The sequence below is a fragment of the Apis cerana genome, linkage group LG2 (genome assembly GCF_029169275.1).
Source record: "Apis cerana isolate GH-2021 linkage group LG2, AcerK_1.0, whole genome shotgun sequence".
Classification (NCBI taxonomy): domain Eukaryota; kingdom Metazoa; phylum Arthropoda; class Insecta; order Hymenoptera; family Apidae; genus Apis; species Apis cerana.
Window position 1 is genome coordinate 1,952,794 of NC_083853.1, and position 288,358 is coordinate 2,241,151.

The 288,358-nt window shown below is 20.6% G+C and overlaps 5 protein-coding genes and 4 long non-coding RNA genes across 36 annotated transcripts; 6 read left to right on the plus strand and 3 right to left on the minus strand.

Moving 5' to 3' along the window:
* Positions 1-3,808: 3,808 nt before the first annotated feature.
* Positions 3,809-25,474, plus strand: LOC133665744 (uncharacterized). Its single transcript, XR_009828989.1, has 4 exons — positions 3,809-4,519; positions 5,442-5,944; positions 19,501-21,231; positions 21,341-25,474. It is a non-coding gene; the product is annotated as an uncharacterized LOC133665744 (long non-coding RNA).
* Positions 25,475-29,600: 4,126 nt separating this feature from the next.
* LOC107992901 (speckle targeted PIP5K1A-regulated poly(A) polymerase) lies at positions 29,601-33,293 on the plus strand. 8 transcript variants are annotated; one of them, XM_062072074.1, is made up of 5 exons: positions 29,601-29,677; positions 30,750-30,954; positions 31,116-31,198; positions 31,265-31,564; positions 31,659-33,293. In XM_062072074.1, the coding sequence occupies exons 2-5, from the start codon at positions 30,818-30,820 to the stop codon at positions 33,107-33,109; spliced, it is 1,971 nt and encodes a 656-aa protein (XP_061928058.1). In that variant the 5' UTR covers positions 29,601-29,677; positions 30,750-30,817; the 3' UTR covers positions 33,110-33,293. The 8 variants fall into 8 exon arrangements, with proteins under 8 accessions (XP_061928058.1, XP_016904506.1, XP_061928052.1 ...); XM_062072068.1 differs by having other exon boundaries at positions 29,625-30,080; positions 30,587-30,954; XM_062072070.1 differs by having other exon boundaries at positions 29,631-29,677; positions 30,587-30,954.
* Positions 33,294-35,477: 2,184 nt separating this feature from the next.
* On the minus strand, positions 35,478-41,604 carry LOC107992907 (serine/arginine repetitive matrix protein 2). Of its 2 annotated transcripts, XM_017049023.3 has the most exons (7): positions 41,020-41,604; positions 40,315-40,635; positions 39,376-39,993; positions 38,397-39,180; positions 38,150-38,204; positions 38,024-38,053; positions 35,478-37,878 (listed from the first exon to the last, which is right to left on the minus strand). In XM_017049023.3, the coding sequence occupies exons 2-7, from the start codon at positions 40,629-40,631 to the stop codon at positions 36,953-36,955; spliced, it is 2,730 nt and encodes a 909-aa protein (XP_016904512.1). In that variant the 5' UTR covers positions 40,632-40,635; positions 41,020-41,604; the 3' UTR covers positions 35,478-36,952. The 2 variants fall into 2 exon arrangements, with proteins under 2 accessions (XP_016904512.1, XP_016904513.1); XM_017049024.3 differs by having other exon boundaries at positions 40,315-41,604.
* Positions 41,605-42,213: 609 nt separating this feature from the next.
* LOC107992908 (CLK4-associating serine/arginine rich protein) lies at positions 42,214-51,929 on the minus strand. 2 transcript variants are annotated; one of them, XM_062072065.1, is made up of 14 exons: positions 51,608-51,929; positions 51,204-51,301; positions 49,703-49,878; positions 49,415-49,630; positions 49,159-49,334; positions 47,110-47,183; positions 46,646-46,984; positions 44,287-44,700; positions 44,097-44,207; positions 43,958-44,006; positions 43,177-43,240; positions 42,997-43,102; positions 42,663-42,923; positions 42,214-42,544 (listed from the first exon to the last, which is right to left on the minus strand). In XM_062072065.1, exons 1-14 carry the CDS (start codon positions 51,737-51,739, stop codon positions 42,526-42,528), a joined length of 2,235 nt encoding a protein of 744 aa, XP_061928049.1. In that variant the 5' UTR covers positions 51,740-51,929; the 3' UTR covers positions 42,214-42,525. The 2 variants fall into 2 exon arrangements, with proteins under 2 accessions (XP_061928049.1, XP_061928050.1); XM_062072066.1 differs by lacking the exons at positions 42,214-42,544; positions 42,663-42,923 and having other exon boundaries at positions 43,954-44,006.
* Positions 51,930-52,664: 735 nt separating this feature from the next.
* Positions 52,665-62,099, plus strand: LOC133665661 (uncharacterized). Of its 4 annotated transcripts, none has more exons than XR_009828799.1 (3): positions 52,665-52,955; positions 56,617-56,846; positions 56,916-62,099. It is a non-coding gene; the product is annotated as an uncharacterized LOC133665661 (long non-coding RNA). The 4 variants fall into 4 exon arrangements; XR_009828797.1 differs by having other exon boundaries at positions 52,683-55,968; XR_009828798.1 differs by having other exon boundaries at positions 52,665-55,968; positions 56,617-62,099.
* Positions 62,100-76,799: 14,700 nt separating this feature from the next.
* Positions 76,800-198,836, minus strand: LOC107992898 (uncharacterized). 14 transcript variants are annotated; one of them, XM_062072079.1, is made up of 16 exons: positions 198,647-198,831; positions 191,734-192,068; positions 189,079-189,384; positions 185,187-185,375; positions 184,465-184,966; positions 183,980-184,207; positions 182,427-182,723; positions 181,624-181,758; positions 180,670-181,427; positions 177,411-177,600; positions 172,766-173,098; positions 164,495-164,555; positions 140,902-141,023; positions 88,831-89,265; positions 85,896-86,369; positions 76,800-80,558 (listed from the first exon to the last, which is right to left on the minus strand). In XM_062072079.1, the coding sequence occupies exons 2-16, from the start codon at positions 192,027-192,029 to the stop codon at positions 80,487-80,489; spliced, it is 4,398 nt and encodes a 1,465-aa protein (XP_061928063.1). In that variant the 5' UTR covers positions 192,030-192,068; positions 198,647-198,831; the 3' UTR covers positions 76,800-80,486. The 14 variants fall into 14 exon arrangements, with proteins under 14 accessions (XP_061928063.1, XP_061928061.1, XP_061928062.1 ...); XM_062072077.1 differs by having other exon boundaries at positions 140,902-141,044; XM_062072078.1 differs by having other exon boundaries at positions 140,902-141,044; positions 177,411-177,585; positions 198,647-198,830.
* LOC133665747 (uncharacterized) lies at positions 80,448-182,432 on the plus strand. The gene is made up of 2 exons (XR_009828992.1): positions 80,448-80,581; positions 180,779-182,432. It is a non-coding gene; the product is annotated as an uncharacterized LOC133665747 (long non-coding RNA).
* Positions 187,967-189,484, plus strand: LOC133665746 (uncharacterized). The gene is made up of 2 exons (XR_009828991.1): positions 187,967-188,645; positions 189,007-189,484. It is a non-coding gene; the product is annotated as an uncharacterized LOC133665746 (long non-coding RNA).
* Positions 198,837-204,305: 5,469 nt separating the features above from the next.
* On the plus strand, positions 204,306-210,664 carry LOC107992905 (cysteine-rich PDZ-binding protein). Of its 3 annotated transcripts, none has more exons than XM_062072095.1 (2): positions 204,306-204,763; positions 209,045-210,664. In XM_062072095.1, exon 2 carries the CDS (start codon positions 209,071-209,073, stop codon positions 209,371-209,373), a length of 303 nt encoding a protein of 100 aa, XP_061928079.1. In that variant the 5' UTR covers positions 204,306-204,763; positions 209,045-209,070; the 3' UTR covers positions 209,374-210,664. The 3 variants fall into 3 exon arrangements, with proteins under 3 accessions (XP_061928079.1, XP_061928077.1, XP_061928076.1); XM_062072093.1 differs by lacking the exon at positions 204,306-204,763 and adding an exon at positions 207,851-208,144; XM_062072092.1 differs by lacking the exon at positions 204,306-204,763 and adding an exon at positions 208,105-208,310.
* Positions 210,665-288,358: the final 77,694 nt, after the last annotated feature.

Below are 288,358 nucleotides of genomic sequence, written 5' to 3' on the forward strand. Positions count from 1 at the left end.
AAAAATAATTTATAGTATAATTTAAGTATAATTTAAATACTTAAAAATTACATTTATTGTGATTTATAACTCTATACTATATACTATCCAATATAAATATTGAGTTAATTCTACCACTTATAATTTAATTAAAAAAAAATAAAACAATTATAAATAACAATATTTATTTGGGATAATTTTGAAATTGATCTATTTAAAACTATAAAATCATATAAAAAATTGACAAATAATAAAAAAAATCATGATGCTCAACTATTATTGGTAAATAAATTTTTTATTAAGAACTCATTGGAAGTATTTTTAAAAAATAACTTTTGACATATGATCAAAATATGGTCAAAATGAATTATAAATTAAATTATAGTTTTTTACTTAATAAAACAAAATTAAATTAAAATAATAAATTAAGTTATAATTTATATATATATAAATTTTGCTTCAAATATCTGTTGATTTTAATTATTTCATTATATTTATAATGTGAATTTTTCTATAAAAAATTTGATATTCACTTCTAATAGACTTCAAATCCAAAAATTGAATTTAATTATAATGCAATGGAAAGATGCAATGGAATTCAAATTTAAAATTCTTATATAAAATGAAAAGAATCTTAAAATTCAAAATATATAATTACAAGAGTTTTAAATTACAATTCGAAGTTAGAGTTTTATATGTATATATATATATATATATTCTAAAATATAACAATGCAGATAAAAAATTGAAAAAAAAATTAAATTCAATTTTTATATAGATTTACTGGATTACAATATATTAAATGATTAGTATTAATGACTTTAATGTATGTATATTGTTTGGATTTGTTTGTTAAGTTTAAACGGCAGTTTATGTTCAATAATTTAAATATTCGCAATGAATAATCAAACAAAGAAAAAGTCAAAATTTCACTCGAAAAATTTTTAATATTTTTAAAATTTTTAATATTAATTAAAATTTTTAATATGAATCAATATGAATTGTTTTTTAAGATGTGAAAAATATTAAGTTTCTTACGATATCCTGTTTTATGTATCTATTCACGCATTTTAAAAAAATTATCTTAAGATTTGTTCTATTTTTTTGATGTATTCTTTTTCTCACATACTTTTTTAGACATTTTTTTTCTTATATACATTTTCATACATTTTGTATGAATATGTATTTACTATCATATAAATATTTATATCGCACTATTCTTAATGCGATTTTTCGATCTTCGCTTAAGAGATTTAAAAGAGGTACACAGGACAAAATTCAATTCATTATTGAATTTGCATAACTTCAAATTTAAAAAAAAATGATCGAAACTTCGCAAATTGAAAAAAAAAATTTCTTTCAAAATTAGATTATATATTTCTAGTTTTATTTTAGAAGAATCTATAATATCTAATAAATGATTAACATTATCAAAAATTGTAATTTCATTTTGCCCGCGCATTCTTATGAACAAAATGATTTGAATCAACAGTGCAATACACAATAGAAAATATAATAAAATGTAGATTAGGATATTCGATTACATATGTATATATATATATATTTATTAAAAAATAATTTTTTAAATTATGTATTAAATTTTTTAAAAAATGAAACAAATTAAAAATTATATTGATTATGTTTTTCGTTTTGTTTTTTGGTTATTGACAATTAATGAAATTAATGAATTAAAAATTAATGAAAATATTTTTTATATGCAAATAAATATTTTTATATAAATAATTATATTTCAAATCTAATGATATATGAACTAATTTATCTTATATAAGTTATAGAAAAAAAGAATAAAAAGAAGAAAAAAAATATTTAAGATTATAAACGAGTTAATATAAAACTTTTTAGAAAAAGTTATAAATTAAATATTACATTTGTTGTTAAGGATAAAAGTCAGTCTGACTGAATTTAAATTTTTAATAACTTCAATTCGATATTTTAGCTTTCCAATTTTTAATACAAACAGATACAGTTCTCTCATTATTCCACACTTCCAATAATAGTTATTTGAAAAATTAAAATAAAATAGTAATAGCATTTTATAATTTGTTGCAATTAACCATAGAAGTAATCGTATTCTATTTATAAATTAGTTTTCTCTTATCTCCTTTTAGTTACATTTTTGACAAAAAATTACTGAAGAATCAAGATCTATAATAAAAAATCAGAATTTAATCAAATCGTAATTAAAATTCGCAGAAATTAATCAGATAATAATTAAAAATTGCAAAAATCGATTAGAATTATATTTAATATTATTAAAAAATTTTGCTTTTGCTGAAATGATTTTGATTATCCTTATAAGAATTATAAATTTTTTTTTTGAATTAAATTATTTATTTAAAATTTTATGAATTTTTATATTATAATTTTCATATTAAGAGAATTTTTTTTTTAAATAAAATAGTTTAGTTAAAAAACAATAGCAAAACGCAATAATGGAATCATAAAATCATTTAATAAATCTTATGGATTATTTATGGATAGTAATTGCTTTTTATAATTGCAAGCAAATAATAATTTGTACAATATATATTTTTTTTTAAAAATTAATATGTTTTGAAATTTAATCTATTTTATGGTTTTACTTATGAATCGTTCACACAAATACATTGCGCAAAATTTCAGTTCGATCATTACTTGATGATGATATATAAGATCAATTTCTGTTATTCGTATATTTTTCATGATCAATCATCAATTTTCTTTCATCATCTTTTTAATGTGAGATTTAATAATTTATCAATTTGTACGTTATTTGCATAGTATTCTCATTTTTTTTATTTTTGCAAATCTTTCGTGGAATTTTACAAGACAGAATTTTATCTGATAATAAAACAATAATAGATATAAAAGATATAACAGATATAAAGTTTTTATTTAATGGTAAATTTTTCTATATTCTGAATAAATTTTAATATTCATAAATTAATAAAATCGTAAATTGAAAGTCGAAGTATGATGCAATAAGTAATGTATTATTTCGATTTGTACTGTTTATATAATATAATATTAAATTTTATATAAAATAGAAAATAGATATTTTCACATTTTCGATTTCTATGATTTTTAAATATATATATTATAAAAATCAATATTTTGAACAAATTTTTTTTAAATATATAATTATTATTCGGTCTTTTTTTTTTTATTTGTAAAAGATTATTGGTATCATACATTGAATTTTGTCTATAGTATATATGTGCTTTGCATCTATGCAAAGCAATAGTATACGCAATTTGTTCGCAATTCTATATGCGAAATCATAAAAAATGTTTGAAATATTTTAAGAATTCATGAATTCAGAAAATAAAATATAAAGTAATTCTTAGACTGAAATTAATATTAATTAAATTAATATTTAACTGAATAATGATACATACTAAGCTGATAATCATTGTAACTTTGGTTATTGAAAAATTTATATTAGTTTTCGCATTATGAATTGGAAGAATTTCTGCATAATGTCAAAATTATAACTTATAATATCCAAACTTACATATAATACGTATTATATAATATATATAACCCAATCATTGAACTGAAATTTTAAAAGAAATAGAAATTGAGAAAAAATTGTAAATATAAAATTTTATCTGTTTATATTTATTAGTTTCCAAAATTTTTTAATATATATTAATATTCAATATATTAATATAATATTGTAGTGATGATAGTGGATATAAACTAATAGTTATAGAATGAATATTTGTAGAATGCCCTTCGACAAATAATAACAAGTGGTATATTTTAAAAATAAATGGATTGCATTAGTATGATTACATCTGCGCGTGTCTATAAAATAGTACGCGTGTCTATAAAATAGTACGCGTGTCTATAAAAGAGCAGACTCTCACAATGTCACAGCAGGTAATTGTGTCCGACGGTCAGAGCATGATGTGGTGTTAGAATAAAACTATCTATTTATCGTATCTGACATATTCACAATAAGATTTTCTTTAGAAGTAACAATAAATATCATAGTAATCATGTCTGACGATCAGAGCATGATGTTTATAAATTATCTAATTGTTCTTTTCGGCAAATTCTTTTTACCAGTGAAATCTTGTATCCTTAAAAAATCCCTTTCTAATTCAATTTCAGTTTTCCGATGGGGCTTACTAATAACCAATAATATTGCGATCATTGCCTGACTCGCGATACTCTCACATTCGAGGAAAACTCGAACTAGAATGATATTGGTTACCGTTAAACCAACTATGTTTGGAATATGTAATATGTATGTATATGGAATATCTTTGAGATCGGATTCCATTTTAAAAAGTGTGTCAAAAATGTACAATTATAAGCGACTAAACTCTCAAAAATAACAGTCTTCTCAAATAACATCATTCCTTGTTTAAATTTAATAAAAGTGTACGATAACAATAAAAAAGGACTTTTATGAGGAATTTCTTCAATAAACTGTTTATAAATTTCGCGAGCAATAAGTGCTCGCGAACAATTAATGAAAATCTTTCGATACAGTATATTGAATACTATTTTGAATACATATGTAGATAATGTAAGCATCGATAATCACTTTTATTATTATTATTTATTATATTTTATTTATATATATTTATTATAATTTATTATTTGTAAAAAAATAAGACTTACATGTATATTTTTATATTTTTCGGAAATATTTAATCATTCGTGAAATTATTCAATCTTTCTATAGATATAATGATAATTTATTCATTATATACATATTTTGAGTATTTATAAAAATATAAGATAAAAATAAACGGCAATTTCATATATGTTTTGTAGTAACACATACTATATAGATAGCATTTAGTATATTATAATAATAGAAAATTTTTATTAATATTTCAAAAACTGATAAATATACACAATTAAAATTTTATATTTATATTTTAATTAGAATTTTAATAAAAAGTATGTATTTAGATTGAAATATAATGCAGAAATAAAGAAGTTGATAAATATAAATAAATTGCCAAATAGCAAATGAAAGTAATTTTAACACATACATATAAACAGAATTTAATATAATGATATTATTTTTTTGCAAATATCTTAAAAAGTAAAATTGAGCAACGATTACATGTATAAAAAAAATGAATTTGTTGATTAACTTTCTCTTCATCGATTTTAATAATTTTGAAATATAAAAAGCATCATTTTAGAATATTTTTTTTTATTATTACATATTATTACATATTATTAGTCGTTGATTTTATCTTCAAGTTATTTGTAAAAAAACTTATTATATATTAAATTTTAAATATTAATATATTAAGTTCTATTTGGATATATGCGTTCATAATAATAATAATATGCGATCGCCATTTTTCAATAATAAATGATTGTATGATATTCCTATATATATATCTATGTCAATATCTTTCATTTTATTGTTTCTATACATATATATAAAATTATAAATCTGTTTGTTAATAACCGATTATATTTAATAGATATATCATGTATAACATTATACTACTAGTTAAAAGATTGTTATGAATTTTATAAAATTTACAAATTTTATTAAAATATATATATTGATTGTAATTGAATGTGATATCATAAAGTATTGAAAAAATAGCATTAATGTGAAGTGAAATGAAGAAAAAGAAAATTATAGAAATTATGAAATTAAAATTATAAATTACAATAAAAAAATTTAATAAATGACTCAGGAAAGTATTAATTAAAAGTATTTTTGATAAAGTATTTATGTGTTTTGATTAAGATTGAAATGAATCTTATTCATTTTGCAGTGATAAATTTGTAACATTATTTTGATTAATGCTGAAAAACGGTAGCAGAGTACGAAATTGGTTGGCTTATGTTAAGACAGTTTCAACTACGGGCATGAAAGCATATAATCTGACAAATTATCAAAAGAAGAAATGAATAAATATGAATTAAAATATCTTTCAAAATTTACTGAAAGTAAATGAGAATCAAATAAATTACAGTGAGTAATAATGGTTTTAATAACGTGATATTGTGCTGATTACGTTTAAAATTAGATATATTTTAATTGAATAACATAAATAAAATTCAATGACATTAATAAAACCGATTCAAACTGAGATCTACTGTAATGTTTCTCTTATCGAAAGAAGCTGTACATACATAATTACATACTGTACATATGTAATTATGTAATAAATGAAAAATTGAAATTTGTTCATGAAACCGATAAAGTTGATATGCATATAATCAAAATGTTGAACGTAAATGTGAATATATCATTTAATTTTTGTCTGTTAGTAAGAAATTAGCAAAATTTTTCCTATTAGATTTTTTACTAAATATAGCGTTGAACAATCAATTTAATTGTAAATGCTATCTGAAAATGTCGCAAAAAATTTCTGTGTTCCGAGTTAAATTTCTTTAATTTCATCATAGAAAAGATTCGTAAACTCTTCGTTTAATAAGTTACTGAAAAGAAAATTAATCATAAAGATAATTTGTTATTGAAATACGTATATCAGTCTTCTATCTCTGTTTTAATTAAATGAAAGTCAGGACTAAGATTCTCGGATTTTTGAGATTAATTATTAATAGTTAAGATTTTTGATCAATTAAAGAGTTGGAACACATCATAGATTTTTGACGATTATTAAATTTTAGATTCTTATTGTATATATTACCATACACTTGAGCGAACTAAGATTCTATTTACACTTCGCGACTTTTTGTTACTTTTGGCATGTGTACATGTCATGATAGGATGAAAAAAATGTTGTCTTTTGATTTTAATAGATATGTTTGCATCAACAATTCGATCGACGATTCATTGAAAAAAATTCCTGCAAAATTGTCCTTGATCTTGAATTTTAAGGTTAAATTTTTTTATTATTGGATTGTGTTCTATTAATGTAAATATATAAGCATTCAAAATCAGAATTCAAAGATACATATAATAGAGACATAATATTTTCTTCTATTTTATATTATTCATCTACAAAAGTGAAAAAAATATGAATATTGTTTCAATCTAATATTTTCATATTATATTTTCGTAATTAATCGAGACAATTATATTTACAAATCGACAAAAAAAATAAACGAACATATTGAGTGATTGGAATAGAGACGATAATTTCAATGCCTTATTCAATGCATATATTCATTTCATAATTATTGACAAAATAAAAATTGTATTAATTAGTTTTTTAATTTTTTTTATATGTTTAAAATATTATCATTTGTTTAATAATTAATTTTTTATTGAATCTTTTAATGAAAATAAATTTAAATACAATTTTGTACAAAATGTTGAAATTATTTTATTTTGAAAAAATTAATTTATTTTGTTTTGAAAATAATTCGATTTAATTTAGAGTTTATTTAGTTATTTTCACCAAGATAATTAAAAAATATAATAGTTAAAAACATATTATTTTAAAATAAATAATTTTAAAAGAATTATATAATTTTTTTCTTATATTATAAATACCTCAAAGATTTATCAGAATTTGAGTTTTCATTCAGATTTAAGTCTTCCAACATTTTTTCTATCAATAATCTTTTTCACAAAATTTTTTTTTCGATATTTTCAATGTATTAAAAAAATTGACAATATTTGAAAAATTTGACAATATTTTTGCCATATTAATAAATTTCATTTAGTTTGTCTTGTAATATTTTCTAATTGAGTAAAAATTAATGCTCCAATATTTATTTAATTTTATTTTTTTCTTGATTTTCGTTAAGCTAATATAATTTAATATACAACGATAGTTTTAATATTTGAATACCATACAACTTCAAAATTTCATCAATTTTGTACATTTTTTCTTGATGCTTATTTGCCCTTATTAATTATATTAATTATTAGCGAAATATTATTTTTAATTAGCCAATCAATCATCATTGATTTTTTGGAATATATATATAATATAAATTTACTAAAATTTAATTTATTAGGATGAAACATTATTTATAATATTATTTTGTTAACAATAATATTAATAATTTTATTAATACTATTGACCCAATATACTATTGGGTATTAATTTTTTTTTTATTCATTTTTCAAAATTCCCAGAATCTATTTGGCTATGATAATTTAAGTCTCTAACTTTAAAAATTAAATTTCTATAAATTTGTTTTCATCCGGCACGATGTTAAAAATTATCAACTCACTATACGGAATGTCAAAAATATGAAGACATTACAAAAAATATGAAATTTCCGAAGTAATTTTAAATAACATTTTCTTTAACAGCTTTTATTAACGAGTTATTAACAAAAAACACTAGTTACGAAGCGTACAGATCAATCGAATCGCAGCAATAGTGTTGGTTATATGCCATCATGAACAAATTCAAGCAATATGTCAAAAAATTATATAAAAGTATAAATATAAGTAAAAATATTTTTTTATTGATACAAAAATTATATCAAATTATATTTTATTCAAGATCAAATAAATAAATTAATTGATATTTATTAGGATGAATAAATTGAATTTGTTCATCATTCAAAATGAATAATATTAAATTGTGATGTAAAAAGATGAATATAAAACTTTTTTAACTTTTGAATTATAAATATATATTAATTTAGAAAAAAATAAATAATACACTGTAATATTATATTAAATTAAAAAAACAAATGATTAAGTAAGTAAGTAAATAAAATAAAATAAAATCATTCATCAAAAATAAAGTCATTAAAAATTCAATTCGATTATTAAAATTCTTCCTTCTGAATATCATTTTTTAAAAATATTGACGATATTCTGACATTTTTTTAATCTTAATATTAAATTGATTTTTGATAGATTTGCATGTAATATTAAAGTAATTATTGATAAAATATCACTAAAAAATAATATACAAAAGTATATCATCGAAATTTAATTCTGCATAGTCAACTTAATATTAATTAACTGTAATCATTTATAATCCAATAAAAGAATTAAATAAAATATTTAATTTAAAAAATTTTTTTTTTTTGCATTATGGAATAATATTTTATTATATGTCATTCTTATTATATTTTTTATAAAATGATATTTTATATTAATATGTTTATTTCTATAACAATTATTTATATATAATTTTGCTTTTAAATTCTTATTCATTATAGTTTTTAATATATTTTTCAAATGAATTATCTCTTTACAATATTTTGCAACTATTATATATTCTGTTTTAGTTATAGAGAGTTACAATTTATGAGAACAACTTATTGATCCTTCACTATATTTAATTACATATGTATATTTTTTTATATAATATTTGCAAAACCAGAATCGCAGTATCTTATAAACTTTTCATTTCGAATTATTTTATTCTTCAAATAACTATTCCTACATCTTTAATATTTTGAAAATATTTTAGAATATTTTTAGCACATCATAAAATATATAATATATAATATAAATATTTATATTATATAAATTCGAAGAGTTTTCTAAAAATCTGTTTACATAATAGCAAAAATCTGAACGTATATTGCATGTTAGATATTGTAATTAATTTTTTACCATTTAACTAATTTTATGCCATTTAGATTTTGTTTTATATCAGGATAGATATTGGAATTTTCTTGAAATTTTCTATATAATAAGTTTCAAAAAATTGTTTAATATAATTTGTTTAATTTAATCTTTAATTTAATCTTTTAATTTAATCTATATTCTTTATTAATTTCTTTTTTGATGACTTTTTTGATAACTAAAAAATTTTTCAAATTACTGTAAATTTTTACTTTGAATTCAACTGTTAGTTATTTTATCAATAATAATATCATAAAATTGTTGTATATTTGATTTAATCTTTATATCTAATATCTTTTTTATTAATTTTTTTTTGACAAGGATAGCTAAAAAATTTTAAAAATTATTGTAAATTTATCTCGAATTTAACTATTAGTTGTTTTATATCTTAATCATAATTTTATATCATAATTTGTATCTTCGATATTAATATATCTTAATATAATTCCTTCTCAGAAATTTTACTAATATTTATTAAGTTTATAAATTGCCTTTTTTAATTTTTATTTTGTCCGAATTTTTAAAATCTTTTGATGATCTTATATGTAACTCTTTTCTAAATATCTATTAAATCTATTAAAAAATATAGTTTTTCGAATTTTATTGCGTAATAATTCTTTTCTGCAATAAAGCAATAAGCAGCTACTAATTTAAAGGTATTTGAACTTAGCATTAGCATTATTAAATTTAACTATAGTATTAAACTATATATATATATATATTTCTTATAATGTACTCTTTTTTCTTGTTCTATTTATTTATTATTCTATTATAATATATAAATTCTATTATTTTTTATTTTCAAGATATATTTTGTATTTTTGTACCTTTTTGTTTTTTGATTTATTTTTTTCCATTCTTTTATCATTTGTTATTAATAAGTTTTTTTTTACTGTGTGTTGTAGCTATTATATAAATCTTATCCTTTTGTATATTAAATATACAAAAAGATATAACATTATCCTCTTCATATCTTATCAGTGATTTTTCGTTTTTTTTACAGTATTTTTAATACCATTTAGCATTTTGCATATTTTCATTATCAGATAGTTTTATTTATTTTTTTCTTTTTGTGATTATTTTTTCTTTTGTTTCTAAAGTAGTTTCTTGTATTCTATTTTTTATATTTTAACATGATATTGTTTTTTGATATATTCTTATTGTTGTTATATGTTATTATATTACATATTTATTATTTAATTTTTTTAGTTAGCGAAAGTATAAATTTAAAATTACAAAAAAATGAGTTCATTGTGGAAATAATTATATTAAAGAAAATATTAATATATTTTTTCTTTAACGTATATATTTTTTAATCAAATTAATTTATAATTTAAATTATAATTTAAATTCAAATTAACATTTATTGATAAAAAATAAGAGTCGAATTTACATCGTAAATAAGTGAAAAAATTGTAAAAATTGTAAAAATTGTAAAATTGTAAAATTGTAAAATTGTAAAATTGTAAAAATATTTGGAAAAATAATTCAAATTCACATTTTGGATTTATTTTACTACTCTAATATATGCTATTATATTATGTTACTATTATATTTGATTGAAGGAAATTTGTATACAAATAATCCAATAAAAATCATTCGTATTAATGCTAACTTCTGCATTTTAAAATTAGTATCTTATTCATTTTTGTGTTGGCACTATTAAATTATTCGTTTTGCAATGAATAACTTATAGAAATAAGCTATATATATATAACCTAGATATTATAGAAGGCGAAAAAAAGTAAGAAATAGTGATAGTTAGAATTTATTAAAAATTTTCGTAATTTGAAATTAAAATATAATATAATATAATAAATATAAATATAATAAATATAATAAAATATAATTATAATAAAATAGTTCTTATAAAAAAATTCGAAAACAAAAATTGTGGATGCCGATTTATATCTTATATAACTTATAACTTATAAAAATGACGATCATGAAATAGAAATAGATATGAAAAATAATAGTAATTGTTTATCGAATTTCATTAATAATTTTTCATTTATCATTTATAAAAAGTATTTTTTTATAAATCTTTTGTATATTTGAAAGATGCTTTAATAGAACTTTAATAAAAGATAGAAAAAATTAATTTGCTGGAATAACACAGATAAAATAACACAGAATATTAAATCCATGAAAAGTTTATTAGATGATATTAAAAATGTTTGTAATTAATATGTATATAAAATTTTATACAAAATTTTCCAATGATCCAAATCGGAAATATTTGAATAAAAATCTGAATATTCGGAAAATGTATGTCATAGAAAATTATTATTTATAATGAAAAAGCATATATATCATCACATATTAAATATGCGTTTTAATCTTCATTAAAAAAAACATGCTAAATTTATTAAAGTTTATATTTCTAATATTTTTTTTTAAAGATCAATGAGAATGCAAATAACGAATTTAGCATGTCGCATATAGCACGAATTTATTAATGAATGAATATTCTATAAATATTATGATATATTAAGATAATATTACATATATATTTTATCTAATATAAATATTTATGATTATATGTATGACTAAGTTATTTTATATTATAATTAATGAATACTTAATAAAATAAAATGTTTAATAAAAAATGTGCATTTTTTTTTATAATCTTTTAAAAATGATTCACATAAAGTATAATTATCTTTGTATATATGATATTTATCATTTTTTCTGAAATAATAAGTAATTATAATATTATTAATATTATCATTCGATATAATAATGATATTTCATTTTATATATTATTAACTTATTCGTATATATTTTTATTCGTTATATTTTTAGTGCTATTGAAGAAAATGTAATTTTTATTATAAATAATATTATTAATATTCTCTCATTTTTTATTTTTACAATAGTAAGAATAGAAAATGTATTCTATCTGTAATTTTTTATAAAATATGATACGAAAGTTTGACAAAATTTATTAATTAATGAATTTTAAAAACGATGTTTCTAGAAATAATGATTTTTCTGTTTTTTTTATAAAAATGATAACGGTAACCAATAAAGATATTTTTTATTTCTGTTTTTCAATTTCTTAATTTAGTATAGCCTCAAATTCTTTAATATAGACTTCAAAAGATTTAAATTGGATAGATTTTCAAGCCAGTTTTCTCCTAGAATTTTAATAATAATCTCAATAGCAATTTCTGTTTAATGAATATTATAGCAATACAAAATTATTTAATACCATATGTTTTTGTTTAATTGAGAATCTATATTGTAAATCTATCTGATATTTCTATTAATTTATCGCGTGAATGAAAATCTTGAATTTCAAGAAATCTAAAATTATTCAATTATTTCTACATTAAATATCTTTTTTATTATAAAGATTTATCTAAGATTTGTTTGAAAACTTAGATTCTATTGAGTTTTATTGTTTTAGATATGTTTTTAATATACATATTTATTTTTTATGGAAAATGTAACCATAAAATAGATAAAATTATCTAAAAATGTTATAAATGCATTTCATCTCATATTTTCAATTCTAATCATATATATCTAGATATACTTTAACGACCAAGTTGTTTTTATTCTGTCTCTTTAATGATTTGCCATTATAACATTTATATTTGATATTTTTTCGCTACTAAGTTTGGGATTTAGATTCATTTCTTTAACTTAATTTGATTAATTTCTTCGTTAATGAATCTCAAATATGTTAATTTTAAATACCAGCATATTATATTGTCATTTCTCATTATTAGTATTTTATTTTTACTTTAATTTTATTATATCTATGAATAGTCCAATATTATTATATTTATGAATAGTCCATTTGCATATTTTCCAAAATCATTTTTCCATTTTTTGTTATTTCAACTTTAATTTTGATATTTTACTTTAATTATTTCACTTAGTATTTGCAAAAAGATTTTTTGCCAGCTTTAGAATCACTAAAAAAGTATCTTTTAGTATAAAGTTTTCTGTTTTAATCTTGAATTATCATTGTTACGGATCTTTTTGCTAATGCTATTTGTGTTATTATATTTGTTTATTATTATATAAACAATATATTATATTTCATCTAAAAAATTGAAATCGATAATCAGATTTGACGTACTTGAATATATGACCCAACCTTCATTACAATTGTGTCTACTTCATATTTATCTCTTGCCAAATTTTTATTTTTCCGAAAATAATAATCTTTTTCTGTACTTGTTTATTTATGAATTCTGTGTTTCATTTAAAAAAATTAATTTCATTTAAAAATTTGTTAGTAAAAGAATACTTCCGCATTTTAGATTTTTGATCGATATTGAAGTTTTAGATTTTATACAATTTCATGTTGTATGATTGCTTTCATTGCATTTTTTTATATAATTAAAATGAATTTTAAACACCATATATTTCTTTTAAGTATTAGTTAAATCTATATATTGCATCATGTATATAATAAATCTATATATTTAATCTATTTTCTTCTAGCAAGAATTAAATTACATAATTAATATTAATTTTTATGCATTTATAAAATAATTATATTGATTCAACAAAGTTGATAATATCTTTATAATTATCATCAATATTTTAATTTAATGCTACGTTTTTAATGGTAATGTCATTATTTTTTTCAAATATATAGGAAAAAATTTTAGAACAGAGAATATTTATTTTATATTTTTGCTATTCTGTATCTTTTCCGTGTTGCTAATAAATTATTAAACATTTAACTTCCACTAATTTTTTTCATTATCTATTCTTTAATGGCTTTATATTTTCGATTATATTGTTTCATAGATATCCAGATATTATTTTAAAATTTAAATATTATCTTTATTTGAAATTTTTATAATTAAATATTTGATTCATTTATTAATTTTTTAATTTATATTATTTATATTATTTTCAATATTCACGTCAACCGTTTTTCTTTTATTTTTATGATTTTAGAAAATCTAATAAATTTACTGATCTTTTGATGATAGATTTTATTTAAAAAACTTTTTTTATTTTTTTTTCTGATATTTATTTGAATTAACACAGGAATTTATCATAGAATCATTTTTATTTATTATTTATAAAATCATTTATTTACAAAATAAAACGCTTTACTTTCGACAATACATACATTTCTTATACTCGAATATTTCTGATTAATATATATGATTGAGATTATGCTATACTAAATTTATGATCTATATATTTTTATTGATCACACATTATTCATTTAAAATTTTCATTAAGAAATTTTGCTTAAGAAATTTAATTTTATTTTATGTGATTATATACTATTGTATGAATAATGAATTGTTATAATAAGTGATCATTTATGGATACTGGTATATTTTTTTTAATTGCAGCTAGTTACATGTTTTCTAAATCAAAGATTGAAATTTTGTTTTGAAATCATAGCTATAAATTTATATTTCATTATCAATAATAATCTTTTTCATTATTTTAGGATTACGAATTATTTTCAGTGATCTCCATTCGATAATCTTTGCATTAGTAGCGTAACAAATTTTCAAATTATATGATTCATTTTCAAATCTTGAATTAAAATCTCAGATAATACAATATTTTGTTGATAATACAATTTTTTATTTTATATATTTTCATAATACAATAATTTTTGGAATCTCAACATCATTCTCTATCTCACATATTATATTAATTAACGACAATTTTTATTGACAAATTTAACATGTTTGACATTTTCTGATATTGCGAGCATACTAGATCGAAGATTACTTTCTATCGTAATCATATATTTATTCTTAAACTGTTTAAATCATTTTTTAAATTTATTATTTATAGAATCACTACTATACTTGACGAATCATATTAATTGTTTCGGTATAAAAATGATCAAGTTTTTAGCAAATTCTTTAGTTAACAATATATGATAATTATAAAATAGGCTCACAAAAATTGATATTTAGGAAGTCACATATTTTTTTTGAATAGTTGAATAGTTTTAAATAGTTTTTTGAATAGTTGAATAGTTTTTGAATGAAGAAATCCATCAGATGGTTTATTCAGAAATAAAGATATATAAATAAAAATCTATAAATAAAAAAAAAAAGTATAAATAAATACTTTTTAAACACATTTCGTATTGGCTAAAGATAAATTTTTTAATTTATTAATTGGTTGGCTATTATTATTTCACGAAAATGTAAGTTTCTTTGGTTAAAGTTATAATTTAATTTAAAATTATGTCGATATATATAGCGAAATAAAAATTCTGCTATATAATTAATATAATATTGTTTATATGTGAATTCAGAGAACATTAGTATATCTCTCGAAATGTTCTATATTCTGCACTATGGTGTGGATTAACGAAATTCATTTTATGATTAACTATGTTTGTGTTTCCTTATTTAATTATAGGACTTTCAAAAATGAGATATAATGTCATGGTTGATTTTATTCATATTTTAATAATGCGTAAGCAAAGTATTAGCAAACTTGAATACTAATAGTGATACTTTGAGAATTAATATAATAAATTTTTGCTTATTTAACTATTGAATTTCTTCAAAAATCAATTAGTCAGAACTAGACAATTTCTTTTTCGTTTTAAGAATCTCACTATCGGTATTTCTATGATTAATCATTCCATATTTTTCTATTATGATTTGTCATGAATACGAATATATAATAATATATTTCTTCCAATCTCCTTCCAGTTCATAAGAATATAATAGAATAATCATAAGAATATTGATCTCAATAATTTCTTTAAAATAATTATCTTTGCGCAGAATATTTTTTTATATACAATTCATGAAAAAAATTTATCCATTGATAGATGTTTCTGAAAAAATGCATCATGAATTCTTGCCAAGAATTAGCATTATATGATAGTATAATTACAAGATAAGCGTGGTTATCTTCTTTTATCATTAAAAGTAATTCAATTCCTTTGCAGAAAATTTATATTAGAGGAGAATGATGTTACATTATTTCCACTATCACTACTAGACAAAGACATATCATAATATGTTTTCACTAAAGTCAAGCACTACATTGTATCACATTATATCCTTTTACGGAAATTTGCTGTAGAAGAAATAAATCACTTTTAATAGCGTAGAGTAGCATTCAGCTGATAACTGATAACAAAAATAATTTATTGGAAGATGTATATTATGAAACCAATTTTTATAATAATATAATAATATAAATACTGATTTTTATATTGTACACGATTTGTTAGATTTAAAAAAAAACCTATGTTCGAGAACAATGATTGAGTAATCTTGACAAGAAATTTTATATTTTAATTTTAAATTTTCTTTTTAACTTGATTTTTAATTTGTAAAATTTTCATCTAACAAGTGAGGAATTAAAAAAAGACTGCTGAAGTTCAAGTTCGAGACAGAAAGTTCAAGTTTTTCGAAATATAATATATGTTTTTGGAAAAACTATTCTGTAACTCTCTATTTCGAAAAACTGTCTACCTCGAATTACTTTCAGCAGCCTTTTTTAATCCCTTATTTGTTAGATGAGAATTTTGCAAGTTAAAAATCTTCGAAAAAAATTATATTATACACTATTCTCAATTCGTTATTTAGAATTTTATTATAATTGCATATTTGTGCTATCACAGACATAATATTCATTTATTGATTCTAAATCATATAATCCCTCTTCCTTTGACATGATTAAAGTTATTAATTAAAATCTTAGCATATTCGTTTAAAGATTACAATTTCTTTTTTACATATGAAAATATAATGTATATATGTAATATAAGATATGATATAAAAAATAATATAATATATGATATAAAAATATATAAGTATAATGTAATATAAAATTTTTAATATAAAATAAGTATAATATAATTATAATATAGTTTTATAAACATTTCTATCTTTGTTACATATTCGAATTGTCTCTCTTTTCCGCGGAATTTCTTTTATTTAAATGTTTTCCAGTGAATTTTGTTTTTTACATAATTATATAACAATAATATTTATATAATAACAATAATTAAAGATATTATCGATATTGTAAATGATATAATAAACTTATATTAGTAATCTATCTATCTAATGGTTAACAAATCAGATATTTTTCTATTTTTAGATCACATTTGTATTAAATTTTTACTAATAATTAATTAAAATTAATTAAAATTTTAATTTAATTAAAATTTTCTATAGATTTTTTTTATAATTTTTCATAATTTAAAGTATTTTATGTTTTTTAATTATGATAAGTTTAAATTTTTAAATAAGTCTAATGATTAAATTAAAAGCAATTTTATTATATACAATTAATTATATAATACAATAATCTAATTTTTGTTCTAACTTATATTTTAACTTATATTGTATATGATTTCTATTATAAATTTCGCTGTTTAAAAGATATTTATATATTTTGTTTTAATCAAGATTATTTCAAAATCTTTATGTTATCGTCATATATCACAAATTAATCCGTTAAATTCAATTAGTTATTTTATTTATGTGCTGGATTGCTGTTAATATAATTATTGTATTAATATAATATCTGTTAGTATAATAGAGCAATCTCGAATTACATTTTTTTGAATTTTGAACTAATTTAATGTATAATTCAATTTTATATTATCCATTTTGGATTATTTTATAAATCGGATGAAAAAATTTACAAATGAATGTGTGCAAAAGAGATAAATGAGTAAATACTTATTATTTTATTATAATAAATCTTTCTCTTTCCTCTTCTTTTTTTTATATTTAGTTATGAGAAATATATCTTCGAAAATGAAAGTCATTTTTATAAATTTCTTATTTATGCAAAAAGTAAGGATAACAATCATTCGAGAAATTTTTATAGAATTAGCACAATTGGATGAAGAAAATTTTTGGAAAAATGTTTGATCTACGTGATTTTTTTAATAGATTAATTTTTTTTTCTATTATTTTTTTCTATTTTAATATAAATATTATATATTTTCTTTTTTCCTACAAAAATCAAATTACGAAGGATACTTTAATAAAATATTATATTATCTACATTTTTTTTTATTATTATTAAAATGTTAACTTCTATTAAATTATTTTTTATTTTTTGACGAAGTATTTTAAAACATATGATATATTTTATGATTTGTATAAACGTATAAGATATATCATTTTCTTTATCGTATAATTTTCTTTATCATGTATTTATGTTATTATGTATGGTTTCCTCCATGCAAGTGACAATTTTTTTTTTATTTTCTGCGTCTTTTAAAAGACAACATATTTAAATGTTCATATTATTATTAATTTTATCGTGTTTTAATAAATTTCGGATTATAGTAGTCGTTAATCTCTTAACTCTTTTATTCTCATATATGTATTTTACTCGTGAAACTCATACGAAGTACAGATTTTCAGTATTCATTTAATATTGAATGTAGAAAACTGTTTTTCAGATTGTTGTTTATTGAATATAAAAATAACAAATATATATTTAATATATGATTTTGATTTTCTTTGTTTATATTAATAAGTTATGTTTTCAATAATGTTTTTAAATCAAGTCTTTTTTTAGATTTAACTTAAGAAATTCATTCACGATATCAAGTTTATAAATAATAAAAACTGATTTTACAAAATAATTAATTGAATAAAAATCTCTGAATAGACATTTTTTGCTCCTTTTATGGAATATTATAAATCTTTTTTTAACAATTCATAATTATAATACAATTAATAATTATAATTATTGAATTCTTAATTATCATCTTTTTAAAGTAAATTTAGATAGTCCAAAAAAATTTTATAGTATATATGTTTCTGTTAGATATTTCTATTAGAGATATGTCTTTATATTTCTAAAGTTTCATAATTTTTTTAATTTTCTTATTAAGAAAATTTTTTTGTCAAAAAAAGAATTCAGATTGATCAATATCAAATATAATCAAATCAGAAAGAACTTTTAAAAGAAAAATTAAAAATTTGAAAAATTATGCTAAATTTTCAAATGATTAAATCAGAGAAAGAAATTAGAATTTTTTTATCATACTAATATTATTAAAATTTTTGTTCCAGAATCATATAAAAGTATTATCGCCAGAAGATGATAAAAACATCATGAATGGAAAAATTTCATCATTAAATGAGAACTATAAGAATTGATTAAATATCCAATAAATATAACATTTATAAATAATCCATGAATATTTGAAGACAAAATAAGATCAAAATAGATCAGCTAATTATTACGAAATTAAAGTGTTAGCGAAAAGAATTTGATTATTGATTATCAGAAAACTATTAGTTCAATAGCTCTATTCAATATTATGAGAACAATAATAAATATGACTTCAGAAAAATTGAAATTAATAGTTCAACATTAAAACATACTAATATAGAAAATTAACAAAAGAAAATGTATATATGATAAAGAAAAGTATAATAAAGTAATACAGAAAAATGATCTTTATAGTTGAAGCAGAGATGTGATAATGTTTTCAGAAAATTCATATAAATGAAAAGAATGGCATAATCTAAATACAGTCGATTCTTTCTTATTTCTAAGAATTAGAAATAAAAAAAAACTTTTTATTATGAATATGTGGATAATAAATTAATATCAGATAAAATAACTAAATTTCTGAAATCTTAAAAATGAATTTATAATTATTATCAAATTATTGAATAATCTGAATTATCTGAATATTAAGATCACATATTTGAACATTGGATAAATTTTCATTTATCAATTAGCATATATTTAAAAAGTTTTATAAAAATTTAATATATGAGAGTATAATAATATTAATATTATATTGCCTTGTAAAAATTGAAATATTATAATAAAAAATATAATATTATAATAATATAATAAAAAATAAAAAATATAAGGATAAAAATATTAAAAATGAATTATCGTATCATAAAATTGTAGGAAGCTTTATATATATTAATTGATATATGATAATTAGATATTTGATTTATGATGTCGAAAATAGATAGCTTCAAATTGATAGTGAAAAGAATAATGATATCATTTCATCAAAATATCTTATCTTTACATAAGTTCAGAAAATTGAAAAGATTTATGGAGATGTTGATATGGAGAAGATGTAATGATTAAATGTTCAAGAATATTTGTAAATATGCTGAAAATGTAATTATATGAAATAGTAAAAAAAATTATATCATTTGATCAACAACTGAAACTGAATATATCTCAAAATCAATGTAATATCAAGTCAAAATAATATAGTTAAAAAAACTTGATAAAATTGAAATAATTAGAGAAAATTTTTAAAATATAACACAAATACAATTAAATTTATAAAGAAGTTATAAAGTTTCAAAAGTGAAAAAAATTAAATATACATTGAAATTCATTTTTATTTTATAAAGCAAAATTACAAAAAAAGAAAAGAAAATACATATTCAACATATCGAGAATATAAAACAGGAAACAGTTATTTTTTATTAAATGCTTACTTTGTATACGGTTCAATTATCTAAGAGAAAAAATTGAAATGGTTAAAAGAGAATTAATTGATACTACAGATCAATTTTTTGATAAAATTGTAATAAAATTCTCAAGTCTAAAGAAAGTTTCTTTATTAAAATTAGGCTTGAGATAAATGTCGCATAAAGGCAAGTATTCAATTGTTATAAATCTCAAAAATAGAATGTTGATATTAATAACCATAACTGAAATATATCATCAAAATCACATTGCACTCTGTCAGATTGAAGTGTTTTAATATTAGAACTATCAGAAATGGATATATACGTATTTTTACTGGTATAATTATGGTAAATATATTTTTACTGGTCAAAATGACTGCGATTTATATTAAAGAAAAAATGAAATCCATAATATTTAATACTTTGATGTATTTGTAAAAGTCATTTTATTTTTCAGATAGAAAAATATTTAAAAAAAAAAATTTCTAAAAGAATAATAAAACCAGTCATTTTGACTGATCCAGTAGTGTTAATCCAGTTCTAGTGTTAAAAAATATTTAATTCCAAATATTATCCTCAAAAATGGATACGACTAATTCGCCAAGATGGAGTTATATTAAATGTCTTGTGGGCTGCAATAGCCTTCGAGTCTTGATAATTCCCCTGTTTGGATTTTGATTTTACATGTCTTCGGAATAAGATTATATTAATTGTTTGACTCAAATTCAAGATATCTAGTCTATGAAAAAACTGATGATGATTCTTCTAAAGAAAAAATGAAAAAGAGAAGAAGAAAGAAGGTTTACAGATGAGACATTTTCTTATCGGTTCATTTGCTTATTATATGAAAGTATTTTGAACGATCATCATTTCCCGCTTTTTCAATTACTTGTCTCGACAGAATTTTGATCTGACAAGAAGAGATTCCTTATTTGAAAATTCAAAAAATTATGAAATTTTGAAGATATATAAGTATGTATTATGCATTTATTTTGCCAAAATTACCTTAAGAAAGTGAAATCAATTCAAAATTCATTTTTCGACTTATTAACTCGCAAACTTCAAAAAATATAAAAAAAATTTTCAAATAAAAGTTGTTTTTTTTTATAAGAACTATCATCTAATAAAACATTTATTAATTGTTTACACAAATTATTAATTTTTTAAAAAATTGTTTTTCATTGTAAAATTTTAATCGATATAAATATGCGATGGTATAAAAAAATAGAATAAATACTTTTTGTTTTTAATACAACTTTGTTGTGTTGCTATTTTATTAAAATTTTCAAAAGAAAAATTTTCAATAGAAAAATTTATATTATATATTTTTGATTTTTATTAAATATTAGATCAATATATTAAATGAGAAAAAACAACTTATAAACTAACTTGTATAAAATCTTTTTATTTTTAATGTCATCAAATTTCTTTATTTTTTTATTTTTTTCTCTTTATCAAATAATAAAGAGACGAATAAATGACGAAAATTGATTATAAATAAGAGATTATAATTTAATGATATTATTTCATGCATGTAGATTAATATCATAATTATATAATACATTATATAATAAAATTGGAAAATTTCATTATATCAAGCACATTATATATTATTTCTTTTCTTGATATATTGCAAATATTTCTATATTCTATATTAGATGGTATATTATTTAATATCTGATTTAATATCTATTTAATATCTGATATATTATTTAATAGCTGAATCAATCAAATAATAAAGCATCCCATATTCGGTAAATAAATATTTATTAATTCATTAAACAACTCTTTAGTTAACTTTTAAAATGAACGCCATTATATAAATGTTCCATAGTCGATGCATTCCATATTCTACGCGTAGAACCAACCAAAATAAAAAGTTTGTTCCTTTAGAACAATAAAAAGAAGAAATTTTCAGGAAGCTAATATTGTAAAGTATAATATGCATATAATTATGTAAGTAGCTACAAATTATATTATTGTTGTAATATATTTATTCTTTTGATAATATATACAAAATATATACAAAAAAAAATAAAGATTTTTGATAACTATATTAAAAATAATTTTTAATTGTATAAAAAAATTAATAAATATTTCAATAAGTGATAATTCTTATGAAATAATTTTTATCTAAAAATTTTTTTTTATATTTTTTATAATTTACAAGTTATAATGTAAAATCAAAAAATAGCCAAATTTTCAAAAGTTGATCTTCTTAAAGTGATTTTAAACAATAAAAAAAAATTGCATAATATACATCTACATAAGCATTAAATATTCAAAGTTCATAATTTTTTGAATTTTCAATCTTTCTTTGTGAGTATCAGTATAATTCCCGTGAATGACACGATCAAAATTCTCTCATTTCACAAAATGACGTTATTTTAGCTAGGTATTGTTAATACTTTCAATTCTCTATTCTGCAAGAAAATAGAGGAGAACACTATCATATTATAAATTCGCTATGTGAAACAGGCAATTAGCTTTAGAAGAGATTTAAAAGTATAGAGTATTAATAGAATATATAATAAATTAATATTAATAATAGACATATGAGAAGAATTCGTTGATGTCACATAAAGATTAATCTTAAACTTTTCATGGGACATAATGTACAATGTGGCATTCCGGTATCAATAAATTTGCTATGTTGACAACACGTTGGCATTGATCAGTGATAGGAAATAGAATGAATTATTTATTTTGCAGAAACCGATGTGGTTTCTATGTTTTCCGTTGTCCAACTGGGACTGGAAATGGGAACACTCCTAAGATTCTATAATTTTATTCCAAAAGATTTCAGTTAACATGTTCATTTCTAGTTATATTTCTAGTTATTTAGAGTACATCTAGAAATATAATGAAATACTTCAATTTCTTTCTAAACAGTTTCTGACGTTTCAATATCTTTGATCTCCTATTTTATGCTAATTAGAAAACACGACATCATTTAATTCAATCGTCATTCAATCCTCTGCTGTTCAACTTAGAACTACATGAGAAAGATCGCTATTTATAATATATATTAGAAATTCTGCAAAATTATAGTTTTATGCTTTTATGCTATATCTCATATAAATTAATAATGATAGAAATATCAATAAAAAATTTTTACAGTATATTGAATTCTGCTTATACATGAATCAGTGTTTAGATTCGAGAAATACGAAAATAAAATATAAAACAAATCTTGAGCAACTATGATTATAACGATAAATTATAACGATAGATATCAAATTGATATTAATATTTATTGTAATTTCAAGATTTTTTAATTCTTTCAAATATACGGAATGCATAATCTTGATATTAGATTTGAACCTATTATAATCTATAAAAAAAATAGTTTTTTGATCGGTCTATACTTTTGATTGTTATATACTTGAATGCTGCCTATTATGTGTTTTTAAAAACAATAAAAGATTATATCTAATCTATTATTCTGATGCATATATTGCATATAATTCAATGTATGATACCAAAAAAATTTTTTATATTATAATATCTCTAAAAAACTCGAAATTAAAATTTTACATTCGAAACTTTTTCCTCCTTCTTTTTTCTTTTCAAAATTTCAATTTCAATTTGGTTAAGAGATGCATACTATGTTTTATTTAAATTTTCTAATCTCTCCCGATTTATATTTATCATTTCTTAATTTTTTTGGATCATATATGGATTCATAAATTGGAACATTTTACTATTTCAAATGTATTTTTGAAATTCTTTATCATAATTAAATTATCTTTTTTATATTTTTTCTTATCGATATATCTCTTATTATATTCCTGTGTTTTTATGCAATTTGATACTTTCTCATATAACAATTTAAAATTATAATCATATTTTTTTTATAATTTTGAAAAAAAATATTAATTACATAAATTTCTTTTGTATTATATTTTTATTTATCCTATTATCTATATTGATAATTTTATGTTATAGTGAACAAATTATTAAAAAAAATTAGCCTTTGATTTCGTATTATGTAGAAGTTTGGGATCTGTAAGTTGATTTTGCTCAACATATGCATCGATTGCACATTTGTATTTACTGACTCATTTCATTGGATTGAATATAGATTGAATTAGAATTTTAAGTTCAAATATTATCAAATTATAAAAATAAAAATTAATCAAATTAAATTACAAACAGGTATGGTTTATTATTATTAAAAATTTTAATTAATCCCTAGAATAAAATATTTATTATACAAAATTATATTCAATTATATCAAAATCATATATATCAAAATACAGAATATGATTATACAAGACTATATAAGACTATATAAGATTACAAAATTATACATTTGTAAATTGGAAGAATAACAACATATTAATCTACAGATGATTATCAATGTATATCAGAAATGATCAAATAAGGAAAAAGTTGAAAAAGTTAATCATAATTGAAAAAATTACTAAAACGCGACATAATATAAAGAAAAAATTAAAAATTATTCTAATCAAATATTTAATATAAACAACATATATACTACAGGAATTCCAACAAAACTTAAAAAATATTTCTCATCTTTATGTTTTAAATGTAGATCTCATACATCTAATAAATACACGAAGTAATTTTCGTAGAATTATTATTTATCCTGACAATATAAATAAAAATTATTACGCATTAAATCAAAAAATTAATATATCCCAAATGTTTTTAATAAATCTAAATAATAAGTCTATAAATTAATAAAAAAAATAATTATTGGTATCTATATTTATTTTTAATTATTAATTATTGCATATGATATTCATAATTATTTTTTAATTATAATTTTTTAAATTATTTATATATAATATTATATATATAAATAATATTATATTTATTTTATTAATGTAATGTGCAATATTTAATCTTTTCAATAATTAAATTAAATATAAATCAAGAATTAGAATATTTTTATCAATAATAATGAAAAAATAATCTATCTTAACTTCAACAATTCTACATTGAAATAGAGTAAAAAGAACATCAATAATATTTTGTTCTTAACTTCTGTCATAATAAAAATAATAAAATCAATATTCCAAAATTGACATAAAGAATTTTTTCAATATTTAATAGAAAAAATCAACTAAATGAATAATTTTTTAATGATCTACTATTTTAAAATTTGAGGCAAAATCAAACTTCATTATATAATGATTCTTCTGCAAGTAGATATAAAGAAAACAAAATGACTTTAAAGAACATTTCATCATGCAATAAGTAAACTAAATTGTAAACTATAAAAACCGAAATCCGTATAAATATTTCAAAATTTTCGCATACTTCTTAATAGAATTACATAATATAATAGAATAATATAATAATAGAATACATACATTAATATTGTTACAATTATTATAATTGTGAAATATGAATTGTTTTGATCTTTATTTTCAACATCACACTTTTTTAAAAACTTGCAAGATTAAAAAATCGCGAAAAACGCTATTGTATGATCGCAAAATTTATTTAAATGCCGTATTTTTTTTATATTGTGAAAATAATTAGAAAAATAAATATTCATTATATAATAATATATTTATATAATAATATATTTAATATATTTCATTATATATAATATTCATATAAATATTCATATTATTTCGCATATAAGAATTATTAATATGCAATTAGTATGCAAAAAAAAAAAAAGTCATATTTATGTCGCCAAATGTCTTGTAAGTACTAAAAGCAGTCACAAGAATTCTGATCCTCATAAGCTATGATGCGACCCTCGCGAGATCCCATTCTTCGAGGGGAGTTCATCCTCCTTGCGATCAATCCCTTCTCTGTGTGCATTTTTTCCGAAAAGCAAGGATTGGAGAAAAAATCAAGGCTTGCGACAATCTTGCAATTGAGTTGATATAGAAATAGAAAGGGACAGATAGAATTCGATGACGATATAGTATACATCAAAATACAATTAAAATCATTACAATTAACCACAAAAAGTATCACCACATTCGTTTACTCAAAGCTCGAATATCAATTTAGACACTCCATTTGTATAATATTCAAAATCATTCACCATTTTCAACTTTAACACGGAGTGTCAAAACTCACAATACAAACAATTATATAATCCTAATTGTAGGTGGCTTTTCGAGTGATAATATTTAGTTTAAACATCTCTTTTTGTGCAATGTCACACTTAATTAGATTAATTATCGTTATCGTTATCGTAATTAGCGTTATCTATTTATTTATCGAAATCCATAGGAGCAAATCAGCACATTCTTAAGATAGAAAAGTTTTTGAATTAGAAAAGATGAATGTGTTTTTGATAAACTTGTTTATCTTTATATGTATAAGAAAGTCATTGATAATACTTAAATCAATTTGAATAGAATTCTACAAATTAATATATTAGTTGAAAAATCTTTGTTTTTTTACCTCAGTCGATTTTTCGAAACGAAAATTAAATATTTAAATTAATTTAACTTTAACAAATTTAATTTATTGGCAAAATTGAAATAATTTTGTATATAGATCTCTTCATTCTGCGTGAAGCGGATAAAACAATTCTTAAAGTTGATTATTTTAGGAAATTTATCAAAAATTAAGCAAGTATAATTAAATTATTACAAGATTATTGCAAAAAGAGTATAGATGAAAGAACAAGATATTATTAGCATTTTTTATAAATTAAAAAAGAAACTTATGAATCTATTAATTATAATCATATTTGATTCAGATATACTGAATTTCATACAGATATTAATTTTTTGGGAATTAATGCAGTTTTATTGCAACGAGACAACAAGAATATTACTACGCTCGCTTACACAGAACAAAACAAAAAATAATAATGTTGGTAATAATGTTTATTCTTCATTATTTTAGAGTTTATTTTTATTAATATTAGTATCATTTTTGAATCTGATGTTTAAAATCGTAACTGATTAATACATTATTGATTACTAAAAGAAATTTATTATCGTAAATTAAAAAATAGCTAGAAGTCCAAAAATTCACATTCGAGATCGAATATAGATCATCATAGATTAAAGATAAGAGAAATGTATTAAATCATAATCATTTGCAGATAATATTAAATATAGCTCATAGACGTTACAGAGATTGATTATTATGTACAGAAATTGATTGGATCATTATGGCACAGCTGAACACAAAATGGCACAAAATGAATAGTTATTATGAATTCGGAAAATACTTTTAGATAAAAGTTTAGCTAAGAAAACATATTTTCAAGAAATATAAATTTTTTAATTATGTCATAATGTCACCGAGCATTTAGGCATTTAAGCGAGAAAATATTAAGACGAATTGCCAAGAATTAATAATTCAATAAGCTTTCTTATTAGCCAAAATAAGAAGATTTGTAATAAAATAAGATTTTGTTAAGATTTGTTTGAATATAATTGTAAAATTGTATAAATACTATAAGCATTCTAAAAAATTAAAAAATAATGCAAATTGTAATATTAATTCTTTTTCATATCAATTCCATTTCATAATGTAAATGATCATGTTGTAGATCATACTGATTATTTTTAAACAAATTGCAAACATTTTCATTATAATAAATGCAATTACGATAATTGAAAAATCCATTGAAAAATCAAAAGTTACAATTTTCCATTAAAACATTGCTCATATATTCCCGATAAAATTATTAGTAATCAAAGTACAATCTATATTAAAAATATTCCACAATTTATACTACAAAAATATGTATATGTGCAAATATGAATTCAAAATAGAAAATCGACCAAATATATGTATATATTTCGCACATTTTTTTTTTCTAAGAAATATCTAAAAAATATATTTTGCAAAATAAAATTTTAACAAATTTCGATTCGTGGAATTTCTTAAAATATTATATAATATATATATATATATATATATAAATTTTATTATTAAAAAATATTATCAAAAAATTTGCTAATCCGAATAATGAGTAGATATGAATGAAAAAGAGTAATGTTTTCCATTCGATATTAAATGAACACTAAAAAATTTGTATTTCGTATGCATATATGAAGTGATTTCTGTTAGTATTAATCAATATTAGTAATTTACATTTTTATATATATTTAGATTGTACTAATAATTTGATTGACAACTTGTGCTAACAATTTTGATGTTCAACAAAAAAATTTAGTCTCAACTGAATGTTAATGATAAAAATCGATTTTATGTCAAAAGAATCTCTCTCTCTCTCTCTCTCTCTCTCTCTCTCTCTCTCTCTCTCTCTCTCATGATAAACTAAAAAAACTTATTTTAAATTTTTATTGAATAAGAGCATATAATTATATTAAAGATATATTTTATAATATCCTTTATTCTCGAAATAATATTTCTTTAATATTTTTTCTTATTATTTTTTTAAATTAAAATAAGTTAAGAAAATAATTACAAAATGAAAATTGTTAACATTTTAATTGGAATTTTTTTGAAATTATAATTTCCTAGAAATATGATATAATAAATATTATATACAATTATAAAAAAATAAAAATTGACAGATAAAATAAAATATATATTTTAAATAATTATTATAAAATAAATATATTATTAAAATATATATATTTAGATAATAATTTTAGATAATTCACTTAATAATGATTAAATTGCATTTGAACATATTTATATATTGTTTTGAAAGTATTTCGATTATTTCCAAGTGTATCACTTTGGTGATTTTATCTTTGCATCAGGATAATTATCTGAAGCTGTATCTATATACATATGTATAGTCTAAGGTTAAACAGGCATGTAATATCGTATAATTCACAAGATGGTGGATATTTTTTGTGAGGAAGTAAGAAAGTGATATTTATGTGCATTTTATTCTAATTTTTCTGAAATCATTATTTGATTAGTGTTGAAATAAATATGTAATAACTTATAAAAACTAAACTAGCAATTTCATTGCTCATATTATTTATGAGCTCAAATATATAATATTTACTATAAGTAAAAAATATTTTTATTTTCTTTTCCTGTTATAAAAAAAATTAAATATTACATTAATATTTAACATAATATATTATATAAATTAAAATTTAAAAATACATAAGAACTGTTTAAAAAAATAAACAATAATGCACTCGACTAAAAACAATTAAAACAGATAAAACTATGAATAATATTACGTTTATGTACTATTACATATCTGAAAATGAAAGTGAAGAAAAAAGAAATAATTTATTTTTAAATAAGAAGTGAGCATTTTGTGAAAACTAAATATTTTTCAATTAAATATTTCACAATTTATATTCTAAAATATATATATATATATATATATATATATATATATATATAGGATAATTAATATTTATTAACTGTTTTATAATAAACTATAAATATTATTAAATATTGTACATAAATATTATTAGACTATAAATATTATTAATTATTGTATATAAATATTTGATTCGATATGAGCTAGTGATATATATTTTATGAAACTCTTTATAAAATTTCATTAATTTAATTTGTATAATTAATTTATTATTTATTAATTCTCAACAATAATTTTTTCAATTTTGGAAAAAATTTTTTAATTATTTATATTAAGTATTTATTTATTTGTTCATAGGAAATATGAAAATTTTGTCAATAAGAATATATATATTTATATATATATAATTTTTATAAAAATAAAATAATATCAATTAATTATATGTCTAAAAAGTATTTTAATATATAATAACAATATTTTTTTAAGTTAATTGTTTTATACATATATAATATAAAATTTATGTATAATATTAATAAAAGAACAAAACAAACAAAATTTTGATAAATTAAAAGTGAAAAATATTATATGAATTTGGACATATAATCAATAATGTCGAAATATTGTGATACGTGTTCATTATATTTTCAAGATGAACATACCTTGCAAAGTCATCTTGCAGGTAAAAGACATTTAAAAGGACTTCAACAATCTAAAGTTATGGAGAGATCAATTGTTGTTTCTCCATTACCAAAATTTATTCCTGCTCGTAAACTTATTAACTTTTTTCAACAATATGGTGCAATTAAATGGTATCAATTTCGTCAAAATTATCTCACAGTTGAATTTTATGACAGGTAAAGAATATTTAATTATATAATATTGTTATTGTTATATTTTAGTTTATATTAATTTGCAACAATAAAAAAATTTGTTTATATTTAGAATATATTAATTTATAAATTTATAATTATAATTACTTATAATTGTAATTTTAACTAATCTTTTAATATTATAGAACTTCTACAGAAATTTTATTAAATAAACCAATTTGGATAAATAATGTAAAATTAAATATACAAAAAAGAAAACCACATATCAGTAAGTATTTCTATTTATTTAAAAAATGTAAAATAATATTTATTAATTATAAAATTTTATTTCAAGATCTGAAAAGATCAAAATCAGAGAAAAAAAATAATATCATGGAAAACAGAGGTTCTATAAGTTATGATAACATAAAATATATATTTGACGAAGGAACTACATTTGATAATCAGTTAATGATGTTTTTGAATGCAATACAACTTAATGATATTGAAATAGAAACAAAATATGAATCTGTTTGTACACAATTAGATGAAATATTTAAAGTGATATTTCCAAAATGTAAAACATATAGATTTGGTTCAAGTCAAACAGGATTAGGTTTTAAAGAATGTGATTTAGATATATATATGGATATTGGTATGAATAAAAAAAAATATATATATATATATATACTACTTATTTAATTTTATCATTTTATAATAATATTATAATAATATTATTTTTATTCAAGGTGAACCAATAAATGAAAGTAAAAATACATCAACAGATTCATGGACTATGAACAAGATTTTTAAAAGTGTGAAAAAAATTATGTACAGAATGAATGATGTTTTTTCAAACATAATAGGAATTCCAAAAGCGAAAACTCCTATTATAAAATTTTATTATAATAGAACAAATGTTTCTTGTGATATTTCATTTAAAAATATTTTAGGTATATATAAAAGTTATTTGATAAAATATTGTTTGTCTCTTGATAACAGATTAAAACCATTAATGATGATTATCAAATATTGGGCACGACATTTTAAAATATCAAATGGACAAAAAATATCCAATTATGCTTTAGTTTTATTAATTATTTTTTATTTACAACAACCATCTGTTAATATTATTCCACCTTTGATGGTGCTTCAAAATACATGTCAACCACAAATTATAAATGGTTGGCAAGCTAATTTTGATGAAAATACAGTATTACCACCAATTACAAATAAGAATAGTGTTCCACAACTTCTTCATGGTTTTTTTTTCTTTTATGCAACTTTTGAATATAAATCACAAGTAATATGTCCAATAGATGGAATGATACATACAGAATCAGAGTTTAAAGAAATAGAAAATTTACCATTATGTATGAACAGATATAAAACATATATAAAAGAAGATGATAATCTTAAATTCATTGTTAATAAACCAATGTGTGTACAAGATCCTATAGAATTAAGTCATAATGTTACAGCGAATACAAAGTTTTCTACATTAAATTCTCTCATAAAATATTGTGCAATTGGTGCAGAAATTTGTGCAATGACTAGTAAAAATGATTATAGAAATCTAATAAAAACTTTATTTACTACAGTTATAAAAAAAAGAAGTAATCTTAAATTTAATATTACTATTTCTGCAAATCAATTTCAATGTGAAACAAATAATATTGAAACATGTATAGATATAGAAAAAAAAAAATTTTCTAGAAAAGATTGGTATTCTAATGTTTTTAATATAGTAAAAGATACTTTTGAAAAAGTTTTCAAATTACAACTTGAAATATTTCCAGTTGAAACAGGAACAAAACAGCAAAAGATTGATATATTATCAGATATTCATATAGAAGAATTACAAAATATTATATTTCATTGTACTGGATCTCATTGTGTATGGCGTAATAGACGAATTAACAATATTATTTTAGATCCCAGTTTAAGTTGTCTTCAAAAGGAAGCTTTTATATCAGAGCAAGTAATAGAAAATTATGATAAGGAAAAAGGAACAAATAGAATAAGTTTAGATTTTATATGTATGTTTAAAAAAAAAAATCCTTTAAAAATTATTTTAACTTTAAATAATAAAAATTGTGATGATCATATTTTTCAAGAATTTGCATGTTTTGCTAGAGATAAGTTAGTTGAAATAATAAAACAAACATTAATACATATACAACAATTTAATAAATGTTAATATCACATCTGTATATTACATGCATATATTAAATATCTAATTTTGGACCAAAAATGTGTAATTTTGAAATTTATATTTGTAAAAATGTTTTGTATCTTATAATATTTATTTCTTTAATTATATTACTTTTAATAATATTATTGAATCAAAGTTAAATTTAAATAAATCTGAAGTATTTATTTAATTTTCTTTTTATTAATAACTACAACTTTTATATTGTTTAAACTTTTAATTTAATAATTATCAAATTATTATTTAATTATTAAATACATGATAATAAAACAAAATAGTAGTATACAATTATAAAAAAATAATATATATAAATTATTCAATATAAATGAAATAAAAAAAATTTGCAACATTAATAATATAATATTTTTGCATTTGCTGTTTTAACCAAATTTTTTATTATAAAAAATAATTAATTTCTAATTATATTATTTATTGATTATAATATATAATATTATATATCTTGATTGTAATTTCGAAAGGCCTCGATTATGGAAATTTGAAGAAATAATTTCTTAAAATTATAGTTTTATTTATGAGTTTCTAAAATATTGAAAAAAAACTTTCATTACTATTCATATTACTATATTAAAAGCTGTGTATACAGACGTTTTTAAATATATTGAACGCTATTTATCCAAATGTTATTAATAATATAATAGTCTTTGTTATAATGATAATTGTCAAATATCAATAATATAATAATGATATTTATCTAAATATATATAAATTACTATTACTATTACTTACATTTACAATCTTATTCTCAAGATATTAAACATAATTAAAAACAAATTCTTGTACAGATTTAATAATTATGATAGATTCTAATAAATATATATATAATATTGATCAAATTTGCTATAGATAGTAATAATAAATGTGAATTTAATTGATCTATTGTATGTAATTAACTTTGAACACTTGTTGCAGTTGTTGCAATATATGATAATTATTTACAAAAAAAGCTTCTTCACCAATTTTGATGCCTTACACACACACGCACACACACGCACGCACGCACACACACACACATAATTTTATAGAAATCGTCATTCTGAATAATTTTTTTCTATAATTGTCGTTTGGTCTTAATTTTCGAGATATTTACAAAAAAAATTATTAATATTGTGCAGAATTTCTCCTATATACAATATCTGTGTAAATATGTTATCATTTATCATCTGTAATGTAAATATATTGCAACAATAGATTAAAAACATAATGTGTGAACTAATAAAAAATTTGCCCCTTATGAATTATGATAGACTTGAAATATCATTATTTATATCAAACTTGAATATGATATAATTAGTAAAATAATAGTCGTTAGCATTATTAGTATAGTGACTAAAAAAAAATATTTTAATTAACTTATTAGCTTTAAATATTATTTAATGATTTCTTTTAGATTTATGGAATGTCTAAACTCAATATGGATTGAATTTAAAATATTTTATAATATTTTATAAACCTATTATGATCTAAAGCTTTTCAATCAATTGTATATTATAGACATCTGTGATATGTTTATAGAAATAAATTGAATTTATAGAATTTTATAGAATTTATAGAAATAGTAATCGCATATACATAGCTACAGACATATAAAAACGAATTCTATTAAAAAAATAATAATAGCAATATTTTTTTACAAATATTTCGAAAAACTAAGATGAAACAGCAATTTTATGAATAATATTTTTTAATATCTAAAAATGTCTAAATCTAAAAATGCTAATTTTAAATTTAGGAATTGACTGGTTCAAAAATTATTCATATTTAAAGTTAGAAATATATAGGAAAAAAATTCAAAAATTTTTTCGTATATTTAAAAATCATTAAAATCAACGAGAAAGCTTTTTTTTTAGATAATCGCTAAAAATTTTTATTATTATATCAAAAACTAGTAAATATCAGTAGTTAATATTTTATATTTAAATTTGAGGTCTTATCTTTTATTTTCTTAATTCAATAAGATAATTGGATTATATTACAGTCTAAAAATTATTAATCAATTTATTCTCTTATTACAATTTTTGTAATATTATTTATATTACATGTATGATTTGCGTTACGAAAAATAATATATAATTTGTCACTCAAAGAAAGAAAACATTTCTCAATTAATTTTAAATATCTAGTAGCGTTACAATAGAATTCCTTTTTGAAAGAATGACATTATGAGATTATTTTCATTGTCATTCTTATTTTACATCTATATAATATATTTCTATTTATTTACAATATGCTATAGAATCATACTGTCGAAAGTTCACTAATTATATTATTTTTTCTTTCAATTCTTTTGTTTTATCGTTCTGGTAATGTTATTTGATAAATAAGTTGTCATGATAAGTGAATTCAGCAAATGTTTTTATTCGACATTTCAATAAAAAAGTCTATAATCAATCAATTTAGTAGGAATAATAATTAGTAATAATCTTGTATTTTCATAAGATGTTTTTAGCAATTACATTTGATTATTTTGATAAAAATTAATTTTTTTATGCTATTTAATATTTTTTGATAGAATCTAAAAATGTTAATTTTAAATTTAAGAATTGACTGGTTCAAAAGTTATTCGTATTTAAAGTTACTGATTTTAAGCGTATTTTACAGGTTATTAGGACATATTGATTATTTCATATTTATTTACAATTTATTTAATGAGCAGATACTGATGTATTTATATATATATATATATATATATATATATATATATATATATACAATATATTGTTATTATAATTAAAATATAAGAAGTATATATAAATAAAATTTATATTATTTCATTCCTTTCCTTTAAAAAATATAATTTTTTTTACATAATAAATTATTATTTAAAGTAATAATGTAAATATATTCAGTTGAAATATTTTAGGAGAATTTTGTAACCTTAAAGTATTTTTTGTTTTATGATGTATTTATAATTAATCTTGTTTAAAAAATATAAAAATTTAATAAAAAATAATATTTTTTAAAATAATATTATTTAATAAAAAATAATATTTTACTAATATTTTTTATTATTTAGTTTTTTTTACACATACACAAATATGCATAAAATCCTAAATAACAGAATCATTTACTTTTTTTTATACAGAAAATAAACTATTTTATTTTGAGAAAAGTTGAAAGATTTAATATATATATATACACATATAAATATATAAAATGAAAATAAGTTATTTAAAAATAATACATTTTATATTTTCAAAAATATTTTTTTTTGCATATTAATCATTTTATCATAATTAAAAGACTTTATGTATATTTTTTTATTTCTATTATGATTTTTAATATGATTAATATTAATATCTTAATGAAACAATTTAGTTACATATATGAAAATGACTAATAATATTTATAAAATAAGTTAATATAATATGTAAAATTTATATGTAAACATATTTTGCTTCCGATTTTAATTATTTAATGTTACTAATAAACAATGGTTTTTTTACACTGTTCATATTGTCAGATGATTTGTTTATTTAAAAACATTATTTGTAAACATTATAAATTTTATAATATACAATTTCACAAACATAATATTTGTGCAATGAATGTTTATATGAATATACATTTAATTTATTATATAATGTTTAAATTCAATTTGTATTTAAAATATTCTTTAGCATAAATTATTTAATAATTTTTTAAATTTTAATATATCTTTTAAATTTAATACATAATGCAAAACTTTAATATTTTAAAAAAGTCATAAATTCATTTCAAATTTTTGCAAGAATAGATTACAATTTTTTTGAAATATTAATATATTTGATTACATAATTCTACATTTAAGATTTTTGCTTTACACAATCAATTTTAGAATTTTCCACGAAAACTTCCACGCCCACGATAAGATCTTCCTCCTGAATGCTTTCTTCTGTACACATGTTTCATTAATGGACTTGATCTACCTCTTGTTAATTTTCCTCTTCCATGCCAATCATTTCCTCTTTGGAATGTGTGTTCCAATTCTAATTCTTCTGCAGAATCTTCTAATATCATTGGACTTTCACCACGACTATGATCACTTCTATTTTCATGAAATTCATCATGTTCTTCTAAAGAATGTCTATAATTAGGCGAATATTTTTCACGACCATAATGATCTTGTAAAGATCCTTTATGACTGGAGAAATTATCTCGGTTTCTTATTGGAGATCCTAATTTCATATTTCTTGAACTATGATCTAAAGAAGATACAGAATCTATACGATGTTCACGATCATCAATCCTTCTAGAAGGAGATATTGTTCTATTCCAAGTCCTTTTTTGAGAAGAATTACTTAAACTCCATCTCAAATCATCAGCCTCTCGAAATTTAGGTGTATAATCAAACATTTCACGCACATTCCAATCTAGACGATCCATAATAGGTCTTTTTTCTTCTTTAATAGCATATTGTAAATCTTGAGGATATACTTGTACTTCAAAATCTACCATAGTAACACTCGCTTGAACAAATTTCGTATTTGTCTCTATTTCATCAGTTTGACAAATTTTTTGATGCATTTGTATATTCTGTTTTATAGAAGTTAAATGTTGACTTTCTTCTTCTTCCCAATATATTTTATTTTTAGTTTTTTGCAAAAGTAAAGAGTTTGATGAATATATGTTTTGATCACTTCGTATGTTTTCTTTCTTTGGATCATAAAAAAATCGTCCTTTCATTTTTAAACGAAGATCTTCCACAGGAAGTTCGCGCAAAGCATGTTCACAGTGTTTTAATATTTCTGGTTTGAATCCTATTATGAAACAGAAATAGAATTATGCAAAATTAATGCATTAATTTTTATTATTTGGAAATAAAATTTTCTTTAATGATGTTATTTTATTTAAAGATAAAAATGAAAAAAAATCTAAATTAGCAAATGATTAAAATATTTTTACCTGGATACAAGACAGGTAGACTAGTTGAATCTAAAAAGTATAAAATATGAGATATAAACATTTAAAAATATAATGAACATAATATATACAACTTCAAATAGTAATTAGATAAAAATATCTTCATACCTTTTGCAGAAACAGACGCTTCCAATAGACTGGATAAACTCGTTTTTTCAAATTGCTGTAAAATTAATTCATAAGACAAATATTAATGTTTTCATATAATATTCAAAAACTAAACTGCACACTATATAAAAAGGTATATAAAAATATTATTGCTTATTAATTTCAAAATGATATTTGTGGTTTTAATAATACAGAATAAAATGGCTATATAAAAAAAATGTTTTATTATAATATATAATAAAATTACTTTTGTATCTGAGATGACTGGTGGTTCAGGTGTCTTTAATCGTTCTTCTTGTGAAGCATGATATCCATTATAAGAATCTGTAAATCTGCGTTCTCTATAGTTTTGAGAGATTGCATCCTTAGATTTATTTGAAAATTCAAAAGTTTGAATTGGAGATTGACGAGTAGAAGGAATGCCATGAGATGAATTATATGTTTGTACATGTTCTACTGTAGATGCAGTTGATTCATGTTGTGGTGAAGAAATTGGTGCTGGAAGAAGTGGTGGTCGATGTGTTGGTTGAATTGAACTAGTATTTGATTGATTATACATTACTGGACCAGAAACATATTCAGTTTGAGGTAACGGATGTAACGAAACTGAATCAAAATTCATTGGTTGAGATGAATTTTCATAATTTATAAATGCTGGGCCACTATTTGTTATACTTGATGATATTGATGGTGCCAATACAGTTTGATGTATATAAGATGGCATTGACATTGATGATCTAGGCTCTGTTTCTTGTTGATATACATTATTTATTAAAGGTGATATGCCATCCATAGGTGAAGGATGTGCATATCCGGTATTCATATGTGATGTCATTATAGCTTCATTTCTTAATTGCCTTGTAAGTTCATTAATAAAGGGAGATCGCTTTCTTCGACGTTCTAATGATCTACTTCGAGTTCGACTTCGACGACGTGGACTATATCGTCTACTAATTGGTGAACGACTGATCTTTCTTCTAAGACGTTCCATACTGCGACTTCGTTGTCGATCACGAGATCGACTTCTTCGGCTTGACAATTTAAAGTTTATATTAAAATTTTTTATTAACTTAGAAAGTTAATAACTTTTTAATATTACAATTTAAGAAAAATATGAAAATTTCTCAATCAAATTTTTTTTACAAAGAAAATTTATATATAAGAAATATTTTTATTTCGATAATAAATCTTAAACAATTACATGTTTAAAAATATTATCTTCTCACCGTTCATGTATATTTATACGTCTCCTGTGTCGTTCAGCACTCCATCTTCTATCTGTACTTGTTTTTCGTTCCCAACTAAGTCGTCTAATTGGACTTCTTCGGCGTTCTGGACTAAATCCAAAAGGACTTCTACGAGTACAATTAAATCTTGGACTTCTTCTTTTATCAGGACTAAATCTCAATGGACTTCGATGTCTTTCATTACTCATTTTGAGAGTACTTCTACAACGTTCTGGACTTAATAATAATGGAGATTTTCGCCGAGGAGAATTTATCCTAATTCTATCTGGAGTCCTACGTCGTAATGAACTTCCTCTTTGACGTTCTAAACTTCTACGTCGTTCTCGGCTTCTACGAATATGCATTTCTGTAATGCTTTGAATGGCTTCTGTTTCTGTACCTGGAGGTACAACATTGTCAGAATCTAACAAATGTTTAATAGCTTTTTCCTTTTCAGCTAAAAGTTTGCTTTCAATATCTCTTTTTGTACGTATTTTATCCCTTTCTATATCTTTTGTGCTTTTAGAAGGATCACGACGAATTTCTTCATGTTTTTTTTCATCTCTCTTTGGTCTTTCACGATTATAAGATCCTTTATAATCACGCCGATATCTTTCCCTATAAGTAGGCTTATAATCATTCTTTTTTGTATATTATTATATAAAGAATTATATAATTATATAAAGAAAAAAATTTAAATTATAAAATATAAAATACATTAATTATATAATACAATATTAATTGTTAAAATTAACATATACAAATAAATTATAAATTGATACTACATGAAATGTTATTATAATATTTTATAATAGTTCATATTTTTATTATGTAATATTATATAACAAATTCATTTCTACAATATAATAAGTAGCTAATATAATATAATATAATAGCTAATATAATAAACAACAATATGAATTCTATTATTAAAACTACCTAGAAGGACGTTTTTGTTCTTGATCTTTGATATGGCTAGTCTTAAATTCAACATCACGACCTTTTTCTTCATCACCTTCCCAAGCATCAACAACATCTAAACCTTCCATAAAATCTTCATCGTCAAGAAATTCTTGAAGTTCCTCATCTGGTATATCCTTTAAACCTTCAATTGCACGTTGAACATCTTCATTTGTACTTTTTAATATAGATTCTTTTTTATCAGCACTTTGTTTTGGACAAAACTGATCCATTGATTCATTTTGCACATTGTTCTTAACACTTGAATCTTTCATTTTTTTTGGTAAATCACACATGTTTCTGAAAGATTAACTTAACTATTGAATGTTAATTCAATAAAATTTATGAAATCAATGAAATTTGACATTTCATATCTTTCACATCAAAATAAATTTACACAATAAATATTTTTAAAATATTTTTAATTTATGATGAAATTAAGATAATATTAAATTGATTCAAAATTTATTGTCATTTTATTATTTTAATTTTTATGTTTAAAATATATGTAAATAGTAAAAATCACATTTTTTGATAAAATATTCATATTACAAATATATTGAAACGAATTAACATATTATGAAACTTAAATTATTAAATATATTTAATTTTTTTTAATCATATACTTAATATAATTATAACTATTCTTTATTATATTAAATTTTAAATAAAAAATAAACGCACCTCTTAACCCTTCGATGGAATATATAATATTGATATTAACACTCTCATTACGTAAGTCGTATTATCTTTATTTAAAATCAAAATAATTTAAAAATTTATATTATATATTTCTTGATTTTGTAAATGACACTTATAATACATTTAAGTTAAAAATCGAAGTTACAGTTGTTTGCCAAGTAGACTGCTCTAATAAGTAATATACGCACTTATTGTTAATATTTAGTACAATTAAGTACAACACAACACGTAACCTCAATGATAATTACAACACGTATTAATAATGATATAAATAACAGCTAACTTGTTTCTTCTTAAAAATTCTATTATGTAGAAATATTTGAATCCAAGAAATCCGGATCTTGAAGAATCAACATCTATCTATTCCGCCATATTAGTTACCAACAGTATTGAGATATAGTGTAAAACAAGGGCATACTCAAATAAATTTCAATATTCTAATTAATAAAAGAACAATTTAAAATGATGTACTATTGTTAATAAAAAGATTTAAATTATTTATTTTAAGTTCTTTCTTAACTGCTCTATTATATCTTTATTGTTGAATAATAAGTATTCAATTTGTTTTTTATAAGTTTATATTAAGAAAAAAAAAAGAAATATGTACAATTTAAGTAACACAGTCATTATCAAGAAATAATTCTAGTAAAACTTATAATTTTATTATTTTTCTATATAAAATAGTATGAAATTTTTTAGTAATTACTATTAAATAATATAAACAATATGTAATATATATTAACATAATTTAAAAATTCCAATTTTAGGAAAAAGTTTCATATAAATCTTTTTTACATTAATCTTTATAAAAATATATAATATCATATAAAAATATTAAATTCATTTAAAATTCTACCAATAAAATAGGGAATAATTTTTTCTGTATTAATAATTTAAAATCTCTAAATTTTAAGTTACATTACACACACATACGCAAAATTTTAGCATTAATAATGAATTTATTATACTTATAGAAAAATAATTATTTATTTATTTATAATAAAAAGAAATATATGTATTACAATTGTTTTTTGAAATTGAAAACAATTAATTTTATATGTTGAAAAATATTTTAATAAAATATTTTATAAATTATAATAAATAATATATTCAATAAATTGTAAATATCTTTTTTTGGAAATAAAAATAAAATTAAATGCGTAAATAAAAATACTATTCATTGAAATATAATTTTATTTACATTACTATTTAATCTTATTTAGAATTAGATGATCACATATAGTTATAAGACACAAAGTTTATATTGAATAATAATAATGAGAGGTAAATAAACAACTGGCTTTACTTTCTTATGACATAAGATTAAACAATATTAATCAATAGTGAAGAATAATTGTAAATTATGAGCATAAAATTTTATATCTTTCTTTATCGCATTTCTTAGAGCATTTTATGGAAGGAATGCAATACAGGAAGTTTTTAATAAAATTTTAAATCCACCAAATGGAAGAACTGCATATTTTCTTGTCAATAATCGACTAGGCCTCTAAAAGATAATAACGAAAAGTTTCATGGAATTCTCTTAATTTGAATATAATAAATATAATAATAATAGTATTATATTATTATTATAATAAATATTATAATATTATTTGTAATTTTACCGGCTATTTCTTGGACTCAAAGAACGAAGTGGTGAATCTCTGTATCTTCTACGAGATTCAGTTCTAAACTTTTCACGATCATCACGTTTATCTCGTTCTCTGTCTCTTTCTCGTTCACGATCGTTTTCAAAATTCCTCATATCTCTTTCTTTTCTTTCTCGACGTATAATTCGCGGACTACGACCAGGACTTGGTGTACGTGATATGGAGGAATGCGAGTCAGAACTATGACCTTCATAACGATGTCTTCTTTCTCTTTGTCTATAAATAATTATATAATGATAACAATACAGAATTAAAAGAAAAAATATATAGAATAAGAATAATAGCATACTTTCTACGTAATTTCAAAGACATTTCTCTAATTTCATCCTCTCTATCTTGTCTTTGCTGTTCCATTTTCTCAATTCTAAGTTGCTCTGCTTTTTTATCAGCTTTATCTAAAATATAAATGTAATTTTAATATTATATCAACATATAAATTTATTTAAAAGTTCTGATGAATTTTACTTACATTGCCTATTTAATAAAGCTTGCATTTTTTTCTTAAGTCGTTCTTGAGGTGTAATTTTCAGTGACTGAAAAATTTAACTCTTAAAAGTCTGTTTTCAATCATAAAAATTTGATTAAAAATATAAAATATTTTTAAAATTTTAATATAAATTTTATGATATTTAAACATATTTTGTTATAAGCATATATCTTATTAACATGTTTGTATATTCTATAATTTTAATTTCATATTATATAATAAAATTTATATTAAAATCTTAAAAAATTTATTATACAATTACATAATAAAATTAAATTAAAATTATTAAATATATCCTATACTGCAGAATTTTTTCATGTTACTATGTCTACAAAACAAGTATATCAAACTACTAAAATATTTGATGTTTTCATTCTGATAATATAATAAAAGAAAAATTTTATAAAAATTATAAATTGTTATAGTAAGAATTACTTAATATTTATTACTTTAAGATTAATTGAAATTATAAATAAAATAATATTAAATTCATAAGTAAAATAAAAATTACATTATATTTTAAAATTTACAAAATTTAAATTCTTTTTAGAATTTAATTCTCATTAAATAGAAAAAATTGAAATAAATTTTTAAATATAAAATATCAATAATATAATTATATCATAAATATTATACAACAGAATGAAAACAAGTAGCATTTGTTAAAAGTTCTTCATTGAGAGAATAATTATATAAAGAGTATATACTGTCATTTATTCTCTGTGCTTTAAGTGACTAAGTAAGCGTTATGGTTCTTACTGACTTTGTGTCCGCCACCAGAATTTGTACTTAACCCTGCTTTTGGCTTGTTCCTAAAATATAAATAAAAGTTGAGAAAGTATTTAAAATTGATTTTAAAATCATAATATACGATAATTAATATTAATATAATATAAATTTACATGCTCGTGGTATTAGTAACCATTGGTTTTGGTGTTGGTGTAGGAATTTTTTCTTCATTGTCTGATAATTCTAATTCTAAACTCGATGATTTTCCACGTCGGCCATAATATCTAAAAAATATTGTTTAAAATTATTATTAAAAAAATAAATATAATAAAGAATTAATGTTTAGTGAAATATATACTATACCTTGGCAGTGCTGGCATTTTATTTTCGATACTGTGAGATCGTTTGCATCTGGATTGACTTCTTGATCTTGATCTAGATCTAGACTGAGATTTTGTTCTGGATCGAGATTTAGATATTGACTTTGATGGAGAATAATGTCTTCGACGATAACTATCTCTAGAATGACTCCTGTTATGCGACTTGGATCTTGATTTTGATCTTGATCTGGATATACTGCTCGAACATGAACTTCTAGATCTTTTTGGACGTGAATGAGATCTAGACCTCGTCTTTGATCTTGAAATAGTACGTGAACGAGATCTAGTAAAACTTCTATATCGAGATCTGGATTCACTTCGAGTTCGTGATCGTTTTGAACGACTTCTTGTTCTTGATCTTGTATTTTTTCTATGCCTTGAACGTGTTCTTCTTGATCTAAATTAAATTTATATATAATATATTTTCGAGATTAAAAAGCTCCTAATTTTTATTTATTTTCAAAAATATTATTTATTTGTTGATATTAAATGGTCTCTTTCAAACTAGTTCCCAAATATATTTATGTCAAATACTTTAAATTATTAAATTATTAAAAAATTATTAAACTTTTGAAATGCATTTTTTTATTTCATATTTTGTTTGACAATCCTTTTGCTTTTTATTTTTTTTATAATCACATGACATTTGATTATGATATAGTCACATGATCACAATAACATTTATAAAAAAAATAACATTGCAATAATCAGCTTCCATATTTGTCGAATATAGTCATTTGTGATTCCTATTTTCAAAAATGAAAAGACAATGTTCTGTGAATGAAAAGATAATTTCTTAATAATATCAATAAATTATAAAATAAATAAATAATAAATATATAAAAAAATGCATTTTAGAAGTATTTTGAGAATTTCAAAATATACTAATATATGTATGTAATATACAAATACAATATTATATCAACAAATAAATATTTTTTTAATAATTTTTAAATAAAGAAAAATTTGATGTTTTGATTAAATTTTATATACATATAAATATATTTATACTTGAAAATATATATGTAGAGTAGAAAATATTTGTAAATAACTAAATAATAAAACTAAAAAAAACTAAAAGTATATAATAATTAATAAATGTAATTATACATTTTAATAAAATAATTAAAATTATTATATAACTATTTAGTTAATTAAAATATTATACAATTATATTTATTAATTAATATATACTTTTTAAAGTCTCTAAAAAAATATAACAAAAAACAAAATATTTGCATTATTTATAAAAAAATGAATTATATAAATGTAAGATCATTATATTTTACAAATTTTTTAGAATTTCTATATTCTGTTATTAATCGTATTATTATTTAAAAAGATTTTTGTAAATCAATTATCAATGATTTTTTATAATTTATATATAATATCTTTTTTATATAACATTTGATATTTCATATAAATTTTCATTATATGAAAATTATTAAAAATTTAACAAATTTATAAAATTTGTATCATATATATTTAAAATTAATAATTTATGAAAAAAGGCGACTTTATCTTGAGTAGAAAATTTATAATAATTTTTGTACATCATTACACTAGAATCAATTTCAAAAACTAAATATCTACTAGCATATCTTATACAATGCTTCTGAATTTTTGTTTAATTTTTGAAATCATATTTAAAAATTAGTATTTTATTGCATATAAAATTTTATAATATTTTTTATATAATATTTTTTAACTACAGAAAAAATTATTTATAATTATAATACTTGAAAAACAAATAAATTTATATTCTCAAATCATAAAATGTCATAATCTTCAAATAAATTATAGTCATTTCTGCTATTTATTCTTATTTAATAATATAAGTAATGAAAATATTTTTTTTTTATTTAATTTTTTTTTAAATTTTAGAAAATATATTTAATGTATATTTTTTTACGTGTGTTATTGTATGTATTATTTAATAGATGTATAATAATGCTTTAATTATAATTAATTAATAAATACATCAATATATATAATATTATATAATAATTATATAATAATAGTATTATATAATAATAAATATATTTATGTAATACTTATACATAGAAAATTAATATATATTCGTAAAATCTTTAAATTGTAAAAGTCAAAATAAATACAAAGTTATATATTAGTTGAAATTTAAAATAATTAAAAATTTTTATTTGAAATGAGGTGGAGATAAAATAATAGAAATAAAATCTTATTCTAGTTCTCTCTTGCTTTATATAATATAAATTTAAATTGTTTATAACTTAACAAATAAAATTTCATATTTTTAAAATTTTCTAATAATGTGAATATATTAATATTTTGTATAATTATATGCATATTAATAAACTTACCTTGATCTCGATGTACTACGTTTTCTGTCATGATTTCTATATGATTTAGATTTAATAGATCGAGAACAACTCCTAGATCTTGATTTCGAAAGTTTTCTATTAACTGTTCGCTCGTTCAGTGCTGGACTGTCTGATCTTCTATGTCTAAGATGAGAATAATTAACTTTTTTTGAATTAGAAGAAGTAACATGAGACGAACTTCCATAAGTTTCTTCTTCACCACCAAAACTAGTAATGTAAGTTATTTGACCAGTGTTTACAGGTGAAATAGATCTCGAACGAGATTTAGATGATGATTTTCTATAAGGATTATATTCAGGACTTTCTCTTGCTGCATAACTAATAAAGATAAAACAAATTATTATAAATATTTGCCATTTAATTAAAATATGAACATATTATTTATTTATTAATAGTTGACTAAATAAATGTATTTTTTCAATATAATATAAAAGTAACTATACCTAGGTGGACTCATAACTCGACCAATCATTTTCTTTTCTCTAAATGCTCGTCTTTCTCTACGTGATCTTCTACCCTATAAAATGTAATATTATATGGAAATATATATTCAATTGAAATTATTATATATTATATAATTATAAATATATATATATAATATATATATATATTATAATATAGAATGGGTAAAATGAGTTATAAACTGTTTTCTCAATTATAAATATTAATATCATTTATTTTAAAATTAAATGATAAAAAATTAAATATTTATATATATTAAAAAATTTTTAGTAAATTTTGAAAATAAAAAATGTTGCCTATATATTTTTTTAAATATGATGTTAAATTATTTTTTTTATTATTTAAATATCTTATACGAATATTTTAAAAGTATTAAATATTACATTAGAATATTATTTTTTTTTTGTTTTCAATTTCAATTTTTTTTCTTCTATTTTTTCTTTTGTGTTTAATATTTCTTTTAATTTTATATTGTACATCTTCTTAATTCACTTTATAGAGAATATCTACATAATTATCATTATAATAATATAAAAAAAATCTTTTTTAAATAGAATTTAATCAGTTTTCAAATAGTTATTTAAAAATTATTTGAAAATTTAGAACAATTTAAAAAAAAATTTTTAAATAAAAAATAAGATCATCTTTTTTAAATAATATTATTTATACTTGATTTTGTAATTTTGTACTTTATAATAATTATCAAATCAAATTCGATAATTATTGATATATTATAACTTTAAAAAATATGAAAATATTTTAGTGTAAATTATTTTATTTAAATTAAACAACTAAGCATTCTTTTTAGAAGAAAATTTTTATATTTATAATTTTATACTTGCTAATTTTTTGCAAATATAAATTTTTATTTAATAGACCTATTTATTCTTACAGAAAATCATAATTAATTTAATAATTACAAAAAACATGAATAATATTTAAAAATCAAATTAATTTTTATGCATCAAATTACAATAATTCAAATCTATTTCATTATTTTTGTTGATTAATTTCATATTTCTGAATTTAAAGTTATTTCAACATTATAACATTATTAAATTTGAATTAACAAAACAATAATCTAGATAATAGCTATCAAATTATCATATACTTATATTAATTTTAATTTTGTAGAATTTACTATATGAAATACTAAGAAGAAAATATGAATAGATAAATGCTACTTTTATATAACTTTTATAAAATTTATTAATTAATAAAAATATTTATTAATTATTAATTTTTGTTGAAAATAAATTAATATTTTCTTAAGGAATAAAATACTATATTAAATATTAGTATATTAATATATAATTCCATTTAAAAAATATAATTGACTTTCATATGTCTTTTATGTACATATTTATTTTATAAATATTTTATATTTATTTTATTTATTATATAAACGAAGCAAGAAAATTATAATTGCTTCCTTTTAAATCATTTAATTTTTATCTAGAAAATATTTTAATATCGACTAAAATAAATTAGTATTTTAAATTAGAGATGTCAAATTTTTTTTCTGTAGATAATTGATTCATCATCCAATTTCTTATTTGATTTCAGGAATTATATTTTTTTCGCTTGATTGATTTTACTATGAGTAGTCTAATCACTATTACATACTTTGCGTATGAACTAAATGTGATAATAATAATATATCTGTACTCTTAATAATTTATTGCAAACAAAATTTTTATATTTGTATATTTATTGTATATTTATAATAATTAATCTTATAGTTACTATTATAGTATAATCTTATAGTAAGATTTTGCAATTAAAAGTATAGTATAACAATCAGAAAAAAAAAAAAAAAATAGGTATATAGCTAGCAAGATTTGATACTCCTATTTTAGATAAAGTTAAAAATTCCTGTATACATAATTAACATATAATGTATCATTATGTATAATATATCATTAATATATCATCAAAATTATTAATTATATTATGATAATATATAATTATACTATAATATAATATAATCATAAGTATTTTATAAAATATAAAATTATAAAATATTTTACCGAATACATAGCTTTTTCTTCTTCTTGTTTACGTGCTTGTCTTAATGTTTCAGCTTCTTCAAAATCTTGTGTTAAGAAACTAAAATAATCAGCGCCCAAAAGTCCATATTTTTGAGCTACTAAATTCATTTCATGTGCTTGTGATGGCTCTATTTGAGATACATCTACACAAATATCTAAAAATAAAAATTAAATTTATGATTATACAATATATTATAGTGTATATAACTTTTATTTATTATAAAGTATAACTTACCTAAATCAATATCACTATCTTCATCATCTGCTTTTTCATCAGATATAACAATATCCAATGATTTTACAGTTTCAGATATTGGTTCTTCTGTTTCATAATTATATCCAATAGCTACATTATTACATGATTTTTTCTTATCTCTAGCAGCATCTAATTTTGTTGATGAACCAAACTGTTCTTCCAAATGTATTTGATGTAAAAATTTTTCTTCCGTTACTATATTGAAGATTTTTTTCAAAACAATTTAAAATAATAATAAAATGTAAATTTTAAATAAATGCAATTTACCTCCTAAAAATTCATTTTGAACAATGATTCGGTAACGTTCATAATTGATATGTCTGTCTTCACTAGTGAGAGCAATATCTACATCAATAGAATCTGGTGCTTCTGGTATCCAATCAAGATGAGCACGAACATCAAATCGGTCAATAAGATTGTCTTCATTTCCTTGCCATGGCATCCTATTAATGTAATATAATATATATAAAATTGTATATAAAATAATTCAAAATTATTATAAAATAATTTTTTATTTTATTTATATTTCATTATTATAATATTTAATTTATATTCAATTATGTTATTATTCAAAATTTTAATACATAAAATATGTCTTTCAAATAATTTATAATTTTCAATATTTTAATATACTGCAATAAATATTATGCAAGTTAACTTAATCTTATTATCTATGAAATTATATATAGAATCTATTTTAAAATTAATATATTCATGATTGATCTTTGTTGGATTTACAGTTTAATTAAATATATATGAATATAAAAAGTATTATTTTTTTATATATTAATTATAATCATATTGAAATAATACAATATAAAATAATACAACACTATGTTGTCTTGAATTTATTAATAATTTCTCAATTTCACATAAAATTTGTAAAATATAAAAATAATGATATAATATAATAATAATAATAATCAAATAATAATAATAAAATAATAATAATAATAATAATAATAATAATGATAAAATAATGATATAAAAATAATGAATTTGAATTTTAAATATTCAATATGTTCTTAACAATATTTTTTATTTTATTTTAAAACTATTCTAAAAAGAATTTCAAAAATATCTAAAATAATAATATAAAATGAAAATTTATTCCACAAATTTTTTAATAAAATCATACTTAAAATAATAATAAAAAGATATTGTTAAAAAATAAAATAGGTAAATATATTAATATTATTCTGCAATATTAAAATTAAAATATCTTTTAAATCAATAATTTTTTTCTATAATATTGTTCTATATTTTTTGTGTATAACTTATGAATAATGAATTCATATATTAAAAAAATAAAAAAAAAATAAAGTTAACTTTGATATTTGAATCATTAAAGGAATAATGTTTAGATGATAGATTTAATAATATATATAAATATTCATAGGATATTTTTGGAGAATTAATTTTAAAAACAAAAATAAACAAAAGTTAATATACAAAAATATCAATGGAGATTTATTTAATAAATTATGAGCAATTGAAGTTTATATTAAATAAAATTACATTACATTAGATAAAATGAGATAGAATAAAATAGTTCTATCTTGTTATCTGTCTTTTTTTATAACATATATTTAAATAATTAATAGTTTATAATTTAATAAATAATAAATAAATAAGCAATTAATATCTTTATATTTGTTTTGATTTTTAAAATCAATCTAAAGCAGTCCCATAAATATATTAATATTCTATATATTATATTTAGTATTATTAATTGTATATTAATATTATTAATTAAATATTAACTTACATATTTGCAGGACTATCACCAGCTGTAGCAATTGCTGGATCCAAATGTATTTTGCAAGGTCTTCCATGAAGTTGTAGAAATTGTGTAGGATCTGATTTCTATGAAAAATATAAATAAAATATAAAATATATAAAAATAAAATACATAAGAGAATGAAAAAAATATGCATTTGTAGTTAATTTATGTATATATATAATGTAAAAGAAAAAAATAAAATATAGTTAAAAATTACTTAATTTATATTTTATATATTATTAATAATTTAAAAAACTGTAATGAATAAGTTAAAAATAAATTTAGGTTAAAAATTAAAAAAAAAGATTAATTTAATTATAAATAAATTTAATATTAATTAGCAATTTATTAAAATTTATGTAAAAATTATTAATTAATAAATTTCTTACAATTTTTTCATAATAATCTCGTCGACGTTCAGCTCTACGACGATAATCTACTAGCATTCCACGAATTTTTTTTTCCTGCTTTCGCGCTTCATGCCACATTCTACCACCTGTTTTTTTCACGGAAAAACTCATTTTACATGTCAAATAATTCAAAAATCACTAAATTAAAATGGAATTTCCATGTAATTAATAATTTTATACAAGGAATCCAAAAAATGATTAATTAACAAGCTCTTCTTTTGAGAGGTAGACATATTGTATTTTATAAGCGCTATACCATAGCCAAAAAATATGATCTTACGTTACGCCATTGATAATGCACATTGCAGATTATACATTGCAATTAAACTTATTTACACTTATTAACATATATAAACTGTTAACTATAAATTGTCTCTTTTTATATAGAACTATTATATAGAACTACTACTTCATTATTTAAATTTACCAAATTTATCTATTTTTAAAAAAATATTTAATGATTATGATTAAAAAAAATAAATGTTAATAAATGTTAATTGATATGCTAAAATTACAATAAATAAAAAAAAATTGTTTTGATAATAATAATAGTAGTAATTGATTTTTAATAAAAATAAAAATTTATAATAAATATAAAAAAATTAATTCATAAAATAATATAAACTATATTTGATTATAAATTATAAACCTATTAATTGAAAAATATTTGAAATATTGTATATTTAATATATAATATTAGATATATTTAATAATAAAATAAAATTTAAAATAAAAATATAAACATTTTTTATATACTTTTATTAGATACATTTTAAAGAAAAATATTAAAATTTTTTAATTTTTTTAGTGTTTTTATAAATTTTGATAATTAATTATGGAATCTAAAAATGACTATTTTAATTAAATAGTTCAAAAATTATTTGAATACAAATTTGCGAATTTGGGGGATTTTTGCGAGTTAATAATGTTATGTTGAATTTTTACAATCAATTTGATTGGTTAAAATATCAGTGAATATCAAATTTAAATAATTTTTTTTTTAAACTAAATTTCTTTAATTTCTTAAAAAATTTTTTTTTTATCAATTATGATAGAAAAATATTCTTTTGTAAAAAAAATATAATTCAAATTTAAAATTTACAAAAAAAATATATATTTTTTATTTAATTATTTAATAACTATATAAATTACTATATTATATGTATATATTATCAAGTGTGAAAGAATTAAAGAATTCTCTAACGAGAATTAAAGACTAAAACTTTATATATTTTTTTTTATATTTTACGATGGACTGAAATTAAATCTAATCAAATCTAAATAATACTACGAAATGATTAAAAACGAGGAAAAGGATAAAGGATAAGTTTGCATACTTTTTTTATCTATTATTACTTTGACAGTTTGTTTTATTTATAACATAACCTAAAATTTTACAAATATTAATGTAATTTGGATATTGTTTAAAATTAAGTTATAAACATTTTGAATTTTGATTTGAAATTTATAGTATTTATAATATTAATTGTTTATATATTTGAGATCTTAAAGCATATATTTATAAATATGGTCTATGTCTAAAAATCCATGAATTAAATTAAAGCAAAATAACAAGAAAAATGTGATATCATAAAGAGTAATTTAAAATAATAAATATTGCATCAAACACTATAAGCAGTTACATATGAGTTACATATCAGAATTCATGTTCTTTGAATAATTTTTTAATAACTATTAATAATGGTGCAAATATGTTATATGAAGGATTACAAAGAATGATAAAAGCATTATCCTGTTGAAAAGCTTTATGCTTAAAATTTTTAAATTTTATTTATCCAAAGTTGTAATTATGTTAAAGATTCCTATTATCATATCTTATCTTAAAATCTTATATAAGAAGTAAATTTATTAAAACTATTTTACTTTGCATTCAATGATTATAAATAAATAATAATCTAATTTTATTATATATAATAATATAATGTTGTTTTTTATTATTTTTTTTAAATTAAAATTAGTTATAACAAAATAATTACACAAATTAAATATAATTAAATATTTCAATTAAAATTTAATTTAATTTAATTTTTTTCAAAAGATATATATTATAATGTTAAAATTATATAATATTATAAGAATAGAAAGAATTATAAAATAAAATATATATTTCAGATTTAACAATTAATGATTAAAAATTAAATTGCATATTATATATATAAAAATATAAAAATATTTATATATTGTTTGAAAGTATACAAAATTTTCGATCATTATTTTACTCATATATTATATAGATAATTTTATCTTCATGCAATATTTGAAGCCATGTTTATAAATACAATAACTATAAATTCATCCATATTTTTATAATTTTCATAAAAAGAAAATAAAGATTAAAAAATATGTTTTCATAATACATATAAGAAAAATGAAGAAACAAAAAATAAAATTTTTTTTCATAAATCTGAGAAAAAAAAAATTTTTCTTAAAATTGTATTTTAGATTGTGAAAAAAATATGAACTCAATATGTAATTTAATATTTTAATATTTTTATATTTAGTATTTTATTAATTTTTATTTTATTATTTTATTATTATTTATTTTTGATCTTTTGTAATAAGCAACCAGGAATATTTGTAATAAGTTATTTAGATTTTTTTCTCTCATCATTATACTTTATTATTAATAAATAACAATTTTATTATTATAATTGAATCAATTTAATTTGTACATATCAATCTTATAAAAGATAAAGAAAATAAGCAATTACAACATTTGGAAAATTAAATATTTTTAGAATATGATTTTTCCTTATTTCTTTAAATTATTAATTTTAATCGAACTTGAAATTATGCTAATATTTACTATAAGTATTAGATTTATTGAATTAAATTTTTTTCATTTCTGATTGTAAAATCTTTATGTTTTATATATATATATTTTTTACATTTTTAGTCTTGTATCAATAGTCAATGTGATATTTTTAAAATATTAACTTTTATAAAAATATCTGATATATTTTCTAAATATTTCAACAAAAATTATTTTCTTAGGATATTCTTATATTTCATATTAACAATTCATATATTCAATTCATATTTAACTCAATTATTATTATATAACTATTTATTGTATTTATTTATTATATTTATAAATGATATGAAGATTATTTTTTTAAAATATTTTATCAATGGAATATTAATAAAAATATGGTTTAGAATTTGAAATTAATTTATTATCATGCCAACATTAAATTTTAAATTTTAATTTCAACACTATTAATATTTAATTAATATTTAATTTTATATTCTGACAAGACAAATTTATGATCAAAAATAGAAATTAATAATGTTACTAAAGTTAAAAAATAATAGAATATGAATAGAATTGAATAGAATTTATTTGAATAGAGATGACAGAAGAAATAATAAATAATATAAATACATCAATTATTAGTGTTTTTTTATTGCCTATCACATATATCAAAAATTAAGAAAAATTAATAGAATAAAAAATATTAAAATTACATATCGAGTTTATATTTTTTTACAAAATATAATTTTTAAAGAACATATTTTTTTCAGATATAAATTTTCTTTTTTTTTTTTTTTTTATATTTCGAAAATATATAAGATTTTTTCTATCTTTGTTTCTTTCTTATAAAAATTATAAAAATATGGATGAGTTTATAATTATTCACAGTACTGTATATATGGTCCAAGTTTAAGATATTACGCCATTTTAATTGTGAATATAAATCACAGACTATTATCATAAATTCATTATAAAATTATTAATTAAAAAGTTTTCTACTATAAGGTAAACACATAATATACATACTTTAAGAAATCAGCAAATTTTATGAATATATTTACTATATGTGAGCAAAGAAAATTGCGATGTAATTTGTATCGAAGTGAATATTCTTTTGGCATTTTTGAAGCAACGACTGAATATAGAGACAAATCGAAATACATATTCAATACTTTAATATCGATATTTTCGGCATGAATTAAATGAATGAATTAAAGGAAAATTTTTTGATATTTCTTACACATTTGTCATAATCGTTATTTTGTTTTTATTTATGTTAACATAATTTTTACTATAGTTCTATCTAAAAAAAAATAAACAATTTTGATTGAATTTTGAAAATAAAATTGTTAATATTTTCTGTTTTTGATTTATAGAATTTAAAAATGTTAATTTTAAATAATTTTAAGAAATCTACTGATGCTTTTTTATTCGACAAATTATTAGAATACCATATTAATTTATATCTATAGTTTGTTCAATGAATGAAATTATGTGATAATCATTATTTAAATCTATTAAATAGTACCATCAAAATTAAAAAATTCATAGATTTTTTCTAACTGTAAGTAACAAAATCTAACAATGATTATTATAAATAAATTGATTATTTTATTGATTATTTAATGAATTTTAAATAGTAAATTATTTTTATTGAATCAATTCAATATCGACAAATAATTATATCATTGTGTGAATTATATATATTATGTGAATTAATCAAAGAAATAAAATATGTATAATACATGTAATCGAAATTTGATTTATCATTTCTAAGTAAATGGTTCTATTTACATTATTGTATAGATTATAAATATAAATTAGTTAAAACTATGGTAAATTATAGCATATAGTATATAGTATTATAGTAAATTTTAATAATTTATAAAATATTCAATTCATTAAATATACTTAAAATCAATAATTTTATAAAGAAATAAATTTTGAATCAGTAGATTCCTAAAAAAACTTAAAATTAATATATTTGGACTTTATTTGTTAAAAACTATTAGAAAATACAAAAAAAAATTATCAATTTTGGACATTACAAAATAAAGTTTAATCATAATTTTAATCTTTATAATATGTTAAATTTGTGAACAAGTTTTTTTTTAAACAATGTAAAATTATATTTATCCTTTTATTTATTATTGTAGTTATTTTTGTTATTGTTATTGTTACATTATTTTTATTTTATTTTATTTTATTACAGATTTAAAAGATAATAATGAATATACCAATCTCTGAAATATAAATTTTTTTTTTTTAAGAAGTTAGAATAGAGAAAAAAAATATGAGAGTGAATTGAAAATAGTGAAAAATATATATATACATGTGATATATAAACATACAATATATATGTAAATAAAATTTTATGATAAAAGATGAATAAAAAGACAAACAAAAATAAGAAAGCTTTCAAAATAATAAAACAAAATAAAAGTAAGAAAATGAATAAATAGATGTTATTTTAAAATATGTTATTTTAATTTTTAAAATATGTTATTTTAGTAGAAAGTAAATGTAAAAAAGAAAGATAAAGAAAATGGAGATGGGAGAAAAAAAAAAATGAAAATAAAAAAAAAATCTATAAAAAAATTTCATATCAAAATTTAAGAAAAAAATAAAAAGAATTAATAGAATAAAGAGAAAAAGAAGAAAATCAGAAATTATATTAAAAAATTATTTGTATATTAAAAATAATACCACTTATAGTATTATTTAAATAATATTACTTAATAAGAATACCTAATAAAAACAAGAATACAGAAAGATACATCAATGAAAATTGAAAAATGCTTTAGAAAATATAATATAAAAAAAAAATTTAATGAGAAGTAAATAAAAGAATATTATCACGAGAACTGGATTTTAATAATATTGTAAATTAATTCCATAAATCTGACTTCAACATCAATAAATAAATAAAAAGTAAATGTTTCTGCCGAATAAATATAAATACAAAGTGTATATTATTTAAATGTTCATTATGGATAACAAAAAAAATAAAAGTTAAAATAAACACATAATTTAAAAATTTAATCAATCAAAAAATTTTTAAAGATAATTTATTATGAACTGAATCAAATTAATTCTGTTTTTAATTAAAATATATACAACCTAGAAAATAATTAAGTCTCTTACAACATGTTTTATTTTGAATAATTAATTATAAAAAAGTACTGCTAATTTTGATGATTTTCTAATATATTGTTAAAATCATTATGACTAATGTTGTGAAAATTTTAGTTATTGTTGTTAAAGAATTATGATCAAAAATATATATAGAAAATTTAATGCTCTTTTTTTTACTGAACTTTATGGTATGTTTCTACATTTTTTATGATTTTGAGATTAACTTTTTATGTCTTTTCAACAAAAAAGGTAAGATAATCATTATTGATAATTAATATATAATCATTCTATCTGAATGAGATATATGTATATGTATACATAATGAAATTCTATGAATTTTTTGATTTTTTGATAACAAAATATGAATTATTTATTTATTTAAGTATTTATAAAAAATTATTAAGTATTTATAAAAAAAATATTATTTACAAAAGAATGTTTGTGATATAAAAATATATGATGAATTTACAAGAATTTTTTTCATTTTTGATATTATTATTATGATTTTTTTGATTTTTTGATATTTTTTTAAAAATAATGATAATTATATATTCCATAAATAAATAAAATAGCTTGAAAATACTTGAAAAATATTTTAAAATTTTAAAAATTTTTCATAACATGAAAAAAATTTTCATAATTTCTTACACAATATACAATATTTATATATTTTCAACATATACTATATCCAATTATAGATTCTTTTTTCTACTCTATAAAAATTTAATTTAATCCAAGTTCTATTTTAATTTTTTCCAGAAATGACTTTAAATTAGACTAAATTTTTTTTATGTAATGGAAATAACTAGGAGAGTAAAATCACTACTTTTATAATATATATGTTCATAATACATGAACATATAAATGACTATAATAATTTTCAAAATTATTGAATGTAGTTTCATTTTTATATTAATAACTTTTTAATAAAGAATGACTAAATCAAAAAAATAAAAAAAAACAATTTATAACACTATTCAACATGATGATTATAATAATATATTAAAAAATCATTGAGATTGAAGAATAATATCTTTTTATAAATATTTATCTTGTTTTATATTTTTATGTATGTTTTATGTATTCTAAGGAGATTATAATTTTTTTAAGAATTTCTGATATACTTTCCTTTGTAAGTATGCATTAAAATATGTTTTTCTTTTTTCAAGTCTATATACCAGGGATAGATTAAGTTTAAAAAAAAACATCAAAGGAAAATGGAATGCAATTCATTTATAATATAATAACTCAAAAAAAAGGATGACAGATTCACAACTAATGAGAGATTCTGAAGAAAAAAAAACAATTGATATTGATACTAAATAATTGATTGATATTAAATTAAAAAATTTGTAAATTTTTAAGTATTCTTATAAATAAAAAGTATTAAACAATAAAAATTTCAAGTTTTATTTTGAATCTTTTATACATTCCGGCAAATAGAGTAGACCAACATTCTATGAGTATTCTTTCAGTTCTCAGTTCTCAAATTCTTATAAATTTGTTATAGGAATATATATCATTTGAACATGAAGAAGATGTTAAATAATTATAAATAGAAAATAGAAAAGCAAAATGATATAAATATATATGAAAATATATGATAAAGAAAAAAATCAAGAATGAAATAGATTATAAAAATAAGTAGGAAGAAAAGTGAAAAAATACAAAAATTTGAATGCAACAATCATGAAAGTATAAATAAAGAAGTAACAATATGCTCAAATAATTTTCTTTCTTACAATAATTCGAAGAAATGGAATATAAATCTCAAAGGATTATTGAAATAAATTTGAAAATAATAAAAATATAATTACAATTGAAAAATGTAAATGAAAAATAGATTTAATAATATAAAATAGAAAAAAAACTTACTAAAAATATATAAAGAGATAATAAAAAGTAAAGAGGAATTTTAAAAGAATTTAAATCATAAAAATGGGGACAAATAAAACTAAGAAATGAAATAAGATATGATGGATAATTTAGTGTCATGTACATATTTAAAAAAAAAGAGAAAGAAAAGATATTATTATATAATTTGAAATTAAGAAAAATTTATTAAAAAACTTGAAAACTAGATTGATAAGTTTAATTAAAAGTTATATGCATTGAAAAAAAGATAAATTAGAAATAACAATAGTGTATGTGAATAAAGGAAAAACTATATTAATAAAATATTAAAACTTATTAACATCAAAATTACTAACTGGATGTGGACATATATAATTAAATTTATTCATATATAATTAAATTAGTCTTATATAGAAGTAATTAAATCTATGCTGTAAATGTTTAAGATTTGGCCAGCCAGTATGTTTAAGTGCTTGTGTATAAGAGAGAAAGTATATTATATAAAATGTCTAATTTGATTACTTAGAATAACTGTTAAAGTAAACTTTATAAAAATAAGATATGAAATTTAAATGTTTTCAAAGAAAATAAAGTATGTATTTTTTTTGTGAACTATTTCAGAGATTTCAAGATCATATTTTAAATGGAATAATTTTTAATTTAATTTTTTTAAATGGTATGATCTACTTTTTATATTATAAATTGGTAGAATATCAAATTCTGAATAAAAATTTTATTGACTTTCATATATCTTAAATAGTTCAAATATTAACATAAAATAAAATCTCATGAACAGAATAGTTATAAAAATTGTCTATTGCAATCAATCCATTGAATTCTTTATAATGCTTATTGTAATTTTTTTATAATATATCTTGCTAAAATTACATTACATAAGCAAATATATTGTGATATATCTATTAACAAATTTAATAATATATAAAAAAACTTATGTATTTTCATTTTTCAAACATAATATTAATTTCTTTTTTTATAATAATAACAAAAATGTTACAATCAATTTTCACAGAAAATTTTTAATAATTATAATGTTGCGTTATTATAGCAGCGTTATTATAGAGATATAATTATATATAGCGTTATTATATATATAATAATATATATAGAGATATAATTTTGAAATAGAATTACTTCATTGTAATAAATAATATAAATATAGTATTCTTTTTTTAGTTGAATGTATCATGCAGATCTAATGTATAATATTTTTTCAAAAATAATTTGATTTATTAAAAAGTTATGAAAGTAAAGAATTAGTTAGAAAGCATGATTAATTCAACATTTAATTTCTTCTTAAGTTTTTTAGATTCTTATATATGATTTCATTGATTATCATAGATCGATTCAAGCCTTTGGATTGAAATCATTGAAGGATCTCAATGTTAAAATAGTTAATTGTATTCTACAGTTGAAATCTATACAAATTTTTTAAGTGGCTTTATAAAGTTTCAAATTAATCTTTAGTCTAATAGGATTTTTAAGTATATTATTTTATATTTAGCTGGGATTTTTGTATTGTTATTACTGAAAGATATGTTTATATAGAGTGAAAGTAACATAAATTTGCTTTTATTTATGTTGATATGCCATTAATGTTATTTTAAATATTCTTGAAAAATTGTAAAAACTAATTAGGGATCTCTGCAAATATGACTATAATAAAATTAGCTGTAGTTGATCTAAACATACAGATTGAATATAAGAATGATCCAAAAACAAATACTATAGTATATTATTATAATATATTAACTTCAATAGGAAAAGTTACAATTGTTATATATAAACATTTTCTATTATTTAGTAATAATGCATAATTAAATAGAGACCATGCAAATTTTTTTTGAATTTAAATATAATAATGTAACATATATACCTTGTTTTATGTTCAGAAATATTATCGAATAGTATTTTTTTTTCTTTTTCCAATTCTTATTCCAATATTATATATAATTTAATATACTTATTTTATTATGGAATGTCGTTTCTGAAATTCAAATTAATGATTTGGAATGATCATTGTTTCTTTTCATATATGTAATAATATATAAGCATTTATTTATTTCTGACTCAAGGCTTTTCATTGAAGAGGCTTTTTTTTTTAATTCAGGATTGTTTCAATGTAATAATGTGATATTTGCGCCCGATAGTTTTACAATCGGGCGCACATCGCGATTATAAATAATTGAAGCAAAAGTTTACCTGGTATAGTTTTTGTTTTTTTGTCTAAACTTAATTCTAATTTTTTGCATTGTGACAAAAAATGGTTAGACAAGTTGACATGCAGAGAAAATATTAATCTACCACGCCATCGCTTGCTTCTGTTCGTAGAAGAATTCGCTGGACATTATCATTAAGCATTTCTGTTTCTGTTAATTATTTGTCGTGAAATTTTTCAAATATATAGGTTTTCCACTTTTCTAAGAATTTGTGGAAATCTTTGAACGTAGAATGTGGAAATCTTTATGTGCTAAATCTAATGCTCACTCTTATCAATGTTATTGAGTCTAATTTTTTTGTAAACATTACTATGGTATTCTACGATTGTACAAGTTCATCTAATTTTTCCAGGGCGAGATGATTTTTTGCATCATCAATGAATTCTTTTATTGCGATGAAAGATTTGTTTCTGATTGTAGATTTAAAAGTGTGCCCGCATAATAAATAAAAAGATTTGCTTTTGTTATACTTTTCTTGTTATACTTTTTTGTTATACTATTACTATGCGTTTGTAAACTCTCCCAAATTACTCCGTTTTGAATAAACTTAAGGACTGAATCGTGATCCATTTAACGATGTCCATAAATAATGAAATTTTAGTTCAAGTTCAATAAAATTCAATAAAGTTATTATATTATATTATATCATTATTTTGAATTAATGAAACAAACTAGTATTTCTGAAACTTTCAATTCTTAGGAAATTCTTAGGAATTCCATCAAAAATTGGCAATTTTATTTGAGGCAAAATTGTTGGGTAAGGGAAGAAGACGCTAATAAAAGAAAACTTTCGGTTCTAATAAAAGAAAACTTTTTTTTCTATATTGACATTATGTGTACATCTTTTGAAATCTTCTATCACGATATTATATTGAAATATGTATTTTCAAACTTGTCGCGATGAATTACATGTGATGGTTCTGATTTAATATCTGCGACAATTTATTTTGTTTTCTTGCGCATATACATATTTGTCATATAACTGCACGTTTCATATTGTTTTTTAAATATCGTAAGCGTTATTAACTGCCTGGATTCTGAGGTTCTTGATCTAATTATGCTCATTGATTAATACCTTTAATTGAACTTCCATCTCTGCTAACATAAAGACAAGTTTGCTTATTGGAATTAGATGGGAGATTAGATCGACGATTGATTAATTGATTGCAGTTAGAATTGGCTATTCCAGGATCGAAACAGATATTGTCTGATGCTGAATGCTACTGGATCGGGAGTTTCTCGTACTTCATTTTAGATCAAATCAGGAACGCACTGGATTTCTGATATTGAAATGAATTCTTTCTTAATGATAAGGATTCTTAATGCTGATCATTAATTCATGAATTAAGCTCACTTTTGAATATTTATTCTTTGATTCTATTCGATTGTATCCGGATCAAAAGACCAAATGTTAAAATTTAAAACGAATAAAAAAAGTCGATAATACTAATTATATTTGAATTTGAATTTGAATTTGATGATTAAACATGAGCCAATAAATTGAAATCTTTATCTTTATTTCACTTAATATTACATTATTACTTAATATCACTTTCAATATTTTTTATTCTTATGTAGAGAGAAATAATAGTCAATCTTAATAAATATATTATATTAAAATTATTCATAAAAAATGCATACATATTACAATTGCTTTTTTTATTCGAATGAATATTACATGCTTCGAATAAATATTACAAATTCATTAATTTACATTTCTTATATTTTTATTTTTTATTTTTATTTTTGATATAAACCGAATACTAACGAACAAATTGAGACCAGAATATCTCAATGAGAAATGTTGATATTAAGAGGAGATTTTTGTATTCTTGTTTAATATATAAATAACAAAATTCGATTTTAGATATTTATTTTTTCATTTTTTCTTTTTACTCTTTTTCTAATGGCCATCATCAATATTCAACTGTTAGCAATGCTATTTCAATAACATATTATCATGCCACGGAATCAAGTTTAGAATTTGATGAAAAATACATATTTGAATACATGTTTAAAAAAAATCAAATAATCTTCATAAAAAATTAAGTTAATAAATAATGATAATCGAAATAATATTATTTAAAAAAATTAAAGTGAATAATGAATATCGCTAGTAACATAAAAAAGAATAGTAACATAAAAACGAAAAACAATATTTATATGATTTTTTTTAATGAATATAAAACGTGCTATTAATGTGATATGATTAAAATACAGATATTGAATTTCGACTATTTTTTTTGTAGTAATTTTATATAAAAAACATAAAAAAACATTGAATTCAAATAAGATAAGAATTGAATCTGTGGAATTTAAATTGATTATATGTATGTTTATATGTTTATATAATTATATGTATTGATTGATTGATATGTAGTATAAATTAATCATTAATGATTTTTTTGTATATGTGAGAATAAGCAAGTTTGTGTATAGAAAAACATATTTAATCTTTCTAATCTGAAATCTTATAGGAATGTGTTTTTTTTTATTTATTTTTATGAATTTCGGTAAATAGTCAAATTGTCATACAACAATTTAGTTATGAATTTAAATAAAAAGTTTATATAATGACTATCTATGTTTTTAAATAAAGTGATGTATAGAATATTGATATAGAATATTGATCAATATTCTAGAATTTATTGAAATTTATTCAAGATAAATTTTTAAATAATAATAGTAATAATAATACGTATATTATATATTATATTAAAATTCAGAAATATAATAGTTATTTATATGTAAAAGAATTTTAGTTTTTATTGAGAAATGCAAGCAACAATATACAATACTGTATATTCAGTTGAGCATTTTGTTTTCCGCCATCTTACTTTATCTAATACAATGCCTGTTGTTAATTAACCCTTTAACCTAATTAATTTGTTAATTAACCCTTATCAGACATATATGTATATGAACTTTTTTTATCATATTTTGATGTCTGAAATACTCTAAAGATATCCCACATTTTTATGAATATCCGTATATTTTTAAATTTTTTGAAATTTTGTGAAAATTTAAAATAATAAAAATAATAATCATACATATAAATGAATTTTTTTTTAAATTGTTTACAAAAGAAAAATCTGCTTTTTTATAAAAGTTAATAATTTAAATGAAACTTAATATCGCAATTCTTTTTTTATTATTTATAAAATAGTACATATTCAAATGATACATATATTCAAAATTGATTTTTCATTTTGAATATATTTCAAACATATAGAATTAAAGTGCATATCGCTAAAAAATTATTTATTATCATGGAAAATAAGTAATAAATATTTCAAGGTTTTATTGCTATTTTTTTAATGCTATTTTATTTATATTATATTTATATGTATATGTATATTATATACATTTATATGTATATTTTTAAAAAAGTTATTTTAAAATAAAAAGTTTTTAAAGAAAAATCAGATATTTAATAAGTGAACAAGAAGAAACATTATATATTTTGTTCTCTATTTGAATATAAAATTATCATATAATCGACTGATTGAGAATATGAAAAATATCAATAATCAACTGATTATATACATATACAATTATATATATTGTATATATTGAGTTTGTATACATATATGTAATCGATAGCTATTATATAAATTTAATGTATTTTATGTATTGCCTTATGTATGTGATTAATATTTATCAAGCATTCAAAATGAATAAGGAGTGAATCAATATTACATTAATTAATATCATAACAATTAATCATCAATTATTCTATGGACCCGAAGAATTTCAAACTTATAGATAAATACTAACAATAATATTTATTTGGTCATCTACACATATTATACATGCATAGCAATATAGGCAATATATAATAGTAAATAATAATAATATAATAGTAAATAGTAAATAATAATAGTAGTAATTATTAATATTGGTTGTGCTCGCAATAATAATATTATATTGGTTTTTGGTATTTTGGTGGATATAAGTTAATAACTAGGTGAATGTCTTTCGACAGATGCCGTAACAAATGCCATATATTTTTTAAAAAATTGAGTGGATTGTATAAATGATTACGTGCGGAGCGCATATCTATTAGAGAGCAAGCTCTCTCACAAAGTCGTTGCAGATAATCATATCTAATAGTCAGAGCACGATAAGGTTAGAACAAAATATAATTGTTATATTGGGCGGTCAAACTATGACATGTTTACAATCTTTTTAGCAAGTGAAGCTCTGATCTTATTGAATAGAATTAAGTATTTTTTTAATTTTACAAGCACATGTCGTTTAATTTTTTCATACATAATTAAATTGCTAATCAATTCAAGAATAATAGTTTTATCTTTAATGATATGAATTTACATATTTATGTGATATATATATATATATATACATACACACACACTTACGTATATTATATAGTAGTAATTTATAATATTAAAGTTTTACCTAAACGACTTTGAATATTGTACAAATGTAGTGCCTGAACTGATATTACTTCGAAGAATCACTTACTGAATTATATTATCGTTTATGTTATGAGCATTGAGTGAACGAATAATGGTTTACTTTAACTGTTTGTGGCTAATTGTAATTAATGATTTTAATCATACTTTAATGTGAACTGTATCATTACTGAATTTCGAATTTTATTTTATTCTAATTAATCTGATCTAAAAAATCATTGCAGATCTTGATTTTTCCTTTAAACTTATTTTTTTTCATGAAAATGCAAACTAAGAGAGAATTAGAGAGACGAATTATCGTGTTGGAAGATAGTTTCGAAAAATGGGCTCTTGCGGGATTGTATCGCAGCGTGTGATCAAAATCTTTGTCTCGCTTTCACAGTGATCTATCGCAAAGCGTGCAAATATAAGTTGTGAAATGGCTATTCTATGTTATATCTCTGTTTAAATTGAAGATCTGGAAAACGTTAAGAAATTATAATCATTTATAAATTGTTAGACTATTGAAAATACTTGAATTGTTGAAAATAAAATTCAGATTATCTTCACAAATCTTATATTTGTCAGTATTTAACAAATATAATAATATAATTCTCAATATAATATTATATTTTTTATTTTTTTTGTTAAAATTTGTTCTTCTATCGAATGTGTGTGAAATTTATTTCCTTATATTTTTTAATATAAGCTTATTTATTCATATTGCCTCGATGAAATAGCATATCTTTTCTTTGCATCGAATGACATGTCCTTTATACTCAATATTGTATTTGACATTTCAAATAATAATATGCTAAATAAAGAAATTAGAAATCTGTTTTTCTAATCTGTTTTCTATTAAAATTAAGTTAAAGTTTATTAAAATTAAGTTTTGTAATCTAATAAAATAGATTATTCAATATTAATAAAAAAATATGATCTAAATTGCATTGTGTTTAATTTCATAATAATTTATATTAATTTCATTTTAATCAGAAATATTTTATTATATAAAGAAAATTTTTATATAAAAAAAAATAAATAAAAATAAAAAATTTTAATCATTGTTTTTCAATACTAATACAATACAAATGTATATATATATATTGTTTGTGTGTGTGTGCATATATATGTAGATTTACTTTTATTATCATTTTATAATTTTGTCCACATAAAAGTTATTGAATAAATGTCTACTTATTTTAAATGCTCAATTAATAAATAATAAATTAATAAATGATTAATAAATATTATTTGATATAATATTTTATTGATAAAAAAATATTTATTATTTTAGTTGTAGTAAAAGTTTTTGCATAGGAAAATGTTGCTTGAAATTATTTCAGGAATCTTCAATTAACGGATGTTTTTACATTTTTGCAATATTTTGTATATTTGAAAATAGACCATGTAATTTATGAATTAATAAGAATAATATTTATTATTTTTTAAAATTAATTTTTAGAATTAATTTCTAATTTTCGTTGCATAAAAAAAGTTGTTTTATTTTCATTTTAATTTTTCATTTAAAATCATTTTTTTGTTATTAATTATAAAATACTTCACATGTATGTATTTTGAAATTTAAATGTATTAAAATTAAATGTATTTTTTTAATTGACAAAAGTTGAAAAAAGTATATATGAATATATGATATAACAATAAATATACATTTAAAGTTTGAATTCAAAAGTATATTTTATTATTTTAATATGGACTAATATAATTACCATAATTATATATTACCATGTATACATTCAATATATATTCAGATAATTTATAATATAGCTTATAATATATTCATAATATTGATAAGGATAGTCACGATATCTTGTAATACGTTTTATGATAAAACTATAGTGCAAGCTATATTTATATATAAGATATATTTTATTATTTATCGACGTTATAAATCGTTTACATTACTACTGATTTGTTTAAAATAATCGTGTTTATTATTCGTACTAATTTTGCCTGATCAATATTTAGTCTATTAAAATTAATTTTCAAAAATGATTTTCTCTTTTCTAAAAATAAAATTCTTTAAAATTGATAATAAATTTTCATTAAATCTATGTATGCATCAATTTGAGTTAGACATTTATAATAGATGATTTGTTTTTTCCTGTTTTAATATGAATTATATAATTCATATTATATATTGTTATATTCATATAACAAATCAAATATTAATTTAATTAATTGCTTAATTCAAGTTAAATTAATCCAAAACTCATTTTTTTAATGCGAGTACAACAAATATAATAAATATAATAAATATTTTAACAAATATAATAAATAAGTAACAAATATAATAAATATTTAAGTGAGTTTATATTCTTTTAAATTATATTTAAATTAAATAAATTAAATCAAAATAAATGAATAGATATTTAGAAGAAAAATATATAGAATTATATTATTTTTAATATTAAAATTTAATTATTTAATATAATTATATTATGATTATATATTACCTTGTTATATTTTCTAAAATTTAAAAAACAAATTACAGAATTATAAGAACTGTTTATTATTTTATTATTACTGTGCTTAATAAAAAAACATAATAAATATAACATAATATAATATAATATATATATATATATCTTTTTTTTTCAAAAAAAAATAATAATCCAATATCCAATATAATGAGAAATTTATTGACTATAAGTATAATTTTAAATATAAAAATCATTATTTTTGATATTTCTGCCATATATCAATTTTTCAAAAGATATAAAAATAATTTTTTTTTAATGAAGTAAATTAAGATGTAATAAGAATTTTAATAATATCATGTCTTGATCATTATTCATTTTTTTCTGCATCTTTTGATCTCCAATACTATTATTTAATAACTTTAACATTGTTTAAAAATTTTATCAAAATATTTTTTACATAGTTTTTTTTATTTTATTGAAAAATTTTGAAAATTTTTAATATATATATGTTCCTTCTAAATACATTCATGTATGTTAGAAATATTTTAAAATTAAAATTTAATTTTATAAAATTAATATTTTAAAATAAATATTCATTCATGTATGTTAGAAATATTTTAAAATTTATGCTTTTCATATACGATATAATATTATTAATCATAATTTTAATCTTTTATATTAGCTCATAAAATTTGAAATGAGAAAATTTGAAATGTTGTTTCTATTTTTAATTACAAAGGTTTTTATGACAAATTCAATTTTCAACATCATATAAAGATTGTTATTTTTCTTTCATATAATTGTCTTTTTTTAACGTTACACGTTTTCTTTATCAATATAAATGATTTTTGATTATTAACACATCGTTAATTGCACATTATGAATAATAAATTTTTATATGAATTCTGTCAAATTCAAATTGTTTTTTTGAATTTATTCAGTAACATTTATTTTCATATGAAATTTTTTATGAGTATGAAAATTTTTATTGAAATACATTATATTTATTTAAGAATTATATTGAAAATTTTCATTTGTGATGAAATATATTATAAATAAATTAATTGAAAAGCATAATAAAAAATTAAGTTTTTACGTTTTTTTAAATGAATTATTCGAACCAATACATCAAAGCCATTTACAGAATTTATTAAGAGATAATTAATTTGTCATGCACTTTATTATAATAGTTTTATATATTTTGAATTTTTAATATTCCAAATTTAATTTATATTAATAAATATTAATAAATATTTATATATAATAAATTATATAAATTTATATATAATAAATTATAATAAATTTATATATAATATATATTTATATATATAAATTTTTTTTTATTGTACAATTTCATAAGAAATTTTGTATATTTTAATTTTCTCTAATTTGTAGTAATTCTTTGAGTTAATAATTCTTTTTTTTTATTTTACCTTTTTCTAAATAATTATATCAAATTTATATTGCATTTTATTAACAGTATATTGAATATTGTATATAGCAATACTACATATGTTTTTATATGTATTATGTATCATACTTTTAGTTATTATACTTATAATTCTTCTAATATATGATTTTTACAATTTTTCAACGTAAATATAAGACGCACGCAATTAAAATATTAAAAACTTAATTTATATTATTATTTGAAAAAAAATAATTTTATTAATCATGCAAGATCAGATCGACAATAATATTATGTTGTAAATATTATTATTAAAATATGGCTAAACATATTCAGTCAAGATGGTTTGCTGTGGTATATGTATATTTTATGTAAATTTTATTTTTGTATACATATATACTTATATCTGTATTTATATTTGCATTTATATTTATATTTATATTTGTATTTCATCTGAAAATATATGTATATACATATGCATATATATACATATATATGCAGATATGTTATTTTATCTTATATATATATATATATATATTTACTTTTTACCTACCTAATATAATAACTAGATAAGTTTCGGTCAATATAAACGTTTGATCCCATATATTTTATTCGATCTTTTGTTCATTAAATATATAGATAAACATTTCCATGCCAAAATTCATTTTTTTATGTATTTGTATTTTAAATAATATATTTATTTATTTTTTGTTTACTGAATACAATTTTCATGTAATAAAAAAATTGTTTTATTATTATTTTTTTTTTTAAATTTTAATATTCATACGTGCAATATTTATAAGGGATAATGACGCATTTAGGAATATGTTCATGCAACGAAGCGTTTATAAAATATTTTGAAATTATATTTTATAAATGCATAAAGAAAAAAAAAACATTGCATTTATATAAAAATACTAAAACTCAAAAAGATTTTGTATTATCATTTTTCAAATTTAAAAATTGGGGAAAAAAGGATTATAAATTTTTTATTATTTTCGATATTTTTAATTGATATTAATGTATTATGAAAAAAAATTATGAAAAAAAAAGAAAACAGAAAAATTTGAAAGATTCTGAAAAATTTATTTTCAGAATAAATTTATTTCAGAATAAATTTCAGAATTATTGATCACATATATGTAAATAAAAAAAATTATATATATTGATAATAGAAGCCAGATATTGTTCAATTATTTTTATTGTATTATACATGGTGTATGTTTCTATAATTTATAGATCATCATCATTTCGAGTATAACACGATATATCATTATATGATATATGTATATAACACATTAATGTTTTTTATAATCGATTATAAATTTTTCAAATTTCTTTAAAATATTTTTCTTTTATAATTCTATAAAAATATTTATAAAAATCAATCGTAGATCAATTATTTAAAATTGTGATAAATTTATTGTTTTATATATTTATGAAATAAAAGTATAGTTATGAAAATTTTTGAAATGATAACAAAATAATTTATCTGATTATATATTATATAGATACTAATATATATATATAATATAATATATATAAATATAAATAATATAGATTTTACATATTAAAATAAATACAATATTACAAAAATTTGATTATAATTTAATATATTAATTATGAAAAATTGCTAATTGAGTTTTATTTATTAAATTATAAAAAAGTGAGATGATTTAGTTTTAAATTTGTAAAACGAGATAAAGCAAAATGCGCAATAATAACATGCAAAGATAAAATTATTTCATTTTATCTTATTTCATTTTATTTAAATTTCATTTCATCGATTGCTTTTAATTTATATAATATATACTTTATGTATTAGTATTATATAAGTAAATTTATATAATATATATTTAATATTATATAAAAAATTTATATAATATATATTTAATTTATATAATTTAATATAAATAAATTTCAACCAATATTTTTACATATTAACTTTTATATTTTTGCATATTAATTTTTATATTTTTAGTTTTTATAATCTTTTAAAGTGAAAATATTAATATTCTGTAAAAATATATATTATTATTATATAGTTGCAAATATAACACAATTTAAATTTATATAGAAAAATAGTTTATGTGAAAAACAATATTTGAATTAGAAAAAAAAATAATTAGAAATGCGATATTTTCAAAATTACAATTATTAACATGTTGATTATTTTATTATATTTTAGTTTTTTTTTTTTATATATTTTATAAATATTTTTTAAAATATTTTTTTTTCATATAAGATAAATATTTTAACTATTATTTATAAAAATAATATTTTTAATTATTATATGTTAATATATCTGAAATATATAAATTATGTTTAAAAATATAATTTTCTATATTTCTTTAAAATACAAAAATTGTAAATTACTAATCTTTAACAATTATATATTAATTTTTTAATTAATTTCTTTTTTAAATTTTTTTATATAAATATTAAAATATATAAAATTTTTTTATTGCAGATATTATATTTTGTATTTTATAATATTTTCGTTGCAATAAAAAATACTAAATAATAAATATAATAAATGATATGAATATATGTGAATATATAAACAAAATCTTGATTGATTTCTTCGAATAAATAAATATGATATAAAACGTTGTGAATTGTAAACTTACCGTATGATACAATTTTGAATTTTCTTTTATTGTTTCATATATAGATATGTATATGTATAATTATGAATATGTAATTATGTATATATTTAGGGATTCAGAATATATAAAAAGTAGAAGAGAATTAATTCAATAACAAAGCTAATTTAAAATAAATAATTTCAATTTTGTATAGATATTTCTGTTTAGATACAATGGAATTGAATATGTTAATAAATAACTTTAGGACTGGATAGGATGATCCAAAATTCGTTTGATGTTGATTCGTATTATTTTTCTATAATTTATAAATCATCATCATTTCGAGTATTATTTAAGTATTGTAATATGAATGAAATAATATACAAATTTTATATATTCAATGAAATAAGATTATTTTTAATTTTTGATAATCGCATTTTGAAAATGAGAAAAAATTATTCTAATCATGAAGTGATTTAAAAAATATCTTATATGTATGAATATATATGAATAAATGAATTATTTGGAAAATATTTTAAAGTATATTTTTAAAGATACTAATTCTTTTAAAATATTTAGTGAATTTAATTGTCTATGATATATATATATTTATTTATATATACATATCTTTACTAAAAATAAAATGAATATTTTGAATAATTTCTTTAAAAATATATAAATATTACAATACAAAATAAAATATAATTAAAAAAAAAGATCATATTAGGTAATATGTTTGTATGAATTTTTGTTATTATTTTAATATGTTGAATCAGATTTTGCTATTTCATAGATGTTCTGAATCATTATTTGAATAATAATATACTATAATATATTATATATGAATATTATATAATTATATATGAATATAATAATTTAATATAATTTAGAATCAAAAATATAAAAGAATGAAGTTATAAATATTAAGTATGTATTTGATAATTAATTAATAATATTAATTAAATATCGTTTGTTATTAAGTAACAAATATTCTGAGATATATTAATTTTATATCTCAATACTTATAATATATATATTTTGAAATATATATATTAATAATAATATATTTTGAAATTGAAAATATTATAAATTAATTGCTGTTCAACGTATGGATAATGTATGTTTTTATATGAATGTTTTTATTTTATATAAATGAAGTAGCAATTGTCTTTTCATGTTTTTCTTTACATATTTATTCACAACGCTATCTTTTATTCTGTTTAGATTCAAAATGATTTTCATTTATTTGTAAAACAGTATGTATATAATATATAAATATATATAGAATAAATCATATATAATAGATATAATGAAAGAAATTGATAGCACATCTCAAAAAATTTTAAAAATTTATTTTTAATGATTTTACATAGAATGATCTAAAATTCAAAATGATCCAAAATGATGGAACAAGAGATTCTATATTGTGAAATAAGATAAAAGTCAACAATAACGAAATTGCAAATTTTATTTTCAAGAAAAATATATTTACGATCAATGGAGTGTATGTTTATTTAATAATCGATATTACCGATTTTATTATATATATTATATATATTTTTATTATATTTTTTTACTATTGTTACCGTTTTTTGAGATATAAGAATAAGAGAAACAAATAATAATAATTTTTATCATTTAATTTGATATAAATCTTTAATTTTTAATTAAAAGCATTATTAAAAATATTGACTGTTGTCCTGTATGAAAAATCATAAAATTAAATTTTATTTTATTGTTGGTATATTTCTTATAGCATATTGCAAGTTTTTATTTTTTTATGTATTTTTTGTATATTGTTTGTTTATATATTATATCATTATTATTTATATAATTCATTTGTTTGATTTGAAAAATTTGAATAGAAATATCGAAATCGAAATTACGAATTGGTAAAATAAAATTTAGATAATATTTCATATTATATTACTCAAAAAAGACTATAGCAACGATATAGTAAAATTCTTATTATTGATTATTAAAAATTTAAATTTATTAAAATTTTAGATGAAATAAAAATGATAATATGAGATAATATGAGAAACTTTTATTTTTGTTATACTATCATCATTTATTTCATATAATTCAATATATTTATATAATTATAATAATTATATAATAATTAATTAAAATATTTAATTATATAATTTAACATATTTATAATATGTATAATATGTATACATATATATATATATATAATATATTATACATATTATAAATATATATAAAATTTCAAAAATATTGTCATAAATTGCTGTAGAAATAGATGTTAAATATAATATTAAATATATTTTAATATTATAATATTTTAATATTAAAAATATTAAATATATTTTATAATAAGATGAATATAATAGGAGACGAATATTAAAATGACAACCGGAAAAAAACATGAGTTTATGTTCAAAATTATTTATGAAATTCTCATATTTAATGAAAAAAATGGAGAAATATTATTCTTATCAAACAAAGAAAAGTTTAATCTAAAACCGGCATAATAAATGTATATTTTTGATTTAATAAGAACAATTGTCTTTATATTATTGTCGATAAACAATAATTAAGAAGTATTTGAGTGGCAATTGAATATTATGAAAGGATCGACATTATCAAAAATTAACAATTTTCAATAATCAATTTTTATATGATCAAAAAAATATTGATGATTAATTAAATAAATATATCTTCTACCATATAATTTAAAGAATTATATTTTTTAACCGAATGAAACCATACTTCATCGAAATAAATAAAAAATATTCTTGGCTTGAAAAAATATTTGCTTGATGGTTTAAGAGATGCGAATATATTAAAAATGAACAAATTAAAAATATTATATTGCAATATTTGAACGCAACTTCTAAAACCACATGTAAGAAAAGTATATTTTAAAATTGACTATAATAATTATAAATGCTTTTTTTTTTGACAGAGTAAAATAGAATACAATTCCAAATAAAGACAAACTAATAAACAATATACTTTTCTTCTTTCATATTTATTATATACAAGATGTGCTATCTTTTTATTCATTTTTTTTTGTTTTTGCACAATACAAAATTTTATTTTGAAAAAAATAATGAACATCATTACAAAGCAATTATATATATTTTAATTAATTAATTAATCATTAATTAAAATACAAAAATAAATTAAAATTATTTCTGACATATTCATCATTTTATATATCACATTGTATATAGATACATATATAGATACATATAAATAAAAAAAAAATTTTGTAATAATAATTAAATATGTAAAATGATAAAATATTTTTTAATAATATTAAATTCTTGCATTAAATAGATTATAAATGAAATAGCAGAATTAAATATCTGTGATCAATATAAAAGTTTATTTCTTGGGAAACGTATCGAGTGGATCTATATTTTATATATTATTTAGAAATTTTATAGATGTGATTTTTAAAATAGAATATTTCAACTGAAATATAAAATTTACAAAAAAGTAGACCTTATTTATTAAAAATAAAATTTTTTATTGTATGTAAACACGAATAATTCTGAAATATAAAATGTTAAATTATAATTTATGTAGGATATTTTTCTTCGTATATTATGAATGCAATTTAACTTAAATCAAAAATTAGATTTATAAAGATATTGCATAAAAACATAATAATATGTTTATTTAAATTTGCTTAATATAAATATAAATTTGCTTAATTTATATATAATATATTATATAATATATATATATATATATATATAATATTATATATAATAAAAATATATATATATATAATATTATATACAATAAAAATATATATATATATATATATATATATATATATATATATTAAACAAATATGTATATACATAATTTTTTTATATATGTAATTTTATTACATATTTATTTATTTGCATAATTATTTGTGTTCATATTTGTTTTTAAAGATATTACACATATAAAATAAACTTATAATTAAGATTTAAATCAATTCTTTTTTTTTCTTTAAATTGAAAATTTGTTATGAATTTCCATTTAAAATAAAATAAAACTATTTTATAAAAAAAAACTGCGATATGAAATACAATACTTTTTTTTCATTGAAATTACATGTTTGAAACAAAAATTTGTTTTATATTAGCGTATAATATGTCATTTTTATTTATATTTATAATAAATATAAATTATTTGAATGTATTGTAATATGTGTGTTAATATATCTTTGTTTAAGAATTTGTTTTGATAAATTAAGCATTTTTATAAAAAAAAGTGGTTACAATAATTTTTAAGACTTTTTTTAAAGTCAAATTATAAGGTATTAGATAAAATGAAAGAAATTAACTTTTTATATTAGTATATTGTTTAATAGAGTTATATTTTTTTAATAGACATATACTTAAATTTAAATAAATTTTAACAAATTGACACAAAACTCTTGTACTATATATAAGCATTTTCATTTAATTCATTAAATTTTTATGCGTTGAGAAATAATTTCTTTGGTTGCAGCATATTCTTATAACTATTTTTAAAAATGTGCTGTATATTTGTGTGCACTCGACAATGTATTAAATGCAAATTTCAAAATGAAACATTGTTTATCAATTATGTAAGTAATATTCAAATAAAAAATTTCTATTAGATATGAAAGATATTTTCCACTCGGATCCGTTACACAAGTATGCGCGCATTCTTATACTTCATAAAATAACATAAAATGTTCAATTCCAGGGCATTGTAAATGGCACTAATTAAATGCAGACAAAATAAAATTAATATAAGGTACATAATTGTACATATTATCTGACATTATAATAAAACAGATTGGATAAAATATAAATAAAGGTACAAGCAGTAAAATTATTTGAATTATTTTCTCTTATACTCATTTTTTTCTCTGTACTTTTTTTTTCATTATGTCACATTCTCATTTTCTTTATGTATTAAAATTTTTTTGTTCATATTTTTGCAATATAAAAAAGAAAATTTAATAGATAATTAAAATAGGTACTTTAAAGTTTTGTTATTTTATCAAATATATATATATGTATTTTTTTTTATTTTTTTTAAAATACATATATAAAATAATTATATAACCATTTAAATAAGTTTTAAATTGAAATAAAAAATGAAAAAATTTTTCATTTTCTCAAAAATTAAATACAAGAGAAATAAAAAAGGAAAAGGAAAATGTTAAAGATTTTGGAAGATTTTTTAAAAAAAAATTGATTTCGTATTTAATTTATATATATCTAATGTAATTTATATTTATTGAAAAAATATAAAATTTTTATAATCATATTTTTTATTTTTAAAATTATTATTCAAAATATACCAAGTTTCGTTTTATTAACATAAAATTTTATTCTTATGATAATTGTTTATAATAATGCGGATTTGTTGTTATTGTTTCATTTAATAATATATGAAAAATGTTTTTATATATAGTTATAATATAGTTTTTATCAACCTTAAAGTACCTATATGTGTATATGAATCTTTATTTTTTAACTGTAATTATTTTGGTAGCAAAATAATAGTAAATAAATTTACTATTATAAATTATAATTAATATTAAAAAAGAAAATAAAAATTATTTCTTTTTCTTATCAGAAATATTTGAGATATTTAAATTATAAAAATAAAAAAAAAGAAAAAACTATCATGAGTTTTTCACATTTTTGTTTATATTAAAAACAAAGCATTATAAGTTTGTTTTCAATTTCAAATGTCTGTTTACATTTACAAATATTAAATTTAAATTTTTATGAAAATAAATGTACAAAAAAATTAATATGAATCAAAATGAAATTTAAAATGAAAAAAAATTATTACTGATAAATTATAAAAGACAAGAAAATTATGCTATTATGCGATTCGTTATTTAATGTACTTTGGCATTGAAATTTTATCAAATTTTCATTAAAAAATTTAAGATTGCATATTTTGTTTCTCTCAATAGTTTAAAACAAAATATGAAATATTTTCAACAAAAAATAGATGAAATATACTATGACGCGCGGTATTTACATAGAAGAGAACTCCTCTCCATGTTAATATTATTTTGTTTATAAATTCGTAAATTTTAATAATTATTCAGTCGCAACATTAGATTAAAAATTAAAATTTCTTTCTTTTCTTATTCATATTCATATTTATATTCCATAAGTAAAGAGTTTTTTAAATCGTTTAAGAGAATTTTAATCGTGATAATTATAAATGCATGTACAATTAATGAGATTGTACTCGCTTATATTAATGATGAAAAAATATGTTGCACTATATAAATCCTTTATAACTGATGATGTATCAGGTATCATCATTTACCAATAATAAAAATAAGTGCGCAGTATATTACATAAAGATGTTGCTTTATAAACCATGGAATTATTTCAATAATTATTATTAATTATTAAACAAAATTTCTTAAATTTAGAATTTATAAATAAAATTTTCTGAAATTCTCTAATTATTTATATATATATATATTTAGAAAAAATTAATATTTTAAAATATTAAATTTTTTTAAATCTTTTCATCTTATAATAATTATCAAAGTGTATTTAAAGTACATATTAAGAAAACAAATATTTTTTATGTGATTAATGTTCTAATGCTTTATGTAATAATGATTTTGATAAAATAAAATATTACATTTTTAATAATGCATCTTAATATTTGTATAATGAGTTTCATATTTTTTTATAAATATTAATAATAATTATATGTTTTAATTAAAGTTATTATTAATAAAAGCGAAAGATATATTTTTATTGAAAAAAAATAGTTATTAAAAAAAAATTATCATTATTCAAGATACAAAAATGTTAATAATAGAACTAATAGAACTAATAGAAATACTATGGAGTACTCTTCCGTATAACTACCGTAATATTTATCATGAAATGTCGCATTTAAAATATTGTATAATAGATTTTAATTTTAATAAAAATTAGAAAAAATTATGAATAAAAAAGATTAAATAAACGATGTGATTTCTATGAAACCAATAAAGTATATAAAGGCCTTCGAGAAATATACTCCGTTGTTATCTACGTAATGTACAGAGAATTCCAGCCCTGCTCTAAATGATGGTAAAGAGCTTTGTGCTATATATAATCGTGTGCACTGTATATTTTGCTTTTTTTATCATATGAAATGCGATTCTCAATGCTGATTACGCAAAATATACTTTTGTATTTATTATGTTTATATATATTTATATATAAATAATAGTGAATAATAGTGTAATTATGAAATATTTAATTTTTTGTTTTTACATCTGTATTTGTGACTAAACATCTTTTATGATTTTATTTTTTTAATAAACATCTTATAAAAATATATTAAAAAGATGATATTATATAAAATAGAAAAAAATTTTTTCTGAGAGCAAATACATAAAATGAAAAATAAATAAATGTATAAATATGTATATTGTATAAATATGTAATAGAATTTATTTTATCTATTTTTCTTTATTTCAAAAGTTATTTAATATTGAATTTTTTGCAATCGATATTAAACTTTTGTTATAGATTACAGATTTAAATAAAAGATGAAAATAATTTTTTGAATATAATATACTAAAGTAATTGTTTTATAAGATGAAAGAAAAGAAATGCATTAGATAAAGGGAAATATCAATATTATATTGCAATAATGTAATTTTAACATCTCAATGTAATATTTTAATGATCGTTTTAATTTTCAAATAGAAAACAGACATAGAGAATCCCATTCATAAATAAAATGTTTATGTATATATTATGTATATAGATATATTTTGTTTTTTTTTTGCAGTAAATATTCAATATATTAATATTTATCGCAACGTGTTTACGTAAAGTTTGTTGTTTTGCTAAGCAGGAGCTGGTGAGAATATGCGAATAAAATTTCACAAGAATTGAAACACAAAGCAATTTGCGTAGAGTAAATCTGTACAGAGAATAAAATAGTGAGTAATATGGTAGTGTATGGCGGATGTATTGTCTGTTCACTACGCATATCAGCCAGGAAATCAAACGATTATATGTACACTGGAGATTCCTGGCCAGTTAGTAGCCTAAACATCGACGTGGGCATCGTCTTCATTAATATCTGAAACAAAATGTAAATAGTTCGTAAGTAATATTTTTGAATTTAATATATAATTATTTAGATAGATTACTTTTCTATTTAAACATAACATATATTCAATATATTCATGTTTAATATAAATAATAATAATAATAATATAATATAAAATAATTTAATTATATAAATAATTTTAACATATTAAAATATTCTTATATATTATTATTAATTTATTATATCTTAATTTAATTATTATTAAATATTAAATTAAATGTGAATAAGATAGCAAAGAATAAATTTAATAAGAAAAAATATTAGATCACTAAATACAAAACAATAAAAATTTTAATAGAATTTTCAATAAATTTTTAATGTTTATTGAATTAATTAATAATTTGATTAATATAAAAATTATTACATTTGAAAAGCTTATAGAAAAAAAAATGTACAAAGGAAAAATGTTTAATTTGAAAAAAACTTTGAGTGAAGTTAAATTTTAACTGAAAAAATTAAAAAAAGGGAGACATAAAGAATTTATAAAATTAATTTATCTAATTTCAATCATAAGCTCAATTATTATTAATGTAATCATAATTTAATTAGATTTAATTAGACATAGTTCTTCTGAAATATAATTAAAAATATATATATATTTTTATATATTATACATTATATATATTGTATCTTTATTATCTTTATTATATATATACATATAAAATAAATATTTTATTAAAGAAAAATTAAAAAAAAATTAAGGATTTTTTAATATTTTTCTCCACCACTAAACAAAAAACTAAATTGAAATTATATATATATTTTAATATTATTAAGTATTATTATTCATAAATTTGATAATAAGATTTTTTATATGTATAAAAGTACAAATTTTATATATATATTTTTTGTATTTATTTTTTATTTTATTTTATTTTTTAAAAAAATTACATTTTTTTATCATATAATATATAATATATAATACATAATATATAATATTTTTTATTATATATTATATTATATTATATTATAGTTTATTTCTAGTTTATTTCTGCTTGTTATTTGTCAAAGTTTTTACAATAACAAATTATTTTTCGAAAGCTAAATGAATATTACAAATAACTGAAGAAATTCATATCATATAAGAAAACTATTATTTTTTTTTTCTAGGACAAAAAAAATTTTAAATAAATTAAAATTTTAATAAATCAATATTTTTGTAAGAAAATATTTATAATTTTAATTATATTAAACACTATTATATAAATACTGCAATTATTATTGTTATATAACACTATAATTATTATTTTATAATTGTTATTGTTATATAATATTATTATATATATTATTATTTCTAATTATATTGCAATAGAAATACAGCTAATTAAAATCACGAATTTATGATGGAATCATGATTTTATAATTGAAATTGAATAAATTTTTATTACATTATATCGAAGTTTCAATTTATATAAAGAAAGAATTGGAACAAATATTGAATTTTACATATTCATGAAATTTATTATGTAATATGCAACATAACTTTTCAAAAAATATAAATTGATATTTCTAGTTTTTAATAATACAAAAACAAAATTTATATATTTATATTTTTAAATATATTTGCATTGTTTTAAGGTATATATATATATATATGAAACTATTTTAAAAAAGAGATATCTATATATCTTCACATGTAAGATATACATAATATCTTACATTACATACATACATAATATACGGAATATTCGTAAAAAATATATTTTGATTTATTTTGGACTTTAATAAATACATTCACAATATCTTATAATAATTCATATATAAAAATTATAATAATTTATCTATTTGCTTTAAATTAAATATTATACAATGCTGAATATTCTGCAATTTATTGGAACTTGTTTAAGATTTAGAAGAATATAACTTTGCTTAAGGAACTTTATTATATAAGCATGAAAGAATCAATATTAAGCGATCGTAGTACAAATGTTAATATATATTTGTAATTTATGTTTAGTGATATACATATAAAAATAAATAGAAAAAAAAAATAACATTTTTTTCATTTAATTTTTTATATTTATATTTTATTTTTAAATAAATTAAATTTCAAAATTTTTTAAATAAATATAATTTTTTAAATATGAAATTGATTAATTTTTGATTGGATATAAAAGAATTATTGTAGTTCTTCATAAACAAATGGAAATAAACACAAAAATATATGATAAAATTTTAATAATAAAATATATAATAAAATCATTTATATCTTCTTTTATGTTTTGTTTCTTTTGAGAAAAAAATTAAATATTTACAAAATAAATAGTTAAGATATGTAATAATTACAGTTATGTAAATAACAAATTTTCGAATTTAATTTTTAAATGAAATTTTTATATTTTTTTATTTTTATATATAGAATTATCTTCTTGATTACTTATTTGTTAGGAAATTAATTGTTTTATTTATATTTGAAATTTTTTCAAATTTAATTTATCTGAAAACGAAACTTTGAAAAAAAAAATGTTATTTTCTTCTATTTTTGCAGAATTATTATTCGGTTGCTTGTGATTTCGAAATTTTATATATCTATATATTTATATATATATATTTATTTTCTCTTAATATATATAGAATATTATTATATTCGTAGATCATGATTGAAAAATTGATTTTAAAGAACGAAATAAGTACAAAAATTAGTATATCAAAATAGTGACAGAATGAAATAATAATATAATGAAACAGTAACGTTTTCATTTTATTTATTTCATTTTATCTTCATTTCATTTAATATAAACTGAATTATTTAAATCAAAAGTGTTTCAAATATATTAATATCTTATATATGTATTATAATACATATATAATACATATATGTCGTCTATATCACATGTGTATATATAAATGGATTTATCAAAAAAAAATAAATTCATTTTGAAAAGATTTAAATGTTAACATAATTTATATTATATATAATATATAATATATAATGTATATATAACGTATATCCAATAATGTTTATATATTAAAATAACTTTGTAACGAAATGAATACATTATATTAAACAAAATAAATTAATTCTAGAATCTCGTTATATCATTTGTTTATTATAATATACTTTGAAAGTATATTTAAAATTATATTTAAATATTTTAATATCTATAATTTAAGTTATATAAGTCATTATGTATGATAAAATTAAAAAATAATTATTTAATATATTCATATCAAAAAGAAAATAATTGTAACTTAATTTTTAAATTCAACTTCAAATTCGAAAATTTGTGACATCTCAAAACTTTCAAAATCCAGAATATTTTTTTTATCAAGAATTTGTTTTCAAGAATTAATATTTTAAAAAATTTAATTTTTCAAATTCTTTAAATTGAGATTTATCAATAATAAATAACTTTTAACATATCATTATCATATTAATATTAGTTTTAATTTATATAAACTATTTTATTAATAAAATCATGTTTAAATATGAAATTTAGTACAAGTAATAATTTTTATTAATAATTTTATATTTTGAAATATTTATTAAAAATTTATATATATTAATAATTTTTAATAAAATTTTAAATAAACAATATTTTAGTTTTTATGTTTTATGTTTTATTAATTTTAATATTTTAATTCAAATATTCAAAATTCTATCAATTTTGTTAAATTCTTTACTGATAGATACGTTCACTTATAATATATAAGTATATGTAAGTATAGAAAATGTTTTTCTCAAAATAGTAATATTTACATTTTTTTAAAATCATATAATATAAATGATTGAAAATATAAATCATTTTCATCTTACATCTAACTGTTGTAAGTAAGAAATATATATGAATTGTAAAATTTCATTTATCTGAATTTATTTAATATATAATATATTTAATATATAAATATTTAAGTAAAAAAGAATATATATATATATTTTTTAAATATTATTCTTTAGATTTTAAAAGATGAGAAAATTGAAAAATTGTTAAGAAGGATATACATAATATTAATATATTCATAACATATCTTTGAAGAATCATTCTACACAAAAATTAGTATAAAAGATGTCGGGTAATGTTGAAACTTATTTATTAATTATTAAGCATTATTTAAAATTTATTAATAAACAGAAGCATATCATATAATTTATTAATAAATATATAAGAATTGAATAAATAAAATAATTGAATAAATATATAAGAAAATAATTGAAATTTGTATTACATAAGATAGAGATAATAATGATAATGATAATGAGACTATTTTATTTCTATTATATTGCATTACCATGCTATGCGATTGAATTCTATTCTCTTCTCATTTCATTTAACGCGAATTTAAATTGCTTATAATTTCTTGTTTTAATTTAAATTGCATATATTTAACTTTCTGTTCTCTATAATAATTTTATAATATTATATTATATAATTTTATAATAATTATATAATAGAGCTTCCAATAATATTCCATATAATGATATAATGATATACAATTTTAATTATATCAAATATATGATTTTAATTGTATTAAATAACTGATTTATTATTATTATTATTATATTTTTATACTTAATTATAAATTAATAATTTTTTCTTTTTTATTGCAAAAATTACATATTTAATTCTTCAATAATTTAAAAAAATTAAAAAAAATAAATTATAAATAATAATTATAAATAAATTACGAATAATTTAAAATTTATAAAATATTTATTATTTTTCTGTTTTAAAAATCAATAAATAAGTCTTATATGCAATCAAAAAAATATTAACTATAAAATATTAATTGATTATGGATTGTTTCTAAATAAAAATAAAAGACGAGAAAATAATAATTATTAATATAATCTTCAGATTGATAATATTACATATGTTAATTATATATATTCAAAAAAGTATTACTAATTTATTTAATATTTTAAAAGTTTAGAAATATATTTAAAAATAGTATTAATATTGTTTTTATTATATTTTTTGTAATATCAAAATATATATATAAAAAAATATTTTTTTCTCTTGTTTTTATAATAAATGAAACTAATTTAAGTAAAAAAATTGAAATATTTTTTAATTACATTTCGAAATTTTATTAAATAGTAAAAAGATTAATGATTTATTAATGTTTGATGAAAACAAATATCAATTATTATCTTCTAATATCAAAGTATTGATGATTCCAAATAAGATTCTAAAGCTAGAAATTAAAAATTTAATTATCTATTGATTAAATTCACTTATTTGAATATGAATAATGAATTGAACTCTTTATTATACAAATAAAAATATTTGTATAATATTTTTCATCTCTCGAAAGATTCAGATAATATTGTAACTATACTACAAATTAAAAAGAAATTCTACATACCTCGCCAACAGATGTGGCAAGAAGATTGACGATTTTCTCATGCGGTACAGCAACGACACTTTGATTGTTGATTTCGATAATTCTGTGACCCACTCGAACACCTCCTCTTTCAGCGATTCCACCTCTCAATAGACTACATATTACTCCGTTTTGTACACTAAATCCTAACTGATATTTCGTATCAGGTCTTTTGATTTTGACCTCAACTACTGGCGCGCACGGAACGACAGTTAACTTGACAACTGTCTGATTCTTTGAGTTCTTGATATAAGTCTGACAAGTAGAGAGAGGCAAGCCAACTAACGAAACACCATTTATAGCTATTATCTGATCACCAATATTTAATTGTCCACAACGAGCAGCCGCACCAGCTGGTGCCAAATTTGCAATTACAACAGTTGGTAGCATAGAACCCCATCCAGATTCGACAATTACCACACCTAAAATTTCACCTTTTGCCTTAGGTACTACGACCTGTAAATATACAATAATGAAATGTTTTTTAATTCTGAAAAATGAAAAGAAAATTTTTTTTATTTAATTTTTGTCAATTAAAAATAATTATTCATTATTATATTTAGATATAATTTTATAGAAATAAATAAAAATATTAATATAAATTTATAAAATTTAAAATAAAAATTAAAATAACAATAATAAAATAATTTATCTATTTTTTAATAAGATATTATTTTTTAAAATATAATTGTTAAATAATATTAAAAATAAATTATACAAAAATAAATATTTTTAATTAAAATGGTATCATTTAAAATTATATTAAGTTAATCACAATTAATTCTTCTTTTCCATAAATTTGAAAATTTTATATATTTGTTTTTTCTTACATATATTATCATTTTGTCTCTGAAAAAGTTTAAACAAAAGAATTAATTGTGGTTAATTTTCTTCTATTATTAAAGGATATTTTATACGGGATATTATATTTATATGCGAATGAGAATATCTTATAAGGCATTGAATTTATCAAAACAATTTCTTATAAAAATTATTTTGTATAAAAGGGCACATTATTATATGATATAAATAGTTTTTGTTTGAATCAAATAGTAAAAAAGATTTAAAAATCAAAACAATTTTTTTAAATAATATATTATAGTTTTCTATTTGAAAAATAGTTAATTTTGAACATTAAGCAAATATTGAGATGAATTCAATGATCAATTATATCATATCATTTCATGTAGTAAAATTAATGGAATCAAAGTTGTGTTAATACATATAATTATTTAATATAGTTAACTGAAAATCTTGTCGCTTCAAATCATGTATTTGTATCAAACCAATTCAAATTTTATCTAAACTTACTTATTATGAAAAGATATCTGTTATAATAAACATAAAAAACAAAAAATTATTTCAGATAATTTTATTAATGAATTTTAATAATATTTTTGACAATAAATAAAATGTAATGTATTAATTGCAAAAATCTTTTTCTCATGGAATTATTTAAAAAATACAATTTTTCAAATATAAAATTAACGAATTACATTTAAAAATTATACATTACATTTTAAAATTGTATTAAAAAAATATCAAAAAGAATATTGAAAAATGTGGAAAATAATTTTTAAAAAGATTGTATTTTTAATAATAATAGATAGTTAAAGAAAAATAAATAAAAAAATAATTATTAAATTTTTGTTATTACGATCAATAATGGAAAATGAAAATGAAAATTTATTAATATCATCTGAAACGATTTCTATTCTTTTTTTTGCTAAAGTATCATAATTAATCTTTCAATAATTAATAATTATATATAATAATATATTTATATATAATTATATAATTATATATTTTATATAATTATATATTATATAATTATATATAATAATTATATATAATAATAAATTTATAAAATTTAAGTCAATTTAGCACATGAAAATAACAGAGTCACACCATTTGAAGCAAAAAAAACATTAATTTATAATTTTATATGATATGATATAACAAGATTAGTCAATAACTTGCTATAATATTATAAATATAGAAATAAATATGAATAAATAGGAAAAATATGTCAGTTAAAAAAATATTGACTTTTAAATCTCTTCCACTATTCATTAATATAAAAATCATTTATTCTATATTAATATATCTTTTTATATCAAATAACTTTTGTAGAACACATTTTTTTGATAGGTTTCAATTCTTTATGAGATATTTAATTCATTTGTATTTGAATATAATTTAACACTTTATATATATTTGTATATAAAATTTAGATATGAATTAATTCTATAAAAACATTGACAGTCATATTATATCATTTTAATCGATATATATTTTTTTAACAAAATATAAATATAAATATACTTAAATATTTAATGTTATATTATATTTTATATTTATGTTATATTTTTTATATTATATATATATACTATATACTACTTGGATATATACAAGTAGTAAATATTTAGAATGAATATACAAATATAATATATTCAAATATCAATATTTAATTAATTGATTATTAAATATAATTTAATATTTATTCAAATTTATAAATTAAATTTGTAAATTCGAAATGAAAAAAAAATAATGTTCAAAAAAGCGAATATTGTAATAATTTATATAAAATGTGTTAATATTTATATTTCATTAAAAATTATTCTAAATTTTAAATTATGATTAAATTTTAGATTATAAATAGAGAAATAAAATAAAAAAATTTTTTTTTCATAAAATTAATTCATGATTATATTTATAAAAAACGTTTTTTTTATAAATTTGCTAAAAAAAATATTTTTTTCAAAATTTTAATATATATCTTCATTACAAAATATAATTTAAAAATATTTAATTTTTTTTTTATTTTAGTTTTTAATTTATCAGGCTATTTTCATACTTATTAAGTTTATGAATTTATGAAATTAAATATAATATATAATAAAAATTACTAAATTACCTCTTTTTGCATTTCTTTTTTGGCAAACATTTGTAGTTCATCACCAAAGATTTCTTGAGAATTGAGTACCTCCTGATAATCCATTTCTTTTACAAAACTATGATCTTCTATTCCATTCGCTTTAAGGAACTCCATGTATGCTACTTGAAATGCTTGTCCAATGCTTTGTGCAATGAATCGAGCCTCTTCACTTTCAAACACGTGACAAATCATTTTTGGAGTTCTGTTGATTTTTGGTGCTTCTTCCATTTCGTGAGGTACAAAGCGTCTTCGTGCCATTAGGACTACTACATCGCCAATATCTGCTATATATGATATTGTTCTTAACGCGTGGTCCATCATGATTTCTTTCAAATCCGTATTTAAAACCATTATTTTTTCTGTTGAGATGAATAAGTCAACTTCTGTACTTGGTTGTGTTTCGCCATCTGGTGCCTGTATGTATATATTTTCATATATTTTTATATTTGAATGACGTATTTGAAATTAAAAGATTTAAATTCCATTTTACATTAAATAATAAATTAAATAATAATAAAGAATGAATATGAATATTAAAAGTTACGTTTGTTATTGGAGAAGTACAATTTATTTATAAATCAAAATTAATTTAAAAATTAAGAAATTAATCATCGATCACTTATTTATATATTCTTTTTTATATTACATTATCAATGGAAACTTTAAAAATCTGAAAAGTAATAGTATTAATTATTCTCTTAACAATTATTACAAAAAAATATTAAATAAAACTTATTTTATTTTATTTTCTTGAAACAATTAAAAAATATCTATAATTTTGCAAGTTTATATTTCTTTTTAAAATTTTGTTTAAATTTAAATTATTAATTACATTATTAAATTATTTATTATATTATTTAAATTTACATCTTTTTAATAAATTTTTTTTATTAAAAATATCCGAATTATACAAAAAAAATCATTGATTTCAATAATAAAATATATTATGTTATGTACGTTATCAGGAATAATATTTAGAATTATTTAAAAAAATATATATATATATTTTTAAATAGTTGTTCTAAATATATATACACATTAATTTTAAAATGTAATGATCACTTTTTTAATTAATTAGACAACAAATATGTAAATAAATTTTTTTTATTTAAAGATTAGTTTTTAAAAAAATTGAATTAGAAAATTCGCTGATTACGCAATTTTAATTATAAATATTTTAATTATATTTGATTTTTCTCAAAAATAAAGATATAAGTGATAAAATTCTATTCTACATTTTTTGTTTATTTTCAGATATTGAATTATTAATTCTTATTAATAATTTATCATGTAATTGGAAAAATATTAAAATGTGCTCAAAAATTGTGTAAATACAATTCCTATTTTTTTATTTTATTTTATATCACTATACTTTTTCAATAAAAATAAATAGGTATTAATTATTATTAATTTATTAAATATTGAAAAATTAAAATGGTATAATAAAAGAATACGTACCAATGCCTATTATGAAGAAGCGGCATGTAGAATAAAATAAGAAAGTTATTAATTAATCAAAATGAGTATTTTATAATAAAAAGGAATAAGAAAAGATGCTGTAGATCATTCGTTTAAAATTATAACATAAAATAATGTCTAATTTTAAAAATGTAATTTTTAATAAGTTGTGAAAGAATTATGTATATTTATTTTTTTTATATTAATAAACTTGAAATGCAAAATTTCTGTAAACCTGAGAGTTTAATAAGAAAATCTAATTAAATTTATTATACATATAATTATGAAAAATATCATATATTAAAAATATATATTAAAATATATTAAAAATATTTTATTTAAATAATCATGTTATATATATATTTTCATTGACAACGAGTAATAATAGATAAAATAGCTAAAAATTATTAATCTATCAAAGAAATATTGTTTTTTAAAATTATATATTTATTTTTTTCTTTATTTATTTCATATATTAAATTAAATTTATTATATACTTCATTCATTGATTTTCTATTCATTTGCATATTCAATTAGTTGATTAATTTTGCAATATCGAATATTTATTTTTCGAAAACTAAATATAAAATTTAATTTTAATATAAAGTTTCTTGATAAATAAGCAATAAAAATGTAAATCACTGCATATTAAAAATATTATAAAAATATTCATATAATAAAATTATAATAATAACAATAAAACTTATAATAATATATAATATATTATAATTATAATTTAATAAATATAATAAATATAATAAAATTTATAATAATATATATTTATTATAATAAATTATAATATATTATATATTATTATAATTTATAATTATAATTTACATAATATTATAATTTATAATTTTTATAGTAAACTATATTATATTAATAAATCAAAAAAGAATTTTAATAAATAAAAATAAGTACATGTAACGTAATCGAAATTGATGAAAGAACAATAGTAATTGATTAATTAAACTGTCAATAAAAATTTTTTTATAATATATATATATATTTTTTTACATTTTAAGAAATATAAAATAATCACTTATCTAAGAAGTGATGAAAAATATTTTATAAAAGATATGTTTGAACATTAAATAAAGAAATAACAATTAAATAAATCTCAGATTATATTTAAATAAATCTCTATTATATATAAATATCTCATTATTATTTTTTTTATAAAATGGTCTTTTAATAAAATAATCATTCATATTATTAAATAAATATATTCCTTTTAAATTATAATAATCGAAACATTTATATTTTATATTCGTTATAAAAATATTTAATAATCGGTTTATATTAACTTAGCAAAATCTTGGAAATTTTTAAAATCTGTATAAATATATTATAAAAATGTTTCGTTAACATATTAAAAATTTTCTAATTTCTATAACTATTTTTTAATAAAAATTAATTATAAAAATTAATTTTTAATAAAAATTAAAATCTATTTATATTTGTAGATTCTATCTATTTACTATATTGTAGACATATTAACATAATAAACATAATAACATAATAACATAATAAAAGTTGCTCGAAAGAAATTAATTAAATCTTATTGTTTTTTAAAACAATTAATTTTTGGATATCTATATTCTTAATGGGTAATTTTTTTGTATGTATTTTTATTAATAAACTTTATAATATAAATTGTATTTTAAATTAAAATTTCAAAGAAAAACAAAAACTGATGTGTGAGTTCTAAATCTATTCTGAATAATAAAATTATATAAAAAGTTATAATATAATATAATATGAAAAAATATAAAGATACTCATAAATAAATTAATTTATTAATAATTAATTTATTAATTATTCATAAATAATTCATAAATAAATATATTATTTTATCATGATGCAATAATTTCTATTTTTCGTTTTTACAAAACTGAAAAAAGAAATTGTGATGGAAAGTATTAAACAAATTCGTGATTACAATAACTCATAATTCAATATAATATAAATAGATTAGAAATTAATAAAATAAAACAGAAATTAAAATTAAATAATTCTATTAATATAATGTTGATTCATAAGTGAAAATATTTGAATTAATATATCATTATTTAAAAATTTTCGGTTTATAAAGAAAAAATAAGATTAAAAATAAGCATTATCATTTCTTTTAATAGTTAATAATAGTTTAATAGTTTAGTAATTTAATAGTTTCCATTAAAAATTTTTTCATTGAATTGTTCTGTTTTTTCTCTTAATTTTATATATAGTAATATTATGTAGTTATTATATTTCATATAGTTATTTAACATTTAATAATATTAATAATAATGTTAATAAATAATTTGTTTTTAATTGTTTTAATATTTTTAATTCGTATCACGAATTATAAAATAGATTTTAAAACGTAAAATAGTCATATTTTGTTTTTTTTTTTAAATATGGATATAATTTTGATCATAAAATTAACTTAAAGATAGCCATAAGATAAGAGCATTAGTAATATTGTATCAAAATTTAAATAATTGAAATACAAATTATAATTATATACAATTATATATAATAATTATACATGATAATTTAAAATATAAAAGTTCAAATATATCTTGAAAATTATTAACAATTATGAATTTATTAAAAAAATTGTTAAAAATATATTAAATATATATTTAATTTAAATACCTCTTACTATATAAGAAATGATTCAATCGTAAAATAATCATTTCCATATTAATATAACAAAATATAAAATTTTTAAACATAAGATTCTAAAATAGTTATTCTAATTATTCTAACAGGTAGTAATATTATTCTAACTGATCAATTTGATTTTTTTTATTAATATATTTATATAAACGTACTGTTTCAAAGAATGATCAATATATTAATTATAAAAATTATCTAAAATTTTTTTTTTCTTAATCTCAATTCATTATAACTTTAATAACTTTAATAAAGTCGGTGAATAAATTTTCATTAAATTTACATTACATAATTAAATTATACCGATGTTGAAGAGATTTTAAATTTTTTATATTTTTTTTATTTGTTATAAAAATATATAATTGGCTATATACAATTAAAACTATTAATTAAAAACGTTAATAATTTTCAATATTTTTCATATTTTGTTATGATAAATTTAAATGATAAATTTTATACTTTTATTAACTATTAAAATACTTCTATTGACTACTAATTTTCTTTATTAGTATATAATATTAGTATATAACATACGCACGCATGCATACATATATTAATAATTTATTAATATATTAATAATTTTTTTTCCTTTCTTTGTTTTGATTGCTGCATGTATATTTTCCGATATGCTTCGTATACATTGTTTTAATATATTCTTTATTTTTAGATGATTTTATTAAAATTCGATTTTTAAATTAGGCGAATGATAATTTGTATACAAATAAATTCCGGATATTTACAATTGGATTCATTCGGAAAATTTGTCTGGTTATGGGAATTTAGTAAAAAATAATAAGATATTATTAATATTCCTAATATGTACATTATTAATGTGTGGAAAATTATTAATTAATAAAATTTGTAATTAAATTTCATTTAAGTTTTTAAATTTTATTAAAAAGAAAAAATATTGATATTTACGAATAATTTTAATTTTTTGGTCAAGAACTATATTAAAATTCTTATATAACTTTTTTTAAGATCAAAATAATATAAAATAATTATATATTCTACTAAAAAATATTTTATATTATTGTTTAGCTATATTATTATATTATATATGAAATTATAATGTCTGAATCTTTTATTTTACAATAGCTTCCAGTATAAGCATTGGTTCGTTTAAAATTTTCATATTATATTTCATATATTTTGATTTTGATGAATGATAAAATAACAAAAACTGATTTATGTGAATTTTCTTATAAATGGCCACGATATAACATCGGCCATGATACAACACCCTAAAATAAGAATCTGGCTAAGAAAAAATATATTACAAATAGAAAATAAATAGTATATATTTACAATTTACAATAATTAAATAATATACATAAAGATTACATATCTAATAATATACATAAAGAAATAATTAAATAATATACATAAAGATTAAAATTCACATTAATTATTTTAAAATTTTTTTATGATTTCAGAATTTTCAAACCAAGAATTAAATTCCTTAATTAAAAAAATATTAAAAATATTTATATTTTTCTGAATATTTATAATATTTTCTTTATATTTATAATATAATACATATTTTCTTTACATGTATAAGAATAATAAAAAAGAATAAATTAATTTATTATTTTGAAAATATTTAAAATAAAAATTTACTAATAAGAATTTTTAAAGCATTATAACAGATAATACTTAATCAATTGAAAAATCTAATAGAGAAATAAAATATTTAATATTAATTTATAATAAAAATCGTATTAAATAAAATTAATAAACATAATAAATTCACATTTTATAAATAATTTAAATAATAAAATAATGGAAATTTTAATAACGAAAATGATATTAATTTGCAGACAATCTGCAGAGTGTTTATTATTCAACTTTGAAATAATATAAAATTAAAAAAAATATTATAACATAAAATTATTATTTGCAAATCCGTACAAATTTTACTTCAAAAATTAAAAAAATTGAAAGATTAACTTATTTTTAAATATATTTTTTAGAAATTGTTAGAAATTTTAAAATTTCTTTTTGCATTATAAAAATGATTCAATGTCAGTATGATAGTTTATTAGAAATAGGAATATAAGTAGAAAAAAATCAAGGTTAAAAGATGGCGAAAGTAATAAAAAATTCAAAATCTATTATCACAAATTTTATCGATAGATGATACAAAATTACAATTGAAGTATATATGTATGTATTTACGTATGTATACATTTATTTATATTATTTATATATATTTATATCCTATATCAATATAGATATGTAAATAATTTTTATATAATATAATAATAACTAATAATAATAACTTTTTGATAATTTAAAATAAATTTCAAATATAATAATAATTATTAATATTTTTAATGAAATTTTAAATTTATTTAATGAAATTTTAAAGAATTTGAAATTTAATTCTAAATCATAATCATATGAATAATTATAATGTTAATAGTCAGGATTAAAATTAATGTTACTATTGGTTCTGGTTGATATAATTTTTTATACAGTCATGAAATATTTTCAATTATATTTCCAATATTTTTATAAAAACAGAATTTAAAGAAAATAAAAAAAAAAGAAAATAGAAAGCTATATAATCCAAAGGAAGAAAAAAATCCAAAGAAAGTAAAAATAACAGAAACAAAAATGTAAAATTTTATGAAGAAGATAAAAAATATTATTATCTTCTATATATTGATTCATATAGAATTGTTGACAAAAATATTTGAAATAATTGGAATAATATATATTTAATTTTAACAACCTATATCTTTGTTAATTATAAGAAAAACTTATTTTAACTTGTTTTTAGAGTATTGTATTATATAGATATAAATAATTTATTTGTATTATATTAATGTATTATATTTGTATTAATTAATTTGATATAATAAAAGAATATTAAAAGCTAAATGAAATCATAATTATTTTTCCCGTCAAAAAATAATCGAATATTTAAAAATTTATAATAAAACTAAATAATAACTATAGTAATTAATAATTATAGTATAATTAAAATGGCAATTTTAATTATATTTGTAAGTTGAAAAAAAGTAAAAATAATTGTGATTTCATTTTTAATATTGTTTTATTATATCAAATTAGTTAAATGATTATTTTTATTTGTAAACTACAATAAATATTCTACAGAAAAAAAATTAAATTCATTTCTTCTGTTATTAATAAAAATATAGATTATTAATTAAGTATATTATTGTCCAAATATCTTTGTGTATAATTGTAGTTTATCACCGAAAAAAATGAGCAATGCATGAAATGTAACGATTGAGCACATGAAGATGCACTAAACAACATGATTTATATTTTTGTCACATTTATATGTTTGTGAAGTCGAATAGTTTAATTAGCTAAAATTATTATAATTATAATTATAAAAAATATGATTTATATTTAATTTTTTATATTTATTCCTTTAAATTTTTATTTCTTATTATAATTTAATTTAATATTTGAATTTAAAAAAAAAATATTGCATACTATGCTATGCCAAATTATGAAACAATTGTAATACTTTTTTTAATTTGTATTTTTTATTAATATAAATATTATTTATTATAAATTGAAACTATTGTAATTAATGTTAGATAATTATGTAATGATATAAAAATATTTGTTGATATAAAAAATATAATAATTTTTGTGTTATAATAATATAAATTATTATATTATTATTTTTACAAATATATATTATTATTTTTAATCTATAAAATGTATTTTAAAACGGCAAAAATCATTTTTATATAAAAGACTTTTGTATAAAAATTATTTAAAAAATGATTAAAATTATTGAAACATTTTTCGTAAATGGAATATTATTTATTTATATTTATCCTGGAATATTATTTATCTATAAAAATAGAAATAAAATTCTTCAAAAGTTTAAAAATTTAAAATAACATTAAAATTTCATAAAAATTTTTCACAATTAAAATCACACAATGGTCTAATTAATCTAAATTTAATCGATTGATCGAAATTAAAAACATTGTCATATTAATGTCTTTTTATAAAATATGATAATATTACATATCAATGTATAATAATAATTAATTATATCATAATAATAAATGTTAATTTATAAATATAAATTATAAATAATTATTTATATTTACATAAAAAATGTATATTTATATATAATAAATTATATTACTACATAATATTGTATAATAATATAATGCAATAATAATATATAACATAAAATAATAATTGATTTAAAAAAGATATATAGAAATAAAAAATTATAATATATAATTATAATATATATATATATATTTGGTTACCATTATAGTCCTATCTCGTCCCTTAAACTAATAGAATATATCGATTCATTAGAATATTTTCAATTATCAATACTCTAATACAATAAATAATAAATATATTATAAAAAGAAACTATTTTTCAGAATATTTTTTGCTTTTGAATTGTTTCTTCTTTTAGTTTTTTTTTTTGTCTTTTGATTTAATTATCAAGGTATCGGTTTATCGCAATAAAAATTGCTCTAAAAAGATGAACACTTCTTTTTTATTATAAACATAAATATTTAGAATTATTAGAATATAATAAAATTAAAAAAAATATTGAGAGCCAGTCTAATGTATAACAAAATCATTTATTATAATAGTAAAAAATATTATTGATATATAAATAGCTTTTAAATATTAATAATTGTGAAAAATATATAATATAAATGTAAATATTTTAAATATACAATATACTTAAAAAAAAATCAAAAAAATTTTTATAATGAAAAAAAATATTTTCTTTAAAACATAAAAATATTATTTTAGAGAATTTTAAAAATCAAATATATAATAATTCCTATAATTTCTAATATTTGATAAAATATAACATTTTATAATGATTAAAAAATAAAAGAACATTATTCTCTATATTATTTAACTATAAGTAATAAAAATAAATAATAAAAATTTTTTTAAGTAATAAAAATTTTTTAATTTAAGTAAAATTGATTAGTTACATTGATTAATAAAACTACTGAGTCGTTTTTGATGCATATCAATATCACAATATTGTTCGCACAATTGTCAGCATACAGGATAAAATTTGTATAATAATAAAATTGTTGGACAAAGATAATATCTATATATGTTATTTGTTCTATCTCTAAAAATGGTTCAATTTCTTTATAGCAAATTCCGCAAGAGAAAAATATGATAAATTGTAATATGTTTGCTGTCAATAATAGATCAAGTGGATATATCTCGTAATGATGTGGCATAAATCTGGTCACATTTTTTATTACTTATATCAATAATATAAGTATAATAATATAAGGTCAATAATATAAGTATAATATAATATAATATTTATAATAATAAGAGAGTGAGAAAGAAATATTATTTTGTATATGATTTCGTCAAATAAATTGTTTCGTAGTTTCTTGTCATGTTTCATTATTCCTCTATTTTGCCTGATTCTCCTATTTTTCTATGTTAATGCCGAATATTTTATTTTGAATGCTTTGCGAAAGAATATTGTTATAATAATAGTGTATATAATAATAGAGTTGTTGTAAACATAATATGCGTGATAGAATTTAATAATCGCAATTTATATAAGGAATAGAGAATAGGAATTATGTAAGGAAAGAAAGAATAAATTAATGAAATTTAATGATATCATTTATTTGATAATAAGTATCATGCACTTAATATTACGAAATAGTTTTTAGATAGTATCGTGAAATTTCATTAATTTGTTATTTAATTCAATTATTCTCTATGTAAATTCTATAATGTCAGATTCTATATTTGTAATACTTTTTTCGGTAATACTTTTTTTTGCATGACTTATGAATTGCACGACTTTATTGGAACATTTTTTTTTATAGAAAAATGCAAAATTTTGATCGATAGAATATATGAATTTATAAATATATAAAAAATTATAATTATCAAATAAAAAATAATGTATGATATTAATATTATTTTATCATGAAAACTTCCATATAACATTTTTAATAATTTTTTAAAATTTTATTTCAATTAATAAATTTCTATTATTTATCTATTTTAAAGATCAAAAGTTTTAATTTTTTTTTATTTCTTGAAAAATATAAGAAATTATAATTAATTTTTAAAAACATGTTAGAAATAGATATGTTAAAAATATAATTTCAATATTTTTAAACATAAAAATATAAAAAAACATAAATCAATAAACATAATAATCAATAAAATTTTTAAACAAAATAAATAATTAATATCTGATAAATGATATCTATCACAAATATTTTAATATGTTAGGTTAAAATCTATTACATATAATTAAGATTTTCAAAGATTTTATATTAATTTTAATTTATTATTTTTTCTTATTGACTATAAAATTCGTTACGAAACATTTGGAAAAATATTAACTAAAATAATCTTTATTTAATATTTTCTAATTAATATTGAATTATTATTTTATATTAAATTATTAAATTATTATATATTTATTTATTAAAAATTAAATCAATAATTAAATCTAAAAAATTCGAAAAATAATTCATAACACAACAATTTTAAAATACTCGTTGTCAATGAAAAAAAACGAAGATGATACACAAAGAAACAATGAACAAAAAGTAGTTTTTAAGATAAGTCGAACATAATAACGATTATAGAATAAAATATGATACATCTAAGGGTTGGAGGGCGGACCTTGATTTTAGTCACAGCCTCCCGCACTATGTGGTTGTTAAGGCGCTTACGTCTCCCTTCCTCTTCAACTTCAATTGATCCGAGAAAGTGAAGTCTGAAAACAGTAGTAGGCTCCATAGAGCCATTGATTGGGGCCAGTTTTGATTGGAGCCCCACAGTCTGCGACTCGGACTGGCCCTCACCAGAAGTATTTCCTATAAGTTCTTCGCTTGAATCACATTCATCTTCCTCGAGGCTTCTTTGCGAGGCAACGCTGCATCGACCAAATTCATGCTGCCTCCTATAGTTTAATAGCGTAGCCTGCATATCCGTCACCACTGGCGGTCCCTCCTTTCGTAACGATAAACAAACAAATGTTCTTGCTAATCACATTATCACGCACCACTAATATCACGAATAAACTTTTCGTTTCGATTTTTTCTTTTTCTTTCTTTCTCTATTGATGCATTTTTTTTCAAATTTATCTTGATTTTCACTTTCTTTTCTATTGCAAAAATAGCACAATTATGTGTAATTAATTTGTTTCGAAGCAAAGAAAATTGATAGTTTATCTTTAACTTCGATTTTATTCAACTTACTTTTTATATTTTTCCCATAGAATGAATATTTTAATATAAAATTGATATTATAATATATCTGTACTACTAAATGTTTCATTAGCATATTATGGATATGTGTTATTTATTAAGTACAAACTATCAGGTATCGATGTGATGGAAATCAGATTAAACAAATTCATGAAAAGCATTTAAAACATAAGCTAAATTTGATGGAATATAGAAGCTGGTATTGTATCATGCTAAGAGGAAGAGAAAGAGAGAGAAGGATATCATTTCATACATAAAATATCCTAAAATATCGTTCAAATTTAGGGTAGTATGCAAATTTGTATAGATCAATAAATTCTTAAAATTTTTATGAAACATTGAACATTTAATACGGCACTGATATTTTTAAGATCTTATATACAAAAATAAATATGAACTATAATAATTTTTTATTATTTGAAAACTACTTAACTTAATGTTTTGAAGTCTAAAAAAAAATTGTCATATAATTATTGATTTTTATGAAAGATTTTTTCTTAAATATTTTCACAAATAGATAAAATATAAATGGAAGTGATCAGAAGTTATCATTTACTTAACAACATTTGAAAAGTATCAGATCATTAATAAAAAATCATATCTTGATTAACAAAATGTTAAATAGATTTATACAATATACTTTTAGAAATTAAATTTTAGATTAGAATTAGAATTTAAAACAGATAAAAAAGTTGATCTATAAAAATTTTAATTAAAATTTATTTATTAAGTTGTAAACAATTTAAATTCGCATTAAATGAAGTAAAAATAGAATGAGATAATAATGTAAGCAGAGTTTTTACTCTCTTCATATCTCGTTTTGACAAATGCAAACGTCAACTATATAATTTAATAAATAAATAAATCCTAATGAACATTTTATACCAACTTTTATGTTATGGCATATATTGATATATTTTTCAAATATTTTATAATTCTATATTATAATCATATTATTTTACAGAAGAAGCGTAAATGCATACACTTAGTAATATACATTACATGTATATTATATAAGTATTATATAAGTATACATATTATATAATATACATATATTAATTTATAAACTAAAAGTATTTATAACTAATCAAATATAAACTTTAACTAAAAAATATAATTTCATATTTAATTTAATAAAAATATATAGAAAATAAAATACTATGATATGATTGCTTATATTGTATGATTCTTTTTTTAATTGATTAATTACAATATATATAATGATTAATTATATATATAATTAGATATAATGTATATTATATATATAATAATATATAATGATAATTACAATAATTGTTTGCTCCATGCGAATTGATTCAATATTAGAATAAAATAATTATTATTAATATATATAAGAACAATCATTTCCTAATCACTAAGCGATCGAAAAAATTTAAGGAGTTTATTTTAAATTTAATATATTTTTATTATTAGTTTTTATCTGTTCTAGTAAATATAGCATATGTAATAAATTTTCTAGTAAATATGTATATTTAATAAAAAGAATCTATATTTAGTTACTTTTATATATTTGAGTTGAATTTACTAAAATTTTATATAAATATATATTTATAAGTGTATACATTTATTATACTTTGAGCTTTTACTAGAAATTATACATTAAATTACAGTTATAATAATAATATAATATAAATGCATAAATGTGACAATCTCATTTATAAATTCTATTGTTAATATTAAAACAATTAAGTCTCTAAAAATGACGGATTTCATATTTTTTGATTTATGATTATAAAATATCTTGAATATAAAAATGTTTTTGGCAAAATATTACATTTTACATATACCATTATTATTATAATTATACACATTATTATTATATTATTTATTTTTTAATATTAATTATTTATATACAATAATTTAATTATAATCATTTATATGTAAAATATATATTTATTGGAGATCGATAATTCTATTAAGTGAATTTTAAAATCATACTATAGCTTCATTGATAGATCATATATTACAGTTTTATTATTTGAAAAAATTAATAAAATATAACATATTAAATTTATATAAAATTTTATCAAATCATAAATTAAAATTTTTCAATATTAAAAATCATACGTATATAATCACTTCATCTTTTATATAAAGTTTATTTTATTTATCTAGTTATATATCTTTTAAAAATATATGAAAAGATAGTTCTTTAGTATAATAAAAGTTATTTGGTATGAGAAGATATAGTGTTATAATTATTAATAGTTTTTTGTAGATAAATGCGTAAAATATATTAGAAAATCATGTTTTTAATATTTATCGTTATTATTTCCTATAAAAAGTACTAAACTATTTGAAAAAAATCACTTCAGAAGATATAACTTGATGTTTGTAAAATTGTATAAATGGCAATGAAGAATATGAATGGTAGAATATCGTTTCGTCTGTTATCTTGTTATCTTTCGTACAATTTTACAAACTTAAAATTACTTCAATTAATTTCCTAGACTAGATTCTTTGATATAAATAATTTAATATGTTTATAATGTGAGAAACAATAAGATATATTATAATTAATAAATAAAAAAATATATAATTAAGATTAAAAAAACATTTTTATAATATAACATACATATCCAGTTATAAAAAAATTATTGTATAATGTATCTTCTTATATCAAACAATTTTTATAAGATATTTAAATAAAATAAACTTTCTGTAGAATAGAAGAGAAACCAAATGAAATAATTTTAATTATAATACCAAAAATCAAAAATTTAATTTACTTACACTTTCTATCATTGTTTGACTTTTATGCATACAAATTTTTATAAAAATAAATTTTATAATATAATTAATACAAATATATTAATTTTTACTGTTTAAATAAATAAACTTTTTAAAAATATTTTACAACTATATTTTTATTTAAAAATAAATTATATATCTTTAAAATTTTTATAAACTATTATATTTATTATATATAATAGTTATTTATATTATTATATAATAGTTTTGTAGAATATAATTTGCAATATAGAAGATTATGTTTAATTTTTCAATATGAAATTTGACACGAAAAAAAAACATGTAAAATATTATTTTCAGATTATATACAGAATGTTCTAAAAATATCTGAATATTCCTAAACTGGAAATAAGATAATTATAAGCATTTAATTATAACATGTAACATTTTTTTTTACAAAAACTTTCGTTACTCATTTTATTAACGAGTTTAAGAATACCAGCCAATCATGACACTAATTATGTATTGCTAATCGAGTTCAAATAATATATATCAAAAAAAATATATTATAGAATATAACAAATATTTTTTTATTAAAAAAATTATATCGAATTATATCATGAACAATGAATAAATAAATAAATAAATATAATATTCAATATGCACATATATGTACAAAATAAACATATATATACAAAATCCGAAAATCAAATTTTTGCTATGGTTCTCATGATTCCTATATCATTTGGCACAATCTAATTACAATCTAATTCAATTAAAACGATTTATTGAATGATGGTCTAAGATGTAAATTGTTATCTTTGATACAATATATATTATGCTAAATGACAATAGTATAAGATATAATAGAATATATTAGAAAATATCATAATTGTATATAATATATAATTCAAAAACTGAAAACAATTATCAATTACATATAAAAGAAAAAGAATTTTATTTAAAAATATATTCTTAATAATTTATTTTAAATTATTTCATTAAAAAGCGATACATTGATTATATTTTATTTAAAAAAAAATAAGTAAATGTAAATGTTCCTAGTAGAATTGATAGATATTATTTATAAATAGTTTGCATGTCACTGACAACAATCAGACAATACTATATACTATATATGTATAAATATATACATATAATCGATCCAAGGAGAGAAATTAGATGTAGATAGATATAAATAGATGTATGTACTTGATATAACTCACAATATGTATATTTAAAAAAACTTTAAGATTTCCGTGAGTTATATAAATTTATTCCCTATCGATATTTGACTATCGTTTTGTATCAATAATTGTACAATAATAATTATAGCACATCAATATCAAGTACTCGTTTTATTTATATTTTTTGATTACGTAGGATACTTTTATTCTGATATTTCAATTCTTTTAGTTATATCACCATATCATGGTTTATATAATATATAATATATAATTATAATTTTAAAATTGTAAAAGAAATTTTCATTAATGAATAAATAAATAAACAAATGGATTTGATAGAAATTCCTAAATTTTTAAGAACGTTTAATTTAGAAAATTTTCTACAAAAAGTAAAAGAAAAACATTAAATTTTGTATTTAGAACTTGATAGTCATTTAAATAATTAATATATCAAAATTATCAATAACATTTTTTTTTCTTTTTTTTTCATATTTTTATAAGTTTAATAATATTTTTATATTCTATTTATTAATACTTCTTACACAGACTTGTCTTTTTCAATTTAAAATAAATAAAAAATAACATACAATTTATACTCATCTGTAAATTGTCTTAAAAAATCTTGTATTTTGCTTCCTATTAATAGATTGTCAACAGACAATTATCTATTATATGGACAGACTATAAATATTAATCTCAGTTTATAAAAATAGACTTATATTTTTCAGAATGTTTTTTTTTTTTATGTATTTATATCTATTGCCATATGAATAATATTAATATAAAGGAAAATTAAAATGTAATATTTTCATTTTAAACTTGGAAATGTCCACTTTGTTGTTAACACAAAAATCCATTAACATAAATATAATATTTTTTTTTCGTTCCATACTATAATACTGTATGTTACATGAAGTTTTTATAATACATGGTCGTGCAAAAATAATATTGTGCTACATATAATCTATGAAGCAAAATAAGACAGAAACTGTACATAAAAAAATTAAGAAGCCAAATAAAAATATTTCTCTATTATGGACATTATATATTCAAAATATGTATATATATTATTATGTTAAACATATAACAGAAATAATTTGAATATTTATTAGCATTCAATTAAATAAATATTCACGCTATTAGATATTCCCAAGCATTTTTCTTACATATAGTTTTTAAAAGAAAAGGAAAAGAAATTATTAAAGAAAGATTATTTTTCATATGCATATATTGAATAAATTAAAATTTATAATAATATTTATCAAATGATAATATCCTGAATTTTTTATATTTAATATTTTTTTTATATTTTATGATATTGTACGACAAAATAATTTACTATATAATGAAAAAAAGATAAAAATGAGATGAATATTGTTTGAAAAGATTATTTAGTAATCTTTAAGTAAATTTATGAAATATGCTCAAAATGATTTTCATATTTATTATGAATTCATAAAATAATTGAAAGATCAACAAATCTTTGTTATCAATTTTATAATTTTACTTAGTAATATTATTAAATATAAATTTAAAAATTTTTTTTTATTTTTGCCTTTTTTTAAATATTATATATATCATAGATCATAATTTTCCATATAAATAAAGTCAAGAGGATAATACATCTATATGGAGAAATTTAAAGAAAAATAAAATTACATTGGAGATTTGATTTTTAAGAAAAATAAATTCGAAAATTTATTGAGTATCCATAATTCTTATATAGATACGAGTAATAATTAATAAAAAATTATAATATGAATATAATACGAATAAGTAAGTTATAATATATAGAATTAATATATAAAATGTATAGAAAGTAATTAAAATGATTATATTTGGATCGGTAAAAATTTGTAAATAAAAATACATGCAAAAATAATCCTGAGTTCAACTAAAATCAAATTTATTGCATTGTAATTCAATTATTCTCTTGAAAAAAATATAAAATTTAAATTAATTTTCGAATTTATTTTATTTATAATTTTTTTACATTTTTCAATCAATTATAAGAAAAATAGTATTTATTGAATATAGATACCCCAGATCTGTTATATACCCGATATTTTTTTTTTGTCTATTATTTATTTAAATAAGATTGAATTCGCATTTCTAATTCTTTATATACAAAATATGAAATATTTAATTAATGGTTGATAATACAAAACTGAAAATAATAAGAATTTCAACTTCATGTCAATCATTAATTTCAAAAAAATTCATCGTTTGATGCATACATGTTTCAAATTTGATCTTATTTAAATAACAATAAAAAAACAGAAAAAAAAGAAAAAAAAAGATATTATAAGAAATTTCGAAAATATATAATAAAAAAAGTGATTAAGCAAAATAAAAATTTTTTGTCTAAATTTATTTTTAAGAAAATTTTGCAAATTCAAAAATGAAATTCAAAAATATTTATAAAATAAATTTATTGAAGATCTCTTTTCGAATATTCATAATCTAATTGAATTTTCTTTTTTTTCGACATATTTTCGTTCTATTGTTAGTGACTGAAAAAAAAAGAGTATCATTTATGTTGATTATGTGATGATTATACGATCTGCTACTGGTATAATTATAAAATCTATAAATTTTTTTCAATGTTACCTGATTCGTTCAATATAAGATATATAATAATAGATTTGGAATATCTTAAGCTATTTTTTTATAGATTGAATAACATAAATAAATTATAAATAAAACAAATTTTAACTAAAAACTAATAAAACTTTAATAATTTCTTTTTAAAACAATAATTGAATTGCGACCGATTCTTTTGATACTTTTTATTTTTGTAATGAGTAGATACAATGTAATATAAAAAAATCAGATCTTGAAATTCGAGATTAAAATCATTTTTGCACTTTTATTTACAAATCTTTAGCTATCGATTCAAAGATATAAAAAAAAGTACTATACTTTTTATATTTATTTTTTATATATCCTATATATAATCAATTATTAATCAAGTATACTCGTTATAAATTAAATAATTAATTATTAATAACATATGATATGAATTTATAAATTTGATTTTCTCAAAAATAAATTTAGACGAAAAAATTTTATTCTTTTATTTTATATTTTTTTGCTTGTTTTTACATTATTATATTAGAATATTTTGTTACTAATAATATTTATCTAATATCTATTTAGGAATAAGCTAAATATATGCAGGATATTAATATATTCCTGAGACATTTTTTGAGAATCAATTTTAGAAACTAAAAAAAATTGTTAATTATTAAATGAAGCTTGTATAATACAAAAATGTTGTTTGAATCTTTTTTCATTAAGTTATAACTAATGTAAATTTGGATTAAACGAAGTAAGATGAATTGAATTAAGCTAAATGGAAACAATTCTATCTTCATTCCATTATTTTCCTGTCTTCGTGTCATTTCATTTAACATTCATTTCACTTAAATTTAAATTGTTTAAAGATTAATAAATAAGTGTCAATAAATATTTTTATGCAACAACTTTTTTTGATGCATTTGTTTTGAGCATCATTTTTCAAAGATTATTCATCAATTTTTCAAAGATGTCTCATAAAAATAAAAATATCTTATATTCAATTGAGATGTATTTTTCGCAAAAAACTAATGTAATTTTATTATTTTTAATTTCAATATTATTATTATAAACTGTATTATCTCTCTGAGATTTGGTTGATAGTATATCAGATATTTGAAAAAATCTATTTCAGCATCTAATAATTCGACGGGTATAATTTCAATCATAATCATATTTTATGTTTATTATTCAGCAATGATTATAAGCTCTATTTCACATATATATATTTGTATTATTCTTTATTCAGAGTATGTTAAAAATCATTATACAATTATGCTGAAAATCATAATACAAAATAATACAAAATCGTAATAAAATAAGTCCGAATGAAAATCCCATATTTTTTAAAATGATTAACATATCGTAAATTTAACTAACATTTAAAGAAAGAAAATATATTTGCAAGCATAAATATATATAAATTTATAATACTAAAGAACCAAAAAAATAATATAGATTTTGAAAAAAAAATATAATTGAATTCTATTTCATCCGGAATCTCTAATATCTTTGTTTCAAAGTGTCATGGTTTAATTAGAAAATATATATTGTAAATCTAATAAAACGAAAAATTTTTTTTTATATAAAAACTTTTTTTTATATAAAATATTTCCATAATTTAAAATTAAAAATTTTTAAAAATTTTGAATATCTTTCATAAAATCATTCAATCAAAGATTGAATCCAGTCATATTATTATAATGTATGATTATATACTTCTCACATTAGCATTTAGTAATCATTTTTTTTTTCCGAGAATACTTTCTTATATTAGAAATCTGAAAAATTTTCATCGAAAAATAAATCTTATATACTATTTTTCGTCTACTTAATTTTTTTAAATTTTTACTTTTTTATTTTTTTTTATTTTTCAATTGCAATTTTTTTCGATACTTTATTTTATTAATGTTTTTGAGACATTATTAAAATGATATTTTTTATACATTTTCTGATTTATTAAACTGTATTCATTGATCTATTGAGAATTGAATAAATTTATTAATAATATCTATTGCCTTTCTTGCAAAAGTTTCTATAGATTTTGGTTCTACAATTCTATTAATATTTGTAATATATTGTTCTAATCACTGTTCTGATTATTCTTCTTTATTTAATTTGAAATGATATTGCATTAAAATCTATATATATTTTTGTGATATTATCTATTCCGTAAAAAATCATCATAATCCAAAAGCCAGGAAGTGATTTTTTTTCAACAACTATACTAATATTTTTATATTTTTATTATATTTTAATGTATATATTATATATATTATATTTTAATAATATATATATATATATGTAATATAGCAATTCAATATATTAATATTAGTTATTTTTATATTTATAATTATACAAATATAGATTCATTGGATATGTAAATTCATATATAAATTAATCAAATAATCCATAGACGAAAAATTCATATTATTCAGATATATTTTACATTCATAAATTCATAATTCATAGTTATATTATTGCATAGATATTAGACATTTAATTGTTTTGTATAATGACTTCGAGTTAAATCTTATTGTATATTCAATGTTCTTTTGTATTTCGGATTTATCAATCCGAACTCTAATGTATTGAATGCAAGTCATTCAAAATAAATTATATTATATATTACTTTATACTATATGTTAAACTAAGCAAGGATGGTTTTATATCACATATAGTTTTGAATTTTTAAAATTTTGATTTAAAAATTCGATCTTAAATATTTATAGAAAGTTAGAAATTTTCTAATTTATAGTAATATCATAAAGTCATTATCCCAAAGATTATGATAATTATTCTCGATAATTTTAAACTACTTGATCTAGTAAGAAATTTGTTTTTTTGAATTATCGAGGATTCTCCTTAAGAGGAAAGATTATTCTAAAGTTTTCAATATTTCATATCATTGCAATATATCTTTTTATAGCATACAATTTTTATCTGAAACATTTTTTTGTCTTTCTGATAATAACAGAAATAATCATGTTGTGTATACATTTAAAACAGACATTTAAAACATAACCATTGATTTTAATTTATGACATATTTAGATATTTTTATAATTATTTAAATTAAAAAATAATCTTTACTATTATATTAAACTTTATATATATATTTATATTTATATTCATGAGAGAACATCCTGTGATCATCATATATCTATTAATATATTGCGGAAGATAATTAAGATATATATATAATAATCGATCAAAATTATTTTGTTGTAAGTTGTTTCTTGTATTATTTTCTTTGTTTTATTTAATATATAATTATTCAGCTCACTTGAGCTTCTTTTATAAAACATGAATATTTTTATATTTAATATTAAATAAATAATCCTCGATAATAATTCTATTAAATATAATCTAATATTTATAAGATTTATCTAATATTATAAAAATGACATATATTAATTTGAAATTTTATTGAATTCAAAATAATATTGAAAAAACAAATATTTATCAATATAATTAAACTATGTCGCAAACTATATATTATATTTATATATATCATCATATATATATATGTATATCATTATATATATATATATATATATCATCATATATATATATATGTATATCATTATATATATATATATATATATGATTATATATATATATATATATCATCATATATATATATATGTATATCATTATATATATATATATATATATATATATATATATATATATCATGATACATTATTATATATGTTATTATATATATAGAATTTTATTTGTTGTTTGATCATTATTTATCTTGCATTAAATATATATTATGGCCATTAATATATACAGCGATAAAAATTATTTCCTAATAATAATGATATATTTTTTCTCATATCGAGTTTATTTTGAAAAATTATATGTACAATTAGTATTTATCTATGAAAATCTTTGAAATCCGCGAAATATGAAAATAAAATATAAAACAACTTTTGTGTAATTAAAATTATAATGATAAAAATTTGATGATTGCAATATTAGCTCATAATTAATTTATATTTGTTATTATAAATTTTGTTATAAATTCTTGTAATTTTATTATTTAAAATATCATCGCATTTATTTGATTATTATAATTTCAATTATTAATATTTTATTTTTGTTTTATGGAACTTTTGAATCTATGGAATGTCTATCAAACTTTTTATGAATATATAGATGTTAAAGTATGATATTAGATCATTCAGCTTAGAATAATTCAAAGTTATGATTATTTTTTGACAAATTATAACTCAAAATATAATTTATGATAAATATATATTAATCAATAATAGCTTGAAGAATTCTTCTTAGGGATTATTCAAGCAGCTGATCCATGATATACTTTGATATGAATTTGGAGTTTAAGATTTAATTTTGATTTGATCACATATTGTGAGTTATTATGAGAAACAATGATTTCACATAGCATGTATAATATATTCATTAATATAGTTTACTATATGATGTATAGTTATTATAAAAATGATATATAGTTTATTATAAAAATGGGAAAACATCATATTTTTTCATCTATTCAACTTCAGTTAAAGATTTCACGTATTTTCTCAACATTTCATCATTTCAACATTTAACTTTATTTATTACATTTATTATAATTGATTACTAAAAGTAATTATGATAATCATAATTATTATTCAAGAAATTATAAATGTAGGAATTAATATATCTTATAATTATAATAATCTTGCATAAAATTTTTAATTTATAATCAATAATTTATCTATAATTAATAATTATATATTTATATTATATGAATATATATATGAATAATTATATTATTATATTATTTATATTATGTTATTTATATGTTATAGTAATACATATTTATTATGTTAATAGAAAATTAATAAAAATGAACAAAGAAAAAATTTGATGTAGCTTTTCAAAGAAGCAGTAATAATTAAAATAATTCTAAATTCAGAAATCTGTAAGAGTATAAGAAATTACTTCGATATCTTTGATTATGAATATTTCTTTTATTGATTATTTAATGATTACAAAATATTTAATTAGTAATCATGATTAAGTATGATTTTATTTATAATCTTTGTTTAATCATTAATTTTCAATCATTAATTATCTTTCATCATTAATCATCTATTAACTATTTACCTAAAGATTAGTAATAAAAGAAATTAATTGATCTACAAAATATATATTATATAAGATTTTAATAATTATAAGCTTATAATTGTATTTAATTTATATAATTATATAATTATATAATTGTATTTAATTTATTTTAAATTAAATAAATAAATGAAGCGATTTATTGAAAATAAATAAATAATTGTATAAATAAAATTGTTTAGAAAAAAATAAAATAAAAAAAAATTAGATAGGTAATTTTATTTTTATTTTAGTAATTATATATTTTAAATATAGTCATTATGGTTATTATTATTGATATTATTGATTAATTGAAAATTATATATAATATAATTTATATAATATAATACAATATAATATAATATAATATAATATAATATAATATAATTTATATAATATAATATAATATAATATAATATAATATAATATAATATAATATAATATAATATAATATAATATAATATAATATAATATAATATAATATAATATAATATAATATAATATAATATAATATAATATAATATAATATAATATAATATAATATAATATAATATAATATAATATAATATAATATAATATAATATAATATAATATAATATAATATAATATAATATAATATAATATAATATAATATAATATAATATAATATAATATAATATAATATAATATAATATAATATAATATAATATAATATAATATAATGTAATGTAATATAATATAATGTAATGTAATATAATATAATATAATATAATATAATATAATATAATATAATATAATATAATGTAATATAATATAATATAATATAATATAATATAATATAATATAATATAATATAATATAAGAGAAATATAATATAATTATTCGATTAAGAAAATTGCATTCTTGAGATTTTGTCTATTTTATCATTATATGTTTAAGAGATCATGTTCTTTTTTATAAAATATGTTCTATATAATTTTTGTCTATTTATTATCTATTAATGGTCTTAAAAGTCTGCCTTATATAAAACAATTGCTTATAGAGCATGCAAAACATATAAATAATCCAAAATATAAATTGTAAATTTTAGCAATTTTTGAATTCATTTGAAATCCTCGAATTCTATTATTTCGTATAATAGAAAATAAGAAATGAATAAAATTTAAAGAAATATACGGATAGTAATTATTAAATATTCAACGAATAATGATATATTTTATATAAAATATTACTCAAATGATGATGTTATTTTAATTTTTGTTATATGAATCAAAAAAGTGTATCATGTCGGAATATTAATATGAATCACAATATTTTTAATTAATATATTAAATAATATGTATATCATTGTACAAGAATTGGCAAATTTCACAGCAAACTTTTTTTCTATTTATAATAAATAAGCGATAGACACTAACAAAAAAAGTAAAATATATAAAAATATTAAGAAAGTAATGTATCATTTCCTTTCTTTTTTTCATTTAATTTTTAAAAAGAGCATTAAAAAAGATTTATGAAAATTAATGTTATCAATTCAAAGAAAGAAACTATTCAAAGAACTAGAATTCATATAAATATGTGACACTAACACTATAAAATTTAATAAATTTCACACTTAATTTTTATTCATATTAGTTAATATATTAAGATATATTAAGATAATAAAAAGAAATACCAAAATTTTTTAAAGTTTTTATTCATATTATAGCTATAGTTATAGTTTTGGATAGGGATAGAATTTGAATTAAGTACAAAAGAAATCAAATATAAAAGCTATAAGAGATACATTCGCGAGCATTTATTTGCGAAATTTATAAACATTGTATTCGGAGAAATTTTTTATATAAAAAACTTTTTCTATTATTATCGCGCGCAGGTTTTTATTAAGCCTAAACAAAGAATGATATTATCTGAGAAGATTGCCTTTGAGAATTTAGCCGATATTTATAATTATATATTTCTGACATATTTTAGCCTAACTGAACCTAGCCGATTTTAATAGTGACATATTTCAAACGCGGTTGATTCAAAGATAAATAACATTGTTTTAGTTCGAGGAATCTATAAGAGAGATGCGATCTGTTTCTCTTTATTGTGAGATTTTCGTATACAGATCATCACTCAGGCCCGGAATTTCCTCGAATTAGAGGGTTGCCAGATATTGGTAATATTATTGATCATTGGTGTGCCCCATCGGAAAACGTTCAATTGAATCAAGAAGAGATTTTTCTAAGGCATGAGCTTTATTTGCTAAGAACGTCTCATTGTGAATATATCAGTCCGACCGCTAAATACGACAATTACATTACTTGCTATAATATTGAGAGAGATTCTCTTCTTTAAAAAAATTATTTAATAAATATTAATCTATATCGCTTCTTATGTAGTTCACTCATCTTTAAGAAGTATATCATTTGTTACGATATCTTAAAAAGCATTTTACAAACATTCAGCTATTAATTTACATCCAGCAATCCATTAATAATATCGTTGCAGGCATAAGAAGAACAAATAAACAAATAAAGTTTTATATTAATTGATGTTGCAGTTATTACTAAATACAGATGATTTGGTATAAAATTTCCAAAAAAAAAAAAGAATATATATTATCAATTGTAACAAAAAACATGATAACTCATAATATAAAAAGATATTTCAGTTATCATTAGATAATTCTATTATTATATTAGTTTTAAGCAAATATTAATCTTAAAAAACTATAAAAAAATATATTATGTTTTATCTTTTTTTTTAGTAGTATATATCGATACAATGATAATAAATTATATGATACTGAATAAAAATTGATTTCAACAATTTAAAGAATTATAAATAACAAACAATTTGTTATTTCATAAAATAGATATATGGCAATATAAAATTGTAGGATCCGTCATAATATAAAAATATTTTAATGCTGCATATACCGAATTTCAATACTTAGGATTTATAATAGTTTTTGATGATAGCAAATATAAAATATATTAGAAAGACGATTATAAATTCAGAAAATCCAATATCTAAAGATCATTGATTCAAATCATTGAGAATGCAAACAATTTTGAAAATTAACAATGATATTAACTCAAAATATTAAAATATTTTGAAAATTAATAATGATATTAACTAAAAATATGATTTTATTGTATCATGATTTATGTAAAAACTTAAAAATAATAATAGAAATTAGTTATAAAAATATGAATAGAATATTCTATATATGTATTTTATATATGTTTAATACATATATGTAATAAATGCAATGTATTCAATGCAGCATATATAATCGCGACTAATTTATACGCTTTGTGAGTGATTAGTATTTTTTTTTGTTGGTAATTACTAACAAAACTGTAATGAAAGTTTTTTCCAAACAAAAAAAAAATATTATTTAGATTATCAGAAATCATCAATTAATAGATATTCTTTCATTTTTATACATATCTTGTATATGTATAAAAAAAAAAACAAGCAGATAAAAAGATAAAAAATGAATCTATTTCTGCAACTTTTAAATGTTAATGTATGGATTAAATAAATAATAAAAACTTGCAAGATATTTCTTATAAATGATTATATTAGAATAATATTTGACAATTTTCTTCAAAGAATGAAATCATAAAGAATTTTAAGAAAATCAAATTCTAGAAGAGACAGATAAGAAAATTAAAATGATAAAAAACTAAAAGAAAAGAATTTTTAATGGAAAAGTACTTGAAAATTAATTTAATTTATCATTAAGTTTATTTTATCATACACTTCTGAATAAAATGATAATGAAAAAAATTATCATTGAAAACATATGATATATGTTAAATAAATTGAATTGTATTTTATGAAAAAAATACAGTGTAAAGATAGTAATTCATTTAAAAAAGTTCTCCTACACAAAACTATCAAAAAACAAGATGATGGGTAGATCTATATATCTTATGATTTATAGATGGGCAAAAAAATAGATTTGATGACATTTATAAATATTCAATTGCAAAGGATTTATATTGTTCATATCTGAAATGAAATCTTTCGAGTCGGCATAAGAATAAGAAAAATATTTTCCTTTTTGCTTATCAATACGTTATAATCTTATCTATATATAATTAAAATAAAAAAATTGTATTTTTATGAATGTATTAAATTGAGATCAATAAAAAAAATTCGTATTTCTTCTAGAATATTTCTTTTAAACTCAATTTTGAAGAAATGCATTTTTGTTACATGCATGATTATTACAAAAATTTGGAAGAATTAAAGAAAATAGATTAATTAAAGTAAAGAATTCAACGAATATAATAAAGATATAGGATTTTTTTTTTATTAAAGATTAGTTTGGAATAAAAAAATTCCAGATAAAGAGAAAATATAATTAATTCTTGCAACTAATGCAAGAAGATCTTCCAAATAAAAGAGAAAAAAAGCGCAAAAAAAGCTGAAGAAATACATAATTTTCCGTTTTAATGACAGAAGAAAACAATAATAATAATCAATCATTTAGAAAGGAATATTTAAAAAATCATTCGAAAATAAAATATTTCTAACATGAAAGAAAGATTAAAGAATTCTCAGATACAATAAGATATTTAGCTTTTGACAACATGAGATTCATCATTATGCAAAAAAAACTTTGTTTTCAATTAAAATATAATAATTATATATAATATAATATATAAAAAAAAAGAATTAGTTTTACTAGAAATAATCATGTTTGAGAATTTTTAAATTTTCTATAATTAAAAAGAAATCTAATTCTAATAAAATCCAAATTTTCAAATTAAAAAAAGACAAAAATATTTCAGTCAAATGAATTCGAAATACATTTATTTGCGAAAAACTTCAATTCTCTGGATTAAATTTTAATTTGATTTGTTTTTAAATATTTAATGATTAGATTTCTTATTTTTTTAACAATGTAACTGGTTATTAATTTTTTGGATATTATCAAATGAATTTTCTTAAAAGATAATTAAAAAACGAAAAAATGTTAATATATTAATATAATTATATTTATATAAGATATTTTTGGAGATCGATTCTAAAACTAAAATAAATATAAAAATAAATATACGAAAAATCGATTAAGGCTTATTTATTATATTATAACATATACAAATAATTTAAATTCGTGTTGAATGAATTAAGGAACTAAAATAATAACAGTCTATATAATTTTAAAAAAGCGGTTTCATTTACAATTTCCGTCTCATATTGTGTAATATAAATTTCAATTATTTATAACAATAAATAAGCTTCAATTAATACTTGTATATATTAACTTCTGTATTTATTTCGGCTATTAGAATTAATCCAAAAATGAATTTATTAATATCCTATACATAAAATAATCGGAAAATTACATTTAGAATAATTTGCTATCTGAGAAGAATTATGGTATGAAAGCAAGTATCAAGATATAGAATGACAACATATTTATAAAATTGAGTTATTCAAATGTTGTATATTTAAATAATATATTATAAAAATGAAGAGAACTATGAATTAATAATAATCATATATGTATATAGATAACATATGATTATTACTAGCAAAAATAAGAAAAAGAAAAATTTATTAAAAATGTACTTAAATATAAAAATTGCAATAGAAATTTAAAAATGCGAAATCTATACAAATTGGTGATTTTTTTGTGCATAATTAATTATATAATAAATAATTTAAAAAAATAAATGTAGAAACAATTTTTCTAATCTGAAATCTTATGAGATTTCTAATAAGCATTGTTATATAACTTATAAATGTAAATAAAATATTATAAATAATACAATCCTGAATATTCTGTATAATAATTTGTTGTAACTTGTTGAAATTAAATTTTTGTTAAATGACATATTATATAATATATATATACTTTATATTATATTAAAGTAAAATTTTGAAACATCTAATGCTAAGAATGCAGAAATGTATATATTTAAAAATATATGAATTTAATTTTTCGTTAAGGAACTTAGCTATTATAATATTAATTATAGTAAGCGCCATTACTATATGATATTATGTATTCAACTAAACGCTCTCACTTTATTTAACACAAATTTTATCTAACAAGATGCCTATAATTCTCATTAATTGAATCTTATTAAGGATGTATATATGAATTTTTTTTATCATTTGATATTTAGATTGCTTAAAATCATATTTTGGATTGTATTATTTCAATTTTTAATAAGTATTTTATATTTTTCTTTTAATAAGTATTACTCCCATAATTGGAAATATATCCTCATATAGAGGATATATTTATCCTTATATATATATCCTTCAAATAGATTTTTAAAGTTTTTTTTTAAATTTAGTTCAAAATATTTGTTTGTGAGCTAATATATTTATTTTTTTTGGTTTTTATTTCTTTTATTTATTTATTTATTTTTTATATATTTCACTCTATATTAATTTTATATCTAGATGTATTTTATCATATTTTTTTATGATATATTTTTATTATTTAATGGAAGTTTCTCCTTTTTTTAATATAAATGTAATGGGATTGAATTTTTTTAAATTTTCTACTCTTTAAAGTAATTTTATATTTTATACTTTATAAAAATATTTTTGAGAGTATTCTTAAAATTTTGATAACAAAAATCATTTATAAATTCAAGAACTTGTTTGGACGATAGTTATTATATGATAATATATATTATATATAAAATTGATCATATTGCAAAACTTTTATTTTTATTACAAAAATGTCTAAGATTATAAATTTTAATTGCAAAAATTCATCAATTATATAGATTTATATTAGATTTAAATAAATAATAATAATAATTTTGGAAGAAAGTTTTTTCTTATTTTGTATAACAAACTTTTGTATCATATTTTTAAAGGATTTTTCAACATTAATAAATCGCAATTTATATTTATTTTTATATATAATTATTTTTATTACATATTTATTTTTCTCTGTGCTTGTAAAAATATTGTGGATTATTCTGCTCACTATTCTATTCTCTTATATATATAGTATATTTTTTGTAAAAATACCAAATTAATATGTATCAATCTTTTGTCTGCAATAATCTTTGGATTTTTTTTTAAATTTTAAAATCAGAATCTTTAAATAAAATAAAAAAATTTCAAATTCATTTATTCATATTATAGTAATATAATATATAGTAGTAGTATTTTTAATCATTTATATATTTTTGAATTTATATATTTTTTGAATTATAGAAAAGAAATATTTTTAATTGTTATTTTAAGAATTAAACTTACTCCTTAAATTTATTTTTTAAAATAACTTTACAGCATTTTCTATTTCGTTTGATATTTTATATATTATTACCATATTAACAATCGAAAAAAGACTCTGATAAGATTCGTTAAAATAATAAATTTTTATTGATTTTATTTTAAACTTGACTTAATATTTTCGTCAATTGTCTTTTTGACATAAATTCAGAAATTATTAATGCTTCATATTATCAAAATAAAAAAAATACATTTATTTATAAATATTATTAAAATGGATAAAATTTTTATTATGAAAATGAAATTATAAATGAAATAATAAAAAATTGAAATGTAAATTAAAATTAAATTATTAATATTTAATATTATTAAAATATTGATTTTTATTAACAATTATTTCATATTAAATTTTTATTAGAGTTTAAAAAATATATATATATATAAATAATGATTTTTTTTTAAAAATTTAAAAATATTTTTAAATATTTTTTAAATTCATTTGAATTTTTTTAAAATATATATTATTAATATATAAAATTATTAAAAATTATTTTTTGCTTTATTAAGTTTAATTTTGATTATATTTTTATTTTATTAAATTAATTTCAAAGATTTATATCTCATAAATATACAATAATGTTAAGATTATCCTATTTTTAATGCTTGTTTTTAAAATTATTTATCTTAATATAAAATTAAAAAATATTAAAATAAAAATCTTTAAATAGAAAATAAACTTTTGACACGTTTTTGCAATATTTCTAAATTGTTGAAAAAACTCTCAGGTTTAACCAATTATTTATTATAATTATAAATTGAAATTTAGTAAAAAAGTGAATAAAAAGTTATAACATATTTGTTATAAAATTCTATATCATATTTTTCGGAATTGCTTTTTGTGCATATGAATATATATAATATAATCAATATAATATATTATTGTTATTTACATATCATACAAACTTTACAAATTTATAGAAATATATTTTTAAAAGATATAAAAACATATTATGTATTTAATTATTTTATCTTTGATATTAAATTTATTAAAATGATGCAATTAAAAAATATGATAAAAAATATTAAATTCAATACAATATGTTTCCTAAAATGTATTTCAGAACAATATAATATATTTCATAAAAATTCTAAATTTAAATAATAAAATAATTTTTTATATTTGAAAACAAATATAAGTTAGAAGAGATTTAGTTAATATAGTTTAATAAGTTCTTATATTAGAATGTTTTATAATATAGGATGAAAGTAATATTTAAAAATTTCAGATAATATTTTAGAATCTAATTTAATAATAATTTAGAAGAAATAAGAAAAGTTCATAAATATATCATTTCATTTTTATAAAATATAGTTCATTTTTATAAGAATAAAGTATCTTAATAAATAATTTTTATATGTGATTATTTTTATAATTATATAATTTTTAATAATCGATATTTAAATATGTTTACAAGAGATGCAATAAGCGTGATTATTGTATATTTTAACACATACTTCTAATTTTGTGAATATAATTAATAATTTTTCAATATTTCTTGATGTTTCTCGAATGTGAAATACTATTTCAGCTCATTAAGATATAAAATAAAAATACAATATATATATTTATAACCTTTTTTTTATTCTACATATTGAAATATTGTCTATTGATATTACTGAACATTTTATATTCGATACAATTATTATTTTAAAAAAAATTTTTATAATAAATAATAAAATTCATTATGATTAATATTTATAGAATATATTTTAAATCATTTAATTTTAAATCATCAAAAATGTACATGAAAATTGAAATTTAATTCTATATTCGTAATAATGATCAGAATTATTGATAATTTGTTGATTATGTGAGGATTATTACTCTCTATCAAAAAATTTCATAATTATTAATTTAATAACTTTAATAGTATATTGAAAATATTCTATAAATATATACAAAATGAATTACATAAAACAGAATATTATATTTGCGTTATTAATTTTTATATTATCTCAGAATAAAATTATATGATTTCAATATAAATCACATATAATGATAAAAAAAACTTTTTTATTTTATTACATTCTATTTTAAGAATATGTATTTTTTTAAGTGATATGTATTTTTATAGTATTAAATAATAAATAATGCCAAAAAATTTATCAAATAATATATGATCTTGAATTTAAAAATTAATTTAAATGTCCTGTATATCAATCATTTTCGACGAAAATTTGAATTTATAATTATTCTTTTTATATTCTTTAGAGTAATTGCTTTCTTGCAATAAGTATTATCTTTATATTTTCTCTATAAATCAAATAAATAAGATTTGAAGGAATTATATAATTATGTTTTGTATGAACATTTTCAAAAATAAAATCTTACAGAATGATTAAATACATGTATCGAAATACTAAAAATTATGATTTTAAATATTTAATTTCATTGAAATAAAATAATTTACATATTGATTGTCTTCTTGATTGAATCTTAATTTCTTAATTCAAAGTCATTTCATTGATATATTAAATCAATGGTCTTAAAATCATTTATAATTTGATAAAATCTGTAATAAAAACTATATAGTCTCGTTTAAAAAAAGAAAAAAGAAATACAATCGAATTCTAAAGAAAATAATCTTGAAAAAAATTTGTTTTTATCATTATATATTTATTTTTTTCATAATTCTTCAAATCATGTAATTTTATCCTAAAAATTTTGAATAATAATTATATGATATGGATGATAATGGAAATATTAATTTTAATTTATTCTGTTTTTATCATAATTCATTTTGTGCAATACAATAAATTTTTTGTATTTGTTTTTTTCGTCTTAAGTATTTTCATAACATATCATATATATTACAGATTTATATGTATAAATATATCTATATAACAAATCACAAAATTAACAGAAGAAAAATGCTTATGATAGCAATAGCTTTTTATCGATGTTTTTGAAAAATCATGCATTTATAAAATAACTTGTGCAAAAGATCAATTGTGCAAGTGTTTAATAATTTATAAGGACAATCTACCTTTATTTTGCAATTGCAATAGTTTAAAATAAAATAAACAACATATGATAAATGTGAAAATCATGAAAATTATACATAACTTCTACTACATATACAGAGCATAAGTGAGTGCATATATAACAATTAATTTAACATTAACAATATTAGTAATATACTAATTTAAAATATTAATATTATATTTTATTATTAAGTATTAAGTACTATATTTAATTATTATAACTATGTGATTGTAATAGACATAATAAAATTTTACGATAAATTTTATTGAAAAAAAATATAAGGAAATATTCATAAAATATAATATCGTTAATAGATATAACAGATAAATTTTATATGAAACAGAACTTAAAAATAATTCCACATTAAATTAATCAGATAAAAATTATTTTATATTTTTATATATTTGTTAAAATTATTTTGCATCCAAAATATTCATGTATTTTAAATTTGACACAAAAAAATATATTGAATATTTTCATTCTTTCTTTTTCTTTATAAAAGTTATATTGTATTTTTATTTAACATATTATTATATTATATATTTTTTTTATGTATTCTTTATATTTTGTATTTTAATTACATGTATTTTAATTTAATTTATCTAAAATATAATTTTTTTCTTTTGAAAAAAATATTATAATTGATACAAAATTAAATTAGTTGTAAAAACTAAATCAATCAAAATAATAAAAAAAGTTATGTTTCATATAATTTTAATAAAATTAGAATATATTATCATATTCATAATTAAAATATAATTATTTTATTAAATTAAAAATTTATAATAAATTTTACATAAAAAAATTTTGTTTTCGATTTATCTATATTTATAGGAAATGAAACATTTAAAATATCTAAATAAATCGTTTCTTTTTTATAATAAAAAAAAATGAAATTAAATTTGCTTGATTTAGAAGAAAAATGATTTGTTAAAGTTTTTTTAAATATAATATTTTAATGATGATTTTTTATTATTCTTCTTTAAAACATTTTAAAAAAATACAATAATCCACAATTAAAAATAATATACAATTGAAGTTTATTTAAATTTACTGAAAAATAAATTATTTCAAAGCATTAATCAAAATTTCGTATTTTTTCTTATTACTAATATGTACTGCATTGACATGTAAATTTCTATTAAAAAGTTTCTTTTTGCATCGTTCTTTATTATCCATGTTTGAAAAATTTCTGTAATTTTAAAAAAATATTTAAGGATTTGATACGGAAAATCTTTCAGAATATAAATGCTATTTTCACAATTTTATGACATTTACATTAATTAAAAATTATATTTTCTTTTTGTATAATGCATTTTGAAATATTAATTTAAAGAATTATTACAAAGCATATTTCAGTTGGTAGCATATTTTAATAAAAAAAATAGTATATGTTAATAAAAATAATACAGGGAAAGCAATATAATTGAATATTTATTTATTTTTTTCTATAATTCACATATCAACAATAAGAAAAGACACAAAATTACTCAATTACTATTTTAAAATAATTTATTTTTCATTGTTGACTTATTTTTATTTTCGATTGTAAATCATTGTATTCATTTTAAAACTTTTTATCATAATATATGTATAAAAAAAAAAATATCCTTGTATTTAGTAACTTTTAATATCAGATTTTATATCCTTGAAATTAAGAATAAATAAGTTTAGCTGGACATATTGTAAAATATAGCGATAAATTAAAGCGAATTATTTAGACAAATCATTTTAGATAATCATTTTGTAAAATTATTTTCTATCCTATTTTTCTATTTTTAATAAAAATAATGTAACACGATGCACAGTAATCCTCTTTAATTATTTGTTTTATAATATTTCGTTTTGTAATATTTTGTTTTATAATATTCAAATTGTAAAAAAAATATATTAAAATGAAGCTTAAACTGGATAATATGATAATAATTATATCAAATGATAGATTAATTGTAGGAAAAAATGTACAAAAATTATTATTGTTAATTTTATTATTATTATATATTAATTATGTTATTATTTATATATTATATATATTGAAGAGTATTAAAGAATATTGAAGACTTATTTACACATAATATAAAAATAATAAAAAATATATAATCATAATAATATATAATTCAAAGTTTAGATTCTAAGAATATTTAGAAAAATTTATTTTCCTATTTTTCATATCGCTACAATAAGATGTAAACAAACAAAAATATTGAAGCAGTCTTTAATCACTATTGTTAAGCGAATATATTGAAAAAATTGAAATTGAAAAAAAATATTGACATTGATTGATTTTTTTTATAAATTATGGTTATTGAGTTTATAATTTTTGCATATTAGAGATTATAGATTGTATTTTTAAAAATAATTAAGGAAAACAACAAAATATTATAATTGATTTTATTAAAACAAATATTGACATATTTGTAATTTTTTGATAAACTATAAAAACTATAAAAACTTATTTCAACTGTTATTTTTTTAGAATATGATGATTTTGAATATACTTCGATTTTCAACTTATTAATGTTTGATGAAATTGAAATTTGAAGATTATAAAAAAGCATGCAATATATAGTCTGTCAAAAAAATATTAGCGTATTCTTTAAAATATAACTTCTTTAAAATTGGACTTAATTTTTTTATATCTAATAAATTAATCTATTTAGTTTTTCAAAAAAAATTAAATCCAATTTAAAAAAAATTATATTTCAAAATATATGCCAATATTTTTTCCTGATTGATTATATATAATATTAATTATTATATATAGTAATAATATAATTATTATATATAAATATAATCGTGATGTATTCTAAGAAATATGAAATTGTCAATAGATGATTTTCTTCAAGCTTTAATTTTTGTTTGTTTTTTTAAAATTCTATTCTAAAATATTCAAACAAACTATTTCATTATTATATCTTTAATAAAAATAAACTAATCATTCTTAATTGAACTAATATACTATTATTTTAGTTTTATTTTTTAACATATATATATATATATTTTGGATCTAATTTCATCTCTATTAAATTTTATTGTTAAAAATAATATAATATAATAAACATATTTCTCAATATAATTAACAAATTCCAATTGTTTATTCGGATTAATTTTATTGAATTATAATTATAGAATGATTAATTAACTTTTATCTTATAATATGTATTATTATTTTTTTTTTCGTTTATTAATCTTTAAAGTTGTTCATGGAACATTTATTACATATTTTTTATATTAGAGAATCATTTAATTATATTTGAAGATTTATTGAAAATGATTTATTTAAAATACGAGATACTTCGAAATGAAATAAAATTTGAAAAATATTCATTTTCTATTATATTTTATGTCTTCAGATTCGTGTTTTCAAGATTATTCTATAAATGTCATAATGTTAAGAATGAAAAAAAAAGAAAAGATTCCCTAATATTTTTATATTTTATTCTTATTAACTCTTATTCTTTCTATAATTTTAAGTTTTAAATATTGTAAGTGAAAGGAAAATTTTAAAAGTTTAAGGAGAGAAAAAAAAATATGTGTAATTAATTATTTGTGTCTAAATTTTTGCTTAAGAATTGAATAATTATCTAAAAATAATAATATAAAAGAAAGAAATAATATAAAAAGAAAATTAGAAAAATTACATAGAATGAAAAAAACAAAAATTATATGAAATAGAAAAAAATAATCGAGAAAAATAGAAAAAATATGATTTTATAAATATTTAAAAAAAGAAAATTATATAAGAATATAACAAAGATAAAAAAACAGATTCATTTAATACTAACTTTTAAACAACTTCTTTTAAACAACAGAAAAATATAACACGAAATTTACAAAAGATTTTTAAATATTTCTCAACAAGATTTCAAAAAAAGGAAGAATTAATTTTTTATTAAATGATTTTATTCTACTGAATTGCAACATGATGTTTCTATTTCTTTCTTTTGTTTAATATTTATTTTTTTTAAATATTTTTCTATTTAGCTCATATTTAAAAAAAACAAAAAATATATCAAATAAAATAAATTCGCTAATAAATATAATCGGATATACATTCGAAAAAATTCTTTCGCTGTATACTGATAAAAAATGAATATTGACTTTTTGAAAAATTTTTATACTTTAATGCGACTAGATCAGATATTTATCTTAAAATAAACTTCTTGAAGCTTAAAAAGCATCATTTTCAATTACAATTATAGTAAACAATTATAATGATATTTCGCAGAAATAATCATCCAAAATATTTCGCATTATTTCATATTAAAATGAATATATTCTGATTATATTATAATTAAAAGATTAAATTAGAAAAAATTCTTATTTGAATTTTTTGTTAAAATTTTTTGAAAAAAATTTAATATTATTTAAAATATTTTTGTGAAAGATTAATTTTAATTGAGGTTATCAAGATAGATCACTCAATATATAAAAATTCTCTGAGGCGGAGAAAATATTTGATGAGTTTTTATTTGCAATATATATATATATATATATGTTTACATATATATATATATATATATATGTTTACATATATATATTTATATTTTTAATTTTAAAAACTAACTATATAGCAATTATTGAAAAGTATCTCAAATCTTGTTTTATACAATTCAGTTTTTACTTTCACTGAAATTAGCTTTCAATAAGAAATTAATATCTAATGAAAATTAAATAAAAAAATTTAAAAATGAAATTTCAAATTAATCGATTTTAAAAACGAAAATATTTAATTAGAATATTTTAATTAAATATAAATATAATAAATATAATAAATAATAATAAATATAAATATAAATTAATTGTGATCTTAAAATTCATTTCAAAAATATTATAATAAAAATATCAACTTATGTTATTTGTAAACAAAGATAAAAAATAATGAACAATTTAATTAGGTTTTCTTCAAACATAAACAATTATCATTATGGCTTATCATTACTTCAGTGTGGATAAGATGTTTTCATTTTTTGCAAATTATAAAAAAACATTCTTTTAACGAAAATCAATTAAAACAATCATTAAGAAGATTAGACATAATTTTAGAATCTTTGTAGGAATTAAATTGTAGAAATATTCATCCGAGTTTGTTCAAGAAATATTCAATAGAAATATTCAAAATATACATTAAGAATTATTTTTATTATTAAATATACCTTAATATTTTTATTATTAAATTTTTATTATTAAATATACATCAAATATGGACAAAATTTTGATACAGAAATAATAAAAAAAAGTGATTTATTGGGATATTCTTAAAAAAAACAACAATAAAACAACATGCAATAAAAATTTTCGGAATTCTAGAGAATCAATCAGTAAGAAAATCTTCTGAATTGATACAATGTCTAACTTTTATACGTTTTATTTAATATATTATTAATACATTAATAATATATTTAAATCATGTAATATTTTCTATTTTGTTTCAAAAAAAAATTTTACAAAATTATTTTTTTATAATTATAAATATTTTTTATATATTAAAATTTTTCTTATTTTTTTTAATTAATTTTTATATACAAACTATATAAATATATAAATTAATGAATTAGTAATTAATTTATTATATTTTTCATTTATTATTATTACTATTATAAAACACTTTTAAAAATTATATTCTTTTTGTTATTTTTCAATGTTAATTTCATTTGGTAAATGATCTAATTTAAATATGTTGCTGAAATCGAATTACAATATTATTTTTATATTTTTCACTGAAAATGAAAATAATTAAATTTTATTTTATTTTAATTTATTGTAAAATGTAACTTATGTGTATTCTAAACTATTTAGGAAATGTTTTTATTTGCAAAAATATTATTATTCTTAAAATAATAAAATTCTTGAAAAAAAACAATGAAATTTCTTGGATTTATTCTACAGATAAATAATGAAGACAGTTAATAATTTGAAAAAATTAATTTGAAAAAAAAGAATTTTCATTCAAACAATGAAATATATAAGTTTAAACAAAGAATTATTAGAATCTACTCAAATCAAAAAACAAAGTGTTAAATGTTGAGATTATTCGTGTTTTATTAAAATTATTTCTTAAAACATCCATACATTATAAAAAATAACAATATTTAAATTTCAAACGGATATTTTTACTTATTGTACATAACATAATATGAATATTCAAATTCAGAGATCATAATATTTAAAATTTAATATAGCCGAAAAATTTTATATATATTATATATATTATATACAATAAAATATTATTATTTTCGTGAATTCTTCGAAATTCTGTCGAAAATTTATTCTAAAGAATATGAAGTGTATGTATTTTGAAGGATATATGAAAATAATTCCAATCAAAGAATTAAGAATAGTAATTGCTAACATATGAAAAAAAATCTAGAAATAATAGATAAATTTGTAAGAAATATGAAAATGAAAATTGTTTAATTAATTTTACATCATGAATTTTCAATTATTAAAAACAATTTTTATTATAAATAGATTATATAAGATTTTATAACTAAATTTATATTTTTGTCCATTTTACAAATAATAATTTCCGAAAAAAAACAAATAATTCATTGTTTCTGTGTAAATATAAAATATTATAAAGTTTTTTTCATGATTGTATTTTTACGCAATTCTGCAAAAAATAATAATAACCTTAAGTAACAATAAATGAAACAAAAAAATGGATTTTTGATTTTTTTAATTTATTAAAATTTCATAATATTTAATAATTATTATTTAAACATCATATATATAAGAATTACAATAATAGTTTGGTTTTTTGGAAATATATTGTAAACAAACTGATAATTTTTTTATATTATAATGAATATAATAAATTTCTTTTCGTTTTCACAAATTTTACGATATTTTCCTCTAGCAATTATCCTATCTTTATTCTTTTTCATTGATCTTTGAAAAATACATTGATGAGAGAAAAAATTTTTTTTCTATTTTTTTTAATATAATAGTGAAAGATAGAATTTTTTTTTAACATTCAGACAGTGAAGTATTCAGATCCTAATCATTCTTGGATATTTGCAGATTATATTACAGCAATAATTGATTTGAGTATTTAAAAATATAATTTCTCAATAATATTTAATCGAAATTAGAATAGAATAGAATATTTATTATATTAAGGACAAATCCAAGATTTGTAAAACGGTCAGACAGCTCGGATTTTATTTTCAACAACTTGAGTATCTTCAATAATCTACAATTATTTATGAATGAGTACAATTCTCTAATGTTTTACAAATTTTCAATTTAAATAAAGATATAACAGCAATAATCACTTCACAACTTATACTTGCGCGCCTAGTGGACTACCGTGAAAGCGAGCACAAAATTCTTCATGTGTTGCAACGCGACTCCGCGAAACCGTCACCCAACATATTATATATTAGTCTCTCTAATCCCTTTCATTTTTTCGAAAAGTAATAATTGAAAGAAAGACAAGCCGGCGACAGTTTTCAGATCAAATCAGTTAGAATAAAAATAGAATGCAAAATAAATAGAATTAAACGATACAGTTTGCATTAAAGTACAAATCATTAGAATCATTGTTATGGTCAATTAATCACAAACAATTAAAATAAATTCAAAGCTCATAATATAAAAGATTATACTATTCTATGATAATAGGTCCTTCGAGTAATCAGTTCAAGCATCATATTTGTGTAATATTTGAAGTCATTCAGTTTCAACTTTAACATACTATAAGAAAAAGAAATAAAAAAAAAATTTGATTTTAAGTAAAAATTTACAAGAAAGTATAATATACAAAAGTTATAATATTTTAAAATAATTATCTTACTTAAATGTCTAAAAATAAAGTGTCTAATTGATAAATGACAATATTTTTTGCAAAATAATAAATGATATTAAATAATTGTGAAGTTTCTAATAAACGTATTTTACATAGTAACAGAGCAAAAATAGAAATTTAAGAAAATTACACAAAGAAAATTTATTTAGGATCAAATCGATATTGTTGCGCTGTTTGAATATTAAGCTAACGAGATATTCAAAAGAATAAAAATAAATGTACAAAAAACAAGATTTTTAAAAATTAATTGAATTACAAAAATAAATAAGTAAATAAGTAAATTATAATAGAATGAAAAAATGACATTGTTGTCTGATAAAAAGAGAAGGATTTAATGAAGCATCATAATTCAATGAACAAGAAATGTTGAAAAAAATGTTTTTTTAGAATATTTCTATATTAAAACATATTCTTTATAAAATCAACATAAAATAGTATGAAATTTTTATATTATTATAATAAATAAGATATTCTTATATATTATAATAAATAAGATATCCTTATATAATATATATATGAATTAGCAGAAATATAAGTCAATAAAAACGTAAAGAAACATCGAATTTATAAAATATGACAAAAAATTATATAATGAATTATATACGAGACAAAAGATTGGAAATTCTTATCAATAAATTTGCAAAAATAATTAGATATAATTCCTGATACAATTTAAAAAAATATTGAAAGTAATAAGAAAAATAAAATTCGTATATGAAATAAAATTGTATCATAATTATTCTAAATAATTAGTCATTTACTTTAAAAAAAATAATAATTATTTTCTTAATTTGCAATACAAATTCGTGAACAATTAATGTTCTGGAATTTTTAGAGAAAGGAATCTTAACTAAAAAAAATAAAAATCTTAATAGAATAGAAATAGTAAATAGAAAGTTTTAGAAATTTTTGGCAACAATTCGAAATAGATCAAAGAAATTTCTTATATATACTATTTTTAAAATTGAAGTAAGAAATAAAAGAATAATTGAATATTAAATAATAGATTGAGTAGATAAAAAAAAAGCAAAAAAAAAAAAAAAAAATAAAAAGAGAAAATATGAAAAAAAATATGTAGATTCTTAAAATTAAAAACATCAAAAATAAAATCAGAGGTAGTGGCAATTTTTTCAGAAGATGATCAAAAAAGGAATAATTATTTAGTAAATCAAAAGTTGGATTCGCTTTAATAATAATAGATGGAAAAAACAACATAATAGATAGGTTACAATTTATAGGAATGTCTATTTCAAAAATTATATATCTTTAAATTTTTTAAATGGAACTACTTAAACTCATAAAATCAATTCTATTCAATAATTTATTTTAAAATAAAATTTTAAAATTGTCAAGTATATTCTGTTCAATTTTTTATATATTTAGTATTTTTTTCAATAATTATTTTAACATCTATTTCTATAGAATATCTTTTCCAATTGAAATTTATGCATATTCAAATTAAAAAAAATTTTTTATAGTAAAGTTAACTCTAAAATTGACAAATCATGAAAAAGAAAATTAGATCTTGAAGTTCAATAAAACTGCAATATCATCTATAAATAAACTAAAAATATAGTTTTTATCATATAAATTAATGAAAGAAAATTTTTCTTTTTATATTTTCTTTTTATAATAAAAAAATAGAGAAAAAGAACAATAGAAGAAAATATTGATGCGATGAAATATTCAATATTAGAATTAAAAGATTAAACGAATCATTGATTGATTTATTCATGTTAAATAAAAAACTAATGTTAAATGCGAATTTTTTACTTAGAAAGAGAATTCCAATTTGGAAATTTAATTCAGACATTATAGATATCCATAAAAGAAAATTAACTTTTATTAAATATATATCCATAAAAAAAAAATTAACATATAAAATTGTAGATTATTGTATTATATTTAATTTATCAACTTTTCCAAAATGTATAGAAGCATTTGATTTGAAAACATTGGTTGTACTATTACTGCATAATAATTCGTGTCTATTTTTTATTATTCATATATATATTTAATTATTTTTATATGCATAAGAAATTCGTATGACATATAAATATTTAAATATTTAAATAAAAAAAATGAAAACTACATTATTATTATAGAATTTATTATTGAAATAAGAAAAATAAAATTTGTATAATGTTTATATATTTATATGTAAATTTATATATATATATTGATTTTTTTTGTTAAAATTTTTTCAATGAAAATGATATAATCGTGTTTGAATCAAATTGAATTGAATAGACCAATGTTTATCTTTATTTTATTTGTATTCAATGTTTTTTTATTATGAAGATATTGCAACAAAATAATTGAAATTTATTATTCAAATAATGAAAATTTAATATTTCTAATAACTACAAATAATATTACATATTATCTATCAAATATATAGGGATATTGGAGAAGATTGATATGTGGAAAAATTTGATACATTTTTATATTTTCCACATTAAAAATAAAAGAAAAATGCTTCAATATAAAATGTTTTTATAGATATTATATTAAGATTTTTTTAAGAAAATTTATTAATGTAAAATTATTTTATTTAAAGAGATTCATTTTCATTTTGTTAAAAAATATAAATTTTTACTTAATTTATACAAAGTTTTTATTAAATATTGATTTTTATAAAATATCATTAATTTTATTTTCGTTTTTTTCAGTTTAAGATTAAATATTGTTACAATTATTGTTTTAAAATTGGAAACGTATAAAATATATAATCAAAGAAGGTTTGATACATGTATTATATAATAAAATAAATTATATTTATTATTATAAATATAATTATAATAATATAATAAATAATTTAATCTTGCATAATCTATAATAGATATTAAGCAAACAAATTATGATGGAAATTTAAATTTTAATAAATATCATTTAAATAGAAGTCTAAAAATTGTCAAATAAATTAATGAGAATGACTAAAAAAATACAAAATCAATAAAATGATTTTAATGGTCTAAATATATAATTATAATATAAAAATAATAAAAATATAGTTTTTTATCCAAATTTCATATCACAAATATTTACAAATGAAGAGAAATTATTAATTTGCAAAATATTAATTTATTAATTTCAATAAATCTTGATTATATCTTTGTTATATATGTTAATATCAATATTATGAAGTTTGAGAATGATACAGGTATTGAAAACAGATGAAAATGAAAAGATAGAGCTTGCATTTATTGCAATTCTTCATATTTCGAAACTAAATTGGATTTAATATTAAATATGTTCCAAATATATATTATGCACAATATGCTGATATAAAATTTCGAACAAAAATGTTTCATTTGTGAAATTAATATGAAATAAATTATTTTATCTTTATGTCTTATGTTTTTCACAATTATGTATCGACTCTCTTAACAGATTAGCAGATTTGAGATATTTTATATTATTTACAGAAAAACATTTTTTAAATATATTTTTTATTTAAATTTAAAAAATATATGTTTGTTTTTGTTAATAGAATAATAGAATATTATAAATGAATTGAATGTAAATATGCAAAAAAATTATTAAAATTATTATTTACTTTCTTTACTTTAATTACTTTATAATCTTATACAATCTTTTTTTTCAAAAATGTATTAATCCCCTCCACTTGTCCTATTTTCAAATACACATCAATCTATTAATTTTTTCAATTTTTATTTTCGCTGTTTATTATTTTTTTTATTATTATTCTATACAAATATTCGATATAACAAAGGAATTAAAATGAAAATGAAGCTGTATTGTTATCTATTAAGAAGGTTTTTTAGATTGAAGATATAATATGTTTCTAACATATTATAACAATACATAATAATAGAAAATTGTAAGATTGGAATTTAATTTATTATTTTTCATTTTTCTCTTGATCTACTTTTTCTTTTCGATTGATTATTCATTCATGTAAGTTAATAAAGTATTTTCAATAATATTTTGTTTATAATTGAATTATGAAACCACAACTAAAAATGAAATTATAATAATATTAATTTATTGATAATATTTAAACACATGAAATAATATTTAAACACATTCTTTTAATAAAGTTTCAGCCAAATAATCTTCATATAAAAATTGTTAGATATAATGAAGTTGTAAAATAATAATCATTTATCTAAATAATTATATTCGAAGAACATTAAATCATAAATAGGCAAAATTTAATAATTGAAATTAAGAATAAAATTATTTCAACAAGTTATTTCAATAATTATATGAAAAATGAATTAACTATAATAACTACAAATAAATGTTATTCAAGCATTTTAATAAATTTATAATTATTTAAAGTAACTTTATTTAAAATTTTTAACTTTTTCAAGGGTTAATATCCAATTCTGCAATCAATAAATAGCATTTATTGCTTGCGAGATTTGACCAACTTATTCGGAAAAATTCTTCACGTGAAATCTCTCATTATTTTTGGTCATTGAATTTATTAAAAACAAAGATTCTAAGATGCGACTGCCTAAGATAACATTGCTTTTGAGGAAATGATTGAATTTGTATATAATTTAAAATATTTCAATCTAGCAGGAATGCAATATAATCTTAAATTGAAGAACATATTCCAGACACAGTTATTTCATTATATTATATATCTGCTTATGAATTTTTTTTGTTTGTTGATTGATGTTAATTATCATGATAAAAAAAAATATCAATGGCATAAATTTCTATTATGCGAATTATTATATAGTGACGAAAAAAAATATTTATATATTATCAATTATTATTAATTTAAAATAATAATAACTTCTAAATTATTTTAAATCAAAAATATTGCATCAAAATATTGTTAAGAATTCAATTTAAAAAAAAATATATCATTATCAATTAACTAAAATTAATAACAAATATAATTCAAAAATTAGTGCGAAAAATGTATTCATATATTTACTCCATCTATGATTTTGAATATTTTAATAAAAAAATATTTGATTTAGATATTTAATTATTTAATTATTCTGATATATTTTATTTTCTAACTTCATTTAATAATAAAATGATATGAAAAAGTGAAATTAAATAAAATTATTGCGAAAATCAAAAGACAATATAAATATACATAAAGATAATATAGATATTATATAATGTCATTTATGAGAGGTCTATAAAATAGATTAATAATTATATCTATACATATTTGTGTCATAAATACTTTCAAGTTTGTTAACTTTGATTTGGATAATATTTTGTGATCAAATATATGAAATATATGGAAGTGTATATATCATAAAAAATAATTATGAATATTGTTAAAAAACATATCCATATTGTAAATCTTATATCAGAGCTAAATAGATAAAAAAGATTAGAATTTACGAAAATTTTAAAGACATATTTAAATACATATTTATTAAAATAAATATTTTAAAAAACGAATTTATTAAACGTAGTATTAAAAAATTTATATAAATAATCTAGTATATTATATAAATTGTATATAATAATAATTATTTTTAATATGATAGAAATGAAGACTTTTGAATGATAGAAATTTAATATAAGTATTAGATATATAAAAATTAATGTGAAAAAAGAAAGAAGAAAAATAAAACCAAAAAATTCAATAGGTAATAAATTATGGCAATAAATTATAAAAATAATATGGATAATTGTAAATATATATATATAATATATAATAATGATATAATAATGAATTATATATATCAGGTTAAATATCATTATATTTAAATATTTTAAATACGTATTTAAATATTTTAAAAAACGAATTTATTAAACATAGTATTAAAAAATTTGGTAATTTATTATTACTTCTAATAAAATGACAATTCGAAATATAAATCTTGATTAGTTAGACTACTACATAATGTTCTGTATGTTCTGTATGTAAAGACATCATTTCACTCATTGGATATTAATCTGATAATATTTATGGACAAAATTGAAGAATAAAATTAAAAAATATAAATTTTTAAAAGAAAAGTAAATTAGAAAATAATGGAAGAATAGCATAAAATTGGCGAAACAATTACAAACAATCTAATTTCATCAATATCCGGAAATTACAAATAATTAATTATGCGAATAAATATTAATTATTCATTATATCTTATATTATTATATTATATAAAAATAATAATTATATAAATAGTTTTTTCTGTCATAAACTATTTTCTGTCATAAACTAGCATGCATAGCCAAACATGAAATTTTTAGAAATAAGAAAGAAAGAAAAGCTCCAAATATAAAATTTTAGTTTTGATTTATTAATTTCCGAAATATTAATAAAAAACTTTTCTTATTTTTTCATTTATTTTTCAGAACTGTAAAAAAACAATTATAGTTCTAAACTTCTAACTTCTAATTTCTTTTTCGGGTATTATATTCACCTTCTATCACTATCAGAGGACATAATACTTCTTTATTTCTTCGCTGTTCATAATCATATATCATATTTCATATATTTAGTTTCATCGAATACATAGCAGTGACTAATTTATTCAAGGAAGAATTAAGATTAATAATCTTAATTATTAGTTAAAATATGACTTCTCGAGGAAAAAGAATAGAAAGATCCAATCGAGGTTTGGATTTATAAGTACTTGAGAGGAAGAAATTCGATAAATCTGACATTCATTAAGAAAATCAATCTTTGTTATTACTCATACATATTATAAATCTGTTAAATAATAAGTAAAATAAAAGCATTTTCCACACTGCTTGATTCAAAAAATTATAAATATTTATACAGTTTAAAGAATAAAAAGAGATTTAAAGAAATTATTTATTATATCAGTTATTTTTTTTATTAGCGTTTGTTATTAGCATTTCCATAATTTAATTATGCTAAAAAAATATATTATAAATTAATAATGCAAAAAAATATATTGTTAAAGTATGACAGTTATAATATAAAATATCATAAAAATTACGGCGGAAGAGATAATTATCAAAATATAATTAATGAAATATAAAAATGATTAAAAACTGAAGATTAATATTGATCAATCGGAATCAAAATGGACAAATTGCTTTCTGTTTTTTTCGAGAATATTGTATTCTATAATAATAATAATAATAGTAGATGAACGGATCGCTTGTTTCGAAGAGCAAATTCAGCAAATCAATTCAGCAGATCAATTCAACACTGTTTTTTTATATTTAATAACAATCCTAAAATATTTGAATAGCAGGAACGAACGGGAGAGATTTTCTAAATAATAAAAATTATGCGATATATTGGACAAACAACTATTCTTGCTAACACTTTATTTTCTAATTCTCATTTGTCAGCGTTCGCAAATACAAATCACATATCACTTAAATATGTGGTAAAGTATCATTTCATATTTTGACAGACTTTCATCTTAAAAAGAATTCACAATTCGATGATGGTGTAGACACATATGTGAGATAACTAAGACTATGACTTGATTATCTCATTTAAAGGATTTGGCGCGAAGCATATTAATTTCTCTTTTCGCCGATTATTTTTCCAATTATTCAAAATCAAGTTCAATTGAATTCCGTTTTAATGCAAAAAATTTATTATCAAATTTAAATTATATTGTAGTTCAAAATTATTGTGAAGAAAGGAATCAATCTTAGTGTTAGCTGCCGAAATTGAAAAATTGGCTCAAATGATTTTTATTGATTATCTCTCAGAAAGAGATAAATTGGCCACATCTCAATTTATTATGGCATTGATCAATGAAAAAATTAAAAAATTTCTTTCTCTCAGAGATTTCGTAAGGACTACTATTACTAGAATTCCGAAGATAGAAGTTGATTATATCTCGAGAAGAAAAACAAATCAGAATTAAAATATAAATCTATTTTTGTTTTTGTATTATAAGATAAAAAGAAAGTAAGAAAGAAACAATAAAGTTACATATTGGAGCAAGAATTTCCAGAAACATTATTGTAAAAAGAAGAAAAATAAGAAGTCGGCGTGAAGAGGAAATCTCCGGCTTCGATTTCTATTATCCTCATTATATTGAAAATAAATCCATCTTTAAACTTATTGATTGTCGAAGAAATATCGACAATAAAAAAATTAAAATAATTATTGATACGAAATCAAGTTTAAACGGATCATGAAAATAGATTTTAGATTTTAGCGGATTTAGGAACCGAAAATGTTTTTTTCTTAAATTTAGTTTAATCGACATATTTAATTTCGATAAATTCATAATATACATATATTATATTTAATTTCGATATTCAGAAGTTCATACTATGACGTTCCACATAGTAGCTGTCATACTTGTAATATATAATTCATATTAAAAGACTTGATCATGGCCAAAAGTGAAGCACTTAATTTTCTAATCATGATTCATAATCTGCAGATATTCATAATTGAATTTCATTTCATTATGTTCTCAAGAATTTGATGCATTAGTAACAAATTTTATCATGATACTTAATAATATAAAATTATGATTTATTAAATATAAAATTATGTAAAAAATCTTTTTTTATATAATTAGAATATTTTTTCTCTAAAAAATTATTTACACTTCTATATAAAATTTGAATTACTGTGTACCATGTTATTATCGTTTTCCAAAATTGATCTAAAGATATTTTATCAACCTATTATTATTCTGTATATTCTGTATATGTTAATGTATCTTTTATAATTGTTACAACATTCGAAATTAATAAAAATTTTCTAAAAATTTTTTTTATTAAATAATTATTTTCTTCTATTTGTTTTATTTAATTTTTTTTTCATTTATTTTTGAAATTGATCATAAATTGTGTATATTATTATCTATATGCTTATATTTATCAAAAAATTATAAAACTATTAATAATTTTAAAATTCATATTTCATTATGCGATTGCTTTATCATTTATTATCATTTCATTTTTTATCTTAAAAGCTATAATACGGTGTATATATATATATATATTATCTTCTTCGAGTTTATTTTTAATTATTTCATAAAATAAGATTTAATATATATGATTTAATTTATAATTATAGATACATGATAATTGTATAGTATAAATATTAATATATTTATTTTTAAATATATAAAATTAATAAATATATACATATACAGAATTGATATATATATATATATATATATATATAATTCTAAAAATATATTTTCTATTTTTATTTTCTTATACTTTAGATTTCCTTCAATAGCTATTTGACTACAAATAAAAATAAATATGAAAATTTTTTATTTATGAATAATATTACTTTTATAAAAATAAATTTTACAAGTTATTTCGAAGAATATGCAGAAAACTGAAAGATAAATTATTGAAAAAGCAAGAATACATGTAAATTTAAAAAGCGTTCGTAATATAACAATATATATACAACATAGTACAACAAAACATATTAAATAAAAAAATTATATTTCTATGATTTAAGAAAAGAAAAATTATATTTAAATTGATTACTGTGGGAAATAATTTTTTATATTAACTATGTGAATAACAATAAACAATAAATAGATAAATAATTAAATAAGTATGCACCTCATATATATAAAAATAATAATTCATTTTTTAGAAAAATAATGTTATTATCGCAAAAGTTATTAACAGCAATTCTTTAATTCAAAAAATATGAAAATTTTAAAATAGCTGATTCATTCATCATTAACCTAATATTATTAAAAATATTTTGTGTAACTTAAGAAATGCTTAAAGCAAGTAAAAAGCAACATAATAACATTAATAAATTAAAAAGAAATATAATAAAATATTAAAGTGTCAATATTTTAATATTTAGATAATATTAAAATATTATGTATTTTATATACTCTTTATTATACATTAATTATTTTTATTATATGTCTTATAAAATTTAAAAATTTCATATAGTCATTTTCATTATTATATGTAACATAAAATTTTTTTTCTAATTTTTTTCTTTAAAATATACGAAATATATAAATAGATAGAATTATATTTTTATTCAATACTATACATGTAACTAAAAATGAATATTTTGAATTTTGAAATGAATTATTTAATGAAATAATTTTCAAAAACAGAAAATATCAGAAAAACTTTTTCTGATATTTTTTGATTTTTAAAATCAAATCTAAAACTTTTTTTGTGTATATATATATATATATATATATATAATATTTTCATTGTATATATATATATATATATAATATTCTTCATAAGTTAATTATTTAATGATAGTTGATTAATGATTTTACATTCATGTTATGTATAATAATAGCTATCTAAATAATGATTCTGTTTAAAAAAAAATGCAAAAAATCTTTTACATTTATTAGAAGAAATTTATTAGAATCTTTTAAAAATTTTTAAATAATTAACACACAAACAGTTTAATTTGAAATAGGAAAGCACATCGTTTATTGCAATAATTGCAAGCTTATAATATTTATATATCTTATTTTACATGTCTTAATTTATGCATAGCTAATAATAGAATTATTAAAAACTAAAGAAAGATAGAAATATAAGATTATAATATATACATAAATATTATAATTATAAAAATTAATTAAAAAAATAATATTAAATATAATATTTTATATTTTATTTAATTTCAAAAAAATATTATCTGAAAAATAATCGAGTATATACAATTATTTATATAAAAAATGGTATATATAAAATATTAATTGATAATAAAATTACAACGAAAATATAATCTCTAATGTAATTCTAAAATTATAATGAAAATGAAAATATAATATAATCTCTAATGTAATTCTAAAAAATAATGAAAATATAAGATGTATAAGTTTAATTATAATTTTAATTCTAACTTTTTAACTTCTAACTTTTGTAAAAAGATTATTTGTAATTCAATATTAAAATATAATATGCACATTTTATATATCAATTGATTAAGATATTAAAACATATCGAGAATATGCTTTCAAAGATTTAGTTTTCAAATTAGATTAATTTAATGTGGAATTAAAAAAATTTTGATTTAAAGAAATAAAAATATAATTTTAAAGATGAGAAACGAAAAATTATAAAAAAAAAATTTATGCATAAAATATAAACATAGAATATGATAGTAACAAGCGTACCTTTATCCTAGATACAGCTTCTTCTGCTTGGCACATACGTGTAGATTTGGTAGGCTCTCCTTCACAAACAAGTTGAGTAGATCCCAGGTATCGCGCTCGAAACAACACTCCTTCAATTAAGACTGAAGAATCGTTGAGAAGAGCTGAAATATTCACAGAAATTTAGATTTTTTATATGATTCATTATTCAAATTATTTACAAAATTTACGTCTTATATTACAAAAAATCGTAAAGAAATTTAAAAATTAAAACTTGAAAAAATTTAATCGAAGGTATATGAATTGGAAATATAATCTCATTTAAAAGAATATTAATGATTTTCGTATATTATTTATCCTTAAAAAAACTTCGTATGATTAGAATATCTCTTTTTTTAAATTATTCAATTCTATCTAAAAAAATTTTCACTATCATGTAATAAAATGAGATAATAATATTTGATAAGCCATCCTGTACAAAATTTTTTTTATTATTATTAATACAATAGAATTTTGATTATTCAAACTAATCTTTCGAAATCATCAAATAATCGAATTTTTTGAATAATTAGGTGATTCATATGATTATATATGAAAAATTATAATTTTTATATGTTATTTTTATTTATTTGTATTTATTCATATTTATATATTTTTATTCATTCATATTATATATACACATATATATACACATATATATACAAATATATATACATATATATACATATCTGTATATATATTTTTTTTTAATGATTTTTGTTTTCCTAATCTTGTTAAATTGCTAAATTGCAAAATTTTTATCTAATATTTTTCAAAGTTAATAATATTTTCGCGGAAATATTTTTTGCTTCATACTAATGATTATCTCTGATGTAACGAATACTTCAAAATGCGCGAGAATATCATTTAAATTTTAGATATTACATTTTTCATTATTTTCTTCGTTAGAAATCTTTTAATATTCTTTAATTCTTTCAATAATTTTATTCATCATTTATATCATTGTTCAAGCTATTACATCACTTTTATTATAATTTGTATATCTTAATAATTATCCATAAATTTTTTTAGAAATAATCAGATAATTAAGGTTTAAGTTATTATTGAGGTTCTATTATATATATAGTTTATATATATTATTATATATATAGTTATTATTACTTATATAACTATTATCACTTACCGAGTATATCCAGCAGGAATGTAGCAAATGAAAAACAATTTTTTTAGATATTAATATTATGAATTAAGACGAATGACAGAGTTCTTTAATAGATATTAGATATCTAATACTATATTAATAATATAAGATAAGATCGTTAACTACAAAAAAATTAAAAAAGATTGAATGAAAGATATTAAGATTCTAACGTATTTTAATACGTTAATTATATACTTATATATATATATATATATATATATATATATATATATATATATATATATATATATATTTGCATATATTATAAATAAATTGATCAATTTCTGTTTTGTAAGAAATACATTATATCGTAAAAATTAATCTCAAACATAATCGCAAACATAAAAATTCTATTTAACAAACTATAATAAATAAAATTACATGTTCATTAAAATGTGTCATTATATTTTGTATTATTGTTATTATTTTTATTTTTTTTGTGATATTGACCAATGAATATTCTACAAATATTTATTTTTCTTTAATGATTTGATTTATCTCCCGATTTCCAAAACTATCTCTATTGTATTATTATGAATGCTTTAGAATATATGAAAATATTTATATAATATTTATATTATTTCAAAATCAAGATATATTAAATTGAGTTTTAATTTGAACATTTAATATTAAATGTTACTTTATAACTTCACAAAATTATATACCTAAATTTCATGTTAATTTACTATTACAATTACTATTATAATATAATAATTTATATTGTATATGTATATAATAATTTACTATTACAATTACTATTACAATAATATTAATTATTTTGTTATTTTATTTTGATGTTTATTAATTTATAAATAAAGCAGAATAGAAAATACATAATATTATTTTTTTCTATTCGTTTAAAAAAAATCTAAATGTCAAGCAATAGAGATATCATTGTATTATTGAAATCTTAAATTAATTGTATTAAAATAATTGATTTTTATTGAAATTTTAAATTATGTATTTAAGAAAGGTAATAAATTATATATTAAATATCAATATTAGATTATTATGTATAATATTTAATATTTAATATTACATGTATAATAGTAATTATAATAGTGAAAATTTTAATTTTTATAATTCAAATGAAAAAAATAATTATTTTTTTTTTAATAATATATACATCTTCATGTATTTATGTGATATATATAATTATTTATATATACAAATATTTTCTTCTAAAAATAATGAAAGAATTGTTTTATTCTTTCATTATTTCACTATATAATTATAACTATTAAAAATTATTTTGAGATAGATATTATTCAATTATGTAACAATCATTTTAAATAATTTTTATTTTTTTTGTTGAAAAATTATAATAAAAAAGATTTTTAGAGATTAATAATTATGATTATTTCGATACTTAATTAATTTTATATTTTACAATTTTATAAAATATTTCAAAATTTTTTTTAATTATGATTATTATGCCCGATTCAATGAATTAAATTTTATATTTATTATTATAATTATTTATTATTATTATATTTATTATTAACTTATATAGATAGGAAATAATAAACTGTATAATATACTATCACAGTATCATATATTTTCATAACTCATAATATATATTTTCATAAATTTAATGATATATTTTGTAATTATTCATCGAGGTTAGATAAAAATATTACATATTTTCTGCTATTCTCAATATTATCAATGGAATAATAATCAATAATTTTATTATTAAAATATTATATCAAATATTTATTATCCATTGTTTTCGCTTGCCTGTTTCTTTATCTTAATTAAAATTTTCTGTGATTCATATAATACATATTTCTATGCAATGTAAATTACTTTGTTTATTATTAATAAATAATGACTCATAAAAGAATATTATTTTTCTGATAAATATTTCATCACTTTTAAATTTATATGTTTATCTACAAAATATAACATTTTGAAAATATCTGAATATATGAATATGAATATCTACTATTTTAATGAATCAATGGACGAACGAAATAGATGAACGAACTTCTTTCATTTAAAACATATCAACATTTCATACTAATTCAATATATTTTAATATTCAACACTAATTTCGTTTTATCGTTTGATATTAATGGATACAGATTTCCAGCAATAACACTAATTCTTTATATATTTTTTTCGTATTATATGTTTTTATTTTTCATGTTACTTATTTTCAATATTTTTTATATTGATAAAGTTTATATGAATATAAAAAAGAAGAAATGGACATTTCTGATTAATAAATTGTCCTTTGAATATTCATATAGTTTCTTTTAAATCAATTAATTTGATCATAAATAAAAATTGTTTCAATTTGTTTTTGCTTGGAATATTTCATTATAAAACGTTTATAGATATATTAATCATTCTTTTTCCAAATACTATGAGATATAAATAAACTTATCTATTATATGTTAATAAATAATTGATTATTTTTTGCTTCGACATTACTTTTTTACTTATAACATTATATTGCTCATTATATAATCGTACTTAAGTTCAATATTTAATATTTCTTAAAATTTTATTTTTATCAAGATTATGTCAATATGATCAAATTTAAATATATTTTAATATATTTTAATATATGTATTTAATACACACACACACACACACACATTTTATGTGACAATAAAAAATATATATATTATAATAAAAAATCAACGACGTAAAAAAATTTTTAGAAAATAATTATAAAGAAAAAATAGTCTATATATTAGTACCATATTTTTTTCTAAAACCATTCAAGTATTTGAAAGTTTTTTCATATTGTTAAAAATTCATAATTTTATAAATTTTGTATAATAGATACATTAGCCGGTATGTATATTTTTACATTAGAAATTTATTTCTATATTTATTTGGAAGAAAAAATTTTATTTTTTGCATCAAAATTCAAGAACTTCTATTCACATAATAATTTTATTTTTTATTATTTTTTTTTTTAATAAAATCTAATCGAATATTAATGTTTTTCTTTAACAATATCGAATTTTTTTTCTTTTTGCAAGATTTATAAATTTTTTTAAATATTTTTCCAATTATTCACTTATTAATTTTTCTATATTCCTTAATAATAATTCAATAGTTATCAATTTTTTCATTACTTATAATATAATGAATAAAATTTTATTTATCTCATGTTAAATAAAATCCTTGATCATTAAAAAATTTTAGGATCTTTTATTTTAATTAAAAAATTTTTTAAATCTTTTATATGTATATTTAAAAATAATAGAATGATTTATAGTATATAATATTTCAATTATTTTTTATAAAATCATGATAAAACATCATATAAAATACCTTTTTTGCCCTTATGTATATTCATATATATTAAATTTTTGACTCTAGAACATTGATTATGTGTCAGATTGTAATATTTTATAGCAAAAGAACTTCACATAAAAAATTTTTGATAATAATAATTTTTGATAATAATTATAAATGCAATGATTCTGATAAATGCAATGAATTTTTAAATGAAATGTTATGTAATCATTATATATCACTGAAAATTGGAAATTGTGATAATTTATTCAAAATATTATAACTTCATTAATCAATAATAAATTACGTAGATTTCAAAATAATCATGAAAATTCAGAAACAGTTATTTTTGTATTTAAAAGGATATTGATATTGCTTTCATTTTTCATTGTTTGAACAATTTTACACAACTAAGCATTTTATCTAATAAAAATTTAAAGTACTTACTTAATTCATTAATTAAGAGTTATTGAAAATACATGAATATATATGATCTTATATATGTATATATATAATATTGATATGTAATATATATGATATCATATATGTATTATTTTTTATTATTTTGATATTTAGAATTCACTTTTCAAAGAGGTATTTTTAAAAATATCCTATATTTATATAAAATATTTTTTATAAAATATAAATAAATAAATTTTTTCGTCTTGTTTTTGATATATCTCATTATGTACTATTGATTTTGTGCACTTTGTTCCATGCTATCGAACTTTATTTTATACATATATTCAAAAATTATATTCAAAAATACAATAAATTACTTTCAATAAAAATAACAATAAAAATATAATACTTGTATTATTCATATATATGTAATAATGCATCTATATTTTATGTCTGTTACTTATTAGAATTTATACTTTATTGGAGAGAAGATAATTTTTGTTTGTAGAATTTTGTTTATAGAATTGTATGATTTAATTCATATAGATGAGCATAAGAAATTTTTTAAAAATTATTTACTTAAATGAACATCTTTAAAAATAAGATTTGAAAAAATTAAGACGAGAGAAATTAAGTTTTGAAAATAAAATTTTTTGAAAATTTATAAAACACAAGAAAAGATAAAATTTCGAATTTAATTTTTTTCTATATTTTTTTTCTATTTTGTATAGTTTAATTTTTATTCCATATTTTTCGTAAATATTCATATAATGAAAGTACAAATTATTAAGCTTTTATTTCTAAAGCTGTTTTTATGTTGGAAATTGCTTTAAATAATTGTACATTATAGGAGAGACAACTCTGACATCTTGAGCTAAATATATATGTTATCATCCTAAGGAACTTTTTCTTATAAGGATATCATCGTAAGGAACTTTTTCTTATAACTTAATTGATAAGTATTTGTGTTTATTAAAAATTTATTAAAAAATAAATAAGTAAATAAAAAATAAAATAATTTTTATATTAATTTGTAATTTTTATATAACAATATATTTTTTATAACAATTTTTATATAACAATAAGAATAATCTATTTTATGTCATTTTTTAGTAAAGAAAAACGATTTATCATAAATGATTTTGTGTTAGATTTATATAGATAATATTAATTATTATTTTAATTATTGTAATTAAATTGGCTTCCTTACAGTTATACACACATAACAACCTGACAATTAAATAAATTTAAATAATCTCAAGTTTATATTATCAAGGACATAACTGATCATATTAAAATTTAAAACAAAGATTAGATTTCAAATAAGGTAATATTTAAAAAATATTATCTTATTTCAAAATCGAATTTTTTATAATTATATTAAATAAAGAAATTCGTAAAATAAAATAGTATATGAAAACTAGAAATATTATATTATTTCAATAATCAGCGATGAATGAGAAAAATAAGAATGGAGAAAATAAAATATCACATGATTCAAATTGTTATCTATATATTTGTAACTGATACAAGCATCTAAAGAGAAATTTTAAATTTATGAAAAGTATATAAATTTATATATACTACTAATTTATATATATATATAAATAAAAAAAAAAACTATAAAAGAAATATATAAAATATATAAATATATAAAAGATTATTCATTAAGTTTTAAGATTATACATAATTATATAAAAGAATATTGATATTTTTATAATATATATGAAGTAGGTGATTACCTATCTCATAGTACAGAATATTTTGTTTTGTATCACTTAAATGGAACATTTAGGTTACATTTTTTTAAATTTTCAAACAAATTCATGAACTTTTATCAAAATTTTTATTTTAGAATATTTTTATAAAAAATGTTAATTTTTAAGGAATTGAAATTATTTAACACTGACAAAAATGTTCAGCAATTTTGAGACAAAATGAGACAATACAAGAATGACAAAAATAAAATTAATTATCGTGCATTTAAAATAAGAAATTCATAAATTTAGAATTTTAAGAAGAATTAATTTTAAGAATATAAATATTAAACAATTAAATATCATCTTTATAAAATATATATATATTAAAAAATAATATATTAAAAAAAATATTAATTGTAATAATTTACGTGAGAAAAAGTGATTTAATATTAAAGATATAATCAAATTAGCAAATTAGCAAAAATAAGAAAAAAATTAAAGCTATTATTTAACTTCTGTCATTCGTTACTCATCAATTTCATAAATAAAATTATTATTTGAAAATTATTGATTTATTGTATAACAATGTTTTTCATATTAAATAATAACTACATTTTTGCAGTAAATAAAATATTTATATTCCTTATAATTTATTTTTTAATTCATTTTTTATTTAAAAATAATTTTATTTAAAAAAATAAATCATTTTTGATAATTATTTTTAATTTCATTATTAATTTTATTCCATGGTGATAGCTATACTTTCGTAAAAAATTCTTTTAATTTTATTACAACACAAATATATAATTTGTCCAAATTGTTAAAAATTTGTAAAATTTTTAAAAATTTTAAATGAATTTTTTTTAATTTTATTTCAAATATATATTATTTATATATATATTATTTATTTGTTAAAAAAGCTTTATATTTATCTTGTATATTAATTTTATTATTATTTATTTTGAATAAATTCAATTTATTCATTGTATATAAATAACAACTAATTTAATTTATTATTATTGATAAATTAAGTATAATTCGATATAATTTTTATTCAATAATTACTTAATATATTTATTTTATTATTTTGATTTGTTTATTTGTACTAGTTTTAATTTGCGTCGTCATAAGTCTACACATTCTGTGTCAATATTTTTTATTATTAATTTGCTAATAAAATCAAAATAAAAGAAAAAAAAGTTACTTGAAATGAAACTCAGGAATCACCAATAGTTTTATTAATTGATTTTTGAGATATTCTATATAATCAATTATATATGTGTTCTATATATCAATTATATATATATATATATTATAATTATATAGAAAATCACATATGATTATATATTATGTAGAATTCAATATATAGCATTGAAAATTGTTTAAAAATTAAAGTCAACTATCTATTATATAGGATGAATCATTTGATTATATGATCATCTAATCATTTCAATTATACCTCGTTTTCAAAATTATAATATAATATAGCATAACATAATAGTATATTGTTAATATATATATAGTTAAAATTTTAAAGCAAAAAATTTATCTTATTTTATCTCTTTATTTTTTTTATATTTTTTTATTGTATATTCAGAATGAATTTATTTGAGATTTCGAAATTTTCAATGTAAAAATTATCCATTAAGGAAACATTAGTTAAAAATAAAAATTTTATGAAAAAAATTTCAAGAAAAAGTATTTTGCGAAAAATTTCAAAAAATTTGTTTTGTTACGAGCAAAAAAATGTATAATACATCAAATACAAAAAGCAATATTTCTGAAAATAATAAATGTATTATTATATATGATGTTGGGAAAACAGCCATTCTCTAATCAAGCAGACTTCTCACAAAATCATCAATATGAAAGGTCACAATTAAGATTAAAATTATTCTTCAGAAACAAACATTAATCAGAATTCAAGATATGAAATCAAATCCAATTTTGCAATATTGCAAGCAAAGCGAGAATTCAAAAACAAATTAAATATAAGTAAAATAAAATTGTTTATAAATAAATATAAATAATATAATATATTATTTATATAATATATAATATATATAATTAATAAATAAATATAAATAAATAACAAAAAAATTATCAGACAAATTCATTTTAAAGTTTGTTTCGAGATAAAATTATCTTTAACAGAAAAAATACTCAAAATTCTGCGAAAGGAAGACGAAAAAAGATAAAATATGAAAGATATCAAAAAATCATAAATTCATTATTAATGATGTAAACGTAGAAATACCAGTTTTTATCCAGTGATTCCTATTCTGAACTTTGAATTATTCTGAATTTAAAAAAAAGAAACTAAATGAATTCATTCAAATTAAACATTTTAAAATGGGAGATATTGAAAATAGATAAAATTATTATATAATAATTTGCATACTGATTCCTATTAAGCTTAAAATAATGAATCTAGGTTGATTTGAAGACAATGCCATTTTTGCAGATAGTATTTAAGTAACATTTAAAATAAAACATTTTTTTTCAACATGACCCATTATATGTTCCAATTAAATTAGGCAGCTTTAATGACAATATCTCATCACGTTACTCTTGAAGAGATTTATGATAATACATGGATCGGAATCTGAATATTATTGTCTTTGTGTAACACTTGTTTTAAGAATTCGAAAAATTTTTTTTTTAGTTGCAACTTCAACCAGAGATTCCAGCTCCCATACACATAATCGATATTTCATCACTTATCCTGTTTTACAGTCACCAACACAAAGATTTAAACGAAAATGTTAAGTGTTAAAATATAACAATGTGAAAAATTAAAAAAAAATTAATTTTAATTCTTATAATTAGATTATAAGTAATTGTTGATTCTGCAGCAAAATAAACAATAAATAATTAACAATTGTTTTCGTTTGTTATTTTTTAATAATGTTTTATCAGTAATCAGTTCAATGTTATATGCAAATCTGAAGATTTTCAGAGAGTGAAAAATAAAAATAAAACCAATAATTTCAATTGTATAATTAATTTACATTTTATCTATTATTAATTTAATATTAGTTAATTTAATAATTAATAATAATTTTAATAATAAATATAATAAAAATCTTAAAAATTATAATATTAATATTTATAAATAAATAGGTAAATAATAGAAAATAAAAATAAGGATAAAATAAAAAGTAAAAATTGCAAAAATCCTAAAATATTTTATAAGATTAATATTTTATAAAATCATGCGACAAATTATGAAAAAATAAAAACAATCAAATAATAAATTAATAAATTAATAATAATAATAAATTATTTAAAAAAAAGAACAAAATAAATAATAAAAAAAATTCACAAGAACTTCAAATAAAATAAAATAATAAGAAAAAAAATATTATCTAGAAACAAAAATTTTTTTGATATAAAAAAAATAATTTTTTTATTTTTAATTTATTAATTTATTATTAATTAATAAAAAATCATTAAAAAATGAAAACCAATTAAAAACTATAATGAATATCTTCAAAAAATAATTAATAATAAATATAACTATTAAAAAAAAATCTTAATTAATGAGAAAATCTTAATTATAGATAAAGTTATATATTTAATGTTTGAATAAAGAAACAATAAACAATGTAACTTATTTTACGAATTTTTTAGTTATAAATTTGATAAAAATGTTAATATCTTTACTATAAATAAACTAATAAATTTAATGATTAGTAATTTTAACAGATTGAATATCTTTAAAAAAAAATAAGAAAAAATAGATGATGATGATTAAGAAAATATTAGGAATTTTATTGAATGCATTTTAGAAATATTTAAGATTTTATAAATATATAAAAAAAATGATAAAAAAATCTTATGATCAGATTGATTGGTGAAAAGATAAATTAAATAAAAAGAAATAAATATTATGTAATAATATAAAACAAAAAGAAATTGATCATAATAATATATGGTAGAAATTCTTGATAAAATCAAGGTGAAATGCTTTAAATATGTAGAACAATGTTGTGCAAATAAAAATTAAGACAAAAAATATAGACAAATTCATGTAGTATATATATTGTTAAATAATATAGAATGATGTTGCGCGAGGATTGTACTGTTTTTGAAAAAAAATTTTAGAAAACTTTTAGAATTGTATATTTTTTAGAAATACTTCGATTGAGATGTGAATCGGTTGATCTTGGAACTTACGATGATATTTTTCAGCCATATCATTAGCATCTTATTTAAGAAAAATGATTAAACAATCAGTTTTAGGAACAGCGGACTTTATAGATGATATCATAATTCTTAGAAATTTTAGATTACAATTAGATTAGAAGTGTTGTTCAATCAGAAAATTGGTTCACAGTTTGGCTGCTTGTATGCTCCACCGAAAAACAAGATGAGGATAAAGGAGATTTTAAAGAGCACGGGCGTTTAATATAATAAAATTCAAAGAAAAATCAGAAGTTTTTACACTTCTAAACTTTTCAAATCATAGAACTTTTTATATTTCAGAACATTTTAAACATTAAAATTCTTTAAAAACATTAGAAAACTATAGAATTTTTTAAATTATCGAACTTTTTGTATTCTTCGAACATCAGAATTTTTCGAACTATAAAATCTTTTAAATATCAGAATTTTTTATACCTCACTTTTTGAATCATTATAATTTCTATTAACAAAATTTAGAATATTATGAACTCAACCGGTAAACTTTTATTGTGAATTTGCTCTTAATTGTTTAATTTAGAACTTTATAACAATGAATTTTGTAATAAATCAATTGTATTACCATATACTATAGCTGAATTGAAATTAACATGATAATAATGATAATAGAAAAGAATATATAAATGAAAAAAAAAATAATAGAATAAATTCATAAGTTATAATTGAAATATATAGAATTCAATATCTTCTACATTATAAAATAAGAAAGCAGAATGAATACTGATGGATGGACTCTGTTATTTGATTCCAAGTTAGAAGATTCCAAGAAAAGAAATATAGAATGTGTTTGACAATATATTTGACAGAGTTTGCATTGTGAATAAGAAAATTACATATAAAAAAATAGAATAGCAAAAAATACAAATATATAAAATTACATATGTACAGTTACAAAATATGTATAAAAAAATTAAAATAGTTATTAAAACTGAAACTTTATTTTATAAAACTAAAGTTTGTTGGTTACGTTTTTAATGCATGAAAATAATACAATAAAAAAAAAAAATAAATAATCCTAAGAATGTAAAATTTAAAGAAATTTAAAGAAAGATATTATGGAATTTGAAAAAAGACAGAAAAAAATTATAAATGCTTGATTATATTAAAAAAATAAAAGAAAAAGATGATCAAAATAGATATGATAAAAAAGAAATTATAGAAGAATCGAGGCTTGAAAAAATTTCTAAAGAAAAGAACTATTCTGCAAAGATATTCTGCAAACCTCTACATATTTGGATATCTGACATTTCAACAAATAATGAATGATCCAAAAAAAACCATATAAAAAAATCATTACTGGAACAAAACAAAATTTGGAAAGTTAGTAGAAAAAAAGCAAATGTATAATAAATGAATTCTAAAAATCAAAAAAAATATAAGAAAATATAAAATGAGATTGAAAATACAAAAAATACATTGAACAAAAATTTATAATAGATTACTATGATATAATTATTAATATTAATATAAGAATAATTATTTTATTATAATTATTGGTTATAAAGAAATGATACACATGATAATATTCGATATAAAAACTGCTTTTTTACATTCTAAAAAAAATATATCTAAATATCTAAAGAATATGACAAGAAAAATAATGAGATATTTAATCTATAGAACGCAATATATAACTTAAAACAAATACTATTAATATAATATTATAATAGAATTAAAAATTCACAGAATTTTTAAAATAAAATAAACATGAAATAAAGATAAAATAATATAGAATAATATAGAATAATATAGATAAAAAAATATAGATTCGTGAATGATAAAAAAATCATTGATATTGATGGTTCATCATATAGGACAGGATCAGACAGAAAATAGAAAAAAATAAAAACCTTCTTAAATAAATAGAAATTTTAATCTAATATTTGAAGATATTAACATTGTTTTTAGACAATGAACATAGAATAAGAAGAAAGACATAAAACTAATTCAAAAATAATACATTGAAAATATAACTAAACAATACAAAAAATAGAAATTATAAGATTATAAGATAAATTTTAGAATTAGAGATTCTAAAATTTTCACTGGAATTGATTCAAGATATGAAATAAGAAGTATAATCTAATAATTTTCTTACAAAGAATATTGAAATTTTTTATATTTAAGGATATAGCATATGTGATAAGGTTTGTTAGCATATTTATAGATTACCACATAATGTAATAATAAATGTAAAACAAATATTATGATATTAAAAGAAAAATTAAATTTATATGTAAATTTTAAAACCAAGCAGCTAAAGAAAAAAAAAACTGATTTGTTTCAGTGAAATGAAAAAATAAAAAAAATATTCCATTTTTTTATTTACTTAATTTTGACCAAAAGTTTTAGCATATATTTATTGACGTTTCATCACTTACTTAGCTTCGCAATCGTGAATGTAAAGATTTAAATAAAAATATTTAGTGTTGAAATATATGGAATAAATGGAATATATGGATATGGAAAAAAAAATTAAGAATTAAATTCAATTCTTTTTTTATTACAAATGATTATAACAAATCAGTATTAATGATTATGTATAAAAATGAATGATAGATATATTGATCTATTATCTTTGTATATTTTATCTATAATAATCAATTTTAAAACATTTCAGTATTACATAAGAATCAATTCAATGCTAAGAAAGTGTATCAGAATAAAATTAAAAAAGAGAAAATAGAGATTTTAAATTGAATTTTTAATAAGTTATGATTTTACTTACTTGTTTGTTTACTTACTCAATTGTTTCTTAATTTAATTTATATTATTTGTATTGTTTATTTTTTTTATTTCAAATATGAATAATATGATTATAAACATTTATCGTTTATTTGAAAAATTTTATATTCGCTTTTTTGATTCGATATTCAATTTGATATTATGCATTTTGAATACGAATAAATATTTATTAATTCTATAATATTAATTTATTTATTGTTCTTGAATAAGATAAAATTTGATATAATAAAAAAATATTTATTATATTCAATATACTTTCTTCGACATATGTTGCTTAGACTTATTTGTGTTCCTTCGACAATACGTAATTAACATTACCATCACAATTCGATTAATATGCTAATTTAATCAATATTTTTCATTAATAATTCTTTAACAATGTTGTAAATTTTTTGCAAAGAAAAATGTTCTTTGAAATTACTTTAAGAATTTCTAATTAAAATATTTCTACATTTTTGGGACACTTTGTATATGTATATGATAAAGATTTCATTTTATTTTGAAAAAAAAATGAACAAAAAATTTTATTCTTTTTAGAATTCATTTTTCATACAGAATTATTCTTCCAGTAAGTTTATAGATATAATATATAGATATAAGTATAAGATTATATAAGATACTTTTATATATCAAAACGTTAATATCAGATTATGTTATACGAAATGATGGATTTTTATGTAAAAAATTTATATTGGATATTTTGATTTTCATCGAATAAATTTTTTATATGCATGACATTCCTGAAATTCTGATGAAAATATCATTTTCGAAAAAATCTTGATTTTTAGAGGAAAAATTTTTTCTAAATAACAAAAATTTTGTTTCTGAACATTTTCTAAAATAAGAATGATTTTAAATTTGTAAAAAAAAAGAAAATCTGAAAAAATTTTAGACAGATAAATATCTGAGAATTTCATAAATTCTTTGAAAGTTTTTATAAAGTAATTCTTTAGAAAAGAGAAATTTGCAAAATAATGAATATATTAGAAAAAACATTTAAAAAATAAAAAATAAAAAACATTTAAAAACATAAAAAAAATTTTTTATCTTTAATATGGGAAATATAAAAATATATCAAACTTATTTATTGTACTATCTCATTTGTATTACTATTATGACCATTGTATATAATAATATTATTCTTCCATTAATAAATATAATATGTTTTTGTTTTCATAAGATTGGACCAAAAAATTTTTGATAAAGATAAATTATTGATCGATCTTTACAATGTCTTTATAATGTGTAGTAATAAAAATTTGAATTTATAATCTTCAATATAAAATAATTATAAAATTATTAATATACAGTATAATTTAATTAATAATAATTAAAATATAAAATATAAATAAAATATAAATATAATATTCAATATTAGTATGTTAGTTAGTAATTATTTGTATTAATGTTGATAATTAAAAATATACATTAATATTTTATTTTATTATTATTTAATTTAATTGTGTTTTATTTAACTGGATTGCTAATAAAGAAAATGCATATGTTTTATTTTTATATATCTCGTGAAGATTGTTCTGTTGCCAAACTAAATTATGATCATGATTATGATCTTCTTAAATTCCAATTCTAATACGCAATATTTAGATTAAAATATTTCTTAAATTAATAGTTTTTCGATATAAATGATGAATGCTTTTTTAAAAAATACTTTTTTAAAATAATAATTACATTTAAAATTTTAATAATAATTCCATTTAAAAAAATGAAGTTTAAAATCTTCTCTACAGCAAAAAGATTGTTTACAATATAATATTCTTCTTTTAAAACATTACATTGATAATTATCTTATGAAATTAATCTTTCATGAAATTTTTGAACTGCATCAATCAAACGAAAAATTTTATGTATTTTTGATTATCGTTATTTTTATCTAATTTATAATAAAGCTAATATTATCGATATTATTATTGATTATTAATTATCATAAATTATTATTGATAATTCGATGAGAATTTTTAAAATATTTATAAGTAAAATTGAATTTAAAATATTTTTGTATTCATTGATAAAATACATAAAATCATATCTATACTTTAAATGAAATGCATTTTGATAATACTCCTTCTATTTATTATTCTTTTTAAATTTATTTTTTCTATATCTCTTTTAAATAATTAAATTTTCTATCTCTTTTAAATAAATATTTTCTTATATTTTATCGTTCTGATTCAAAATTGAGACAAATTAAATTTCAAACATATTTAAATCAAGTTTTCATTTACAAAGAAATCCTATTTTAAATATTAAAAATAATAGCATGAGTTATTCATACTTTTTCTAATAATAAATAAGAATTTATTAATTTTATATAAACATTAAATGATATATGAAATATAAAATTTCAAATAGAAATATATTAGCAAAAATATGTCTATTAAAAATTTATTTATATAAAGTAATAATAATAAAGAAATAAAAAGAAATATTATTATTTATTCATAATATATTCATTTTATAATAGATTTATAAAATAAATAAAATAAAACTTTGAATTAATTATATATTTCATTATAATAAATAAAATATAGTTTATAATTTAATTGTATTACAGATCTCATATTTTCTCTTCCATTATATTGTTAAAAATAATGAAATATATATATAATATATATATATAAAATTAGAAAATTATATTTAAGATTATTAATATTATTGTTGATAATAAAGAAGTAATATTATAATCATAGTTAAAAAAGATAACAGGAATAAATTTCTTACTTCGATTACATTTAAAAAATAATCTAAAACTATTGTTAATAATAACGAAAGTAATGTTTGTGATTTAAAAAGAAAAATATGTATATAGTAACATGTACATATAATAATATGTATATAATATGTATATAAATATGTATATAAATATATACATACATTACAATTAGTGCATTACTTTGTAAAGATCTTCCTAATATAATTAAAAAAATATTTTCGCATTACGCATTTTTGTAAATCTGAATTCTATTATTACGAAATTATACAAAGTTTAAAATTTAAAGTTTAACAAAATTTTGAATTTATAAAAAAATATTAAAATAATATCATATGTTGGAATATAACAACACATGTAATGATAATTGATAATAATTTACAGAATTACAAAAATGGGAAGTTATTCTGTATATAGCAAAAATTTTAAAATTTTAAAATAGTTTTGTAAAATAACAAAGGAACTATTCAATGGAAAATATATTCACTAAATATAAATCACTAAAGTTATAAAGTTATGATTCATTGATCTAAAAAGTAGAATATATTTTACAAATTATTATTAAACTATTATATTAATTAAATTATTATATCATATTAATAATTATATTAATTATAACAATTTATTAAATTAATTTAAAAATAAATTAAATTATTATTTCAAAGATATAAAAAACATTTCATATATGTCGATTTAAATGAAAAAAAATATTATAATTAGTGAAAATTAATTTTATTAATAAATATAAAATTTATCACGATTTCAATATACAATTCCAAGATCAATACCAATATTTATACTTTAATAGATAATAATAGAAAATAATGATTTATCAATAGAATTTGATAAAAAAATATGAAATATAATAATAATATAATCTTGAATCATCAAATACGTATTTTTAATAATATGATTTTTAGAAATATTATCAAAAGCATAATGTATTCATATATATACACAGAATGATTTCTTACGAAAAAATAAAAAAATAAAATAAAATTTAAAAAAGTCTCTTATGCCGAGAAAACGAAAAATATTTTAAATATAAGCGAAATTGATTAATTTTTTAATTAGATATTAATAATTAATTAATAAGTTATCAGAAAATTATTTTATAAATAATAAATAAAAAATGAAGAATAAAATTTTATCGTTTAAATTTTTTTTTTTAAGGAAATTAAAATTGAATATATAATATAGAATTAAAAATTTGTAAATATAATCAATGAATTTTAAAATTCTCTAATCTTTAAACGAAATAAAATAAATTCTATATTTTATTTTCATATGTAGAATAATTCACTTATATATAATTCATACTCAATCAGAAATTAATCAATAATTTAATTTATATTCGAAAATTTACAAACTCGATTTTCTCGATGGATGAAAAAATTTTAATCATTTTATAAAAAACCATACTCTCTTATATAGATTATGTAGTCCGATTCTGTATATACAATGCGTTATCTAATAGTTTTATTAGCATTATAATTCATAGCAAAAATGTTTCATATTGAATAATTTTAATTTTGAAAGTAAATGTGTAAAAATTATATGAAGATCAAATTTGTTTTTTTTAATGCAATTTTTTCAATATAATAAATTAGTTTATATTATATTATTATATATTATATATTAATAATATATATTATATATTAATAATATATATTATATATTAATAATATATATTATATATTATTATATTATTAATATTAATAAATATAGTTTAATATTTTCTATAAAAATGTATTAATTCATATATATTTATATGCTTAAAAATTATTAGTTTAATTATTAGATAAATATTTCAATTTTGAAAACTTTGATATTTTGTAAAATTTTTTGTATGAAAAACAAAGAAAGCAAAAACAAATGTATTACTTTGTGTGTTTCTTGTTTCTGATATAATAAATTTTATTAAAAGTATCTTTGAATTTGAAATATTTGCTAAAATAAATAATTTTATTATTTATTCTAAAATAATTTTTAGACATATATGTATACTTTTTTTTAATAAAAAATATCAATTTATTAATATATTAAAAAATATATAATTCCATTTAAAAAACAAAAATTAATTTTCATGTGATTTTTATGCATTCACGAAAGATTATCAAAAATACCATAATATGCTCTCCTCATTCATTAATATTAATATTTTTCGCGAATAATAATAATGAAAAAATCAAAATGTCAAATTCAGATAAGACATTCTGTATATAAAACATTAAATGTATATATATGTAACATAATATATAATATATAATTTATTATATAGAGAATAGTCAATAAGTCATTTTTCCATTTTAGTGTATATTAAATATATTAATTAATTTTAATATATATAAAATTTTATTGTATATTTTTTAATTCTTGCTTCACATTTTTAAATTATTTTTATTTTTTAAAAATTATAATGGATAAAATTATAACAAATAAATCAATGTTTCATTGCATTAATATTAATACAAAAGATATGTACTTGTTATTAATGTTAAAAATCCATTAATAAAATTAGCGATACGATATTTGATAAGTATTTTCAATAACATTTGATAACATTTTCTCAGTGATTTTTAGCGAGATGGAATATGTTCAATATAAAAAAAAATATTGATCGTTTTCGTAAACTTAAACTTTAAAAAGTTCTTTGTAATATATATATATCCAAATATGTATTTAATGCGTGCAGTAAAATTAACTAATTATTTGTTACGATTAATATGTGCACTAAGATTTCAAGAAATAATCAGAAAAAAATAATGATTTTATTCATAATCTTATAATGGGGAATGAAATCCATTTTATGTCATGAATATGTGAATAAATAAAATCGTAAATTTCTGAACTCAAAAAATTTAACAATTGTTCAACAATTGTTCAACATGTAAATTAATCATATCTAAAATTACAGTTTAATATAATATTATATCAAAAATAGTAATCTCTATTTTTTTAAATAATATAAAGTTTTTTATTTTTTTGAAAACACGAATACGATAACCGATGCCATAAAATAATTATAAAATTTTATTTATCTAATATTATAAGATCTTCACAGTGACAAGATAAAATAATTTGTACATAGTGATTACATACTAACAAAAGTTTTCGAAAATTTTTTAATTTTGTTTCTAATCTTCCAATTTTCTTTCCGATTGTTTAATTCAACAATATTCGGTTTTTTTTTAGATATTTGAACCGAACACGTTAATATACTCCAAACAACATAAATGATGATTTCTACGAAATCCAAATTCGGTATAGAAAGATATTTCAATGTTGAAAAAATTTACGAAAAATTATTTTGATTCATTCACTTATTATATATAGTTACTCATTGTGAAAAAAAAATTAAAAAAAAACAAAAGATAAATGATGATTGTACATTTATATACACGCTCTCATGGATGTATGTTTTTTATTTCAAATCTTTTTTAATAGTAAAAACTATATTTTTTCAATCTTTTCCGATAGATTTCTTATTTTAGTAATAAACAAAAAATTTTCTAGATTATAATAAAATAAATAAATTAAATGAGAAATAAATTCTATTTATTCATTCTATATGAATAATAATTAATTAAGTTATTCATCAATAAAATATAATTTGATATAATTTCTATTCAATAATTATATATTTGCTTTAAAACATGTTATTTCGACTTATTTATTCAAAGCATAATAAATTTATGCGTTTTATAATTAACTAGTGTTTTTTATTAATAACTCGTTATTATTTGAATAGTTCTAGAAACGACATTCTGATACTAGTTTCTTTTTAAGTCGATACATAGAGAACATATGAAAGTTATTAACGCTTTTTAAATGAAATTATTTATATTTTATTATTATATTGTATTGTTAGTTGATACAATTTGATATTCTCTAAAAAAAAAATATTAAACTACTCATGTTCAAAAATCATTACTGTAAAAAATATTTTAATTTGAAATTTATAAAATACACCCTCAACTACTGCAGTAAAAAATATATGATTCTATTTTAAAAAATGATCTTCACTATCGTCTACTTGTCCATTTACAAAAAAAACATCAGAATGCTTTTTTAAAATCATTTAATTTTATTTGAAAATTTTTTTCTATCAATAATTACAATAGCATAAATAATACTTAATAATAAGTTATTTTGTACGTACACATATTCCATTCTATGGTGTTAAGGCAATATCAGTATAGAAAATCTAATTTGAATAAATCTGCCTATAAGTAAACAATTTACAATTAAATAATAATTTATTGTTGAATCTTAAAGTTATCATATTTTTATTATACAAATATTATATTGCTAAAGAATTGTTAAAATTAAAATATGATTATATATAATATACAGGAAATAAAAATAAATCAGAAATATATTTTTGATATTATAAAAAAAAAAAAAGTTTTGAAAGAAAAATGTATTCGCAGATTAAATTTGTATACATCAAATAATATTAAACTTGGAAAAACAAATGATGAAAGATTATAACTATATTAAGTGTTTGAAATAATAATATTAAGTGTTAGATATAATAAATTATATCTAACATTTAATATTATTATTAATATAATAATTATAGAAGAATATATTATCATAATAATAATATGGTAATAAAATAAAAAATATTACTATAATATAGGATAAATAAAACTAATCAATACTATTGCTAATTTATTATTATGTTTTATAAGAAAATCGTCAATACTAATGTAAGTTATTTTTGGAGAATATGACAATATATGTCAACAGAAATATGAAAAAAAAACAAAATGTCAATGATGCATTTATTTAAAAGTTAATAATTTAACTTAGTTTAAAATTAATTATAAATAAATAAGTTACATATCGATAATATAATAAACCTCTATTTCTGATGCAGAGAGAAAAACTGAGATATATTTTTCATAGGAATGATAAAGAATGTTTATTTAATACGTTTAAATTAAAAAATAAAAGATGAAAAATTATTATATAAAATATTATTTTTCTACAAATATCACAAAATTTTAAGATACAATTTTTTATAAATCAATAAAAGATATGTTCTTTAATATATTATTAATATTTTATTATAATTAAATAAGATTTATAATTACAAAATAATATGTAATATGTAGCATGTAATATATAGTAATTCAGTATGCGAATTTGAATCTCAATTCAAATACAATATTATAACCAATATAATGTAATTTATATCTATAAATATAATATATATTTATAATTTGATTGCTAAAAATTAAATGAGAGCCATAAACATTAATTTATAATTCTAATTTAAATATTTCGTATGAAAAATGTAATATGTTACGACTTGTTCCAATTTTTAGTTCCAATCAATGCAAACTACTATCAATCAATTCGCAAAAATAATTATTTTTAAAAAAAAATCGTTTACTAATTGCGGAATTATACAACAAGTCTTTTAAATATATTTTACAAAAAAAAAGAAATCATTTTTTCGATGGAAAAACTCATGCATTATTTTTTTAATTTTATTTAAATGTATATTTAAACTAATATTTAAACTTTCAATGTTATTTGACTATATATATTTTCAAACGAATTGTTGAAAGAAATGTAAAAAAATATTGTTGACTATATAAATTAAAACAAGGAATAATTTAATACTTAATAATTAAATACTTAATAAAGAAGCTACTTTTTTTCTCTTAGAGCAAAATTTATTTCAAATATGAAATAATTTTATCAAAAATAATATATTTTAAAAAATAAAAGTTATATGATTTTAAATAAATAACTTTATTTTTAATATCGAATTAATTTCTAAATCTAAAAAAGAATATTAATATACTTGTGAAATATTTTTAGAAGATCGATTCAAGAAGCATAAATAGAAATAAAAACGTCATTCAAGTTTATATTATATACATATATAACAATGAAATATTATTATAAAGAAAACTAAATTAATAAAAATAAAAAATTTTCAAATTCGATATATCATTTCATACTAATATCAAAATGATTTCAAAATTTGTACATCTTATTTTTTAAAATTATACATTAAAATTTGTTTAATGATACAATTCTAGAGAGTATTCCAAAAAGAAATTGAAAAATTTTTAGCCAAATATAAAATCCATTCAAATATTCTGCAACAAAATTATAGCATAATTTTCAATACAAATAATTTTCAAGTTCTTGAGATTAATACAATATACCTAAACTTTATATAAATATTTGTAAATGTGTCCTAAAAATATCTAGGAATAGTTGTTAATTATATTTTTGACATTTCAAGTAATTTCAAGTAATTTCAAGAGAAAATTTTTTTCATTGATTTCGATACTAACCATAATATTTTCTGTATAAGATAAAAAAAAGACAAATATGTGTAGATGGGTATGTGTGCACACGCATGCATATGTGTTTTACTTAAAAATAATAAAAATAAAAGAGAAAAATTATCAAAAGAGCTTGATTAAATATATTTTTAGAAATAGAATTTAAGAATTATTTTGTAGAGATATAATCTTAATTTGTTATCTATTATTGATATTTTTTTGATTTATTATATATTTATATATTTTTTCAATATTGATAATTTTTAATATATTAAAAATATCATTAGCAAATAGCAATGATTTCTATTTTTTCTTATTTAATGTCATTATTAAGGTATATAAAAATATTTATTATTATTACTTATAATAAATAATAAATAATAAATAATAATAAATATAATATTATATAATAATTATATAATATTATATATTTAATAATTATATAATATTATATAATAATAATATAAAAATAAAAATAGAGAGACTTTATATTACAAAAACTATATTGTAGTATATTTAAGCTATTTCTGTTATTGATAACAGAATATATAAGATAACATTGTTATAATTATTTTGATAATATATGTTAAAAATTAATGAAATATCATTAATGAAATATCATAAATCCATACATAATCGTCAATAATATCATTAATTATTCATAAATAATCTTACATCACAATCTAAAATCACTTATTAATCATGTATTTCATAAAATTTATATTTCATCAATGACAACAATTAATATATTAATTATTATCAAATATTATTGATGAAAAAATTTTATGATATTTGATTATATGAATTATATTATATAATATAATAATATATTATATTATATATATGAATTATATTATATTATATAAGTTATTGTTAATATGATTGCATATATTTTTAAACTACTATAATAAGAATGATAGTTAAAGTTAGCTATCTATCGAATAAATAATAATTTTTATTCAACAAATTATTATTTTAATATTATATATAATATTATTATAATAATTTTACGAAAAATATTAATAACTAATAAAATAAATAATATTTTGCTTGTACTCACAAATATAGAAATAGTTTTCATTACCTTCCTTATTTCTGCTTTTCTTCTTTTCTTCTTTTTCCTGTCAAACATACAATTTTTAATTCTCTTAGTAAAATAAGTAAAAATTTATTATATAACATCATAATTATTATATGTGCTTTTATACAAATTGTAAAAATATCTCAATTCATACAATAATTTTAAAATCTAATTATCTGGATAAATATGTTTCAAAATATTCATTTAATGATTAATAATGATAATAATATTGTATTCTTTATTTTCAATTGCATATTATTTTTAATAAAAAAATGAAGAAAAATCAATAATAATAAAAATAAATAAAAAATTATATCGTAACGGAAATATATTCAGCTTTCAACAATAATAATATTATAATTAATAATAAAATAATTTTATTTTATTATTAAATAACAATAAAATAAATAAGCATTTGTCGAATCGGAAATTGTGTCTATAATAATTGTAAATAAACTTATAATGCTGTACAATATAAAAAAATTAATAAATGTTTGATAATCTCTAATTTTTATAATTTATAATAAACCATGCTATGTATTAATATATTTTGATATTATCATATATGTTTCTTTTAAAGTGTTAATAAATTTAATTTTGTGAAGTTTTTTTTATTTATTGATCTAATTTATTAAAAAATAATTTCAAAGTAAATCCATTGACTATAAATCAATATTTTATAGCAAATAAAAAAATTATAATATATTATTTTTCTTTAATATTTTTTAATAATCTTCATGCAATTTTATAGTTATATATTTCATTTTTTATTAAATATTTTTATGTTTTATTAGAAAATCAAAAATTGTAATATATCTAACTTCTTTATCATTAAAACAATCACAAATACAAATTTTATTTAAATTAGAATAATATCAAAAATTGTAATATGTCTAACTTGTATCGTTAAAACAATCACAAATATAAATTTTGTTTAATTGTGTTTTCTTATTTTCATCATAAATATTTTTTTTTTTTTAATATAAATTTAAATTCATCATTCAATGAAATCACTCTTGAATCAAATGATATATTTTCAAACTGATATTAATTATTTATAATATTCTAATTTTTTAGCAAACTTAATATATATTTATGTATTTACTTCAGAAATTCTTTTTTAGATATTTGGACATATATTTATATTAATAAATGATATTAATAATGATACATTTTCTTTGATTTTTTGAAACTGATAATTTTTTTTTTACTTTTTTCATATTCTCTCATTTCTTTGTTTCTCTAATTATATTTTTTATAAATTTCCCCATATTTTTAAATATCTTTTTTAAAAATTTTATTATTCCATAATCAATAATGACTTATTTTTAAATATAAATAAAATAATAAATAAAAATATAAAATAAAGATTTTATTTTTTTTTATTTTATATAGATATTCTATTTTTTTTCTTTAAAAATTTATATTTTCTCTGATATATATAATTTTTTTGTTTTTGATATATTGAAAAATATTTTATAAATATATAAAAATTAACCATATGTTGCTGATATATAAAAATTAACTATGTAATATTATATGTAATATTTAATTATGAAATAAAATTTTTTTTACGATAATTTACTTTTCGAATGACTAAACTTTGTCAATATTTCCAAAAATTATTATTGTAAATAAAAATTGTTACAATTATTGATACAATTAACGTAATGTTAATTTGGATACTTTGTGATATATTGTCAATATTAATATAATATAAAAAATATCATTATAACAAACAAAACAAAACAATATAATTGTATCAGAAAAATGATAATAAATAATTTAAAAAAAAATGAATGTTGTAAGTGAAATATAAATGAGTTTATTTAAATACAACACAATATAGACTTTTTTTGCATTTATGTAAACATCAAATTGAAACAATATGAAATATCATGTATTAAATGTATTAAATGTAATTAATATAGTATCCTAAAACCAGTTATCTATCGATCACATAAGTTTTATGAATGTTTGTTTATGTTTTTGAATATTTAGCACAATAATAATAATTTATAAAAATATTTATAAGCTAATTAATATTTTTAATTAGCTTATAAATGATTAATAAATATAATTTAAAATTTTTTTGCATAATTATGTATAAATCATTCAAAAATTATGCCGTAATGAATAAAAACATTTACATTATATCAATGCTTTGTAAATGAAGAATGATAAAATGTACATTTGAACTTTCTCGAATTAAATATATATTTAAAAACAATTTCGAATTGACTTCTAAATGCGCAACATCTGTAAATTATGATATAAAGCAGTAAAGAAAAATCATAAAAAATTCATTTTCATTAATATTGTACAATTTTCGGAAAGAGAGCTACAATTGCAACAAATAATATTTGTATTATTATGAAAAGAATCTGTATCATCACTACAATATAAATAATGTAGAAAATTTAATAATTTTCAAGAAAAATTTTTAACAATATTTATGAAATTATTGTTAAATTTATTAATTTTTTTTTAGTTTTCATTATTTCACTTCAGTTCTTTTTTAAATTTTATTATTATTTTTTTAACATTATTATTATTAAATGAAAACAAATTTTACCATTAAAATAAAAAATCAAACAAAAAAATCAAAAAAGTAATTTTTTTCATTTTTTAAATAAAGAGCATTACATATGTTAGTTAATATTAATTATGTAATTATAGAATTTTGTTTGACCATATTCATCTATGATAGTGTATAGTTAAATATGCGATTATTATTTATGTTTTGTTAAAAAAAATCACATTGTAACAACAAATAATTAATACATGTAATGAAATTATCAGTTAAAAATTTTCTCATAAATGATGATAAACTTGAAATATGTCAATTCAAATGATGTTCGATATTTTGTCGATTCGATATCAAAAACATTTCAAAAATTATTACATTATTTAGTTCCATATTTAGTTTATTGTTATAATTAATTTATCACTCATTTTATTTTCGATTATCCAAGAATTATTTTATATTTTATTTTTTCCAAATGATTTCTTATTTTAATTAACTATTTAAAAAAAACTATAGTAAAATTATTAAAATTGAAAAAAGCCATTAAATTGCATAATTACTATTTTAATTAGAAAAAGTCCTTAGAAATTTAAAATATTATAAAAATTTTTGAATATAAAATGTTTATGTAGATATAATGTGCGTATCATATAATTTTTTATGTAAATATCATATAATTTTTTTTTGCTGCATAAATTCACTTTAAGAAAATAAAAATAATATATAAAAAATTAAAATAATATATAATAAATTGATGACTGAAAATTTAAATACTTTTCGTATCATAAAATATATATTATATATATTATAACTATAAGAAATAAAAAAAAAATGTTTAGACAATAATTACTCATTGTGAAATAATATTGTATAAAATATTTATAAATTATTTATATAATTAGAAAAAAGTTACAAACAAAAAAATAAATATAAATTTTGTTATATTGCTGAATTTTATTTCTTGATAATTATACAAGTTGAAACTTTTGAATCTTGAATGTTGTATAACAAAGTTTTTTTATATACTTAAAAAAATAAAATAATTTATATTATATATTATTTATATAATGTCTTTTTATATTATGAAACATATACAATTGTTCACAAAAATATTCTAACATTAATGTATATTTTATTTTAATAATCTATATTTTTATTAATTATAAAAGGAATAAATTTAAACTTCTTTCTGTATCGACAGAAATTCTATATATAATATAATGAAATTCTTCAAAAAACTATTGAAAATATAAAAATTTAATACTCTTATTCTATAATAATATGATTGCTATATATGGAACAATGAAATTGTATGAAATCGTTGCGAAAAAACAAAATTTATTAGATTTCAAAGTTATTTAATTTTTTAATTAATATATCTACTTTTATATCGTATATAAAATATATTATAACATATATTTAGTGGCAAAAGTTGATTATGAATGAGAGATTATAATTTAATAATATTTTGTGCACATATTAACATTCTAAATATATAATATAAGATCGGAAAATTTTCATGTAAAGTTTTTATATACGGGAAAAAATATATAAATAGTTGTGATATTTTTATAAAAATTTTTTCTAATATTATGAATATTCTTACTCTTTAATTATTTATTAAATCTCGTTATAAATATCTCGTTATAAATATTATATAAGAAAATAAAAAAGAAGTTTAATAATTATGTAAAATTTTTATGAAAATAAGTTTTATGTAACTATATGAAATTTATAAATTATCTTACATTTGTTAAGTTTGTTCATTACATAGTATATATATATTCAGAAGTTCTATGAAACAAAATTCAGCAATAGAACAAAGTTTGTACTTGTAAAAAAATTTTTTCTTATATTATTTTATAGTTATTTAAACTATTAATTACAATTTAAGTAAAAAATGAATTTAAAAATAAATTTAATTTAATTTTTTCGTTTATAATTTTTTTAATTATATAAACAATTAAAAAATATTTTATTAGATGATATTTCTCATATTTCACATTCTTTAAAATAAATAACTGTCTGAAAATTTTTCTTTTTATTTTTTATAATTTATAAACTATGATACGAAATCAAAAAATAGCTAAATTTTAAAATGAATTTAGACAACAAAGAAAAAAAAATCTGTCAAAGAAATATCTGAAATTTATTAATTCCAAAATCATATAACTTTGTTAAATTTTTTTGCTAGCTTTCGTTCTTTTACTTGAATATCATCTAGGTTACCTAAATAAAGAACATTAAAAGAATTACCATTATCATTTTTTGGATAAAAAAATTATGAAAATTTATATACCGAAGAGATACTTTCATCATACATATCTATTGTCTGAACAACTCTTAATCTCTATTTAGATTTTTATTAATTCTAATAAATCTAAATCTTAAAAACATCATCTTAAACACATCAGAATTTATTGTGCGTTAAGATAATGTTTTTCTGTAACTCTATTTCTTTGATTGTACCAAATGTATTTTCGAATTCATTTAATAAAATTGATATAAAGTATATGAATATCATAATAATATCAAAGTTGATAGATATTGAAACTTTTGAAATTTAGAAAGTGACACAAATTTTTCAAATGAATATAGTAGATAGAAATATATTCGTGTATATATATATATTGTTCTAATATTATTTAATATTATAATAATATTATTATTTAAATGTTATATTAAAATGTTTTTTAAAAAATGTAATACATCCGAAGAAAAAAATAATATATTCAAAAATAAAAAATAAGACAATTAATTTTTTAATAAAATCATATATAATAAATGATTATTTTATTTAATTTTAATAATTTTAATAATTTTAATAATTTTTTTAATTTTGGCGAATTTAAGAATTATCTTTTTCTTTATGATTTTAATAACCTTGAAATATATTGTAAAAGGTATCATTTTAAATAATTTCTTTTTTTATATAACCAATGATAAATTTTCAGTTTTTAAGTTACACGCAAAAAACTTTATGACTAATGTGTGAAATTGCAGAAAAGCTATTTTCTTTTCAATTTTGATGATTTTATAAAGAATTATTATAGAAAACAAGATTCTGAATAACTTTTTTTTTAAATATAATCGATCGATTATAATATTTATATCGATATTTTGAATATTTTGAAAATATTTGTAAAAAAAATTGTTATATATATATATATATACATTATTATATACCATAATGTTCTAAGTTACTTGGTTTTTCCGTTGCTTATTTGTTTATTTGTTTATTTGTTTACTTATTTGTTTATTTATTTAAAAAACTTGAAATTTAGAATTAATAGGAAACCAAATGGATTTCAAACATAATATATATATATATATATATATATATATATATATATATATATACATATACATATATGAATATATATCCATAACATATATACATAATATGCGATTTATCTATACCATAAATATATAAGCATACAATATATATATATATATATATGTAAACTAATATTATTATATTTAGTATCTATTCATTGCAAAATTTGATATTTGAATCCGTGGAAAGTATATAAATAAAATATAAAACAATTCTTAGATGATTGAAGTTACGAAAATAACTATATCATATTATTGATTCTTGAAATTTCAATCATTGAAATTTTAATCAATTATGAATTATTTTATATTTTATTTTTTTATATTTTATATTATTTTATATTATTTATATTATTTATTTTATATTCTAATGAATCTGCAATGTTTAAGTTTAGTGTAAGAGAATTTAAACACATAAAACAAAATTAAATACTCAAAATCCATGAAAAATGCATAAATATTCTTTTGATTATTGATTTTTTTGATTATTGAGTTTTCATCATTATGAATATATTTAAAATGTATTTAGAAATAATAGATAAGTTGTTACATCAGTTGTCACATATGTTGCGATACATATAAATAAACTTTTATGCATTAAATAGAATCTTTTTTTTTTAATAAATATCTCGAAAATTATAATCAAACATCATTTATATATTTAAGAAAAATTTATTCCAAATATTAATTTCTATAATATATTCTTAAATCATCAAAATCGAAGTTAATGATCGTTTTCTAAATAATTATTATAATTCAAAAATTAAAACTTATCACTAAATATATATGAAAATAAATGTTGCTCAAAATATTGATTTTAAAACATATTTCAATTTCAAACATATTTTATCATTAAAATCACTTAGGAAGAAGTTAATCAGCAAATTAATCTTAATTTTTTTCTTTTATAAATAATATTATATTTCAAAATATTTTTTAATTTAAATAATATAAATTTCGATTAATAAATAATAACAAAAATAACAAAAATTATTAATAGCAATTATTAATTTTAACATTTCAATAGCAATTATATATATATATATATATATTTATGTAAATATTTATTATTTTATTTATATTATATTAATATTTTTAAATGGAATTTATGGATTATCAATAGATTCCACATATATAAATAAAAGAAATAATACTATTTAAAAAACTGAATTAAGATTTTAACTATATTATATTATTACAATCAATTATTAATTTAATTCTGTATTTTTAGATTGAATTAATATTATATCACCTATTTTCAAAATTAAGAATAAAAATAAAAATTTGTTTAAAAATTATATTTTCTTAATTTTAAAGTTATAACAAAATTTAATTTTATTTTATTTTATTTTATTTTAATATTAAAATAATTAATGCATTTAAATAATAGAAAAAATTACAAACATTTTATGAATATTTATAATTATATGTAAGATATTACATTTTATTATTATATCATTATTATATCATTATTATATTACATTATATTATATCATTATTATTATCATTATTATGATTTCAAAAAAAAATAAAATAAGTTTTAAATACATAAAATAAATTTTAAATATATGAAATAATATTTAAGTGAAAATAATAATAAATAATAAAATATAATAAAATATTTTATAAAGAAGTAATGAAAAGTATTGAAAATATATTTGTATAACTGATGTTTTGTAAAAAATAATTTTTAAAAATATTTTATGAAGATAATTATTTTAAAATTATAAAAATAATTTTCTATAAATGAAATAATAAAAGAAAATTTGAAAATTATAAGTTATTATTTTTAAAATAAAATTTTATATTCTTTTATTCATAAAAATAAAACGATAGCATTTGTTGCAAACAAATTTAATATATTACATTATTCACTATAGTAAAATTATGAATTTTTGATCAATTAAATTGTATATATGTATTCATATCAAACATTAATTTTTAATTAAATATTTTTCTATTATGAAATAAAAAAAAAAAAGTATGTTGACATTATAGCACAAACATTTTCATAAATTGAACATTTATAACATTGAAGATATTTATAATATATTTATAATATTGATTAAAAATTAAAATAAATATATTATTAAAAATTAAAAATATATAAAAATTAAGGATCAATATTTTATGTACAAAAAATAATTTATATTATATAAACTTCCTTTAAATAAACAATTTTTTCATAAATTTAATTTCTCAACTTTCTAGATATTTTACAATTTTTTTGAAATATTTTAAAATGCTCAAATTTTTTATTTGCTAATTGAAAATAACTAATAATAAGACTAATTGAATGAAAAGCATAATATGAATGAAGCATAATATTAGCCACAATAGAAAAAAAAAGGAAAAAATAGATTGATATAATATAATTGAAGGAGCACCTTTTTCACCTTGTTGCTGGATTCCTTGAGACTCTGAGGGGACGAGGGAGAATTTTTGGCTGTAGTCTTCTGTGGACTTGTCGCAGATTGTGTGGAAGTGGTAACATCACAATCGGAAGGCGTTGGTTGTATAACGGAAACTATAGGAGGAGGTGAAATAGAAGCAGAAGCGGAAGTGGATACACAAGTGGAAGTCGAAGCTAACGGTTCCGAAGATACTAGTGAGCTCTCTACTGGAACGACACTTAGACTTTTTGGGGGGGTTTGCTTAGGAGTTGACAGTTTTCCACTCATCGGTGGTAACATTGTCCTAGTTTTAGGCTTCCTCCACCCCTATGTAACACCAATTATATTTATCATGTTAGTTTATTTAATCTTAAAATAAAATACTATACACAAATCATGCATTACCTAAGGCACTTAAATACTTCTTTTTTTTATTTATTTTTATCCTTTATCTAGTTTTATTTTGAATTTAATTTGAAATTAATTTTTATGTGTTAGGTATAATATTCTTTGCATATATCTTCTAAATATTATATATCATTTATATGAAAATAATACTAAAAATCATTAATAAATATATAATATAAAATACTAAAAATATATATAAATAAAATATATATAAATATATATAATAATATAAAATAATAAAATACATATATAGATAATAAAAACTAATCAAAATAAAAGTTAATCATTAATAAATATGGGATTTATTTTTTTGATCTTGATTTATGTTGTTAAGATCAATTTACTTATTAATTTTTTTCAAAAAGATTATTTGTGATTATTAAAAAGATTATTATTAATAAATAAAATTAAAAAGTTTGACATATGTTTAGTTTTAAACATATTTCTAATCTTTAGAATGATTTAATTTGAATTGATATATTACACCATATGCATATATTATATATGAATTGCAAATCCGTCATCATTTCATCATATTATCATATCATTTTCATCATATCTTAAGTTATTCCATGTTAACAGCTCTTTTCATTCATAAATCAATTTTTCGAAGTTTATTATAAATAGAAGATTTTTTATAAAATTTTAAAATAAATTCCAAAAAAATTAAAAATAGAAACATTCAGTTTTTTGACTTCAATTTCTCTGTTATAAAACAAAAAATGACTTTCAAAACAATAAAATTCGATATAAAATTAAAGACTTCGCGTTTCAAAATCGAGCCAAATAGAATACTACATGAAGTATATAAATTTATTCTTTTTATAAAATTATAACAGTACAAACATCAATAATTTTTTGATCGAAATTTAATGATTTTTTTAATTTCTTGATATAATATAATTAAATCAATTTAAATTTGATCCATTACTGCAATTAATTACTAACTAATACTTTACAACAACTTTAGAAATTATAATCAAATACAAAAAATTCAAATTAAATCCAAATATTAAAAATGTAATATATAAAATTAAATATATATTAAACAATAACAAATTAAACATATGTTAAACAATTTTATTTATTAATAATTTTAAACAATGAATGATGGCTAAATTTTTCTGAAAATCAAGTCAAAAAGATGAATAATATATACCAATACTAATCCAGTATCGAAAAGATACTTACACAAGTTCTTTTGTTAATATTAATAAATAATGTGTTAAAATTTTTTAAAAATCACTCGAGAAAAAATCTTAATATATCAAAATATGATAATTTCTCTAAAATTTACTTTTTTTAATGAATGAAAGTTATTTAGAATTTCAATATTTATAAAATATACATGATAATCAAACATAATACATAAAAAATTTGAGAAATTATTCTAATTAAAACAAATCAAAAAAAATTGACGTGTAAAACTATTCATTAAAAGTTTATCTTTAAAGTTTATCTTTATATTTTCATCATTTAAATCAAATTTCAAATTAATTTAATTTTATAATTTATAATAATATAATGATATAATTATATATATATATATATATATACACATACACACACACACACACACAGAGTGTTAATATAATCGTGGAATACCTTTGAAGGATCGATTTTAGATACCAAAACGAATGCAAAAGTTAATATACAAAAATTGACTTATATATTATAAACAAATTGAAGTTTGCGTTAGAGATAAAGGAAGACAAAGATACACAGATCAAGTATGTATCTAATATAAAAAGCAAAAATCATTATGTTTTGATGAAATATATTATCTTATATTTTTCTTTTATATAATTTCTTAATAATTAATTTATTGAAGAAGAAAGTAGTATTTATTTTTAATTAAAGATTTTATAGTATGATATATTTTTATTAATATGATATACAATTAATCAATAAAATTAATAAAAAATAATAAAAAAATTTTTTTAATTAATAAAAAAAATAATATAAATAATTGTTAGTAATTTTTAAAATAAATTTTTTAATTTAGAAGAAAATGCATTTCAAATTTAAATAAAATAAAATAAAATAATATCATTGCATACAAATAAATTTATTATTATTAATAATATTAATTTATTTTAAATTACGTTATATGTTCATTTTATCTATAAAAAAAAATATATAATATAAATATTTCGAAAATTATAAATGATATAAAAAATGTTTGGCACAAATATTATATAATTGCAAAGGATATATTATAATATATAAGATATATCTTGTTGATATTTTTAAATATTTTTTTAATTGCAAAATTATTTTTTTTATTTCATTTTCTTATCGGCATCAAATCATTTTCAAAACACTATTTATCTATATTTTTTATATAGATCAGTATGATATTAAATCTCAAAATTGTTATTAATCATGTTAAATTTTTGAAATCATAAATAAAATTCAATAAATACATTTTTCCATGAAAAACAAAATGTGATTATGGAATTCATCTCTTTCTTCCAGTAAAAAAATAAGTCTTATAATAATAATAAGTCGCAGATTTTTGCAATTAAAAATTTATTTTAAATTTCATTATGTGTTTAAAGGTTAATGCTTTAATTAATAATAAATTTTATGCCATTTATTATTATAAAAAGTATACATATAACATAAAGAATATAAAGTTTTGTAAAAAAAATTTCTTTTGAATTTGTTGTTTATTTAACAACATTGATATCATTGACTTAATACATACTTTTTTGACATATATAATCAAATCATAAAAATATTTTTTTATTTCATTTTTTCAAATACTTTAAATCATATATGAAAAATAAAGCAATTGTAACACGATTCAGTTTTTTGATTTTGACATTATAATTATAATTTATAATTTTATTACAAATTAAAAATATTTGTGCAAATTTTTTATAGATTTTATGTCTTCAACTATCTTATTTTGTGAAATTGTGAAATAAAAAATATCTATTAATTTAACATTCATAAAATTAACATTTTTTGTTTTTGAATCAATGTATGACGAAAAATTATCTCAATCTATATGCATCTTATGTCATTTCATTATTGTTATCAATGAAAACTTCAATTGCTTACTTTAAATCTCAATCGAAATTTTTATATTTCAATTTTTGTATTTGTTTGATTTCTAGAATTAATTTTTCAAAAATATCCCACAAATATTATATTATATATATATAATCATATAATATATTATATAGCATAATAATAATAGTACTACTAGTAACAATAATAATAATAACAATATTAACAACAACAACAATAGCAATAATAATAATCAGAAAAATTAAAAATATAATGTATAAAATAGTAATGTATAAAATATTATTTATATGACAAATAACTTATAATTGTATACAATTACATTACACTTAATTTATATAATAAGTCATGAAAAGAATTAATTTTATAATTTTCGATATTACTAAATAAAGGATTAAAATTCATAAAAATGTATTTATTAAATTTTCAAACTACAAATTATATAACGTAAGAATTATTATTAATAACAAATATTTTGCTTGTAATATGTACATAAATACATTACAAATTAATAAATATTTTCTAATTTACTGATAATTACTTATAATAATATTATTAATAATAATTTTCTTATAATCACATATAATTAAATTATTACTTATAAGAAAAAAAATAAACAACAATATATTTATCATATAAATTTTATCAAATAAATAATAAGATAAATAAAGATTTTTCAATTTTTTATCAAAATTCATATTAATCAAAATAATAAAATCAATTGTAATTAAAATTTTTAACAGATATTTGTTAATATTTCAATATATATATTTTTTCATTTTATTTTTATACTTTACAAATTAATAATATGAAATATGTTTATATTTCAAAGTTTCAAAGTTATATAAAACAAAAACGATAGTTTATTATCGAAGAAATAAAAAAAAATAAAAAACATTAATATATATTATTACATAAAAATAAATAGAATTATATATAAATAGATTATTAATAATATAAATTTTTTTTAGAAGAAAATAATAGAAAATAATTTCTTTTTATATTATATACGTATGTATTATTTTTTATAAAATTAATCTTAGAAATATACATACATTTATTTATTCCTTTTTTTATGCATTATTTTATCAATCAATAAGATCATGATCTTAAAAACCTATATTCAATATTATTTTTAATAAAAGAAAATTATATGTACAAAAATTTTCATTATTATTATACATATAGATCTTACCTTATCATCGTAAAAACCCTGATCGTCCGTTCTTTGCTGTCCAAGTAAACGATCAGTTTCCAAATCAGTATCTGCTTCTTCTTCATCTGGACCTTCCTCAATTTCTATATCTGCTTCTTCAGTCGTACGACGAACTTCCGATTCTTCACTATTATTTTCTACGCAAATTCTCCGTCTGCCATCCGATAGACTATATTTTAGTTAGATGTTCTTAAAAAAAAGTAATTATACAATCTGTCACAAAAATATTCGGATAATGATAACTTTGAATTTTATAATCTATATCTAGAATAAATATATATAACTAAAAATATATTTTGCAATATATAGAAATAATATATAGAATTAATATATAACATTAAAGAATAAAAAAACTTTTATCTTAATACAAATTATTTAAATATTTAAGATATCGAAAGAATAAATTTTTATATTACAGAAATATTTGGAACTTTACGAATTGAAATAATTAAAATAACAATTTATTATATAAGTTAAATATTGACTTTGATCTTCTCATTCAATATATTCAAACAAAATCGATATAGCAAGAACATCTATAATTCGAAAATCTCTATAATAGCACAATTTTCATTCTTTTCTTTCCACTGCTAAAATCTTTATAAATTGAAATAAAATTTACATTAATTCAAATTTAACTACATATTATATATTCAAATTCATTATTTTATTTTTATTTTACTGTAATTATAATTCAAATTGGAATAGGTTTCTATAAACTAAAATTTATTTTTATTTATATCCATGCTATTTTTACAAATTTATATTTACATGTTAGAAGATGTAAACTAATTATTCGATATTATTTCTTTTTCAAGAATTATTGGAATTCTATTATTGTAATTATTATAATTTTTATTAGAATTATTTCAAATAACAAATAAGAATAAAATGGAAACAAATCTTTATTTATTTTTATTTTATTTAATATATATTTTTATAATATATATTTTTATTTAATATATATTTTTTATATATTTTTATTTATTTATTCAATATATAATATCTATCATTTATAAAATTGAATATGCATCTATATTGATAATGAACATAAGCGTGAAAAAGAATACATGTATTCGAAAATAAAAATGCAATATATAATTGATTATTTCTGTGATTATTTATCTGTGTGATTATTTCTATAAATAACAAAAATACAAAAAAATATTTCAGATAAAAATTGTATAACATCGAAAAATATATCATAATTATTTGATTTACAAATATATTAAAGAAAGCTACATTCCAATTTTTAAATCCTATGTTTTTTATTAGATATTTTTTTTAGCATACAATATATAACTTAAAATAATTAAAAATATATATTATATAAATTTAATATATATATTATATATTATATATATTAATATATATATTTCACTTATTTCAAATTTCCTTCATTTAAATCTTTCTTGAAAATTTCGATAAGTTAATATTTCTAATCTGAAATATTGAAATCTTTCTTTGAAATTTAATTTATTAAAATCTAATTATAATGCATTTTATCTTTTATTCATTTTATTTTAGATAAATTTTTTTATTTTTTTCTTTAATATTGTTATTTTAATATTTAATATTTTGTTCAGCCATTTATATTGTTGTTTTAATATTTAATATTTTGTTCAGCCAATAATTTAATTTTTTACATAAAAATAATATTAATACAAAATTTATATTTTAGTTTAATAACTTAAATTTATAATATATATTTGAATATTTTCGAAAATTAAAAATGTATTTGTTCTTTTTTTATTTTATAATATTCAAACAATAAATCTACAAATTTTGTATTTCTGATATATATATATAAAGTATAGAAAATTATACTTTATTCAAAACATTTTTGATTTAAATCTGTCCGAATATTTTTGTGATTCACTACATATCAATTAAAAATATAAATTAATAATTATTTTTTTGTGTAAAATAATTTTTTATAAACTTTTTGTATATTATATTTTTATCTATTTAAATTAAAATTTTAATTTAGATTTCATTATTTTACATATATTACGTATATTACATTAATTTAATAGTAAAGTTAAAAGATCAATGATCTCTAGTAATATAATAAAATCTAAAATTAAAATTTATTTATTAAGAGATTAATTATTTTGTTTGTAAACTTATATATTTTGCTTATATACTTATTAAAACATTCAGATTAGCAGATTTATGATAAACACTGTAAATTATAAAATTAAATTAAAAAATTCTAATAATATTCGCAATAATATTTATTAAATATCAAATTAATATTATAAAATACAACTAAATATACCTTAATAATAAAATATATCTTATTATAGAGATAAATTTAAAAAAAACATTATCGCATATAAAATAATTTTTTATAATAATTAAAAAAATATTTTATATTATACATACATTATTCATATTTGTAATTTTTATAGTTTATATTCATTTTTAAATGAATATTTATTTATTTTTAAATAAATAATAAAACTAATAAATTAAATAATAAATTAAAATATATATAATTAAAATTATAGTTTTTAATCTTTATTTATATATTTACAAAACAATTAACATAATCATTACAAATTGTAAATTATTTATTGTATAAAAATATTGCATAAAAAAGTTGCATGGTGTGAAGAAGAGAATGTAATTTATTATTATTAATTTTTTTGCAAATGAATATGTAAAGAATCAATTGTTTTTTTAATTATAATCATGTATTTTTTAATAAAACTAATCAATATAGATTGTTATTCTTGAAGAAAAATTATTAAATTATTTGTTATAAAGAATTATTAATTAAAGAGATATTTTAAATTTTATAAATCTTATATGAAAGATGAGAAAAATGTGAAACAATACTCTTTTTTATATTTATCTTGCATACAATAAATTATATAAATTCAATAAATTTAAATTAAAATATCTGATAAATTTACAATTTTTTATAATAAATAATTTATTATAGAATATTTTATAAATAGCTTTTTTTTAGGATATAGTAATCTGCAGTGATTAATATATAAAAAAATATGATTCCAATTAATAAAACAAAATTAATAAATCTTTATATATTCTATTCTCATTTATAAAGAAATAATATTAAATTGTTTATATCATATAATATTTCTATGATACATTTTCATACAATAAATAATTTACAAATTATTTGAAATAATCATGTTACTTAATTGATTTTCTACAAATATTTAAGCTATGAAATATTAAATATTAAAAAAAAAAGAAAATGTAATACCTTGGTATCCAAATTGGACTGACATTGGATTCAATTATTTCTTCTGTAGAACATTTCACAGGTAAAGTTTTAGTCCTCTGTAAAGCCATTCTAATGTCTTTAATTGCAGCTTCAACTTCACCTCCTATTTCCAAATTAACACTTTGTCTAGCCTGAGGTGCTGGTGGTGGAGGCGTGCCAAGAGGATCCAAACTATCAAGCTGAAGCTCATTTGTATCATATGAATTTTCTTTTTTAGAAACAAATAAATCAGGTGATGAAGTTTTTAAAGAATGTAAAATATCTTTACTAACAGTTAAGCTAGAAAGATCTTTTCCAACTGAATCATTTTCTGTCGTAACTGAATAAGTAGTATCATTGACACGACTACGTTGAATAATTTCTTTTTCAATTTCATTAATTTGCCGCTTCATCAACATCACAGTTGGATTATTATTATCAGTATCACTAGCATGTCCACTAGATAAGCCATCTTCAAGAACTGGCATACTAGCATATATTCTCAATGAATCTGAATTATTTCCTAAATCACCCACTGATCCAAGAAGACCACTAGCTGGTATCAACTCATTATCCATCATCATTAAAGAAACTTCACTATCAAGATCTCCACAATTACTATCGCAATCAGTTGTTTCAGGACTCAATGTAAAATTGCGAGAGTGCCCAACTTGTAGTCCAACCTCTGTTTCTCCGAGATCTTCACTACTACCAGTGCCTACTGAGAGGTCTAAGAAATTATTTTCATGTTCAGCAATCTAAAAAAATGCAAAATCAAAATTTGAAAAATAATTTTATGCTAAATAAAATATTTTATTTCTTTCTTATGAATAATTTTCAAATTCAACAAAATTTAATTTTAAATAATAATTAGCTTATACAAAAAATTATATAAATAATATATTTATTGCTTAGACTTTAGAAATTATTTATTTTTTACATAAATATCCTTACATTTTGGGGAAAATCTGATCTTTGTTTTTTAGGAGATTCATGTACTAAAACTTCTTCTATTGTTGGAGGACCAGTAGCCAATCGTTGACCAACATAAGCGCTTCCTCCTTGTCTTCGTAATTCGTAATCTAGATCCTTAAATAATAGATAATAAAATCAATTTTAAATAAAATAAAATCATAAAATATTTTTTAGTAAAGATTATTAATTAACGTTATAGAATTAAATTATTTGCTGCAATATTAAAAAAAATTAAAATAAAGCATTAACATCATTAACAATATATCACAAATTTAATAAATTAATAAACATACAATACTCTTTTTAAATTAAACCAGTCAAAACTACAAAGATATATTAATAGTATTTCTATTAAAAATCCACAAGTAATTCAAAGGAAATGTTTCAGTCTTTCTAATTGAGATTTTTTTGAATTTCCATCAATTTTTTATCTTTTATCAAAGCATTATTTTATCTTTAATTTGTTAGCTATGTATGATGAATATATTTATCATAAAAAAAAACCGATTTTTTATTATGTAATATATATTATTATCTTTTCATTTTTGCAACAATTTAAATAAACATTTTTAAAATAAACTTTAAAATAAAATTTTTTAATATAGCTAGTAGGTAAAAATTCTTTCATATCTATTCTTTCATAGCTCTATAAACTTGTTTTCAAATTTCATAATCACACAAAATATTATAGATACATTCAAACAAAAATGAAGAAAAAATCTAATTTATGAATTATATTGTATTTTGTATTATTATAATAACAATAAAATAAATTTTTATACCTGAAATGGAAAAGATTCAATACTATTTTCCTTTTCCTTTGTTGGTGGTGGACATTTAAAAAATTCTTCGAGTACTTTTCGAGTTTCTGAGAATTCATATAAATAATCAAATGTACTACCACCAGATGATACCAAATTACTTATGTTATCTGTTGAAATAATTGATGGTTTTAAAGAATCTTCTTCTTCATCTTCAATTTTTGGAGATGAAGCATTTACAGCATGATTATCAGAATAATTCTTATTTGTTTCTACCACAGCCTTTTCTACAATGATTTCTGCAGAAGTATGTTCCTTCTAAAAATAAATACAAATATAATAAAATAAAAAAAAAACTATTTATTATTTTTTATTTCAATATTAATATATTCTTTTAATTTATTTCTACAAACTTTTATATATAGAGTGAATAAAAAATTATTATATAAAATAATTTATTATTTATTAATTAAATTAATAAATAAAAACATTTTAATAAAATATGTAACATTTTAAGAAACACATTGAATCAATACAATTTTTTTGAGATCAAAGTGATCTTTTTTTCAAATTTAATATATATTTTTTTAATATTATGTTGTTGCCAATGAAAAAAACGAATTCAATTATATATATATATTGTATATATATATATATATATATATACAATAACATATGATGGTCTTGATGACTTTTAAAATCAAATAAAATTACACAAAAACTATGTCATAATGATTGCTGAATTATTCTAGTGAATCCATTGTAATTTCTTTCAAAATTAATAAATATTAACCAAATCTATAATATAAACATTAATTTTTTATATTTTTAATTTATATTTCTGAGTTAATAGTATAAAATAATACATACAATGATAAAATTATATGCGAAAAAAATATAGTATAAAAAAAAATATAATATAGTATAAATGCTATATATTTTCAAACTATGAAAGAAAGTTTTCTTATCCAGAATTCGTTTCTTTGCGATATCGTTTGAAAAAATGCAAAGAAATATAAGGACAACACATATTCAAATAAAAAATAAATGAAACAATTTAATGTTTTATTTGATTTGAGATTCAATTCAGGTTATCGTAAATTACTGAATTCGTTTTTTTTACAATTTGATATTAAAAAAAAAATATAAAAATCTTCATATCTCAAAAAAAAATGAGATATAAAAAAATCAAATTGTAAAAATCCATTCGATGCATGTTTTAAGTGCTACATTACTAATTTATTAAAATATTTTTTCATTCAATTCATCAATAAGCAATAAATTATTTTTGATAATAATTCTTATCTTTAAATATGTATATGTATATATAACTTTATATTTATATATATTCAGGATATCATTGATTTAATATTATATAAGTCAAAAGAAAATGAATCATTATAAAAAAATAAATCAAAAAAAGATATTATATTTCATATTTATTATTATTATTATGTATTTATTTCTTTTATGTTTATTATTATATATTTATTATTATATTATATTTGATTATATTTATGAAATATGTATTAAATATGTTATAATGTACAAAATTATACTTATTTTAGATATACCTCATTATGATTTGGTGTTGTTGGTAATACTCTTTGTGGAAAACCAGGTCTTGGTGTCATATATACAGATGGCGATGACAGAAGACATGGAAGTTGAGTATCACGTATTCCATAACGTCTTGGACTTTCAGAATATTGTGCTATTGGTAATTCACCAATTACTCTTGTAACTTTATGATTTCGTTCTGAAGATGGTGATTCTACTTCACAATCACTAGCTGGAATCACCTAAAAAGATATGTTTTATTTAGTATATACAACTTTATCTCATATGATAATAAATCAATAACATTTTATTTTTAAATTATTTTACTATTTTAAATAATTTTAATATCCTATATATATTAATATTTAATATTAATATATTAATATTTCCTCAATATAATAAAATATAATAATATAATAAAATTTAATTAGCTTATAGATAAATATTAATTATTATTAAAAATAAAGATAAATATATTAAATAAAATAAGATGAAATACCTTAAAAAATTCCGAAGTATTACGATGATACGCTGTTGTTGGACTTGGAGTACTTTCAATGCTAGAACTTAAAGGTTCTGGAGGAATGCGACCTTTTTGAGATTCTTCAGTCTCAAGACTTAAATTAGTTGATGTAACTTGATTAGTGTTATTAGTTAAATCTAATGGCAAATTTTGCCAATTATCATCAATATCATCAAAAACAACTACTTCACCATCACTAACAATAGCCATGCTTCTTGCTGGTGTAGTATGATTTGATTGATAATCTATGCAGCTTTTTGACAATCCATAATCTAAATCTGTATTTTTTGACACATCATATTCTACATTATTGCTATTCAAAATTGAGTCATAATTAATAATATGATTGCTGTGATTGCTTTTAGGGGAATCATAATCAATAGATTTTGCTGGATTATGTCGCACCGAATGTATTTCCGAAGAAAATACAGTTTCTGTAACTTCTCTATTAGAACGCTGTTTTCTTGTATCACTACATCTAAAAAAATTTACATTCATATATAATTTTTAATTAATATGTATATAATAATTTTTTAAGAAAATAATTTATTTTTCAAATGTAATAATTTAAAAAATAAACTTTTTCTTATTTAGATGTTATTTAGATTACTTATATAATATTATGTAAAAATAATTTTTACATAAAAAATAAAAAAAAATACAAAAAAAAATAACATAAAAAATAATTTTTGAATTACCGGCTTCTTAACTCCCATACAGTTTGAGTATTTGGAGATTTATTATTTCTTTTAACTGATAGCTTGTTGTCTATTTGAATATCTTCATTATTTAAAGAATTTGATGCTGCAAGAAATCGTGATTTTCTAGCAGCTACTTTACCTCGGCTTTGAGAAAAAACTTCTCGTCCACCAGCAATTTCTATAATTCTAAAACATAATTATCATGTACATAATTATTAATTTTATATAATTTATTAGATTTCTAATAATAAAATAGAGATATTCTAATAATAATATCTAATAATAAAATAAAATAATAAAATAATAATAAAATAAAAATAAAAATTATAATTTTTAAAATATTATTTGAATTTTTGTCTTCTAAGCAAAAGATTAAATAAATAATATATAATATAAATTATTAAATGAAAAGTTTATATATATAAAAGTATCTAAAAAAATGAATTTCAAATAAAAAATAATATTTTAAATTTATTTATTATGATTATTCTAATTGAATTCATTTATTTACATATTTATTATAGAATATGTATGTTAAATGATTCAAATATTTTTTCAATTATTTATAATATATTAAGTAAAACTATAAAATATAAAAGTATTAAATAAAAAGATAATAACTAAATTAATAAGTAATAAAATTTTTAATTAAAAATTTAATTTAACAACTAAATATTAAAATTTCTTTCATAACATTATTTTTTCATAACACTATTCAAAATTATTTATATAATTACATTTACATAATTATAATTATTTGCAATAATCAAATTAATTTTATCAAAATTGAAATTATAAAAATCTGTAATAATTTTATTCTTTTAAATTATTATAATTACTTATAATATACTAAAATTAATTTTAAAATAAACATGTAATAAATTTAGCTTTTATAAATATCAAATATATGTAATAATATGTAGTAATATGTATCAAATATATGTAAATATTATAAAATAGAATTATTTTATTATTTTAAGAACTTTTTCTCTTGAAATTATTTAATTTTTCTTATAAATTAATAAAAAGATTTTTTCAAACAAAAATAAATAGCATAATATAATTATAATATATTATTTATGATATAAATCAAAATTTTTTGTAATGTAATCAATATGTAACAATTATTATAATATTTGATTGAATCATATCTAATTATTAATATTATTATTAATTATTAATTATTAATGTATAAAATTAATTATTAACATATTATTGATTAGCTTTTTAATAAATAATTTAACTTCAAAAAGTTTATTAATATGTAATGTTATATTAATATTAAAAATATATATATTAAAAAATATATAAAAAAAAATTTTTATATTAAAAAATTATTATAAAAAAACTTATACTAATTATTATAAGTATATAAAGAGATTGAATAATTAACATAATTTAATTATTCTTTTATAATATAATAAAATCATAAATAATTAGCAATTATTACAAAAATTATTTTTTGTCATACATTATTATATTTTTTTTTATGATATAAAAACTATTATAATTTATTTTCAATTAATAAGACATAAAATTATAGTATGTGATATTATAATTTGGATATATATTAATTTTTAATTAAATTTTTAAATCTTTAATTCAATTTTCTAAATATTTTAAAAAATTTTTCATATAAGTCTTAAAACAAAAATATTATAAAAAAATGTGATAAATAACATAATAATAATTTAATAATCCTTAATAATAATTATAAAATAATACTAATTATAATATATTTTACATAAAATTAATAATTCAATATTTTTTTAATAAAACAAAATTTTTTATTAAATCTTATTATTATTTTATGTAATAATATATATTTTATTTTTTTTTACATTCATATTCATAATATAAATAATATATATAAATAATATTTTATTTATTGAATGAACAATTTCAAAAATCATAATTGATTTTTTATATTTATATATATATATATTATATTTTTATATTATAAAAATATGAAATAATTACAAAAATATATATAATAAAATAAAAATTATAGTATTTTAATTTACATTTCATGAAAAAAAATAACAAATTTTGACTAAATAAAATAATCTTCATGACAATAATTTTATATTATATATATACATCTTATTTTCTTATTATCATATAATTATTTATAATTTTTTAATACTTTTTTTATCATTATTTTCAATTAATTATATTTTTAATTTTTACTTAAGAATTTAAAATTTTAAAAATTTAAAATAAACTATGAATCATTTTTATTTTAAATATGTAAATAATTAAAAAAAAAATTAAATATTAAATATGTTGAAATTACATTATTTGAATTGATAATTATATTAAAAATAAAATTATAAAAAAAATAATCAATTTTCATAATCATACTATTAACAAATTAATTTATATTATATATATTAAATAATAAAGTAATATTAAATTTTTTTATAAAAATTTTTATTTTTTTTTTCTTCTAGAAAAAAAAATACAATTAAAATATAAAATTTTTATAGAATGTAATAATTAATCAAAATATTTAACCAAATATTGTTATTATTTAATATGTTTTGTTACAAAAAATTATTAAAACTCATTGAAGATTATCAACTTATTTGGAAATTCATGCATTATTTTTGTATATATTATTTACAGATTAATATTATCAAATAAATTTTCATCATAAAATTCTTAAATTATTTATTTTGACTAAAATCATTATTAAATAAATTGATATATTTATAAAATAATATAAAGAACGAAACTATATTGACATATTATTTATTATGTTATTGTTACTTACACTTCGTTATTAATTTATTTTTATATTAATATACAGTTTATATGATATTTACTTATTATTAATTATCATAAACTAAACTTAAAAACAAAAAATGATACAATATAACCTAATATTATATGCTTCATGCATAATGTTTATCGACTGAACGTTGATTGTGTCATTGACCGATTGTTTACCGATTGTTTTAAAATATAAATGAAAGATTTGTAAATATTTAATTTTTTGAATGCTCAATAATTAATTTAAATATAAAAAAATTAAGAATTAACTATAATAAATAAATAATTAATTTCTCTACTTAAAATATTAAAAGAAAAATAAATACTGGAAATATTAGAACAAACAATATCTAAAAGATAAAATATCTAAAAAATAAAATCAAATAAAACATAGAAGAGTGAAAGAAATAAGAAAATAAAAAATAAAAGAATATATATTAATTATAATATTATTAAAATTATCATATTTCTTATATTATATATATTATTATATATATATATATATATATATTATATACATTATATACATTATTTTAGAGATTTGATATTTTTACAATTTCATTACAGAACTTATTATTTATAATTCATTATAGAATAATAATCCATGAAATTATAAATCATTAAGAATAGAATGATATGTTTTGTCATTCGATGTTACATAATATTGTATCTACTTATTATGTAAGTAATTATATAAGTAAAAAAAATATTAAAATATATATAAATATATATAAAATAAAAAAAATATTTAGTATATTTTAGTACTATAAATAGTTTTTCATTAAAACATAGCTTATTGAAAAAAACTTAAATTCTATGAATAATTTCATATTTTGAATTTTATATTTTTAAATATTTTATTATTTTTACAATTTTAAAAATTCATTTTCATTTTTTAAAAGTATTATTATTCATTATCAATTACATTTTATAAATTATTAATATATCTAATTTTTTTTCTTAAAAATTTGTATATAAAATTATAAATTTTATTGTATATAAAATTATAAATATATATTATATTTATACGTTATTTTTATAGATTAAATTTGTATTCCACAAATATAAAAAAAATATTTTATTATTTATTAAAATAAGAAATAAAGTAACTTACCTGGAATCTCTTAATTTATAACTGCGATCACCCTTAGCAGAAGTTAAAATGTATACAGGGCTTTCCTCAGGCCCACTATCATCCTGCTGAGAATGACTTTGATGATCACTACCTGGGAGACTACCATATTGTTGTGCATCCTCACTATGTCCAGAGGCAGATGAGGAACTTGAAGAAAGTGGTTTTGTGTTAAATGTACCAAGTGAATTAAATGTTCCAAGTGGACCGCCAACATTGCTTGTGTTACTACTAACACCAACAGTTAGTTGACTTTCACTTGTAAAACCAGATACCATGCTCGTTGTCCTATAAAACAAAAATAATGATTAATTATTATTTATATTATATTCTTTATATCATTATATTTAAATATAATTATTAAAATAAAATTCATTTATTATATCAATTTTAAATTCTTATATATTATGATTATTTTAACATTTAAAGAAAAATCAATATCAATTTTTATTAAAAGATATTTTTAATAAATTTTGAATAAGTAAAAATAAAAGAAAAATAAAAATTAAGTTTTTAAAAAACTTAATATTAAAATTTATCATTTTTTAATTCAACATTTAAAAAATTAATCAAAATTAATATAATACAAAAAAAATAAATAAATTTTCATGTGAAACTAGTTTAGAACTTATTTGATTTCTTATAAATTCATATTTTAATATTAGTATTAAATATAATTATTTTATTAATTCTTATTATATTTTATTTAATTTTTTGTTCACATTTTGATATGAAATTATAATATGAAATTATATTATAATTATATTATAATTATATTATAAAATATAAAATAATTTGTTCATAAAACTTATTAAATGATAATAAAATTTAGTAAAATGAAACTTAAAATATTTATAATGTTTATGATAAATTATAATGTACAAATAATCAATATTAATATATTTTTTCAATATCTTTAATATTTTTTGTGTAAATTTATCGAATTTTCTCACTGACTTTTTAATATTTTTTTGTACTAAGAAAAATAAAAAAAAAATTAGATTCCATTTTACAAAAATAAAAAAAAAATTAATTCGTATTAATATTTATAATTGATTTGTGACTGCTTTTTTATTATATTTATTATATTTTTCAAAATTATTAATATTCAATAAAATTATTTAATTATTTTTTAATTTTTATGTTTTTTAATTTAAATTATAACAAAGTAATTAAAAAAAATCTGTTTAAATCTAAGCTCTGGAAGCTTTCGATTTAATTTTCCAAAAAAAAAAATTTATATTGATATTCGACCGCAATGTTTTTTTTATTTTCATTTATTTGTTACAAAAAAATATATAAAAAAAGTTTCATAAGAAAATAGTATTTTGAAATTAACATTATTTATATTTATCAATTTTTCCATATTGAAATATAATTATAATATCAAAATTTCATTTTTATTCCTATATTTTATAATTATTACTTCTAAATTATTTAAACTAAAATACATATATATTATATAATAAATAATTAAACATTGAATTTTTTATATTCTTATGAAATTCTCATGAATATTGAATTCAATAAGTAATTATATACAATATATAATAATTTTATATTATTATTAATATTATAATTAAATAATAATATAAAATATAATATTATACTATTATTATATAATATTATATTTAATATTCTAATATAATATTATATTTAATATTAAATTAATATTTATAATTATATATCTTATTATATTTAAAGTATTATAATAAATTCAAAAGTAATTTAATTTTGTAATGAATAAAAGATTCATTCTACTATTATCTATAACTATTGTAAAATTAAATTGTTTTGAAAAAATGAATATTTTTGCAATTTTTATATTTTAATCTCTACAATTTTTAAATTTTTTATAAATTTCCAAATGTATTATGTAAAATAATATATAATTATATATATAATATATATTTATATAATAATTATATAATATATAAAATTATAAAATTATTAGAATCAAAAATTATACAGTATTTCTAACAATATAAATTTTAATATTAGATATTAATATAATAAATTTCGATACATCAATTAAAAATTTTCATATTTTTATCTTACAGTGAAATTTAATTTTTAAATTTAATTTTAAAAATTCAAAAACCTTTATTTGAATTGAATTTAAATTTTGAATGAAAATGCGAACATAATTATATATAGTAATTTTTTTTTCTTTATAAGATCTTTTTGAGTGCATGAAATCAATCTTTAAATTCTTATTATTTATTATTTTTCTTATTATTTTTATATCATTTTTTATATCTTTTTTTATAAAATTGTTTAGAAATATTTTTTACAGAATACTAAAATTTAAATGTTTTATATATAATTTAAAATTTTGTTTCATTTCATATCATTACAAGGTTATATTTAAAAAAATAAAGAAAATATTTTAAAAATTGATCTCACATTCTTAAAGTGATATTTCACTAATAAAAAAAATTATTATTATAATTACTAAACTAATTAAAAAAAAGTACTATTATAATTTGTACTCTATTATACGATATTTCAAAACATTTTGATTTTAATAACATTATTTAAATATAGTTAAATTAAACTGTTATAAGGTAAAAAATTTCGTAATTCATTATTTACAATCGAGAAAAACCAATGATTGAAAAATCAATATAAGTTTACCTATCGGAGATATCACGCTCGAGGTCAATCATGTCTTCCAATATTGGATGTGAATGCTTTGAAGATGTGTTCTTGCAAGTAATTGCAAGGGTAGTAGTCGTAAGAGTGTTCGTGAATGTCGTTGTGGAAATATTTGTGAGGCTGGTGGTAATAGAAACGGCCTCTTTTTGACAGAGGCTCTCATGCGGCTGACTAATCTGTATAGAGGCCCCCGGACTCGGGGGTGGGCCACCCCTAGGCCGACATTTCGGAAAAAGTCGGTTCAAATCTGCGTTTTCCAAGATCAGACTTGTCATCGCCACATCATATTCATTTTTCTTAATATCCTGTCCATTCTAAAACATTACATATTCAAATTATACAAGATATTAATAGTTGAATCATATAAGATATTATAATATCAAATATTCTTATAAGAGATGTTATATATTTCAAAATTTTATTAAAAATAATTTTAGTATGTAAATAAAATAGTATGTAAATATCTTATTTTTTACTAACTTATTTTTATCAATTATTATTAACTATGATTAGATAAAATTTTTGTACTATTTTAGAAATTATTAAAATTAGCATATTAACATATATATATTTTAAGTTTATTAAAATTGAAAAGAGAATGCATCGACAAGTTCATTGTTATTAATATATAATAATAAAATTATTATTTAATAATAATTAAATTTAAAAAAAAAAATTATTTAATAATAATTATTTATTTAATAATATTATATACTAATGTATATTAATATATAATAATAAAATGGGTTTTTTAATAAAAAATGAATTATTAATAATATAACAAATATTATATGCTTAATTAAAAAATTAATTAATAAATCTTTTTTCTAGAATGAAATAAATAATAAATGAAATGAATAAACAAATAAAATTTTGAAAATTTATTTATTATTTCTAAAGAATTATATAAAATTATATATATAAGAATTATAGCTAATTCATATAACATTTTAGATCTCAAGTAATAAAATTATACATCAATTAAAAAATTATTAAATATAATTTAATAATAAATTTAATAATAAATTAAAATTTATTTATTTTTTAATGTATTTATACATAATCTTTATTTTCGGAGCAATTTATCATAAAATATTTCGGTAACTGTTAAGTTTAGAATCAATAGATTAATGGTTTTTTTATTTGAAATTTAATATTGAAATTTAATATTTTGATGTATAATGTAAAAAATATATGATGTCATTTAAAGTTGATCTTGAAAATTTTGAAACTCTCTCCATATATAAAAAAAATACTGATCATTATTTGTGTAAATCATGTAACTTTTATTAATTGTATAAGAGTTATTTGAAATATGCAAATTACCTGAATTATTCTATATAAAATAATGCATATTTAAATTATTTTATTTTTTTAAGTAAAAAAGTATTTTACATAAAATAATTATAAAAAAATATATTTAAGATTATAAAGAGAAAAAAACAAAAAAAATATAATATAAAATTTTATGCTTGTATATATTATTATACTAACTGTAAATAATTATAAAGTTGGACACTTTTAAACTAAACATAAAGCTCAGTACATACCTCAGTTATTGATTAAATTATTGATAGTTAAATATACGCATATGATATTTTCAATATATAACACCTCCCACTTAATTTCTGTTTTTAATAAAAAATTTTCTTTTATTAAAAATATTATAAAATTTATATAAGAAACTCTATTTCCATTGAAATTGAGATCATTTTAATATAACAGATAAATTATTAATAGATATAATATATCAATGTTTATTTATCAAACTATAAATTTAATTTGTATTGTCTCTACTTACATATAAGATTTTTATTATTTTTCGATATTATAAATCATTATTTGTTTTATATATTGCTTTATAAATATCATTCAAATAAAATTTTTATCGTAATTTTATTTATGTGATTTTTATGTGACAAAATTTAAATATAACATATAGAATATTATATAATTATTATATATAATTTAATTTTATAACAATTAATAAAATTGAAATGAATAAAAAGAGATAATAATATAAAAAGATACATGTATATATAACAAAAAAGTAAGTTAATGCAAAAAATTATATAATAGTCATTAATATATAATATAATTATAATATATATATTTGTATATATATATATACATATGTGATAATATATAATTATACTAGTGATGAATAATCGAATATGAAAATCAATATAAAAAAAGAAATAGAAGAAAATAAATAAATAAGGAAAGTACACAATTTATAAGAAAAAAACCAATCTTAATCAAAACAAATAAATAGGATAAGATAATAAAACGATAAAAAATGCGGAAAGAAAATATGGAAATAAGAGAAGAAATATAAAGAAAGAAAGATGAATACAAGAAAGAATAACAGAAAACGTGAGAAAACGCGAGTTTGGCCCATGCTTCGTTGAATGTGGAATCGATAGAGGGTCACTGGCATCAGAAAATACAATCGGCATTTTAAAGTTTATTTCAGTTTATTATACAAACTTTACTATTGTATTTATTTTGCTTCATTTTATAATTAATATACATATATCGAACTTATATTTGTTATAATTTAACATATACATATTCATCAATACTCAAATACTTTATTATAATTTATTTTTTTAAGTAAAATATATTTTCCATCTCCACATTTATTACCCATTTCTCATATGTCTTATTATTAATATCTAACTCTTTTACATTTATATGTATAATAAAAATATATATTGAAATAAATAAAATGAATAATGAAATAATTATTAATATTTCCTTTAATAACAATGAAAATTAAAACCAAATAAAATAAAATATGCAATAATTCGAATAAAATTTTATTTAAAAATTTTATTTAAAAATATAATTAATATATATAAATAATAAGAAACATAAAAATACTGAATTTTGAATTTACTATATAGTTTCATAGTTTTTATATTTTTAAAAAAAATTATAATATTTTACATTTTTGTATTTTATAATATTACATTAGTATTTAAATTATATATTTATTAATTAAATTCTTTATTTTTAAGATAATTAAAAATTTGAAAAAATTATATTTTATGTAATACAAATATAAAATATTAGACTTCAAAATATGACACATTTAAATTATATTCTTTTTCTTTTGATTTTATTTTTATTTATAAAAATATTACTTTAAAACTTTATAATTTATTATTTTCTTTATTCATTTTTTTAATTTATTTTTTATTTATTTTTGATTTTTAATCATTCTTGTCAAATAAAAAATTTTTAATGTTTCATAAAACCTCTTTCTTTAAATCCAAAAAATAAAAAAATAACAATAAATAGAAAATGATCCAAAAGAAGAATTAAAAGTTATTTGTAAATGTGCATTTATATTTTATTTCTTATAGATAATATTATAATATATATATTATCTATATAATATAATATAAATATACACTTATATATATATAATAGATATTAATTGTAAACAAATATTTCTAATTTTCAAGTATATTATTACAGAAGAAACAAAAAATATGATTCTCATTTAAGTAAATATATGCATATATGAATATATTGATTGATTATAATACATTAATAAATCAATTAATTAAATATGAACCCATATAGTCAACTGATAATATATACATATATATATAAAAATGGAATTTAAAGAAGTTTTGTATGGATTAAATTATAATTTTTATACAAATTGTAATGAAATATTTTGTGCACATATATTCAATCATTTTATTTGAAATTAACTAAAATAATAATTTTAATCTTACATATTTGTTGCTCTCTGCCTATTATTTACGCGTGCACGCATAATACTATATACATATATTTCATAATTATAAAAATTATAAAAATATAAATATAAAGATAAAATATTAATAATATTGATATTATTTATTTAAGACGTATTATTTTTTATTTACGGCAAATTTTTATTTTACTTAGTTATTATTTGTAAAGTAATCTTTATCGATTTTTAGAATTTTGCTATACGGACTGACCATTCAATAATTTTAATTATTATTAATATATTATAATATATATAAATTAATTAATATATAATGAATTATCAAAATTTATATATCAAAATATCAAAACTTATATTTTACATTTTATAAAATTATTTTAACCGAATTACTGAGATTTTTATAATAAAAATAATGATAATATATATTTTACTTTATATTTTGCAATTATATTATATAAAACAATTATATTTTAATTTGATTATATTTAAATTATATAAATAATAAAAAAATTTTTAAAAAATGATTAAGAAAAAGAATATCAAATTTTTTTTCTTTATTTCTGAAATTATAAATAAATAATGAATGAATAATGAATCTGAATTAAATATTAAGAAATATTATATTCAATTTTTGTTAAATTATATTATTTATGATTATTTATTCAATATAATAAATAATCATAAATAATAATATATAATATATAATAATAATATAATAATAATAATATATATATATATATAGTAATAATAATAATGAATATTATAATAATAATATAGTATTCAATATAATATAATAATAATAATCATGATATTTAGATATAATGATATTGTTTCTTAATTTTGTAATTATGAAAACAAAACTTAAATTATTGTTAAAAAAATAATACATTTTTTAATTTTATTATTTGCTTTCTTGAAGTTATACAATAAAGATAATAAAATAAAAATTTAAAAATTAATATTATAATATTAATAAATTTAATATTTTATTAATAATTAATAAAATATTTTTAAACATAAAAAATATTTCTGTATAAAATGTAAATTGATGTGATAAATAATATTGTAACATAAATTATAATGTATATTATAAAAATAATATATAATTTATATAAATTGTAAATATAATTGTATATAAAGTGCTAACATATAATACAATAATATAATGATATAAAAAATTATATTTTTTTTAAAGAAAAAAAAACATTCATACTTAAAAAAATAAATATATAATTTTATATAAATTTAAATCATTCAATAATTATAACTTTTTTAAAAGATGATATATAGGAAATATTAATAGATATAAATATAGAATATAAATAGATAAATTTATTATATATACTATATATACTACTACTTATATAAATATTATATAAAGAAAATATTAAAAAAGACTTAGCAATAGTTATTAAGTTAATTTAATATTTCTATTTATATAATAATAATTTAAAAATTTCATTAAAGTAAAAAATTATTGAGACACAATAGAGAAATTAAAAATAAATATATTAGTGAGACACAATAGAGAAATATATATATATATATATATTCCAATTAAAAACATTATATTTTATTTATAATATAAAATTTTTATACATTTTATATAAATTTTTTATATAATTATAAATTATTGTTATTTTTATTTACTAATTTTATTAAAATTAAATTATTATATTCCAAATAATTAATTTTGTAGATAAAATAAATGCATTAATGTTAATAACTATAAGTATTAATAACACTTAATAATAAAATTTATATTATAATTCATAATAGAATTAATGAAAAATTATATTTATATATATAACAAATTTCTTTTTAATTTTAAGTTATTTCTTTTTATATATTATTATAATTTTTTTCTAAATATTCAAATAATTTATTCATGAAAATCATATAAAAAACATATTTATTGTGATAAAAATATGTTTGTAATAGAAATATATGATAGAATAGACATGTAAAATTGTAATTATGGTATTTTTTAATAATTATTTACAATTTATTATCAAATGTGTAATCTTTTTTTTCAAGGAAAAACTTTAATATCATTTAGAAATAATATCTAATAATATCTAATATCATTTAAAATAATATATAAAATAATAACCAATATTTACATATATGTATCGCTTATTTACTGCAGTAATGACAATTCAAAAATTATGACTTTAAAAAAAATGACTTTAAATGATTTGATTCATTATAAAATTACATATAAATATTGCTAAAAAATGTTAAGTTAGAAATATACAATTTGAGAATACATTCACACAATTCTATAAATAAAAAATATAAATAACAATGATTAATGATATTAATAACTCAAAAATTATAAATTTTAAGTTATATTATTGTTGTAAAAAATAAACGATAAATAGGTATATATGTACATAAATACATATATTTATTTTTAATAATAAATTTTAAATTCAAATTCGAAAACAAACATTGTAAAAAGAAATATTCTTCGAATTTCTATATAAAATTTATGTAATTATATAAAAGAAATATGTATTTTAATAATTGTTCTTTTCGATTAAAGTATTGAAAAGAGTTATTTCTGTATCTATTCTAAAATGAAAGCATTGTACATAATGCAAATCCTGTGTGATATATTTATAAGAATTATTTATTATTTAAATTATTATGTTTTAAAAATATCAAAATTGTATTTAATTCTTTTAATACTTAATTTCGAGAAAAAAATCGATTGAACAATCTTATTTGTAAGTAAAGAAATAAAAAAAAAACTGTATTGAATTAAAGCTGTGTTCGAAATAAATATAAATCGACAAAATTTTTACAAATTTTTATCGATTTTATCATATGATAAAAATTTTACAAAAGAAAGAAAGAAAGGGTTTTGACTGTAGGCGTCTTTCCATCCAGAGATTTCGTGAGTTCTTTTCGGATATCAAATTATTCATTTCCAAACACGTTCAATAAAAACAAAAAAAAATATGAATCAAAATGCATTTCTATTACAAAAAAAAAACTACAAAATTGTAATCAAATCTTTTATAGAATATCTTATCGTAATACGACTTGCAAAGAAGAGAAATCGATCCAACATATTAACGCGTGTCTGGCATCGAGGACAGTAGCCACCCGTGTAAAATACGTTCTTTAAAAAGATTTTATATTGTTTATATTTACCTTATTATACTTGTTCTAAAACGTACACTTGTCACTCTGTTATAATATGATGCACTAAATTAAATTGTCACACGAAATATCCTAATAATCTAGTAATACGATCGTGAGTACAGAAGTCTTCAGAGGGTAGTCAGATACTGAACGAATAGATGGCGCCCATACTTATACGCCACTCCTAGCGTCGAATTTTCTTTCAACCCTCTTACCCCTACTAACATTGCTCATTGTTTTTTACTAGAGGGTTAATCGTATGATTCTAATCAAACTATTGAAAGTTAGCATTAATTCTAATATGCAAAATTCTCTATTATTAGATTTGTTTATATTATTAATTTGTTTATTAAAATTTTAATGAACTAAAAAAATAATTATGAACATATATATTAAGGAAAAATATAGAATATACATTTATAATAGATATATTAATAGATACATTTATTTGTAATCTTATATCATCAATTAAGATTTCATAATAAAATAAATTCTTTTCAAATTTATAGATATATTTTTTTAATATATATATATTTTATAAAATATTTAAAAATAGTATATCTTAAATAACTTTTACTTAATGACTTAATTTATGTTTAAAAAAGATATTTTACATAATTTATCATAACAATTTACATTTTCCAATTTATACGGATTTCAAGGGATTTGAAGAAATAATAAATAAAAATAAATAAATAATAATTACATATTTTTATAAATTATTAATCTTTTTATCGTTTGTTTAGAAATATTTTTTTAAAATTATGAATAAAATTAAAATAAAGAAATTAATATCATTATTTATTTTCTATTTAAAAAATAATATATAACTATTTATTATTATGATGTAGTTATTCATTATAACAATGTCGTAATTATTTATTACTAAATTATTATAATTTTAAGAGTTCTTTGTAGTTATAAATATCAATTGTAGTCATTTCAAGAATTTAGAAATGAATATATATTTATTTTCGTGTTTTCTTTTTTTTATTTAACAATATATATTACAATTATATATTTTTTAACGATTCAAATCATCGAAAATAAACAAAGTAAATTATAAATGTTGCGATTTTATTGATTATTAAAATATTAATAATAAGACTAAATTTATATCAAAATTTTATAAATATTAGTGTTCATAAAAATATATTATATTTATAAGTAACTTTAGAAATAATTTTTGCATTTCTATTAAATTTTCAAAATCTTTGACACAAATTTATTATTAAAATATTATCAAATTTAATACAAAACTTTGTTATCAAGTTATTTAACAATAATTTGAATTTAATTTTAAATTAATATTAATTTATATTAATATTAATATTAAAACTTATACCAATATTTTCATCAGATTTGCAGCAAAAACATACTAATGAATTATTTACATATATTATTTAATTGAATTTTTTAATTTTTTTTTTGCTTCTAAGGATATAATAAATATTAGAATACATTATTTTCTAAAAAAATATATCAGAAAACAATAAAATAGTACCATATATTGCAATTATTATTATATACAACCAAAATATGTAAAAACTGTATTATTAAAATTTGTTTACTTTTGCATTTTGCTTTCAAATAAAAATAACATCATTATTTTTTAATAATATAATAGTTTTGAATTTATATATATTAATTTTTTTATATTTATGGTAGTTTTACATATTTACATATCTCTTTTTTATATTAATGATTCATCATGACAAAACAAAATATGCAAAACAGAAATTATTGCTTGAACTGCAAATATATATAGCTTCTTTTGAATATACAAAAGATATTTTCAAAAGAAGTTTTTAAAGAAAACAAATAATACAAAAAATAAAAAAATTATTTAAAAGACAAAGCTTACAATACAATCAAATTGAATTATAATCTTAATCTTAATCTAATTATTATCTTCTACATGTATTAATACAAAAATAAAAAACTAATAAATATTGTGCATATTTATTCTTAAAAATATTTTTTAAGATCTGTAAAAAAATTCATATAATTTGTAATCAATTAGAAAAGGTTATTAAATATTAAGATTTAATCTAAATTTAATAACAAAATTTCAAAATTGATGCACAATAATGATACAGATGAGTAGAGATTTAGAGATTTATAGATAAGTTTAATTGCTGACCCAAGCATTTATTATCTTTGTAATCATCATTCTATATTTATATATTATATGTTATATTTTATGTCTATAATAATATTTATATAAATGTAGAGATTATACATGTACAATTTTTATCATGTACAAACATTATTATATATATAACAATTATTATATATAATAATTTTTTGATAAATTCAATACTATCTATAATTCAATATTATCAATGAAAAACAATATAATTGTTCTTATTTGAAATCAAAAAACAAAAGTAGATAGATTTATATAATAATATAGATGTTATATAAATTATAACATATGGTAGTACATATATTAATGCTATTCCATTGTCATTAGTTTTTTGACGCACTTTATTTAAAAAACGATATTCTTTATCATAAAATCATATCATAAGAGATATAAAAAATTTAGTTACAATGCAACCAATATTTGAAACATAGAAAATAGCAGATTTTAGTATATTTTGTCTCTAAGACTTATTATATTTTTGAAGTATAAATTTTAATATATTTTTGATGCTAATTTATTAATATAACTTCCCAAACAAATTTTATATCAAATTTTATATAAATATTTTGAAAACAAGTTTATGTTAAGTTTATTTTTCAAAAATTTGTTAAAATTACATTTATATCAATATAGAATAACAACTAAATATATTAATAATATTAATGAAAAAAAAATATGCGAAGGAAGAGACATCTATGAAGAAACAAATGAATAGATGCGAGCGGTTTCCAAAATGCGAAAGTCAATCAGTAAGTGAAAATTCAGAGAGAATTAACGTTGTAGTAGTAAGTCGAAAGATAATGTATATCTAGTAATATTTTGTAATATCATACATTCATATTATTAATTCTGGAAAGTGAAAAATGAGGACATTTTAGATAGAGATTCAGATTCAGTTGTAGGTTGCAGTACTAAAAATAGTCCAAAACTTAATAGGAAGGATAGAAGCTTGAAAGTTTAGATTCTTTGCCTAGAAGTGTTAAATCAAAATTTTCAGGATTTAAAAGAAATAGTACCAAAGAAAAAGATACTTTGATAAAAACAGAAGTTGATATTAAATATTCAAAAGGAAGAAAGACTACTAGAGACATAGATTATAGTAATATAAGAGTTTCAAAGTCTCTTTTGGATAGTAAAAGTTCTATATAATAAACCATATAATAAACCATCTATATAATAATAAACCAAAATAAAATAAAAGGAATACTTATATGATTGCAACAATATATTAATTAATATTATAATTTGATGACAATCAATAATTAATATAAACATTTTACTACAAATGTTTTAGCATATATATATTGTTAATATTTTTTTGTATCTTTTAATAATTTTTGTAAGTAAATCAAAAAATCTTAAAAACTGATTCAAAAATTATTGTATTAATATTGTAAAATTAAATAAATAAAATTAAGTGTAAAATTAATTTTAAGTATATTTGACAAGTTATAATGACTCTATATTAGTTTGTATTCACAATTTGTCTAATGAGCGAAATCACATTTTTAGATTCCAATTGTCAAAAATTATTAGATGACATAAAAAAAATTGACAATTTTTGATATTTCAAAATTATAATTTGACATTTAATCAATTAATTAGTATGATTAAATTTAATAAAATTTAGAAATATTTATAAGTGAAATTTTAGATAAAGATAAGATTTATAGCTATTTTAAAACTATTTTTTTATGTAAATTTATGAAATTTTTTATGTAAACTATTTTATTTAAATAATATAAGCAAGTATTTAATTACTTACGACTCACAAACACAGAATATACAACAGTAATATACAACATTTTTTGTATCATAAAAAATTGAGAATAATTCTTTTTAATATATATATATATATATATATATATATATATATATATTATACATATATATTATATATATATATATATGAATCAATCATGATTATGATCATAAAAATATAATTTTTTATATTACAATATTATATGTTATTATTATTATGAAAATTAGATATCACATTGTCATGGCATTGAATTTGACATTGCAATATAAAGAGTCACAATAACAAAAATCCTAATGTTTACTATTATCTTAAATTAATTCAGTCTTAAATCATATAGAATATAATATATATTTATGCAATAAATATTTAAGATAACTTTTGATACAATCTTAAAAACATGTTTTAGAAAGATAAAATCTACTTATTAATTAATTTAACTTTTTAATTAATTTAACTTTTTAATTAATTTAACTTTTTAATTATGTCGTATATAGCAAGTGATAAAAGTTTTTTTTTCAAAATTATAATATATAATAACATAAATATAAGAATATATAAATAAATAAATGTAAATAAGGATATGTAATAAATATAAAGCAATATATAAATATCTAAATTTAATTATTAAGTTAAGTCTAAAATATGTATTTATTTTAGATATTTCCTTAGCTAATATATCATACCATCAATAAATTTTTTCCTTAATTTAATTGTTAATTTTTATTTTATTTATAATTTTAAACATTACTCATTATAAAATTTTATATTTTAAAAATTATAATTAAGATTTAATATAAATAAAATTATAATTTAAAAAAAATTAAATTTTAATTTTAATTTTAATTTTAAATTTTATTGATTTAATTTGTAATTACTTTTTTATATTAATTTAAAAATATATTATATCATAAAAATAAATTATTTGTTTATCGATTACAAAGTAAAATATTGTTTTGATAAATTTATTTTTCATTTTATTATAATCTATTGATAAGTTAATTCTTTTATAATTGCATGTACAATAACTTATGATTTTAATCAAATAATGTGATTAAATTTTATATTATTATTTCTATAATTCTATATATATTTGTAATGTTTATTATATATTCATGGAGAAAAATGTATATAGTTGATAATTTTACAATTATTATATATAATATATTTGCAACGGATGATTGTTTTTTTTTTAATCATATCTATGCTTTAACAGTTTTATAAATATACAAAAATATATATACAATATACAAAATATATACAAGGTATCCCAAAAATGTGGAAACATCTGTTATTTAGAGATTTTTTTAAGTAATTTCAAGCAACACTTTTTTTTGCAAAAACTTTTATTATAGTTTTAACAAGTTATTAATAAAAAATACTGATCAATCATAGAGTGCATAATCAAGCATTGATTATATGCTATTGAGTAAACAAATTTAAACAATATATATCGAAGAAAATATGTATTGAAGTTTATTTATTGAATATCGAAAATATATTTGTAATTTATATACTGTTCGTGATATAATTTAATATAATTTTTTATCTACAAAAAAACTTTTTCATTGAAAAAATATGTGTTATATTTAATATTTCCTTTAATTGGACTTGTTCGTACTTCGAATTATAATGATTTAAGTTACAATAGCGATATTATTTGATATTATGTTTTGTTTAATTAAAAACAATGATCAATAAAGAAAATGAATATATTTCGAATGTACGTTTTATGTTTTATGATTTTATTATCCTAGTTAATTAGTACCAATCATCAGGCTTTAATCATTTTTTCTTGAATGTCATTTTTCCAACTCATGAATTCTAATTTTTAGATTGGAATTATAATTTAAATTTTAAATTAAATAAAATTTTAAACTAAAATATCTTCTCTGATTTTTAAATTTAAATATCTTTTAAATAGTTTAAAATTTTTGACAGAATTAAATTATAATTTTTTTTATAAGAAATGCTTCAATAAATCATTTAATGTATTCAAAATTATATCATTTTATTTAAAAAAAATATGATTGAAATCTTGTACATTTAACCTACAAAAATAATTTATACATGATAGATTTTTTGAACTAAATAACTTTTGTTTGTAAAACATTTTTTTGATAATTTCAATTTTTTATGAGATGTTCCATTGTTTTCTTTTCTGCACAAAAATCATATATAAAATAAACAAGCAACAATCGCATATTATTATACACATGTAAGTACATCTGACGTTTACGTAAATATAGGCAAAATTTAGTTAATTAATAATAATTTTTTGCAAATTTCTACTAAAACTAAAGCCTAACTATGGAGAAAAATAATTCAAAATTTTTTCTAACATATTTTAAAATCATCGAAATCAATGAGAAATTTTTCTTTACTTCTAATTAAAAAAAAGTAAAAAAAATTAAAAAATTCTTTTTAATAGATTAAATAATGAATTAATAATAAATATAACAAATGTTTTTAATGACATTTTTAATAGTTAAATAAATAATATTTAAATCAGAATAAGTTATATAGGAATTTTTTAAGGAATTATATCTATAGTAATTTTTACATTATACTGTTTTCAAAAAATTCATATTCTCTATTCTCTATTCTGTTATATGAATATATATTCTATATATGTATGTTTCTGATTAGTTATTCACAAAAAAATAACATATAAAAAAATGTTCGGTTTAATATATACTTAATTTTAACGATCTATAATCTAGATTAATTCTAGATTTAATCTTTATTAATTATAGATAAAATAAAATAAAATAATAATAGAAATTTATAATAAAATAACTAAAATAATTATAATATAGTAATTACGAATTAATTGGTTTTGATATCTTCTTTTTTCTATAACACATTTTAAGCAATTTTATTTTTATTATAAAAGATTAAAAATTATTTTTTATTAATAATATATTTTATATTTTATTCTTACTTTAAAATTACTAAAATTTATTATTTCTTTTTAATGTATATTATTGTTTTTTTTAGCTATTCTACGATAATTGTTTGCATGAGAATGTTCATGCAATTCATTAGATTCATTAATTTAAATTGATAAATTAAATTTATTTAAATTGCTTAATATAACTTAAATTTTTAAATTTATATTTGTAAATTGAAAATGCGTTTTTTTTATTTTATAATGCTCAGAGAATTTTTAATTTTGTGAATATTTATATACAAATTGTAAATATATTATATTTAATATTATTTATATAATATATTACATAACTTTATAATAAATAACAAAAATAACAAAATTTATTGATTTATTGTATATTAAAAGTAATTCAACATTGTAGGCCATAATTATGATATATTTATAATAACATCTAATTAATAATTTATAAAAATATTCAAATGCTTCATATTTTTACTTTACTTAACATTAATATTTTGTTGGACCACTTTTAACAATAATTTATGTTAATTGATATTATTAATTTGATGATTTTATAAAATACAGTCAATTATACAAAATACAATACAATTTCATACTTCTATAATTTTTCTTTTATGATATTATTTGAAATTTTTACACATTTCAGTTTATAAAGTTTCAATAAATTGATATTTCGACTTTGTAATGAAATATTTAATATATATAATTGTATTAGTAATGTATTTTTTTTATTTTTCATTTAAGCTGTTTTGAATCATTATCTTAGAAATGGAAATCTTTTAATAATCTCAATTTATTTACATTATTTTTGAGATTATTTTTAAAAAAATATATTTAAATATATATATCAAATATTTTATTGATAAATATTAAATTTATTGCAATCATATAATCCTATATCATAAAAGAACAATTTATATGTTTTATAATTCAATTGTTCAATTCCATATTTTTTTTTTTTCTACTTAATCATGTATATGATATCATGTCATGTCATGTATATGATATTTATAACCAGAAAATTAAATTTTTACTTATATATGTAAGACATATATATTTTTGTCTTAAGAATCTTTTTATAATCAAAATGAAGAATGCAATCAGATTAACAATAAATGCTATAAATTTTTTATCATCATTAATAATTTGGAACAAATTGATTTGGATATAGATTATATATTGCTAGCAACAAATATTGTTGTAAAATTAAAATCCAAATGTTTCTCATTTTTCTTTTCATTATTCTTCAATGTGGAAAATATTTCTTTATATAAATGTTTGTTCTAAATATTTTAGAAGATATAGCAACAAAAGACCAGAAAAATTCTTTGATATTATTTTAATTTAAGATTCATCAATAAAATTTGCAATTTTTTTGTCAAACATTTCAATTTATTATTTCTCATTCATATTTTATGAATTGAAGAAAAAATGTAACAGAATTTTTTCTTATAGAATGATAATTTTCTCTTTTCTTTCAATCAATTTTTTTGTTCGACTTGAATTTTGTTTACAATAGTTTCTTTAATTTTTAATTTGTTTATAATGGATACAATATCATGGATTTATTTTTAATTAAAATATTTGCAATCTTGTTATATGATTTTCTTTATGCAATCGCAGTATGATCTTTCACTTGTATTTTTCGATATTTTTCGATTATATGTTTCTAATTTTTCGATATTTATTTTAAATATTGCATACATAATTTTACATAATTTTATATATAATTTTAAATTTTTATACTATATAAAATATCTTTCTATTATTGAAATAATACCTTAACATCAAGTAAATGCTGACATTTTCATTTATAGTCAATGTTTTATTTATATTATATTTTGCTAAATTATATATTATATATATAAATTATATATATTATTTTTTGCTAAATATATAAAAAAATATGAACCATTTGTTGTTATATTAATCAATTATCTTCAAATTTTTATATAATTTTGAGACTTCCTTCTTATTATAAATACTAAATTGTTTTAAACAAATTTAATATACATATTTCACTCATTAAAGATTGTTCGAAATTTTATATATTTCAAAAATAAACATAATTTCTATATTGATCGTAATAAATCATAGAGGGCATAAGAGACACTTTATTTTTTTTAAGTTGGTATTTTTAAAACATATAATATGAAGTTCCATGAGATGTTTATTTATTCTCTATTTTGTTGTACTTCTATTTAAAATATATTGTGATTTTAAATAAAGATATTGATTTTGATATTGATATTTTGCTAATAATTAGTAATCACAATTGTGTGATTTATTTTTAATAATTTGATTTAGTGAATATATAATGCATAAATACTTACATGTATATTTAATACATTGTATGTTTAAAATGTAAAATATAATATATATATTATATATATATTTAAAATCAAAATATTATTTTTATAATTTTTTTAGTCTGTTTTATTGAATATTGAATATTTATTTTTATTGAATATTTTTTACATATAAATATAATAATATTATAAATGTAGTAATAAATTAATTGTATCATATGTAAAAATATTTCTGTAAATAAAATTTCTACTATAAAATATAATTTGAATTCTCTTATATTAAGAAATATAAAATAGCTGTTAAAAGAAATACTTTTATATGTACATATATATATATATATGTGTGTGTGTGTGTATGCATAGTATATATTTTTTGGTATGTAATTTTTATTTATTTAATATTAAATAATATAATATATTAAAATATATGATATTAAATAAAGCAGAAATTGAAACATTGTCTATATACGTATTAGTGATATATTATTAAATTTATAAGTATTTATTAATTATGAGTGTTACGAAACTATAATATTTAATAGGTTAAGTATTTTTTTTATTAATTATTTTAATATTTTACTAATTATTGTTTAAATGAAAAAATAATCATCTATAAAATGTAAATAATTAATAATGCTTGATTATTACTTAAAAATGAAGTAAACAAAATTTTAAAAATAAATAAAAAATGTTTTGATTTAATTAATTGATTAATTTTGATTTAAAAATATAAAATAAGTAAAATTTATAAATATTTTTTATTCCTTTCTCTTAAGATATTAAAAATTAATTAATTTATAATATTTTATTATATTTTATAATATTTTATAATATTTTATTATATGTTTACTTATAATTAATGCTTATAGTACTTATCATTAGTTTATTTCAATATATTTTGTTTATAATTATTACAAATGCAAATTTTATCATATAGTTTAATATAAAATATAAAACATTAATATAAATGTTTTGTATTTTAACTTAGAATTCTATTTATTTATCCATTATTATTCCAATAAGTTTTCAAAAATGTTTTATATTATATATATTATGAATCAATCTATCTAATTTTTAAACTAAAATAATATAATACTATCGTAATATAAACAAGTATAAGTTATTCATTTTTTTTATTCATTTTATATAAAATGAAATTACTTGTAAAATAATCATTGATGAAATTTACTCTTATAGTTAAGATACAAAGCATTAACATATATTACATCTATAATATAAAAATTCTATAAAAGTATTTTATTATATTTTATTCTAGAATAAAAATTTCATATTCAACTCAAAATGGTTTGTGAAAAGTGTGAAAAGAAATTAGGAAAAGTCATAACTCCAGATCCTTGGAAAAATGGTGCAAGAAATACTGTAGAAAGTGGAGGACGTAAAGTTGGAGAAAATAAAGCACTTTCTGCAGGAAAGGCAAGATTTAATCCTTATACTACTACTTTTGAGACATGCAGAATATGTAGGCAGAAAGTACATCAAGTTGGATCTCATTATTGTCAATCATGTGCATATAAGAAAGCTATATGTGCAATGTGTGGTAAAAAATTAATGAGTACAAAAAATTATAAACAATCTGCTACATAGAAATTCATTTGTTATTATGTTATGTCAACTATAAAATTAATTTAATTTAAAAGAATTAATTTCATTTAAACAAACATATTTTACTAATTCAATAATATTAAATACTAAATAATAATAAGTAATTTTTGTGATTTTAATAAAATATGATGTAGAAATACTATAACAAATTTTTTTTTTGTAAAACTAAATTTATTATTTAGAGTTTTTTATATTTAAAAAACTTTTTATTGAAATAATTTAATATTTAAAAATAATAAAAGTTGATAAATTATTTAAAAAAAATTTTATTTTTTAAATGTAATCTAAGAAATCTTATATTGTTTTAGTAAAATAAAAAATGCTCTAAGAGAAAAAATCTGACTGATTAAAATGTATTATTTAAGTAGATAATGTAATATATTAATATATTATTATAAAATATTAATAATCTTAACTATCATTTAGAAAATATTATGTAATAATACAATAGTAAAAATTGAATATATTCATTTTGAAAAAAATACAAATTATTAAAATTTTTAAATATAAAATAAATAATATAATTTAAATATAAAGTAAAAATGAATACTTATATATATACATGTAAATTCTATTATATTAAATTTATTCTTAAATTATTTATTATAATAGACTTTGCATAAAATAAACTACAATTTTATGATCTATATTTATATTATTATTTAAAATATTATTATAATATTATAAATTTTTATAAAAATATATTTTTGAATTTTTTATATAATAGCTTTTTTTTATTTAAAAATATATTTTAGATTTTTATTTAATTTTATTTAAAATGAATATGTAAATAAACAAATTAATAGCATTAAATATTTTAAAATTATAAATTTTATTTGAGATTATACCCCAGTTTTTTTTCTAGACAAACTTTGTATATTTTATATGTTAAAATTAACAATATTTGTAATAACCATTAGAAGATATAATATTTTTACAACTTTGCTTCAAATGTCTAAGATTCTTTGTTAAAATAAAACAAAATCAAAAGAATTTTAGTTTTAAATTCAATTTTTTATTGTTATCAATTTTATATTGACAAGAATAAACATTTGAAACAAGAATGAACATTTTGAAATTGTAGAAATTGTAATTGAAAATATTATGATATTTTGTAATAATTATTACATTTATATTGCTAATTTAATTTTCTTAAATAATACGTTATTTATCATTAATTTTATATTTTAACTTATTGTAATTCTTGAACAATACTTTCAATATATATTTACATAAAATGTATAGAATAAAGTTTTCGATCACATAAAAAATACATTAGATTTATTTTTATTTTACATTCGTATTACAATTAATTGTACACATTGTATTACTCATATTACATTGTACTACTCTCAATAATTAATCGATGATTAAGTATCATTAAATTTTAGCAAACTTTCTATTATTTTTTTTTATTTTATGCTTATTGTTAATTAAGTTTATATCATATAGTTAATAATTAAGACGTATCGTTAGATAAATGTTACTTGATTTTGATAAATTTCATACTTTATAATAATATATTAAATCGTAGCTGTTACTTTTTATATTTATATTTTTATAAATCTCAGCAAAGATTTATGATATAATAAATTAAATTGATTCAAAATTTTTTAATGATTTTTGATAATAAGTTAATTTTTTACCATCATTTTGATGACCATTTTTTGAAATTCTGATTTATACAATAAATCTAAATAAATTTAAATTTTAAAATTCATTGAATGCTGATCTACATGAAAGATTTATCTTGGAAAAGATGAGAACTCTTGCTAGAAAAAGTATGCTATATTTTTTATTCATTAACTAGGGAATGATTTCTATCTTATAATGAATAGTATATTAAAAAATTTCTCTCTGCTTTTTTACTTAGTTTTGTTTTTAACAGAATTTTTTTAACAGAATATGTTTTTGACATTGTTAAGCTCTCTGTTTTTTTTATACAATAGTTTGAAATTTTGAAATATATTTAATAAACTTAAAATCAGAGAGTATTTTATTCATAGCCGAAACTATTATTTTTATAACATATCAGAGTTGTGTGTATATATATATGTATTGAAAGAAATTTTAACTATTAAATTAAAAATTAGATTGAAATGGATATTCACAAAAGTTATTGAATATATAAGTATCAAATTCGAGTATTAAATCTAAAATTCATCACGAATAAAATTTGTGAATTATAATGAAAAATATTTTTTCTATTTTTATTCTTTCTTACATGGAAAATAACATTATAATAGATAGGAATTAAAAATTATGTATTATATTATAAGACATAATTATATTTAAAAAAATTAATCTAAAAAATTGTGATTATCAATATAATTATTGTTAAATATTGATAATATTATTATATATTTATAAAAATTCACAAAATTGAGAATATAGATTGACATCTGTGGAGAAAATTTTAAAATTTTGAATTTTTATTGATATTTTTTTTTTATAAGACTGCTTTGAAATGTATAGATCTTACGCTTGATTCGATTTCTATATTAACTGATAATTTTTTTTTTATTTTTTCTTCCAAAATTTTTTTATGATTGTTTTAGTCTAATAGTGTTTCCGTTACGTATTTCGATATTTCTTTTTGCTGATGTTATTTATTGAATTTAGCTTCGAGTAGAGATGAAAAAAATCATCATGTGTAGGAGCGGCACAATACGCAAAGGGAAAATATATTGCAAGAATAAAACAATTTTATTAAAAATTTATAATTTTTTGAAATACATAAATAAAAATACAAAATAAAATATATTGTGAAAGATTTAGATATTGAAGTACGGTAAGTTTCGAACATATCTTAATCAAAAACAATTAATTTGGTTTGTCTCGTAATAAATTAATTTTATAAATTTTTTGAGTAGATTGCTCTTTGTTTTTTGTCGATTTTTATCTTTTTTAATCACTCAGTAAAATCTTAAATAATATTCATATTTATTTAACAGATTTTGAAAAATCCATTTTCATTTTATCGGTAATATTGAAACCACATTTAAAGAACTGATTTATATTATTATATTATTTATATTATTAAAGATAACTTCACACGATAATATAAAGATATATTGATAATTCGATATGTATCATTAAAATATATTGATAATTCGACAATATCATTAAAATATTTGTAATAAAAGAAAATAATTGGATTTTCAATTCTTTTTTATTCAAAATTGATATTAAAAAAAAATCAAAACTTATAAAACAGCCAAAATAGCTTAAGTTTGATAAAATTTCATAAATAATTAATAAAAATAAATAAATAAAAAAGACAAAAATATAATTATATATTTGATATTTGTTATATTTTTGTTATTTTATATATATATAGTTTATTTTTATATAGGTCTTAGCTAATTTAATCATTTCAAATAATTATTAAATAGAAGATTTTATAAAAATTATAAGACATGAAATTTAAATAGTTTTGAGGAGTATATCTCATCATGTACGTGTTTTTTATGTAGAGTTATTTTAGAAATTTTAAAATCATTTTGATTTTTTAAATATCTACTTTTTATATTATTTGATATTCTGATTGATAAATAAATTCTGAATAAAAATTCTATATTGATCTTCCTAAATATAATATATTCTAATTGTAATAATTAATGAAATTATTTATTTACTATCTAGAAATTAAAATAAATATTTGTTGTTTCTTAATTTTAATACAACAATGTAATGAAGAAACAATATTGTGAAATAAATGTTTACACATTTTTTGAAGTTTTTATTTGATATTTTCAATCATTGATTATATTTTATTTTTTTTTCAAACTTCCTTACAAAAAAAAAGTTAACAGAATAAGATTTGATAAACATTTTGGTTATAGAAATTCTTCACTGTGAGTGAAATTGATTTGGAAATCGTATTTGCAATATTTATTTTTTTTTTTTGTATAATATACAAAAAATTTGTCTAGTCGAATTGAATAGTTGAATAACATTGATTATGTATTACTCAACCACGAACAAGTCCAAATAAACATAAAAAAAACATGTTAAATATAACAAATATTTTTTCATCAATAAAAAATTGTATCGAATTATCACGAATAATAAATTAATTAATTAATTGTTATTGTATTAATATTTTTTTATATCAAAATTTTTTTAAAATGAACAATCAATAATATACATTTGAAATAAAAACGTGAATCATAAATTATAATTTATATTAAATTAAAAAATAATTCACTAATAAATAAAATCAATTACTCATTGAAAATCCAATTTGAGCTTTGAAATATAGTAGCAGATTATTATTTTCTGAACAGATTATTATATTTTTTCTTAACATTAATAAACAAATTAATTTTTGATATTTATACATTACATTTTTACATTTTTTACATTTATACAATTTATACATTAACTAAATATTAACATTAAATAGATATCAATCATTGAAAAATAATTATATAATTATAAAATAAACATTCATTATATCGGATCATATCGTTCATTTCATTGCACTGGTTAGCTAATTATTTGTAATTCAGTAATTCCAGAAGAGAATTTTGAATTATTCCTAAAAAAATATTGATATCTAAAAAGAATCATTTTTTTTTTATGATAAATAAAATTCCATATATTCATTCTTTGCTATAACTTTGTTGCATTCTCTTTGAAAATGTGATATAGTGTTATACATCATTAGAACAAAATGATATTATTATTATATTATTATTATAATAAATATTCTTTAAATCAATTGATAATTAATCACTTGTAATAAAAATCAGATATGATAAATATTGCGCTAATGGTATTGTCTTCTTCGATTTATTAACCGCAATGATCGCATCGTGTGAATGGACAATCTTTATGAAGAATTCGTGTTGTGTGCACGAATAGTCCGAAATTTTTTGTTATATGATTATAATATAACTTTGATATAAATTTTGATATCATTAAATTACAGTCATCGCAATTCTAATGCATTGAACTAATATCACAATATATTAAATATTTCATATTTGTTTGCATAGTAAACACACACTACAAATAAAACACATAATTGTGTGACAATATAATTATATATATGTATAAAACACATTAAAATGATTTAAAAAATATATAAATATATTAAAATTTATTATTATTATTAAAATAAGTCTAAAAAATCATTTCCCAAATATAATATCGGCTTTTAAATTAAATTTCGTATTTCAAAATGGGATGTAAATTTATTATATTCAGATTAAATAAATATAATTAAATTAATTAAATAATTGTAATTAATTAAATTAATTAAATAATTGTAAAAATATGCAATATATAATATTTATGTGCTTGTGCTAAAGTTTGAAGATTTTATTTCGAAAAAAATTCCTAATCTAAATTTGACTCAATTTTTGTATCCGCATATCTCTATTAGATAATAATATTATTATATTAAATAGTTCTAATTTATTAAGTATTTTTATAATTAATTATAATTATAATTATATATAATTAATTATAATAATATATTTATAATTAAATATATTTTAAATAGTTTGTCTTTCAATAATATATAGTTTAATTTTTAATTTTATAATTTTATGAAAACTTAATGACATTTAAGAATACTAGTGTCAAAACTTCTTTCACCGACTTTCACAACAAAACATAATGCAGTGGATTTTAATAAAATGAGTGTAGTCATTTTATTAGAAATTGTTACATTTATTAATAGCAATTGAACAAATCCACGATATTATCTTACGTTTATCTCGATATTATCTTCTACAAAAAAATTTGAGCAGTTGAGCTCCTAATAAATTTACATACGTTTCGGCTGACAATTTTCTTTTTCCACCAAGTTTTTTAAATATAGCATCATATTTTATTTATTTTTACAACAAAAATGATGAGATCCATTAAAAGTTCTATTTACGAATTCCATTTAATGTAGTTTTATCTAAATCAGAGAATAACTTCCTCAAACGCTCCTCACTAAATATAGTTAAATAATATTATTCCTTATTAGTAATATACACAATTAAATCTTATTATGGAATTTATCTTATTATAAAATAAATTATCTTATCTTATTATAAAATAGATTATTATTATTATTATTATGAATGTTTATCAATGTATTTCATCATAAAAATTATTATGAGTTTAAATATTTCTGTATTATTATAATTTTTCTAATTATATCATATAATTTTAAAAAGAATAATCTTCAAAATAACAAAACTAATTAATATGGAAAATTAATATGGATAGAAAATATAGTTTAACACATTATATGTGAAATTTCTATTTATTTATATTCGAAAATTTCATTATATAAATAATTTTAAATTTTATAATATAAATTTGTAAAAATATTGAAGAGAAAAATAGTTAAATTATTTATATTTATACATTTGCAAATTTAAGAAATAAAACAATAGAGAAATAAAACACTTCAGTAAACACTTAATAAAATATTTATTTATTTCAAACAAAATTAATTTTTTTTTAATTTTTTAAATGTCAAATTTTAAATTTTCATATAAATTATAATCATTAAGATTACCTACTATTTATTCATAGCAATGAAATTTTGAAATTATGTATTAAATATATTAAATTCCTTTATATTTTAAAATTTATATCTTATACTATATTTTTAAATATATTACTAATATTCATGAATATGATTTATAAAAGGTAAATTCACAGAAATTCTATTAAAAAATAAATAAATATGACGACAGGAAGCAACATTTAAATTAAATAACCTAAATATATTTTAGTTCTTATAATAGCATTCGATTTAAAGAATTATATACATTTATAATATATCACATTATTACAAATTAATAACCATACTTGTTAACAATATTATTTTAATATAATTTGTTACATTTCAATATTAATAAATTAATTAATATATACATACATATATATATATATATATATATATATATATATATATATATATATATATATATATACATATATATATGGAATCATGATTTTATTTATCGAACAAAAATATGAATCATTTTTTTTATCAAAAATCTTTATTTTTTTTTAATTTTCATCTTCATAAAAGCATACTACACACACACACACACACACACACACACACACACACACACACACACACACACACACACACACACACACACACACACACACACACACTTATAATATATTCTTTTATATATATATATATATATATATATATATACACATAAAATAAGATCAATCTTTAATTTTTTTAAATTAATTTATATAATATATCAAAACGAAATACTTTTTTTAATTTAAATATTAAATATTAATATAAATCTACTTTAAAAAATTTATTTTTTCATTATTAATTTATTAATAGAAACTTTATATATACAGAAGTTTTCATTTACTTTCCAAAAATACAATTAAATTTATGTTATCGAAATCAATAATAATTTTATTTTATATGAATATTGCGAGTATAATAATATGAAATTATTTTTTTAATATAGAATATCATTTCAAAGCAATGAAATCAATTTTTGAAGTTTCAATATTATTTTTCCTTCTTTACATAATTTCATTTCATAAAGATTCAAGATGAAACAAAATTTTAAATTATAAAATATTTAATGTTCTATTATTGCAGATATTTTTATATTTAAATTTTTAGTTTTAGGTGGATCTCGATGCGTAGTAATAATAAAATGTCAATAGTTTATGTGTATAATATAGTTTTAGATAATTTAATAATTTATATTATTGCGTTTCATGTGAAATATGATAGTTTTACTAATTAATATATTATCCATTATTATATATATTTGTTTTAATCAGTTTTTTCAGCCTTTTGATCTCTTTTGTTTTTGAGCTATCAAATTATTCTTCAAATTGCTAGTTTTATATTATACATTTTTTTTAAACATTCATTAATATTTAAAGATTGTTATTAATATAATGAATGCTTCTATATGCATACTATTCTATATGAATACTGTTTACGAAAAAAATCATGAGTTTTATTTTTATTTTCATAAATTTATTTTTAATTTTTTTTTATGGTTTATTTCTTCAATTATATATCGTTTATTATTTTATTTTCAAACTTCTATAATATCACAATGCCAATCTATATAGCCTATTATTCAATTATATTAAATTTTAGGTAGATAGATACTTGATTTTTCTTTTAGCACTAATATTATGCATATAATTGAATAATTTTTCGAGTAACAAGTGTTTATATTATCAATTGATAAGAAAATAAGGTTCGAATAAATATTGTATTTAATTACAAAATTTACTAAATTGTTCATAAAATCATATTTATTTTGTTTTTTAGTGGTAAAAACTTTCTCAAAAGATCTCTTATCTTATTTAATCAATAATAATTGCAGGAAAAATCTGGTAATATAAATATATTACAATTAAAATAAATATTACAATATATATAGTTATATAATATAATTTAATAGTTTTTTAATAATATTATTTTTCTCCATCTATGATTTGTTTTTGATGTGACTAAATTTGAATTCTATTCTATCTCTAAGCTCATAAAATTTTATTTTATATTTTGGCAAATATTTAGTATCCATTCTATTAAGAATGCTGTTAGTTTGTAAAGTATTTCCTGAAATAAAATAAAATTTATAATATTTATAATATTTATAAATTTATAAATTTATAATATATTTCATTCTTGAATGTTGAATATTTATTAATTTATACTATATTATTAAATTTAATTCCGATCGTGGTAGTAAACAGTACACAAATATTAATGTGGTGAGATGTACAGCGAAAATCGACCTGGTATGGGATTTGGCGAATACTGACTACTTTCTTGTGATCCTCACTGGACAGCGATTGGCGCGGTCCGACCACGCCCATCGCTGACTAAACGAATTGTCTCTTTAGAAGAATAAATCCTTTGTATTCGTATTGCCTAATGGCCGGGGACAGGATTTTTATCGAGATACCAAAACGATAAGACATTTACATCTCCAACTTCGCAAATGCAGCTGGAAGGTACAAGGCCATATAACATCAAGCGGGTGAAGTCGATATGGGAAGCGGCGCTATCAGCGATGCATAGCCGACTAATTATATCATTAAATTTAAGTATTTCTTATTAACTTTAAATATATTTTTAATTCTAAAGATTCAATTAATGCATTATTATTAATTTTTTTATATCGATCTATTTCTGTTTTCTCTCTTTTATACAATTTATATGCATCAAGAATTTTTAAAATATTTACTATCCTTATATTGTTATCTTTTAATATATATTGACTATTATTAAACACATTATATTTAGAATTTACATATATATTTGTTTGATCAACTATCATCTTAACTGAATTTTCATTAAGTTGCATATTATTTTAATTATTTCGAAATTATTTATTCAAATTTGAAAAAAAATATTAATTTATTATTTTGATAAAAGATTTAAACAAGTAAATAATATAATATTTTTTATCTGGGATATCATAATATTATTTTCCAATAAAATACGATTAAATTTTACTTTAATATTTTCAATATTATGTGATAAAATTGTAAATTCTAAATTCAAATCTAATTTCCATCTGAATTTTAAACTGTTTTTCATGTTCTTTTGTTGATTTTTATTGTTTTTATTTTTGTTTTTTATTTTTTGGATTGTTGGTTTCCAATAACAATCTAAATGTCTTTAATCATAAACTAACTATTCAAAATATTGATACAAAATAATCATACAGACTGACATTGTCGAAGACAGATCATTAGAACAAAGTTGCATAAGAATATAAAAAAATTATTTTTCTCATTTGTTATTATTAAAATATAATATTATTAAAAAATGGCAGCTGAAAAATTTATTATGTTTATTATTTATTATTTATTATATTTATTTATTTATATATTATATATTATATATCTATCACATTATATTTATTATATTATATTATATATTATATATATTATATATACTTATTATATTATATTTATTATATTTACGTGTATATATATATATATATAGAAAACAATTTGATTTCATTTTACATTTGATTCAATGATTATATTTGATTGATAACTATACTTCGATATGTAATAATAAAGTGAAATTATAAAGATTCGAAATTTTTATATACCATTTCATCATTATGTAAAATAATTCCAAAAACATATATGGATATGCAACAAATAAATATTAAACTTTAATTTATTTGCTTTTATTGTAGCTTTATGATCTATTTTCATTAGTTTATGTAATAAAAATTATTTTTTTTCAAGTAAGATTTTTTATATTAAAAATTTTATTAATAAAAAAGCTTGTATCTGATATATATGTATTTATATTGTTTTTATGATATGAGCAACAAAGATATTGAAACTCATTCTCTTTGCAGATTGACTGATTTATTTGTGATTTTCTTCTATAAGAATTTTGATCTTCTATAAAAATGAAGATAATAATAGAAAAGATAAACTTCTTGTTCCATATAAACTTTGACACATAAATATTCTATGCAAACAAAATTGTGAGAATATTGTTAATTAGAGAAATTGCAAATTTTTTTGAAAATAAGCAATTTTAATTTTGATAAACTTATAACGGATATTAATAGAATATTATTATTGAATTTAAGTTTGTTTCTTAATAAAAGAAATGAACTGATTCTAACTATTGCATCAGTTTAATATTTTTATTATAAAAACTTATCTTATCTTATCTTTATTTTAATTTATTTTTTTTTTATTTATTTTTTTAATTTCTCGTTATTCTCAAAATTGTAAGAATTGATAATACTGCAAAGAAAAATTATCATTTGCATTGAAAACTCCATAATTATTCTAAATATAATTCTGTATATAATAAATATAGTTTTTTAAAATTTATTTTTATCAAATTCTCTTTTATCAAATATAAAAAACTCTTAAACTAATGGAAGTAGAAATGGAACAGAAAATGGAATATTGAATAGAAATGGAATGTTAAGGAATTATCTATTTGAAATAAAGCTATTAATATTTTCTTATTTTTTATTTTATATAGATAACATAAATAACATTGGATCGATGTTTGTTGGAGGAAAATCAAGGCTTGCGACAATCTTGCAATTGAATTGATATAGAAATAGAAACGGGTGGATAGAATTCAACGACGATATAATATACATTATAATACAGTTAGTATCATCAGTTAATCGCAAAAAATTAAAATATCACCATTCATTCACTCAGAGCTCATAATCTGAACATAAATATACAGTCTTACGGTAGTAGGTGGTCATTCAATCAATAATATTAGTTTAGACAACCTATTTGTGCAATATCCAAAATCGTTCATCTTTAGACTTTAATACATAGTATGTATAAAAGTTTATATATATATAAAACTGTTTATAATGTAAGAATAAAAATATATTTCATGTATGATATAAAGTTTATATAATTAATGTAGTGTAATATAATATAATATAATATAATATAATATAATATAATATAATATAATATAATATAATATAATATAATATAATATAGTATAATATAATATAATATAATATAGTATAATATAATATAATATAATATAATATAATATATTATAGTATAATATAATATAATATAATATAATATATTATAGAATAATATAATTCAATATAGTATAATATAATATAATACAATATAATATAATATAATATATAATACAATATAATATAATATAGTGTAATATAATATAATATAATATAATATAATATAATATAATATAGTATAATATAGTATAATACAATATAATACAATATAATATAATATAATATATTATAGTATAACATAATATAATATAATATAATATAATATAATATAATATAATATATTATAGTATAATATAGTATAATATAATATAACATAGTATAATATAATATAATATAATATATTATAGTATAATATAATATAATATAATATAATATAGTATAATATAGTATAATACAATATAATACAATATAATATAATATAATATATTATAGTATAACATAATATAATATAATATAATATAATATAATATAATATAATATAGTATAATACAATATAATACAATATATTATAGTATAATATAGTATAATATAATATAACATAGTATAATATAATGTAATATAATATAATATATTATAGTATAAAATAATATAATATAATATAATATAGTATAATATAATATAATATAGTGTAATATAATATAATATAATATAATATAATATAATATAATATAATATAATATAATATAATATAGTATAATATATTATAATATAATATAATACAATATAATATAGTGTAATATATTATAATATAATGTAATATAATATAATATATAATATAATATAATATAATATAGTATAATATAGTATAATATAATATAATACAATATAATATAATATAATATAGTATAATATAATGTAATATAATGTAATATAATATATTATAGTATAATATAATATAATATAATATAATATAGTATAATATAATATAATATAATATAATATAATATAGTATAATATATTATAGTATAATATAGTATAATATAATATAATACAATATAATATAGTGTAATATATTATAATATAATGTAATATAATATAATATAATATAATATAATATAATATAGTATAATATAGTATAATATAATATAATACAATATAATATAATATAATATAGTATAATATAATGTAATATAATATATTATACTATATTATACTATATTATATTATAGTATAATATAATATAATATAGTGTAATATAATGTAATATAAATGTAATATAATATAATATATAATATAATATAATAATATAATATAGTGTAATATATTATAATATAATGTAATATAATATAATATAATATAATATAATATAATATAGTATAATATAGTATAATATAATATAATACAATATAATATACTATAATATAGTATAATATAATATAATATAATATAATATAATATATTATAGTATAATATAATATAATATAATATAATATAGTATAATATAATATAGTATAATACAATATAATACAATATAATATATTATATTATATTATAGTATAACATGATATAATATAATATAATATAATATAATATATTATAGAATAATATAATACAATATAGTATAATATAATATAATACAATATAGTATAATATAATATAATATAATACAATATAATATAGTGTAATATAATATAATATAATATAATATAATATAGTATAATATAGTATAATACAATATAATACAATATAATATAATACAATATAATATAATATAATATAATATAGTGTAAGATAATGTAATATAATATAATATAATATAGTGTAAGATAATGTAATATAATATAATAGTATAATAATATAATAATATAATATAGTATAATATAATATAATACAATATAGTTATAATATAATACAATACAATATAATAGAATATAATATAATATAATATAATATAATATAATATAATATAATATAATATAATATAATTTAAGTATAATATAATATAATATAATATATAGTATAATATAATATAATATATTATAGTATAATATAGTACAATATAATATAATATAGTATAATATAATATAATATAATATATAATATATAATATATAATATATAATACGTTATAATATAATATAATATTGTATTATAATATAATATTGATAATAATCTATGTTAGTAAAATATATTTCATATAAAATATTTGAACATCAGTGACAAGATTCTTGAAATGAATGGAATAATTCATTGATTTGTTTTATTTATATAAATTATATAAATCTTTTATTTTTATCATATAAATTGTGTAGCTAATATTGCTTCATATTTTGCTAAATATTTTCTAATTGTAATTTATAATTATTTAAAAAATACAAAAATAATACATTTAAACAAAATTACGATTAATGACGATATAACAAGTGTAAACTAGATATAATTGACCTTTGTAACGTTTATCTATTACAACTATAGTATAACTATTACGCATAATTTAACAATAAATATTAATATTATTATAGTGTTAATTTGAATTAATCTCAAAATAATATGAAAATAAAATTTTAATTATATATGTCAATACATTCATTGCAAACATCAAATATAATACATAATACGTAAACATTATATATACATTATATAACATCATATATGTTTGTATATATTTATATTTATATTATATATATCATATCTTCTATATTATATATATGTTATAATATATGTAAAAATAATATAAAATAATACTATATGCAATATATAATTAACATAAATTAATATAATTAATAATTTTTATTAATAATTATATTAATTATTAATTATACTAAAATAATTAAATTAGTTATTAATAAAAATTATTTTGTAATATTTCAGATCAAGTTCTTATTGGAATGCAAAAAAATATTAATCCATTAGTTCGTGTTGATTTTTTACTAATTTCATGCTAATTATATTAATTTCTAAAAATTAACTTTAAAAATATTTCAAAATACTAAAAAAAGTATAATTATGTAAAAAAATAATTTTAATTTTTTAATTAATTTTTAAATGAATATTATTTAATATTTTTTATTTTTTAAGAATTTAATTTATGTAATTTCAATAATTGTAATGAGTTTTCTTTTTTTGTATTTTATATTTTTGACTAAAAACGAGCGTATATAATGATTGTAATTTTTTTTCATATTTTATTTTTTATTAAAAAAGAAAGAGACTAGATTATAAAAAAAAACTATTAATATCAAACCACCTTTAGGGAAAGATAAAAATTTATCAAATATTAATTTATTAAATTTGAATATATTTAAATTTCATTAAAAATATAGAAAATAATAGGCATCAATAATTTTTATATATTTTGTATATTTGAATTTTTTTAATATAACAAATTTTTATGCAAATTTTAGGATATGTTCTTACGGATAAGACTTATATAATTTATGTATAATAATTTTAATAAGAAATTACAATATTTTTTTTTCTTCTTTTTTTTTATTATATTGAAGAAATTTTTATTATATTATATTGAATTATATTGAATATTATATTTTTTTATTGTATATACAAGAAAAAAAAATAAAAAAAGTACAATATATGTATTTAAGAGTAAAATATAAGTTTATATAAATAATAAAATTTATTTTATTATCTACCTACAAATTGAACTTTTAATTATTCTTTGATAATTTTTATTTTATCTATATTTGAAATATATAAATATATTTTTGATTTTCATATAATTAATGTCAAGATGTTAATCTATAATATTATTACTTTCAGATGACTTTGTCCGGACAAAATTAGATTAAATTCACAGGAATATTAATTATGAAATTTGATTTAGACGTTTAATAAATTAAATTATATAATATTAAATAATAAAAAAAAGTAAAAAAATTAAATTGAACGTTTACAAAATTTGTACAATTAAATATTTTTTGTTTCATATGAAGAATAATTGCTTCAATTTGTTTACATGAAATTGTATATTGGATATTTTATGTTATAATAAATGCTCAAATTCATATATCATTTTTTACAACACAAAATTTTAATAAATTTTGAAAAATTGAGACATAAATAATCTTCGTATATCTATTTTTCTATTTTATATAGAAAAATAGATTTAGATTGGATTTAGATTAGTCTTAGATTTTTTGAATTTGTAGATTTCATAAATAATGGATTATAGATATTTCTATAAAAAAAGTTTACAAAAAATGAAAAGATCAGTTGACTCTTTTTTGTAATACGCTAATATATTGAAAATACATCAGATATTTTCGATTCGACTGAATTTGCATTTCTTTTAGACTTCCGACATTCAAACCAGATACATTGGAAACAGGTTCAGTTTTTCAATGTTATATAAAAAATAAACTGTGAAATTTTAAATCAATAAACACTTTTATTACTTGATTTGTTTATTAATTATATTGTATAAAAATAAAATATTAATAATCTCCCATCTTTTAAAATATTTTATATGAATTTTTATGAATTTTATAAATACTTCTTAATAGAATTATTATATATTATATATAGTATATAGTATCCTAGATGTAGAGATATGTAGAGTATTTCAAAAATATGGGAATATTCATAAAATGTTCTTGGATAGTCTAAAAATTAGACCACACGCTTTATGACTAACAAGTTTTTATTAATTCGTTAAAATTGTAACAAAAGTTTTTGCAAAAGAAAATGTTGAAATTATTTCAGAAATCTCTAGTTTACGGGTATTCTCATATTTTTGGACTTATATATGCTTTATGTCATTGATATTTTATATATCTAAAGTTTTAAAAATTTGATTTTATTTCATATGATAAACATGAAATTTTTTCTATATTGCTATAGTAAAAAATATTGTTAAATAATGTTTCATAATGTATTAAATAATGTTTCTGTCAATATAATATATCAGAAAGACTTTACATATACTTATGTTATTAACTTCTTATGGTAGATATGTATATTATATATATTATGAAAAAATCAAGAATCCGGTACGACAGTAAGGGGAATTTTCTATTCAAATTATCATTTTTAATATTTCGGATAATATTTAAATTTATTTGCTTATATCTGTTCATTTTATCAATTTTGACAAGTCCTATTCTCTTTTTTTTATGCAACGAATTAGTAGATGCGATCTTTATAGATAATAGAAAAAAATATATATATGATATATCACATTTTAAGTTATTTAAATAATGACCAAATTTTGTTAATTAAATTCATTATTTGTCCAAATTATTGCATTTGTTCCAATAAACTCTTGAGTTCCGCAGAATATCAATCTCATTTTATAATTTCTGTGCATGTAAAGGAATACAAATATAAAAAACTTTTTTATTCGCAACGTGATTCAAAAATTTTTTTGAATTTTATCATATCATGTCTTCATTCACATTACTTGATAGAAAACATATATATATATGCGGATATATACAAAAATTTAGAAATTTTTAAGCGATTTTTTGAAATATAATGAATTAATGAAAAAAATTAAAAACTGACATCCAGATCATATTGAAAAATAATTTGAAAAATCATTTAAAACAGCATTTGGTCATAATAGTAATTTCCGTGTCTAAAACCTACAATTTTAATCCAAATCGATTTTTCAGGGTAGAATTCGACGTAATTCGGCGAGTTTATGTTAGAAAACGTCTCTCTGATCGTTTTCAAAGCAACCTCGTTTATGTTTGAAAACAGTAACAATTTTAAATAAATGAATGAATGAATTAATAAATGCTTAAAAAAAAAATATAGAACTAATAACTTGAAAAATAATTTGATAGCTTAGAAGGAAAAGAGATTAAAAGACTGAAAAAACTGATTAAAACAAATATATGTAATAATAGATAATATATAGTAAAACTGTTATGTTAAATAATATAAATTATTAAATTATCTAAAAACTATATTACATGCATAAACTTGATATTACTTCTATTAGTTTGATTAATCGAGATTTACTTATAATTTAATATATAATCAATCACAAGAATTTTTTTATACTATCTTGTAAAGAAATTCAATTATTATGAAAGATTTGATTTCAATGAAAATTTAAATAAAGCAATATATTAAAATGTTATATATGAAATAATTTATTTTCGGATTACAATTTTCGGAAAAATTTTTTTGAGTATGTGAAATCAATTTTCATTTTTTCATGTTTCATATATAATTTCTCCCAGAAAAAATATATTTTTTATTATCTGCAATAATAGAGCAATAAATATTTTATAATTTAAAATTTTGCTTTATCTTGAATCATTATGAAACGAAATTATGTAAAGAAAGAAAAATAATATTGAAACTTCAAAAATTGATTTCGTTGCTTTGAAATGATATTCCATATTAAAAAAATAATTTCATATTATTATACTCGCAATATTCATATAAAATAAAATTATTATTGATTTCGATAACATAAATTTAATTATATTTTTGGAAAGTAAATGAAAATTTCTGCGATTAACTGTATATATAAAGTTCCTATTAACAAATTAATAATAAAAAAATAAATAAATTTTACATAAAGTGGATTATATTTAAATTAAAAAAAGTATTTCGTTTTGATATATGATGTAAATTAATTTAAAAAAATTAAATTAAATTAAATTAAATTAAATTTTATTTTATGTGAATATATATAAATATGTATATATAAAAGAATACAATATAAATGTGTGTATATATATATATAAAGTACATATATAATATATATACATACACACATATATATATATATACATATATATATACATACACATATACATACATACATATATATATATATTAATTTATTTATTAATTATATTTATTAATATTTATTAACTAATTTACTAGAATTGAATATATATCAAAATTATGTTAAAATAATATTGTTAACAGGTGATACATAATTAATTTATAACAATGTGATATATTGTAAATATATATATATATATATTTAATACTTTAAATCGAATGCTATTATAAGAGCTAAAATATATTTAGGTTATTTTATTTAAATATCATGTATTTATTTTGTAATAGAAATTCTATGAATTTATCTTTTTGAATAATATTCATATATATTAAAATACATATATATGTTGTAAAATAAAATATAAAATATAAAATATAAATAAATTTAATGCGTAATTTCAAAACATTATGAATACATAAATAAATAATATAAATACATAATCTTAATGATTACAATTTATATGAAAGTTTAAGAAAATTTGAAATTGAAAAAAGTAAAAAAAAAATATCAATCGTTTGAAAACAATAAATATTTAAAAAATGTTCAGTGAAGTGTTTTAGTTTTCTTATGTAATTCTTTCTTATGTTAATTCTTTTATTTGAATGTAAAATAATTTATAAATAATTAAAAGTGTAAAATAATTTAATATGATTTATTTTTCTCTCTAATCTTTTCATATTTATATTATATTATAAAATTTATAATTATTTATATAATAGAATATTAGAATATAAATAAATATAAATCTCAGTTAGAATATAAATAAATATAAATCTCAGTTTCAATGCATATTAGATTTCATAATTTTATTATTTTGAACATTATTCTTTTTAAAATTATACGATATAATTAAGAATTATAATAATAATAGAAATATTTAATGATTATGATTGAATAATTTAATAAACATTCATAATAATAATCTATTTTAAATACATATATTTAAATAATTATAAATATTTTTTAATATGTTTATATATTTATTAAATACATATTTTAAATAAATAATTTGTTTCATAATTAGATTTAATTTTCTATATTACTAATTAATATTATTTAATTATGTCGTATGAGGAGTGTTTGAGGAAGTATATATTCTCCGACTTAGATAAAGTTACATTAATTGGAATTCATGTGTATTTCAAAATATGGAACTTCTAATGGATCTCGAGACTTCTGTTGTAAAAACAAATGAAATGTGATGCAGTATTTAAAGAATGGAAAAAGAAAATTGTCAACCGAAGCGTATGTAAACTTATTATGGATTCAATTATTTAAGTTTTTTCTATAGAAGATAAAGTCGAGATAAAAATCCAAGGTAATATCGTGGATTTGTTTAATTTCATTTAATAAATGCCACAATTTTTGTTATGAGATTTGTTAAGAAATATTTTTATAAGAAATGATACCATTCATTTCATTAGAATCCACTGCATTGTATTTTTTGTTACGAAAATCGTGAAAGAAACTAATTTTGACACTAATGTTCTTAAATATCATGTAAGTTTTCATAAAATCATAAAATTAAAAATTAAATATATATTATTGGAATAAGACGAATTTTGACATCAATAATTTTTATGTTATAATAAATATTTCAATATTTTTTCTTTTTATAAGGAAAAAATTTATTCTATGTGTCTATGTGTCAGTATATGTCAACATATATAGCAGTCAAAATATTATGCAGAAACACAACCTTTAACTTCAAAGCTATTCTATTCTATTATTTTTAAACGTAAGTAATGAAATGAAGCAAGAAATTTGATTATTAAATTTGATTAAACTTTTGATCCTTTAATATAACATCTAAAAATATAATGACAGTAAAATGCAAAACTTGCACTAAACATTCATCAGGTTAAAATATTTATTTTTCTCCTTTTGTTACAAAATTAAAATAGACAGAATCTAACATTGTTATTTTTGTTTTTCTTTCTAAAAAATGTTGAGATACAAAGAGCAATATTTATTTATTTTATAATTAAAAATATTATTCATAACATTAAAAATTAATTTAAAAAATTATAGGAAAAATAAAGAAAAAAAAGCAAACCAGATGTAGCACAACATTTCTGAGTATATGTTCTGTACATTTTTGTGCTTTTCATATATTTTCCAGAGATACAAAATTATTAGAAAAATTACTTGTTATATTAATTTAGATGAAAATGATTTAAGCATATCAAATAAAAATTAATATTAACGATATTACGTAACAGGATGAACAAGATAAAATAAACATTGGTAAGAAGATTGGTATTAATTTTTTATGAAATATTCATTTTACATCTCTAAAATTTTATATCTCGATAGTTTAACTATGGATACAGATATACATTTTGATACTTTAACAGTTGAAAATTTAAGTGGAAATAGATTAGATTTGAATTTAACGATTCAATTTAGAATTTACAATTTTATCACATAGTATCATTGAAAATATTGAAATATGATCGTATCTTATTAAAGAATAATATGATATCTATATATATTTTTATATATATATCTATAATATATATCTATAATATATTTTTAACATATTTAACATATTTATATTTAACATATTTCAATAGAGATTGGCATTGTGATAGAAGTTTGAAAATTATATGATAAACGATATATAATTGAACAAATAAATCATAGAAAAAAATTGAAGATAAATTTATAATCGAAAATAAAAATAAAAATCTGATGTTTTCATAAACAGTATTCCTATGCATATAGAAGTATTCATTATAACAATAACAATCTTTAAATATTAATGAATATTTAAAAAAAAATGTAATATAAAACTAGCAATTTGAAAAATAATTTGATAGCTCAAAAAGAAAAGAGATCAAAAGGCTGAAAAAACTGATTAAAACAAATATATATAAAAATGGATAATATATTAATTAGTAAAACTATCATATTTCACATAAAACACAATAATATAAATTATCTAAAACTATATTATACATATAAACTATTGACATTTCTATTATTAGGTGACCACGCATCTAAAGCTAAAATAAAAAATTAAAAGATAAAAAATAGCAAATAAAAAATTAAATAAATTAAGAATATAAATAAATAATAAAGAAATAATATTTATATTAATTATTAATTTTAATATTTAATTATGAAAAATATAAATAATTGATAATTGAAATAAATTGTAATTAATGTTAAATAAAATATAAAAGAAAGAGAAAAAGAAAAAATAATAAATAAAAATTAAATAAATCTCAAAAATTTGAAAAGAAAAAATTAATTTGCAATGAAATGATTATTTATATTAGTGTACGATTAATTTTTATTATGTATCTTTTACAATAATTAATTGTTCGCAATAAATCTCATGCCGTGTCGTCAAATAATGAGGCTTAAGTTTAACCTAATTTATACCTTAATATTATTTACACATCCATCTTAATATACACTTTAATAGTAAATCTTAAATCTATAACTCATAACAAAAATACTCTCGCTTAACTTGAAGCGAAAAAAAGAAATTATAATTAATTTATATCAGGAATTGTAAAAGAGACATACCTAGTAAAAGAGATCGACAATAATCGATAAAAATGAAGAAATTTAAAAAAAACTAACTTTCTATAAATCATTGCCAATTCTCATATATCATGATTTATATCGCTGGACAAGAATCAGCAGACAATTAGACATCAGATGATTCTTGCCAGTCGTGGTCAATCGAGAGTTACGAGAACGATATAACAAAAGAACTATTTGTCCCAACGACACAGGAAAGAGCATTCTAATTCATCGAGATAAGTTCGATTTACAAAGACAAGTTCGACTGCAAGACCTAATTCTCGAGTACTCGAAAGTATCAATCGACCAAAGCGCGGATTCTCGACTGACCACCGGAAGTAGAGCATTTGTCCAACAATTCTTGCCATCGTTGCGTGATAATATGTGATTGACAGTGAAGAAAGTAAGAAAAGCTAGGAAAAACTATCGTAAAATTTATTATAGAGATTAGTATAAGAAGAAATAAGAAATAAAAGCTTTGAATAACTATAAAAATGGAAATTGGAGATAAAAATAAAATAAAAATAAAATAATGATAAAAATGAAAAATAATGAAAATGAAAACTATAAAAATAAAAAACTGTAAAAATATTAAGATATCTAAATTTATTTCAAAGTTAAAAAAATTGAGATTTTTATTTTGCACTTTAAGTTAAATAGTTAGAATTAGATTTGAATATTAATTAATAAAAAAATAATAATAATAATAAAAAAAAAATAATAACAAGCTATATAAAATCGATAAATTAAAGAGATATAAAAAATAATATAAAGATATATGAAATATAGAGAATTTTATATTTCTCTCGAAATTAGAAGATGTGCTTTTGTACGCATTTGTAATGCATTCGCGATAAATTTAATTTATGTATCTTATTTTAACCTTAACTTAACTTAAAACTAAAACGCATGTATTCTACGATGATCCCACGATTCCATAATGATTCAGCGATGATCCAGCGATGATCTCACGATGATTCCACGATGATCCAACGACGATCCCACGATGCCCCTGATGGGGATTTAATAAAGTGGTACTTGTAGTCTAGTTTAGTCGATGAAAATATCCAAAGGAAAATTGACACAACTTTCTGGATTAGACTGCAAGTACTATATTTCTTTGTTTGGTATCGATTTTTAAAAATTTATTTTTGGAAAATTTTCAAAGGAAATTTTTGAAAAAAAGAAAAATTAATTCAGAATGAAATGGTTATTTAAATTAATGTTTTATAATAACAATTTATCGCTTGCAATTAATCTCACGTTGTGACAACAACGAGGCTTAATTTATATCTTAATATTATTTTTATTTGTCTTAATTTATTTATTATAATTAATAATGTAAATCTTAAATTTATAACGCGTAACAAAAATATTCTCATTTCACTTAAAACAAAAAAATGAAATTATATAATAATTTAAAAAAGAAATTATATAATTAATTTATATCAAGAATTGATATATATATAATGCTTAATAAGAGAGAGCTCACAATATTGTACAAATTTTACATATAATCTAGTGTAATAATTGAGAAAAATAAATAAATAAGTTAAAAAATAAATCAATTTAGTTAAAGAATAAATAAATCAAATAATAAATAAATTTACAAATGAATAGATAAGAAAATAAATAAATAAAATAATAAGTGAATAAATAAATAAGTAAAAATTATATATTAAGAAATATGTTATAAAATAAATGTTTAAATAAATGAATATGTAGATGATTAAATAAATGAAGCGATAAATAAATATTAATTAAAAAATAGAATAATATACGAGAGTAACGTTAAATAAATTTTATTTCATTATTCACAATAAATGATTAAAAAAAGTTTTCCATATTATAAAAATTTAATTAAAATGTCATCAATCTTCTCAACAAATAAGTGAAGAAAAAAAGTTGAGAAATGACCGCTCTATCGCATCATTTAGAGGAGATCGCTACCATTGTCACGAAGTTGGACGAAAACGTACGTTTTCTACCAATAGCATCAAATCTGATTTATCGAGTACAATGACGAATAATTCAACAATTTGCAAATTAACTTTTATGATAATTTTTATAAATTATAATATCATAATAATTTATTACGATAAAAAATTGTGTCTTTACTATTTTTATCGTTTTATCACGCCTTTAACAATTTATTACGATAATTGTAAACGTAATAATTGATATATTATTATAAATAAAAACTAAATTTCAAATTTCTGTGATATTAGTTTTTGATTCAACTATAATTATTCAATTATAATTTTATTAAGATATTTTAAATTTCATTTTATATGAGAAATAATTAGAGATAATTTATATGTTATGATTCATTTTATAATTATAAATTAAAATGACAGATAGTGATTAATCGAAAATAATGAATTTTTATACAAAATAAAAATGAATAAGAATTGTAATTGATATTGGATAATAGTAGATAATTTTTGTTTTATTTAATAAATATTTTAGCAGAAATATTAATAAATATTTCTGTTAAAATCTTTGCAATTGAATTTATATTAAAATTCAAATAATCATGTAGCATTTATTATTTATTACTCAAATATCTAAATCATTTATTAAATTTATTTTTCGTATCACTCTACGTGTAACTGATCGATGAGATTGAACATGATTTTAATGTTACATTTCTCTTAAAGATCTGTGATCTTTATTCGATTCTTTACTAAATTCTAAGATCACCTTCCAGTCAATGTATATATATATATATATATATTATAATAATTTTAATATATAAATGTAATATATAATATACAATTTACTTCGGGAAAAATTATTTTACTTGCAAAAATTATAAATTCATTGTTATTGAAAAATTTCCTATAAATAAAACAATAATTTTATAATAATAGCTATTACGAATAAAAAATTAGATTGAAATAAAATTAAAAGTTGAAAATTAAATAAAAAAATATTATATTAAATTAAAATAAAATTAAAATTTAAAGGGAGTTATAAATTAAAATTAAATTTAAATATTAATTAAAATTAATTAAAGTAAATTAGTTAAAATAATTGAGAAATTTAGAAGTAAAATTTAGAAGTAAAAGTTAATCAATAAATTAAAAATTAAAAATTAGAAATGAAATAAAATTAAAACAAATTAAGACAAAAATTAAGACAAATTAAGAATTAAATTTAGATAAAAATTGAACTCGATGTTCTTATAAAAATTTGATTGAGAAGAAGTAGTTCCTAAATCATGATGTTTTCTCTGAAATTGCGACGAGACGTAAGATAATTACGGTTGGATTTTAATGTATTTTGTTCTGTTCATGCTCGAAAAATGAATTTCCTTTTATAATTCAATTTAATTATTATTAGATTTTTATTATTAATTTCTATTACTATAATATATTTAAAAATTAATATATTCTTACTCATTATAAATACAAATTAAATATAATTTTATATTATTATTTTTAATTTTTAAGTTATATTAAAATATTTTAAATGTTATTTATTAATATTAAAAATAATTATAATTATAAATTAAAATCAAACAACGAATCAAATGAAAATAATCACGATATGATAATCAAAGCCAACCAAATGAAAATAATCACGATATGATGAAATAAAATTTCTAATTTTTGCTATATTAAAGCTAATTGAAAGAATTCTTATATTTTTGCAGTATATAATAATTTTTATTCAGTTTTATATGATTTTATGCTTTTTTTATAGTTTATTTGCTTTGTTTTTAATTTATTTTTAATTCTTTTCCTATATTTTAAATTTTATTTATTATTTTATGTATTTGATTCTTATAATGAATTTCTTATGTTCTTTGTAAATTTTATTATTATTAATTATTCATCATTATTATTATAATGATATATTATTTCAATTTTTTCGCGATAAGTGAATAAAAAAAGTGTTACTCGGTCAATCAGGAAACCGCTAAAGTTCAATATTTAAATTAATCAATACGCATGACATTAGTCTATTGTTAAAAATCATAAAGGCGAATTGCGTTGTATCGATATTGATATATATCGAATTCTTTTTCTTCTTCGTCCAATTCGATAATCGCAGCGTGAAATGTCATTCTTTCGTTAAAAATCGTATCTTTGGATTTCGCTTCAGGTGACTAATCTATTTTGTAATTTCTTTTTATTATTTTTCCTGATTGTTTTACTTTTGACATATATTGTTATTTAATTTATTCAATAATTTATAATATTATTTATTATTTATTATTATCATTAATAATTTTTTCAAGAAGAATAAATTATTCAATTTTTTATATTAAGTTATTATGTTGTTAAATTCGTAAAATAGATATTACCAATTTCTAAAATAAAATTTGAGCTTGGTTATTGGCTTATTTTAATGGAATTTTAATAGAATTACATTATTTTTTGAAAACATTTTCAAAAAATATAACCGTAAATATTTATTTTTAAAATTTTATTATTCTTTCTGCAGGTTATTGGTTTATTATAAGACCGGAAAAAAAATTTCAGTATGAATAATTTCATTTCAGCAATCGTTCAGCACGATGATTAATCAGATAAACGGTAATATTTAATTTCTTATATGGAAAATATATACATTTTTATTTTTTTCATTATTATTTTTACTATAACAATATATATCTACTTGGTAAATAACTTATAATAGATACAGATGAATTATTAAAAATGTTACGATAAAAATAGAAAAGATTAAACGAATTACATTCTTACTTCGAATATTTTAATTACGAATATTTATTAGAATTAGTGCAATTATCGATTACGCAAAGAGGTAATTATCTTTATTAATTAATTTTCATCAACTTAGAGTTTCATCATTCTTACTTTAATTTTTTTTTAAATAATCATTATATACATACATACATACATATATATATATATATATATATATATATATATATATATATATATATATATATATATATTTATATTTATATTTATATTTATATTTATATTTATATTTATATTTATATTTATATTTATATTTATATTTATATTTATATTTATATTTATATTTATATTTATATTTATATTTATATTTATATTTATATTTATATTTATATTTATATTTATATTTATATTTATATTTATATTTATATTTATATTTATATTTATCTTATTTTAAATTATGATTTTTCATTTTTTTATACAGATTCCATTTCCTTTATTTTTTTTTACATTATATTCCTCATGGGTTAGCATCGATGGTAATGTATGATTTTTTCCATTTAATGGAGAGTTATATATATTTTTGTTTGTCTGATCATTCGTCTCATGGTTGTAGTCTGTCACGAAAGATCCGAATCAATATGAGTGACTGTTTGTATACGTGGGTTTTTCACAGTCAACACAGTGATCGTGGATATTTATTATATTATACTCGCGTATACAATAGTAATATTTCGTTATTTTTATTTATTTATTTATCTTTGATTATATTAATTAATATGTGAAATATTAAAATCGAAATACTATTTAATTTAACACTTATTAAATTAATATGAAATATTAGTTATATATCGAATTTTATAAAAACATAAAGATTAGAAGAAATGAATAAAACCTTAATTGAGAATTGTCATTACATATAAATATTATATCATTATTATTATTATATCATTACATATAAATTGACATATAAATATTGTCATATTTAACGTAAAATCATTTATACGCTTTAAAGAAGATATATTATATATAAATAGATATAATATATTAATATATAAATAAAATAATTAGATAAATAAAAGGAAAAAATGTATAGGAAAATAAAAAAAATAGAAAAATCGTCCAATTGCATCTTGTTATTATTTTTCCTTCATTTGTAATAACAGTAATTGTTCAGACACTGAACACATAATGTCCAGATATTGAACAGTAGGCATAGGGTGATAGTGCACGGCAAGACAATGCCATTTCGTTTTGTACATTTAAAAACAATTCGGCATAGTTAGAGTGTCCATGTAGTTTGAGATTATATTTCCAATTATGTCAACAGCAATCAACATTATCTTACTTGAGAAGAATTTTACTACAATCACGTGCGAAACAGCTTCCTAAGAAGCTTCCTATTCCTAAGAAAAGGGAGTCATAGTCCCTTGCATGTATCATAGCTTCTTAAACTCATACTACGAATTTTCTTTAGATTGGGAGTGTCGCTCAATTAAGGGGTTGATCCACATTATTTATTATTGGACAGTATATCCCACTGAAGACTCGCAAACTCGCGAGATTAATATGGAGAAAGTTTTAGAAAATATCACCATTTTGGGAGAACTTTTTGAACTGTCAGAACTTCAAGAATCAGAACCGTCAGTACTTTCTAAATCATTAAATCTTTTGAACTTTTAGAATTCTCTATCTTTCAAGAACTTTTTGAATATAGAACTTTTTTCGAACATTTCGAATTTTAACAAGGTAAATCGTGACAATGTCATTAACATATGGACTTTGCTTTTGATCGTTTTGTTAATTGAACTTGTTAATAGCAAATTTGATAATAATTATTTTTATTATTACTCTATACATAGTTCCAGGAACAGGTTGAAGCTAATAATAACGTAAAATTAGTTATAAACGTTAATTCAGAATTTAAAAAAAAAAAGAAAAATTAAAATTCTATCTTTTTTCTTCTATCTCGAATTTTAATGTAATATATGTAATGTAATGTATTAAATATTAATATATGAATTATAGATAATTTTTCAAAAATTAAAAATAAAAATATTAAAATGTTTTCTGTGTGTACATTCACTGCTTGAAAAAAGTTTCATGGAAAGAACGGTTTGATTAATTAATATGGGAATAAATGCCTATTTTTACATATACTTTTGTTTCTAGCATGATATTTGTATATTAATTCGATTGTAACAGAAAAAAACAATAAAATAATAATCTAAATTTCGATACATTACTATAGGCATAGAATTTAGAATATTCTAATCTATATAATATAAAAAATTTTTTTTAAATATTTTTTATATTTTTTTTATAATATCTCATAATATGTGTAGAGTAATTTTAACAATAGTTTAATTTTTTAATTATTTCGTGAATAATTAAAATAATAATTATATATATATGAATAAACTAGACATATTAATTTTTGTATCTAAATATTTTATTTTTGTATCCTTAATTTATAGTTTCGAACATATTTTAGCTTTCAATCGTAGATAATTATCTTAACGGAAAATTTATACATGGAAAATAATTTTCACTATTTTGAACATTCAAATTATGGTAGCTCTTTTACTACTAACTAGCGTGTGGTATTAGTATATGTATCAACAAAATATTTGAAAGATGGCTAATCTTTGCAAAGAATCTCTCTTGGTCCTATTCCGTTTCACAAGGATTTGTTTCAATAGTGAAGTATATATATTTCCATCACTTCGTCTAAGTTTTAATTTTGACTATTTTATTTCAATATTTTCTCTAACAAATTTCACTCTTTTTTTTTATTTTGCTTATTTTTATATATTTTCTTTCAAAATTTCCTACGATTAACATCTTGGAACGTCATCTTCATCTCCCTGATCAAAATTTTATATTCATAATACTCTAAATAGTTTGATTTATATTGAATCAATTTTTTTTCCAATTTTTTTCAACGTCCCATTTCTTTTTTAAATCAACGATAAATTTATTCTCGTAAAAAATTGTAATGCAAACATTTAAAAATTAAATTAAACAAAATAAAAATATGTGCAAGAATATAAAAAAATTATATTTAGTTTTAATTAAAAGATCGGAAATATATTAAAATAATTCCAACAAGAACGATCAAAAAATTAAGAAAGTAAAAAGAAAATATTATTAAAACTTCTTTATATAATAATAACTTTATTTATTTGATATTAACATCGTATTAATTAATAATAATAATGAAAAACGAATTACTATCAAAAATGTGATTGATAAAATAAGAAAATAAACCAATAAATAAATTTTAAAAATTTATTAAAAAATTTATTAAAAAACCTTAAATATTAAATTGCAATATCTATCTAACATATTGTAAAAACAAAGAAATGCTACAATAACAATTGATGAAATTTTAAAGATTAATATTTTTATAAATATTATAACGAACGTGTTTCGTGTTCTATGGTTGTCATTGAATATTCATCGATTATTAATAGTAATTTTCCGAAGACGAAATTCCTCTCTGTTTTTCGAATAAAGACGTTATCGCTATATGAAGAAATTATTAAAATGTAAATAATTATAATATTATATATTGAATAAATGAAATATCGACAAGTAATGATTTTATAATATATATAAATAATATATAAATTGATGAAATGGAGGAAATTCGTCGGATACGCTGATATAATAAAATAAAAAAAGAAACGAGTTTATCAAAAGATAAAAAAAAATTTCTTAACCGATAAATAAAGTTTTAATGTATATATGTATTATATAACAATAAAAGAGGATAAATAAAACAAAAATTTAAAATCTTCGGATCTTCGTTTCTATTTGTTTTATTTTCGATTTATATATTTTTTCTTTTTCTTTTATATTTCAAATATTAAGATATCGAAAATTAAAATTAAAATTAAAATTAAAATATGGTTTAACCGTATTAAACATGTTAATCGATAAAGCATATATCGAATTTATAAAATAAAAATTCCGTTTTAAATAAAAATTTAAATATAAAACATATTTATAAAGTGAAGAGACTATAATAACAAAGAACGATAAATAAAAAAGAAAAATAAAAAAGTCGATTGCGTTTATGTGGTATATTTTACTTTTTCTTTTCTTTCGTTTCCTTTTGCTTGAAATAATAAAAAAAATATAATGTTGATTCCTATAATATATATATATATATATATATATATATATACAAAATAATTAAATAATTAAATATATAGATAGATAATTAGATATGTAAATAGATAATAGTATACATATATGAAATTAGAATTTAAAATTTTTCAAAAAATTAAATCTGCAATTTTAAGTGTCACGGACTATATTTGATGGAATAACTTGCTTAGGTTATAAGATTATATTATATAGATTACGAGATTTATAAACAGCTTATTCGGAGAAATTCCTTAAAAAAATCCTTTTTTATTATTTTCATTTGCAGGCATCTATTAAATCTAAATAAAAGTGATGTTATCTAAAATATTACGTCATTTTTAAGAGTTTGTCAACACGTGTATATTTTTGACATATTTCAATATTTCATAGCTCGGCTGATGCTTTTTTTTTATCACGGGAGAAATTGGACACTTTAGCTCTACCTAGAGAAGAGACTATTGGGATATGCCGGAATTTTATCGGCTAAAACCTTCACAATGATCTCCTCTGGCGCCTTCGAGAAGGACTGAGTATTCTTAGCAAATACTTCCTCCAGCGTCATATTTCATTTACGTCAATGGAAGATGTTGCCCACTGAATTATACTTTTCAGTGTGGCCATATCGAACGCCGACACGAAAACATGCTTAATCCCTGCTGACACGGCTGTCATTGTGACTATACATTAAATTATAAATAAGACTTCGATTAATCAAACAAATGGTAATAATATCAGTAATTTAAGTATGTAATATAGTTTTAAATGATTGAATAATTTATATTATCGAAATATATTATTATTTCATGTGAAATATGACAGTTTTACTATATTGATTACCTATTATATATTTATTTTAATCAATTTTTTTCAGTTTTTTGATTTTTCTTAGCTATTAAATTATTTCTTCTGAGTTATTAAATTATTTATCAAATTGCTAACACTAGATTTTCTTTTTTTTTTTTTTAATGTTTCTAAATGTCGAAACATCGTCCGATTCATTTTTATTATGCTCATAAACTTATCATCAATTTTTTTCTGTAACATATTTTTACAATTACATATTGTTTATCATATCATTTTCAAACTTCTACCTAATATCATGCTTTTGCCAATCTATAGACAATCTTTGATATTGATACAATATATTAGAATATATTAGATAGATATTATATTATTCCTTAATAAGAAAAAATCATATTTTGCATCAAAATTTTCAATAAAAATAAGTAGGAAAATTGCAACAGAGATACAAACAAAAGAAAAATTTATATTCTTGCATTTCATGAAAAATATTGACTTTATGAATATTATTATTGTATATATTACATATTATTAATATATATAATATATAATATATAATATATAATATATAATATAATATAATATATTAATAATATATAAATAATATTCAGATACATAAGATTTAACAGCTTCTTAAACCTGTTAATCTATTTTTCCTCTGATCTAATATTAAATAATGATATTAAAGTGTTTTACAAATTGTTAGTATTCAAATGTACATTTTTCTTTAGCAAACATTAACATTTCAAGAATCCTATTGATATTAAGCATAGAAAATGAAAATGATCAGCATAAAGTTTTAAGCTCAAACTCTTCAAAATACAACGAAATTAGATCTAAAAAATAGATATTGATAAAAATTATAGCTTTTCAGACAAAAATCAATGCTACACTATTTAGAATTCGATCAGAAAGAAGATTCTAAGGACAAACATGTTAATTCGAAATCTGCCCTCGAAAAACGATTACTATCAAAACGATTACACTTAATAAAAAAATCTCATAAGAATAAACAATAAATGATTTAAAACGAAATACAAAAGAATACAAACGAGTTAAGTGGAATTATGTAATAAAAAAAACAAAATTGATAACAATTTCAACATTTGCTAAAAAATTCTTGTTACGGCCATACTCAAACTTGAAACAGAATTTATGAGAGTTCCAGCAGAAAATCAAGTCAACATGAATTTTAAAATATATTGAATAAATTGATTATCAAATTACAGCTACACAACAGTAGAAACGCTATTAAAAAGAATATAGTACCTAAAACAAATTATCAGCACAAACTATAAGAGTTACTATGGAATTTGCAAATAATACAAAATCGATATCGATAAATAATGGGGATTTTAACACAAAAATAGCAGTATCGATATAGTGCATTCAAATCGTTGGGACAAATTAAAGAGATGATATTCCAGTTACGTAGAAATATTCAACAAAAATTCGATTTTGATCAAAATAGCAGCTTTTCGAAGCTAAAAACGCGAATTCGGGTTCAAAAATTGAAATACACAGACCGAATCCAACAAAAACTCACCAAATTATGTCAAATTGAGCCATGAAATATCGATTTCGATTAAAATTGTAACTTTTCGACAAAAATCGTAAATCGGTGACGAAATAGTAGAAATAGTAGAAAATGAGAGAGAGAGAGTTATTCTAACGCAAACTCGCATTGTCGTATGATAAATTCTAGCGTGAAGGATCAATTTGGATCGAAATTGTACCATTTCGTAACGAAAAACGCTCTTACGGCGAATTCCGAATCGAAAACGTTCTCAGAGAGAGTTATCCAACACAATCTCGCCCTGCAACGTCAAATTCCGAAACGAAAAATTGATTTCGATAAGTTTATGATGTAGCTCTTATGTAGCACGAAAATCGCAAGTTTCGGCGAATTCTGCTTCGACATCGTTGAAAGTGAGTCTTTCAAGCAGACGCTCGTCAGTTACGTTCAATTCTGACACGAAAATTCGATTTTGATCAAAATAGCAGCTTTTCGAAGCTAAAAACGCGAATTCGGGTTCAAAAATTGAAATACACAGACCGAATCCAACAAAAACTCACCAAATTATGTCAAATTGAGCCATGAAATATCGATTTCGATTAAAATTGTAACTTTTCGACAAAAATCGTAAATCGGTGACGAAATAGTAGAAATAGTAGAAAATGAGAGAGAGAGAGTTATTCTAACGCAAACTCGCATTGTCGTATGATAAATTCTAGCGTGAAGGATCAATTTGGATCGAAATTGTACCATTTCGTAACGAAAAACGCTCTTACGGCGAATTCCGAATCGAAAACGTTCTCAGAGAGAGTTATCCAACACAATCTCGCCCTGCAACGTCAAATTCCGAAACGAAAAATTGATTTCGATAAGTTTATGATGTAGCTCTTATGTAGCACGAAAATCGCAAGTTTCGGCGAATTCTGCTTCGACATCGTTGAAAGTGAGTCTTTCAAGCAGACGCTCGTCAGTTACGTTCAATTCTGACACGAAAATTCGATTTTGATCAAAATAGCAGCTTTTCGAAGCTAAAAACGCGAATTCGGGTTCAAAAATTGAAATACACAGACCGAATCCAACAAAAACTCACCAAATTATGTCAAATTGAGCCATGAAATATCGATTTCGATTAAAATTGTAACTTTTCGACAAAAATCGTAAATCGGTGACGAAATAGTAGAAATAGTAGAAAATGAGAGAGAGAGAGTTATTCTAACGCAAACTCGCATTGTCGTATGATAAATTCTAGCGTGAAGGATCAATTTGGATCGAAATTGTACCATTTCGTAACGAAAAACGCTCTTACGGCGAATTCCGAATCGAAAACGTTCTCAGAGAGAGTTATCCAACACAATCTCGCCCTGCAACGTCAAATTCCGAAACGAAAAATTGATTTCGATAAGTTTATGATGTAGCTCTTATGTAGCACGAAAATCGCAAGTTTCGGCGAATTCTGCTTCGACATCGTTGAAAGTGAGTCTTTCAAGCAGACGCTCGTCAGTTACGTTCAATTCTGACACGAAAATTCGATTTTGATCAAAATAGCAGCTTTTCGAAGCTAAAAACGCGAATTCGGGTTCAAAAATTGAAATACACAGACCGAATCCAACAAAAACTCACCAAATTATGTCAAATTGAGCCATGAAATATCGATTTCGATTAAAATTGTAACTTTTCGACAAAAATCGTAAATCGGTGACGAAATAGTAGAAATAGTAGAAAATGAGAGAGAGAGAGTTATTCTAACGCAAACTCGCATTGTCGTATGATAAATTCTAGCGTGAAGGATCAATTTGGATCGAAATTGTACCATTTCGTAACGAAAAACGCTCTTACGGCGAATTCCGAATCGAAAACGTTCTCAGAGAGAGTTATCCAACACAATCTCGCCCTGCAACGTCAAATTCCGAAACGAAAAATTGATTTCGATAAGTTTATGATGTAGCTCTTATGTAGCACGAAAATCGCAAGTTTCGGCGAATTCTGCTTCGACATCGTTGAAAGTGAGTCTTTCAAGCAGACGCTCGTCAGTTACGTTCAATTCTGACACGAAAATTCGATTTTGATCAAAATAGCAGCTTTTCGAAGCTAAAAACGCGAATTCGGGTTCAAAAATTGAAATACACAGACCGAATCCAACAAAAACTCACCAAATTATGTCAAATTGAGCCATGAAATATCGATTTCGATTAAAATTGTAACTTTTCGACAAAAATCGTAAATCGGTGACGAAATAGTAGAAATAGTAGAAAATGAGAGAGAGAGAGTTATTCTAACGCAAACTCGCATTGTCGTATGATAAATTCTAGCGTGAAGGATCAATTTGGATCGAAATTGTACCATTTCGTAACGAAAAACGCTCTTACGGCGAATTCCGAATCGAAAACGTTCTCAGAGAGAGTTATCCAACACAATCTCGCCCTGCAACGTCAAATTCCGAAACGAAAAATTGATTTCGATAAGTTTATGATGTAGCTCTTATGTAGCACGAAAATCGCAAGTTTCGGCGAATTCTGCTTCGACATCGTTGAAAGTGAGTCTTTCAAGCAGACGCTCGTCAGTTACGTTCAATTCTGACACGAAAATTCGATTTTGATCAAAATAGCAGCTTTTCGAAGCTAAAAACGCGAATTCGGGTTCAAAAATTGAAATACACAGACCGAATCCAACAAAAACTCACCAAATTATGTCAAATTGAGCCATGAAATATCGATTTCGATTAAAATTGTAACTTTTCGACAAAAATCGTAAATCGGTGACGAAATAGTAGAAATAGTAGAAAATGAGAGAGAGAGAGTTATTCTAACGCAAACTCGCATTGTCGTATGATAAATTCTAGCGTGAAGGATCAATTTGGATCGAAATTGTACCATTTCGTAACGAAAAACGCTCTTACGGCGAATTCCGAATCGAAAACGTTCTCAGAGAGAGTTATCCAACACAATCTCGCCCTGCAACGTCAAATTCCGAAACGAAAAATTGATTTCGATAAGTTTATGATGTAGCTCTTATGTAGCACGAAAATCGCAAGTTTCGGCGAATTCTGCTTCGACATCGTTGAAAGTGAGTCTTTCAAGCAGACGCTCGTCAGTTACGTTCAATTCTGACACGAAAATTCGATTTTGATCAAAATAGCAGCTTTTCGAAGCTAAAAACGCGAATTCGGGTTCAAAAATTGAAATACACAGACCGAATCCAACAAAAACTCACCAAATTATGTCAAATTGAGCCATGAAATATCGATTTCGATTAAAATTGTAACTTTTCGACAAAAATCGTAAATCGGTGACGAAATAGTAGAAATAGTAGAAAATGAGAGAGAGAGAGTTATTCTAACGCAAACTCGCATTGTCGTATGATAAATTCTAGCGTGAAGGATCAATTTGGATCGAAATTGTACCATTTCGTAACGAAAAACGCTCTTACGGCGAATTCCGAATCGAAAACGTTCTCAGAGAGAGTTATCCAACACAATCTCGCCCTGCAACGTCAAATTCCGAAACGAAAAATTGATTTCGATAAGTTTATGATGTAGCTCTTATGTAGCACGAAAATCGCAAGTTTCGGCGAATTCTGCTTCGACATCGTTGAAAGTGAGTCTTTCAAGCAGACGCTCGTCAGTTACGTTCAATTCTGACACGAAAATTCGATTTTGATCAAAATAGCAGCTTTTCGAAGCTAAAAACGCGAATTCGGGTTCAAAATTGAAATACACAGACCGAATCCAACAAAAACTCACCAAATTATGTCAAATTGAGCCATGAAATATCGATTTCGATTAAAATTGTAACTTTTCGACAAAAATCGTAAATCGGTGACGAAATAGTAGAAATAGTAGAAAATGAGAGAGAGAGAGTTATTCTAACGCAAACTCGCATTGTCGTATGATAAATTCTAGCGTGAAGGATCAATTTGGATCGAAATTGTACCATTTCGTAACGAAAACGCTCTTACGGCGAATTCCGAATCGAAAACGTTCTCAGAGAGAGTTATCCAACACAATCTCGCCCTGCAACGTCAAATTCCGAAACGAAAAATTGATTTCGATAAGTTTATGATGTAGCTCTTATGTAGCACGAAAATCGCAAGTTTCGGCGAATTCTGCTTCGACATCGTTGAAAGTGAGTCTTTCAAGCAGACGCTCGTCAGTTACGTTCAATTCTGACACGAAAATTCGATTTTGATCAAAATAGCAGCTTTTCGAAGCTAAAAACGCGAATTCGGGTTCAAAATTGAAATACACAGACCGAATCCAACAAAAACTCACCAAATTATGTCAAATTGAGCCATGAAATATCGATTTCGATTAAAATTGTAACTTTTCGACAAAAATCGTAAATCGGTGACGAAATAGTAGAAATAGTAGAAAATGAGAGAGAGAGAGTTATTCTAACGCAAACTCGCATTGTCGTATGATAAATTCTAGCGTGAAGGATCAATTTGGATCGAAATTGTACCATTTCGTAACGAAAAACGCTCTTACGGCGAATTCCGAATCGAAAACGTTCTCAGAGAGAGTTATCCAACACAATCTCGCCCTGCAACGTCAAATTCCGAAACGAAAAATTGATTTCGATAAGTTTATGATGTAGCTCTTATGTAGCACGAAAATCGCAAGTTTCGGCGAATTCTGCTTCGACATCGTTGAAAGTGAGTCTTTCAAGCAGACGCTCGTCAGTTACGTTCAATTCTGACACGAAAATTCGATTTTGATCAAAATAGCAGCTTTTCGAAGCTAAAAACGCGAATTCGGGTTCAAAATTGAAATACACAGACCGAATCCAACAAAAACTCACCAAATTATGTCAAATTGAGCCATGAAATATCGATTTCGATTAAAATTGTAACTTTTCGACAAAAATCGTAAATCGGTGACGAAATAGTAGAAATAGTAGAAAATGAGAGAGAGAGAGTTATTCTAACGCAAACTCGCATTGTCGTATGATAAATTCTAGCGTGAAGGATCAATTTGGATCGAAATTGTACCATTTCGTAACGAAAAACGCTCTTACGGCGAATTCCGAATCGAAAACGTTCTCAGAGAGAGTTATCCAACACAATCTCGCCCTGCAACGTCAAATTCCGAAACGAAAAATTGATTTCGATAAGTTTATGATGTAGCTCTTATGTAGCACGAAAATCGCAAGTTTCGGCGAATTCTGCTTCGACATCGTTGAAAGTGAGTCTTTCAAGCAGACGCTCGTCAGTTACGTTCAATTCTGACACGAAAATTCGATTTTGATCAAAATAGCAGCTTTTCGAAGCTAAAAACGCGAATTCAGGTTCAAAATTGAAATACACAGACCGAATCCAACAAAAACTCACCAAATTATGTCAAATTGAGCCATGAAATATCGATTTCGATTAAAATTGTAACTTTTCGACAAAAATCGTAAATCGGTGACGAAATAGTAGAAATAGTAGAAAATGAGAGAGAGAGTTATTCTAACGCAAACTCGCATTGTCGTATGATAAATTCTAGCGTGAAGGATCAATTTGGATCGAAATTGTACCATTTCGTAACGAAAAACGCTCTTACGGCGAATTCCGAATCGAAAACGTTCTCAGAGAGAGTTATCCAACACAATCTCGCCCTGCAACGTCAAATTCCGAAACGAAAAATTGATTTCGATAAGTTTATGATGTAGCTCTTATGTAGCACGAAAATCGCAAGTTTCGGCGAATTCTGCTTCGACATCGTTGAAAGTGAGTCTTTCAAGCAGACGCTCGTCAGTTACGTTCAATTCTGACACGAAAATTCGATTTTGATCAAAATAGCAGCTTTTCGAAGCTAAAAACGCGAATTCGGGTTCAAAAATTGAAATACACAGACCGAATCCAACAAAAACTCACCAAATTATGTCAAATTGAGCCATGAAATATCGATTTCGATTAAAATTGTAACTTTTCGACAAAAATCGTAAATCGGTGACGAAATAGTAGAAATAGTAGAAAATGAGAGAGAGAGAGTTATTCTAACGCAAACTCGCATTGTCGTATGATAAATTCTAGCGTGAAGGATCAATTTGGATCGAAATTGTACCATTTCGTAACGAAAAACGCTCTTACGGCGAATTCCGAATCGAAAACGTTCTCAGAGAGAGTTATCAACACAATCTCGCCCTGCAACGTCAAATTCCGAAACGAAAAATTGATTTCGATAAGTTTATGATGTAGCTCTTATGTAGCACGAAAATCGCAAGTTTCGGCGAATTCTGCTTCGACATCGTTGAAAGTGAGTCTTTCAAGCAGACGCTCGTCAGTTACGTTCAATTCTGACACGAAAATTCGATTTTGATCAAAATAGCAGCTTTTCGAAGCTAAAAACGCGAATTCAGGTTCAAAAATTGAAATACACAGACCGAATCCAACAAAAACTCACCAAATTATGTCAAATTGAGCCATGAAATATCGATTTCGATTAAAATTGTAACTTTTCGACAAAAATCGTAAATCGGTGACGAAATAGTAGAAATAGTAGAAAATGAGAGAGAGAGTTATTCTAACGCAAACTCGCATTGTCGTATGATAAATTCTAGCGTGAAGGATCAATTTGGATCGAAATTGTACCATTTCGTAACGAAAAACGCTCTTACGGCGAATTCCGAATCGAAAACGTTCTCAGAGAGAGTTATCAACACAATCTCGCCCTGCAACGTCAAATTCCGAAACGAAAAATTGATTTCGATAAGTTTATGATGTAGCTCTTATGTAGCACGAAAATCGCAAGTTTCGGCGAATTCTGCTTCGACATCGTTGAAAGTGAGTCTTTCAAGCAGACGCTCGTCAGTTACGTTCAATTCTGACACGAAAATTCGATTTTGATCAAAATAGCAGCTTTTCGAAGCTAAAAACGCGAATTCAGGTTCAAAATTGAAATACACAGACCGAATCCAACAAAAACTCACCAAATTATGTCAAATTGAGCCATGAAATATCGATTTCGATTAAAATTGTAACTTTTCGACAAAAATCGTAAATCGGTGACGAAATAGTAGAAATAGTAGAAAATGAGAGAGAGAGAGTTATTCTAACGCAAACTCGCATTGTCGTATGATAAATTCTAGCGTGAAGGATCAATTTGGATCGAAATTGTACCATTTCGTAACGAAAAACGCTCTTACGGCGAATTCCGAATCGAAAACGTTCTCAGAGAGAGTTATCAAACACAATCTCGCCCTGCAACGTCAAATTCCGAAACGAAAAATTGATTTCGATAAGTTTATGATGTAGCTCTTATGTAGCACGAAAATCGCAAGTTTCGGCGAATTCTGCTTCGACATCGTTGAAAGTGAGTCTTTCAAGCAGACGCTCGTCAGTTACGTTCAATTCTGACACGAAAATTCGATTTTGATCAAAATAGCAGCTTTTCGAAGCTAAAAACGCGAATTCGGGTTCAAAAATTGAAATACACAGACCGAATCCAACAAAAACTCACCAAATTATGTCAAATTGAGCCATGAAATATCGATTTCGATTAAAATTGTAACTTTTCGACAAAAATCGTAAATCGGTGACGAAATAGTAGAAATAGTAGAAAATGAGAGAGAGAGAGTTATTCTAACGCAAACTCGCATTGTCGTATGATAAATTCTAGCGTGAAGGATCAATTTGGATCGAAATTGTACCATTTCGTAACGAAAAACGCTCTTACGGCGAATTCCGAATCGAAAACGTTCTCAGAGAGAGTTATCAACACAATCTCGCCCTGCAACGTCAAATTCCGAAACGAAAAATTGATTTCGATAAGTTTATGATGTAGCTCTTATGTAGCACGAAAATCGCAAGTTTCGGCGAATTCTGCTTCGACATCGTTGAAAGTGAGTCTTTCAAGCAGACGCTCGTCAGTTACGTTCAATTCTGACACGAAAATTCGATTTTGATCAAAATAGCAGCTTTTCGAAGCTAAAAACGCGAATTCGGGTTCAAAAATTGAAATACACAGACCGAATCCAACAAAAACTCACCAAATTATGTCAAATTGAGCCATGAAATATCGATTTCGATTAAAATTGTAACTTTTCGACAAAAATCGTAAATCGGTGACGAAATAGTAGAAATAGTAGAAAATGAGAGAGAGAGTTATTCTAACGCAAACTCGCATTGTCGTATGATAAATTCTAGCGTGAAGGATCAATTTGGATCGAAATTGTACCATTTCGTAACGAAAAACGCTCTTACGGCGAATTCCGAATCGAAAACGTTCTCAGAGAGAGTTATCAACACAATCTCGCCCTGCAACGTCAAATTCCGAAACGAAAAATTGATTTCGATAAGTTTATGATGTAGCTCTTATGTAGCACGAAAATCGCAAGTTTCGGCGAATTCTGCTTCGACATCGTTGAAAGTGAGTCTTTCAAGCAGACGCTCGTCAGTTACGTTCAATTCTGACACGAAAATTCGATTTTGATCAAAATAGCAGCTTTTCGAAGCTAAAAACGCGAATTCGGGTTCAAAAATTGAAATACACAGACCGAATCCAACAAAAACTCACCAAATTATGTCAAATTGAGCCATGAAATATCGATTTCGATTAAAATTGTAACTTTTCGACAAAAATCGTAAATCGGTGACGAAATAGTAGAAATAGTAGAAAATGAGAGAGAGAGTTATTCTAACGCAAACTCGCATTGTCGTATGATAAATTCTAGCGTGAAGGATCAATTTGGATCGAAATTGTACCATTTCGTAACGAAAAACGCTCTTACGGCGAATTCCGAATCGAAAACGTTCTCAGAGAGTGGTATCAACACAATCTCGCCCTGCAACGTCAAATTCCGAAACGAAAAATTGATTTCGATAAGTTTATGATGTAGCTCTTATGTAGCACGAAAATCGCAAGTTTCGGCGAATTCTGCTTCGACATCGTTGAAAGTGAGTCTTTCAAGCAGACGCTCGTCAGTTACGTTCAATTCTGACACGAAAATTCGATTTTGATCAAAATAGCAGCTTTTCGAAGCTAAAAACGCGAATTCAGGTTCAAAAATTGAAATACACAGACCGAATCCAACAAAAACTCACCAAATTATGTCAAATTGAGCCATGAAATATCGATTTCGATTAAAATTGTAACTTTTCGACAAAAATCGTAAATCGGTGACGAAATAGTAGAAATAGTAGAAAATGAGAGAGAGAGAGTTATTCTAACGCAAACTCGCATTGTCGTATGATAAATTCTAGCGTGAAGGATCAATTTGGATCGAAATTGTACCATTTCGTAACGAAAAACGCTCTTACGGCGAATTCCGAATCGAAAACGTTCTCAGAGAGAGTTATCAACACAATCTCGCCCTGCAACGTCAAATTCCGAAACGAAAAATTGATTTCGATAAGTTTATGATGTAGCTCTTATGTAGCACGAAAATCGCAAGTTTCGGCGAATTCTGCTTCGACATCGTTGAAAGTGAGTCTTTCAAGCAGACGCTCGTCAGTTACGTTCAATTCTGACACGAAAATTCGATTTTGATCAAAATAGCAGCTTTTCGAAGCTAAAAACGCGAATTCAGGTTCAAAAATTGAAATACACAGACCGAATCCAACAAAAACTCACCAAATTATGTCAAATTGAGCCATGAAATATCGATTTCGATTAAAATTGTAACTTTTCGACAAAAATCGTAAATCGGTGACGAAATAGTAGAAATAGTAGAAAATGAGAGAGAGAGAGTTATTCTAACGCAAACTCGCATTGTCGTATGATAAATTCTAGCGTGAAGGATCAATTTGGATCGAAATTGTACCATTTCGTAACGAAAAACGCTCTTACGGCGAATTCCGAATCGAAAACGTTCTCAGAGAGAGTTATCAACACAATCTCGCCCTGCAACGTCAAATTCCGAAACGAAAAATTGATTTCGATAAGTTTATGATGTAGCTCTTATGTAGCACGAAAATCGCAAGTTTCGGCGAATTCTGCTTCGACATCGTTGAAAGTGAGTCTTTCAAGCAGACGCTCGTCAGTTACGTTCAATTCTGACACGAAAATTCGATTTTGATCAAAATAGCAGCTTTTCGAAGCTAAAAACGCGAATTCGGGTTCAAAAATTGAAATACACAGACCGAATCCAACAAAAACTCACCAAATTATGTCAAATTGAGCCATGAAATATCGATTTCGATTAAAATTGTAACTTTTCGACAAAAATCGTAAATCGGTGACGAAATAGTAGAAATAGTAGAAAATGAGAGAGAGAGAGTTATTCTAACGCAAACTCGCATTGTCGTATGATAAATTCTAGCGTGAAGGATCAATTTGGATCGAAATTGTACCATTTCGTAACGAAAAACGCTCTTACGGCGAATTCCGAATCGAAAACGTTCTCAGAGAGAGTTATCCAACACAATCTCGCCCTGCAACGTCAAATTCCGAAACGAAAAATTGATTTCGATAAGTTTATGATGTAGCTCTTATGTAGCACGAAAATCGCAAGTTTCGGCGAATTCTGCTTCGACATCGTTGAAAGTGAGTCTTTCAAGCAGACGCTCGTCAGTTACGTTCAATTCTGACACGAAAATTCGATTTTGATCAAAATAGCAGCTTTTCGAAGCTAAAAACGCGAATTCGGGTTCAAAAATTGAAATACACAGACCGAATCCAACAAAAACTCACCAAATTATGTCAAATTGAGCCATGAAATATCGATTTCGATTAAAATTGTAACTTTTCGACAAAAATCGTAAATCGGTGACGAAATAGTAGAAATAGTAGAAAATGAGAGAGAGAGAGTTATTCTAACGCAAACTCGCATTGTCGTATGATAAATTCTAGCGTGAAGGATCAATTTGGATCGAAATTGTACCATTTCGTAACGAAAAACGCTCTTACGGCGAATTCCGAATCGAAAACGTTCTCAGAGAGAGTTATCCAACACAATCTCGCCCTGCAACGTCAAATTCCGAAACGAAAAATTGATTTCGATAAGTTTATGATGTAGCTCTTATGTAGCACGAAAATCGCAAGTTTCGGCGAATTCTGCTTCGACATCGTTGAAAGTGAGTCTTTCAAGCAGACGCTCGTCAGTTACGTTCAATTCTGACACGAAAATTCGATTTTGATCAAAATAGCAGCTTTTCGAAGCTAAAAACGCGAATTCGGGTTCAAAAATTGAAATACACAGACCGAATCCAACAAAAACTCACCAAATTATGTCAAATTGAGCCATGAAATATCGATTTCGATTAAAATTGTAACTTTTCGACAAAAATCGTAAATCGGTGACGAAATAGTAGAAATAGTAGAAAATGAGAGAGAGAGAGTTATTCTAACGCAAACTCGCATTGTCGTATGATAAATTCTAGCGTGAAGGATCAATTTGGATCGAAATTGTACCATTTCGTAACGAAAAACGCTCTTACGGCGAATTCCGAATCGAAAACGTTCTCAGAGAGAGTTATCCAACACAATCTCGCCCTGCAACGTCAAATTCCGAAACGAAAAATTGATTTCGATAAGTTTATGATGTAGCTCTTATGTAGCACGAAAATCGCAAGTTTCGGCGAATTCTGCTTCGACATCGTTGAAAGTGAGTCTTTCAAGCAGACGCTCGTCAGTTACGTTCAATTCTGACACGAAAATTCGATTTTGATCAAAATAGCAGCTTTTCGAAGCTAAAAACGCGAATTCGGGTTCAAAAATTGAAATACACAGACCGAATCCAACAAAAACTCACCAAATTATGTCAAATTGAGCCATGAAATATCGATTTCGATTAAAATTGTAACTTTTCGACAAAAATCGTAAATCGGTGACGAAATAGTAGAAATAGTAGAAAATGAGAGAGAGAGAGTTATTCTAACGCAAACTCGCATTGTCGTATGATAAATTCTAGCGTGAAGGATCAATTTGGATCGAAATTGTACCATTTCGTAACGAAAAACGCTCTTACGGCGAATTCCGAATCGAAAACGTTCTCAGAGAGAGTTATCCAACACAATCTCGCCCTGCAACGTCAAATTCCGAAACGAAAAATTGATTTCGATAAGTTTATGATGTAGCTCTTATGTAGCACGAAAATCGCAAGTTTCGGCGAATTCTGCTTCGACATCGTTGAAAGTGAGTCTTTCAAGCAGACGCTCGTCAGTTACGTTCAATTCTGACACGAAAATTCGATTTTGATCAAAATAGCAGCTTTTCGAAGCTAAAAACGCGAATTCGGGTTCAAAAATTGAAATACACAGACCGAATCCAACAAAAACTCACCAAATTATGTCAAATTGAGCCATGAAATATCGATTTCGATTAAAATTGTAACTTTTCGACAAAAATCGTAAATCGGTGACGAAATAGTAGAAATAGTAGAAAATGAGAGAGAGAGAGTTATTCTAACGCAAACTCGCATTGTCGTATGATAAATTCTAGCGTGAAGGATCAATTTGGATCGAAATTGTACCATTTCGTAACGAAAAACGCTCTTACGGCGAATTCCGAATCGAAAACGTTCTCAGAGAGAGTTATCCAACACAATCTCGCCCTGCAACGTCAAATTCCGAAACGAAAAATTGATTTCGATAAGTTTATGATGTAGCTCTTATGTAGCACGAAAATCGCAAGTTTCGGCGAATTCTGCTTCGACATCGTTGAAAGTGAGTCTTTCAAGCAGACGCTCGTCAGTTACGTTCAATTCTGACACGAAAATTCGATTTTGATCAAAATAGCAGCTTTTCGAAGCTAAAAACGCGAATTCGGGTTCAAAAATTGAAATACACAGACCGAATCCAACAAAAACTCACCAAATTATGTCAAATTGAGCCATGAAATATCGATTTCGATTAAAATTGTAACTTTTCGACAAAAATCGTAAATCGGTGACGAAATAGTAGAAATAGTAGAAAATGAGAGAGAGAGAGTTATTCTAACGCAAACTCGCATTGTCGTATGATAAATTCTAGCGTGAAGGATCAATTTGGATCGAAATTGTACCATTTCGTAACGAAAAACGCTCTTACGGCGAATTCCGAATCGAAAACGTTCTCAGAGAGAGTTATCCAACACAATCTCGCCCTGCAACGTCAAATTCCGAAACGAAAAATTGATTTCGATAAGTTTATGATGTAGCTCTTATGTAGCACGAAAATCGCAAGTTTCGGCGAATTCTGCTTCGACATCGTTGAAAGTGAGTCTTTCAAGCAGACGCTCGTCAGTTACGTTCAATTCTGACACGAAAATTCGATTTTGATCAAAATAGCAGCTTTTCGAAGCTAAAAACGCGAATTCGGGTTCAAAAATTGAAATACACAGACCGAATCCAACAAAAACTCACCAAATTATGTCAAATTGAGCCATGAAATATCGATTTCGATTAAAATTGTAACTTTTCGACAAAAATCGTAAATCGGTGACGAAATAGTAGAAATAGTAGAAAATGAGAGAGAGAGAGTTATTCTAACGCAAACTCGCATTGTCGTATGATAAATTCTAGCGTGAAGGATCAATTTGGATCGAAATTGTACCATTTCGTAACGAAAAACGCTCTTACGGCGAATTCCGAATCGAAAACGTTCTCAGAGAGAGTTATCCAACACAATCTCGCCCTGCAACGTCAAATTCCGAAACGAAAAATTGATTTCGATAAGTTTATGATGTAGCTCTTATGTAGCACGAAAATCGCAAGTTTCGGCGAATTCTGCTTCGACATCGTTGAAAGTGAGTCTTTCAAGCAGACGCTCGTCAGTTACGTTCAATTCTGACACGAAAATTCGATTTTGATCAAAATAGCAGCTTTTCGAAGCTAAAAACGCGAATTCGGGTTCAAAAATTGAAATACACAGACCGAATCCAACAAAAACTCACCAAATTATGTCAAATTGAGCCATGAAATATCGATTTCGATTAAAATTGTAACTTTTCGACAAAAATCGTAAATCGGTGACGAAATAGTAGAAATAGTAGAAAATGAGAGAGAGAGAGTTATTCTAACGCAAACTCGCATTGTCGTATGATAAATTCTAGCGTGAAGGATCAATTTGGATCGAAATTGTACCATTTCGTAACGAAAAACGCTCTTACGGCGAATTCCGAATCGAAAACGTTCTCAGAGAGAGTTATCCAACACAATCTCGCCCTGCAACGTCAAATTCCGAAACGAAAAATTGATTTCGATAAGTTTATGATGTAGCTCTTATGTAGCACGAAAATCGCAAGTTTCGGCGAATTCTGCTTCGACATCGTTGAAAGTGAGTCTTTCAAGCAGACGCTCGTCAGTTACGTTCAATTCTGACACGAAAATTCGATTTTGATCAAAATAGCAGCTTTTCGAAGCTAAAAACGCGAATTCGGGTTCAAAAATTGAAATACACAGACCGAATCCAACAAAAACTCACCAAATTATGTCAAATTGAGCCATGAAATATCGATTTCGATTAAAATTGTAACTTTTCGACAAAAATCGTAAATCGGTGACGAAATAGTAGAAATAGTAGAAAATGAGAGAGAGAGAGTTATTCTAACGCAAACTCGCATTGTCGTATGATAAATTCTAGCGTGAAGGATCAATTTGGATCGAAATTGTACCATTTCGTAACGAAAACGCTCTTACGGCGAATTCCGAATCGAAAACGTTCTCAGAGAGAGTTATCCAACACAATCTCGCCCTGCAACGTCAAATTCCGAAACGAAAAATTGATTTCGATAAGTTTATGATGTAGCTCTTATGTAGCACGAAAATCGCAAGTTTCGGCGAATTCTGCTTCGACATCGTTGAAAGTGAGTCTTTCAAGCAGACGCTCGTCAGTTACGTTCAATTCTGACACGAAAATTCGATTTTGATCAAAATAGCAGCTTTTCGAAGCTAAAAACGCGAATTCGGGTTCAAAATTGAAATACACAGACCGAATCCAACAAAAACTCACCAAATTATGTCAAATTGAGCCATGAAATATCGATTTCGATTAAAATTGTAACTTTTCGACAAAAATCGTAAATCGGTGACGAAATAGTAGAAATAGTAGAAAATGAGAGAGAGAGAGTTATTCTAACGCAAACTCGCATTGTCGTATGATAAATTCTAGCGTGAAGGATCAATTTGGATCGAAATTGTACCATTTCGTAACGAAAAACGCTCTTACGGCGAATTCCGAATCGAAAACGTTCTCAGAGAGAGTTATCCAACACAATCTCGCCCTGCAACGTCAAATTCCGAAACGAAAAATTGATTTCGATAAGTTTATGATGTAGCTCTTATGTAGCACGAAAATCGCAAGTTTCGGCGAATTCTGCTTCGACATCGTTGAAAGTGAGTCTTTCAAGCAGACGCTCGTCAGTTACGTTCAATTCTGACACGAAAATTCGATTTTGATCAAAATAGCAGCTTTTCGAAGCTAAAAACGCGAATTCGGGTTCAAAATTGAAATACACAGACCGAATCCAACAAAAACTCACCAAATTATGTCAAATTGAGCCATGAAATATCGATTTCGATTAAAATTGTAACTTTTCGACAAAAATCGTAAATCGGTGACGAAATAGTAGAAATAGTAGAAAATGAGAGAGAGAGAGTTATTCTAACGCAAACTCGCATTGTCGTATGATAAATTCTAGCGTGAAGGATCAATTTGGATCGAAATTGTACCATTTCGTAACGAAAAACGCTCTTACGGCGAATTCCGAATCGAAAACGTTCTCAGAGAGAGTTATCCAACACAATCTCGCCCTGCAACGTCAAATTCCGAAACGAAAAATTGATTTCGATAAGTTTATGATGTAGCTCTTATGTAGCACGAAAATCGCAAGTTTCGGCGAATTCTGCTTCGACATCGTTGAAAGTGAGTCTTTCAAGCAGACGCTCGTCAGTTACGTTCAATTCTGACACGAAAATTCGATTTTGATCAAAATAGCAGCTTTTCGAAGCTAAAAACGCGAATTCGGGTTCAAAATTGAAATACACAGACCGAATCCAACAAAAACTCACCAAATTATGTCAAATTGAGCCATGAAATATCGATTTCGATTAAAATTGTAACTTTTCGACAAAAATCGTAAATCGGTGACGAAATAGTAGAAATAGTAGAAAATGAGAGAGAGAGAGTTATTCTAACGCAAACTCGCATTGTCGTATGATAAATTCTAGCGTGAAGGATCAATTTGGATCGAAATTGTACCATTTCGTAACGAAAAACGCTCTTACGGCGAATTCCGAATCGAAAACGTTCTCAGAGAGAGTTATCCAACACAATCTCGCCCTGCAACGTCAAATTCCGAAACGAAAAATTGATTTCGATAAGTTTATGATGTAGCTCTTATGTAGCACGAAAATCGCAAGTTTCGGCGAATTCTGCTTCGACATCGTTGAAAGTGAGTCTTTCAAGCAGACGCTCGTCAGTTACGTTCAATTCTGACACGAAAATTCGATTTTGATCAAAATAGCAGCTTTTCGAAGCTAAAAACGCGAATTCGGGTTCAAAAATTGAAATACACAGACCGAATCCAACAAAAACTCACCAAATTATGTCAAATTGAGCCATGAAATATCGATTTCGATTAAAATTGTAACTTTTCGACAAAAATCGTAAATCGGTGACGAAATAGTAGAAATAGTAGAAAATGAGAGAGAGAGAGTTATTCTAACGCAAACTCGCATTGTCGTATGATAAATTCTAGCGTGAAGGATCAATTTGGATCGAAATTGTACCATTTCGTAACGAAAACGCTCTTACGGCGAATTCCGAATCGAAAACGTTCTCAGAGAGAGTTATCCAACACAATCTCGCCCTGCAACGTCAAATTCCGAAACGAAAAATTGATTTCGATAAGTTTATGATGTAGCTCTTATGTAGCACGAAAATCGCAAGTTTCGGCGAATTCTGCTTCGACATCGTTGAAAGTGAGTCTTTCAAGCAGACGCTCGTCAGTTACGTTCAATTCTGACACGAAAATTCGATTTTGATCAAAATAGCAGCTTTTCGAAGCTAAAAACGCGAATTCGGGTTCAAAAATTGAAATACACAGACCGAATCCAACAAAAACTCACCAAATTATGTCAAATTGAGCCATGAAATATCGATTTCGATTAAAATTGTAACTTTTCGACAAAAATCGTAAATCGGTGACGAAATAGTAGAAATAGTAGAAAATGAGAGAGAGAGAGTTATTCTAACGCAAACTCGCATTGTCGTATGATAAATTCTAGCGTGAAGGATCAATTTGGATCGAAATTGTACCATTTCGTAACGAAAAACGCTCTTACGGCGAATTCCGAATCGAAAACGTTCTCAGAGAGAGTTATCCAACACAATCTCGCCCTGCAACGTCAAATTCCGAAACGAAAAATTGATTTCGATAAGTTTATGATGTAGCTCTTATGTAGCACGAAAATCGCAAGTTTCGGCGAATTCTGCTTCGACATCGTTGAAAGTGAGTCTTTCAAGCAGACGCTCGTCAGTTACGTTCAATTCTGACACGAAAATTCGATTTTGATCAAAATAGCAGCTTTTCGAAGCTAAAAACGCGAATTCGGGTTCAAAATTGAAATACACAGACCGAATCCAACAAAAACTCACCAAATTATGTCAAATTGAGCCATGAAATATCGATTTCGATTAAAATTGTAACTTTTCGACAAAAATCGTAAATCGGTGACGAAATAGTAGAAATAGTAGAAAATGAGAGAGAGAGAGTTATTCTAACGCAAACTCGCATTGTCGTATGATAAATTCTAGCGTGAAGGATCAATTTGGATCGAAATTGTACCATTTCGTAACGAAAACGCTCTTACGGCGAATTCCGAATCGAAAACGTTCTCAGAGAGAGTTATCCAACACAATCTCGCCCTGCAACGTCAAATTCCGAAACGAAAAATTGATTTCGATAAGTTTATGATGTAGCTCTTATGTAGCACGAAAATCGCAAGTTTCGGCGAATTCTGCTTCGACATCGTTGAAAGTGAGTCTTTCAAGCAGACGCTCGTCAGTTACGTTCAATTCTGACACGAAAATTCGATTTTGATCAAAATAGCAGCTTTTCGAAGCTAAAAACGCGAATTCGGGTTCAAAAATTGAAATACACAGACCGAATCCAACAAAAACTCACCAAATTATGTCAAATTGAGCCATGAAATATCGATTTCGATTAAAATTGTAACTTTTCGACAAAAATCGTAAATCGGTGACGAAATAGTAGAAATAGTAGAAAATGAGAGAGAGAGAGTTATTCTAACGCAAACTCGCATTGTCGTATGATAAATTCTAGCGTGAAGGATCAATTTGGATCGAAATTGTACCATTTCGTAACGAAAAACGCTCTTACGGCGAATTCCGAATCGAAAACGTTCTCAGAGAGAGTTATCCAACACAATCTCGCCCTGCAACGTCAAATTCCGAAACGAAAAATTGATTTCGATAAGTTTATGATGTAGCTCTTATGTAGCACGAAAATCGCAAGTTTCGGCGAATTCTGCTTCGACATCGTTGAAAGTGAGTCTTTCAAGCAGACGCTCGTCAGTTACGTTCAATTCTGACACGAAAATTCGATTTTGATCAAAATAGCAGCTTTTCGAAGCTAAAAACGCGAATTCGGGTTCAAAATTGAAATACACAGACCGAATCCAACAAAAACTCACCAAATTATGTCAAATTGAGCCATGAAATATCGATTTCGATTAAAATTGTAACTTTTCGACAAAAATCGTAAATCGGTGACGAAATAGTAGAAATAGTAGAAAATGAGAGAGAGAGAGTTATTCTAACGCAAACTCGCATTGTCGTATGATAAATTCTAGCGTGAAGGATCAATTTGGATCGAAATTGTACCATTTCGTAACGAAAAACGCTCTTACGGCGAATTCCGAATCGAAAACGTTCTCAGAGAGAGTTATCCAACACAATCTCGCCCTGCAACGTCAAATTCCGAAACGAAAAATTGATTTCGATAAGTTTATGATGTAGCTCTTATGTAGCACGAAAATCGCAAGTTTCGGCGAATTCTGCTTCGACATCGTTGAAAGTGAGTCTTTCAAGCAGACGCTCGTCAGTTACGTTCAATTCTGACACGAAAATTCGATTTTGATCAAAATAGCAGCTTTTCGAAGCTAAAAACGCGAATTCGGGTTCAAAATTGAAATACACAGACCGAATCCAACAAAAACTCACCAAATTATGTCAAATTGAGCCATGAAATATCGATTTCGATTAAAATTGTAACTTTTCGACAAAAATCGTAAATCGGTGACGAAATAGTAGAAATAGTAGAAAATGAGAGAGAGAGAGTTATTCTAACGCAAACTCGCATTGTCGTATGATAAATTCTAGCGTGAAGGATCAATTTGGATCGAAATTGTACCATTTCGTAACGAAAAACGCTCTTACGGCGAATTCCGAATCGAAAACGTTCTCAGAGAGAGTTATCCAACACAATCTCGCCCTGCAACGTCAAATTCCGAAACGAAAAATTGATTTCGATAAGTTTATGATGTAGCTCTTATGTAGCACGAAAATCGCAAGTTTCGGCGAATTCTGCTTCGACATCGTTGAAAGTGAGTCTTTCAAGCAGACGCTCGTCAGTTACGTTCAATTCTGACACGAAAATTCGATTTTGATCAAAATAGCAGCTTTTCGAAGCTAAAAACGCGAATTCGGGTTCAAAATTGAAATACACAGACCGAATCCAACAAAAACTCACCAAATTATGTCAAATTGAGCCATGAAATATCGATTTCGATTAAAATTGTAACTTTTCGACAAAAATCGTAAATCGGTGACGAAATAGTAGAAATAGTAGAAAATGAGAGAGAGAGAGTTATTCTAACGCAAACTCGCATTGTCGTATGATAAATTCTAGCGTGAAGGATCAATTTGGATCGAAATTGTACCATTTCGTAACGAAAAACGCTCTTACGGCGAATTCCGAATCGAAAACGTTCTCAGAGAGAGTTATCCAACACAATCTCGCCCTGCAACGTCAAATTCCGAAACGAAAAATTGATTTCGATAAGTTTATGATGTAGCTCTTATGTAGCACGAAAATCGCAAGTTTCGGCGAATTCTGCTTCGACATCGTTGAAAGTGAGTCTTTCAAGCAGACGCTCGTCAGTTACGTTCAATTCTGACACGAAAATTCGATTTTGATCAAAATAGCAGCTTTTCGAAGCTAAAAACGCGAATTCGGGTTCAAAATTGAAATACACAGACCGAATCCAACAAAAACTCACCAAATTATGTCAAATTGAGCCATGAAATATCGATTTCGATTAAAATTGTAACTTTTCGACAAAAATCGTAAATCGGTGACGAAATAGTAGAAATAGTAGAAAATGAGAGAGAGAGAGTTATTCTAACGCAAACTCGCATTGTCGTATGATAAATTCTAGCGTGAAGGATCAATTTGGATCGAAATTGTACCATTTCGTAACGAAAAACGCTCTTACGGCGAATTCCGAATCGAAAACGTTCTCAGAGAGAGTTATCCAACACAATCTCGCCCTGCAACGTCAAATTCCGAAACGAAAAATTGATTTCGATAAGTTTATGATGTAGCTCTTATGTAGCACGAAAATCGCAAGTTTCGGCGAATTCTGCTTCGACATCGTTGAAAGTGAGTCTTTCAAGCAGACGCTCGTCAGTTACGTTCAATTCTGACACGAAAATTCGATTTTGATCAAAATAGCAGCTTTTCGAAGCTAAAAACGCGAATTCGGGTTCAAAAATTGAAATACACAGACCGAATCCAACAAAACTCACCAAATTATGTCAAATTGAGCCATGAAATATCGATTTCGATTAAAATTGTAACTTTTCGACAAAAATCGTAAATCGGTGACGAAATAGTAGAAATAGTAGAAAATGAGAGAGAGAGAGTTATTCTAACGCAAACTCGCATTGTCGTATGATAAATTCTAGCGTGAAGGATCAATTTGGATCGAAATTGTACCATTTCGTAACGAAAAACGCTCTTACGGCGAATTCCGAATCGAAAACGTTCTCAGAGAGAGTTATCCAACACAATCTCGCCCTGCAACGTCAAATTCCGAAACGAAAAATTGATTTCGATAAGTTTATGATGTAGCTCTTATGTAGCACGAAAATCGCAAGTTTCGGCGAATTCTGCTTCGACATCGTTGAAAGTGAGTCTTTCAAGCAGACGCTCGTCAGTTACGTTCAATTCTGACACGAAAATTCGATTTTGATCAAAATAGCAGCTTTTCGAAGCTAAAAACGCGAATTCGGGTTCAAAAATTGAAATACACAGACCGAATCCAACAAAAACTCACCAAATTATGTCAAATTGAGCCATGAAATATCGATTTCGATTAAAATTGTAACTTTTCGACAAAAATCGTAAATCGGTGACGAAATAGTAGAAATAGTAGAAAATGAGAGAGAGAGAGTTATTCTAACGCAAACTCGCATTGTCGTATGATAAATTCTAGCGTGAAGGATCAATTTGGATCGAAATTGTACCATTTCGTAACGAAAAACGCTCTTACGGCGAATTCCGAATCGAAAACGTTCTCAGAGAGAGTTATCCAACACAATCTCGCCCTGCAACGTCAAATTCCGAAACGAAAAATTGATTTCGATAAGTTTATGATGTAGCTCTTATGTAGCACGAAAATCGCAAGTTTCGGCGAATTCTGCTTCGACATCGTTGAAAGTGAGTCTTTCAAGCAGACGCTCGTCAGTTACGTTCAATTCTGACACGAAAATTCGATTTTGATCAAAATAGCAGCTTTTCGAAGCTAAAAACGCGAATTCGGGTTCAAAATTGAAATACACAGACCGAATCCAACAAAAACTCACCAAATTATGTCAAATTGAGCCATGAAATATCGATTTCGATTAAAATTGTAACTTTTCGACAAAAATCGTAAATCGGTGACGAAATAGTAGAAATAGTAGAAAATGAGAGAGAGAGAGTTATTCTAACGCAAACTCGCATTGTCGTATGATAAATTCTAGCGTGAAGGATCAATTTGGATCGAAATTGTACCATTTCGTAACGAAAACGCTCTTACGGCGAATTCCGAATCGAAAACGTTCTCAGAGAGAGTTATCCAACACAATCTCGCCCTGCAACGTCAAATTCCGAAACGAAAAATTGATTTCGATAAGTTTATGATGTAGCTCTTATGTAGCACGAAAATCGCAAGTTTCGGCGAATTCTGCTTCGACATCGTTGAAAGTGAGTCTTTCAAGCAGACGCTCGTCAGTTACGTTCAATTCTGACACGAAAATTCGATTTTGATCAAAATAGCAGCTTTTCGAAGCTAAAAACGCGAATTCGGGTTCAAAAATTGAAATACACAGACCGAATCCAACAAAAACTCACCAAATTATGTCAAATTGAGCCATGAAATATCGATTTCGATTAAAATTGTAACTTTTCGACAAAAATCGTAAATCGGTGACGAAATAGTAGAAATAGTAGAAAATGAGAGAGAGAGAGTTATTCTAACGCAAACTCGCATTGTCGTATGATAAATTCTAGCGTGAAGGATCAATTTGGATCGAAATTGTACCATTTCGTAACGAAAAACGCTCTTACGGCGAATTCCGAATCGAAAACGTTCTCAGAGAGAGTTATCCAACACAATCTCGCCCTGCAACGTCAAATTCCGAAACGAAAAATTGATTTCGATAAGTTTATGATGTAGCTCTTATGTAGCACGAAAATCGCAAGTTTCGGCGAATTCTGCTTCGACATCGTTGAAAGTGAGTCTTTCAAGCAGACGCTCGTCAGTTACGTTCAATTCTGACACGAAAATTCGATTTTGATCAAAATAGCAGCTTTTCGAAGCTAAAAACGCGAATTCGGGTTCAAAAATTGAAATACACAGACCGAATCCAACAAAACTCACCAAATTATGTCAAATTGAGCCATGAAATATCGATTTCGATTAAAATTGTAACTTTTCGACAAAAATCGTAAATCGGTGACGAAATAGTAGAAATAGTAGAAAATGAGAGAGAGAGAGTTATTCTAACGCAAACTCGCATTGTCGTATGATAAATTCTAGCGTGAAGGATCAATTTGGATCGAAATTGTACCATTTCGTAACGAAAAACGCTCTTACGGCGAATTCCGAATCGAAAACGTTCTCAGAGAGAGTTATCCAACACAATCTCGCCCTGCAACGTCAAATTCCGAAACGAAAAATTGATTTCGATAAGTTTATGATGTAGCTCTTATGTAGCACGAAAATCGCAAGTTTCGGCGAATTCTGCTTCGACATCGTTGAAAGTGAGTCTTTCAAGCAGACGCTCGTCAGTTACGTTCAATTCTGACACGAAAATTCGATTTTGATCAAAATAGCAGCTTTTCGAAGCTAAAAACGCGAATTCGGGTTCAAAAATTGAAATACACAGACCGAATCCAACAAAAACTCACCAAATTATGTCAAATTGAGCCATGAAATATCGATTTCGATTAAAATTGTAACTTTTCGACAAAAATCGTAAATCGGTGACGAAATAGTAGAAATAGTAGAAAATGAGAGAGAGAGAGTTATTCTAACGCAAACTCGCATTGTCGTATGATAAATTCTAGCGTGAAGGATCAATTTGGATCGAAATTGTACCATTTCGTAACGAAAAACGCTCTTACGGCGAATTCCGAATCGAAAACGTTCTCAGAGAGAGTTATCCAACACAATCTCGCCCTGCAACGTCAAATTCCGAAACGAAAAATTGATTTCGATAAGTTTATGATGTAGCTCTTATGTAGCACGAAAATCGCAAGTTTCGGCGAATTCTGCTTCGACATCGTTGAAAGTGAGTCTTTCAAGCAGACGCTCGTCAGTTACGTTCAATTCTGACACGAAAATTCGATTTTGATCAAAATAGCAGCTTTTCGAAGCTAAAAACGCGAATTCGGGTTCAAAAATTGAAATACACAGACCGAATCCAACAAAAACTCACCAAATTATGTCAAATTGAGCCATGAAATATCGATTTCGATTAAAATTGTAACTTTTCGACAAAAATCGTAAATCGGTGACGAAATAGTAGAAATAGTAGAAAATGAGAGAGAGAGAGTTATTCTAACGCAAACTCGCATTGTCGTATGATAAATTCTAGCGTGAAGGATCAATTTGGATCGAAATTGTACCATTTCGTAACGAAAACGCTCTTACGGCGAATTCCGAATCGAAAACGTTCTCAGAGAGAGTTATCCAACACAATCTCGCCCTGCAACGTCAAATTCCGAAACGAAAAATTGATTTCGATAAGTTTATGATGTAGCTCTTATGTAGCACGAAAATCGCAAGTTTCGGCGAATTCTGCTTCGACATCGTTGAAAGTGAGTCTTTCAAGCAGACGCTCGTCAGTTACGTTCAATTCTGACACGAAAATTCGATTTTGATCAAAATAGCAGCTTTTCGAAGCTAAAAACGCGAATTCGGGTTCAAAATTGAAATACACAGACCGAATCCAACAAAAACTCACCAAATTATGTCAAATTGAGCCATGAAATATCGATTTCGATTAAAATTGTAACTTTTCGACAAAAATCGTAAATCGGTGACGAAATAGTAGAAATAGTAGAAAATGAGAGAGAGAGAGTTATTCTAACGCAAACTCGCATTGTCGTATGATAAATTCTAGCGTGAAGGATCAATTTGGATCGAAATTGTACCATTTCGTAACGAAAAACGCTCTTACGGCGAATTCCGAATCGAAAACGTTCTCAGAGAGAGTTATCCAACACAATCTCGCCCTGCAACGTCAAATTCCGAAACGAAAAATTGATTTCGATAAGTTTATGATGTAGCTCTTATGTAGCACGAAAATCGCAAGTTTCGGCGAATTCTGCTTCGACATCGTTGAAAGTGAGTCTTTCAAGCAGACGCTCGTCAGTTACGTTCAATTCTGACACGAAAATTCGATTTTGATCAAAATAGCAGCTTTTCGAAGCTAAAAACGCGAATTCGGGTTCAAAAATTGAAATACACAGACCGAATCCAACAAAAACTCACCAAATTATGTCAAATTGAGCCATGAAATATCGATTTCGATTAAAATTGTAACTTTTCGACAAAAATCGTAAATCGGTGACGAAATAGTAGAAATAGTAGAAAATGAGAGAGAGAGAGTTATTCTAACGCAAACTCGCATTGTCGTATGATAAATTCTAGCGTGAAGGATCAATTTGGATCGAAATTGTACCATTTCGTAACGAAAAACGCTCTTACGGCGAATTCCGAATCGAAAACGTTCTCAGAGAGAGTTATCCAACACAATCTCGCCCTGCAACGTCAAATTCCGAAACGAAAAATTGATTTCGATAAGTTTATGATGTAGCTCTTATGTAGCACGAAAATCGCAAGTTTCGGCGAATTCTGCTTCGACATCGTTGAAAGTGAGTCTTTCAAGCAGACGCTCGTCAGTTACGTTCAATTCTGACACGAAAATTCGATTTTGATCAAAATAGCAGCTTTTCGAAGCTAAAAACGCGAATTCGGGTTCAAAAATTGAAATACACAGACCGAATCCAACAAAAACTCACCAAATTATGTCAAATTGAGCCATGAAATATCGATTTCGATTAAAATTGTAACTTTTCGACAAAAATCGTAAATCGGTGACGAAATAGTAGAAATAGTAGAAAATGAGAGAGAGAGAGTTATTCTAACGCAAACTCGCATTGTCGTATGATAAATTCTAGCGTGAAGGATCAATTTGGATCGAAATTGTACCATTTCGTAACGAAAAACGCTCTTACGGCGAATTCCGAATCGAAAACGTTCTCAGAGAGAGTTATCCAACACAATCTCGCCCTGCAACGTCAAATTCCGAAACGAAAAATTGATTTCGATAAGTTTATGATGTAGCTCTTATGTAGCACGAAAATCGCAAGTTTCGGCGAATTCTGCTTCGACATCGTTGAAAGTGAGTCTTTCAAGCAGACGCTCGTCAGTTACGTTCAATTCTGACACGAAAATTCGATTTTGATCAAAATAGCAGCTTTTCGAAGCTAAAAACGCGAATTCGGGTTCAAAATTGAAATACACAGACCGAATCCAACAAAAACTCACCAAATTATGTCAAATTGAGCCATGAAATATCGATTTCGATTAAAATTGTAACTTTTCGACAAAAATCGTAAATCGGTGACGAAATAGTAGAAATAGTAGAAAATGAGAGAGAGAGTTATTCTAACGCAAACTCGCATTGTCGTATGATAAATTCTAGCGTGAAGGATCAATTTGGATCGAAATTGTACCATTTCGTAACGAAAACGCTCTTACGGCGAATTCCGAATCGAAAACGTTCTCAGAGAGAGTTATCCAACACAATCTCGCCCTGCAACGTCAAATTCCGAAACGAAAAATTGATTTCGATAAGTTTATGATGTAGCTCTTATGTAGCACGAAAATCGCAAGTTTCGGCGAATTCTGCTTCGACATCGTTGAAAGTGAGTCTTTCAAGCAGACGCTCGTCAGTTACGTTCAATTCTGACACGAAAATTCGATTTTGATCAAAATAGCAGCTTTTCGAAGCTAAAAACGCGAATTCGGGTTCAAAAATTGAAATACACAGACCGAATCCAACAAAAACTCACCAAATTATGTCAAATTGAGCCATGAAATATCGATTTCGATTAAAATTGTAACTTTTCGACAAAAATCGTAAATCGGTGACGAAATAGTAGAAATAGTAGAAAATGAGAGAGAGAGAGTTATTCTAACGCAAACTCGCATTGTCGTATGATAAATTCTAGCGTGAAGGATCAATTTGGATCGAAATTGTACCATTTCGTAACGAAAACGCTCTTACGGCGAATTCCGAATCGAAAACGTTCTCAGAGAGAGTTATCCAACACAATCTCGCCCTGCAACGTCAAATTCCGAAACGAAAAATTGATTTCGATAAGTTTATGATGTAGCTCTTATGTAGCACGAAAATCGCAAGTTTCGGCGAATTCTGCTTCGACATCGTTGAAAGTGAGTCTTTCAAGCAGACGCTCGTCAGTTACGTTCAATTCTGACACGAAAATTCGATTTTGATCAAAATAGCAGCTTTTCGAAGCTAAAAACGCGAATTCGGGTTCAAAAATTGAAATACACAGACCGAATCCAACAAAAACTCACCAAATTATGTCAAATTGAGCCATGAAATATCGATTTCGATTAAAATTGTAACTTTTCGACAAAAATCGTAAATCGGTGACGAAATAGTAGAAATAGTAGAAAATGAGAGAGAGAGAGTTATTCTAACGCAAACTCGCATTGTCGTATGATAAATTCTAGCGTGAAGGATCAATTTGGATCGAAATTGTACCATTTCGTAACGAAAAACGCTCTTACGGCGAATTCCGAATCGAAAACGTTCTCAGAGAGAGTTATCCAACACAATCTCGCCCTGCAACGTCAAATTCCGAAACGAAAATTTGATTTCGATAAGTTTATGATGTAGCTCTTATGTAGCACGAAAATCGCAAGTTTCGGCGAATTCTGCTTCGACATCGTTGAAAGTGAGTCTTTCAAGCAGACGCTCGTCAGTTACGTTCAATTCTGACACGAAAATTCGATTTTGATCAAAATAGCAGCTTTTCGAAGCTAAAAACGCGAATTCGGGTTCAAAAATTGAAATACACAGACCGAATCCAACAAAAACTCACCAAATTATGTCAAATTGAGCCATGAAATATCGATTTCGATTAAAATTGTAACTTTTCGACAAAAATCGTAAATCGGTGACGAAATAGTAGAAATAGTAGAAAATGAGAGAGAGAGAGTTATTCTAACGCAAACTCGCATTGTCGTATGATAAATTCTAGCGTGAAGGATCAATTTGGATCGAAATTGTACCATTTCGTAACGAAAACGCTCTTACGGCGAATTCCGAATCGAAAACGTTCTCAGAGAGAGTTATCCAACACAATCTCGCCCTGCAACGTCAAATTCCGAAACGAAAAATTGATTTCGATAAGTTTATGATGTAGCTCTTATGTAGCACGAAAATCGCAAGTTTCGGCGAATTCTGCTTCGACATCGTTGAAAGTGAGTCTTTCAAGCAGACGCTCGTCAGTTACGTTCAATTCTGACACGAAAATTCGATTTTGATCAAAATAGCAGCTTTTCGAAGCTAAAAACGCGAATTCGGGTTCAAAAATTGAAATACACAGACCGAATCCAACAAAACTCACCAAATTATGTCAAATTGAGCCATGAAATATCGATTTCGATTAAAATTGTAACTTTTCGACAAAAATCGTAAATCGGTGACGAAATAGTAGAAATAGTAGAAAATGAGAGAGAGAGTTATTCTAACGCAAACTCGCATTGTCGTATGATAAATTCTAGCGTGAAGGATCAATTTGGATCGAAATTGTACCATTTCGTAACGAAAAACGCTCTTACGGCGAATTCCGAATCGAAAACGTTCTCAGAGAGAGTTATCCAACACAATCTCGCCCTGCAACGTCAAATTCCGAAACGAAAAATTGATTTCGATAAGTTTATGATGTAGCTCTTATGTAGCACGAAAATCGCAAGTTTCGGCGAATTCTGCTTCGACATCGTTGAAAGTGAGTCTTTCAAGCAGACGCTCGTCAGTTACGTTCAATTCTGACACGAAAATTCGATTTTGATCAAAATAGCAGCTTTTCGAAGCTAAAAACGCGAATTCGGGTTCAAAAATTGAAATACACAGACCGAATCCAACAAAAACTCACCAAATTATGTCAAATTGAGCCATGAAATATCGATTTCGATTAAAATTGTAACTTTTCGACAAAAATCGTAAATCGGTGACGAAATAGTAGAAATAGTAGAAAATGAGAGAGAGAGAGTTATTCTAACGCAAACTCGCATTGTCGTATGATAAATTCTAGCGTGAAGGATCAATTTGGATCGAAATTGTACCATTTCGTAACGAAAACGCTCTTACGGCGAATTCCGAATCGAAAACGTTCTCAGAGAGAGTTATCCAACACAATCTCGCCCTGCAACGTCAAATTCCGAAACGAAAAATTGATTTCGATAAGTTTATGATGTAGCTCTTATGTAGCACGAAAATCGCAAGTTTCGGCGAATTCTGCTTCGACATCGTTGAAAGTGAGTCTTTCAAGCAGACGCTCGTCAGTTACGTTCAATTCTGACACGAAAATTCGATTTTGATCAAAATAGCAGCTTTTCGAAGCTAAAAACGCGAATTCGGGTTCAAAAATTGAAATACACAGACCGAATCCAACAAAAACTCACCAAATTATGTCAAATTGAGCCATGAAATATCGATTTCGATTAAAATTGTAACTTTTCGACAAAAATCGTAAATCGGTGACGAAATAGTAGAAATAGTAGAAAATGAGAGAGAGAGAGTTATTCTAACGCAAACTCGCATTGTCGTATGATAAATTCTAGCGTGAAGGATCAATTTGGATCGAAATTGTACCATTTCGTAACGAAAAACGCTCTTACGGCGAATTCCGAATCGAAAACGTTCTCAGAGAGAGTTATCCAACACAATCTCGCCCTGCAACGTCAAATTCCGAAACGAAAAATTGATTTCGATAAGTTTATGATGTAGCTCTTATGTAGCACGAAAATCGCAAGTTTCGGCGAATTCTGCTTCGACATCGTTGAAAGTGAGTCTTTCAAGCAGACGCTCGTCAGTTACGTTCAATTCTGACACGAAAATTCGATTTTGATCAAAATAGCAGCTTTTCGAAGCTAAAAACGCGAATTCGGGTTCAAAAATTGAAATACACAGACCGAATCCAACAAAAACTCACCAAATTATGTCAAATTGAGCCATGAAATATCGATTTCGATTAAAATTGTAACTTTTCGACAAAAATCGTAAATCGGTGACGAAATAGTAGAAATAGTAGAAAATGAGAGAGAGAGAGTTATTCTAACGCAAACTCGCATTGTCGTATGATAAATTCTAGCGTGAAGGATCAATTTGGATCGAAATTGTACCATTTCGTAACGAAAAACGCTCTTACGGCGAATTCCGAATCGAAAACGTTCTCAGAGAGAGTTATCCAACACAATCTCGCCCTGCAACGTCAAATTCCGAAACGAAAAATTGATTTCGATAAGTTTATGATGTAGCTCTTATGTAGCACGAAAATCGCAAGTTTCGGCGAATTCTGCTTCGACATCGTTGAAAGTGAGTCTTTCAAGCAGACGCTCGTCAGTTACGTTCAATTCTGACACGAAAATTCGATTTTGATCAAAATAGCAGCTTTTCGAAGCTAAAAACGCGAATTCGGGTTCAAAAATTGAAATACACAGACCGAATCCAACAAAAACTCACCAAATTATGTCAAATTGAGCCATGAAATATCGATTTCGATTAAAATTGTAACTTTTCGACAAAAATCGTAAATCGGTGACGAAATAGTAGAAATAGTAGAAAATGAGAGAGAGAGAGTTATTCTAACGCAAACTCGCATTGTCGTATGATAAATTCTAGCGTGAAGGATCAATTTGGATCGAAATTGTACCATTTCGTAACGAAAAACGCTCTTACGGCGAATTCCGAATCGAAAACGTTCTCAGAGAGAGTTATCCAACACAATCTCGCCCTGCAACGTCAAATTCCGAAACGAAAAATTGATTTCGATAAGTTTATGATGTAGCTCTTATGTAGCACGAAAATCGCAAGTTTCGGCGAATTCTGCTTCGACATCGTTGAAAGTGAGTCTTTCAAGCAGACGCTCGTCAGTTACGTTCAATTCTGACACGAAAATTCGATTTTGATCAAAATAGCAGCTTTTCGAAGCTAAAAACGCGAATTCGGGTTCAAAAATTGAAATACACAGACCGAATCCAACAAAAACTCACCAAATTATGTCAAATTGAGCCATGAAATATCGATTTCGATTAAAATTGTAACTTTTCGACAAAAATCGTAAATCGGTGACGAAATAGTAGAAATAGTAGAAAATGAGAGAGAGAGAGTTATTCTAACGCAAACTCGCATTGTCGTATGATAAATTCTAGCGTGAAGGATCAATTTGGATCGAAATTGTACCATTTCGTAACGAAAACGCTCTTACGGCGAATTCCGAATCGAAAACGTTCTCAGAGAGAGTTATCCAACACAATCTCGCCCTGCAACGTCAAATTCCGAAACGAAAAATTGATTTCGATAAGTTTATGATGTAGCTCTTATGTAGCACGAAAATCGCAAGTTTCGGCGAATTCTGCTTCGACATCGTTGAAAGTGAGTCTTTCAAGCAGACGCTCGTCAGTTACGTTCAATTCTGACACGAAAATTCGATTTTGATCAAAATAGCAGCTTTTCGAAGCTAAAAACGCGAATTCGGGTTCAAAAATTGAAATACACAGACCGAATCCAACAAAAACTCACCAAATTATGTCAAATTGAGCCATGAAATATCGATTTCGATTAAAATTGTAACTTTTCGACAAAAATCGTAAATCGGTGACGAAATAGTAGAAATAGTAGAAAATGAGAGAGAGAGAGTTATTCTAACGCAAACTCGCATTGTCGTATGATAAATTCTAGCGTGAAGGATCAATTTGGATCGAAATTGTACCATTTCGTAACGAAAAACGCTCTTACGGCGAATTCCGAATCGAAAACGTTCTCAGAGAGAGTTATCCAACACAATCTCGCCCTGCAACGTCAAATTCCGAAACGAAAAATTGATTTCGATAAGTTTATGATGTAGCTCTTATGTAGCACGAAAATCGCAAGTTTCGGCGAATTCTGCTTCGACATCGTTGAAAGTGAGTCTTTCAAGCAGACGCTCGTCAGTTACGTTCAATTCTGACACGAAAATTCGATTTTGATCAAAATAGCAGCTTTTCGAAGCTAAAAACGCGAATTCGGGTTCAAAAATTGAAATACACAGACCGAATCCAACAAAAACTCACCAAATTATGTCAAATTGAGCCATGAAATATCGATTTCGATTAAAATTGTAACTTTTCGACAAAAATCGTAAATCGGTGACGAAATAGTAGAAATAGTAGAAAATGAGAGAGAGAGAGTTATTCTAACGCAAACTCGCATTGTCGTATGATAAATTCTAGCGTGAAGGATCAATTTGGATCGAAATTGTACCATTTCGTAACGAAAAACGCTCTTACGGCGAATTCCGAATCGAAAACGTTCTCAGAGAGAGTTATCCAACACAATCTCGCCCTGCAACGTCAAATTCCGAAACGAAAAATTGATTTCGATAAGTTTATGATGTAGCTCTTATGTAGCACGAAAATCGCAAGTTTCGGCGAATTCTGCTTCGACATCGTTGAAAGTGAGTCTTTCAAGCAGACGCTCGTCAGTTACGTTCAATTCTGACACGAAAATTCGATTTTGATCAAAATAGCAGCTTTTCGAAGCTAAAAACGCGAATTCGGGTTCAAAAATTGAAATACACAGACCGAATCCAACAAAAACTCACCAAATTATGTCAAATTGAGCCATGAAATATCGATTTCGATTAAAATTGTAACTTTTCGACAAAAATCGTAAATCGGTGACGAAATAGTAGAAATAGTAGAAAATGAGAGAGAGAGAGTTATTCTAACGCAAACTCGCATTGTCGTATGATAAATTCTAGCGTGAAGGATCAATTTGGATCGAAATTGTACCATTTCGTAACGAAAAACGCTCTTACGGCGAATTCCGAATCGAAAACGTTCTCAGAGAGAGTTATCCAACACAATCTCGCCCTGCAACGTCAAATTCCGAAACGAAAAATTGATTTCGATAAGTTTATGATGTAGCTCTTATGTAGCACGAAAATCGCAAGTTTCGGCGAATTCTGCTTCGACATCGTTGAAAGTGAGTCTTTCAAGCAGACGCTCGTCAGTTACGTTCAATTCTGACACGAAAATTCGATTTTGATCAAAATAGCAGCTTTTCGAAGCTAAAAACGCGAATTCGGGTTCAAAAATTGAAATACACAGACCGAATCCAACAAAAACTCACCAAATTATGTCAAATTGAGCCATGAAATATCGATTTCGATTAAAATTGTAACTTTTCGACAAAAATCGTAAATCGGTGACGAAATAGTAGAAATAGTAGAAAATGAGAGAGAGAGAGTTATTCTAACGCAAACTCGCATTGTCGTATGATAAATTCTAGCGTGAAGGATCAATTTGGATCGAAATTGTACCATTTCGTAACGAAAAACGCTCTTACGGCGAATTCCGAATCGAAAACGTTCTCAGAGAGAGTTATCCAACACAATCTCGCCCTGCAACGTCAAATTCCGAAACGAAAAATTGATTTCGATAAGTTTATGATGTAGCTCTTATGTAGCACGAAAATCGCAAGTTTCGGCGAATTCTGCTTCGACATCGTTGAAAGTGAGTCTTTCAAGCAGACGCTCGTCAGTTACGTTCAATTCTGACACGAAAATTCGATTTTGATCAAAATAGCAGCTTTTCGAAGCTAAAAACGCGAATTCGGGTTCAAAATTGAAATACACAGACCGAATCCAACAAAAACTCACCAAATTATGTCAAATTGAGCCATGAAATATCGATTTCGATTAAAATTGTAACTTTTCGACAAAAATCGTAAATCGGTGACGAAATAGTAGAAATAGTAGAAAATGAGAGAGAGAGAGTTATTCTAACGCAAACTCGCATTGTCGTATGATAAATTCTAGCGTGAAGGATCAATTTGGATCGAAATTGTACCATTTCGTAACGAAAAACGCTCTTACGGCGAATTCCGAATCGAAAACGTTCTCAGAGAGAGTTATCCAACACAATCTCGCCCTGCAACGTCAAATTCCGAAACGAAAAATTGATTTCGATAAGTTTATGATGTAGCTCTTATGTAGCACGAAAATCGCAAGTTTCGGCGAATTCTGCTTCGACATCGTTGAAAGTGAGTCTTTCAAGCAGACGCTCGTCAGTTACGTTCAATTCTGACACGAAAATTCGATTTTGATCAAAATAGCAGCTTTTCGAAGCTAAAAACGCGAATTCGGGTTCAAAAATTGAAATACACAGACCGAATCCAACAAAAACTCACCAAATTATGTCAAATTGAGCCATGAAATATCGATTTCGATTAAAATTGTAACTTTTCGACAAAAATCGTAAATCGGTGACGAAATAGTAGAAATAGTAGAAAATGAGAGAGAGAGTTATTCTAACGCAAACTCGCATTGTCGTATGATAAATTCTAGCGTGAAGGATCAATTTGGATCGAAATTGTACCATTTCGTAACGAAAAACGCTCTTACGGCGAATTCCGAATCGAAAACGTTCTCAGAGAGAGTTATCCAACACAATCTCGCCCTGCAACGTCAAATTCCGAAACGAAAAATTGATTTCGATAAGTTTATGATGTAGCTCTTATGTAGCACGAAAATCGCAAGTTTCGGCGAATTCTGCTTCGACATCGTTGAAAGTGAGTCTTTCAAGCAGACGCTCGTCAGTTACGTTCAATTCTGACACGAAAATTCGATTTTGATCAAAATAGCAGCTTTTCGAAGCTAAAAACGCGAATTCGGGTTCAAAAATTGAAATACACAGACCGAATCCAACAAAAACTCACCAAATTATGTCAAATTGAGCCATGAAATATCGATTTCGATTAAAATTGTAACTTTTCGACAAAAATCGTAAATCGGTGACGAAATAGTAGAAATAGTAGAAAATGAGAGAGAGAGAGTTATTCTAACGCAAACTCGCATTGTCGTATGATAAATTCTAGCGTGAAGGATCAATTTGGATCGAAATTGTACCATTTCGTAACGAAAAACGCTCTTACGGCGAATTCCGAATCGAAAACGTTCTCAGAGAGAGTTATCCAACACAATCTCGCCCTGCAACGTCAAATTCCGAAACGAAAAATTGATTTCGATAAGTTTATGATGTAGCTCTTATGTAGCACGAAAATCGCAAGTTTCGGCGAATTCTGCTTCGACATCGTTGAAAGTGAGTCTTTCAAGCAGACGCTCGTCAGTTACGTTCAATTCTGACACGAAAATTCGATTTTGATCAAAATAGCAGCTTTTCGAAGCTAAAAACGCGAATTCGGGTTCAAAAATTGAAATACACAGACCGAATCCAACAAAAACTCACCAAATTATGTCAAATTGAGCCATGAAATATCGATTTCGATTAAAATTGTAACTTTTCGACAAAAATCGTAAATCGGTGACGAAATAGTAGAAATAGTAGAAAATGAGAGAGAGAGAGTTATTCTAACGCAAACTCGCATTGTCGTATGATAAATTCTAGCGTGAAGGATCAATTTGGATCGAAATTGTACCATTTCGTAACGAAAAACGCTCTTACGGCGAATTCCGAATCGAAAACGTTCTCAGAGAGAGTTATCCAACACAATCTCGCCCTGCAACGTCAAATTCCGAAACGAAAAATTGATTTCGATAAGTTTATGATGTAGCTCTTATGTAGCACGAAAATCGCAAGTTTCGGCGAATTCTGCTTCGACATCGTTGAAAGTGAGTCTTTCAAGCAGACGCTCGTCAGTTACGTTCAATTCTGACACGAAAATTCGATTTTGATCAAAATAGCAGCTTTTCGAAGCTAAAAACGCGAATTCGGGTTCAAAAATTGAAATACACAGACCGAATCCAACAAAAACTCACCAAATTATGTCAAATTGAGCCATGAAATATCGATTTCGATTAAAATTGTAACTTTTCGACAAAAATCGTAAATCGGTGACGAAATAGTAGAAATAGTAGAAAATGAGAGAGAGAGAGTTATTCTAACGCAAACTCGCATTGTCGTATGATAAATTCTAGCGTGAAGGATCAATTTGGATCGAAATTGTACCATTTCGTAACGAAAAACGCTCTTACGGCGAATTCCGAATCGAAAACGTTCTCAGAGAGAGTTATCCAACACAATCTCGCCCTGCAACGTCAAATTCCGAAACGAAAAATTGATTTCGATAAGTTTATGATGTAGCTCTTATGTAGCACGAAAATCGCAAGTTTCGGCGAATTCTGCTTCGACATCGTTGAAAGTGAGTCTTTCAAGCAGACGCTCGTCAGTTACGTTCAATTCTGACACGAAAATTCGATTTTGATCAAAATAGCAGCTTTTCGAAGCTAAAAACGCGAATTCGGGTTCAAAAATTGAAATACACAGACCGAATCCAACAAAACTCACCAAATTATGTCAAATTGAGCCATGAAATATCGATTTCGATTAAAATTGTAACTTTTCGACAAAAATCGTAAATCGGTGACGAAATAGTAGAAATAGTAGAAAATGAGAGAGAGAGAGTTATTCTAACGCAAACTCGCATTGTCGTATGATAAATTCTAGCGTGAAGGATCAATTTGGATCGAAATTGTACCATTTCGTAACGAAAACGCTCTTACGGCGAATTCCGAATCGAAAACGTTCTCAGAGAGAGTTATCCAACACAATCTCGCCCTGCAACGTCAAATTCCGAAACGAAAAATTGATTTCGATAAGTTTATGATGTAGCTCTTATGTAGCACGAAAATCGCAAGTTTCGGCGAATTCTGCTTCGACATCGTTGAAAGTGAGTCTTTCAAGCAGACGCTCGTCAGTTACGTTCAATTCTGACACGAAAATTCGATTTTGATCAAAATAGCAGCTTTTCGAAGCTAAAAACGCGAATTCGGGTTCAAAAATTGAAATACACAGACCGAATCCAACAAAAACTCACCACTATTTCTACTATTTCGTCACCGATTTACGATTTTTGTCGAAAAGTTACAATTTTAATCGAAATCGATATTTCATGGCTCAATTTGACATAATTTGGTGAGTTTTTGTTACTGGATTCGGTCTGTGTATTTCAATTTTTGAACCAGATTCGCGTTTTAGCTTCAGCTGCTATTTTGATCAAAGATCGAATTTTCATTATCAGAATTGAACGTAACCTTGAGCGTCTGCTTGGAAAGCCTCACACTCAACGATGTCCGAGCGAAATTCGCCGAAACTTGCGATTTTCGTGCTACATAAGAGCTACATCATAAACTTATCCGAAATCAATTTTCGTTTCAGATTTGACGTTGCAGGGCGAGATTGCTTCTTTGAAGATAACTCTCTCTGAGAACGTTTTCGATTCGGAATTCGCCGTAAGAGCGTTTTCGTTACGAAATGGTACAATTTCGATCCAAATTGATCCTTCACGCTAAATTTATCGCTTCACCCGACAATGCGAGTTTGCGTTAAAATAACTCTCTCTCTCTCATTTTCTACTATTTCTACTATTTCGTCACCGATTTTACGATTTTTGTCGAAAAGTTACAATTTTAATCGAAATCGATATTTCATGGCTCAATTTGACATAATTTGGTGAGTTTTGTTGGATTCGGTCTGTGTATTTCAATTTTTTGAACCCGAATTCGCGTTTTTAGCTTCAGCTGCTATTTTGATCAAAATCGAATTTTCGTGTCAGAATTGAACGTAACTGACGAGCGTCTGCTTGAAAGACTCACTTTCAACGATGTCGAAGCAGAATTCGCCGAAACTTGCGATTTTCGTGCTACATAAGAGCTACATCATAAACTTATCGAAATCAATTTTCGTTTCGGAATTTGACGTTGCAGGGCGAGATTGTGTTGGATAACTCTCTCTGAGAACGTTTTCGATTCGGAATTCGCCGTAAGAGCGTTTTCGTTACGAAATGGTACAATTTCGATCAAATTGATCCTTCACGCTAGAATTTATCATACGACAATGCGAGTTTGCGTTAGAATAACTCTCTCTCTCTCATTTTCTACTATTTCTACTATTTCGTCACCGATTTACGATTTTGTCGAAAAGTTACAATTTTAATCGAAATCGATATTTCATGGCTCAATTTGACATAATTTGGTGAGTTTTGTTGGATTCGGTCTGTGTATTTCAATTTTGAACCCGAATTCGCGTTTTTAGCTTCGAAAAGCTGCTATTTTGATCAAAATCGAATTTTCGTGTCAGAATTGAACGTAACTGACGAGCGTCTGCTTGAAAGACTCACTTTCAACGATGTCGAAGCAGAATTCGCCGAAACTTGCGATTTTCGTGCTACATAAGAGCTACATCATAAACTTATCGAAATCAATTTTTCGTTTCGGAATTTGACGTTGCAGGGCGAGATTGTGTTGGATAACTCTCTCTGAGAACGTTTTCGATTCGGAATTCGCCGTAAGAGCGTTTTCGTTACGAAATGGTACAATTTCGATCAAATTGATCCTTCACGCTAGAATTTATCATACGACAATGCGAGTTTGCGTTAGAATAACTCTCTCTCTCTCATTTTCTACTATTTCTACTATTTCGTCACCGATTTACGATTTTTGTCGAAAAGTTACAATTTTAATCGAAATCGATATTTCATGGCTCAATTTGACATAATTTGGTGAGTTTTTGTTGGATTCGGTCTGTGTATTTCAATTTTTGAACCCGAATTCGCGTTTTTAGCTTCAGCTGCTATTTTGATCAAAATCGAATTTTCGTGTCAGAATTGAACGTAACTGACGAGCGTCTGCTTGAAAGACTCACTTTCAACGATGTCGAAGCAGAATTCGCCGAAACTTGCGATTTTCGTGCTACATAAGAGCTACATCATAAACTTATCGAAATCAATTTTTCGTTTCGGAATTTGACGTTGCAGGGCGAGATTGTGTTGGATAACTCTCTCTGAGAACGTTTTCGATTCGGAATTCGCCGTAAGAGCGTTTTTCGTTACGAAATGGTACAATTTCGATCCAAATTGATCCTTCACGCTAGAATTTATCATACGACAATGCGAGTTTGCGTTAGAATAACTCTCTCTCTCTCATTTTCTACTATTTCTACTATTTCGTCACCGATTTACGATTTTTGTCGAAAAGTTACAATTTTAATCGAAATCGATATTTCATGGCTCAATTTGACATAATTTGGTGAGTTTTTGTTGGATTCGGTCTGTGTATTTCAATTTTTGAACCCGAATTCGCGTTTTTAGCTTCAGCTGCTATTTTGATCAAAATCGAATTTTCGTGTCAGAATTGAACGTAACTGACGAGCGTCTGCTTGAAAGACTCACTTTCAACGATGTCGAAGCAGAATTCGCCGAAACTTGCGATTTTCGTGCTACATAAGAGCTACATCATAAACTTATCGAAATCAATTTTTCGTTTCGGAATTTGACGTTGCAGGGCGAGATTGTGTTGGATAACTCTCTCTGAGAACGTTTTCGATTCGGAATTCGCCGTAAGAGCGTTTTCGTTACGAAATGGTACAATTTCGATCCAAATTGATCCTTCACGCTAGAATTTATCATACGACAATGCGAGTTTGCGTTAGAATAACTCTCTCTCTCTCATTTTCTACTATTTCTACTATTTCGTCACCGATTTACGATTTTTGTCGAAAAGTTACAATTTTAATCGAAATCGATATTTCATGGCTCAATTTGACATAATTTGGTGAGTTTTGTTGGATTCGGTCTGTGTATTTCAATTTTTGAACCCGAATTCGCGTTTTTAGCTTCGAAAAGCTGCTATTTTGATCAAAATCGAATTTTCGTGTCAGAATTGAACGTAACTGACGAGCGTCTGCTTGAAAGACTCACTTTCAACGATGTCGAAGCAGAATTCGCCGAAACTTGCGATTTTCGTGCTACATAAGAGCTACATCATAAACTTATCGAAATCAATTTTTCGTTTCGGAATTTGACGTTGCAGGGCGAGATTGTGTTGGATAACTCTCTCTGAGAACGTTTTCGATTCGGAATTCGCCGTAAGAGCGTTTTCGTTACGAAATGGTACAATTTCGATCCAAATTGATCCTTCACGCTAGAATTTATCATACGACAATGCGAGTTTGCGTTAGAATAACTCTCTCTCTCTCATTTTCTACTATTTCTACTATTTCGTCACCGATTTACGATTTTTGTCGAAAAGTTACAATTTTAATCGAAATCGATATTTCATGGCTCAATTTGACATAATTTGGTGAGTTTTTGTTGGATTCGGTCTGTGTATTTCAATTTTGAACCCGAATTCGCGTTTTTAGCTTCGAAAAGCTGCTATTTTGATCAAAATCGAATTTTCGTGTCAGAATTGAACGTAACTGACGAGCGTCTGCTTGAAAGACTCACTTTCAACGATGTCGAAGCAGAATTCGCCGAAACTTGCGATTTTCGTGCTACATAAGAGCTACATCATAAACTTATCGAAATCAATTTTTCGTTTCGGAATTTGACGTTGCAGGGCGAGATTGTGTTGGATAACTCTCTCTGAGAACGTTTTCGATTCGGAATTCGCCGTAAGAGCGTTTTTCGTTACGAAATGGTACAATTTCGATCAAACTTGATCCTTCACGCTAGAATTTATCATACGACAATGCGAGTTTGCGTTAGAATAACTCTCTCTCTCTCATTTTCTACTATTTCTACTATTTCGTCACCGATTTACGATTTTTGTCGAAAAGTTACAATTTTAATCGAAATCGATATTTCATGGCTCAATTTGACATAATTTGGTGAGTTTTTTGTTGGATTCGGTCTGTGTATTTCAATTTTTGAACCCGAATTCGCGTTTTTAGCTTCGAAAAGCTGCTATTTTGATCAAAATCGAATTTTCGTGTCAGAATTGAACGTAACTGACGAGCGTCTGCTTGAAGACTCACTTTCAACGATGTCGAAGCAGAATTCGCCGAAACTTGCGATTTTCGTGCTACATAAGAGCTACATCATAAACTTATCGAAATCAATTTTTCGTTTCGGAATTTGACGTTGCAGGGCGAGATTGTGTTGGATAACTCTCTCTGAGAACGTTTTCGATTCGGAATTCGCCGTAAGAGCGTTTTCGTTACGAAATGGTACAATTTCGATCAAATTGATCCTTCACGCTAGAATTTATCATACGACAATGCGAGTTTGCGTTAGAATAACTCTCTCTCTCTCATTTTCTACTATTTCTACTATTTCGTCACCGATTTACGATTTTTGTCGAAAAGTTACAATTTTAATCGAAATCGATATTTCATGGCTCAATTTGACATAATTTGGTGAGTTTTTGTTGGATTCGGTCTGTGTATTTCAATTTTGAACCCGAATTCGCGTTTTTAGCTTCGAAAAGCTGCTATTTTGATCAAAATCGAATTTTCGTGTCAGAATTGAACGTAACTGACGAGCGTCTGCTTGAAAGACTCACTTTCAACGATGTCGAAGCAGAATTCGCCGAAACTTGCGATTTTCGTGCTACATAAGAGCTACATCATAAACTTATCGAAATCAATTTTTCGTTTCGGAATTTGACGTTGCAGGGCGAGATTGTGTTGGATAACTCTCTCTGAGAACGTTTTCGATTCGGAATTCGCCGTAAGAGCGTTTTTCGTTACGAAATGGTACAATTTCGATCCAAATTGATCCTTCACGCTAGAATTTATCATACGACAATGCGAGTTTGCGTTAGAATAACTCTCTCTCTCTCATTTTCTACTATTTCTACTATTTCGTCACCGATTTACGATTTTTGTCGAAAAGTTACAATTTTAATCGAAATCGATATTTCATGGCTCAATTTGACATAATTTGGTGAGTTTTTGTTGGATTCGGTCTGTGTATTTCAATTTTTGAACCCGAATTCGCGTTTTTAGCTTCGAAAAGCTGCTATTTTGATCAAAATCGAATTTTCGTGTCAGAATTGAACGTAACTGACGAGCGTCTGCTTGAAAGACTCACTTTCAACGATGTCGAAGCAGAATTCGCCGAAACTTGCGATTTTCGTGCTACATAAGAGCTACATCATAAACTTATCGAAATCAATTTTTCGTTTCGGAATTTGACGTTGCAGGGCGAGATTGTGTTGGATAACTCTCTCTGAGAACGTTTTCGATTCGGAATTCGCCGTAAGAGCGTTTTCGTTACGAAATGGTACAATTTCGATCCAAATTGATCCTTCACGCTAGAATTTATCATACGACAATGCGAGTTTGCGTTAGAATAACTCTCTCTCTCTCATTTTCTACTATTTCTACTATTTCGTCACCGATTTACGATTTTTGTCGAAAAGTTACAATTTTAATCGAAATCGATATTTCATGGCTCAATTTGACATAATTTGGTGAGTTTTGTTGGATTCGGTCTGTGTATTTCAATTTTTGAACCCGAATTCGCGTTTTTAGCTTCGAAAAGCTGCTATTTTGATCAAAATCGAATTTTCGTGTCAGAATTGAACGTAACTGACGAGCGTCTGCTTGAAAGACTCACTTTCAACGATGTCGAAGCAGAATTCGCCGAAACTTGCGATTTTCGTGCTACATAAGAGCTACATCATAAACTTATCGAAATCAATTTTTCGTTTCGGAATTTGACGTTGCAGGGCGAGATTGTGTTGGATAACTCTCTCTGAGAACGTTTTCGATTCGGAATTCGCCGTAAGAGCGTTTTTCGTTACGAAATGGTACAATTTCGATCCAAATTGATCCTTCACGCTAGAATTTATCATACGACAATGCGAGTTTGCGTTAGAATAACTCTCTCTCTCTCATTTTCTACTATTTCTACTATTTCGTCACCGATTTACGATTTTTGTCGAAAAGTTACAATTTTAATCGAAATCGATATTTCATGGCTCAATTTGACATAATTTGGTGAGTTTTTGTTGGATTCGGTCTGTGTATTTCAATTTTTGAACCCGAATTCGCGTTTTTAGCTTCGAAAAGCTGCTATTTTGATCAAAATCGAATTTTCGTGTCAGAATTGAACGTAACTGACGAGCGTCTGCTTGAAAGACTCACTTTCAACGATGTCGAAGCAGAATTCGCCGAAACTTGCGATTTTCGTGCTACATAAGAGCTACATCATAAACTTATCGAAATCAATTTTTCGTTTCGGAATTTGACGTTGCAGGGCGAGATTGTGTTGGATAACTCTCTCTGAGAACGTTTTCGATTCGGAATTCGCCGTAAGAGCGTTTTTCGTTACGAAATGGTACAATTTCGATCAAATTGATCCTTCACGCTAGAATTTATCATACGACAATGCGAGTTTGCGTTAGAATAACTCTCTCTCTCTCATTTTCTACTATTTCTACTATTTCGTCACCGATTTACGATTTTTGTCGAAAAGTTACAATTTTAATCGAAATCGATATTTCATGGCTCAATTTGACATAATTTGGTGAGTTTTTGTTGGATTCGGTCTGTGTATTTCAATTTTGAACCCGAATTCGCGTTTTTAGCTTCGAAAAGCTGCTATTTTGATCAAAATCGAATTTTCGTGTCAGAATTGAACGTAACTGACGAGCGTCTGCTTGAAAGACTCACTTTCAACGATGTCGAAGCAGAATTCGCCGAAACTTGCGATTTTCGTGCTACATAAGAGCTACATCATAAACTTATCGAAATCAATTTTTCGTTTCGGAATTTGACGTTGCAGGGCGAGATTGTGTTGGATAACTCTCTCTGAGAACGTTTTCGATTCGGAATTCGCCGTAAGAGCGTTTTTCGTTACGAAATGGTACAATTTCGATCCAAATTGATCCTTCACGCTAGAATTTATCATACGACAATGCGAGTTTGCGTTAGAATAACTCTCTCTCTCTCATTTTCTACTATTTCTACTATTTCGTCACCGATTTACGATTTTTGTCGAAAAGTTACAATTTTAATCGAAATCGATATTTCATGGCTCAATTTGACATAATTTGGTGAGTTTTTGTTGGATTCGGTCTGTGTATTTCAATTTTGAACCCGAATTCGCGTTTTTAGCTTCAGCTGCTATTTTGATCAAAATCGAATTTTCGTGTCAGAATTGAACGTAACTGACGAGCGTCTGCTTGAAAGACTCACTTTCAACGATGTCGAAGCAGAATTCGCCGAAACTTGCGATTTTCGTGCTACATAAGAGCTACATCATAAACTTATCGAAATCAATTTTTCGTTTCGGAATTTGACGTTGCAGGGCGAGATTGTGTTGGATAACTCTCTCTGAGAACGTTTTCGATTCGGAATTCGCCGTAAGAGCGTTTTTCGTTACGAAATGGTACAATTTCGATCCAAATTGATCCTTCACGCTAGAATTTATCATACGACAATGCGAGTTTGCGTTAGAATAACTCTCTCTCTCTCATTTTCTACTATTTCTACTATTTCGTCACCGATTTACGATTTTTGTCGAAAAGTTACAATTTTAATCGAAATCGATATTTCATGGCTCAATTTGACATAATTTGGTGAGTTTTTGTTGGATTCGGTCTGTGTATTTCAATTTTTGAACCCGAATTCGCGTTTTTAGCTTCGAAAAGCTGCTATTTTGATCAAAATCGAATTTTCGTGTCAGAATTGAACGTAACTGACGAGCGTCTGCTTGAAAGACTCACTTTCAACGATGTCGAAGCAGAATTCGCCGAAACTTGCGATTTTCGTGCTACATAAGAGCTACATCATAAACTTATCGAAATCAATTTTTCGTTTCGGAATTTGACGTTGCAGGGCGAGATTGTGTTGGATAACTCTCTCTGAGAACGTTTTCGATTCGGAATTCGCCGTAAGAGCGTTTTCGTTACGAAATGGTACAATTTCGATCCAAATTGATCCTTCACGCTAGAATTTATCATACGACAATGCGAGTTTGCGTTAGAATAACTCTCTCTCTCTCATTTTCTACTATTTCTACTATTTCGTCACCGATTTACGATTTTTGTCGAAAAGTTACAATTTTAATCGAAATCGATATTTCATGGCTCAATTTGACATAATTTGGTGAGTTTTTGTTGGATTCGGTCTGTGTATTTCAATTTTGAACCCGAATTCGCGTTTTTAGCTTCAGCTGCTATTTTGATCAAAATCGAATTTTCGTGTCAGAATTGAACGTAACTGACGAGCGTCTGCTTGAAAGACTCACTTTCAACGATGTCGAAGCAGAATTCGCCGAAACTTGCGATTTTCGTGCTACATAAGAGCTACATCATAAACTTATCGAAATCAATTTTTCGTTTCGGAATTTGACGTTGCAGGGCGAGATTGTGTTGGATAACTCTCTCTGAGAACGTTTTCGATTCGGAATTCGCCGTAAGAGCGTTTTTCGTTACGAAATGGTACAATTTCGATCCAAATTGATCCTTCACGCTAGAATTTATCATACGACAATGCGAGTTTGCGTTAGAATAACTCTCTCTCTCTCATTTTCTACTATTTCTACTATTTCGTCACCGATTTACGATTTTTGTCGAAAAGTTACAATTTTAATCGAAATCGATATTTCATGGCTCAATTTGACATAATTTGGTGAGTTTTGTTGGATTCGGTCTGTGTATTTCAATTTTTGAACCCGAATTCGCGTTTTTAGCTTCGAAAAGCTGCTATTTTGATCAAAATCGAATTTTCGTGTCAGAATTGAACGTAACTGACGAGCGTCTGCTTGAAAGACTCACTTTCAACGATGTCGAAGCAGAATTCGCCGAAACTTGCGATTTTCGTGCTACATAAGAGCTACATCATAAACTTATCGAAATCAATTTTTCGTTTCGGAATTTGACGTTGCAGGGCGAGATTGTGTTGGATAACTCTCTCTGAGAACGTTTTCGATTCGGAATTCGCCGTAAGAGCGTTTTTCGTTACGAAATGGTACAATTTCGATCCAAATTGATCCTTCACGCTAGAATTTATCATACGACAATGCGAGTTTGCGTTAGAATAACTCTCTCTCTCTCATTTTCTACTATTTCTACTATTTCGTCACCGATTTACGATTTTTGTCGAAAAGTTACAATTTTAATCGAAATCGATATTTCATGGCTCAATTTGACATAATTTGGTGAGTTTTGTTGGATTCGGTCTGTGTATTTCAATTTTGAACCCGAATTCGCGTTTTTAGCTTCGAAAAGCTGCTATTTTGATCAAAATCGAATTTTCGTGTCAGAATTGAACGTAACTGACGAGCGTCTGCTTGAAAGACTCACTTTCAACGATGTCGAAGCAGAATTCGCCGAAACTTGCGATTTTCGTGCTACATAAGAGCTACATCATAAACTTATCGAAATCAATTTTTCGTTTCGGAATTTGACGTTGCAGGGCGAGATTGTGTTGGATAACTCTCTCTGAGAACGTTTTCGATTCGGAATTCGCCGTAAGAGCGTTTTTCGTTACGAAATGGTACAATTTCGATCCAAATTGATCCTTCACGCTAGAATTTATCATACGACAATGCGAGTTTGCGTTAGAATAACTCTCTCTCTCTCATTTTCT

Bases quoted from the DNA above. Each gene is read 5' to 3' on its own strand.
- LOC107992901 (XM_017049017.3), top strand. From the start codon at position 30,710: ATGTCGAAATATTGTGATACGTGTTCATTATATTTTCAAGATGAACAT. The intron at 30,955-31,115 runs GTAAAGAATATT...TTAATATTATAG, and splicing joins ACAGTTGAATTTTATGACAG to AACTTCTACAGAAATTTTAT. The intron at 31,199-31,264 runs GTAAGTATTTCT...TTTTATTTCAAG, and splicing joins AAAAAGAAAACCACATATCA to ATCTGAAAAGATCAAAATCA.
- LOC107992907 (XM_017049023.3), bottom strand. From the start codon at position 40,631: ATGTGTGATTTACCAAAAAAAATGAAAGATTCAAGTGTTAAGAACAAT. The intron at 39,994-40,314 runs GTAGTTTTAATA...GCCTACTTATAG, and splicing joins GAACAAAAACGTCCTTCTAG to GGAAAGATATCGGCGTGATT. The intron at 37,879-38,023 runs GTAAAAATATTT...GTTTCATAATAG, and splicing joins TCTACCTGTCTTGTATCCAG to GATTCAAACCAGAAATATTA.
- LOC107992908 (XM_062072065.1), bottom strand. From the start codon at position 51,739: ATGAGTTTTTCCGTGAAAAAAACAGGTGGTAGAATGTGGCATGAAGCG. The intron at 49,631-49,702 runs GTAAATTGCATT...TCTTCAATATAG, and splicing joins TCAAAATGAATTTTTAGGAG to TAACGGAAGAAAAATTTTTA. The intron at 49,335-49,414 runs GTAAGTTATACT...TTTTATTTTTAG, and splicing joins AGATAGTGATATTGATTTAG to ATATTTGTGTAGATGTATCT.
- LOC107992898 (XM_062072077.1), bottom strand. From the start codon at position 192,029: ATGACAAGTCTGATCTTGGAAAACGCAGATTTGAACCGACTTTTTCCG. The intron at 189,385-191,733 runs GTAAACTTATAT...TTTGTTTTATAG, and splicing joins GAGCGTGATATCTCCGATAG to GACAACGAGCATGGTATCTG. The intron at 80,559-85,895 runs GTATGTAGAATT...ATTTTGTTTCAG, and splicing joins TTGCCACATCTGTTGGCGAG to ATATTAATGAAGACGATGCC.
- LOC107992905 (XM_062072095.1), top strand. From the start codon at position 209,071: ATGGTTTGTGAAAAGTGTGAAAAGAAATTAGGAAAAGTCATAACTCCA.